Source organism: Haemaphysalis longicornis, unplaced genomic scaffold (assembly GCF_048455015.1).
Source record: "Haemaphysalis longicornis isolate Haplotype H1 unplaced genomic scaffold, Haemaphysalis longicornis Haplotype H1 scaffold_6, whole genome shotgun sequence".
Lineage (NCBI taxonomy): Eukaryota > Metazoa > Arthropoda > Arachnida > Ixodida > Ixodidae > Haemaphysalis > Haemaphysalis longicornis.
In genome coordinates this window covers 89,563,550-89,851,907 of record NW_027526407.1, presented here as the reverse complement: position 1 = coordinate 89,851,907, position 288,358 = coordinate 89,563,550, and the positions used below count along the sequence as shown (strand labels likewise).

The window sequence follows — 288,358 nt, the reverse complement described above, 5'->3', positions numbered from 1 at the left end:
TAGTACCCATAAGATGTGCGAAATAAAATGGCGAGAGATGTTTTTTCACACGGATAATTTTTCACAGTCGTCGTAAGATGTTTACGGGGTACAATCGAATTCCCAGAAAAAGAAAGTGGCAGCAAAACGGTAACTGTTCCATTCCAACCAGCGATGAAATCCGGAGCTGGTGCTTCGCTGTTTCGTCTATGCGATTCCCGTGCCAATGTAAAAAATATTGCTATTTGCAGTTGTAGTGTTAGATGATAGGGAACCAGTCATCGTATTAACCAGTTTCAAACCAGTGCAACCATCAAAAACAAATCTTAGCTACGAGGAAAGGTTGAGATAAACCAGTTGAGAAGAGGGTAATATAGGAAGAAAGAAGGCGAACGGTAAAGGAAGAAAAAATTCCGTGCCCCCGCAGTAGGATGGAGAGTTGGGCAAGGGGGATTTGTAGTTGGAGTGGGCGAAGAGGAAGTAGCGCTCGTCCTGTCCGGTTCTTTTCTTCGTGCTCCCGTTTTAACGCACTGTTTCCAACGAACCAGTGCCCCCGCACTAATGAGCAAAGAATATGTAGCAGAGTACGTTAGCTCGCATACGTTTTGAAGGACGTGACGCCTGTTTTACGACGTTGCCTAACATCCTAATTGGCCTTACTCTATACGTTTATTATTTGTTTAATTTTTATGAATAAAACTTGTTTGTTTCTTCACGGTTTCTATAGAAAACCGTCGCCAGAGCGCCTGTAGAAATTTATTTGTTATGCGGAAAATCTGTTGGTAGGAACAAAATTACTGTGAAGAAGGCGACTTCTTCTGATTTTTAATAGATTTGTTGGCGTCAGAAGGTTCCTTCAGGCTTCCCTGGAAATCCCGGCGAAGACCATAAAAGGTGTGCGGTTTCTTTCCTCCACTTTCTGTCTTGTTTTGGGTAATTTTTAGCCAAGTTCGCCACCTCTGTTCTACTCGCTCGTCTTCATTAAGATCTGCGGCATCGCGATAAGTTTGAAGGCAGTCAGGTTAACAGACATTCGTGTTGTTCGCGCCGATATTCCAGATAGGGTTATCAACACAGCATCTACAGAGACAGGCAGTAAGACGAATTACCTTTAACAGTCATTTTTCAGAAGCAAATGCAATTTTCAGGACCTTCAATGTGCTATCACTACACCACGTTTTCCTGCAAAAGCTGACAACAATTATTTACCGCGTAGTTAAAAACAAAATATTCCTTGGTACCAAAACACAATCTAATCTGCTTAACCTAAAGTCCACGAGATTCTCTAAATACAACAATCTGGTATTACCCAACGTTAAACTAACTATGGAAAATTTCCGGTGTATTTTATGGGCATTACGCTCTGGAATCAACTACCTACTAATATCAAAACCTATGTTTCATCTTATTCATTTAAAAAACATGTCAAGCACCACCTTGTTACCACACTTGATTCGGCAATGGGACGAAGGTTGTCTGGAGAAGTACGTGTTCCTTATGCTGCTGTTCTATTTTAATAATGTATAATTAGCAATGTGTTTTGAAAATCTTTTGCGTTGCACAATTTTTTTAGTAGTACATTAATTTATTTGATTTTTTTTGTATCCTCTATTCTCACTCATGCTGTTCAAGCATGCTTTCAGACTTGAATTTATTCTGATTTACTAACGCATTATTTTCACTGGCTCTAAATTTTTACTTTTCATCTGTTTTATGTAATATTAGGAGGTCTCCCTGCCAGTTCTGTAATTTTGGGACCTCTTTCAGTAATAAATGTTGTTGCAATGTTTCTGCTGTGGTTGTTGCAATGAAACTCGGAAAACTCAACACCCGGGCGCCTTTTTCGCTACTTTCACAATGTAGTGGCTAGCAGGTGGTGATGACCTAATAATAATAAGTTCCGAATCCAATCATCCTGGATAAAAAGTAATGGCCTTCCTGACGGGCAACCCAAGCAAATTGCAGTTGTCAAACGGAATAAACTACAGGGAGTGTTTTTTGTTGTGCAGTGCATTATCGTCGGCAGGAAGATTAATCTTGCTCGGGTAGAAGATAGCAGTAAAAACACGCACGCAGCTTGTTGAAGTACACTCTCACTTCGTTTTTTCTTATCGTCCGAAAAGAGCAGTGGTGTCGCTGACGCCGATGCCGACTTTTGCTAACATAGTCTGTGGAGAAGGTATCACTCATGAAATTCCTTCACACAACAAAGCCACTCGGCTGCCTCTCACTCACGGATTTGGCGTTCTTCATTCAAGCGCTTAGTGCACACAGCGCAACTTCTATTCCAGCAACCAAAATCATGCGCTTCTCCCGTCTCGCGTCTCATGACCCCGCTCAACACACCATCACACAGTTCGAATCTTTGAATCCACTTTGACAATGACCTCTCAGTATTATAGTGCAGGAAGTAAAGCTGACGCCGTCAGACTTGGGCCTCACCGTTGTCTCTACCGACCGAGAATCCGTTGACAACATCGAACGGGCCTTTGCTTCAAACGCGCAAAGCAAACCTGGGTAGTTTGCCACAATACCATGCCGTTCTCGTCGTCACCTGCCGGAATTCAAATCTCCGGTTTGACCCCTGCAATTTGCCTGGAGATTCGCGTGCAAATATTCTTCCATGTTCTGTTTCTCTAACAGAAACTCTGTGATTGGAAATCGAAAAGAGAATTTCTTCTACCTTCGATATTGGTCAACGCCGCCGTGGCAGCGCCATCTTTGGCTGCGCAGCTTCAGTGCCGGCTTTATCGTAGGCGCCAGCGAAAGCAAAGGAAGAATTATCTGCTCGTTCCGAACATCTATTGCATCGGTGTCGCTTTATGTTGCTATCCGCTGCCGATGTGTTGGGCCTTAGGCAGCGCAAGTAGGGTCAGGGATGGCAAAAGACTGTTATTCAGTCAGGTAAACGCGACGCAGTGAGTATAAACGTTTGTTTGCATAGATTTGAATGGGCATACTTCAAGCAGACGCTGTCAATAATTTTTTGCGACATAAATTTATGAATGCTTGTCCTCGCAATTTTAAATTCTCCTCAAGCTTGAGCGGTCACTTACGAAGAAATACGTATTCCCTCCGCGACCGTCGCCCACCATTTGTTCTGAGTAGGCCTTCGCAGATGCGTGTTCGTCACGTCATAAACTTTGCTTTGGATAAGATGCCGTGTGGATATCATGTACGCGCTTAACTCCCAGAATTTTTATCAGCGACGTAGCATGTTCAGTTGGTTGTACGGTTTTCGTGACGCAAGAATTGTTCACCTGAATTTGCGCTTGTTTTGGCTGACGGCAGCTTGCGTCTGACTATGTAGCGTGCGCGTTCCGAGTGCGTGTAAGGTCTATCTGACATGAAGTCATATTTTGTGTGAAGGGACCCGGGTAATATTATAATCCCGTTGTTATGACATTGGAGGGATTTTCTACGTAATATGTGCTTCGTCAGGGCGGCGAAAATTGCGCCTGCAAGAGAAACAAAATTGCGGGTAATTAAAACAATTTAAGGCCAGCTAATTTAGAATTCGTGCCGTTGACGTACGTTTGATTCGCAATTTCTGTTATTGCTTTTTTTTTTAATTCGCGCTCGTTTGAATGCGCACATGAAATTCATATTCGCACCGCAACGGCTGTACGCCCTTTTTTTCCTGATTTTACAGTGCACAGAGGATCGTTAGTTACATCTTAACGTTTGGTTTACAAGTGAGGCCGTACATTTTCGGTGTGCGCCTACTTCATCTTAGTAGTCAACGGCGCACCGTATTCAGTTATTGTGATGGGAACCAAAACACACGGGGAAAATATGTTATTCTCAGCAGACCTATTTGGTCCAGCAAAGCGCTTTTTAAACGCATTTAGTGTAAGCGGGTAGAGCGTAGACGCAGCACTGAGCAGATGCGCGAACACGAATTTGACCATGCTACGGTACAACAGTCACTTACTCTCTTCTGCAGTGCATTATTGCCTATATTTGAGGAGTGTTTGTAGTTGATTTCAGACTCGGTGGTGACTTTTTTCTTTTCAGTAAGAATATTTCACGGATCAATTTGAGCAACGAGTAATGAGAAGCTTGGCGTTAAAAAGTAAACCCAAAGGCCATTCGCAGCATTTTTTCTCACAGGAAGCCTCGTCAGCAGCACAAGCCACCTGCACGACGTCATTACGGACGTTTGTTCCAATAAAATATCCTTTTGGTGGCAGCAATTCGTTTTTGTGTTATACCTTATTGTTTTCTCTTGATAATCATCGTGATATCGGTTGTTTCAAATTTCATTATGGTGTATTTCTGTTATAGTGCCTTGTACAAATATGCCAGAATATATCTTAGCTCAAAGCTATTGTATCCAGCTGCCTCTTATATTAACGGCTGTAAACGACCTCTATTCAACAATGGACCATTTTCACACGATCAATAAGGTGATGGAAAAGAGTACGGAGTATACTCAAACCGTATATAAACCCTTCATACATTATGAGATCGAATATGACTCGCTCAAAGACTCCGCAGTTTGAAGTTCGGAGTTCTTTATTGTACCGGAAAGCCAAGGAGAAAGAAGTATTTCAGGAGGGAATCTGCTGGGCTGGGACAGAGCGGGTGGGCTGCGCGTTAATGTCACTGTCTGGCGAGGAGTGTGTGTACCTTGCAGAGCAGCACAACAGATGGCGCGTCAAGCGCGTTGCCATAGTTTACACGTTCTTCTACGAACGCGACGCACAAACCTCGTAATATCATCGAATACATTGTGAAAACTGCCAGATTTCTTCCTCTCAAATAAATAAATTGAAGTACTCGACATTAATACTCTCTAGTTACAAGCCAAACCGCGCTTGAAGCGAAGCAATAGAAGGAATCCCGGAGCAGACTACGTTTGCCGACGCCGCCTTCCCGCCACGAGTGGTTCACTCTCACCCCTATCGCCTCACGCGGCATGCTTCTCAGATTAGCGCACGCTTTTCGTGTCGCACAGGCAGGGCGGCGAAGTTAGGACAGTCTAAATATGAAATAATACATTGAGGATAAGAACCATCATTTACTGGAAATAATCATAACTAGATTCTCTACCACATGTTTTTTTATTGTAGGTTTCTGTTCTAAAGAAATCAAAGTCCTTTCGTGCTACAAAAAATGTTTGAACCGCGATTATTCATTCCTGCGCAAACTCTCTGCAATCAAAGTCCAGTCGCGCGAGGGATTCGTTGGCGCCGTGAGCCTGCGGCGCCAGCCGGCTATGCACTGGCTAACCTTGAACCACCGAGTCTTTTCCCTTTGGCCCCTCGCGATAGAGGGTGCGTCGGTGCCGTGCCCGGTGCCGTCAGTTTACCGCGCCAGCGGAGCAATTCTTTTTGCGCCTCAATAATTCTTGCTCCGTGCACAAAGCAGTGCGCGTGCCAACAAAGGAATTGCAAACAGAGCGGCATCAACGCAATGTGGCGTGGAAAATGGGGAGAAAGCTGCGCACATGCAACTTGACTTGACTGTAGGGTTTAACGCGCCGACGCAACGCAGGCGATGAGGCGCGCCGTAGTGGAGGGCTCCGGATTAATTTTGACCACCGGGGGATCTTTAACGTGCGCCGAAATCTCGTACACACGGGCATTTTTGCTTTTCGCCTCCATCAGAAAAGCGACCGCCGCGGCCGGGAATCGAACCCACGACCTCGTGCTCAGCAGCGCCATGCCTTAGCCACTGAGCCACCGCGGCGGGTGCACATGCAACTTCATTAAGCCCCACTTTCCACAAAATAACAAGAAGGAAGCCAGCATCCTAGTCGTCCAATTATTTCTTAGTAAATCAGGTTTCCGCATTTTGTAGCAAACCGCGAAGTCATTCGAGCATAACGGAACCATGGTGCAGACGACCATTATGTAAGAATACTAGAGAATATCTACATTGGGTACACCGCTACCATCGTCCCAAAGAGGGCGAGCCGTAAAATAACTATAAAAAAGAGCGCCAGACAAGCAGACACAATCTCTCCAATGTCATTAACATCATATTTGCAAAAAATAATCAGAACAATTGTTTTGAAGCCCGTGGGAGTAGCGGTTAATCGAGAATACCTCAGTAACCTCATATTTGCTAATGACGTTGCCTTTATAAGTAACCCGGGGGACGAATTGCCAAGTACGCTTACCGCTCTGACCGAGCAGAACCTTTGGACTGGAAATTATAATGCAGAAAACTACAGCAATGATCAATAACATCGGGAGAGCAAGGCGGTTCGATATAGGTGGCGAGGCAGTGGAAGTGGTAAGTGAATATATCTACTTAGGCCAAGTTCTGACCCTGATCCCAACCATGAGGCAGATGTAGAAGGATAAGAGTGGGGTGGAGTGCATACGGCAGATATTCACCGAGAATGAATGGCAGCCTACTACTGTCCCTCAAGAAGAATGTGTAAGGCAGCTGCATCTTACCGGTACTCACCTACGGGGCAGAAACTTGGAGGCTGACTAAGAGGGTTCAACTTAAATTGGGAACGACTCATCGGGCAATGGAGCGGAAGATGATAGGTGTAACATTAAGCGACAAGAAGAGAGCGGAGTGGTTCAGGGAAGAAACGCATGTTAAGGACATATTGTCACAAAGCCAAAGACAACGCAGTTGTCTTCAAGGAAAACAAGTTGATTGGAGCGAACATGTGCTCCCATAACAACTCAAAGAAAACAGGCGGCGAAGCGACAGTCAACAAAGCAACGTGTGAAGCGTCGACGATTCGAGTTAAAGCCGCGGCGTCTGCTGTGCAGGCTTTTATCTTTCGGCGCGAGTGTTTGTCGAACCGTCAATTTACATCCATAAGAAAGAAGAATATTCTGGGCTGTTCACGTTACTTGGGGTTGCTCTCCCTATCAGAAGAGATAGCACAGGCGGCATAGAAAGAAAGAATGGAGCACGCGCTTTTTTTGGCACACAGATAACACAGACCGGCGGAGCCGGGCGGTAAAAGCAAAACAAAAATAATTAAACCGAATACTTGATTCACGGCATTACCCCCTCCCGCTAAAGAGTGTATCGACCCGAAGGTAACATAGCGAGTGTCCGAGCAAATAAAAAATAAAAGTCCGTCATCGTGCGTAGAAAGGTTTTAAGGGAACCACGTGGACGACTTCGGGTCGCGTGCGTAGTCGTGATGTGCCATAATCACCATCGGGGATCACTTCCTAGGTAAGTTGGCCAACACGTCGTAGAATCTGGTAGGGTCCGAAAAACCGTTGTAGAAGCTTCTCACTCAGTTCGCGTGGTCGGATGGGAGTCCAAACCCATTCACGATCCCCTGGGGGGTACCCGGCGTCTCGGCGTCGGAGGTTGTAGCGGCCGGCATCCACCAGCTGCTGTTCCGTTGTACGAACTCGAGTGAGCTGTCGGGCCTCCCCAGCACGCGGAAGGTATCCTTGGACGTGGGCGTTGAGGTCGTCGTCTTCTACGTGTGGAAGCGTGGCATCAAGTATCGTAGTCGGCTGCCTTCCGTAGACAAGCTCGAACGGTGTAATCTGCGTAGTTTCTTAGATAGGCGTGTTGTACGCAAACGTGACATATGGGAGCACTTCGTGCCAGGTTTTATGTTCAACATCGACCTACATGGACAGCATATCCGCACTCGTCTCGTTCAAACGTTCCGTTAGCCAGGTCGTTTGGGGGTGGTAGGCCGTCATTCTTCGGTGATCCGTGTTGCTGTAGCGCAATATTCGTTGCCTCAGTTCGGCAGTAAAGGCCGTTCCGCAGTCCGTGATTAGAACTTCAGGGGCTGCCGGTCGCAGCACAACTTGACTTATGAAGATCCTTGCACCTTCTTGGGCAGTGCCCCTCGGAAGAGCAGCGGACTCTGCAGTAACGCGTCATGTAGTATGTCGCTAAGACAATCCACTTGTTCGGGGATCGTGACGTAGGGAGCGGGCCCGAAACGTCCATTTCAATCGGCTGCAAAGGCCTCGATGGGAAAGCGATCGGCTTCAGAAGTCCGGCGGGTCTCGTCAGCGGCGTTTTTCGTCACTGGCAGTCACGGCAGCTCCGGACGTAGTGGGTGACGTGAGATGTAAGGCACGGCCAGTAGTACCTCGCCTTGGTTTTTCCAATTGTGCGGTCCGAGATGCCCGGAAGTAGGGTCGTCGTGGAACGCTTCCAAAATTTCGTCGTGAAGGTCTGCGGGGATGACAAGAAGATAATTTGTTCTGGTTCTGGGGCTGACATTATTAGTCACGAAAACGGAGTTTTTCAGGCTGAACACGGGTAGGTTTTGTTTGAAGGCCCTAGGCACGGCGACATTGCGTCCTTCCTGGTAGTCGACCATGACGGGTAACTCGGGGTCGGCTCGCTGTTGGGCGGCTAGATCGCTCTCCCTACGACTCCGAAGAACGCGGTGTCGGCATCGGAGTCTTGATTTGGTGGATCGGCGGGGGCACGGGACAGACAGTCGAAGTCGGAGTGTTTCCTCTGGGATTGATAGACTACTGTAACGTCGAATTTTTGCAGGCCCAAACTCCACCTACCAAGACGGGCAGAGATGTCCTTCAAATTGGCGAGCAAACACAGCGCATGGTGGTCTGTCACAACCTTGAATGGTCTTCCATACACGTATGGGCGAAATTTTGAAATGGCCCATATAATCGCGAGGCACTCTTTCTCGGAGGCAGAGTAGTTTTTCTCCTCCTTCGACAGACCACGGCTGGCATAGTCGATTACATTTGCGCCACCATTTGTGCTTTTGGATGAGCACGGCAGCCAAACCTATATCACTGGCGGCCGTGTGTATTTCTGTTTTGGCGTTCTCGTCGAAATGAGCAAGCACGGGCGGGCTTTGCAGGTATTTTTGCAGCTCCCAAAATGCTTTTTCTTGGTCGTTTCCCAAGCCAAAAGGGTGGTATCTTTCGTCAAGCGTGTGAGAAGCTTTGCAATACGTGCGAAGTTCGCGACGAAGCGCCGGTAGTATCCGCACAGTGCGAGAAATCTTCGCACGCCCTTCTTGTCCTTCGGCCTTGGGAAGTTCGCAGAGGCTGAAGTTTTTGCCGGGTCAGGTAGGACTCCCGCGGCGTTGACGACGTGGCCCAAGAACTTCCATCCCTCTTACACAAAACCGCACTTCTCCTGTAATGACGTCGGTAAGAGAAGCCACTTGTGGTTGCGGCGGCATTGGGAGAAGTTTCTGCAGCTCCTCCCTCACTATTTTACGGATAGTCTCGCGTAGAATATCTTCGGGAATGCGCATGCTGTCGACGCAATTCGCAATGGCTGTGCCAACAAAGTTCCGGTCGTACTGCTTAGCACGCATTTCGAGGGCTTTCTCAATGGTGCCGGCTTCGGCCACGAATTCGGCGACGGTCTTTGGCGGATTTCAGACAAGTCCTGCAAACTGTTCCTCCTTCACACCGCGCATTAAGAAGCGCAACTTGTTTTCTTTCGTCATTTCGTGGTCCACGCGGCGATATAGCTGCTTCATCACCTCAACGAAAGTCACGACCCCTTCGTTGGGGTGTTGCGTGCGCTTTTCCAACAACAGGGCGGCTCGATCTTTCCGCACGAATGTAGCGAATGTTTTGAGGAACTCATTCCTAAAGAGAGTCCAGTCGGTTAGGAAGATTTGATGGTTCTCAAACCACGTTCGGTCCATGTCTTTTAAATAGAACAAAACGTTGCGGAAAGTTTGTTCGTCATCCCATCTGTTAAAGATGTAGACACGCTTCACTTTCTCCAACCAGACCTCAATGTCTTCTCTTGGGAATCCGGGAACGATGGTGGTTCCCGGGGCTGTCGAAGAACAAGAGCAGGATTGGTAGTGCTGGTCACGGTGCCTACGTTGATCATGGTGGTGGTCACGACGTTTTATCTGGAAGCAGTTTAAACTCCGGCTGAAGACCTTGCTGTCTGCGGCTGGCACGATTGTGACTTGCTTGTTGACTGGACGAGGTCCTAGGGTTCATGTAGCCTGCACCGCCACCAGATGTCACGAAGTCAAAGATGACGCAGTTGACTTCAAGGAAAACACGTTTATTGGAGCGAACTTTGTCTCCCCTAACAACTCAAACAATACAGGCAGCGAAGCGGCAGTCAACAGAGTGACGTGCGAAGTGTCGACGATTGGAGTTAAAGCCGCGACGCCTGCTCTACAGCATTTATCTTTCGGCGCGAGTATTTCTGGAACAGTCGATTTACATCCCGAGCAAAGAAGATTATTCTAGGCTGTTCACGTTAGTTCGGAATGCTCTCCCTATCAGAAGAGATAACGCAGGCGGCATAGAAAGAAAGAATGGAACACGCGCTTTTCTTGGCACACGGAATACACAGATAACACAGACCGGCGCAGCCGGGCGGTAAAAGCGAAACATAAATAAACTAAACGAATGCATGGTTCGCGGCAATATTAGAAGAAACTAAGAAGAACAAATGGACGTGGGCAGGACATGTTATGCGAAGACAAGTGTAAGCCCGCTGCGTAATTCTCGTGTTGTTTACCGGCGAGACACGAAGTTGGAAGCCGTGAGCGCATGCCTCGCGTTCCTTCCTTTTGTGCGGCGAGAGGAGGGGGTGCTTTTCCCGAGAACCTTCGTTGCGCTGGTACGCGGTCAGCTCTTCCCGCGGGTCGGGCGGCGGCCGTCCTTGGCCTCGGGAGGGGATTAGCCCCGACTTCCTCATTGTGCCGGCGAGCGCCCGTGGACAAAGGCGAAGCGGCGAGACGTTAAGACGTTGCTGTAAGGCGTTAGTCTAGACCGTTCTAAGCCGTCCGGCTTTCGCTTTGGAGCAGTTACCGCCCGTTCAATCTAGTGGGGTGGCCGCTCATCACGGTATGCGACTTTAGGTAGCCGAGGCCTTGCCTTGGCTTAGCGGTGGCAATAGCGTTCGCGGAAACTAGGAGTTGCGTGAGAGAGATTATCGGGTCATGTGACCGCGGGGGTGACATGTTTACGATTGGTTAGTTCTTTTTTTGTGTGTGTTTTATTTGTTTGTAGTGGACCAATCGGGGCCTTGAGAGCTGATGTCACCCTGATGTCAGCCCGGATATCCGCCTGACATCATTTGCACTCTCGCACCAGCAGGGGCGCTGCCCAAATCCTATAAATGCTAGGAACCCCATTACCGGGGGTCGGATTTTACTTCTTGCAGGCGCTTCGCGCCATCGGCTATGCCGAGCGTTCTTCTAAGATCCACCACTTGGGTCCATTCTCGTTTGTAGGTACCCTGTGCCTTCGGCTATGCCTAGAGTTGTAACGAGTTACCCCATTTTATGTAAATATTGTAAATTTCTCTAGTAAATAGTACTGCCTATAAACTCCAAGTTATATCGTACCCAAGCCTGCGTCTAATGGCTACCGGAATCCAGCAACCACCGAACCCATCGACTCCTCGACGGCCGCCTCCGGCGGCTTAACAGATCGTCGGCGGCACTGGCGAACATCTCGCTGCTGGTCCTCATCGGCTGACGGCGGTACCATCGGATCCACCTTTGGGGGAGGAGTGCGAAGGAAAACTTTACTGGCGCAGTCGGACAGGCTGGTATCCGGAAGCAACGGTACGACACCTGCATCGCCTCTGGCGATTCGCCTCGGGCGAAACAACTTGGCAGCACTTCACCGCGGCGAGATCTCGGATCGTCGCCCCTGGCTGCGGAGCAGCCGAACGTCGACAGAGCCACAACCACCCTGGGCGGAGTCACCGATCGACGGCATCACTAGGAAGCCTGGCGGGAACGCCGAACCGCGGAAACCTCGAGCGACCACAGGCCGCTAGCCACACTTGACGCAGCTAAAGTGGGTGAGTCTCCTCATTTCTTTCCCCGCTGCCACTGTTGTGTCAGAGCTGCGTGTGGGCCAGAGATAGCGGGTTAAAGGGCTAACATGTCTGGCGACGAGGATAACGAGAGTGTGAGTGGCGGTAGCGACGTACAAAGTGAGGTGCTCTCAGAGCGCCAGATGGAGTACAACTTGAAAATGGCAAGGGTGCGCCGAAAAACGCTAAAACTGGAACTTGCTCTTGCGAATAGTGCCTCTCGATCGCGTGAGCCCAGCCCAGCTGGCAGTGCGTCTCCGCGCGGTAGGAACAATGGTTTGCGGTACCATGCGAAAATGCTGGCAGGCGCATTCCCAAAATTCCTTACGGACGCGGAAGTACCGATTTGGTTTGAATCGGTTGAAAGCACCCTCTTGGCATACGAAGTCCCTAAGGAGTTCTGGGGGCAGATAGTGTTTCCCATTATCGCCGAGAGGGTCGAGTACCTTTCAACGAGACTGACTCCCGCTCAGCACCGCGACTACGAATCGGTCAAGGAGGTGGTACTTGAGGAGCTGAGGCTTTCGCCCTTAGAGTACCAAAAGCGGTTCCTCGGGGCCCGCAAGCGTAAGTCGGAGACGTGGAAAAGCTTCACTACCCGCCTTCGCAGCTACCTGAATTTCTACGTGGGAGCGAGAGGTGTGTCTACCTTCGAAAAGCTGTTGGACCTGCTCGTGGCCGATCAGCTGAAGACGGGGCTGACCGAGGAGGCTTTGAAATACGTGAGGCTGCGTGAGGGGGCGAGCTGGTTTGACGCATTAGAGTCCGCGAAGCTGCTGCAGACCTTTGAGGGTGCCGCAGGAAACAAAGACGCTAGCGCTGAGGCTCACGTGACCAACGGGGAAAAACCGGCACCGGCGACTAAGCCGAGCGGTGACAACCCGAAGGGGGCACGGAAACTTCCGCAGGGGCCCAAGACAAGGTTTAACCAACAGAGCAAGGGGAAACCTAACACATGCTTCGAATGCGGCGCGGAGGGTCACCTGCGCCTGAACTGCCCACGTGTCCGGGAGCGACAGACAGCCGCGACAAACGCGCCAGCGCGCACAGAAAGGCTAATCGCGCGGGTCGCGACCGAGGGACCTACAGGTGTGGGGGATCGCTTAACGAGCGTAACCATGCACTGTGGGAACCAAAAGATAAGCGCAATAGTGGATACCGGAGCAGAAATCACTGTCGTGCGGGAGAGCATCGTGCCCGACGCGCTAACGGAGTATCACGGCACCGTGAAGCTTGGGGAACAAGTCGAGGCTAAGCTAGTAGTCCTCCCGCTTGCACTAAGGGCGGGCCAGGCGATTTTCTCCAACGTCGTGGAAGGGACTCCAGGGCTCTGCGCACTCACAGACAAGCTAACATCGCGTACAGACTGTTTGCTATCCGCGGAGGATTGGGGCGTTCTGCAGGAAAACAGAGATCAGGAGCAGGAGGCAACCGGGATGGTCGCGCCACCGACGAAGCGCGATGAGCTGGTAGCCGCGCTTGAGCTGAACGAAGCAGACGCTCCCCAAGAAACCCTGGAACAGGGTGAGGAAAACGCGAACGAAGCGGTAACCGATGAGGTTGAAGGCGACGCGGGTGATAGCATTCACGAACGAGAGCCTGCCGCGAGTGACACCCAAGCGCTCAGAACAGAGCAAAAGGGCGACGCAACCCTCGAAAAAGCGTGGCGCGATGCAGCCGACGGGAAGGGAGGCATGCTGGTTATCGACGGCTTGCTCTACCACCGAGACAAGGTGCTAGGGGAGCCGATCAAGCAGTTGGTTTTGCCAGTGGCGCGTCGCCGCCAAGTACTCAGACTGGCTCACGAATCGCTCTGGGGTGGTAACCTAGGTTGTCGAAAAACGAGCGCTAGAATAAAGTACAGCTTCTATTGGCCAGGCATGGAGAAGGACATCCAGGAGGGTTGCAACAGCTGTCATGGTTGTCAGGTGAGGTCAGACCGGCGACTAACGGACCGCATGCCGATAGCTCCGCTAAACCGACGAAAATACCCATTCCAAAAAGTGAACATCGACGTGGTAGGGCCGATAGACCCACCTTCGAGACGCGGATACCGATACGCGTTATGCGTCGTGGACTTGTGTACGCGTTGGCCGGAGGTGGTCTGCCTAAGATCATTGACCGCGAAGGCTACCTGCGACGCGCTGCTGACGGTGTTCGCTAGGACGGGAGTGCCGGAAGTAGTTAGCTCAGACTGCGGGACAAACTTTACCGCGCAGCTCACCACCGAGTTTCTGGCGCGGCTCGGGTGTTCCCCGCGGTTATCTACACCCGACCACCCTGAGAGCAACGGAGCGGTAGAGCGTTGGAACCGGGTGTTCAAAAATATGCTTTTCCATGTGGTGGGCGAACACGCGGGCGAATGGGATAAGTTCGTCCCATTTTTTCTGTGGGCTTACCGCGAGGTGCCACATGACACAACCGGGGTGTCCCCATTTCGGTATTGTATGGTAGGGACCCGGTCGGCCCGCTAGCTATTCTCCAACGCCCGTGGACGGGAGAACAGGAGCTCCCGATCGCCCTAGCTGAGAGCCCCGAGCAATACTTGCTAAAATTGAGGCGAAAACTTCAACAAGCGGCCGAAGCTGCAGAAGGGACATGCGCTAAGCGCCAGCGCGAATACGCTACCCACTACAACCTACGCACTACCCCGAAGTCCTTCGACCCCGGGAACCAGGTGCTAGTGTTCGATGATAAGCGACCCGGAAAGTTATACCCTAAATGGTTGGGTCCCTATACAGTCAGGGAGAAATACAGGCAGCATTCCTACTATGTAGAGAAGCCGGAGGAGGCACGTATGCTGGTCCACGGTAACCGACTGCGACCCTACACCTGCCGAGTGCAGAACATTGGCGTCATATTTCATGACGACCAGGACTTCGGAGAAGTCGAATACGTGCCCAGGAAAATCGCTGCGGCTGAGGTTGCCCCAGTGCTCCCTGAGGAGAAAACCTTGCACCTACGCCCGGAGGATAGGGTCAGCATAAGCGAATTGTTTCAGCACTACGCCCCCCTGTTTTCCGGAAACTTAAGAATCGGTAGGGTGGGAGAGCACAGGATTAAACTCATCGAGGGCGCGGAACTGAAGCGGAACCGTCCGTACCGCATGCCGGAGGCATTGAAGGGAGAGGTGACGAAGCAGGTAAACGAACTGCTAGAGCTAGGCCTTATATACAGGTGCGAAAGTCCTTCCGCCCACCAGTTGGTGTGCGTTTCGAAGAAGGATGGCACGATAAGAATGTGCGTCGATTATCGGAACCTGAACGCGATCACCGAGCCCGATGCTTTTCCTATGGGTTGCCCTCAGGAGTTGGTTTTGAAGGTAGGCAAGGCACATTTCATCACCTTGATCGAGCTACGACGCGGGTATTGGCAGGTACCACTGGCGGAGAGTTCTCAACTGGCCACCGCGTTCGTGTCGCACATGGGACAGTTCGCGTGGCGGGTGATGCCTTTTGGTCTTCGAAATGCCGCCGCCAGCTTTCAGCGAATCATGAACCAGCTGCTCGCACCTCATGAGGGTTATGCTTGCGCGTACCTCGACGACATTGCCGTTTTTAGCGAGTCACTGCCCGAGCACCTGAGACACTTAGACGCCGTGTTTGCGACGCTCGCCTCGGTGGGCCTCTCGGCGAACTTAGAGAAGTGTCAGATCGCGCAGTCTTCCATCCGCTACCTGGGTCACGTGGTGGGTTCCGGGAAGCATGGCCCCGACCCGGCAAAGCTGGAGGCGATCAAAGGGCTTAAGGTACCCCAGAATAAGAAAGAGCTCAGGAGCGCGCTGGGCCTGTGCGGTTATTACAGGGACTATGTACCTAACTTTGCCGCCATCGCGAAGCCTCTGACTCAGTTGACGGCTAAAGGCACTCCCTCTCGCATCCCATGGTCTGCTGAAGCCGATCATTCCTTCAAAATGATAAAACGCACTCTCTGTGAAGCCACCTCCTTGACAACACCCGATATCACCAAACCCTTCTGGCTGTTTACCGACGCGTCAGCCATCGCCGCGGGAGCCTGTTTGGCTCAACTGACCGACGACGGCAAGGAGCTGCCGATAGCATTTGCCAGCCACCGCTTCACGCCCACGCAATCGAGGACCATTGAACGCGAGGCATTCGCGCTGATTTGGGGTCTGAGGAAGTTCGATACTTGGGTATTTGGCGCCCAAGTCATAGTCGTGTCCGACCACAACCCACTCAGTTACCTCACCCAGACAGTACCGCAAGGGGCAAAGCTCACGCGTTGGGCCTTGGCATTGCAGCGGTATAACATTGTGGTAAAACACCGGAAAGGCGAGGCACGCGCCAACGCGGATACCCTGTCCCGCCTTCCGAACAAGTGCTGGAATGAGGCGCAGTAGCGGCTCTGACATACGCATTGGCCGGGGAACAGCGTGGGGAGGCCACCGGTGCCGGTGTGTGTGCGAGCGTGTGCGCGTAGACGAAAACGGAACACTGAAGAAGTGGCCGTATGAACAATCGTCTAGCCAGTGGCAACCAGTGTACCTGTGGTGTTTCTATGTGTTTTTTTCTGTTCCTTTTTTCTAGCAACGGTATTGTTGTGTCAGGGTGTAGCGTGTCTCACGTTATATTGTGTCATTTTTAGTTTCAGTTCTAAGCCCTGAACTGCGTGAAAAACCATAGCTACATGCAGCTGACTTTTATTATTTTTTTTTTGTTCTGCTAATACTGAGTTCAAGTTATTGCAGAATCTTGGCATGGGGGTGTAAGCCCGCTGCGTAATTCTCGTTTTGTTTACCGGCGAGACGCGAAGTTGGAAGCCGCGAGCGCATGCCTCGCGTTCCTTCCTTTTGTGCGGCGAGAGGAGGGGGTGCTTTTCCCGAGAACTTTCGTTGCGCTGGTACGCGGTCAGCTCTTCCCGCGGGTCGGGCGGCGGCCGTCCTTGGCCTCGGGAGGGGATTAGCCCCGACTTCCTCATTGTGCCGGTGAGCGCCCGTGGACAAAGGCGAAGCGGCGAGACGTTAAGACGTTGCTCTAAGGCGTTAGTCTAGACCGTTCTAAGCCGTCCGGCTTTCGCTTTGGAGCAGTTACCGCCCGTTCAACCTAGTGGGGTGGCCGCTCCTCACGGTATGCGACTTTAGGTAGCCGAGGCCTTGCCTTGGCTTAGCGGTGGCAATAGCGTTCGCGGAAAGTAGGAGTTGCGTGAGAGAGATTATCGGGTCATGTGACCGCGGTGGTGACATGTTTACGATTGGTTAGTTCTTTTTTTTGTGTGTGTTTTATTTGTTTGTAGTGGACCAATCGGGGCCTTGAGAGCTGATGTCACCCTGATGTCAGCCCGGATATCCGCCTGACATCATTTGCACTCTCGCACCAGCAGGGGCGCTGCCCAAATCCTATAAATGCTAGGAACCCCATTACCGGGGGTAGGATTGTACTTCTTGCAGGCGCTTCGCGCCATCGGCTATGCCGAGCGTTCTTCTAAGATCCACCACTTGGGTCCATTCTCGTTTGTAGGTACCCTGTGCCTTCGGCTATGCCGAGAGTTGTAACGAGTTACCCCATTTTATGTAAATATTGTAAATTTCTCTTGTAAATAGTACTGCCCATAAACTCCAAGTTATATCGTACCCAAGCCTGCGTCTAATGGCTACCGGAATCCAGCAACCACCGAACCCATCGACTCCTCGACGGCCGCCTCCGGCGGCTTAACAGATCGTCGGCCGCACTGGCGAACATCTCGCTGCTGGTCCTCATCGGCTGACGGCGGTACCAGCGGATCCACCTTTGGGGGAGGAGTGCGAAGGAAAACTTTACTACAAGATACCCTTTGTTCATTAAGGGTAACAAAGTAGATCCCTAGAGAAGGCAAGCGTTCAGGTGGCGGCAGAAAGTCAAATGGGCTGATGCTATCAAGACGTTTCCCGGGATAAATTGGTTGTAGTATGAACAAGACAGGTATAACTGCATAACAATCGGAGAGGCCTTTGCCCTGCAGTGGACGTAGATAGGCTGTTGTCATCGTTGTTCTTGATAATGATGACGAAGATGAAGAAGAGACGGTGATGAGGATAATGAACATAGGCAGCTTTTTCGCTATTCAAGAAGTTTGTTTTCCTCATCAAGGAAACACGTAAACTCCACACCGATAAAAATGTACACATTATGGTGGTATACACTGCAGTGTTTGACTTGACTTAAAAATATTTAATGCCAAGACGCTTGACCACCTTTTCCACCAAGAAAACATTTACGTCCCCGCGTGCCAGAAGTGCTTGTAATATGGTCATGTGCTTGCTAGTGCTCGAAAGGTCTTGTCATGTGGCCATATTGCCCAGAGGCGCACTGAGCAGATTTCTGCAAACTTGAACTTAAAAATAACATTGTGTGCAGAGAGGTCCTATGGCTTGGTAGGAGTGGTTTACTAATACCTTCATGTTTTTCAATTTTTAACATCTGCGATGTCACTCATGTTGACCTTCCTTGGTGGGCGTTCGGGGGCCTCTCATCCGCGGTTCACCTTCCACCATTAAAGACTCCTGCGGTCCATGATTGTTTGCAGAAACCCATCTGCGGACATCATTCTTGTTTACGTTTCACCATTTGTCATCCACCTTGCGTTGGGAGTGTTAGCATTCATATGTTTTTGGGAATAGTATATGTCATGCCATCGGTTGCTTCAGATCATTTCCTAGCCTGTAATGCTACAATATTGTCACGAAGACAAGGACGATGCAGTTGTGTTGAATGAGAAACACTTTTATTGGAGCGAACTTGTGCTCCCCTAACAACTCAAAAGAATACAGAGGCGGCGAAGCAGCGGTCAACAAAGTGACTTGCACAGGCGAGTGTCGTCGAATCGAATGCCCCGGCGTCCGCACTGCAGGCTTTTTATCTTTTGACGCGCGTGGTTCTCGAAACGTCGATTCGCATCGAGAACATAGTAGATCCAAGAAGATTATTCTGGGCTGTTCACGTTAGATCGGAATGCTCTCCCTATCACAACAGATAACACATGCGGCACAGAAAGAAAGAATGGAACACGCGCTTCCCTTGGCGCAGAGATAACACCGGGCGGTACCGCAGCCGGGCGGTAAAAGCAAAACACAAATAAACAAACCCAATGTATGGTTCGCGGCATTACCCCCCTCTAGTAGTGCATCGACCCGATGCTAACATAAGCGACAGTCCGAACAAATGAAAATAAAAGTTCGTCATCGTCCGTAGAAAGGTTTTAAGCGAACCACGTGGACGACTTCGGGCCCCGTGCGTCGTCGTGATGTGCCGGAGTCACCATCGGGGATCACTTCGTAGGTAAGTTGGCCGACACGTCGTAGAATCTGGTAGGGTCCGAAATACCGTCGCAGGAGCTTCTCACTGAGTCCGCGTCGTCGGATGGGAGTCCAAACCCACACACGATCCCCTGGTTGGTACTCGGCGTCTCGGCGTCGGAGGTTGTAGCGGCCCGCATCCACCAGCTGCTGGACCGTTATACGAACTCGAGCGAGCTGGCGGGCCTCCTCCGCACGTTGAAGATATCCGTGGACGTCGGCGTTGAGGTCGTCGTCTTCTACGTGCGGAAGCATGGCGTCGAGCATCGTAGTTGGCCTTCTACCGTAGACAAGCTCGAACGGCGTCAGCTGTGTCGTCTCCTGGATAGCCGTGTTGTACGCAAACGTGACATACGGGAGCACTTCGTCCCAAGTCTTATGTTCAACGTCAACGTACACTGACAGCATATCTGCGATTGTCTTGTTCAGACGTTCTGTTAGTCCGTTCGTTTGGGGGTGGTACGCCGTCGTTCTTCGGTGATCCGTGTTGCTGTAGCGTAATACTCTTTGCATCAGCTCCGCAGTACATGCCGTTCCGCGGTCTGTGATTAGGACTTCCGGGGCTCCATGTCGCAGCACAACTTGGCTTATAAAGAACTTCGCCACTTCTTGTGCAGTCCCCCTCGGAAGAGCAGCGGTCTCTGCGTAGCGCGTCTTGTAGTCTGTCGCTACGACAATCCACTTGTTCTGTGATCGTGACGTAGGGAACGGGCCTAAAAGGTCCATTCCAATCTGTTGAAATGGTCTTGATGGGACGGCGATCGGTTGCAGAAGTCCGGCGGGTCTTGTCGGCGGCGTTTTTCGTCGCTGGCAGTCACGGCAGCTCCGGACGTAGTGGGTGACGTCAGAGGTAAGGCCGGGCCAGTAGTACGTCGCCTTGATTTTTCCAATAGTGCGGGCTGTGCCCAGATGTCCGGAAGACGGGTCGTCGTGGCACGCTTCCAAAATTTCGTCACGAAGGTCCGCGGGGATGACGAGAAGGTAATTCGCTCTTGTTCCGGGGTTGAAATTCTTCTTCACAAGGACGGAGTTTCTCAGGCTGAATGCTGGTAAGCTGCGTTTGAAGGTCCTAGGAACGGCAACGTTGCATCCCTCGAGGTACTCGATTATGACGCGTAAGTCGGGGTCGGCACGCTGCTGGGCGGCTAGGTCGTTCTCCGTCACGATCCCGAAGAACGCGCTGTCTTCATCAGAGTCTTGTGGTGGTGGGTCGACGGTGGCGCGGGACAGGCAGTCGGCGTCGGAGTGTTTCCTGCCGGATTTATAAACGACTGTAACGTCGAACTCCTGCAGGCGCAAGCTCCACCGCCCAAGACGGACAGAGGGGTCCTTCAAATTGGCGAGCCAACACAGCGCATGGTGGTCTGTTACAACCTTGAATGGCCTTCCATACACTTATGGGCGAAATTTTGAAATCGCCCATATAATAGCCAGGCACTCTTTCTCAGAGGCAGAATAGTTTTTCTCCTCCTTCGACAGACCACTGCTAGCATAGGCGATTACCCTTTCGCAGCCGCTTTGCTTTTGGACAAGGACGGCACCCAAGCCTATATCACTGGCGTCCGTATGCATTTCCGTTTCGGCATTTCCGTCGAAATGAGCGAGCACGGGCGGGCTTTGCAGGCGTTTTTGCAGCTCGCCGAATGCTTTTTCTTGGTCGTTTTCCCAGCTGAAAGGGGTGCTATCTTTCGTCAAGCGCGTGAGTGGCTCTGCAATGCGTGCGAAGTTTGCGACGAAGCGCCGGTAGTATGCGCACAGCCCGAGAAATCTCCGCACGCCCTTCTTGTCTTTCGGCCTTGGGAAGTTCGCAATGGCTGAAGTTTTTGCCGGGTCAGGTAGGACTCCCGCGGCGTTCACGACGTGGCCCAAGAACTTGAGTTCCCCGTATGCGAAACGGCACTTTTCAGGCTTCAGCGTCAACCCCGACGTACGAATGGCCTCGGGTACAGACTCCAACCTTGCAAGGTGTTCGTCGAAAGTCCGGGCGAATACCACTACGTCGTCGAGGTATACGAGGCAGGTGTGCCACTTAAGGCCAGCTAGCACAGTGTCCATGACTCTTTGAAACGTCGCTGGTGCTGTGCACAGCCCAAACGGCATCACCTTGAACTCGTATAGGCCGTCTGGGGTTATAAATGCACTCTTCTCTCGGTCTCTCTCGTCCACTTCAATTTGCCAGTAGCCGGTCTTCAGGTCCATCGATGAGAAGTACTTCGCGTGGCAGAGGTGGTCGAGGGCGTCGTCGATTCGGGGGAGGGGGTACACGTCCTTTTTCGTGATTTTGTTCAGTCGCCGGTAGTCAACGCAAAACCTTAATGTGCCGTCTTTTTTCTTTACGAGTACGACGGGCGCAGCCCAGGGGCTTTTCGATGGCTGTATAATGTCATCGCTCAGCATGTCGTCGACTTGAGTCCGGATGGCTTCCCGTTCGTGTGAAGAGACGCGGTACGGTGACTGTCGGTAGGTCGGGCTCCATCTTCGGTTATTATTCGGTGCTTCGCTAGAGGGGTCTGACGTAGTTTTGCGCTCGACGAAAAACATTCGCTATAGCGACGCAGCAAAGCCAATAATTTTTTCCGTTGTTCTTGCGGTAGTGCCGGATTCACGTCGAATGGCTGCGGGAGCTTGAATGTTTCCAAGGGTGTGCGTTCAAAGTCGGCGACTGCGATCACATCACTTGCTTCTTGCGTTTCTTCGAGGAACGCAATTGCAGCTCCCTGGTTTAAATGCTGGTACTCCTCGGTGAAATTAGTGACCAAAACGTGAGATTTGCGTTGCTTAAAGTGCGCAATGCCTCTTGCGACGGAGACACCGCGGTCGAGAAGCAACCTTCGATCACTCTCTACGATAGCGTCGATGTCAGAAGCAGCATCCTCACAGTAGACGGCGATCATCAAGCTTGCGCGTGGTGGCAGGGTGATGTGATCGTCGGCGATCCTGACAGCAGCACGGTGATCGGGGTTCGGCTGCGGCGTCGTGGAGTGATTGGAGGAAAATGTTATCGACTTGGTCTGCAGATCAATTATTGCGCCGTTGTCCGTCAAAAAGTTCATTCCGAGAATCACGTCGCGGGAGCAGTTAGGCAGAACGACGAACGCCGCAGGGTACGTTGTGCCGTCTATGGTGACGCGCGATGTGCACGTTCCACTTGGCGTCACGAGGTGGCCTCCTGCTGTGCGTATGTGCGGACCGTCCCATCGGGTCATAACTTTCTTCAGTTTAGACGCAAATGGTCCGCTCATTACCGAATAGTCAGCTCCCGTGTCTACGAGGGCGACTACGTCAAAGCCGTCGATGGACACCTTGACGTCAGATGCAGTCGTCCTCGAGTTCCGGGTTCGTCGGGGCGTCGTATCTCTGCTTGTACGTGTTGATGGTCGGGCACTGTGCATCGTCGTTGTCGTCGTCTTCTCAACGGACGTCTCGGTCAGGTCGGGTACGCGTCGCGCCGTGTAGCTGTCGTCGTGTTCGGGAGTCTCGTCAGGGTTAGGTCGGGTCGTCGGGATGAGGGCATGTCGTGAATCACTGTCTTCAGCGCGTCCTTGCGTCGTTGGAGGGTTTCTAGTTTTTCGCCGTAGAGCAACTTCACCTCCAGAAGTTGCCGCCTTTAGTTTCCCCCGCGTGGGCTGGGGGACCTTCCACGGGCGAAGTCAGCGTTGCTACGGCGGTTCGGCGATTGGTAGGGGTAGGGCGACGGCGAACGGTTGAAACGCGCTGGGCCACGGCTGGTTTCAGATAGATACTCGTCGATCTCACGTGGTCGTTGGCCAGGGAGAGGGCGAGGTGCGTCGACGGAGAAACCACGCAGTCCGAGTCTTTTGTATGGGCAGCGACGGTAAATGTGGTCGGCCTCTCCGCAGTGGTAGCACAGAGGACGGTTATCGGGAGTTCGCCATACGTCCGTCTTCCTCGGCGTCTGGTTTCGGGCTACCGGGGGTCGGGCGGGTGACAGTGGTCGGCGGTACGGCGGGGTCTCTTGACGGCGTGTTGGAGCAGGGCGGGGTCGACGAACAGCCGCGGAGTATGTCATAGCTTGTGGCTCTCGGGGTACCTCGGATGGCGTAGAAGTTCCCAACGCTTGTTGCACTTCTTCTCTAATCACGTCGGTGAGGGAAGCGACTTGGGGCTGCGGCGGCGTTGGGAGAAGTTTCCGCAGCTCCTCTCTCACTATTGCGCGGATAGTCTCGCGTAGGCTGTCGGCCGGGATCCGCGTGCTGCCAAAGTCGTTCGCATTGGCCGCGCCAACAAAGTTGCGGTCATACTGCTTAGCACGCATTTCGAGGGCTTTCTCAATGGTGCTGGCTTCGGTCACGAATTCGGCGACGGTTTTGGGCGGATTTCGGACAAGTCCAGCAAACAGTTCCTCCTTCACTCCGCGCATTAAGAAGCGCAACTTCTTTTCTTCCGTCATTTCGGGGTCCGCGCGGCGAAATAGCTGCTTCATCTCCTCAACGAAGATCACGACACCTTCGTTGGGGTGTTGCGTGCGCGTTTCCAACAAAAGGGCGGCTCTTTCTTTCCGCACGACGGTAGTGAAGGTCTTAGTAAGCTCGCTTTTGAACTGAGCCCAGTTTGTCAAGGAGCTCTCGTGGTTCTCGAACCAAGTGCGAGCCGAATCTTCCAAGTAAAAGAAAACGTGCCGGAACGTTTCTGCGTCGTCCCACCTGTTGAATTTCCGGACGCGCTCCAGTTTCTCCAACCATTCTTCTGGGTCTTCTGCGGGGGTTCCTCGGAACGATGGCGGTTCCCGGGGGTGCTGCAGGACGATTGGCGACGTTGTTTCTTGTACCATGGTGTTGGTTGCAGCGTTCCTTTTCTTGGGCCCTTCTGGCATCAAACCGAACTCGGGCGGTAAATCTTGCAGGCAGGGGCTGGCTCTTGTTGGACTGGCTTGGCGGCTTTTCGAGGTTGTAGTGGGCATGAAGGGTGCGTACCCAGCACCTCCACCAGATGTCACGAAGACAAGGACGATGCAGTTGTGTTGAATGAGAAACACTTTTATTGGAGCGAACTTGTGCTCCCCTAACAACTCAAAAGAATACAGAGGCGGCGAAGCAGCGGTCAACAAAGTGACTTGCACAGGCGAGTGTCGTCGAATCGAATGCCCCGGCGTCCGCACTGCAGGCTTTTTATCTTTTTGCGCGCGTGGTTCTCGAAACGTCGATTCGCATCGAGAACATAGTAGATCCAAGAAGATTATTCAAGGCTGTTCACGTTAGATCGGAATGCTCTCCCTATCACAACAGATAACACATGCGGCACAGAAAGAAAGAATGGAACACGCGCTTCCCTTGGCGCAGAGATAACACAGACCGGCGCAGCCGGGCGGTAAAAGCAAAACACAAATAAACAAACCCAATGTATGGTTCGCGGCAATATTACACACTCAGAAAGGGGACATTGTGGTTGTTGCTTTGCTATTTTAATGGGTGGAACTCCTTGTGGGGTGGTAATGTATTTGAAGCATGAAGGGAGCAAACGCTGCAGTTTGTTCGCTGAAGAGTAATTGCCGATGTTGAGCGACCGAAATTTTCTATCTACGTTTGTCCCTGACTAACAGAAACATCTATTGGTATCCCCTTGACTACGGAACGGGTGTGGTCTTCCGGGATCTTCGACAGATTCTACCCTCCACCCTTTCGGTTTGTAGTTTCATTTTATTGGTTAAAGATGCTTTCCACGTTAAGCGGAAGAAATGTCTTATGGCTAACCAAGTATTCTGAGTCTCGTCTAGTTGAAGAATTGCTTCGCGATCTATGGTTAGACACTCTACCTCCTACTGTCATGGTATCTCCGGAGAGTCCGAGTGACATCGTCAATGCGTTTTTTGCTAAAGTCAACTGTGTGCATAAGCTTTTGGAGTGGCTGCCATGATGTATTAGGGGAAGTCTTGGTGGTAAAATGATTTGGCTCGTGCATGGTCGTATGTGGGAGCATGGCGTCGAAGGTATCAGATGTGTTGCAATCCCCTTCATGATGCCGATCACAGACTTCTGTAATACAATTTACAAAATATGTGAATAATGCCAATTTAGGCACAAAAGATAAAGCCTTCAGGAGGCGGTGCGCATTAGCATCCAAGAAAAATGCATTCGGGATTCCTTCCTAATTGCTTTTCAAAACCGTTCTACTTCCGTCCTTTCAAGCTTCATTGGTCATGTATTTTATACTTTTCATCTACTTTACAATGTGCAACTTTACTGTTCCAGGTAGTCCTATCCACCGAGGGTGCCAAGCCTGTCCTTCAAGCTCTGAGGATCCTGATTCGCTGAGACTTTACGAAGGAACGAATGGTATATTTACCATGCTCTAACTCTGACTGGCTCGTTGAATAATCAGCTTATATTCCGCTTCCGGACCGGACGCCATTACAGCCAATATGTTGGCCCTTTTTTGGGAAGAACGTCCATGTTTCTGTTCTTTTTGAATGCCTGCGTAATCTTTGCTATTTTTCTTTGGTGTGGAATAAACCGAACAAAACTTTTCTATTGGAACCTAACTACCACCACTTGAGTTCTCATCATAGCCCACCATTCAGATTTCCTCTCGGCTCGGTAAGCCATGGTAAAGCATGAGAATAGAAGACTTCTTTTCATGTACGCATCCAGCCTACCGCAAGGATATCAGTATGAATTGCCTCAGGGGCAGAGTGCAACAATTGTATTGCCTACCTTGCGCATGCGTCTCCGCGCCTGCAGTGAGGAATGCTCACTGGCTCCACGTACTCCACAGGACTTTAAAGCAGGGAGAGCGCACGTGTGGTAACCGACCTTATTGTACTTCCGGACGCACTCCGCTGCCCTCTCAAAGTGTACCGTTTGATTGAATGCTTCTCACATGGAATTTCGGTGCACAACAGAAGGGAAGTGGGGACTGTGCGTGGGCAGAAAACAATGCGCAGCCCGCAGGATTCACCGCTTGGCCTGCTATTGTTGCGTGCTGCAGTTCAGACACTACTGTGACTTTCTATACAAGACAATGTGCATATAATGTGCATATATTATGGCCCTACGCTCACGACAGAGGAAAGACACACACAGACATTTCTGAAACTCTGGAACAAGACTCAAGATAAAATATTGAAATGAAAACGCGCTGCTAGGCTAAAATTGAACACCACAATGTGTACAGGCCTTCTGTGTGTCTGTACATGCCTGCTGGTATCAAGGCTGCAGAGATGTCCTTAGTGAAAACCAGGCCCTCGAGACGTGCAGCACGGCTTTGCGGAAAGTGACTGAGGAGAACGTGTAAGCGCTTGGGCATTGTTTTAGGTGGTTACCTGACGGTGGCCGCCCAAACAGGCTATTTTGGCTACTGCGTACAGAAGATGTCCGCCAACCTCATTGGTTTTGCGCGGGTTCACTCCTTGCTGCCATTTTGCCAACTCTAAATTATGCTCCAGCTGAGGGGAGGGTGAAAAAATCAGTGCAACTCTGTGAACCTTAAAAGTCAGTATTTCATGCGTTCCTCACCTTTTTGTAGTCGCCGGAGAATAGACCAATAAAGAACCAGGCGGTGGAAGTGTTAGCAAACTTCCTTCCCATGTCAGTCATCTTGGACATAAAAATATCTCTTAAGGGGTGAATCACCTTGGGTGCTCGGGCTGTCGACGTCTCCTGTCGCCTTATGCAGTAACGGTGGTAAATCACCGGGACACTCCTTATTCACCGCCTCAGCATAGAATGTCCCATTTCCACGGGTGATATCGCAAGCTAAGAAAAAGCACCGGGGCAGTCGTTATCCAACGCCTAGGCTACAACGCATGCTGTGACGTGTGACGTCAGGACCACTTATGACCAGTTTATCTCTCATTTAAGTGCTTAATTTTGGTTTAACCTCAGAGAGGGCACTCAAACCTCAGCTTGTGTGGTATTGCCCCTTCCGCCGACGCTTCTCCGTTGGCCAGATTGCGCGCGTCATGCGCCAATACAGATACATACAATATTTGAATACACGTACACTCTGCGCTTCGCCCTTTAATGGCTTTCACGCTAGTGGAGATGGTTTGGGATTTATTTACTAGTTGCCTTGGCAACGATCTATTGTGTTGTATGGTACATGCATCTCAAAGGGGGACCGGAACATCCTCTTCTTTGAAACTGATGTCTTCAAGCAAAGCGCATGCCGATTCCACAATGCAGGATAGACTTCCGAATGGCTTCTTGAATAAGATTAAGCCCTGTCTAATATGCTTAGGCAGGTGATCGTTTCACCGCATGTGTATCCAGCTCATTGCTACAACATTACGAAGTAACACATAAAAACCCTCCCAGTGTTTTGGAATCCTGATCAGTGTTTCCGGTAAACCGGTTTTCTCATTGCCCTACATCGAGTCACTGTTATGACAGCTAATATTTGGTTTCTCCGTCGAAATGTGTCACTGCGCCCTCGCCACTTCATTATAGGGTGCACTACGCGGATAATTTGAAACCTAGTTCCTGAAGCAATTCCTCTTTTGTGATGATTGCGAAATTCCCACCGACCGAAATTGTAGCAACATGTGGACACCTGGGACTTACGATAAAACAAATCTGTATGTCATCTTCAAGGTCACACTAAACTTTAAAGTTTCTTTGCGTTAGTTTCCTGAAAAAAGAAAAGTCCTTTGCACCTTGCACCACCACTTCCTTTTTCAATCTTTCTTCTATTCTTTTTTTCTTTTGCAGGATGCGCCCGGGAGCCCACTCTGACTCCTCTAAAGCAAGGCACTGCTACTGCTCATGCGGAACTGGTGTCTGAAGCTCATGTGAAAATTGACACTGGCGTTAAAGTTAAACCAAGAGCTCTTGTAAAAACATTTGTTTACATTATAGGTGATTCGAATGTCAATTACATCACTGGATTGCCCTTACTAGTTGGTGGTGTCCGGGTACGGCCACTATTGGAGAATACAACCAGGTGCCAAGTAGGAAACAGTCCATGTCATTGCAGTCCATGCCTGAAAAAAACAGAAGCGCTGATTATTACTTAACAACTTGTTCTTAAGTGTAAGTTGATTTTATAGTAAATATATATTCTTGAATATCCCTACTCGACTACTGTTAACTCAACCCTTACATACTTGCAGAACTGCAAGCTCTGGTCGAATAAACCTTGTTCATTGCGAGTTTTATTATTTGCTGGAAAATGGTCCACTTGCTCTTCAGCACTGAATCGTGCATAAGTTCCTCAGGAAAGGCACCAGTTTTTAAACGTTCTTACCGTATCAGACTACAATCCAATGCGAAAAATAAGATGTCAGTTTAAGAGCGCACCGCAAAACGCTTCACGAAAGGTGGTTGCTCAACTAGTTCAGGCAAGTCTCTTATGATATTTACTTTCAGCTATCTTGCGCAATGTGCAAGGTTAGAAAGTGGCTGATGTGGCAGGTATTTCTATATTTACTGATAACGAGAGATTAAGCATGCAAACTTAACAAACTTCCCCTAGAAACGTTAAGCCACAACCCTTACGCGTAGCTGAATCTCGATATTTGAAGAAGTAATGAAAGTCAACGATATCTAGACAAATGAGAAGAGTAAAACCTAATGCTTTTACATATTCTGCAACAAAATTGTAAATTGGCAACATGTTTGTTTCAAATCATTCAATGTGACCTTTATGCAAGATAAATAACAATGTTCATTTCAAGCAAGCCGAAGGCAGGTATCAAAATTGTGACAAAAAATGGGCGGTACTGCGGAACTACACAGTGACGCACCATGTACCGAACCTTATGAACTCATTTCTAATGGAATGTAACATGGAAGGCTCTTTACAGTCTAAGCCTACGTCGTTCATTTTGCCGCTGGGGAAAAAGCACCGACACTCCTTCCGTTTGATAATACAGAAATGAGCAAGTTGAACGTCCATACCTCGAATACGCAGCATTTCTTTTCTCGCCACAATCCGAAATACAGCCTCTGCGAAGGCGGTGAACCCCACTGCATACCTGACGCAGTTGCACAGCACATAACACAGGGGACAATTTAAAAATATGAAAAGATGTTAGCGAATACACGTGGCGCATGTTTTTCAAACGCGCTTTGGTCTAGATTGTATCCATATGCGAGAGCTCCGCTTGCAAGCGCACATCGCGCCATCATCACGAGCAGCAAACCAATAACAAACAAACCAAACACAGGAAGTGTAGGTATTGCCCTGTTTTTACTGATTCATATCTTTTTCTGCAGTTTGGCTCACATAAGTTCATTATTCATGAGGATATGGCGAATCTTTATCCGAGCCCGAACAGTGGTAGCTAAAACTGCACGACTTACCTGTCTCAGTAGATTAGAGCCGCAGCAAGGTGTTTTCACTCCACTGGCAGCTCTACTACGCACGAGCACTGCGCTTCTATGCTTTTTGGCTCGATAAATACGCAGCTTATCTTCACCAAAATGCGATGCAGTTCCTCGGTCTCACCCGACGCTTGCATGCACATAGTTACGATCTCTGATGTTTTCATCGCTCTGACCTTTGACGGTCCTGGTCAAGATAAGGTCGCCCGGTGGAATCATGCTCTCTTCCTCGCCAAAGCAAGGCGAAAAAACCTGCACTCAGAATCTTAGTACGGCTGCAAGTGAAACTGCGATGGAGGACATGTTTTTGACGCCACTTTCTTTCGGCTGTTGTTGCCAGACTGCGTCGCGGAACTTGCAGTTGCGAACAGCGCAAGCGGAGCTCCTGTCCCTGTGTGGTAAGGTGAAGGGAAAGTGTGTGTGGGCAACGAGTCGGCAGGCCAGATGTCTGCATCAGGCTGGAAGAAGACGAGGAAGAGGGCCAAGAAGGGAAGGGCTAAACAAAGCTTCATACTTAGTGGTTCGCGCTCGGATCTTCGACCTCCGGGCCGCCGAGTGGGCCTGGCATATCTCTCATTATTTTTCCTAAGGATGTGGTGCACGCACGCCTCGCGCAGTAGGTCCGAGGGGCACCACCTCATCAGCCGGCTCGGCCAATTAGAGAGGCTGACATCCACGCCTCGATTGGGGGTTGGTGAGATGCCGTCAGGACATTGTCAGGTGACTTGTGTTTTACATAACTGGCTGCGTGTGTCTGTGATATCTCGGGAACTATTCGCAAATCTTTCGTTTTGTGGTTTTGTTTCTGTTGTTTTAAAGACAAGTGATGGCAACGTACGACGAAACGAGTTGGACGTGCCAGTTGGACCTCTGATCCTAACAAAGAGTGGGGATCCTTCCAGGATCCAGCTAGCATACTGACCAATACGACTTCCGTACCGTGCAGAAAAATCTCACTTTGGACCACGAAAAGCTTACAGCGTTAGGCATCCAGTACTTCTTATATGGGCCTGAGCTTTGAGAATGGGTCGAGAAAGAATGTGCCGACCAGCGCACGCAACGGTCGCTGAAAGGGAAGCAAGTCGCGAGGATGAAGAAAGGCAGAAGGCCACGGACGAAAGGCCCAAAGAGCTTCTGTTGCTGGAGATCGAACTTCAGTAAACGCAGGCAAAGGCAGGGTCACTGGGGAACGCCAGCCACAAGAACAGCCACAAGAACGCCACCCCCTGGGGTCATGGTCAATCCTCATCTTTTACGAGCGCTGCGATGACCTACATGGAGATATACAGCGCTTTGGGCGGGTAGCTAGTGCACAAGGATGCTCCCCAGAGAAGTGGGCCACGGCCATCAGCATGTGCCTCTCTTGGGAAGCTTTGACCGTGATAGGTCGTATGACCGCAGAGAAATCGCTCGACTACCCAACGGTCAAAATGCTCTGTTGCAGCGCTTTCGCTTCACTGCGCAGGGATTCCAAGAGAAATTCAGGAAAGCGCGAGCCATGGATGGTGATAGTGGAAGAAACGTGGCTGCCAAGCTCTCAGGATACTTTGACCGTCGAATTGAGATTGCGGACGTGCCAAAAACATTCAAAAGGCTCAGGGACCTTGTGGTCTGTGAGCATTACCTTCGGTGTGGCCATTCCGGCTGGCTGACAACGCATACCGCTTCCTGGAGACCCCAAACATCACGAACCTTGGGAACAACCGCGAAGAAGAGTTGGTTTTGATGAACACTGAGAGCACTTGAGGAGGGGACAGTGGAGACCATTTATTTCCTCGCATCACAGTACTCACTGTTGAGTGCAGAAGGGTAAAAAAAATGTGACCTGTAGAGGAAGACACCTAGCACAGCAGCAGGCTCATGGCATATGGTAGCCGGGTTTCTCAGTTCCCAACTCGCCCAACTTGCCATCCTGTTAACCCCAAAAGAAGCCGCTAAAATGCTACTTATGCAACCGCATCGGCCACACTTCCCTTGACAGTCACCCGGAACATTTTGTCTCGTGTACCTCAGGGTCATCAAAACCGGGTTTCCAGTGCTTCCTCTAGGAACGCAGAAAAAACCTCAGGCTTCCATAGCCAATGGGACAACAAGGCACCACGAATCCTAGTGGACAGCCTACCCGTTGTTGAAGGGCGTGTACTCGGGGAAACTGTACGCGCTGTAAGGGACACAGGCTGCAACACTGTTTGTGTTCGGCGCAGCCTCATTCCCGAAAAGAGGTTTTCCGGAAAAACAAAGGAAGTGTTCTCATTTGACGGGCCCACGATGCAGTTACCAGAGGTGAAGATTCACGTTGACACGCCCTACTTCACAAGATAAGTCTACGCCATTTGCATGGCAAACCCATGGACGATCTCTTCCTTGGTAACTTGTGCGAACTACGAGCAGCAGTGAACCCAGATCCTTGCTGGGAAATGGAGAGCAGCACCCGTTGGGACAAGAAGCGCATTTGGCCTCTAAAAGCGGAAAGGCCACCAGACTTCTGGTGCTGATGTCTACCATTGTCAAGACGCAGAACAACAGCCTTCTTTTCAAGAAGCTAGAAGTTATGAGCTTGCTGAACAGCAGAAGAGCAATCCATTATTGAAATGGTGCCAGTGGGAAGTCGGCAAGCGATTTTTTTATCCCAAGGGCCACTACGGCAGCTTCTTACAGGAAGACGGCATTGTGTGCCGGAAGTACCAACGACTGGCGGGGGAAACGTGTTACCACATTCTGGTGCCAAAGGCGGTCATTGAATCGATCATTCGAAGCTCCCACGAAGGTACACCGGCCAGTCACTTGGGTGTACGGCGAACGCGTAATCGAGTTCTAAGAATATTTTATTTGCCAGGCGTCCACGTTGAAGTGCGGCGTTTCGTCGCATCTTGCTACAGATGTCAGTTAACGATCCTACCAGAAAAATCACTCCATTAGAGGCCGTGAAGTAGTAATGGAAAGCGTCTGGACGCAAGACAGTGAAGTTCTGAAATCAGATATGCTCGAGATTAAGCTGAAAATGTCCACGCGAAATATATAATAACATAAAAAATACTCTGATGAATCACCATGCAGACGCTGAAGGATGAACTGCCTGGGTAAACTGGGCTTAACAAGATTTTCCGCGGAACTGAGAATAGTTGTTACAACAAATTCATTAAACCGACGGGTTAAACCGACGGGTTTCCATCCAACGGGTTGCCCACACACACTTTCCCTTCACCTTACCGCACCCTTACAGAGATAGGTATCATCTGCTATGTTGTATATATGTCACACATCTTTAATAGGAAAGAGCGTTTGCAGTAGAATTCCACAATCAAATGTGGTGAATTAGAACTTTCTTTTTATTCAAAGTGATGCTGTGGTGTTGCCTACTATACGTGCATTTTAATAAGCAAGAATGCCAAATATTTCAAAGAAGCCTGAATACACGAGTAGGTAAAAAATACCGAAAAAGTAAACATTCTATCAGCACTGGAAGAGCTAACAGACTCCCGCCTTTAACTGAGAAACGCGGCCACTATATGCCAGGAACATGCTGCTGTGCTAGGTGGCTTCCTCTACAGGTCACATTTTTTACCGTTCTGCACTCAATAGTGAGAACTGTGATGCCAGCAAAGAAATGGCCTCCACTCTCCCCTCCTCGAGTGCTGTAATTGTTCATTGAAGATAGCTTTCTAGCCGTAAGTGACCTTTGCGGAGTCACAACACAGGAATTGAAACACAGCAATTGAACGGAGACACACACATCCCCAATCACTTCAGTTCACAATCGGCATAAATACACTAACTCAACCCTCAAGTCAGATCACTCGACATGTGAAGCCTGACCAACTGCCCAATAGGGCTACTTTGTCCCCGGCTGCCGTTTCCTCGGTTAGGTTTCCTCAGCTGCGTTTTCCCCAGGCTTGCAGGTCAACTTGGGAGTTGTATGTTATAGAGGGAGGGGAGGTTGGTGTGCACTTAGGGTGGGCACCGCGTGTAGTGATAAGAACCCAGGGAGCCCGCAAATAACAATGTAAAGTTGTTAGCACGCTACGTGACATATGGGCTTCCATCAAGTACTTTTGTAGTTGGCATCAACTACGGAACAAGCGGATAACTTTAAAATCTGGTGTAAACGTCTTCCCTTTTTTATTCTTTCAGCATGCAAAGTCTTCATGGCTTCACTAACACTTTCAACAAGTCTTTCTTTGCTATCGCAATAAAACAATCTACTCTATGAGAAAATCCATCGTGTAAAAGCGAAACCCTTCCAAATTACGCTAGTTGCTACCTTCCTATAGCATCAACTGATGGTGCATTGTCCAGTTTCTTGTTGCTTTATTGCACGCCTACTTTTGCTTTTCCCGTAGTTACTTTCGTTGCCTTTTTACATGAGGATTGCGTGCGATGTCTATATTATCATTCTGTCCCTTGTCTTTTATAAATACCTTGCAGGCGGCCCCTAATGGAACCATAAATGATGATGATGTATATAAAAAGCTGATCTCACGAGTGCAGTGCGGTTGTTATGCGGAACAGTCGTATGACAGCAGATGGCCAGTATGGGAGCATCAAGAGACAAACAACTACAACCATGTCCGTTTGACAGTGTGGAACAACTGGCACCGTTGGTAGGCGCGCAAGGTGCACCTCGGGAATAGGACTTCAGCATCGTCGTGATAGTCGAGGAGAGTGGGGCAAACGTTTCTGCATAATCGGTGCGGTGCGCTATTCAGGGTCGCGTTGCCCTCATTGCCGTTCTGTTTTGGAATATAATACTTGTGCGTATGTTCTTTTTTGTACTCCCGGAATACACCGGTGTTTTTTTCGTGTGTCAATTTCGCTTTGTTTGTGTGGCAGGCTCACGAATCTTTCTAAGATGGAGCAAATTGCTTCAATTTTAGATGCGAACGCATCTCATTCACTCGCCTTGTCCCTGCATCCATCCGGCTTTGTCGGCGTTGGCGGCGTCAACCCCTCCCCCATTTTCCTAGCCGAGGCAGCTGCGCTCTCCGCCGCTCACCCCCTCTCCTCTCCGATAGCGAACACTCTCTCGCGATGTGCATTGGATTGAATTGGATTGGATTGGCTTGGCTTGGCTTGGATTGAATATTATTGGGTTTGGATTGGATTGGATTAAAGTGCATTGTGTTGGATTGTGTTGCGTCATAGCCGCATCAGACGCACTGGCGCCGGCGCGTCCCCTCACCGTTATGCGCGCTATAAAACGTGGTGCATGCGCCGCTCCGCTCCACCGTTCCGGCGCCGTTCCTCCGCTGTACAGCGCTGCAACGTAAACCAGTGGGAGTTTTTTATGGCCCCGCAAATTATGCTTCTCTTGTTCGCATATTTGCTCGCTTCTAGGTCAAGAGTTACATTAGGGGTCTCCAATATTGCACGATAAAAATACCCGAGTAAATAACCAGACATTTAACTACACACTTGAGGGAAACGGCAAAACACAGTCCACTAAGCACATCGAATTGAGGTTCCACGCATTCAAACATCAAATAAAGATAATTAAAGCTTTGTAATGGGCCGAAGCTACACATGGCTTATAAGGCGAGCCATAGTGGAAGGCTCAAGGTTAATTTTGACCTCCTGGAGATGGTTAACGCACAGCGAAATGTGAACAGAAAGGCAGCAGCCAACAAGACCAAGACACATTTGTTGTCCTTGGGCTCAGTGGCGCAATAACTTCACCAGTGAATCGCCATGGCGGATAAGCGAGCAACACAAACAAATGGTGTATTCCAACTGAGTGTTCTGCTGGGTTGTTAACATGAGTGCCTTACTAGCATCGCTAAGATAATTTTGTGAGCGCTAGCCCTGCGTTATTAGCCAAGCTCAACAAAGGGACGCAGGAGAAAACAACCACCGTCAGCAAAAGTGAAGCGGAAGCCTGAGAAGAGCCCGTAAGGATCTGAAAGAAGTCGCAGCGGCAACAGTTCGGCGCAATGTACGGGGCGGGGCGTATGGCTTCCCTATTTTGAACTGATTGCAGGCAAAAGATAAACAATAGGCAATTTCAGGCAGCTCCACGCCTACTCAGTAAAATATTATTATTTCGTCGGTGCACGCCCTTTCTCACCAATCATTATTCAGGCACTTGTCTCGGCTTTTTCCGAAGACAACTACAACGTCCTGAACGCATGCCAGCTGATTTCACGTTGCGCAGAACCGAGTGAGAATTCATGGTATGGTGATTGCCGTCTTTTTCTTTTCTTTGCGGTGTTTAAGATAAAAAAGAAGGCAGGCCTCATGATATTGGCGATGGATACGCTTATCGAAGACCAGCATGAGCGAAGATTGCGAAAGCCCGACTGGTATTGGAGAACGCGCTGAGAAGATTTTACAACAAGTTACGATGACCAATACGTCCAGGATAGAGACGTCATTGTACTTGGGCCTTTTGTCAAGAGGCCACAGGGCCCTAGCTCTGAGGTCTCACTGCAGTCCACCAACTGCTTACTCGTGGTAGACGGTCCACTTTCGCGTCCCACCGCTGACCGTCTGCTGTCTGGTGCCGGATTACTACCGCCAGTTGCAGGTGTGCTTCAACCCGAATCCTCACACCTGACACCCAGTCCCAGTATCCTGACACCCAGTTGGTACCGGTATCGAGCAGAACTCTGTCTTGGGAGCATAGTGGTCTACCTACCTTTATGACATCTCGACACGCGAGACGGTGACATCGCTGCCCCGAGCACCTCGCCTCAAACGTGACACGTAACTAGATATTCCAGTGAACATTTGATTGGAGCTTTAAAATACTATCACATAGTAGTCTTTTAATTTAGGCTAACTTTTACTTTTCCATAATTCACTTTCGCCAATTAGTTTTAACCCTTATTCTTGTTAAAATTTCCCACGGTTTCTTTTTCTGGAACTATGGTAATAAATAACCATTGCAGGCGTATTCCTCTGATTACTCGCTCTGAGACAAGTCCAAGTTGCCACAGAGTTACTCAACGAACTTGCGCTTTCCGGCATTGGTATGTTGGGCCGCCTTGATTATAATTCAAACTAGCGCTCTAAAATTAAACCACAGGAACCGAGGAAGCCAAGAATTCATCAAACAAATGAACAAATCTTTTTCTCAGTCAGACGTTGCTTGGCCTCCGAAGGAAGTTCTCTGCTCAATCTTTAGACGTTGCCTTGGCCAAGCACCAGCTTTGACTGAATTATATTAGTGCACATTATCAGATAACTCACTGCAGCTGTCGCTTTCCTAATCAAACTGAAAAATGCCAAGCATCCACACGCTAACGCATCCGTATCTTTCGCCGCGCATATGTGGGGGTTCTGTTTTGGTATTTCTTAAGGTGAGTATACGAACTCTTAGTCAGAAGCTATATCAGGTCTGAATAATTAGAAAGCGTAATTTTTTCGTTGCTATAATTGCGGTGTTTTCTTTTGTACATTTCATTTATTTTTTTATTCGGTAAAAACGAGCTGCATCTTCTGAGCGCTTTGCGTTTACCTTTGAATAATGCGGAATTTCGGATTGTTTGTTGTTCTTCTGCGATATTATTCCGATCTTGATGGAGACGTCAACATTATTGTCCTTTATTTATAATGAGAACGAATGACGTATTTTTGTATTCATATCTATTTACATTTCGGTATCTTGAGGAGATTCACTAAAATTGCGGTCGAAAGTCGGGATCTGCGTGTTCATCTTTTAATTGTGCTAATACTTCAATTTTTATGTTTCTTCGCCATTTTCTTCTGACCTTAGGACAGCACCATATTTCTACTCCTGAATTTTGCCATGATGAATTTTTATGGCAAGCTGCCAAAGCAAAATTTCCATAAATAATATGCGTTCTTAATGGACTTTATAGCAAAACTCTTACAGAATTGCGAAAAAAACGATAGCCTATAGTGGGAAAGAAGGGATCCATTGTAAATGTAACGGTTATTTATTGCAATTGCTTAACGGTACAAAATTTGTAACCCAGGAATAGAGCACAGAAAAAAAAATCAAAGCTAGAAACAAAAATACAGGACTCCTCCAGGGACTCTGAAAAGCCTGTGAACTGTAAATTTCGATCGCCTGGCTCAAATAAACATGCTTTCATTCGAAAAACTAGCACTAAGCCTGCATTTATTTTAGATATTCGTAAAAAAGAAACGCAATTCCAATTTACTCCGCTCAAGCTAACGGCAAACGGCAGGGCTGCATTTACCCGACTGGGCTGCATACCTTCTTTTAAATGGCAACGGAAACAACGCGTCCCTCGGGCTATCCAGCATAGTATAAAATTTGCATAGGTGGCTAAACAGATGCGTCCCACTTAAGCAAGCCATGGTGGGTATACGGGATAGAATTCCTTAAAAAACTCGCAAACTCGCTCCGAACTCTGTCTTCGCTCGGTACACAGATACCTCGCCATACACCCGATAACCTCCTATGTTCCTTATTGTCACCTACGCCAACAGAGCAAAAATGACGGCCGCTGAAATTCAAGCTTCATTTAATAATTCAGCGGAACTTTTGTTTTGCTTCGGCCACCACCATTAGGAAGAAATACCTCACATCCACAAACTCCCAAGGCGCCTGCAGCAACTTCCTGTGAAGCCTCATACTGAACGCGTCCCTTACGATTCTGAAAAATGTGCGCCAGCTCCCGAGCATGCACACCATCTGGTCTTGCTACATGGGTTCTTCAAGAAGAACGAAGCGTCACGCTGCGCGGCCGAAGTTCACACCAACCAGGCTGTTTCTCAAGAAAGCGAAGACCAGCAGTCTCTGAGGTCTCCCAAGCCAGACCAGCTTTATCAAGCACCCAAAGCCTAGCGCACCAGCGGAACAAAGGACGAAAGACCCCGCGAAGACACCCCCATCAATTCAAAGCCAAGGCAACCGCCTTTCGCCGCCCTTCAAACTTTTATTCTCATGGCACTCTCTTTCATGCGATACACTCTAACTCTATTACGGTGCCTGAAAAATGTATGCAAAAACTGGCACCTCGTACCCCGATGGACGGGTTTGTAACAAAACCGTACCAGCAGCCCCACTCCTTATAAACCGACGAGCAGTGAGTGGGTCAGCTAGCCCGCATGAACCTCTCATTACAGCCTACCCTGATAGAGAGGGCCTGCACAGCCCGCGCAGACTATGGATTCTTGGACTATATGAGACCCGCCACGTATCGGGTGCCCAACCCTTAGCGCCTGCGGCTTGTCGCAATAAATGTACTCTCTGACTACCTTACTTCCTATCTTCCAGTTCCGCAGAATCCACAAGCCAATACAGATGCTGTGGTAATATCATTTTCACCACTATTATAAAGTGCTCCATCTAATTTTGAGATAAACTATACCTACAGGTGAACCCCCGAGAATATTACTCCTATATGTTAGGAACTCGAAATGTCTCTAAATTCGGAAAAGCCACATGATATCCTAATTACCCAGGCCTCAACAACAAGGCTAGTGCAAATATCACGTAGAGACCAAAACGTCACCAACTCTGAACGACAGCTTTTAGAGGATGTCTGTGCTGCTGACAAAAAATGAGAATCATACGAAGGGTAATTAAAAGGCCGAATTGCAGCTTTATAACTATTTTATTACTCACCAACGCTAATGAGTTTCAAAGCGGTGGTGATCACGGCTCACAAAAAGCCGGTTTAAATACGCATTGGTTGGTATGTTATGCGTCATTTTTTATTCGATTTTTGTTGAGGGCAATGGACTCAGAAGCACGCAAGCCGCTCCGCTCGCCGAACGTCCTGGTAGTTGTGTACTTCTGTACAGACATTTTGAGAAAAATATTTATTGTTTTATCTGTGGGCACACTTGGCGGTTTACCAAAAAAACGTAATCCGCAGTTGATAAGGTATACTTGTTATTTTCAAAAATGGTTAGATTTGTGCAGAAGAACTGCATCCTCCTAGTACCCTGCTACTATGGACACCTTCAGTAGTTACCTTTAGCAAAGACTACAAAATATTTTATATAATTGAAAGACAGCTAATGTCATTATTTCAACTGGGTGTTGCGAATACCACACTTCCCAAAAGCGGTCTAAATTATCAATAAATGCTGCAATCTGCAACGATAGGTCAAAGTCCTACTCCTAAATATAGCCCTTTGAATGAGTTGAACGTACTTTCCTTCGTGTCGTCCATATCAAGACAAATGGTGCTTCCCGAACTCTTTTGTTTCTCTTTAGTTGCTTGCGCCCTGAGACTATAGGTATCTCGTACTAAGCGAAAGCGGAGCGCTTGTGTGTTGCATCCGCCATTAATTGCAGATATGCCTGCAAACTTCTGTTGGGATATACTGAAAGTCTTCTTTTCCTCTGTATGCTTACGACATGAAAATATACAGACGTATAGTGTCCACTGATGAATGTGATGCCCTGCAGCTAAATATATTCTCCTTTGTTAAGTAGTGCTCAGATAACAGACTAAATCTTAATCCGGTAAAAACAAAGGTCATGTCTTAACGCGAAAAACGAACACAATTTTTTCTCGCTGCAGTATCGATGACGGTTTTCTGTCTAGAGTCGACAAGATCAAAGACCTCGTACTGCTCTTCGACAGCGCCTTAACTTTCTTGCATGATTTCACTCAACTGACTCGGCGGGCGCTCCGCTCGCTTGGTGTGTATGCAGGTTTTCACGAGACATCCAGTCTTCTCATTCGTTCCTAAAACTTTTAATGGCACTTTGTATACCTCAACTTGAATAATCCTGTGCCATTTGGAATGGAACCTGCATATCTAATTTTCAACGTGTAGAGCGTGTACAGACCAATTTTTTATCAATATATATGCATCGTTTTTCCTATGAGCCTCTCCTGATAACGGTCTCTTCATCTTACCCGCGATCCTGCTCAGACCTTCTTTTCTTATACAAACTGCTTCATGCTACAATTTCATGCCCGGAACTGCTTGCAGCAATTGGTGTTCGTGTCCCGAAAAAAGCAACAAGGCTTAACTTACCTTTCCACACAGCTGCGCAACTTAGCAGATGTTCTCCTTTTGATAGACTACAACGTGTATACAACCTTCACTCCGTGGAACTTGATATTTTCTGCCTTCCCCTTCAGGGGTTTTTGACCGGGCTGTTAGCCTTGGCGCGCTAACCTAATTACAACGGTACTCGTGTTCTTCAGTCATTTCCCTCATGTGTGCGTTCTTATTACGGAGTTTCTTCTCATTGGTTGGTATATGATGTTGGTTGTGCGGGCCTAATCGTTGTAAGTACTTTGACACACGTCTGTAGTCAACCCTTTATACATATTTTTGAGTGGCCCGTGTAGGCCACAGAAACAAATGTTTCTATAACCTATAACTTTCTGTGAATAGTTAAAAATATCTCCTCCTGTACTTTGTTTCGTACATTTTTGTGTAATTGATGCTTCATCCTATTGCTTTGGTCATTCTTCGATGTGTTTTGGAATGTACTTTAATTTACAGTCTTTGTTAGTCGTTTAATGTAGTTTGAATACCACTTTTATTTTTATTCTCTATCGTATTCCAGTTTTTTATCGTGCTTCACTCACTCACCTTTTTTACTGGCTGTATATGTGTCAGCCGGTTATGTATCTCAATGCGGCCTTTTTATTCTTTCCCTCTCATTGCGCCAGCACGAATATTTTGGCTGTTCTTGGGCACTTTATTAAAGATTGATTGGTTATTATTATTATTATTATTATCTTTTCCAAGATGGCGCCCAGTAAGGATGCGTGTGTTCTGTGCTCGTGCGTCTTCTACGGGAAACAGAAATTTCTTCGTTGCGGTGAGTGCAACAGGCGTGCTCACGCAAAGTGCATAACGTTGCCGGACGAGGACCTACAGTCTATTAAGTCGGGCGCGCGTCGTTTTGTGTGCAATGCCTGCAAGTCTGCCTCGTCGCCGTGTGTGGTGGCTAGCCCTAACGACGACTACGGCGGCGTTGCTTCGGCGGCGACCCTTTCGTCGAGCCCTCCCCGCACAGCCCCCGCCACCCAACCTGTTGACCTTGCGGCCGAGCTGCTGTCCATGCGCGCCCTTCTCGTGGACGCCCTGGAAGGAATTTCCTTCCTCTCCGATCAGGTTACCAGGTTGGGAGAGGACAATGAGCGGCTGCGCCGGGACAACGCGACAAAGGCTGAAGCTCACGCCGATGTTGTGAAGACCCTGCGGCAGGAGGTGCGTGCACTGCGCACAGATCTGACTCGGCTGAGGAGAGACCCTCCTTCCCCCTCTCGGCTAGCCGAGTTCCCGCCGCTTCCAACCGCGTCGTCCGCGGAAACAATACCCCCCACTCCGCTGTCGCAGAGCGCCTCGCCTGCCGCATCGCCTCTCTCGGCCGATCCCAGCTCGAAGGTGGTTTCTTCGAAATCCCATCGCCTGGACCATCCGCCCCTGCACCTACCCCTGCAGCAACGCACTCCCAAGAACTCCGTACCGCGTCCCCTGGCTGTTGGTGTATCTGAGGGATCTGGTCTTGTGGCTGTCAGCCGTCGCAAGCCCCCAAAAGCTGTGTTTGTAACAAAACTGGTTCCGTCTACAACTTCAGCTCAAGTTTTCGAGCACCTGTCCAGTGTGGGGGCCGCCCCGATTGTGTGCAAACGTTTAAAGACGAGGCATGACTCTTACGCCTCTTTCTACGTCGCTGTTGACGACGCGTGTTTTGAGCGGCTCAAAGACCCTGCGCTGTGGCCTCGGAACTGTCTTTTCAAGCCCTTCCGTGGTGAATTGCATGAAAAAATGATTCATGCAGAGCAGCAACGACTTGATGATGATGGCAGGTAATAGTAGCTTTGATTGCTTTTATCAGAACGTCCGTGGACTTCGCACAAAGTCAGCTGAATTCTTCTCAAATGTCGTTTCTTCTTGCTGGCCTATAATTATTCTAACAGAAACTTGGTTGTGCCCGGACATAAGTTCCAATACCTTGTTCCCTCCGCATTACCAAGTTTTCCGGCATGACCGTGACCCGTTGCACGATAAACAACGGGGCGGTGGTGTGCTTATTGCCCTACATGACTCCATCAAGTGTAAACGCCGCCTTGACCTTGAATTAGAGAGTGAGTGTATTTGGTTAGAGGTGTTTTCTGATCGGGGTGAACGGCTCTTAGTGTGTACATACTACATTTCCCCCGAGACACATGCCAGTGAGTTCAGAAATATCCTTAACACAATCGAAACTACAGTAATATCTCACAGTGATCACCATTTCCTTGTCACTGGGGACTTTAACGCACCGGGGATTTCTTGGGAGACTCAGCGGGTCAGTGAGGCGTCTCACCCAATATCTCCGAAGTGTGACTTTCTATTTGATTTTATTTCCTTTACTTCCTTGCAGCAGTGCAACCTCATTAGGAATTCATGTGGGAACGTCTTAGATTTGTGTCTGACTAGCTTGGAAGCTGTCGTCGTCTCGCGCAGTGATGCTAACCTTGTAAAACCGGACAAGTTTCATCCGTCATTACATATTTCGTTGCATAACGTATCTCTCCTCCATTACAGTCCCCCTGTTCGCACACCAGGAAGCAGTAGTTACGACTTTGCTCGTGGTGACTACATTGGTTTATTTCACTTTCTTAGTAACACTGATTGGTCACCAATCGCTAACCTCAACGACGTTGATGAACAGACTGATTTTTTTACTGAAGTTGTTCACGATGGCTTGAGGAGCTTTGTTCCCCGAAAATTTGAAAAGAAAGGCAATTTTCCGCGTTGGTTTTCTGCTGAACTTAAACGAGCTCTGGGGAGGAAAAATCGAGCGCACAAGCAAGCTAAGAAAACGGGGCAGGAAAGGTGGCAGAATGAGTTTCGTCAACTCAGATCTCTTTGTAAATGTCTGGTTAGGCGCGATAGGTCGAATTACATTGCCGCGGTTGAGGCTGATGCAACACGCAATGCTAAAGCTTTCTGGGGCCACGTCCGTTCTCAAACATGTAAAAATTCACCTGGGAACATTAACCTCATCGATGAACGAGGAGAGAGCATATCGGACGTTGCCAATGCCTTTGCGCGACAATTCCGTTCCACTTATGGCAACAACAGTGCAGCTTGCCCCCCTCCACAATCTCTAGGTTACTGTAAAAACTCAGAAGTGCTGGTTTCGGAAAGTCTCGTTTTGAAAGCTCTGAAACAATTGAAATCGTCATTTTCATGCGGCCCTGACGGCATTCCTTCTGCCGTACTGAAAGCGTTTGGTGATATCCTAGTTCCAGTATTGACGTGTATATTTCAAACTTCTCTCAAGTCTGGCAAGTTCCCCGCTCGTTGGAAGAATGCAAGGGTTGTTCCTGTATTTAAGACAGGTTCTAAATTGGACCCCACGAAATACCGACCGATATCTATTCTATGTGCTGCTTCTAAATTGTTTGAGTCAATACTGCATAAACTACTCACATTCAGTATAAATACCACATTAATACCTGAACAGCATGGTTTTTTCGCGGGCCGATCGACCACTACCAATCTCGTCAACTTCATGCTGCAAGCTTCGGAAGCTGTGCAAGGGAGAGGTCAACTTGATGTAGTCTACTTTGATTTAAGCAAGGCTTTTGATGTCGTCTGCCACGAGCTCTTAGCCAAAAAACTATCTGAGCTTGATATACAACCATCCCTGATATCTCTTATATGCAATTATCTATGTGATAGGTCATGTTTCGTGCATGTAAATGGACAGTCTTCTCTTTCCTATGAGGTCACCAGTGGTGTCCCTCAGGGCTCAGTTCTCGGGCCACTTCTCTTCTCAATCTTTATAAATGATGTCGCGACAATATTTAATGATTGTAATTTTCTTTTATACGCCGATGATGTAAAAATATTTAAATCTGTTTCCAACTCTGCCAGCTGTTCCGCTCTCCAGAAAGCAATCTCGTCCTTCTCGCATTGGTGCTCATGCAACAAACTCCTCATTAATACATCTAAAACTAAGGTAATGACATACACAAGAAAGACTGACAACATCTTGTTTCCCTATAACATCAACGGTGAATTACTCCCACGTGTGGTAGAGGTTAATGACCTAGGCGTCACTTTCGACAGTAAACTGAGCTTCTCTCCACATATTCAGGTAATTACTCGAAGAGCTCTACGATCGCTTCGCGTTGTCTGTCGCGTGTCCAAGGAGTTCAAGGAGCCGATTTCTCTTCTGAAGCTCTACACAACTATATGTCGTCCTCAGCTTGAATATGCATCTGTTGTCTGGAACAGCACGAGCAAAACAAACCGTAAGCTTGTAGAAAGGGTCCAAAATAAGTTTATATCTATCTTCAACCATCGCTTTGGCGATAGTAGTAATTATAACCCTGGATCGCCCTCTTCATTGACGCTATCATGCTTAACTTCCTGGCGGAACAAGGCTGATGTTCTCGTCCTCTTTAAAATTATGCACGGCATAGTGTCTTGTGGTGAGCTGCTACAGCATGTTCGTCTTTATGTGCCGCTAAAGTGGACCAGGAAACATGATACCTTTTGCAACCCCAATTGTCTGCGTGTCTTGTGCCCTGTGTGCCGACTGCAATGCACGTACAATCGGTACTCGGATTACCTTGATATATTTAAAGATTGCCCTACTCTGTTTCGCAAACATGTCTGTGAGTTTGTATTGGCGTAACTGCCAACTTTTGTTATTCTGCATTTATCTTTTATCCTTGAGTTCATGCACTCAAATGACTTTCATTCCGTAACTTCAACATAAGCTATCCTTTCGTTTTTTTTTGTATTTTGTATTTTATTTTGTATTTGAAAGATGTGTACATTATGTTTCGTGTGTTTCTGTTTCCGTGCGCCAGCACAAAGGCCGACCCCGGCTGTTCCTGGGCACGCAAATAAATGATTGATTGATTGATTGATTGATTATTATTATTATTATTATTATTATTATTATTATTATTATTATTATTATTATTATTATTATTATTATTATTATTATTATATGGCGCCCAGCACAGATGTCTGCGTGCTGTGCTCCGCTGTTTTTTACGGCAGACAGGAGAATTTTCGATGCACATCGTGCAAAAAACGTGCGCACTCCAAATGTATTCAGCTGCCCGACATGGAGCTGCAAGCTGTGAAGACTGGTGAGAGGCCCTTCCAGTGTAATCTGTGCCTGTGTTCGGCGTCGGAGGTGGTGAGTAGGCCTAGTGACGATTCCGTACACGAGAGCCTGCCGGCCACGAAGCCACCCGATCCTCAGAACAGCGCTCTTCGACCAGGCGACCTTGGAGGGGACGCGACCGACATCCGCGAAATGCTGCTCCACGCTCTCGAGGGCCTTTCATTCCTGACGGACGAGGTGGCAAAGCTACGAGAGGCCAACGACCGCCTGAGCAGGGAGAACGCGCGTGCTTTCGCCCAGCAGTCAGGCATAATTGCTTCTCTGCGGGCGGAGGTTCGCAGCCTTCGAGGGGAGCGGCTCCCGCGGTTACCGCGGGCCGGTCCCTTGCCTCCCGAGCGGCCTGCCCCCCCTTCGACACCTGAGCTCAACGTGACGATGGCGACCCCTTCCACGCAGCGAGTGGACCTTTCATCCTTTGCCACTGTTGCGGCGAAGATAAACGCAGCGTCCACGCTTTCAGCGAACGAGCAGCTGACCCCAGCCCCTTCCGAGGCTTGCCTTTTGTTAAATGATGCATCCGGCAAGCCACCTTCCAACGACTCGGCCCAGTCAAACAAACGCAGAGGGAGTGCAGTGTGTGTGGGTGCTTCAGATGCGTGTAGCATCTCCGTCGTTCCTCCATCTAAGCGTCCGAGACACATCTTCGTGTCTAAACTGTCACCGTCCACCACATCAGCCCAACTGACGGAGCATCTTTCGACGGTACATGTCATACCTCTGGCTTGTCAGCGGCTGAAGACTAAGTACAGTTCATATTCTTCCTTCTGCGTTACGGTCGATGAGGACTCCTTCGAGCGTTTGAGCGATCCTTTGTTCTGGCCGAAGGGCTGCCTTTTCAAACCTTTCCGCGGAAAGCTGCATGCCGAAATGTTCTGTTCCACTGATGTCCCACACGATGAAAAAAAACTAACAATAGGGTGGACATTTACTATCAAAATGCGCGCGGCCTTCCCACTAAAGCGTCCGAATTTTTTGCTAATGTACTTTCCTCAAATTTTCCAATTGTTGTAATTTCTGAATCCTGGCTCTGTAGCGACATTAGCTCAAATGATTATTTCCCTCCAAATTACCAAGTTTTCCGCAAAGATAGGAATTTTACTGGGGCTAAACAAAAGGGAGGGGGCGTATTAGTTGCGGTCGATTGTGGTCTTCAGTGTAAGAGGCGACAAGACCTTGAGGGCGACAATGAGTGTGTCTGGCTGGACATCCGACTGACTGGGGGCGAGAGGCTCTTAATAGGGGCGTTTTATATTCCCCCCGATGTTCCTATTTCTTCGTTCAATGAGCTACTTACTTCTGTAGAAGAAGTTTGCGCTTCACACCAAAATCACCAGTTTATCATTCTGGGGGATTTCAATGCACCTGGTGTACAATGGGACAGTCTAACTAACCAGCATTACAATTATTACGTACAGCAAAAATCTCGCATTGTTTTAGACTTCCTAGATTTCACATCCATGACACAACTGAATAACATCAAAAACTGCTCCGAAAATATCTTAGACCTCTGCTTCTCAAACATTCAGAACGCGCGAGTATCAATGGTGGATATCTCTCTTGTCAAACCCGACAAGCTTCATCCTCCATTTTCAGTTTCGGCTCCCGTTTCGATTCGGCATTGTGGTACCTCACTAAAGTATAATGAACTCTCTCCCTTCTGTTATGCACGGGGGGATTACATTGGCTTGTATAGCTTTTTTTCTTCGTTTGATTGGTCGGAAATTCAAGAACTCCCTGATTGCAATGCACAGGTCGAACGGTTTACCGAAATTGTCAAAAGCGGTATGGACCAATTTATTCCCAAGTATAAACCAAACCACTCCAAGCACCCACATTGAATTTCGAAAGAACTTCGTACGACTCTTAAATTAAAAGACCGCTGCCACAGAAAGTATAAGAAAACCGGGAGTGAAGAATGGAAACAGAAGTTCTGCTCTTACCGTAAATTATGTAAAAACCTTTATGAGCGGGACCAGCGCTCCTATCTCGATTCTGTAGAGAGTAGTGCGAATTCTCAGCCTGAAACATTTTGGAGATACATCCGGTCCCGTAAGAACAACTCACATGATCTTATCAATCTTGTAGATTCCTCTGGGGAAGAAGTTCATAATGTCGCCAACCACTTTGCTCAGCACTTCAGTGCCACATGCGGCCAGCGTGACGTCTCTGAAATGAACATATTGTTAAATCGCGTGCAGGGCTCTAGCTTAGTGCTTTTGGACGAGCAGTTGGTTTTGGAAAGCCTAAAGCGCATGAAACCGTCATTGTCGTGCGGAGCTGACGGAATACCTCCAGCTATTCTCAAAACATACGGCAGCATTTTTGTACCTGTTTTGACGGTGATATTTAACCAGTGTCTAAAAACAAACGTGTTTCCTCTCGCCTGGAAAATTTCTCGAGTGCGTCCTATTTTCAAGTCAGGCTCCAAATCGGATGCAACAAACTACAGAGCAATTTCTCTCCTTTGTGCTTGTTCCAAGCTGTTTGAGACAGCGCTGTACAAATTACTGTCAAGTTCTGTACAGAATCTTCTTGTAAGTAAACAGCACGGCTTTATATCAGGAAGGTCGACAACGACTAATCTCTCCTGCTTCATGGAGCAGGCCTCGGCAGCCATTTCTGAGAGGGGCCAGCTCGACGTTGTCTACTGTGATCTGAGCAAAGCATTTGACGTTGTTTGCCACACGCTGTTACTTAAAAAGCTTTTACAGGTAGGAATTGATACACCACTCGTGGCATTGTTGGGTAGTTATCTAGATAACCGGTTCAGTTTCGTTAGCGTTAACGGGCCGACGTCTGCTCTGTACAGATCAACAAGCGGTGTGCCTCAAGGCTCCGTGTTGGGGCCTCTCTTGTTCTCCATTTTTGTTGATGATGTGTCAGCCGCAATTAAGATGTCTTCTTTCCTTCTTTACGCTGACGACATTAAAATATTCAGACGGATTGAGTCCATTAATGACTGCATTGCCCTGGAGCAAGATATATCCTCATTTTCCAAGTGGTGCTCAGACAATAGATTAAATCTTAACTCTACAAAAACAAAGGTCATGTCTTATAGCAGGAAAACGAACCGCACTTTATTTTGCTACAGTATTAACGGCGGTTACTTTTCTAGAGTTGAAGAGATCCGAGACCTCGGCGTGCTTTTCGACAGTGCCTTAACTTTCTCACCTCATGTCACTCAACTTACTAGGCGGGCGCTACGCTCTCTTGGGGCTGTTTGCAGGTTTTCTCGAGAATTCCGGTTTCCTTCTTCATTCCTAAAACTATTCAGAACGCTTTGTATTCCGCAACTAGAATATGCTTCTGTCGTTTGGAATGGAACCTGTAGTTCCAACTGTCAACGTATAGAGCGTGTAGAAACCAAATTTTCATCAATATTTAGGCATCGTTTTCCTTCGGAGCCTATCCCTATAACGGTTTCTCTAAGTTCCCGGCGGACCCACTCAGACCTTCTTTTCATGTACAAATTGCTTCATGGTATTATTTTATGCCCGGAACTACTTGAATCAATCAGTTTTCGCGTTCCACAAAAAGCTACAAGGCTCGCCCACCCTTTTAAAGCAGCTGGAGCTCTCAGCACACGTTCTCCTCTTCAAAGGATGCAGCATCTGCATAATGTTCACTCCGAGAAGCTCGATATCTTTCAGCGTCCTCTTCGGGAGTTTTTGGCCGGGTTGTCAGCTCTGACACACTAGGTTCATCTTGGCAGTGCTCTTTTTCTTCACTTATCGTCCTGACGTGTGCATTGACTTCACCGAGCTTGTTCTTGTTCCTGTTATTCGTGTATTGTGCTGATACTGCGACTGTAATTATCGTAGAATTTTTCTTTTTCTGCCACTTTTATCATTAAAAGTTGCCATATTCACTTCATGCGTCCATTTGAAACTGAAAATGTACGCTTCCCGAATATTGTAAAAACTTTCTTCTTTTCACTCACCCTTCCGTATAGTTACGCTTATTGTAAGATGTCTTCTTGCAATTGACCAGACATTACAGTTTCTATTGATTGTGTAATGTTGCCTAAAATTACAATATGGTATTTTTATTCTTCTTTGAAGTTGTAGCTTCTTCATATTTTTTGCTCGCTCACTGTTCTTTTGCCAGCTGTTGATGCATTTCATTGCTGTCTTATACCTTTTCTGTGCGCCAGCATGACTTGATTGTGTAAAGTCGGTTGGATTGCACTATTTTATTACTAATCTTTTTTGCCGTTTTTTGTAAGTCTTTCTGTCTTTTTTTCTCATTTTTTTGTTTGCTCACTGAGTGTTTATTAGCAAATTGTTGATGTACTACAGTGCTGCATTTTCCCCTCTGAGTGCTCCAGCACGAAGGCCTCCGCTGTTCCTGGGCACTATAATAAACATTGATTGATTGATTGATTGATTATTCATCTTGCTTGTTTGTTTTTCACTATTCCTGATTTTGTGTTGCTTGAATTTCTGTCGGTTTAAGTGTCAGTGCTTGTAACGCTGAACTTCGTTTTTCCATTTTGAAACTTCCTAACATTTTGTTACAAAACCTTTGTTTTATGTGTATAATCTATCTCCGTCATGTGCATTGAGTATTTGCTTGTGTATTTTCAATTTTTCACGTGCCTTCAACGTTTTGCTGGCCGGGTGTCATGGCTTCTAACACTAGGCTTCCTTTTTTTTTTTTTTTTTGCTGTTTTGCTGTTTTGCTTTCTGGGATCTCTGTAACTATTTTTATCTTATTGTTTCTTTCATATATATGGTTTTCTGTGTTGTGTTGTCTTGATTTTAGTTTGTTTTTATGAATGCTTGTATATGGTGTACCAGTACCAAGACCCTAGGGTTGTTCCTGGGCACCAAAAATAAAGGTTGATTGATTGATTGATTGATTGATTGATTAATATTTATATTAGACGTCTGCTCTGTACAGATCAACAAGCGGTGTGCCTCAAGGCTCCGTGTTGGGGCCTCTCTTGTTCTCCATTTTTGTTAATGATGTGTCAGCCGCAATTAAGATGTCTTCTTTTCTTCTTTACGCTGACGACATTAAAATATTCAGACGGATTGAGTCCATTAATGACTGCATTGCCCTGGAGCAAGATATATCCTCATTTTCCAAGTGGTGCTCAGACAATAGATTAAATCTTAACTCTACAAAAACAAAGGTCATGTCTTATAGCAGGAAAACGAACCGCACTTTATTTTGCTACAGTATTAACGGCGGTTACTTGTCTAGAGTTGAAGAGATCAGAGACCTCGGCGTGCTTTTCGACAGTGCCTTAACTTTCTCACCTCATGTCACTCAACTTACTAGGCGGGCGCTACGCTCTCTTGGGGCTGTTTGCAGGTTTTCTCGAGAATTCCGGTTTCCTTCTTCATTCCTAAAACTATTCAGAACGCCTTGTATTCCGCAACCAGAATATGCTTCTGTCGTTTGGAATGGAACCTGTAGTTCCAACTGTCAACGTATAGAGCGTGTACAAACCAAATTTTCATCAATATTTAGGCATCGTTTTCCTTCGGAGCCTATCCCTATAACGGTTTCTCTAAGTTCCCGGCGGACCCACTCAGACCTTCTTTTCATGTACAAATTGCTTCATGGTATTATTTTATGCCCGGAACTACTTGAATCAATCAGTTTTCGCGTTCCACAAAAAGCTACAAGGCTCGCCCACCCTTTTAAAGCAGCTGGAGCTCTCAGCACACGTTCTCCTCTTCAAAGGATGCAGCATCTGCATAATGTTCACTCCGAGAAGCTCGATATCTTTCAGCGTCCTCTTCGGGAGTTTTTGGCCGGGTTGTCAGCTCTGACACACTAGGTTCATCTTGGCAGTGCTCTTTTTCTTCACTTATCGTCCTGACGTGTGCATTGGCTTCACCGAGCTTGTTCTTGTTCCTGTTATTCGTGTATTGTGCTGATACTGCGACTGTAATTATCGTAGAATTTTTCTTTTTCGGCCACTTTTATCATTAAAAGTTGCCATATTCACTTCATGCGTCCATTTGAAACTGAAAATGTACGCTTCCCGAATCTTGTAAAAACTTTCTTCTTTTCACTCACCCTTCCGTATAGTTACGCTTATTGTAAGATGTCTTCTTGCAATTGACCAGACATTACAGTTTCTATTGATTGTGTAATGTTGCCTAAAATTACAATATGGTATTTTTATTCTTCTTTGAAGTTGTAGCTTCTTCATATTTTTTGCTCGCTCACTGTTCTTTTGCCAGCTGTTGATGCATTTCATTGCTGTCTTATACCTTTTCTGTGCGCCAGCATGACTTGATTGTGTAAAGTCGGTTGGATTGCACTATTTTATTACTAATCTTCTTTGCCGTTTTTTGTGTCTTTCTGTCTTTTTTTCTCATTTTTTTTTTTTGCTCACTGAGTGTTTATTAGCAAATTGTTGATGTACTACAGTGCTGCATTTTCCCCTCTGAGTGCTCCAGCACGAAGGCCTCCGCTGTTCCTGGGCACTATAATAAACATTGATTGATTGATTGATTGATTACAGTGGACCAAGAGGACCATAGACAGAGGACCAAGGCCAGAGCCCTGAGGCGGGGTGCCTCAGGGCTCTGTCCTTGGTACTCTTTTGTTTTCACTGTTTGTCAACGATGTTTCGACAGCAATTCAGTACTGATCGTCCTTGCTATAGGCAGACGATATAAAAATATTCAAAGTGATTGGCAACATCTCAAACTGTGCACAACAGCAATGTGATATAGCTGTGTTTTCAGACTGGTGTAACAGAAATAATTTGATACTCAACAGTGCAAAAACCAAAGTGGTGTCGTATACCCGTAAAACAGATGTGTCGTATACCCCTAAAACAGTGTCTGTGTCTTCTTCTTCGCTGTCCTCGTTTAAAGCGTTGTTTCCCAGTTTAAATATGAACCAACTAGCCCAAACCCAACCTTTAGTCAGATGATATCAATTTCACCTATCGCATAAGTGAAGAAGATCTGAATCGGGTACGCCAAATCAGAGACTTGAGAGTTTTGTTTGACTCTAAGCTCACATTTACGGCCCATACTAATGAGATTACCCGTCGTGCTTTGCGAACACTAGGTGCAACATGTCGTTCTCCAGAGAATTTAACTATCCATACACATTCCGTCAGCTCTATTCCCCTATGTGTCGCCCTCTATTGGAATACGCATCCGTGGTCTGGAATGCAACGTGCCGGTCCAACGCGGCGGTCATTGAGAGGGTTCAAACTAAATTTCTGTCACTACTAAAGCATAGGACCGCTACTGCGAAGGCTAAACATGATCCTGGTGTTGATGACGCCAGCTTACTTGTAATGGACCCATTACACAGTCGGAGGGCCAAGGCTGACCTTTTATTCTTGTACAAACTGGTCGACAGCCTCATTGATTGTACAGAGTTGTTGGGGGCCATAAATTTGAGAACCCCGACAGGCGACACCTAGACCGTTTTATGTCTCCGTCCGTGTCAAGAGTCCCGTGGGACGCATTCAGCACCTATACAATATGCACGCAGAAAGTTTGGACGAATTCCACGGTCCCTTTCCAGCTTTTTGTAAGAAACTGCGTAGCTTGACAAACCAGGAGTAGTTTGCTTGCCCTAGTATGTAACGTCCATTTACACACTTTATGCTGCTGGGGTTGGTTAACTATGTATGTATGCTAATTGTTTCGATATTTCCTTGTGTATCTAAGTTTTATGCCTTCATTGTGGCGTGATATTCAGTCAATATCTTTTTCCGGTTTGCTTGTTTCAGTGATAGAGTTTTAATAATGCCTTGTTGTATTACACTTGTAATCTCCATAGCTGTCAGCAGTGTCTTATTGCCATGGAGTGATTACAATGCCTTGTTTGCATATGTGCTCGGGTCATGTGCGTGTGTCGGCGTGTGTGTATCCCAAAGTGTCTCATTCTCGTTCAGACTATACAATGCTATTTTCTATATTTTTCTGAGATATGCACTTTTCTTTCCGCACCAGCACATCGTTCCTGGACACACTAATAAACAATTAATTGGTTGTTTCATGCCTCATTTTTATTATCTCTGCGATTTGTTGGTCTGATCATTTATGTCTATACTCCTGCCATTGTTTTTTTCGCTATTGTTCTGTAAAACTTGTTGCTATGTCTGCTGTGTGTCTCGACGAGATGGGACATCGCAAATGCATCGCTCGTTTTACGGTAATACTTTATTGCAGTGTAACTTTTCAAAAATCAAAACTCTAGTTTTATATGTACACTCTGTCTCTATCATGTGCACTGTGTATTTTGTTGTATATTTCCTTTTCTCAAGTGCCTTCAAAGTTTCGCTGGCCGAGTGCCGTAGCTTGCAACGCTGTTTTTTTTTGCTTTTCTGTCATATAGGGGATTTTGTGTGTTGTGCCGTGCTGTCTTACGTTTCTTCTAATAATGTGTTGTATATATGTTGTATGTGTTGTGTAAACAAGCTCATGCCAAATCTATCACTTTACCGGACGACGACCTCCAGTTACTTAAGTCAGGTGCGCGGCGCTTCGTTTGCGATGCGTGCAAGACTGCTTCGCCGCCGGTTAGCCCTAACATCGACCACGGCATTTCTTCGCAAGCGGCAGCGTCGCCGGCCCTTTCGTCTAGCCTTTCTCTCACAGCCGCCACCACGCAGCCCATTGATTTTGCCGCCAAGCTGGTGTCCCTTCATGCCTTCTCGTGGACGCCCTGGAGGGAATCTCTTTCCTCGCCGACCAGGTTGCTAAGGTGGAGGAGGACAACAAGCAGCTCCGCCGGGAGGGCGCACCAAAGGCCGAGCCTAACGCCGATATCGTGAAATCGCTGCGCCAAGAGGTGCGTTCTCTGCGCAGTGATTTGTCCCCGCAAAGGGGTGCGCCCCGGTTGGCCGATTTCCTGCCGCTGCCAACCAGGATGGTCGCAAAAAAAAAACCCTACCTCGCAGACGCCCGGATCATCGCATAATCCCATGCGGCCTGCCTCTGCCCCTCCAAGCCCGACGCCGGTGAATTCGACTTCTGGACCTCTCCAGAACTTGTCACCATAGACGCAGCAGCAGCAACGCTGCGCAAGGCACCACGCGCGTCTGCTGGTGGTTGGCGTTCCTGATGGGACTGTACTTGCAGCAGTCGGCCGTACCAGGCCCCCTAAAGCTATATTTCTCATGAAGCTGCGTCCATCTACAGAATCGGTGCAAGTAGCCACGCTCTTGTGTTCTGTGGGGGCTGTGCCAATCATGTGCAAGCGACTGAAAATGAGGCATGACTCGTACACTTCCTTCTACGTCGGCATGGACGACGTGTTTCCAGAAACTGAGAGACCCAGCGCTATGGCCGCGTCACTGCCTGTTTAAACCCTTCCGCAGTGAATTGTGTGAACAAATGATCTATTTGGAGGAACACCGTATCGATGGCGAGTAACTGCAGTTTTGATTTTTTTCTTCGAAAATGTCCGTGGGCTACGTACTAAATCTCTCTATTTTTTTTCTTATGTAGTTTCTTCTTGCTTTCCTATAATAATTCTTACAGAAACCTGGCTGTCCCCGGACATTAGCTCTAATTTCTTCTTTCCCCCAAACTACTAAATCTTTCGACATGACCGTGACCCTTCGTGCGGCAAACAAAAGAGAGGTGGCGTATTGGTTGCCCTACACGATTCGATTAAGGCGCCTGGACCTTGAATTTGCAAATGAGTCTGACTGGTTAGAGGTGCTTTGCTCTCGGGGTAAACGCCTCTTACTATGCACTTACTACATACCACCCGAGACAAATGCCACTCACTTCGAACATACCCTAAATTCAATAGAAAATGTAACATGTCACAGTGATCACCATTTTCTGATAACTGGTGACTTTACCGGACCCGGCATTGCATGGGAAACTCAGTTGGTTGATCGGGCGTCCCATCCGAAATCACAGAAGTGTGAACTTTTGCTAGATTTTGTTTATTTTTAACTTGTTTGTAACTTCTTTGTAACAAAGTTTCTTTGTAACTTTTTAACAATGTAACTTCATTAGTAATATGCGTGGAAACGTTTTGGAGTTGTCTTTTACTAACATGGAACACGTTGAAGTGTCGCGCAGTTATATTGCGCTCGTAAAATCTGACAGGTTCCACCCACTTTACTCATTTCAATTTCTAACGTATCTCTTGCCCACCAGTCCTCCTGTTAACACACCAGGTGTCTGCGGTTAAACCTTCGCTCGTGGGGACTATATTGGCTACTTTCACTTCCTTGCTGAGACGGATTGGTCCTGATTGGACACCCTCAATTACGGTGACGAAATGACTGATTTTTTCACCGAAGTTTTTCACGATGGCTTAAGCAGATTTTTACCTGAAAACTAAAAAAAGTAGCAATTATTCTTACTGGTTTTTATCTGAACTAAGAAAGGCCCTTGGTAGGAAGAATTGAGTTCAGAAACAAGCAAAAAAACTAGCCAAGAGAGGTGGCCGAGCGAGTTTCGTCAACTCAGGTGGTATTGTACAAATCTGCTTAAGCGCGATAGGTCAAGTTAGAGTGCCGCGGTTGAAGCTGATGCGCCACGCAATGCTAAAGCTTTCTGGGGTCATATCCGTGCACAAACTTCCAAAAACAACCCATGAGACATTAACCTCATTTACAACAGGGGTGACAGCATTCCTGACGTTCCTAATGCCTTTACTCAAGAATTCAGATTAGTATTCGGCAAGAAAAGTGCAGCATGCCCCCCTCAAGTATTTCCGGGGTATGATAAATGTCAGAATGTTTTATTTTGGAAAGTTTAAAATGAAGAGCTCTAAAGCGAATTAAGCCGTCATTTTTTTGCGGCCCGGATGGCATTCCTTTGGCAGTACTGAACGCGTTTGGGATCTTGTTCCTGTCTTGCAGCGTACATTTCGAACGTCACTCAATACCGCTAAGTTCAACACTCGTTGGAAGATTGCGCGGGTTGTTCATATATTTAATTCAGGGTCAAATTAAGACCCCACAAACTACTGCCCGATTTCTATTCTCTGCGCTGCTTCAAAACTCTTTGAGACTGTACTACATGCAGTACTCTCTTTCAGCGTAAATACTATATTATTCCCTCAGCAACACGGCTTTCTTGCTGGGAGATCGACCACCACGAATCTTGTAAATTTTATGCTGCATGCTTCGGAAGTTGTGCAGAGAAGAGGACAACTCGATGTCGTCTACATCGATTTGAGCACGGCTTTTGATGTCGTCTGCCATGATAGATGGTTTAGAAAGCCGTGACAACTCGATTTACAACCATCCATCACATCCCTTTATGTAATTATTTATCGAATAGGTCTTGTTTCGTGCATGCAAACAGGCAGTCTTCCCGCTACTACGAGGCCACAAGTGGGGTCCCTCAGGGATCTGTTCTGGGGCCACTTCTTTTTTCAATTTTATAAATGATGTTTCCCAGTAATTCATGATTGTCACTTTCTCTTATATGCCAATGATGTCAAAATATTTAAGGCTGTTTCAAACATCGCAAGCTGTTCCGTTCTCCAGCGAGCGATCACGTATTTTTCAAATTGGTGCTCACGCAACAAACCCCTCAATAATACAACGAAAAATAAGGTAACGACCTACACTAGAAAAACTGACAACACATTGTTCTAATATAATATTACGGGGAAGAACAACAACGTGTTGGGGAGGTTAAGGATCTTGGTGTTAATTTTGACAGTAAATTGAGCTTCCCCCCGCCCATCCGGGAGGTCAGTCGGCGGGCCCTCCGACCTCTTGGCGTTATTGGTCGCATATAAAAGGAGTCCAAGGAGCCGGGCTCTTTTTCCCAAGCTGTACACGACTATTTGTCGTCCGCAGCTCGAGTATGCTTCTGTGCTATGGAGTAGCGCATGCAAAACACTCTGTATGCATACTGAAAGTGTCCAGAAAACGTTTATCTCTATCTTCAATCATCGCTTTGCTAACCATAGCAATTTTGAGTCATTCTCTGTACCGATGCTACTGTGCCTAAACTCCAGATGTATTAAGGCTGATCTTCTTTTCCTTTTGAAAATCATTCACTGCACAGTGTCTTGTGGTGAAATTCTGCAACATTTTACACTCCATATGACGCAAAAATCCACACAGAACACAAGACACATTTTTTAATCCGAGCTGTTAGCGTGGCTTCTGCCCAATGTTTCGCCTCCAGTGTACGTACGATCAGTACAACGGATACTTAGATCTATTTAATAATTCCTCGACACAGTTCCGCAAACATGTCTGTGAGCTTGTCTTATAAGTGAGCTTTTTATCCTTTGTTCACATGCCGTCACTCGAGTTTGAAGTGATGACAAAAGAAGACTTTCTTTTTTATATATACCCCTTATTCCATGTATGGTTTTCTTTGCATGTACATTCCTTCCATGCTCCTTTTCTTACATATAAGCTATCTTGATGCAGTCTGTTTCCGTGCTACTAAACTTTGTTAACATTTATGTACTTTTTCAAAATTATCTGTGTATGACGACCACTGGCGTGATGTCACATGCCTTACTACAAGGCACTGTACTTGTTTTTGTGTGTATGTGTGTGTTTGTGTTTTCTTTGGGCGCATATATATTCTGTTGTACGACAGTGTGTAATTTTTGTGTGCACGTGTCAGTATCGCTGTCCTTTAATTGCATCCCCTGTGAGGTGTGGGCATCTTACATTGCCCGTTTTTTCTTTTTTTTTTCTTCGTACGCCAGCACAAAGGCCCCACGGCTGTTCCTTGGCATGTTAAAGAAGCCATGAACAGAAAACACAAGTTTGGTTAATTCAAAAGATTGTCTCGTTAGAATCATACTGACACCACTTTTAACGTAAACTTCGCTCAAATAAGCTACATAATTAGGTAAAACGGGAATGGTCATGCGACCCACCAGCTCATTTCCCGCAACAGAACCTATGTCCTAACATGAGCTAAGCTCTGCGATTGGCGGAGGCTGGCAGAAGCAGACGCAAATTAGGTAGAACTTACAAACTAGACGAAAGAGCGATTTGCGCTTAAATTTAGGGCACATTCTTTAAAAAGCAATAAGAATGATGGGACAAACAGTGGAAGTTACGAAAGCACATGTAAACATAGAACTACTGATGCGTTCTGCTGTTCGTACTGCGCACAGCATGCTTGGTTTCGCTGCACAGCACTACGGGGCTTGGGGTTGTCTCAGACGACACCGGCCGATTCACGCAAGCAACGGTGTCTTACGTGACCCCATTTGTCGAGCGAGCACTGTTTCAGGGAACGAATATTTTCTCCCAGAACAAAAACAAGCCAAGTTTAAATGCGGGCAAAAACAAACCGAACGCTTGCCACGGTATGGTGGCGCCATCTAGGTTACGGAACGTAAAGAAACGCGGGAACAAACCAACACCGCTGTACAGGGTGGAGACAACCTTTGAACGGTCCCGTGCAGCCGCAATTGGGCCAACGGTCTCAACGCGTTATTCTTATCGTTTACCACGAGACCTAGCAACGCGAAACAGACAATATGATTCAAACTTCTTCAGTAATCCGCGTTGCGGCGATAATTTAGCGCGGTTTTGACACAATGACTTGCTTCGGCGGTGAGCGAGCAACCGAAAATGGCGGCGCCAGCGTATACGTGTCTCTACCCTGTACGGCGGATGCGTGAATGAAGGTACTCTAGGCTGCAGAGCGGTCGGTTTCAGTGATGTCACTTGGGACCACGAAAACGCACGATTGAGCAGGGAAATCAAAATTTTAACCTAAATTGTTTAATTTCTTAGTGAAAAAAGCACCGTTTGTATCCGGACAAGCGCTGGGGGCACTATAAAACACGAAATCTTTCGAATAAAACCAACTCGCATTTTCTCTTCATGGCTCCTTTAATAAACGATTGCTTGGTTGATTGATTGATTGATTGATTGATTGATTGATTGATTGATTGATTGATTTATTGCTTGCTTGCTTGCTTGCTTGATTGATTGATTGATTGATTGATTGATTGATTGATTGATTGATTGATTGATTGATTGATTGATTGATTGATTGATTGATTGATTGATTGATTATTTCAAGAACTGCAGATCGTCGGCACCTGAGGGAAACGCCTGAGGCAGCACCACCTACTCACGTACAGTCGCGCTATTTGGTGACCATTCCGTAGTTCAAGATCTTGCTGCTCTCAGTGAATGGATTCATTACATTAAGGATACGATATGTAACCTTCGACTCTCCGTGAGAAGGTGGACGCACCCCTTGCACTAAAGCCGAAAATTTAGGAGGTTTCGGCCCTAAAACAGTCCGCAGCGAAGCTTGACAACTTAGTTCAAGACTTCACAGTACGGGTAGCGTCATCCGCAGCCTTATCCCGAAAGCTGGAAGAGCAAGTGACTGAGCTGACGGCTGCGCTATTCTTGCAATCAAAAGTGATAAGTCGGCTTCGTACAGAGCTTAATGATTAAGTGCAATACAGTGGGCAGTCGAACTCGGAAATACATGGTCGTCCGTTCACTCCGGGTGAAAACGTGCGTGCAGTGGGGTCTGACATTGAGCAAAATTTTGTAGTGAGAGAGTTTGACGCTAAAGCCGTAGTGGCTGTTCACGGGCTTCCAGCCAGGCAGACTAAATCGCCCTCAGTACTCATTCGTTTTGCGTCACTATACATTCGTGACGATTGGTGGGCGGCGCGAAAGAAATTATGACCCCATGCTGAAGACAGTGTCTCTCATTCTTTGTATCTGAATAAAAATTTGATGCAGGCAAGCACAGATTTGTACTGGAAGGCGCGAGTGAGGGGAAAGGAGGCGCAATACATGCTTTCTGGACTATCTACGGAATTATTTTTGTCAAGAAGGAAGGGGGAAGCCCGCGAATCAGAGTAGAATCAGGTGCGGGCCTAGAGCAGTTCATCTAAACATGTGTCTGTGCATGTTCACTCTTATGATAATTTAGGCAGTCTTGGAACAATTTTCCAAAAGTCAAGGATGGATCATTTATCATCACTCACGTGAATATACGCAGCTTAAAAAAGTACAGACTTTTTTTTAAGTTAAGGTTGCTGGTATACAGATTGGGTAGATGCCTTTTTACTTACAGAAATAAATAGAGACGATTGTATGACCGATCAATTCCACCTTCCGGGCTATCAGGCACATTTATTTACTCGAGCGCGTAGAAGAAGCGGAGGCATTGCTATATTTCACAGAGCGCATTGGGCATCCACAGCCATTCAGATACAATGTACATCAGATGAGTTTCTTGCAGTTCGTATTGATTACTCTGGTGTTTCAATATCAATAATTGCAATTTAAAAACCACCATCTGAAAACCCCCCGTCTTTTCTTGGTTAACTCGGAGATAATTTAGGTCAGCTGCAATCTTGCAATAACGTATGCTTATTGGGGACATCAATATTGATCTTTTAAATTCAAGCAAACCCATAGTTCTGAATTATTTACACCCATTAACAGGACAGGGCATCGAATCAGTTGTAAATGCGGCTACGAGGGGAGAGACCACATTGGATAAATGTGCTGCATCCTGCTTGGACCACGTGTCGGTTCGTGCCATTGATCACGAGGAAGTCGCTTCTGTTTTAATAACTGAAAAAATAGCCGATCACTTCTTCGTTGGTTGCAAGATGATCTGTTCCGGAAAAGCATTTCATAAGCCTTCGGCGAAATTTGCTTAATTTTCAGAAAATGCCACATTTCTCAGCGTTGAACTCGACAGACATGTGAAATTTACCAGGCACATATCTTTATTAACCCGTAAAACGGCCTAAGGCATGAGAATACTAAAAAGAGTCCGTCCCTAATTTAATGAACGCATATTAGTCTCACTTTATTACGCATTTCTTCAAAGCCATATCTCACATTGCATTTCTTCTTGTGGCAACACATATCAAACTCACTTGGCATCATTACAGCACACACGACACCAAGCTTTACTAATGATCACTAACAGCCATTTTTCATGTGATGCGTTAACATTACTCCGCAGATTTATTATTTTGTCAAATAGTGATTTAAATAAATATTCTCTCTGCGTCTTAACTTATTTTTGTCAAGGAAACTTAACCATTTTGTTATATATCTAAAAATCAAACCCGCATTCTGATGGCACTCGATTCTCACACCACAGCAATTATCTTTTACCAAAATTTAGGACTAACTATGGCAATCTAACATCTAACTGCGAACTTTTTGGCGACTTCATTTTGGATATCAATCCTCCAATCATTAAATCATCTCCTGCAATTCATTTTTTTAAGAGGCAGCTTCGCCGGATCACTTTGGCATAACGATTGCTATTACGTATTTTTTTTATTGCGAAAGTTTGCTCGGTATTATGTACTTGTATATGAGGAATGTAGACCAATGTCCAACTTTAATTACCTTTTTGTATAATACTTTTGGTTTTTATTAACCATGCTTCCCTTTGTTGTGTAATCATGTTCTTTGTGTTTTTTAGGATTGTTACTGCTGTTAACCGCGTTTGGTGTACTTTTCATGCGTACTTTTTTGTAGGAGGTCTCTCCCCAGTCTATGATTATGGTACCTCCTAGAGTTATTTATGCGCTGTACCATTTCAACTGAAATAATAAACTGCAACTGAAACTGAAACTGAAGTCTCGACACCACCTGAAGCAACTTCCTTTATTGAAATTTTTTATAGAACCAATTTTGATCGATTAGTTTTTAAGTTCGACTAGAATTCTGTTCTAATGGAGTCGTGCAATATAAAAGCCTATGAACAGTTCACACAGGTGCCTTTCAAGTTTAAGGGAGCGAGCAAGAAAAAAGTGAAGGTTACAGAGAGGAAACCAAGCTTGTGCTGGTTAAATGACTGTTTTGAACTGCATTAAATGACAAGTGTGATCTTTGGAAGTGTTCTAGACAATCCCCGGGAAACGACTCGCTAAAAAAGTTATACCGAATGGCTCGAAACAAAGCCATGGCATTATTTCGCTTTTCTCGAAGACTACATTAAAACACTCAAATTGTTTTATCTAAGTATAGTCCTTGGAGAGTGTGGTCGCTGATAAATGAGCTTCGGGGTAATCGGACGCGAACTTATTTAGACACCATAATAAAGGAATGTGGTGATGCCACAGAAAATGTGACAGATAGCCTAAACGATTACTTTTCATCCCTATCGAAAACCGTGAATAAACTTGATATGTCGTCGCATCCAATCGTTCCACGGTGTGCGCTGGCTGACTCTGCATATCTGCCTTCCTTGGGACCGAAAGACTTCCACAGGCTGATACGCTCCTCAAATAAAAAGCGCTCGGCTAGGTTAGATGGCATACGTGCGGATGACGTATGGCGCAACTTGCAAGCTTTACCACAGCCGCTTTTGTTTATCTTCGATGGCATAATTGGGTCGGGTATCATTCCCAACGAGATGAAAAGGGTGAAGGTTATTCCATTGTTTAAGGCAAGCGATGCTTCCGAACCTGAAAACTACCATCCAATATCGGTTCTTTCTTTCTTAGCCCAAGTGCTAGAACGGCATGTCCTGGAGGTTATGATAAGTTTTGTTCAAAGGACTCGCTCTTGTCTCCCTGCCAATACGGCTTTGTTCCAGGGAGTGGTACGCAACAACTGTTTGAAGAACTATCGGACTGCTTGCATGATACTTTACATAGCAATCAGCTGGCCTGAGCTACCGTAGATAAATCTAAAGCGTTTCATTCGGTTAGCCACGAGATCTGATGTAGTAAACTTCATAATTATGGATTTCGCGGCCATTTTTAAGACTTCTTAAAAAATTACCTGTCAAATTGGTCGCAAGTAGTTTGTTTAAATTTGGAAAAACTTCCCTACGAGGTTTGCATTTAGGCGCCCCAAGGGTCTGTGTTGTCCCCTTTGTTACTTAATTTATATGTTAATGATTTCAGTTCAGCTATAAGTGAGGGAAAAATATTTCAATATGCAGACGACACACTGATTATCTCTAGGCACATAAATTATCAAGATGCCACGGCCATCCTTCAACAGGACGCCATGCAAGCGATGAATTGGTTCGAAGCCAATCAAAAAAATTATCCCGTCAAAACGCAACTACTTCGTTTTTGAAATCCGTTGAAGGTTGTCCCCACTACCTTCTCTATCCTTCTTTATACTGATCAATGTATCCTATGCAATTGTACTCCGCTTCCTTACACAGATGTGTGAATTATGTTTGGGTTCTTTTCGAGTCTGATGTGACCTGGAATTCGCAAATGGCTTCGCTTTGTGCGCGACTACGGAGCGTTGCTTGTTTGCTTTATCGCATTAGGGGTCTCGTACTTTTTAAAGTAAAACAAATAATTGCAAATTCACTTGCTTACACTCATGTCCGATATAGTATTCGCAACTGCTTTCCTATTCCCTGTTTTGGATATTGTCACGAAGCCAAGGACCACGCAGTTGTCTTGAAGGAGAAACAAGTTTATTGGAGCGAACATGTGCTCCCCTAACAACTCAAAGGAATACAGAGGCGGCGATGCAGCGGCCAACAAAGTGACTTGCGCAGGCAAGTGTCGTCGAATCGAATGCCGCGGCGTCTTTTCTGCAGCCTTTTATCTTTTGACGCAAGTGTTTCTGTAACCGTCGATTTACATCCAGAACATTGTAGAGCAAAGAAGGTTATTCTGGGCATAGTGATGTTAAGGTGAAACAGACTGCTTATCTGAATGAGATAACCCGTGCGGCATAAACATTAGGAATAAAAGATGCGCTTCGCTTTGGAGACACATAACAGAGCCGGGCGTGACCGCGCAGTAAAGCAAACAATAAATAAAGAAACCCATACATGGTTCGCGGCATTAGCCCCCTCTAAGAGTGCATCGACCCGGTGCAACAATAAAATACAGTCCGGAAAAACAAAACAATCCGTCATCAAGCATAGGAAGATTTGAAGCTTACCGCGTGGACGACTTCGGGCTCCGTGCGTCGTCGTGATGTTCGGGAATCACCATCGGGGATCACCCCGTAGGCAAGTTGGCCGACACGTCGTAGAATTTGGTAGGATCCGATATACCGTCACAAAGCTTTTCAAATATTCCGCATCGACGGGTGGGAGTCCAAACCCAAACACAATCCCCTGAGTTGTACTCGGCGTCTCGGCGTTGGAGATTGTAGCGCCCGGCATGCACCAGCTGCTTCCTGGTCAGTTGTACGAACTCGAGCGAGCTGGCGGGCCTCCTCTGCACGCTAAATGTATCCGTGTACGTCGGCGTTGAGGTCGTCTTCTTCCACGTGGGGAAGCTTGGCGTCAAACATCGTTGTCAGCCGTCTTTCGTAGACAAGCATCTGAATAGTTTTCTGGATAGACGTGTTGTACGCAGAGGTCACATACGGGAGAACTTCGTACCAAGTCCTATGTTCAACATCGACTTACATTTACAGCAAATCCGCGATTGTGTTGATCAGACGTTCTGTTAGTGCGTTCGTTTTTGGATGGTACGCCTTCATTCTTCGGTGATGCGTGTTGCTGTGGCGTAATATTCCTGGCATCAGCTCCGCAGTAAAAGCCGTTCCGCGGTCCGTGATTAGGACTTCCGGGGCTCCATGCCGCAGCACAACTTGGCTTATGAAGAAATTTGAGACTTTTTGTGCCCTCCCTCTAGGAAAAGCGGCGGTCTCTGCGTAGCGTGTCATGTAGTCTGTGGCTACGACAATCCACTTGTTCGCGGATCGGGATTTAGGCAACGGGCTGAGAAGTTTGATTCCAATCTATCGAAAGGGCCTAGATGGCACGGCGATCGGCTGAAGAACTCCGGCGGACTCGTCGGTGGCGTTTTTTTGTCGCTGGCAGTCACGGCTGCTCCGGAAGTAGTGAGTGACGTCGGATGCAACGCGGGAGCAGTAGTACTTCATCTTGAATTTCCCAATAGTGCGAGCTGTGCCGAGATGTTCAGAAGGCGGGTCATCGTGACCTGCTTCCATAATTTTGTCACGAAGGACTGTAGGGATGACAAGAAGATTATTCGTCCTTGTTCCGAGGGTGAAATTCTTCTTCACGAAGACGGTGTTTTTCAGGTTGAATTCTGGTAAGTTTCGTTTGAAGGCCATAGGCACGGCGATGTTGCGTCCTTCGAAGTAGTGGATCATTACGCGTAACGCTGGTTCGGCACGCTGCTGGACGGCTAGGTCGCTAGCCATCACGACTCCGAAGAACGCGCAGTCTCCATCGGAGTCTCGTAGTGATGGGTTGAAGGGGGCGCGGAACAGGCAGTCGGGGTTGCAATGTTTTCTTCCGGATTTATAGACAACTCTAACGTAATTCTTGCAGGCGCAAGCTCCACCTACCAAGACGGCCAGAGGGGCCTTCAAATTCGCGACCCAACACAGTGCATGGTGGTCTGTCACAACGTTGAACTGTCTTCTATACACGTATGGACAAAATTTCGAAATGGCCCATATAATTTGGAGGCACTCTTTCTCAGAGGCTGAGTAGTTCTTTCTTCCCCGGACCGACCACGGCTTGTATAGGCGATTACTTTTTCGCACCCACTTTGCTGTTTTACGAGGATGGCACACAAGCCTCTACCACTAACGTCCGTGTGCATTTCTGTTTCGGCGTTTTCGTCCAAATGCGCGAGCACTGGCGGGCTTTGCAGGCATTGTCAGCTCGCAGAATGCTTTTTATTGGGCATTTTCCCAGCTGTAAGGGGTGTTATCTTTCGTCAAGCGCGTGAGGGGTCTAAGCAAAGCGGGCGAAGTTTGGGACGAAGCGCTGGTAGTATGCGCATGGTCTGAGAAATCTCCACGCGCCCTTCTTATCTTTCGGTCTTGGGAAGTTCGCTATGGCGGAAGCTTTCGCCGGGTCAGGGCGGACTCCCGCGGTGTTGACGACATGGCCAAAAAACGGGAGTTCCTGGTACGCGAAGCGGCACTTTTCAGGCTTTAGCGTTAACCCCGACCTACTGATGGCCTCGAGTACGAATACTGCGGCATCTCCTTGGAAACGAGCTGCCTATACCGAGTGCTCAAAGACAGCATTATCTAAAGAAAAGTTGCATTTTTGTGGATCTTCCAGCAAAAGTGCGGTAAATCTATCTAGCAACAAAAGATTCATCCTAGATGATGCCGCCACCAGGTTCCGCTTGCTTACAAGCCTCAGGGCTTAAGTGTATTCATGCAGAAATATTGTAAATAGTGTAAACTTGTATAAAATGTAAATATCCTTAATTTGTATAAAACCCACACACACAGATTCTGTTTGCATGCACAGTTGTACATAATCTGCTGAATGAAAAAGGCAATATATATTTTTTTTACGTGTCCATATTGTGGTTCTCTGACTTCAAACGCAAGATATTTTTTTGTTCATTTTGTTTTGCCCTTTTTGGAGTACAAGAACTTCTACAGCGGATCACACGGTGCTCCTTTCTCACAAGCATGGGCACTGCATTATCGATGGCCAGAAAGGGTGGGGGACGAAAGTTCTTTATTACTTCACTCAGCTGTTAACAGCAGTATAGCCAAGCTTCCACGTAAAGCCAAAACAATGGGCAAATTCTTGTATTCTTGGCGTGAACACGGGACTCATTGGAGAACATACTCTCTGCTGTGGCGATAAAGTTGACATATACTAATGCAAAGTCGTAAATCCGAGGCTATTAAATTACGTGACCCCGCGATAAGGTCCCCTCACGAGGTTGGCGGCCAGGCACCCTGGCCGCGCGTGTGAAACGAAAGATCCCCGCTGCTCGGTCTAGCGCCGCATGAGCATATGCATATGGATATGCTCATGGGCATATGCTTCCTACTGTCCTTATTCGCCATCACCTAGAGCTTGCTCTGTTTGTTTGTCACGGACATAAGAGAGCGTAACTTATGCAAGATTAACCACAAAACGAAGTACGTAGCCTGCCGTCAGAATGTCGTTTACGAAATACACCTGAATTGCGAACAAAGCTATGTGGGTCATACGGGACGCTGTATAAATCTGCGGTTCCAGGAGCATGCAATTTCACTAAAATCGATTGTCGCCGGTCACCTAGCCGTGCACTGTCGCCAGTGTAAGTGCGAATCAAAATATCATCAGTGTTGTATCATTCGAAGACATGAAAACACACACGTGAAATTTTTGAAGCACTTTGCAACTGTCAGACGGGCGATAAATGTGTAAGCAAACCTTCTGTTCTTCTCTATAAAAATAAAATTGCGTATCCGTCAAATGAATAACTGGGCCTTACTTATCGATGACCATGTGACAAGAACCAATGTCATTTGATGTCATCTGCAATTTGCTTTTCCCTTTCTATTGCTTTGTAGATGTGTATATAAGCCGCCTGCAAGACATAAAACTTGGTTGCTGGTCAGCGCGGCGTGTTTGTCTTCTACTCTACGTCCTGTCTTTTGCGCTGTTTTTTACATTTTTAAACATGCACAATCCAGCCCACTTGCTCCCTGTTAGAAGGTTTCAGCGTCCTCCTTTGCCGTCAGGTGTTAATGAACTATAAAGGTGTCTCCCTCGTACGCGGCGGGTGAAGAGTGCACGTCCTTTTATTCAACCTCTGGAGAAGGTCGAGGCAAGATTTTCAATACAGATTGCTAGAAAAATCCAATGTATAGTTTTTTTGGTTTCCCCCTACCTTTATAGTGGCTCTTTCTAGCGAGAACGACTGGAGCTAGAACGTGTTTTCTTGTTTGTTACCTTGATAACTGCTCACTTTTACCATAACAACGGTGAGCTTCCAAGGCAATGCAGTTGGAAAGAGATCGTGAAACAACACAACAACAGGGTTTGGGGAGCAGGTAAACGTTTACAGTTAGGTACCACGTACAAAATAGGAAGCAGGCGTCTTCTGGAGACGCGTGTCAATGCCAAGCCGTATGCGTGGCAGTATCTCAACCCTGTTTACATGCGGTATTGCTTTCATAATCTACAGCGTGTGCTGCAATATCGGTAAACAGGAGCACGCACACTTGAAACATCTTGGATAATGTGCTGCACTTTAAGCTGTTTTTCAATCACTTGCCATAGTCGGCAGTTTGGTCTTTGCTATGATCCCGGCGCGTCGGGGAAGGAAAATACACTTGACCTAATATATCCCCCCACCACTTTTTGCCCTGGTGAGCACTTGGATACGACTACATTACCCATATTTGTCATATGGGTTAATCAGCTTCATATTAAGGTAGCCCAAGCGGGTGTAAAACATTGAAAAGGGCAGTGCTCAGACAGTAATGGCCATGTCGGGTGTTTCCGCATCACCGGCCAACGCTCTTTTTACACACGTCCTTAAACTAGACGTCTATACGACTTTCACGCATACAGATGTAGTAAGGCGCTAGCGCTGAAATATTGAAATAAATTACATCGCTCGGAATGAGTGCCGTCGCGGGATAAAAAAAGGCAACGTGGGACGCTTCTATGGAGTAATTTGGTGGTGGAAAAGAGGGAAACTCCAAATCGTCAGCCGTGCACAAGTATGACAGGAAGTGCAGCACTACACACTCGCCATGACTGCGAGCGATCGGCGCCTGAGTGCAGTGTTTATAAATTGTCTAACTACCCAGGTGTTGATGTGGTCGTCCTCTTGCGTTGCCTTCCGTTTCCTGACAATCGGTGAAGCATGTCATCCTTGTTTTTTTACACCATGTGATTTAGACAATTTCCTACTGCATCCTTGTAGTTTGTGTCGCCTTTCACCTCCCGCACAACCTGACAGGTGGCGGGAAATAGTTTATGAACCAAAGAGGGCGCAACTCTTGTGCGTAAACTAGGAGCGGTTCGTGCAAACGCCTCGCTAAAAAATCCCGTACCCACATTGAACAGGGGCCGACCAACGTGTCGCGGTAAATCTGGATTGCCTTCAAAGAGGTTTGCAATGCATAAAGGTATCAGACTCAGGTCGTACATTGCAATGCCTTGAAATGCAACACCCTAGAAACTCTACCAGTGCCCGCTCAAAAGCGTAACGGTTCTCTGGACTCATTCACTTGTTCTATAGAAACAATGCCAGTTTGTTGCAGCGAGCACTTCCTAAAATTTTTTTTTCTAAAACGAGTTGATTGCAGCTCAGTTATGTTCACCGTGCGTATCGGAAGCGGCCACAGCCGGGGTGCTTTCGGCTTAACCAGATGCTCGTCCTCGACAATATCCGTGTACTGAAAAGTTGTCAAAAGGCTAAGATCGTGTTCTGCATGGGTAAATACCTTGAATGCCGTCTGCTCACTAAAGCCTAGCTTGTAAGAATGCTCATGGTGTATAAGGACGGATTTTTCGACGGACAGCTCTAGGCGTACCGTTTTTGCGCACGACTTCTAGTCGAGAAGGTAATGCTGCGCTGCCTGTACAAACGCATCATTTATGATGTTCTCTAAACCAGAAGCTGATGCATAGCATCAAGTTCTAATAAAAATTTCGCATGACTAGTGGCGAAAGAATTTGCGGCTACTTTTCCCTGCATCTCGAGGAAGAAAACAGCGGCAATACCGCTCCTTATTTCCAGATTGCTTGAGTGAAACGTTTTTGCACCCCAGCAGCTTTGACATGTTTTCGAAACTTAGATGACTACGCAGGGGTTTCCAATAAGTTTTAAACGTTAGAGGTAAAAAGTGAGGCAATCTGCTTCTCCGCCCTGTCTGGAGACCGCAGCTCTTAGCGGTTCAAAAACTGACGGATTTGGTTAGAGAATAAGCTGTATCTGTCCAGAAAGTCACCAATGTCCTCGGGTTTTAGTAATCTGGCAGCAAATGTTCCAGCGTCTTGTTCTTAATTGCCAAAGGCAACGAGAATTAAAATTAATTCGGCCAGCGCGATATCCGAATCATCATGAAAGCGCAGTGCCTGAAATAGTTTAAGCCGCAACTTTCTCACTGTGTTACTGGGAAAGACGGATGTTGAGGAGTTTGCGAACAAACTACGAAAAAATGATGCGTCATGAATGCTCCATTTCCAATAATGAACATCGACAATGGCAGGAAGTAGTTTATATGCTGCGCTAGGTAGATGATCGCTTAATAAACATTCCCTAACTAAAGCTCGGTAGTTTGCGTTAATGGCCGGCCTCCGCTTCAGCAAATAGCCAGGATATCGATTCCGTTTTTTCTATTAAGCATTCTTTTAATATAAAAACTCAGAAACTTCGAATTGGCCCTTTACCTCCCGGCAGGCAGCGCTGCTGCTGTACACCATGACATGTGTCTGCAAAGCAGCCCCGCTGTACAATTTTGCAATCAGCCCCTAATTTCTGTGTAGGTACCGCGGCCTAACCACGGCAGCGTCAGTGGCAACGACGCTGCGGTAACAAGCGTTCGAGGCGGTGTCAACACACTAGCTCCACCTTTTAAGTTAGCCTCTCATTTCCCAGCTTGCAGTGCGGCCTAGCACCAACATTGTCCTTGAGAGCGTTGCAGAGTAAGGAACACCTACAATAGCATGTGGGTGTTTCTAATGAACCACTGCACCTCCAATAACCTGCTTCTCTTGAGCAATGGGATATACGTCGGCCTCTTAGCGCGAGAGTCGCAGGCTCAATCGCGGCCAGCGGGCAAGCGATTTTCTTTTCACAGCCTCTTCTCGCGTTGAGCTGAACCCTAATTCATCTGTCTGTCCCCTTGAAGGAATAAGTACACTTAAGACGGTGTTAATCGAAAACCGCACCTCAGCAACACCTCGCCTGGTGGCTCCAGTAGGAAGGTGAGTTCGATTTAAGGACGCATCTTTGGATCGAACTCACCTTCCTACTGATATTTCATATTTTACACGCACGTCCCGACATGCAATACGAGAGGGTGATGATGCTGACTGCGGTGGCGTAGGTCACGGCGTCACAGAATGAACCGGAACTTGAATTCTGAAACTTGTGGCACTTTAGACTACCAATGTTGACTACCTACTTGCCTGCACGGAAAATATGTACCATATCCGCCCTTTCTCTTCACAGCATTAACAATGTGCGGTATACACCGGGATAGCACAGATTGTATATCTTCGGATTGGAATACGTAGTGACGTGATGGAGCCACCACGCCATCGCGTGAAGCATCGCGCGAGAAAAGTAAGGTACTTTCCTCCTCCGATGGGCACGTATTCCGGAGGTTTCATAACCATCTAAAATTGGCCTTTGCGTTACCAGACACTCGCTGTGGGAGGAACAGAAGGCCGAGCCCTTTTCCTCCCCCAACACCTTCGTCAGTTCATTGCGGCACCTTCGGCGAAGATAGGGGGTCGTCTCCCGCGCTTCCGTGATCACCGATATGCATAAGCTCAGATCCACGAGCTCCAAATGCTTATGCTCGAGGCACCTTATGAGGCATTCTTTACTCCTGAGGCTACACTGTTCTGGCACCCATAGTAGCGCAATAAAATTCATGTTGAGTTACGTAATATTTGTTCTCTCTTTAGGAATATGAGTAGCATTATATTTTTAACCGACACTTTGGCTTTGACGAAGTTGCTAATCGCCAACTAGGGTCACTGAAAGTCACGAGCATCCTTTTGTGGGTACTTTTATCTTTTTCTTCGATTAACCGCGCTGTATTGGTGGAGTTTGAGTTACTTTTATCTTTTTCTTCGATTGACCGCGTTGAATTGATGGAGTTTTGGTGGGGTGTAGTGGTTGTTTTTCATACCAGAGATCTTTCTCGGCTACTGTCGCACCGATGGTCGGAACCACGGTCACCTGGTCACCTACTTCTAAACTGAGAGCCACGAGTCGGCCGGAAGCAGCCACGTTTCTCTCACGACAAAATGAACTATGGCGTTATCTTCGAGAGGGACTGGGTTAACAGAAAAGCGTGTCTCACCTCTGTTATATTTCTTTAAGTTCAGTGTTACAGCCAAAACGGAAATCCCAGAAGCAGATGCCTTGCCCCTGGAAACACTAGTGAATTGTACATTATAACAAATTTTTCTGGATGCCACCAGTGATACGTCCAGGCTACAACTTTGCAGATGAATGATTCCCAAACCCGCAAGACTCAGTTAATTTTTTTTACGCTAGAGGAACTACAGATTGTGTCCGAACAAGGCATAGCCAGCTCCTCACCGGGCCACCGGATTTACACGGTGAAAACTCCGAAGCCTACCCTATATTGACCACGAAGGGCTTATGTCCCTCATCAATCAATGCTAGACTATTGCTGTCTTTACAAACCACCTGAAGACGACTGTTGTCACCGAATTCCAAAGGCAGGTAAAGATTCCAGTGAGTCTAAAAACCGTCCAATATGGCGTACAACAACCATTAGCAAATTCACTCAACGCAAAAATAACAAGTGGCTGCAATACCACCTGAAAAAGATGTGTTGGGTTCATCCTGCCAAAAGAAGAATTTTGACCCAACCTCCGCACTGAAGATTGCCTTTGGTTTCTCCAACGTGCGCTTTATCTCAGTTATCGCTAGCATTTTCCGGACTACTTGTTAGTGCAAAACGGGCACAAGGCCTTTGATAATGTCAGCCAAGAAGATATTCTACATGAACTAGCACATGCCTTTTCGAGCCAAGAAGGCCTAAACTGGAATAGGAATTTCATTTGACAGATCAGTACGCCGTAACTTTTAATGCCGGGGCACCTCGTCTCCCTCAACATTGAACTTGCTAGAAGGCTCAACCAAGGATCAATTCTCGGATCTACCGTATTTATTCTCGCGATTAAGGAAGTCGCCTAAACACAAGAACAAGCCACGTCTGGTCTTTTAAATTTCTTTACGGCCGAAACAGTGGTTTTGACAGAAGCTGCCGATTATGCTGATCTCGTAGTTATGCAAGCCGAGTGTTAACATCAACACGATCACACATCAACAAACATCAAGAAAGTTATCCAGGAATGCGCCCTCTTTTGCCTAGACTACAAACGATGCCACGCTCACGCAGTTTTCTTCCTTTCGCTTGATGTAGAAGGCTTCGGCTACGAAACGAAACGTAGTTGTTTTAAATATTGAAAATTTTTCTTTTGTGAACTTCGGGTACACACTGACATTTCTTGCAGGGGAACGGCAAGTGGGATCCCATATCATGTTTCATGGGAAGGGCGTGCTCTCGCAGTCGCTCATTCACACATCGACGTCTTTGTTCGATGTATAACTTACCACAATCAGACGTATTTGATACACAACACCTTCAATGCGATTTACAAAAGGTTTAGCATTCTTCTTTTCGCACGTTTTAGATGTTTTCTTGTTGGGTCGGTTTGCGCGCATAGTGCGCCAAGTTAAGGCGGTGCTAAAAACATAACTGGGCCTTATACCTCCTGGCGACCTTCTTTAGATTATGTGCGACTCGGCGCGCATGAGGTATACGTTCAGGGCGTGTTTTTTGTGCAAAGGTTCTGCGTGAACTCTTTTCAAGGCAGTTTTTGTTTAGCGAAGCAAAGCCTCAGCCACGCCAGTGAGCATTTAGCGCGGGATTCCATCGGCTTCTAGTCTGGTCATCTGATGGCCAAAACGTTTTTCCATGGCATGCTCACATGATTTGTAGAGCGCAGATTGGAGGCACAAGGCCGCTAGAGCTCGCTGTACCGTCTTCTAGTCTGGAGAATTGTGAGACAGCAGTTGCTTGGCGGTTTGGGGTGAATATTCCTAACAAACATGGTGATCTAAAAAGTTAGGTTAATATAAAAAACTGGAGTCTACTCTAAAGGGGTAGCTTATGAGAAAAAGGTAAACTCTTCCCACCCCGATTAAAAAGATAAAATTTCTGCCACAGGGTTTTGGGGTATTTGGCTTTGTCTGTTTTCTTCAAGAGGACCAGAAAATCGTAAACGTACCTAAAAATCTTAAAACCCTTGTCAGAGTTAATTGAGTTTGTCAGGTCACGGTCGACACTCACCAAAAAAAAAACTGACGCACAGTACTGGCGCTACACAGGAGCCGATGCAAATGCATTTCTTTTGAATGAATAGCTTGACGTCAAACGAGATGCACGTTGCACTTAGGTAGAATTCAAGTAGAACCAAAACGTTAGTGACGGAAATACCTGCTGCATTTTGGAAGGATATATCCCCATTTGCTCTAATGCATTCAACAACCGCGGGCAAGAGTTCACTGTGCGGTATGGAATAAAACAAATCTTCGACATCAACTGAGAACGCGTAATCTACGTCTGTGTTGCCCAGTAGTGCACTACTTACCGTAGTAGAATTCTTGGTATCAAACGGGCCAGTTATACACAAACCGCTAAGCTGCTTTAGACGGTAGCGACTGACAAGTGCTTGCCAAGAATCTCGCTCACGCGAACTCACGCAGAACCTTTGCACAAAAAACATGCCCTGAAGTTATACCTTAAACGCACCGATACGCACATAATCTAAAGAAGGTCGACACGAGTTATAAGGTCCAATGTATTTTCAGCGCCGCTTAAACTTGGCACACTATGCGCGCCAACTGACGCTACAAGGAAACGTCCCAACACATACGATAATAAAAATGCTAAATCTTTTGTAAATTACATAGAAGGTGTTGTGTATAAGGTACCGTTCTATTGTGGCATACATTGCAGTATACATCGGCCAAACTCGTCGATGTGTGGGTGAATGACTACAAGAGCAAGCCGTTTTCATAAAACTTGTGGCAGAATCACAGTTGCCATCCCACTGAAAATAATGTCATAGTGTTTCCGAATGTGACAAAACAGAAATTTTGAAACGAAGTCTGTACGTCACGGCACTTGAAGTAGCGCACGCCTTCTGCATCAAGCAAGAGTGAAATAACTGCGTGAGCATGCCATCGCGGCTAATCTACGCTAACGAGTGTGGATTCCTGGATACGTTTCTTGATGTTTGTTGATGTGTGCCCTCACCGGATGCTGGTTAGATTTTTTTTAGCCCACCAGTGGGATTACGCCGAATATATATATGTATATATGTATGCCGTCTTTTCAATAAAAACCAGTTGCGAGTTAGCGCCCTTCCCGTCCTTTTCACCGGCCGTGCCTTTCGCTACGCCTAATCTTATTTCTTGTCCACTCTGCTGTTTCCTGTTGGAGGATAACATCGGCGATACTTGATAAATCTTGGGATAATGAATCCGTATTTGTAATAGATGGGCCTACGCGGTTCCACGGCTTAATTGCGAGCAGAAAAAACGAATACTGAATGCATGGTTATGACATGAATGGTCGACAAATAGAAGGGGGTGGGGTGCCTTGGTTGCCGGGTTTAAAAAAGGGCCGCTGTACATATATGCACCAATTTTATAATGATTACTAAAGAGTTGAAATAGGTGTTTTAGTGTCCGTTTTTAGGCTTTAAATTCAAGTGTAGGAAGTCCCAATGATTAACGTATTCGTCGGGCAGTACGTACGCATACACCTATTGCATATAAATCGGAGGTAATTACTACGTAACCGTTGCCAGTTTTTTATTAGCAGCCGGAGTATACGGGAACCATACAGCGCTGGCGCATTCTAGTAGTGGGCTCCTGAATGCGGTGTAGTCTAGTTGTTTACTTGATTTGGGCTCAAGCCGCAAGCATCTTGGAATAAAAACAACTTCCGCAAGACACCGGATGTTATATTTCCGAAGTGAGAGTCCCACTCATGATCAAATGTTATATATACCGTAATATTTGTGTTCACCCACTTTGGTCAGTTGCGTGCCATTGATGCGGAAAGAGAAATCTATGTGTTCTTTTTTTCTCGCTATTGTCAAAGGCACTGTTTGTTTCAGATTAATAATCATTTCCATTTGTTTCACCAGTTCGCCAGCTCAATTGAAGAATGAGTGAGTGCGGGATGGTCTGTAGGACTATTTATTCCCCGGTAGATAATACAATCATTCGCAAAACATTTGATGTTACATGAACTATTTGTCGTGGAATAATTAATGAAGACAAAACGAAATGGAGCAGTTGAAGAACGAAGCCTGGGGGATGCTCAACGTGACTGGTTTGGTGTATGATTGCGTGTGTTCATAGATTGCAAATTCGAACTGTTATGTAGGAAGTATACAAGAGGAATTGTTGAAATTCCGGTTCCCATTGCATTTTTTTTCGTTTTACGACTAGTTTACTAAACCAAAAATAGTCGAGCGCCTACGAAATGTTCAGCGGCATGAGGTCTCTTTGTGTGATATTGTTGATAGACAAAAAAGATTAACCTCGATAAACTCAACGGGAAAGCCGTCGGAAGTGCACAGCAGCAATTCGCCATAATAGGCTATAAAGCCGTTATAAGCTCACTACTACCACCCGATGCAACTCATATTTCCCGCCTTCGTAGTGCTCACGCGCCCCCTGCCTCAAACCGCGCCAGCGGAAATTCTTTTCTTTTTGTGCTTGGTCTTCCTGCCGCACGTGCCGGCGTTGCATTGCCCTTTTTTCGCTTACTGACGTAAAAAAACAACCCAACGAACCTTCCGAACCAAACATTGACCACATCTTTCCGCGGGAGTAACCATGGGGTCATGCGACGCATCTGGGCGGTGTTTGTCACGGTTGTGCCGACCATCGCGGTAGCAGACCTGTTTGCCTCCATTAAAATCATCGGTGGTCATCGGATGTCATCGGAGCGACTGAGCGGAGCGGCGGAGATATCGCGTTTATATGTACCGCGCGTTAACGGTGAGGGGAATGAGAGAGAGTAGCGCATGCGCATGTGTTACCCGAGCGCTAACGCGCGCTGACGCACAGCTGGCATGGCGAGGGGAGCGAGCGCTAACGCAAGATGGCGCTGCGGTGAGAGCGGCGTTACCGCGCAGCTGACGTGGAGAGGAGAATCGGAGAGAGGCGTGCGGATGGACGGCGGATGCATGCATGGAGGGACAAGGTGAGCTAAAGAGATGCGTCGCATCTAAAATTAAAGCTGGACTGCTGGTTATTAACATATACATTGCCTCAAATGTTCCCCCTTTTTTCTTTGTGCGAAAGAACGGGGGGAAGTAAGACAAGCACCTTCGGTTCAATAGTTTCGAACGGGTATTACCATTTAAAGCGCTTGATTGGGTCCGCTGTGCCGCAGTGCTGCTTTATCCCGCAGTCGCTTGACATCGAGCATTACAGCGAGGTACGACAACAAGGCCAGCCAATGAAGTGACCTGACTTAAAAACGGGGGTATGTAAAACTGCTGTGAGATGTGTACTTCTTGACAGTCCACTTCTAAAGCCGTGTAGGGTAGGTGACAAGGTGCCCTTCGCCTCCAGAAATATTGGTAGATCCTTGTGTACGAGTATTCTGCATGAATAACTAATGATGGGGATTGGCCTGAAATTAGAAGGGTTCGTACTATTGCCTGCTTTAAGTATCGGTGTTACCTTTGCTTTTTTTCTAGTCATCGCGAAGCTTGGACGAACAAATAGTTGTACGGTAAACTTGTACTAATTACCTGCTATTTTTCTGGTGAATAATATTTCTGGTAATACCTACATTACCATTGGAAATATTTGAATGACTCGTTGCTGTTGAGCTCTTTAATATGGTGGTACGTCAAGCTGCTCGTGAGGTTGTTATTCAAGATGTTAGAGGCAAACAAATGTTTGCCCGTAATTTGGTGATCCCATGACTTTAAAGGATCAATTCGAGGGTTTTAGAATACATTCAAGGTTTCTTAAATCCAACATAGCTGTTCATTGGTTCCTCTGTGCTTCCTTCACAAAAAATCACCTAATCTCTGTGGAGCCAAATGCAATGAAGAAGTCGGAATTCAAAACATATAACGTTTGAGTTGTTGGACAGTAATTATGCCGCTCAAATGCTTGCTTAGAATACGTCAACGTGTGATATTTTAGAGGCATGTGAGTCGGAATTTGTAAAAATATACATCGCGTTTGAAATTCAAAATGACATTTTCTTGCTCCACTCAAAACATGTTCCTGGCTATATAGCCCTGAATGTTTAATGAAAACGAGGAAGGAACCGAGTGAATGTCTATGATTTGTCTCGCTCAACGATAAAATATGGAAGTCGAGTTTTATAATGCTCTATGTGCGGTACGTTGACATCGCCTCTAAAAATGACCTTTTAAATGCACGCATACATAAAAAATGCCATGAATAATTTCGCTAACATTTCTCTTTACGCGGGTAAAGCGTCGCGAGTAAATCCAATAGGAATTTTTTTTTTCTTGTTAATCGGCACCTGCTTCCAGCTCATGTAATACTGAAGATACATGACTTCGCAAAACTTCACCTCTCAATGCACCATAAAAACAATCCGTTTAATTTAAACAAGTTGACACGCATTGACAGAATCTTGGTCAAAACATTCGTGTAACATTGTAGCTTTACTTTTAAATCTACAGTGGTTACCAATGGGTACGACGTAATCGATTACTTTTTATTTGGAGTTGTACCATCATGTACCTGCGGTGTCGTTTTGTCTTTTTTTCTACAGTAAGCCATACCTTGCTCGTAGTTGTATTCATTCTGCATATGTATTGCAATGGTTGTATCTGCTTCGCACCCCCTAACTGCTATAATAGACAATGGCAAAATCCACATTACTGAGCAAACCACGTTTGCTGGACCAGTTCTAATCAACAGCTGTTGATTACCTCTTTTTTCTCTCTTGTATTGCACCAGTCAAATATTAGAAAACATTCACTGAAAATGATTACAGCCTCTTCAGAAGCACATAGACCTCTCCGGACCCATTAGTACATAGGGTTTATTCATGGGCCCAGTAGACAAGTACTACTCGAGGAGCATTTTAGAGGCCCGGCCTGTTGTCGTAGGGCAACCGCGTCCCGATATCTAGAACCCGCCATCACGCGGCGTCACGAACCAAAACAGAGGCTTGAAAAAGATACCCGCTTCTCCCTCGATTCAGCGTATCGGCAAAAACCTAAGAGGATACACGAACAAGAAATTCATATAGACAGAACAATGTGAAACTCCTGCAGCCGATTGCACTGGAAATGTATGTTCTCAATGTTTAGCGCAAAGAAATCTGCAGCTAGACATTTGGCAAAGAAAAAAAGTACGCCCACCTCCCCTCGCGGGAACCCTGGTGTGATTCGAAGCTGAGGGGGGTTCAAGCGCAAACGGAGAGCAACCGTCGACCGAAAGGCCTGTGGAGGGCGCCACACCGGCTATATGAGGAGCGCGCCCGAAGGAGAGGAGACCGCGGAGAGAGAGAGTACTGCACATGCGCAGCACCGCGCGCAGCGCAACCCACCGGCGGAGTGAGTGCGCGCTGGGCCGCACACGCTCTCACCTGGGCACGCCCCGCCGCCAGTGCGTCTGCCGCGGCTATGACGCAACACAATCCAAAACAATCCACTTTAATCCAGTCCAATCCAATCCAAGTCAAGCCAAGCCAAGCCAAGCCAATCCAATCTAATCGAATCCAATCCAATGCCCCTCGCGAGAGAGTGTTCGCTATCGGAGAGGAGAGCGGGAGAGTGGCTGCGGACAACAAAGGACGCACGCAGGAAGGACCTGGCCGCCGACAAGAGATGCTCTGAGCGTCGCATCTAATAAAGCCGTTCCACTCAATGTTACAGCTAACAGAAGTGCAGATAACTGATTCGCCATAATGGGCTGCAGCGCCGTTATCCGCTCATTGCTGCTAACCAATGCATTTCGAATTTACAGCCTTCAAAGTGGTCGCCGCCCCCTGCCAACACTGTGCCAGCGGGAGTTCTGTTCCTTTTCTGCTTGCAATAATTTCGTATGCTGGAGCAGTTTTACGTCATTTCGCAGGCGTATTTTTTTTTACGAGGCCGGAACTTTTCTGCGTCATTTCGAACGCGCCAGTGCTATCTTCCGAGGCCGTTTTTTTCTCCTTAATATTGTAAAAACCACCAAATCGGCGTTTCTAACTAAATGAACTTGAGCGCTGCCGGTTATATACATAGATTTTGCCTGAAATGGGCCTGCTGTTTTCTATGCGCTAAATAACGGGGAGATGTAGGGCGAGCGCCAGAGGATCACGATGGATGAATGGAGGCAAGTTTATTGATCGCCTGCAGATCGACGCCCTAGAGCGCCGCGAAGCGGGCCTCTACGTCATCCTGGTGGGGTCTTCTACTTGGGGTCGGCTTCTGCTACTCCCGCAGTTCGTCGCCCGTCGCCTCTCCGCCGTTTTCGCTCGGCTTCTGCCTTTCGAGAGCCTCCAGGACATGCTGGACGGCCCATGATTGTTGTTCTTGGTCGTAGCTCGCAATCGCTGCTTCTAGGCTCGACGGCAGCCTTCCTCTTCTTGCTGACGCTCGCTCTGGAAACTTGACGCATTTCCACAACACGTGCACAAAGCCCGCCCTCCCCCGCTGGCATACCTGGCACGTGTCGGTCGGCTAGGCTTCTGGATATATGTGCTTCATCAGGACCGGGGTGGGTAGCGACCTTGTCTGCAGCTGTCGTAACAACGCTGCCTCTGCACGGATCAGGCCAGGGTGAGGGGGGAGAGAGTCCTTCAAACCAGGCGGTGGAACTTTGTGACCTCGTTATAGTCTGTCATGCGGACCTTGACTCCACACCACTCCGGACGGTCGGATGCGGCGGAGCGGTTAGTTTGCGCTCGCGCCGTCGCGTGGGCCGTCTCGTTGTGGTGGTCGTTCGTTGCCGATGCGTCTTCGCCTGCCTGCGCCGGAAACCACTTCAGAAGTATGCTCCTGTTTTCCTTTTGTAACCTCGCCGTCCACAGCACGCGCTCGGCTTCCTTGCATACTCGGCCCCTGGCGAAAGTTCGCACCGCATTCTTCGAGTCACTCAGCACGGTCTGGCACACGGCGTCGGCAATGGCCAGGGCGATGGCCACCTCCTCCGCTTCGGATGCCTCCTTTACTGGAACGCTCCCCGCCGCCCTTGTAGCATCGGTCGATTCCTCGACGACGACCACCGCGAACGCATCTCAATCTGCTTTATACTCAGCTGCGTCCACGTACACCGCGTGGCCGTCACTTGCATGTACATCGAAGAGGGCCTTGGCCCTCGCCGCTCGTCTGCCCCTGTTGTACTGCGGAATGACGTTCCTTGGTAGAAGGTCCACCCTGATCCTGCACCGGGTCTCATCGGGGATGGGGACTCTACAGCTGGCGTTCCCCGCAGCCGCTTCGTACCCCAGGTCTCGCAGTATTTTCCTGCCTGCCTCGGTCCTAGATAGTCGCTCTAGCTGGGAGGTCCGTTGTGGTTCTGCAATCTCCTCGAGCGTTTTGTGCACGCCCAGGCTCAGCAAGTTCGTACTCGTGCCCTCGAACAGCCCCAGCGCCACCTTATAGGCACGTCGTCTATGGCGTTAAAGTGACACTGAAGTGAATTCATCTAGCTCCCGTTTTTGCTTGCACTGCGTAGACTGGCTCAAATTAGCACACTTTTCATCGTTTATACGGTTGACAAATCGGTAATCATTTTACAAAGCGCGGAAAAAGAAAAACTACCATGCGCGGTTTGCGGTGGCCGCACCAACTAAGGCTGTGACGTTGGGAGGAGGGGGCACCGTGATTGACGTGATTGGACGATGCCCAAGGTTAGCAATCAAACAAGTTTGGGTTTCGGTTTCAGTTCTGTAAAACACAACCAATGCCGTTGTTGGATGGGCATTCTCAATATCTCAGTAATCATCGTACCGCGCTTCTTCCATGTTGCCGACTGTAAAATGCATAAGATAAGCCTCCACGGACGGCTTGGAATCGTAGAGATCACTGGCCGAGGCCTACGCAGTGCATGAAAGTCCTCCGCGTCCCCACAGACGCTCCAATGCCATGCGCTTTCCCCCTATATTTGGAGCTTGCTTCCCTCATGCCTCCCTCATGCCAGGCCAAGTGTCTGTTTATTCTGGCCTGTGCCTACAGCCCGCAATCAGTCGGTGCTTATGGCAACAGCACGCCAACGAGAACTCGCTAGCGTGCTAGTAGCGTTCTGTGAACTAGTTCGTGGAGCAATGAACGTTGCGTCCCAAAAAAAGGTGAACTCAGTATAGAAAACATCGGCGGAAAACGAAAAAGTTAACTTATAAAAAAAGCATGTACCCGCGGAGACTCGAACTTGTGACTTGCAAAACACTTGCGCTGACACACCTAGCGCTCCAAACAACTCGGCCACGAGCGAGCGGCCCTACCTCGGAAATATAAGGTATATAATGTATAACTAGTTTACACTTTTGTTTAGTTTTAGCATTCCAAGCAGCTTAGGTGAATATTTTTTGTTTTGCGCTCGTGCAGTAAGCATCACCCAAGTTTCCACAATATCTCACGTCTAGCAATTGCACTTCTTAGACGGAAAAGCGTTCGCAGATGCGTAGTCGTGCTGCTGGCCGCTGTGCTCTTTCGCCCAGCGCAAAAAAGTGCTTCCCACACCATAGTTGTCCGCTGTACGGTACAAATTTGAGTTGATTTTGTTTCCTTAGTACCTATATTGACTTCGCTGACTCTTCTCCCGCCTTCAAGAGGCCTTATATTTTCCTACTGGCGTACCAGCCAGCGAAGCGTCGCGTGTGCGCTTGTGTGAAGCGACCTTCACTTAGACCTTGATACAGTGTACAAACTAACCAAGTAAAGAAATCCACATTCTTCCATTCACAAACGTGTCCTGGCTTCGTTTCAACTCAGCGAACGAATTGCGAAGACCCGTCGCCGGGCGGCGGACGAAACGCTGGGCCGACTGACTCTGTCTGAAGGCTGGGGAGCCGTGCAGTAGCGCAGCCAATTGCGAGCTCGGCTTTTCCCGACGTCACACGAAAACGCCACAGAAAACGGGCGAGCGTAAGGAGAGGAGGACAGCATTTTAGAATTAATTTTTCTACTAAATAAAATCGAGTAAAGGCGCCTACAGTGGTCGAAACATGGCCCGTGGACTCCGGACTACAATTTGCGCTAGTAATCCCGCAATGTTTACATATCACTTCAGTGTCCCTTTAAGCTTGTTGCGCTCGCTCTGCAGCCAGTTGTGGTATGCTGCGACGTACGCAATGTGACTCATCACAAAGGATTGGAAGAGCCTGACCAGTCTCTCCTCATTCATACCTGCCTTGTGGTTGGCCACCCTCTGGATGAGTCGCATCGCGTTGGCCACCTTGGCGTTCAGTCGGGCGACGGTTTCGCCGTTTCTCCGCTGCTCCTCGGCCACCATGCCCAGGACGCGGATCTTACTGACCCCGGGGGTAACTTGGCCGCTCCTCGTCACGACCTTGATCTTCTCGTACTCTCTTGGCTTGTACTTGCTTCGGTTCGTCTTTTCGGTGGTATCACCAGCAGCTCTGACTTGCTCGGTGAGCATATCAGGCCGGAACCGTCGAGCTGGTCCTCGATCGCATTGACTGCTTCCTGCAGTTTGCCCTCAATGTGAGCGTCGCTGCCTCCTGGGACCCACAGCGTAATATCGTCGGCGTAGATGGTGTGCCTGACGCCCTCAATCTTCTCTAGCCGTTCGGCGGCCACCCCGATCATCACCAGGTTGAATAGCTGCGGCGAGATGACGGACCCCTGCGGAGTCCCCAAGCTGCCAAGCCTCTTCTCTTGCAGTTGGAGATCGCCGGAGCGAAGCTCGGCGGAATGACCCGTCAGGAATTCTCGTATGTAATTGTACGACCGTTTGCCCAGGCCGAGTCTCGAAACCTGGGCCAGGATCGCAGAGTGCTTCACTTTATCAAACGCGCACTGCAGGTTCAGTCCCAGGATGGCCTTGTTATCTTGCGTCTTGACTTTGTCGTCGACGATCTCGTTCTTGAGTGATATCATCGCGTCCTGCGTGCTCAGGTGCTGCCTGAACCCGATGTCTGACGCAGGGTACAGCCCGGACCGCTCCACGTAGTCCTGCCATCGGTTCATCAGGACGCGCTCCAGCACCTTGCCCACGCACGACGTGAGCGAGATGGGCCGGAGGTTCTCTGTGCTCGGCGGTTTGCCCGGCTTGGGAATGATGATGGACCTGGCCGTCGTTCTGCGACCGACGGCAGTCGGTCGCAGAACGCCACCCAGTCCGTCCGTCTATATTCCTTCCTTTTTTCGTCATTCCCCGGTAATATGACCTCCACGACGGCGTGGTCGCTACCGAGATCGTCCCCCGTGTTGCGCCAGGTAGTCGCGCCTTCTCGTCGTTCTTCACGAACGTTAGGTCCGGCGTCGTATCCCTCGACACCGAGTAGCCGAGTCTCGTCGGATGCGCTGGGTCCGTTATCAGTGTAAAGTCGAGGTCCGTCGCGTCTTGCAACAGATCTCCCCCTTTGGCCGTGTGCTTGCAGTAGCCCCACGCCGGGTGCATTGCATTGAAGTCACCGCACGCTAACAGCGTGTGGCTTCGTGCAGCGGTGCACGCCTTGCGCAGGAGCGTCTTGAACTTACAGCAAATACACACTACCCTTGCGTTTCTTCCCCGAGATTATCTCGACGAACGCGTGTTCGATGTTGCATGCCACGATCTCGTGCTCCATGAACGTGAGTCCCTTCCGGACTATCGTGCTGATCCCCCTGCTCCCGTTGTCCGCCGCCGGGGCCTTCCCATAGACTCGGTATCTGGGGAGCGATCGAGCGTCGAGGAGCGTCTCCTGTAACATTATGATGTCTGGTTTCCTCGTTGACTGTGCGATGTGCTGCTGAATTACTGCCCTCTTCCTCGCGAGCCCGCGGCAATTCCATTGCCACACGGTAAGTTCCTCTACTGTTGCAGGGGCGGCCATGATTGCATCAGCGTGAATTGCTGCGTCGTCTCTTGTTTGTAGGGGTGCTGCGCCATCACTGACGCAAACGTCGGGTGAGTTACCATCGGTCGTAGGGTTTGTTCGATGAAGGTGAGCCTCTTTACGTTCTCGTTCTCCATAGTCGAGATCGCTGTCTTGATGAACTCTTCCAGCTTGGTGAAATTCGAATCGATGCGTGCCTCGAAACTGTCAAAGTGTGCCTCGATTTTATTCCTCGATTATGTTGATTCACTCGGTCACCGTACTGTCCCGTGGACTCTCGATCGCCCGCTTCTTGGCTGCCGGTCCCTTCGTCTCGGGGGTCGCTGGCGTACCGCCTCCGGTGCCCACACCGGCCCCGCAGGGTGCCATTTCGGGCGTTTCGGTACCGGCGGTGGTACGAGTCGCTAACATCTTCTCGATGTCCTCGATCTCCTTCGACATCTTGTTGACGGTTGCTTTCAGCTCGCTGCCCTCGCGCCTGAGCGCTTCGTTCGCTTCCCTCATGGCTCTCGTTGCCTCGTCCTCCTTCTTGTTTTCGTGGCCCTCAATCTTCTTGCTTTTATTCTTGGCAATGTTGGCCCAGCTCACCTTGCCTCGTGACTGCGAGCGCCTCCTGTTTGCGCTGCGCTGTCTTCTCTCGCTGTTCCTGCGCTTCGATGGGGTGCGCGGGGCGCGCCGGCCAGCTGCGGCGGCCTCCCCGGATGACGTCAGCGATGACGTCTGCGACGGAAAATCACCCGACCCGAGCTGCGCCCGCAGGTGCAGCTGCTCCTCGGCCATCTTGCGCTCGAACTGTCTCCTCCGAACGACGTACGGTGTCTTGTACTTGTTCTTGCACGTTTTGTCGCCTGTCTCATGCGGTCCCCCACACAGCCTGCATTTCGGCGTACAATAGTGGCCTTCCTTGGGGTTAGTCTTTCCACAGGCGAAGCATACATTCGCGTTGGGCGTCGGGCACACGTCGCGACGGTGTCCTACCGTTCCGCACAGTCTGCACACGTTAAAGTGCTTCCGGTACAGGTTGCACTTGGTTATTACTGGACCGTAGCACACGTAGTTTCGAACCTTCTGGCCTTGGAACGCCACGATGATGGTGTTCGAGTTCCCGATCCTCTGTGCTCCCAGGGCCAGCGGATTTCTTGAGTTTATGACATTGAGCTCTATTTCCTGCCGACTATCTTTTACTCGTATCCCTCTGATCACTCCTTTCACGGTACCGTGTGGCTCGGTCAGGTACACGCAGACTTCGTGCTCCTTGACGTCTATGCAAATGAACTTAATGTGGTTGTACATTCTTGCTCGCTTGTCGTCGGGTGTACTCACCACAACAATATTCTGATGTAGGTTCGGGCAGAACGAGTCCGCCGCTCCCTCCACTCTCGGCACCTCCGCCGCCACCATTATAGCCGACGCCACGGCAGTCATCCCGGTCTTCGCAATGTTCTGGCTTCCCCGGGGCCGCACCCCCATCTTGATGTCCTCCTTCGGTAGAACGTCGGGCATCCTTGCAGCCTTCGTTGCCGAAGCCCTCGCGTTCCTGGCACACTTCTTGGTTGCGGACCTCGACTGATGACTGACGTGTCCTGCTGGTGCCTTTGTACCAGGGCCCATAGTCCGCCATCCTGAGTCTGCGTAGAACTATTCGCGTGTAATGTCGTCTCCTTCCACCTCTATGCACATCCGAATGCAACCGGATTCCACCGAATTCCGAATGGACGTCTCCATGTCGGGCTCCATGTGGGCATCCGACGCCCTGGGGCGACGATTCCTAGGCGCGCCGGAGCTTGGCCTAACCAGCTACACGCGTACGCTTAGTGAAGCCACCACATCGCCGCGGTCTCAAAGTCCTAAAAAGGTGGCAAAAAACCATACCTTTTGGTAACAACTGGGACCGGTCGATATCCCGCACTTTTGAGGACACATTGGTAGTAATAAAACTTCAATTAGCGTTGATGAACACTTCCTAATTAATCAGAAAAGCCGGAGCAGATGCAAACACGTCTGCACGCTTCGGCGATCACAGCGCCCTCCAGCGGATCACGAGGTTTGAACGGTTATGACTATTTAAACCGCTTGGTTTTGAAAGCCTCAACGTGACTCCTCAAGCCCCTATAGAAGGCCCCACCTGGGTCCGTTAGCTCACTCACGGTCGCAGTAAGCTGAGACGACAAGGCGAGCCCATAAAGTGCTCTGCACCTAAAAGAACAGACCTCTGTTCGTATTGTTCCAGGCGAACCAAGAAAAAATGATAAAAATAATATGTCGAGTTGTCCCAGGAGAAGGTGCGTTCGCACTGCAAAGATAAAAAAATTTAATTGCGTGGACAAAACCTTTGATCAATTAATCAAAAGTTGAGTTACACAGGGAGGGAAAAACGCGAGAGTGGTAGCAAAGAGCGGCGATTGCCCCCACAACCCATCTGGCGAATTACTGCTCCCTCTTGACAGCTTTCACATTAAGTGAAACTGGTTTTCTTTTCTGTTAGGAAAGACAAAGTGGTGCGTGTTGCTTTACGGGATTTCAGCAAAGCATTTGCCACAGCATTTGCCAAAGCTTGCTACCGTTTCTTGCTTAATAAACTGTCAAGCTTGGGTTTTGAGAAAATTTTATGTTATTTCAATACTATACTTGAGGGGTTCTTCAGAGATGATTACTGAGCTTTTTGGAATAAGCTATACGTAAATGACTCTGTTCATTTTGTTATTCTGAACCGTGACGTGACTCCCGAATAGCATCACCAACAAGGTGCGCGACGCATACCCCACATGACCAAGTCTTCAGCTGAGGAGACGACGACAACGACGATTCATAGTGCCACGCTGTCAGCACGCACAACCCAAGATACAACGACCCGACGCTCCTAAATCTCGAGGAAGGTGGCGTCCAAAGTCGAGGTCTGCAACGACGGCTTTTATGTAGTCGCTCTGGAAGACACGAGAGCCGAGTGCTCCGTATAGATCAGACCATTCGCGTCTAAGCTGAAGAAGGTTGCGACCAGATGGTACGGTGCGTACATATGCCAAGCCGGGGGCCACCTCGTAACGTCAAGTGCAACGTACACATCGCGCTTTAATATAGACGGCACCACGAATCCCGCTGCGTTAGTCATTGTGCCTCACTGCTCCCTTGACGTAATTCTGTAAATGGACTTTTTGACGGACAGCGGTGCGGTAATTGATCAGCAAACAGAGTCCATAACTTCTTCCTACGATCAGTCTATAAGGCCAGAACCGAACCACATGCACCGTGCCATCGTAAGGATCGCTGATGATCATGTCCACCTGCCACTCGCACAAGCTTGATGACCTCTATCTGCTGTGAAGATCCTGTTTCTCACATGGACGCTATCGTAGAAAGTAACCAAAGTTTACTTCCCGACCGCGATGTCTCCGCGGAAGAGACACTGCGCATTTTGCGCAATACAATCCAACATTTCGGTCACTAAATTTACCGAATAGTACCAGTATTTGAACAATGGCGCTGCAATTGCGTTCCTCGGGGAAACGTACGAAGCAAGTGACGTGACTGCGGTCGTCGACTTTGAACGCGCACACAAAGATGCCTTGAATATGCCGGATCCCTTCGACGTGAGAATGGCGCTACCGGAACTAAAACAGAAAAACATTGCTGGATTTCCTTCGTTGCTACACCGAGCGTTTTAGGTTGAACTTAAAATTACCTCATACACCTTTAGCAAAGGACCGCATAATACTCGAAGATGGACCCCGACCTATCCGACAGTTTCCGTACCGCGTGTCTTCATATGAGCGGGGAGTCATCCGGATGGAAGTAGAAGACATGCTCAGCGACGACATTATTCAGCCACCGGAAGGCTCCTGCGCTGCGCCGGTCATACCAGCAGAGGAAAAATGACGGAACAATAAGGTTCTACATTGAAAACCACCGACCGAACAAAAATACCAAAAAGCACGTGTACCTTCCTGACAAATCGACGACGCCACGTGAAGTACTTCTCATCGATGGATTGAATACAGGCTACGGCCGAACTGAAGCGTATGAGCGAGACCGAGAGAAGACTCTATTCATAACCCCGGACGGCCTATACGAGTTCATGATGATGCCGTTTGGGCTGTGACACGGCACCAGAAACCTTTCAAAGTGTCCTGGACACCATGCTAGCTGGCCTGAAGTGCACACCTGCCTCGTATACCTAAACGGCGTTGTGGTATTTGCTGGACTGTCGACGCACATCTTTCAAGGTTGGAGTGTGTACACGGGCCATTCGTACAACTAGATTAACGCTGAAACCTAAAAAGTTCAGTTTCGTGTACAAGGATCTCAAGTTTTAGGACCACGCCATACAGGCCTTTGGAGTACTGCCTGACTTGGCGAAAACTTCAGCCATAGCGAACTTCCCAAGAAATGTGTTCATCGATTTATCAGACTGTGCTCGTACAACCGGCGCCTCTCCGCAAACGTCGAACGCATTGAAGAGCCACTCAGAAGCTTAACGAAAGATATCCCCCTTCAGCTGAAAGACGCCCAAGACAAAGCATTCTGCGAGCCGCAACAATGCCGGCAAAACTCGTCCTTGCACGCTCATATGGACAAAAAAAGCCGAAACCAAAACGCACATGGATGCGAGTGATATAAGCCTGGGTGTCACCCTCGTGCAAAAGCAAAGCGTTTACAAAAACGTAATCTCCCGTGCCAGCCATGGTCTGCCGAAGGAAAAAAAAACTACCTAGCCTACGCGAATGAATGCCTAGCAATTATATGGCTAATTGGAAACTTCGCCTATGTGTGTAGTGTAGAACACTGAAGTTTGTGATAGGCCACCTTGCGCAGTGTTGGCTCGCCAATTTAAAGGATCCCTCTGGGCGTTTTAACGGTGTAGCTTGATCTTGCCAAAATTTGGTGTCACAATCCCCTTTAAATAGCCGACTGCCTGTCTTGCACCACCGTCGACCCACCACTACAACGCACAGATGAAGATAGCGCGTTCATTTGTGTCGTGACGGAAAGCGACCTAGTCGCCCAGGAACACACCGACCCCGAGTTCCATGTCATAATCGAATGGCTCGAAGAAAGCAACCTCACCGTGCATCGGGCCTTCAAACCCAACTTACCAGCATTCAGCCTAAAAACTCCGTCCCCGTGAAGAAATGGCAACCCAGAAACGACAACAAATTATTTTCTTGTCATCCCCGCAAACCTCCGTGATGAAATTTTGGAAACATGCCATGACGTCCCGTCTTCCGAACATCTGGGCGCAGCATGCACTATTGAAAAAACCAACCCGACGTAGTACTGGCCCCCCTTTACAACCGATGTTTCCCACTACGTCTGGAGCTGCCGTGACTGCCTGCGATGAAAACCGCCGCTGACGAGACGCGCCGGACTTCTACAGCCAATCGCCGTCCAGCTGCGGCCCTTCTAACACATTGGAATGAATATTCTGAGGCCGTTCCCTACAAAACGATCCGGGAATAAGTGGATTTTCGTTACATGACGAAAATCCACATAACGAGACTACATGACGCGCTACGCATACACCGCTACCTCCGAGGGTGGCTCCGCAAGAAGTCACCAAATTCTTAATAAACCAACTTGCGCTGTGACATGGAGTCCCCAGAGTTCTAATAACAGATCGCGGAACGGCTTTTACTGCACAGCTTATGCAAGGTATTTTACACTACAGCAACACGGATCACTGAAGAATGACGGCATTCCACCACGAAATGAACGGACTAAAAGAACGCATGAAGAAGACTACCGCGAATATGCTATGTACAGCCACGACCAAAAACTCACGGACCAAGACAATGGCAATTTTAGTTTATTTCTTTTACGGTATCAGCCTGACGAACTCCCGTGTGCATGCGAGATGTCGTATAGTTAGTGAAGTAATAAAAAAAGCGCACATTGTACAGTGGGTGGCCGCGCGGAAGAGAAATTCCCCTAATTCCTGCACTTGTGCTCCGTAGGATTTGATCGTGGGTTACGTCGACGATGTCCTGCGGTATGTCACATTTGCGTACAACACGGCTACCCAGGAAACTATGCGTATGACCCAGTTAAAGCTTGTCTACGGAAGACGGCCGACTACGATGCTTGGCGCCTTGCTTCCGCGCATAGTAGACGACGGCCTCAACGCTGATGCCTAAGGATACCTTCAACGTGCGGAGGAGGCCGGCCAGCTTGCTCAAGGTCGTACAACGGACCAGCAGCTGGTGAATGCCGGACACTACAACCTCCTACGGCTCGACGCGGAGTACCACACAGGGGATCATGTATGGGTTTGGCCTGCCATCCGATGACGCGGATTCAGTGTAAAACTTCTGCAACGGTATTTCGGACCCTACTTTATTCTACAACGTGTTGGCCAAATTAAGAGGTGATCTCCAGTGGTGATGCTGGAACATCAATATGATGCATTCTGCCTGAAAACGTGCACGTGGTTCGCCTAAGACCTTACTACGCACGATGACTTACTGTTTTTGTTCGTTTGTTCGGGCTGTCGTTTGAATTGTACCAGTGGGTCGATACACTTAGAGGGCGTAATGCCGCGAACCATGCCTTGGATTTTTTTTTGTTTTCAACGCCCGGCTGCGCTGGATTGAGCTATCTGGGTGTCAATTGAAAGGCGTGTGGCATTCATTTTTTTATACCGCAAGGATATTTCCGTTTGATAGGGAGAATGTTCCGCCAAAGCGTCACTAGCCTATAGTAGTCTTTCTTGATGTACAGTGCTGTCGATGTAATTTGATGGCACGAGAAACTCCCGCGTCGATAGATAAATGCCCGCAGAATTGACGTCGTGGCGTTCGATTCACCGACACTGGCTTGCGCGCATCACTTTTGTCACTCCTGCTTCGCCGCCTGTGTATATTTTAAATGGATGGGTAAAAAAAAAGTTTGCTCCAATCAACTCATTTTCCTTCAAGACAACTGCGTTATCTTTGATTTGATAATGTAGGCAGAATAAGGGAAGCCCCTACTGTTTCGCCCTTTCGGTGAGCCTATTGGTTGTTTAATAATGGTTTTATATATTCTCATCTGCGCTTATTCTGCCCTGTATCGGCGTGCCAAATATTTATTTGTTCCTTTAGCATGTGTTTCACGAGAAATTGCAGCGGAGAGCGGGTATACAATAGGAACACAAAAGCGAAGCCGGTCTGTTTAGAAAAATAAATTGTCCTGAATAATAAAACTTAACCTAATGCGACGTGAAAGATGCCAATATTTGTATTCGGGAAAATGCCTTAAAAAATCTGCATTCCCTCTTTTGAAGTACGAGCTAAGAATAAATGAATGAATGTTTTCGTGTTTAAAAACACATATGAAAACATATATTACTATAATTGCGACGGAAGAGAGGTGAAGGGGCAACGTTTATTTATCGCGTACTACACCACAAGGTTACAGTTTGTATAATAGGCTGAGGAAAAAGATTTTACTAGTCGGTATCTGTGGCAGGCCGACACTAGACTTCATTGTAATTACTCTTGCTGTAGCATTTCAGTTTCAAAGAATGATGTGCGCAGAGTGTTCCTGAAATAATTCGAGTTACCGAATTATTTGGGCATACTCGGATCCGTTATTCATACTAATATTGTAATTTACAGCGCAATATTGTTTGTTGAGGGAGAAGTTTTACAAAAAAGACCTTGTAGAAGTTTCAACATTAGTTCTCGTATTAATAACAATGTGTTTGACGTGAGGACATCAGGATAGTGTAGACGTGATATTTATTCCATGTAAATATTTCATGTATTTCATGTATATATTTCATGTAATATTTCATGTATATTTCATGTATATATAAAAATACTCTATGTAAATAAAAAAACGTAAATATTTATTCCCAATATTTATTCCATGGCTTGTAAGCATGCGTTGTGCTTACAATCCGTTTACCGGGGTTTTCTTTAAATACTACTACATATACTTGTGCACGCTTCTTGGGAATATAAAGTGTGACTTTTGCGCTGCAAAAAGAATGTCAGCAAGTGTCCGAGGTCAAAACATCACTCTCTAAATGTATTGTCGTGTGCAGAGAGCAAATTCAGGACCTGGCCAATCCATCTTTTCTTCCGTGCCACGTCAAAAAATGGGTGTTGCATTGTCAAACAAAAGAGACCAAACAACTGGCTTTCCGCGCCTATTATAAAGCTGTTTGACTTCATGCAGACATCTACAGTAGCCATGATGTGGACTGCCTTATTACTTGCAGTGTGCCGCTGTCATACATTAGCGGCTGGAATTACATCTAAGGACGATTTCCCCGAATTGCGAACGCCCGTCGGCGAGGTTGACCTTGAGCAAGTATGTGATACTTTAACTCTGTTTCTGACACAGCCTGTTGCATTGAACCATTTTCGATGTCGTATTTGAAATACAGAAACGCAAAAGTTTTGGCCACCTGTCTGTCTGTCTGTCTGTCTGTCTGTCTGTCTGTCTGTCTGTCTGTCTGTCTGTCTGTCTGTCTGTCTGTCTGTCGGTCGGTCGGTAACTTAGGAAGGCTATTTCATGCCTTCCCTGTAAACGACGGTTTATTTTCGTGTTTTGATGAAAAAACTGCGTTCACGAATTTTATATGTATCTCTATGGAGAGCGAGGGAAACGCTCAGCATTAGGGAGTTTTAGTACAGGGTTTGTTGCCTTTGCTTACGGTAAACGCTAAATTTTTGCGTCACGCTATGTAAACACCGCGAGAGGAGTTTTAGTACATTGTATCATCAGTTTTGCGTAGCGACACGCTAGCGCTTACGGCGCCATCTGTCGAATGTTTTGCGAAATGAATCGCCGGCTGATCTGCCAGCGGAGTGCCGGTGGTGCCGGAGTGCTTGGAAATTTTAGAACTATTCAAACAATTGTAAACAAACGCTTTTCCGTTAGTATTGAATGCAACACGGCCATAACACGACATGAATGTTCTCTTACCTGAGTACGTTCCATAAAGAAAACGTTGATGCCCCGTGCCACTTCTTTCGTGCAATCAGAGAACGACCTGAACCGAATGCCCGGGTTTGACGCATACAGTTTATTAAACTTCAAAACAATCCAGAGATGCGTTTTAAACGAAGACAACGTCACAACATGCGTTGCAAGTCTTCACCGCAATTGACAGGTGATCGGTTGCCTCCTGCTGCCCGTCTTAAATTCGGCACTCACTTCGCGCCCGGTTTGCGGGCACGAACAGCAAGTCATTTACCTCTGGCGCGCAAGCCGAAAAGGTTTTTAGCCACGCACACTGCACATACCCGATGCGAGGTTCAGTCGTACGTCACTCGAGAACGATAATCCAGAACATGCGAAGCACGTCCACTTTCACAGGCACTTCTCATTTCAACGCGAAGCAAGCGCTTTTACAACACACACACACACACACACAGCATCGGTCACTGATTTGGCTACAAGCTTCATTCGGACAGTCAGCGATGTTACGATGATACAGAGCTGCGCGAGGGCTATGTACTAAGCGCTCAGCGTATTTAAAAACAAAGGAGCAAAGAACTAGGTCCAGCGGAAGTGAAGTACTGCCCACAGAAGAGCAGAACCGTGGATGGTTGTCGCCGTAGCGGCCTCACGTACGGACGCTATTTTGCTGAAATAGCGTCCGCTATTATTCCGTCCGCTAAACTCAAAAGCGGCTTAACGTACGGCGCATGCTTATTGCGAGCGACGCAAAAAATAGCGTTCGCTAAATGTTTGCGTACGTCTGCGTACGTTATTCTAAAACTCTGTATTATAAAGGAGCACGTGCCGAGACTGTAAGCGCTTCTTGGTTCAAAAGACAAGATTAAGGAACTTTGCAACTGCAATTAAAAACCGGAGGTCGCGGCGGTGTGAAAACGAGTAGAGGTACCCACAAGCTATAAAAGAAATAGATGCCAACCTGCGCTGTTTCAATCACAACCACAGCAGACTAAAAGAATTTGAAGAGTGGCGGTGGACTGTTCAAGCGTTACGTCGCTTTTCCTCGGTGAAGAAAAACACTAAATCGTAGTAGAATGCACTAGGTAGTTGGCGACAAGGAGCCCGCAGGATGCAGGGTGTTCTTCACAGGGCTGCACTAAGCGGTCCGTCAGGATGGGTAGACCGTCCTCCGGTGTAACTAAACACAGCGTTGTCCTGTTCACGCCTACTGATTCGACACGCTCATTAGACACCTGAGGGGTGACTCTCGATATATTCCACGCAAGTTTCGACAGGAGCTTTTATTTGACGACTAGCGCCGGAGATGTTAGCGTACGCCAAACGCCTTGCGTCAACGACACTTTACTAACTTTCTATTTGGGCGCAGCTCTCGCACTCCGCATGCAAAACACGTCTGAACAACTCTCACTCGTAATCGTCGTCTTTGCTCGCATCCCGCTACTTCATACCCACGTTCAGTCACTCTCGCCGGAAAAGTTCACCTTCTAGCGCGGCTAGTGTAGACTACGCTTGGTTTGCGGCGTGAAAAAATCGGCAGCTGGTCTAGAACGTAAACGTTACCAATAACTGCAGAAGAATTGCACAACAATTGCATTTGCGTTAGGTAAAAGATGAGCGAAATAAAACGAACATGGTTTCGTCGGTCGATTCTGGAACGTTTTCATATAGGTGATGACGTCATGATTTTGGCAGAAGTTTTCGATCTTCTGTTTTGCGCTCCTTGTGTTTATATTTTGGTCGCTTTTGTTTTCACAGGGACTAATCTTCGTGTGGACCCTTGTTTCTGTAGAAAAAGGTGCTCTCATTTTTTTCTGGTCATCCGTGAACATGTTGCAGTGTATTTCACCTGTACGGTGTTGAAATGTCACGATCGGTTTCGTAATTTTCTTGCAGATGCACCCAGAAAAAACCCGCGTGTTTCATTGTTCCACTGGATGTGTACCAGCAAGTGTAAAAAGTGACGTTTTATTCCGCCACTATTACAGTTCATTTTGGGTTGGGAACAGGACAGAGCTCGCAACTACGCTTTAAAGACGTTTCCCTTTGTGGTCCCTGACACTACAGTATTGCCCTGTACACTTTAGTCACTGTGCACGAGGAGATTGGGCTGCCGGGCGAGGCGCCTAAACCATTGGTAGAGCAAGAGCGCTGTAACAAAACAGACGTGATGCCAAAGGACTTCTTAGTAAGAAGCTGCCCAGTTAGTAAATTAACGTAACAGGCCGGAATACCAGTTGTGCGGGATGCTTGACGTGCGGCGGAATAACGTAATGATCACCGAGCTAAAGGTACTATAGGTTACATAAACTCCTCGGGAAGACTTAAACATTGCAGGAGAAATCCAGTAATACCGTTTAACAACACCTTTACGGTGACACCACAATTCTTTCACTTTCTTGGTGTTTATTTTATTTACTTTGTTATTACGTTCACTGACAAAGGCATTAGAACGAGGGGGTTTACACTGTTTACTTATATTCTACAAACGAAATCACAAAAGTGGAAATTCGACAAAAGGTACACCCGAGAATATAAAAGAGTGGTAAAATGAACGCATCGGAATATACAATGTTAGGTGCTCTGGAAACAAATCATTGGTCGGCCGAAGTTGTGGCCGTCATTGGAAATATGTGGTTCGATGCGTCTAAGGAACGCGGGTAGAATTACGGGGAAAAGTTCTAGGTGTGCACACCGTCAAACCAGGCAGTATGAACATAATTTATGCCAGCTGACTTCAACCGTGGAGGGAGAATGAGTTCTACACGTACTTAGCAGTGATGGAAAACCCCCTGATAGAGGCAAAGAAGGAATTGTCTACCAGATGCTAAGAAAGCTAAGCCGAGACTGGATTTTAGAGTAGTTATGCTAGCACACCTGTTATACTTCGAATATAAACGAAATAAAATATTTTGAAATATTTCAAACGAGTACGTTAGATTTTCACGATTAGGATCCTGAACCGGTGAGGCATATTTATTTCGAGCTGGTAGGTGTTTTGGCAAGCATTATTTTGATCTTGAAAGAGCCTTTGAGAAGTTTGAAGGTACGTACACACACATGCGATTATTATCAATAATTCCGCACGCAGCATGCACGGAACAAGTTGCGTCGGTACTAACGTGTAGGCCGACAGAATATTAAGCCCTGATGGATTCAAACAGAGATTTATTCAGAGAAAGAGTAGCCAATAGAGCCACACAAAAGACTGGATACACGAAATACTGGATACGCACAGAAACTAGCATTTTCTGGAGTAAAGTTTTAATGCGCAGTTAAAACTCAAAGATGAGTACTTCCTTCTCAAGAGATATTTCATGAGAGGGGACGCAATCATCGGCGAAGTGATGACTGTCAGAAGTTACGCATCAATGTGGGTGCCTAAACAAGGCACCCACGAAACGATCGTTGCCAGGCGCCGGAGGAGACTTTAGTTTATAGTGAGACGTTACAGCAGGCTGATACAAACAGTGGGCAGTTGAAAACAAAACAATCAAACCAAAATAAGTCTTTAATTATGATTATGGCTATTTATTCTCAGATTTAAGAGCTTTTGACATAATTTAAAGGCGCGTTTAAAAATAAAAAGTTTTGAATACAGTTAAGTTTGTGCGTGTAAAATACGACTTGAGTTTAGCACGAAATGTTTTTTTAAAAACCATATTGGAATTCAGAAACAAAATAGCCATATCCAGATAAGCCAATCTATTTTAAATATGTTTTATTATTTTACAAGTGCTGCTGGTTAGCAAGATGAACCACTAAGTAGAACTATTGTTTTTTACACGTACAAAACATGGTCCCTTTTGAAATTTCAAAATTACCGGGGTTGTAGCCTTCATGAAACAACTGTTCAAACATATTTGTTGTTAAGGTTTAGCAATAAGGAGCTTGTAGTTATCAAAACGTTTGGAGTTTTGGTAACACACCCATAGTATGCAGTATGCTTTAATTACTTGATTAAACTTCAAACACAATTCTAGGCAATATTAACAGGGAACACTAGAGACCCTAGTTCACACAACCAGTTTATTAACACGAGTTTAATAAGCTGCCAGTTTAATAACGCGAGGGAACCGGGTTCTACTATGACAAATGGAAACTTTTTTTTCTTCCCAATTGGCTGCACATGGTATTTTTCACCCGCTTATGCTTACAATCTACCCCTAGAACCTTTGGGATGGCCCAGTTATTACGCTGCAGGATTTACGGTGTAGAGGTCCATGGTTCGAATCCAGGGACCTCTATAACCACAATTTTTTCTTGTGGCTTTGAGGATTTTGGTTACGCCGGACAGAGTTGTGTCGGCCTAAACCTTTCTGCTGTTAGCAGCCCGTAGAATGTTTAGAGATACAGGGACAGTAGGGTCTTTGGACCAGCCTGCAAGACACCCTCCGTTTGACGGGCTGTGTCATCACATCAGCAAAATGAAATGAAATGTACACAATGAAGTTATGTGTGGTCAAGAATGCCTGGTCTCCGCCATGTCCCTGTTATTGCATTAATATTGGCATTAGTACTGGTAAAGGCAGAATGAAAACTATCGCTTCTTTACTGCAAAGCAATATCGTTCTCACTCTCTCCGCTTCCCCCCCCCCTCCTTTTCATCCCGGTAAAACATATTTACTCGGCGCCACTCCCGGGCACCTCCTCGACAATGCGAACCCCTCTACTACAACGGTTATAACAGCGCTTATTCCCCTGTCCACCACTGATGACTATTTCACAATTTTCGCAGTCGGGAGACAGCGGCCGTAGCGCCGTTATGAGGTGATTGCGAAAAATCAACGCTATTGCGAATGGGTTAAAGACAACCGAAAGCCGCCGACACTGCCGCCGTCGATAATAGTGTTTTAGCTGACCGTTCCAAACGGTCCCCTAAACACCTAAAGCAAGCGGAAGCGCCAATACGGATAGGTGGCGCGCTAGAGTGCTAACGGCGATTCGCGAGCGGACCCCCCCTCCAATATCGGGGCCCTTTAGTGAACTGTCGCCGTGAATTTCAACGTCCCCCCCCCCCCCCGCGAAGAGAGCGTGCAACGGCAAAATTTGTTTCTTCAGTTGAAACACTAACGACAAAACCGCTAAAGCACTTCCCAATAGAAAAATATGTCACAAACCACTTTTATTTGTCAGTTTTAGAACAGAAGCGAAAAACGTCAACAGAAGATCGAGCCTACTTCTAAGGAGCCCTGAGCAACACGGCCTTGTTTTCGCTATTGCAACGTGGAAAGGCTTCTTTTAAAGTATCTATAACCCTTATACCGTGCCAGCGACTACATTGTAAAAAAAAGTTTACATAAATCACTAAACCAGAAATTTTACCTAATTTGAGTGGCCAAAATACCAATTGTATAGTTCAAGAATCCCAATTCCTTCAACAGTTCTCAATCTGCAGTGCAAAATCAGGATTTTGTTGTTTCTGCTTTGATGGCTGCCTTTGAACAGTTGTATATCAACTACCAATTCCGTCTGACTGTTTGCCGATTCCACATATTCCCCGTGATCATCTTTTAGAAGACGTTATATGCCATTCACGTGTTCGGAAGGCTCGTCTAGCAGCTCTTTTCGTCGCAGAAAAGCCTGGAAACGGGTACAAGGCCCACGTCGCTCTCGCCATTTGCGAATTTCTGCAGCAAGAGCGTAATCCAAAAACAGCCGCAAAACATTTCAGGCATCACTTGTGGGTGCACAATCTGAAAAAGAAACGTACCCGGCACGGTGGATAAGAGGGTAGAACGTTGTGCTGCTCAGCCCAGCGGCACACGTTCGATTACTTGCCGCCGCAGCCGCGTTTCTGATGCAGGAAAAAACGCTCTTCTGTTCGGACTTAGGCGCACGTTACACACACACACGCACACACTACATACACACACACACACACACACACACACACAGCACCACACAGCCACACACACACACACTCACACACACACACACACAAATCAATCCGGAGCCATCTCACTACGTCGCTTAATAGCCTGTTGAGCGTCGGCGTAATAAAACTCATAAATTATCATAACAATGGAAACGGATTGTCGCTCTTTTTAGAGTCAAAGGCAATGTTTTGCACATCTTCAACAGCACAGGCGAGTTGCCTTAAGCAGGCTGTCTGCGCTAACCTCACACCCACAGTAGAGATGGCCAAGCGCAAAACAATCAAAACTGTTTGCAGGCAGTGATACCATAGTGTGTGAGGGTGATCCGTAGAAGGCCGGTCGCATCAAGGAAGGAAAACGGCGAAAAGAACAATGTTCGGGAAGTAGGTGGTTGGTGTTTATTTCCATCAGAGGAAGGTAAATGACAGTGCTTCCCGTCTGCGACAAACATGGCGATCGCCACAGCACCAGGGGTGCGACGAAAGCCATCGATGGACCAAAATCACTTGCACGACCAATGCTGTCTGCGCTGCTCTCACGACAACTTTTCTATCTCGCTTTGTGTACCCATTTTCTTCCTTGTTCTTTCCTTTGCCGCTTCTCATCCGCGTTCCCTCTCTCCTCCTCGAAAGCATTCTTCCTTTTGGGCATGTTATACTCCCATCAGCTTCTTTTCTTCTGTTAGCTTGAAGTCACGTTCAGGTGCCACGGGGCACGCCCCTTTATCCATGGTTTGTGCTTATAAATTATACTGTGGTTATTTTCTGCGAAGGCCTGATAAGCTTCTAAACCCCTTAATTTCGGTCAATTCCCCAAAAGATAAGGGCAGTAAAAAATCAAACGCAAAATCTGTATTCAACAACAGGTGCTGAGGATAGATCACCCGCACGGTGGATGGAATCCACAGTTCTCGGTCCCCTGCCTGTGGCTGGCTACGTGGGAATTGATGATCACAAGGGCTGCTAGATCTTACGCTTCCTGCTCACTAAACGCAACATCCACTGTTGAACGGAGGGATAGGGGATGGGTTTGTACCTTGCCTTTTTGGCCCTCTTAAGCTGATGGTATTGGGTGCCCGGTGCTGTGCAGTAGTTGTAAGTGGTTCGATATTGTGTCGAATATATTGCATGCCTGAAGGTGCGGTGCGTAAAGGTTTAAAATCTACCCTGATTTTACACCTTTACTGAAGGTTGTTGCTTCGTCTCTTTTAAGATGCGGGAGTGGATGGAGAAAAATTCGGCGTTAGGGTCGATAGTCGGCCAAGATATTAGTGTACAGCAAGAGAGGTCGTCCACTAGGCGCTCAGTGTGATGATTCTTAAGCGAGACAAACTGCCGTCATATATATGAATAGGCGGCCAGTGGCGTGAACCGCCTAATTTCAATTCACCTTTTCGTGACCAGTAACCAAGAATAAATAGACCTCGGGATTGTTCAGGATTGCTTGAAAAGTAGGAAGTGCGGTGTTATAAATGCGCTGTTAAAGTCCATGCTAATGGTTATTATTGTCGTGGGAAGTATTTATTGCGTGAGCGACAGCGGCTTCTTGGGCAGTATTGATTGATGCCGTCTTTACTGTGGGAGAAAATATTTTCTGTCTTGTTCTTTCACAACAAAAGCTACATGGGTGGGACGGTGCGCAAAGGAGGCGTCCACATGGAACGTATTGCGGCCCCCTTTATACTTTACGGACAGGGATAGTGCTCCGGCTACTCCTCGGACAAGCCAGGTGCATATTTCGTGGTATTAGAAGAGCACGTGGGCGCTAGCATATCTTCCATGTTTTATACTTTTTACATCTTTAACCAGTGGTATATTAAATCTAATCGTTAAAGAGTCAGTTGCCCCGTAGGTATTTGCGTTCACACGCTCTATTTGGAAAAAGTGTACGGTTTCTGTGGTATTTCTCTTTGCTCCGCAAGCCTAATTTGAGTAATTTTTATGTTGACGTCTAATAGGGAAATTCAAGGTTTTTCAGGCCTGGAGACAAATTATACTCAATTCTGCTTTTTTTCACTTGATTTAGGTGTCAGGTACGGTGCACCATATGCGAATATAGCAATCACTACGACTTGTATACTTTTAAGGTTGAACTATGTTTTGAGACAGCAGCGTAGGTGGGCAATGTGGAGATTACTGTGCATGAGGTGATCACAGTTTTTTGGAGGGGGCTGTTGTATTTATTCTGTTGCATCTTGGGAAGCCCAAACCAAAAACTTTCAATTTTGGCAGAGTTAGCAATTTCGGGATAGGACCCCATCTGTGCTGTTGGTCTTCCTATGTTTCTTCGTACAAGCCCGAAACTTTAAAAGTGCTGATTTTTCCGGTCCGCAGTCGGAGCATAGTGTTTGAATATAATTCTGTGCTTGGATAATAGCTTCTTGAAGACTATCTTGGGGTTCCTCGACGGTTCGTGAAGGTGTCTCGCTATAAGGTGATGTTGTTACCGGTCGATTTCCTCGAGCGATGACGACAAAAAGATAATTTAGGTTTTCGGACAATTGAAGGAAGGACAAACGCTGTAGACACATCGTGTTCCCCCTTTTTTTATACCTCATATCATCTATGGTGAAGTGTATGGACTTGTTTTTCTCCTGCACACAAGCTCTGTGTTGCCCCTACCTGGACGCGACCGTGTAGTGTGGGTGCCACGCTCTACCAGCCACGAAGAAACTACGAATCAGGCAGACATTTTGTGCGTCACCGATGCATCAAGGCGCTGACGCACCAGCACCAGTTCTCTTCCTTCTATAATCCTCTCCCAGCCCCGCACCTCGGTATGTTCTTCGCCTTTGATAACATCGACGTTTACTTGTGGCTGAACATTATGGAACACGTCAGCGTTCACTAGTGGTGCCAGACGATCAAGTTAGACACTGTTGTATAACGCAAAATGGGTCACTAATTTTTCGATACCACACTACGGATTATTGGTGCAATAAGCTTGCAGATCGAGTTGCTTGTTTAGGCAGTCGTTTTTTCGTTCCAATAGTTGTATGCGAGGGTTTTCTGTGCGAATCATTTGCAGCTCAAGCTGCTTCTGTGGATGGCGTTTTTCAATCGCAATTGCTGAAAGGCAGGGCAATCAATACCTGCCAGAATTTAGATAACTTGTACTGGCAATGTTTGGGAAGTCTTGTGGTTCTCGGATCGATGAGTCAACTATAGACGACAAGCTGTTGTGTTGCAGCGGCTGCTCTTCCGAAGCTTTGTTTGCGATGCTAACGGAGGTCATGTTTGAATGTTATCAGGGACACCGGAACCGGGGAAAGCAGGGGTGCAGGCCCCCGTAGTAGAGTGGGTGCTTGGGCGTGTTGGTCATTTATTTTTTAAAAAAGGTTTGAGAGCATGAAACGAGGACGACTGTGATGGTATGGGCAGTATCTATGGACCTTTATTGTGTCGCGAGATCTTCGAGTGAGACGCACCACAGTAGAAATGCGTCAAAGGGATTATGCCATACAAAATTTTAGAAAGGCTTAAAAAACGACAGCCTCACAGTTCTTTCGGAAAGGCCCGGACTTCACGGGGGACGGCAGCGGCAGCGATTGTGCTTCATTTGCGCCTGATGTCCAGACATCGAGGACATTGTTGATACCACATTCGAGCAGGCTTTACCTGGTGAAGTGCAGTGGCGGTGAACTTGTACATTGGCAGTACGGTCGACGGCTGGAGTGGTTTCGTCCCTCGAACCGGGCGTCCGACGGGCAGCGCAATTCCACGACTGATCTCTTCTTCCTCTCTGCTCGAGACCTCCGACCTCTTATGATCATCCTCTTCCTACGTTCTGCATTGACTTTCTTCTTTGTCATTTTCAGCGGTTTGTAGTATGCCCTATGTGGTAATTTGTTTCTTTGACTTCTTCCCCATCTTCGCCTTTCTCTTCTTCCTTTGGTCGTCTTTTTATCCTGGTGCCGCTGCTGCCTCTTGTCTGCAGCGCCATGCCCACCAAGTTCATTACACTACCCCCCCGCATAAAAACGTTGCATCGGCTGAAGCACGCACACTTTCAAAAAGAAAAGGAACAATAGTTATAGAAGTAGTTCCGAAAAGAAAAGCACACACACACGATCGCACTAAATACTGTCACATCAAAGTCGTTTCTAATTACTGACAAGGAAATGTCCAAGTTCATGCCAATGAAAATTCCAGGTTCGCTTAGAATAGAAGCAGCAGCAGAGAAGAGCATACAAGTTTGAAGTCAGGGATCTTGTACTCCTGCTAGCAGCCGTTGTGTTCTCCAAAACGCATTTTCTCCTGTACTACCAAAACAACTGGCAAAGAAGGTTCAGAAGTCTGGCCTCATCCGTAAGCGATAATAAAATATCTGGTCGTCGTTACTGTTCTTTAGTTGTTCCGCATCTGGTTTCTGCAGACATGGAAGCGTTTGGTTACTAAAGCACCTAAATCTTCTAATAGCGCATTCTAGATATATCCTGTTTTGCAACCGTCTATTCTATTACACGAACGGACCAAGTCTTGCGTCGATTCAGCATACAAGCGTTGTGCTCGAGTAGTCTCCGCATCAAAAAGAAAGGTAAGGTCAAATTTCTGCGTACGCGTTTGCGGCTGCAGTCTACTTTATGTGTCTTTCGGTCTTTGGTACCGATGGTCCAAGCAGGCCTCTTCTCTTCCTTGTTCTTGTGTTTGCCTTTGCTTATTCATCACCTCTGGAGAAAGTTTGGGCACCCTGTAGGCTCGCCTTCATTCCAGCTTATAGCACTCATTTCTGGTATCTTCATTTCCTTTGTCAACAAATAAATGGGACGTTTGGGTCTGCGTGCCTGCTGCACGTAGACCTGCAGCTTTATTCGCCGTGATATCTGATAGAACTGAGCCATAAAGAAGCAGCAATCTGCTTTTATCAAGCCCAGTTTCAACACTTTGACATGTTATTTTGCGTCATAACTCGGAACTGTGTATTCCTGTTCCAGAGCTATCCTTAGTGGGCATAATTCGGCTGTCTCATTGGGAGTGATCTCGAAAGGCTCTGCGAGATACACCCTCGGCGATGTTAATTTTAGGAAGACGTGGCGGACGTGTTTTTTGGGAGAGTTCTATGTTGATACGACATGCCTTGGCGCCGAAAGGTGACTGAGTCTTCCTTGTCTTCCACAAGCTCCCCAGAGCTGCTAACGCAAGGCTCAGTTTCGCAACCGTCTTATTCTTAGCCTCCTCCCAAGCCTGCGTTTCAGCCTCGCGTAGTGCTTTCAATTTTACTCGATTTGCTTCACGCTGCGCTTTTAACCTGGCCCGCTCTCGGTCGACCCACATGTGAAGTCCCTGTCCTTTTAATCCTGATTGGATACCGCAATAAGTTTTTCAAAGTCCTCGATCGCCATATTGTCGCTTGCCACTCGTAGATCTTCTCTCACCGCTCAGGTTCAACTCTTCTAGTTGTTAACGAAAATCCTGCAGTCCTGTCGCGGACGTCAGTTGTGAAGTTATCGGCAGGATCTGTGGACCTTCACAATGTCGCGATATCTTCGAGTGGGACGGAAAACGGTAGAAATGTGTCAAAACGGGTTATGCCACATGAACTTTAGGAAAGGGTAAAAAAACTACATTCCCGCCGTTCTGGCGGAAGGGCCCTGACTTCACGGGTGATGGCAGCGGCGACCGAGGTCACGCCGCGAAACTGCGGCGGAACAGCAGCAGCCGGCGGCAGCTACGGTGCTTGACCCGCGCCTGACGGCAATATTTGCAGCGCCATAGAGCAGCTCAAGCAGTTTGTAGTTGTTGTACTCCGCCACCTCTTTCTCCTTTCTATTCCATGTCTTTGTGGAACCCGGAAGAACGTTTTGTGTACGTTGTAGGTGTGAAGTCCTAACGTTAGCGCACGGCGTGTTAGCTCTCCGAAGGGTGGCGAGGAACGATGTGTTTCAATGTTAAACGCCTATGCTGGCACTTGAGCCCAAAGCATCAAGCCACGTGGGTATTGTGGCAGCGGAAGGGGTCGAACGTGGGACAGGTTTTTTTGCTTTGAACACTAGAGCGAATGATGCAGCAGGGGTGTTGAGTATCCTTTAGGGTGAAGCGGTTTCAAATTGTTCCATTTTCCTCACCTATTTCCCGCATTTTGTCGAACCGGGAAGGGCAATGTGTGACTGTTTGTTGTGGGTATGCAGTCCCGCAGTGCGCTCAAGGCGTGTACCCCGTGTGCGGGTAGTGCTGGAGAGTGGGGAACTTTCAATTTTCGAACAAAACAGCATTGCTTGACGAGATTTCCTGACGCTGAAAACCGCGAAATGACGCGCCGATAAAACGGCTGTACCTTGGGTAGCAGAGTGTTACGCACACGTACGTTATAAATAAGCAAGTTCAAGTTGTAAGAAGCTGTAATAGTCCTATGCACAAGAGGCACGACGGTGAAACGACCTGCTACCGGACCGGCAGACAGCGCTCGCAACGGTATGTAGCATTCTCTACAATAATTGGCAGTGGAGTAGGCCTGTTTAGTCTTCCTCTTTTGGACATAGACAATTAGTCACTGTTAACGGTTAAACTACAAACGTACTGCGTCTGTTGGCGCAGTCTGGGAACTAGAGTAGTTGTCATTTTCCATTTAGGCATTGGAAAGGACGCTCAGTAATTTATCCACACGTTGCCATTATTTTTGAGTCGCGGCAGCCTCTTCTGGTCTTATATTCTGTTTCGTCCAATCAGCACGTAACGGCTTTAGCAGTTACTTTTAAACACATTTTAGTACATAAAGATCGGTGAGATACTATAGGCTTTGAGAAGCAATATAAATCCGTGATAATACGTTGATGGACGAGACCGAAGGTCGAATGAATAGAAATTATGATGTAAATTTCTCAATAAAGAGCATTGCTGGTACCTGTTAAGGGGGGGGGGCAGGTTATTTAGCTAGGTCACGAATTTTTCTTGATGTTTGTTTCTATTTAGTTTGGCAATGTGATATTTCTGCTTGATCAAAAAAAAGGAGAATTTGTTTCCTTTTGATTGTAACTCTTCAGCGTAATCTTCTTGCACAAGAACCTAAATTCTGTGGTATTCCAGGTTCGGATTTAAGACTTATAACATGTCACTTTATTTTTCGCTCTCAATTTGTGATAATAATACAATTTAGGTCCAATATTCAGAAAACTTGCTCTGGTTACTCCCGAACAGTGTTCTAGGACCATTCTTATTCTATATTTATGTAATTTACATTGTTTAGATACACTCGTCAGTGAAGTTCGTAATTTACGTAGAAGACATGAGTTTGTTTATCGCAGAAGAGGCTAGGGAGAGGTTACTCCAACAAGGCAATGAGGCCTTCGGCAAATCAGCCGTAGGGGCTTGTTGCACTGGGTTCTTCAATGACACAAAACAATATAAGGCACTAATTTTTTTCTGGAAAAGGTAAACATTTAAATAAAAACCTATAATCAGTTTCGAATGGCTTTCCTGTAGAGATTGTAGACAGCTTTGAAACCGTAGTAGTACATCTTACCGAACACATGCTTTAGGAATTGCGCGGTGACCAAGTAGCCAACAATCTGTTAAGATAAGCCGGATTGCTTTACACGAACAGTGAGCTATTTGAGATAAAAGCAAAGGTGCTCATTTATTATAGGCTGCCCTTGTGATTTAGGAACTACTATTTCTTTTTGGGGGGCCCAAAAAAGGTAGCAAACATTCATAAAGTGTCTAGGTTGCAAAAAAAGCTGTTCGATTTATACCCAATGTTGCAATAGACCCCCCGAATAGATATTTGTTCAAATGGTGTGGATTAGTCATCATGGACAGTTAGTGCTGTCACCGTTTATGGAACGCGTGGTTCCCTGAAAGCATAAAGCAAACATTTACTTTTTCTTCTATGAACAGCCACGCCGCTCATAAACATTTTTACAACACGACACAAACTGGTTATCAGACTCTCCGCCCCTTTAGAACAAATTATGGCAACCACTTGATGCAAAACATTATTCGGAAACTTTGGATGCCTTGATGAGCCGTGGAAATCGACGTACATATAAAAATTGACTTGATTTATGTGTATAGTGTTGTGTTTGTGAGCAACTGTCGCTAACAAGGTAGCAATTCTGTTTAACTGTACCAGCTTTGTTATTCTTTTTTTCGTTTTCATTGTTTGCAAATTGTACATTCTCCATGTGTGTATTATAGAGGTTTGTAGGATGCAAGTTTTGGTTCTTATCTGATGTGTATAAATATTTATGATTTCACTGTCGAACGCCATTTTTATCACGTAATAGAAAAAGAAGTCATATAAAAATGTCAATTATTTTCTAGTTTTCCTAGAATAAAAAGAAGTGGATAACAGAAAAGTACAAGGGGCCCTGTTTCTGTGCTTCCTTCGCTTCCTCAAGCTGCTGTCGTCGTAAGCCACATCGCCTGGGCGTCCTGTCGTGTCAGACTGGCGGCATTTTTTGTTAAGAAAGATTTTGTGACACCGGTCTTGTCCGTCGTAGTCCTCGTATTCTTTTTGATGCGCCTACCGTTATTGTGTACAACTAGCCCAACAACACAATTTAGAGAAAAGTGTGTTACTTTGCGCTGCAGCGATCAAAATGGCGAACAAAATGAATCCCTAGAAGGCATAAATCTTTTGTTGTGGAGAACAAGATTCGGTTCCATCACTACCGTCACTAAGTGGAGAAAAGATTAAAACAGATAATCATTCCCAGCGGTGGTAATGTCATTATGTAAGGTCATAATAGAACATATCGAAACTTCAAAACGTCATTGCGGTGCACTGTAGTGGCCTGGCGGAAATGAAAGGGCACTCATTTTAATAGTTTGATATTTGCCGAACCCTGGCAATAAATCTTTCATCCAGCCCTTACAAAATGCAAGCCCGGTGATTGGGCCCGGAATACTGAATTACGCTGAGTTTACCCCCTGTTTCTAGAACCGTAGTGGGTTATAAACAACAGAGCCCCACGGTCACCGGCAAGGGAACACGGAATTAATAAAGGAATAAAGGGCAGTGTCAGCGAGAATAAAGAGCCTCTTAAGTCAAACTCCCTCCCAAGCTGTCTGCCTACGAGCTTCGTTCCTATTGGGTTCCCAAGTCGGCTCCTATGTCGAGCACTCCAAAAACCAGAGATGTATTTCAATTTTCAATTTTAAACTCTTAACAAAATCCTGTCCGTGAAGGCAACAAAAACTGAGGCGCGAAGTCTTCCCTGCTAGGGATTTGATGGCTAGCACAGGGGCATTATCACGTCCAACTCAAAAGCAGGGAAGCATACTGAACGAGCTAACCCAAATAAGACACGACATTCTCTCAGCCGTGGAGTGATAACAAGTTTATCTTTTCTGTAGCAAAAGTTTTTACGTTTAACATATTGGTTTTCAGGAACTGCCTTTCGGTGTTTCGCACATAACTGATATGCACATTAGATGCTTTCTTGTTTGTTGTACGACATTGATGACAGAGCAATCCGATAAATCTGGCTAGCGTTATCGTAGATGATTGAGTCAACTGCCCCCCATGCTAGCGTCCGCAAGCCCCCGCGAGTGAATACGTCAGGCTCAATGACGGAACGGACTCTTGGTGAGTTTGCTGGGACGCAGCTCGCCCTGACGTGCTGGGCGGTGCACAGCGTTATTAAAAGTGATGCAGGCAGCCACATACCAACCTTGCAGGCGCAAACCCTCGGCTAAAGCAAGCAGAAGGCCATGGGGTATGCCGCTTTCGCCTCATTCCAGCTGCCCATTGCAGAACCTTCTGATAGAGACAAAAAACCCACAAGTAATCCTTCCCCTTTTTTGTTTGTAGTCGTCGCTGCAGCGCTGATATTTCCGCAGTTACAAATGGTCTAGTGGGTAATTTTCCTGCTTTTAAAGAGAGTCCTTTCATCACCACTAGCATTACGATACAAACACAAGTATCCGTGGTGAACCATGGCTGGCGCAAGCAATAAAAATGTTAAAAAATTTTTCTGATCTGGTGAAAACTGCATTCTGTTAGTGTAGTTGAGCGGGTGGAAAGGACCAAACGCTAAGGTCGGCTGGTAAATCAAGCGTGTGCATTGAGTCTAATGTTGACCCTGTACTCAGCAACATATTTCTAGGAAGGATTGAAAGAAAAATTGAGAATAACTTTGGAGGGATGGCCAGTAAACTTTTCAGATACGTCGATGATTTTCTTGTATTTGTAAAGCCTGATAGCCTCGACGAAAAGGTAATTAGGGTTTCTACCCTTTTTAAACAGTATGGCTGCGGACTGAGCTTCACGGTTGAGTTACCAAAGGAACATGAATTACAGTTCTTCGATCTGAGGCTGTATCGAGAAGAAAAACAGGTATGCTGGTCCTACTTCCAGCGTTCAAAGAAGCTCATACTAAACTTCAATTCTGGCCACTCAAAGATGGTAAAAATGGGGATCGGTGTTTCCTGTCTGCGAGCATCCCTCACAAAATCCTCCACAGAAACAATTTCTAGTAGTTTCGCAAGACAGTTAGAAAGACTAAATAAGGCTTGTTTTTCGCAATCTGTCATTCGAAAGATAGTCTTGAAGTTAATTAAACGCGCTAACTCAGACTGAGGGGAACTAGAACAAGAAAATAAGGGTAAAAGACCTGTAGTTATTCCGTATATGCACAAGTTGTCGCACGGGTTAAAAAATGTTGCTAACCGGTATGACGTGGATGTGCTTTTCAAGGCCCCAAACGAGCTGGCCAGGCTCTGGGGCAAAATAGACAGAATGTTATCACCCAGTGAGAAGCGGCAAAGAAAACAAGCATGCCAAGTGAAACGTACTTCCCCCTTCGTGCGTTGTGCAATGTGTGTTGTCTATTTGATACCGATGACGTGTGGCCACAGTTATGTAGGACAAACTGGGCGATGTTTAAACATACGTCAGCAAGAACACAAAAACGGTGAAAAATCAAAGCAGGGGTCTCAACTCTTGGTACCCTGCACCACGCACGGCTGTTCGCCCATATTCTGCGATACCAGAGTTTTGTCACGGCATCGAGATAAAACCACTCGAGAGCTGATTGAAGCATTTCACATTAAAGGTCAGGAGATAGATGTGTTAGTACCCCATCAATTTTTATAACTGGCAAAGAATACTTTTTTCTGTGTAATACATTGCGATCGTACTGGTTTCTTGAATTGTTATGGCTTCGCTGTTTTAATGCCCTTACCTTATGTTTGTCGTGTGTACACCCGTATGTATTTATTCCTGTTAAGAAGTGAATTTCATAGTTCAATCTTGGGCGAGGTGAACGCACCACGTGAAATGTTGCAAGTATATATTTGTTTTTCTTTTCAATAAACAAATTGTTGCGAGTTAGCGCCGTGTCGTCTATGTTTCTTCTACTTTCGTCCCTGTTTTGTGAGCGCTTCCACCTTCAAGATGAACAGCTACCAACTAGCCCAATTGTCCGTTCTACTGAATGTTTCCTTTGCTTGATTTGAGGAAGGAATTTGAGTTTGTTGCCAAACACAACTCTTAAAAACTTGGGCTCCTTGTTCACAGGAAGCGACATGAATTTAAGAGTAATGTTTGGGTCCGGAAGGACCACGCGCTTCCTGGAGAACGCAACGCAAGAGCTGTTTGCAGGATTCACTTTAAAACCGCTCCTTTCCGCCCACGCTGCAGGTTTCTTACCCTAAAGCTGGACTTGATGGTCGCAGCTTGATATATTACATGGTTTAAAGTTCTGTGCTCGTCGTCTACCTTCACAAAATAAGAAATTGTTGATGGAGATGCCTTCTGAAAAAGTTCATCTTTACTATGAGGAAAGTGCAGCTCAACAATCCACTTTCATGAACGCCGTTTTCTTGCACGCGAAACCTTGAGAATGCACTACCGACTCGCACGCAAAACGTTCTCTCCGAGAAGTATCTAACAAGGGTGTTCAACAAGATACCCGAGACACAAAATGACTTGACGTCACTAGGAATTCTGTAATGCTAAGTGGTGTCATAGGCCTTCTAGATGTCGAAAAACACTGTTAAACAGAACTGTTTAAGCACGAAGGAATTCCTAATATATGATTCAAGCGCCACGACTTGGTAGTTTATGGATCGCACCACCCTGAAGCCTGCCTGGCAGCTCACAAGAAAACCATTGTACTCAAAAAAGCACATCATTCTTTTGTTTAAAATCTTCTCCAAGACCTTGCACAGGCACCTTGTCAGGGCGATGAGAGGGTAACTTGAGGGGGATGAGGGGTCCTTCCCTTCTATTAGGAACGCCACTACCATGGCCTCCCGCGAAAACGTTGTAACCCACCCGAAAGGCAGACTTTGTTGTATAAATGAAGGAGTGCTTCAAGTGTGTGTGCGTGTAAGTGTTTAATCATTGTGTACGTAATGTTGTCTGGGCTTGGAGTTGAGGGTCTACATGTGCTCAGAGCAGCCCTCAGCTCATGTAGTGAAAATAGACAGTTGTAAGAAGTATTTGTTTTGTTCTTGTCGTGTATGTACTTCTTTTAACAAGAGGCTTTATGCTTCAGGAAAGTGTTCATGTAGTGTGCTTAACTGGAAACTTGTTGGAAGTGTTGTGCGAGTGTGTTAGCCTGGTCTTCCAGTGTGTCACTTGTTGAACTAGCCAGGGGCAGACTTTGTGTCGGTTGTCCTTTGAGTTTCCGTATACATGTCACACTTTGCGGGTGTCTGTGTATGAGTTTATGGATGTCCTTAATAAGCGCCAACTATCTCTTTTTGCCTCAAGGCGCGCACGTTTTCGAAATGACTTTTCCCGTTTGAACAAGAGGAGATCACTCGACGTGGGGAACAGACGGAGGATACCCCACGCCTTGTTCTCATTCCTCATTTCTCATTCCACCACGTCATCTGATGGTTACGCGGGGCACCAGATGCGAGAACAATTGCATTTTTGGCGGCATCGAGGATGTGCGCAATGAGTAATTCGGTTGCCAGCAAAACGTGTAAGTGTCTTAAGGAAGTGTAGTGTAGCTTGGATGCCTCTGTAAATGTATTCCAGTGTGCTCTTGCTTCATTGAATCTCTTCTGGGAAGATGGACTGATTGGGCCTTTACCTATTTATGTTAGTGAGGTGGGGAAGTGGTCACAACCATAAGGGTCAGCGCCCACACCCCCCTCAAGGCATGGAGAAACTGCAGAACCAATACGCAAGTCAAGATATGAGTATTTGTTATGTCCTATGATATGATATGTGGGCTGTTTCTTATTGAATAGGCATGCTCCTGAAGATGTTAGAATTTTTTTGATAAGGCGACCTCAGGCGCCCGTACGATTACAGGCCCTGAGTGCATTAGGTGCGTTAAGGTCGCCTATAAGAATGAAAGGTTCGGGTAACTTATCTACCAAGCCCTCGAAGTCTCAGCTAGAGAACTGGAAGGGAGGGGGAATGCCCAGAGAGCATAGTGTTAAAAGCTTTCAAAGATAATGGTTCGAATTGCCACAGCCTCTATGATAGTCTATAGGTAGACAGTATGGCATGCCAATGATTTTCGTGCAATGATGGCCACACCACCTGGGGACTTGCTATCACCATCCTTATCCTTCCTAAATACCATGTTACGTTTCAAGAAATTTGTCTGCGTAGAGTTTAAATGTGCTTCTTGGACACACAATACACTTGGCTCATTGGAGTTTAATAACTCATAGACATCATCAAGACCTTTAAAAAGGCCTATGTAGATGAATTGTAAGATATTTTCTCCTACCTATATTAAGATTTAGAGCGAGTGGAATATGTGCGTGTTAATGTGTCGAATTTAGGGGCTTGAATGCTTCGAAGGGTTTTTTCACCTCCACTACCCTGGGTGCATTTTGCTGTGATGCAACCAGGAACGGCTCGACGTCTATTTTGTCATCCGAAGTCATGAGGGTGCCCTGGGAACCAGACCCCGTGTAGTTCGACTTGGTATCCTTCCCGGTGCCCTTCGTTGGAGCCGCGACCGCCAAAGGCGTCAGGAGCACCTCGGGTGGCAGAAGCGGTGTTGCGAGGGTGGGAACTGGCGCGGGTGCCTCCGTCTCCATATCCTCCATGCCCTCACGTGTGCTTTGGGCTGGTTTAGAGGAAGCAGTGGATGCAGCGGCATGGCCTACGGACGTGGTTCCCACTTTTTGCAACTGCAAACGTGGTTGCAACTTTTTACAGATACGGGACCTGCTGCGTGCGGTTCATGACATTTGAACCTGTGAAGGTGGTGGAGTTACTGTTTATAGTGGTGTGGTCATGTGCGGCTCATTTTGCGCAGGTAAATTTGCCGTGGCAAGAAGTTGTGCCGTGCCCAAACCACTGGGACTTGAAATAGAGGCGCGGGTTAGGTATGTGTGGATGTAGACCACACAAAATGAAAGGAGCATTGATGTGCTCAGGAAGTTTTGATCTGTTGAATGTCAAGATTATGTGCTTTGTTGGTATTTCTACCTTCCCACGACGGATGGAGATTCTCCTCACAGCTGTAACGCCCTGATCCTTCAGGACTTCAGTAAGGTCAGCCTTACGAAATCTGGATCGGATATCACACCCTCCGAGCTGTTGAGGCTGCGATGTGGTGTGATAATGATGTCCAGATCTTCCATGTGGGTTTGGGTCAGGAGATTTGTGGCTTACTGCTGCATTTTGAATTCAACCACGACTTCACCTGTTCGTAGATTTATTTGCCTCAAAAGATTTGCCAATCATTCCTTCAAGGAACTTGGAGACAAGGAATACAGACTGGTAGGAGACGGGTTTCAATTTATCTACTGATTCAAGGACAAAAAACGAGGATTGTGGTCAGGTTTCGTAATGTTCATAGTTGGCAGGGATGAGATGGGAACTTTGGTGTGGCCCCTTTCCACAGACCTATCACGTTTTTTTTTTTGGGGGGGGGGGCTTCGGTTTATCAATACGGCATAAGAAAATGCAGGGGACGGGGGTACTTTCTTCGCTCGGGTTACCCTGATACCTAGATAGGCCACGGAGGTCCCTGCCTAGTAAACAGATAAAGAGCCCATCTGCCGGAGCTTGACCTGGGCTCCAACGGCCACCATTTCAGGTTTCCACCGTTCACCTTAAAACTCATTACCATAGTTGGTTACAGTGTGATTATGGCGGCTCAGGGTCCGTGGTGTCGCCAATACTGTCACCAGAATTATTCAAGGTGCCCCGTGCAGGAACCTTGTAGGAGTGCTGAGTGGTTTTTTGTGGTCAAAAATTCCTTCTTTACGGAAAGACCACCGATATATTTAAAAATATTTACGTTAGCTATTGTAGTAATACTACTTCCTTCGTAACCAGTTTTTATCCTACGCCTTTTAGTTCTTGAACGCAAGATATATTTGGACTACTGTCGTCGGGACCAAACCTCGGGAACAGTATAACATGGAACCGAAAGCATTTTGCCGGGTCGATGAAATAGAGTGTGTCACCAGCAAGAATGTTATTTTTATGTCCAACTTCACATACAAGGGTTCTAGGTAAGCTCAAACAACTTTTTACACTCAACGGGTGCGGTATGCAGTAATGAGTATAGTGTTATTTTTTGTTTTTTTAGGATATCAGAGCGATGGTATGGAGTGTTTCTTCCGTCAACAAAAAAAAAGACATCGGTGCTTTTAATGAATCCAGGTATTGTGAACGGTTTACAATTCACCTACTGTTTCACAGACAGTTTTATGATTTTGTTCGACTAATAAAACCATACCAGCTGCTTTCCTCAGCAACCACAAACCTTCTGCTCCAGGTGAAAGGTTTTTAAATTTGTGCTTAATAAATTGCTCATACCACGTGATTTTTTAATCCAATGAACCATCTCACAAAATAACTTATCCCATTAGACAGGTATAATCATTTGTGAGTGATTGTAATTTTTGTAAGTTTTGAATCTCGATTTCTAGAGAATAACCGAGGGACGTGCATTCTGCGTCACTACCTTCGCAGCTGCAAACCTGCCTAAAATACCCAACTGTTTTGTCTTTGAAAGGCCAAAGAACTCCTACGTTGTCATAATTTGTATACAAAAAAGATACATTTTTATCCACGTAAAACGTTCACTGCAGGAACTTTGTACTTTCAAATTCACTGAAACCTAAGTAGTTATCACCTGAAAACGTTTGTGAAAGGCAGGTTAAGACGCATGGCAGAAAATGATTTGAATAGCGCCAAATATAACAATTTTTTTCCATCTTCGTGTTTATTCGTTAAATATTTTTGGTTGCATCAGTGTTCCAGAAGTCACCGTGATCTTCAGTATATAATTTTACTTTTGAAAGATCGATTCGTATTTTCTCCTGCGTTGCTTCCACACACCTTCGTTCATATTTTAAACTAGTAATGTGTCTGTTTTGACGGCTTATTTGCAAGTTTTCCTGTCTTGTGACATGTTTTAGGCATCGCATATGCGAAAGTGTTTAGAAAAGCCTTTCAAACGAACCATTGAATGTTCTGGATAATGTGAATTTCGATTTCGGAAAAAAGACGCAGGAAATCGGCCGGCTACAGCGTGACGCCCAAACATTGATCCGAGTCGTTATTACAATGAATCCGTTCGTAATGTTTTTTTGTATTTTTTGCTGTCACTTTGTAAACTTTATTGCACGTGCTACGATACAGAGCGCTCCATTTTCGTATTTTCTGAAATAAATTTCCTACAAGCACAAAAAGAGCTGACGAGAACGTCTACTCTTAAAACGTTAGAATAAAGATTCTCTTGTAGAACTCCTGGGCACACACGGTTTCCTGATCAAAGCTAATTTATGTATCATTTGCCGTTACGGCCATTTCAGATGCATGACTCATCGCGCTAAAGGCAACCTCGAAGATAAGAGCTCGAGAATATACGCGAAGAGAAAATTGGAAAAAATGTCTCCTATGATTTACGACTTACTGTCCTGGTTAAGTGAGGCAATCAGCACGCGTCATAGTCTTATTCCTCGAATTGTATCTACGGCAGATAGTTTATTCATCCTCGTACATTCGGCATACTTCTTTGTGCGTCAATTTGTTTAGGAGAGATGACTTTGTTTTTTGGTGACGCCATAACCGCAGCTATTATTTCGGCTGAGGAGAACGGTTGCTGCGGAACCAGAGCCCACGCCAAAACAGTCAAACGGCCTAGTATCAAGTTATTCTCAGGTTGACTGCGCTACCAGGCTTAGTCTAAAGTTTAATCAGCTAAACGGCACAAGAACGACCGCACCCGAGAAAGAGACAGCTAACCAGCAAGCTGCTAGCTTTGATGGTTCTCCTATTTTCATGTTTCGTGATATTAAGGCTGTTTTTGTCTTCTGATTTACAAACCCCTCAAATCTACCATTTTACCAAAAGACGACGTTGTTCGAGAGCGTACTGGAGGGCATTTTTATTTTAAAGAGTCCCGTTGTCAGTGCACATCATACCAGCTATATATTTGCACAAGCTCTTTGCTTCCGGCTTCTTCGTTCGTCACAAGTGCCGCTGAAGTCATTTCTAGAAACGTCTTTTTTTCTGGGCTGATAGCCTTAAAAGGGGGAAGACGGTTATTGAAACCAAGTGCCTATTCAAAAGCATTCAATGAGCGTAGTACACACTTACCCATTATTACAACGCTGTTATCTAGCCTACCGCCACCACTCATCGTTTCAACTTTATCTTTATCTCTGCTACTGATTCGTGGTCCATGATGGTGCTCGCTGCTTTTTACTGCCTTCCTGTTTTCGATGGGAGATAACGACGTTACTTGTAAGAGGTCCCATAACCACGGCATCTAGCATGACTCTTGCCATGCTACAGATCGGAAGCTCCTGACGGGGGTGACAATTCGAAGGCTCTCAGAGAGCATCAAACGTTTCAGCGTAGTATTTTAATACGTTGTTGTTGTGACTACTGACACGTTTTCTAATTTTAAGGCTCACGGGGTCGCTTGTCTTGATTTTTAGGGCTTCTAACCTCCCGCTAATTGCGGGCGTTCACCGTGACTTCTGGCAGATAGTTTGGTTTCATTTCTAGAAAAAAACGCCATAACGCATGAGGTCCAGTTTGGGTTTTTTTATAAAACAAAGATAAACAACGCAGATATTACGTCTACATCACAAACCATGCTTTTTAGGACCATTGAAGCTCTATAAAGTAGTTCCTACTTTTGTCATATTTTTATTTTAAATTGTAATATAGTTGGGTGTCACAGCAACACTCATAACTTTAACTTCATGAAAACAAACAATTTTTGGTAGTGGTATGGGGAAGGCTTTGGCATGCTCAGTTAATGAAAAGTAATGGGCTCTGATGAATACTCAAAGGTTAGTACACAAATGATTAAGAAACTGAACGATTCAATTGGGTGTGCCTTGGTGTAAAGGTGGCCATGTGAAAACTCGTGACTCGATATTTGTTATAGAGGTTTATTGCATACCGGAAAGTGTGAGGAAGAATTGTGCCATGTGTCACTACGAATATTTACTAGGAAAAAGTTATCAACGTTCACGTGTGGAGAAACTGTTAAAAATTCTCAGAGAATCCACAAAAAATGTCTAGCAAAAGTAGCGCTAACAACAAAAAAACAGGAGAGCAGAAATTCCCCAAATTTGTAGCTACTTCCTACTTGGTTCTTGCGCGTGCCTGCTTTTGGTCCTGTGGCCCCTCGCCTTTTTCTTCTAGCTTGATTTGCAGCATAAGTGCTCTGACGAGGTGCCTTTGCGATGAGCGGCTGGTCATTCATTTTTGCTAATACAGCCATTCTAGAGCCCCGTGCTGCTGTTGGACTTGCTTGGAGGTGGTATGCATGGAGTTGCAGCTACATGAAACGACGAGAGCTCTTTATGAACACACCGGAAGGTCCTACGTCATGTTACAATATAAAAAAGGGGTACCTCAAGGAGCAGTTTTGAGCCCTCTGTTATTCAACATTAAAGTAATGGACCTAAAGCGTGTGCTCCCACCTGGCGTAAATTCACAATTTACAGAGACGACAGCTACATATCAGGTAGGCAGGTAACGTCAAACTTCACAGCAGATGCTCCAGAAAGCTCTAAAATATCTCTGAATACCTTGCACCGAAGGTCCACGCCTCTCACCCGAGAAGAACTTTGTCACGGCATTCACCCGCATGCGGATCACTCACTACCCATTAATCCTTGGGGGTTGTTGCCGACATAATGTTCGCACCCAACGAAACCTCGGGATAACCATGGATCGAAACCTCTCCTGGGCCCTGAGGTTCGGATAGTACATACTTGCATTTCCGCGGCTGCGCAATTGTTTGAATATCTTGCCAGAAGTCAGTGGGGCAGTGGCTGTCGATCGATGGTGCTTCTTTCCAAGGCTTATGTTGATTGTTTGCTGCGTTATACCCTGTCTGAATTGCAGCGGCTGTCAGCCACGAGCAAAACTCAGCTTGATGGGGCGAGAAATACTTGTCTCCGCACCTACCTTGGCCATCTTAGGGGCTCTTCCTGCAGTGGCACCGTTGCGAAGGCTGGCAGCTTGCCCTTAGTTGTTCTTCGGTTGCAGGAGACTTTCCTAATATACCTGCGGTATTAATTTCACACAACGACCAATCTTTTGACGCGTGTTGTACAGCGCAACGAAAGCTCCAGCTTAACAGAGATGATAAACTCAATTGACATATATGTACCCACCCAAGCACAACCAATCATGCCGTCTGATCCCCCTTCCAGGAATCTCTCACCCGTGTGCATAAAACTCAACATACCTGGTGTCAACTCAAAGATAACTCTCCCTCAATTCTGCCTCCTTCAACTCGCACACGCAAGTAACTATTTAGGATGTCAAGAATCGAAATATCTAAGTTCAGGAGTGACAGTTTCGAAATTATGAATCGGCGACTGACCACATCAAAAGCCTTGCTCAGGTCAAAGTACACAGTATCGAGCTGCCTCCTATGATGAACCGCTTCTGACGCTCGCTGCTAGAAATAAACGTGGTTAGTGGTTGTGGAACGTCCAGACATAAACCCGTGCTCTTCGGAAATTAGTATTCCCTTAGCCGTGGAAGTTAAAAAATCGCGCAACACAGTCTCAAAAAGGTTAAACGCCGCACACAGAAGTGAAATTGGCCGATAGTTTTTAGCACTATCTTTGGCGCCAGTTTTGAACACCGGGACCAAGCGTGCTAATTTCCAGGCTGCTGGAAAAGTTGCAGATTGAATTGAATTATAAATATAGCCGTTAGTATAGGAATCAGAAGCTCCCCATAGGTTTTTATATTGCGGGAGCAATGCCGTCAGAGCCACAGGAAAATGACGGTTTGAGGCGCTTCAGGGCTTTCCGAACGTCCTCCTCCCTTACTCTGGGAACGCGGAATTTAGACGACGCAGAGGAATACAATGTTAACTTCACCAATGTTCACCAATAATGGACACAATGTTAACTTCACCCTTTGGAAATACAGAGTTGAAATGATCCGCAAGGCATGAGCAACCTCTCCAATCGGGTTTCTATTTTCGCCTAGAAGGTTAACGATTTCGGCAACCTTACCAGCAGATCGAGAGCGAACATACTGCCAGAACCCTTTCTGGCCGCGCGTAGCACTGATTTCTACCTTGGCTATGTAGTCGGACCGATCAAGATCATAGAGCTCTTTACACAGGGCTCTGAAATACTTAAAATCCGTTTTCCAAGCTTCGGATTGTGTGCCGCGAATTTTCGTGTGAGCACGGGCTTTACGTTTTAAAGCCTTTCGCAGTTCTACAGAAAACCAGTTCGGAAATTTGGATTTCTTTTCGGACGTTCTTGGTAGAAACATGTGCATTCCTTGCTGAATATTTGTAGAAAGTTTCTCGACTTCGTCATCAACAGAGGGAAGTTTGACAAGGAGAGACCAGTCAGTGTTACATAAGTAGTTGTAAAAAGCAACGTTATCTCGAGAAGCATAATTGTACGTCGGATGTGCAGAATGGCCGGAGCATCTCGATTGCCCCAACACACACGGCAGTGAGATATGAAGGACAGGATGAAATTTGTCGGGACGGACCAGCAAGGTATCCGTCAGAGAATTGATAAGGCCCGCCTGGTTGGAAAAGCAAAGGTCTAAAACATTACCACAAATGTTTTTACACCTATTACTTTCTTCCAGACGACTGAAAGAAATAAAGTCTAACAGACCGTAGCCCTTCTGGGAAATGTAATGATGATCGTGTCTGACATTGCGATCGGCCAAGTCTACGCCGGAAACGATGAAGTCCTCATATATAAGAAATTTAGTTTCTGCGTAAGCATTACCAATATCCTCTATTGATGCGATACAGCGCTGAAATTCAGTGTAGTTAATGGATGGAGGTATATAAAAGGTGGAAATGAGGGTTCTCTTTTTGCTTCCGCCGAGAACCTCCACCCACACTGATTCTGCAGCAGGTTTGAGGTCTGAGCGACGACGGCAGTTCAACGACTTGTTCACCGCAATGAGCACTCCACCACCGCAATTTTTGCACGTGGGGCCAGTACGGTCACTTCGGAAAACAACATATTTATCGGTAAAATAATTGCTGGACGGAATTTCTGAGGATAGCCAAGTTTCGGTATGGACGATTACATTATATGGGGACGAAGCTATAGAGAAATAAAACTCAGCAGATTTGGTCCTCAAACCACGGAAAGTTTGGTAACAAACACTGATCATGCGGGCGAGGAAAGTTCTGACAGGTGCAGCATGGACTCACGCAGTACACCACGGAAGGGCTTAAAAAGGCACTCATTTGGCCACAGTGCTGGATCCTGCAGTAATTCATAGCACACGTTGCTTACGGCAACATAGAAGGAGGCATAGGTGTTGTACCTAGTTTTTATCCGCTTGCAAGCAACAGGAGCACCATCTCCGGCAGTCAGGTACTAGCACAGCTGAGCTTCCGTGGTTTCGGGTGGAAGTTTCGTGACGAACAGAGTCTTCGGCAGCCGCCGCCACTGCACCACCGTGAGCTCAGACGAGTCCGAGGTTCCAAAGAATGCGGCTTGACGAGCCTTGCCTTTGACATCACCAATGGTGGTGTGGCCCACGATGGATCCTCCTACTCCAGCTGATGGTTGCGATGCGATACACGCATCGGCACCAGTGACGACAGCATTCGGGCTGGAGCCGGGAAACGCAAGCTGCCGTTGCAGACGCTGCTGTCGGTGTTCAGCCACAGGCTGGTGATGGTGGACAACGTATTTAGGCGCACCACCAACAGTAACAGCAGGAGCGGCTGCGACGGGACCGGTGAACGACGCTGTCATGGGGACTACAGGTGACCCACACCCAGCCATACCCGACGCCGCAGTTGAAATCATCACGCCGGGAGAAGAGCGGGCTTTGGGGGAGGTCGGCAGGGAAACCGGTTGCCGTGCGGGAAGCTCTTCTCGGAGAGTGCGTACCTCTTGCCGAAGGGAAATGACGATGGCAGTGTGGTGGGCCCGCTCCCGCTCAATCTCCCGACGAAGGCTGTCAAAACCCTGCATATTCGCCCGGCGCATCTGATCATTGTCGTCACGCAGTCGGGCCATTTGGTCACTCAAAAAAGAAATGCCCTCCAACGCGTCGGTGAGGAGCGCACGGAGGACAGCAGCATCAGCCCCAACGCCAAGCGGTTGGGACGGCGAAACAGGGGCCTTGTCGGCCGGCGACCTCAGTCGGAGGGAAGAGGGGGAAGATCGCCTGGTGGCGGACGGGCCGGTGTCGTTGTTTGTCAGTAAAGCTCTGCTACTAGGCCTAGTCGCCGGCTCGGCCGTCTCACACAGATTGCACATTAATGGCCGGGCACCGGACCACAGAAGTTGCAGCTCCGCGTCCGGCCACTAAACACACTTCACGTGCACACGTTTTTTCCAGGCGGCACAGCGGAAAAACTTTTGCTTCCCGAAGAAAGCCTGGGAGCACAAAATACAAAAATCCGCACTAGGCGCAATCTAAATAATAATAATAATAATAATAATAATAAGAATAATAATAATAATAATAATAATAATAATCAATCAATCAATCAATCAATCAACCTTTATTTTTGGTGTCCAGGAACAACCCTAGGGTCTTGGTACTGGTATACCATATACAAGCATTCATAAAAACAAACTAAAATCAAGACAACACAACACAGAAAACCGTATATATGAAAGAAACAATAAGATAAAAATAGTTACAGAGATCCCAGAAAGCAAAACAGCAAAACAGCAAAAAAAAAGGAAGCCTAGTGTTAGAAGCCATGACACCCGGCCAGCAAAACGTTGAAGGCACGTGAAAAATTGAAAATACACAAGCAAATACTCAATGCACATGACGGAGATAGATTATACACATAAAACAAAGGTTTTGTAACAAAATGTCAGGAAGTTTCAAAATGGAAAAACGAAGTTCAGCGTTACAAGCACTGACACTTAAACCGACAGAAATTCAAGCAACACAAAATCAGGAAAAGTGAAAAACAAACAAGCAAGATGATGATTTGCATAAAATAAATACGGAACAGAAATACGGCACATAAATGACATAAAGGCACTTAAGTTACAACAGTTTTCAATTCATTAGAGAACAAAGACAAAGAGCTCTGGAATATATCAAGACGATCGGAATATTCATTATATGCACATTGTATTCTGCAGATGGACGAGCATCGTTTACTTAAAGCATCTGTTCTGAAAGTTCGAACTCTTCGGAAAAGTTTGTTCGGCAAGTTGACATTGATAAGTGCAACCAAGTCATCACACAAAATATCACCATGAAGAAGTTTATAAAGAAAGATAATGTCAGCTCTCATTCGTCGACACCAAAGGGAAGGAATACTTTTGAGACAAGACGTGCTGCCGTTTGCGTCTTCTTGTACATGACGGAAACGGTGCCTAAAGATAGAAAGGAACTTATTTTGAACCCTTTCGATGCGGTGACTATTGGACTTGCAAGTTCCATTCCAAACAACAGAACCGTATTCAAGAAGAGGTAAGCACAGAGCCGAATACAACTTTAAGAAATGAAGAGGACTTTTAAACTATCTAGAATACCTGCAGACAGCACCCAGACATCGAAGAGAGCGTCCGGTAATTTGTGTAACGTGGGAAGAGAAAGTCAGAGAAGAATCAAATAGTACTCCCAAGTCCCGAATTTCGGTCACCTTCGGCAGTGCAGTGCTTGCTATTTTATAGGAGTATTGCAGCTGTTGAGTTTTCCTACTATAGGAAACAACTTTCGTTTTTGAGGGGTTCAAAATTAAGTCGTTTTTGGTGCACCAACGATGGAATGACACGATATCAGCCTGAAGAGAATTACAGTCCTGAACATTACGCACTTCTCTGAAGATTTTCACATCACCAGCATACAACAAAAAAGAATTTTTAATGGCAGAAGCAACATCTTTAATGAAAATGGAAAAAAGAAGGGGGCCCAGAACGGAGCCCTGGGGTACACCACTGGTTGCTTTGTACCTAAATGATGTTTGACCATTAACACTTACATAGCAATATCGCTCCTGGAGATAGCAACGTATAAGACCCACTAAGGAAGCGTGAACATCTAACAGAATGAGCTTGGCAAGCAATAACGAGTGGTTGACTACATCAAAGGCCTTGCTCATGTCACAGTAGACCGCATCAAGCTGGCTTCTACCAATGACTGCTGCGACAGCCTGCTCCATGAAGCATGCGAGATTTGTGGAAGTTGAGCGACCACGCATGAAGCCATGTTGATTAGGAATGAGGACGTGTTTAAGTGAGAAAGACAAGACCTTATGAAGAGATAACTCGAATATTTTAGAGGCAGAACAAAGAAGCGACGCTGGCCTATAGTTCATGGGGTCGGTTTTTGGGCCTGACTTGAAAACAGGGAATACACGACAGATTTTCCATGATCGAGGGTACGTGCCAGACCGGAGACAGTTATTAAATATTGAGGTGAACACAGGAACAAATATATTTGCATACGTTTTTAGAATTGCAGCAGGAATACCATCTGGCCCAGAAGAAAACGAGGGCTTTAGCCGCTTGATGCTGGCCCGCACGATGTTCTCATCCAATTGAAAACAAGCGGAGTAACCGTCCTGGTGACAAGACACGCTGCCGTCATCACTACCACCGCTAAGCCCAAACAAAGAAGAAAACTGACGAGCAAAGCAGTCGGCCGCATCTGCAACCTCATCGCCGTTGGAATCCAGTAGACGAATAGATTCTTTCGTTGTACTAGATCTAGAATGAATGTACTTCCAGAAGGCTCCCGGCTGATGAGTTGCTTTAGCTTCAACTGACGCCAGGTACAAAGCATGATCACGTTTGTGCAATATTTTGCATAGGGCACGTAGGCGCCGGAACTCCTGAACGAACTGATTCGCACCAGAGCGCTTCATCTTTCTGTGCGCGCGTTCTTTGAGTTCCAGGGCATCCCGCAATTCAGAAGAAAACCAGTGTGGGAACTTGAACTTCTTTGGTAAATATTGCGGGATGTATTTCTTCATACCCAAAAGCACAATCTCAGTAAAACGGTCAACTTGTTCATTGACATCAGAGTGGTCAATGACTGTTGACCAAGGGGCAGCAGAAAAGTAGCCATACAGCCCAATGTAATCTCCCCGGGCGAAAGCGTAGCGAGGTTGCGCATTGCTTGAAATTACAGAACGGTGGAGCATTGTAGGAAGGCAACAGAAAATAGAAGGAGGAGGATGATATTTGTCGGGTATTACTAAAGCACAATCAGAGCGCGACACATTAACGCCATCGAAGTTTGAAAAGCACAGGTCCAGAATGTTTCCACTGCAGTTTCTTATATGATTACGCTGTGCTATGGAAGTGAAAGACGAAAAATCTAGTAACCTATTACCCTTCTGTTGAACGTGGGTGGTTGTAGTGGGAACAGGTGAGGTGGCTCCACTGAACGCCAGGAGCGTTAAAATCTCCAAGGAGGAGGACCTTGAGGTCACAATGAGTAGTGAGCACCTGTTCAATGAAGGAGACTAACTTATTGAACGCGTCAGGAACTACATCAGGAGGAACGTAAAAAACACCAACTAGAAGTTTTTCAGTTTTAGAGATATGAATTTCGACCCATCAAGACTCACCTGCGTTTTCAATATCGCTACGTAGCACACACGGGAGAGATTTGTTAACTGCGAGAAGTACCCCCCCCCCTTTTGTTTGCATCCAGTTAAGGCACGATCATTACGATATACATGGTAATTTTGAGGAAAATAGTCATTGGATAGAATATCAGGGCACAACCAAGTTTCAGATATAGCTATTAACGGAAAGCAAGAAGCCAGAACATTACCAAAAAATTCAGTCGCCTTAGTTCGAAGACCTCGCACGTTCTGATAAAAAACATCTAAACTAGTCATTATTCTTTTTCTGATGTGTTGCGCTCAGAGCTGTGAAGCATGCCTTCGCGAAACATGCCTCGAAACTCCTTAAAGAGGCAGTCTTTCGGCCAAACAGCGGGGTCATTCAAGCGCTCGAAAAACTCTTCACTGACGGAAATATAAAAGGATGCGTACGTTTCAAATTTAGTTTTCAGTCGTCGGCAGTTCAAGGGCGAGACACCTAAGGTTAACAGATGGGTTTTAAGGCTAGCAGAGGTGGTGGATGGGGAAAGCTTTGACACGAGCATTGCTTTGGGGCGCTTCGGCTGCGGAACGACTACCAGTCCACATGTGTCCGATGCATCTACACATGCCCGGCTTCGACGCTTCTTCTCAACAGTAGGAGGGAGACAGTCAAGCACAGGCGCAGAATGCACCGGGGAAAGTTGGGACGGAGTAGGAGGCAGTGCAGGAGAAGCCGAAGACACCGACTGCAGCGGAGCAGACGTAGCCGAAGGCAACACTTCCTTGTTTACAGCTGGGGCAAAAGAAGGCTGCCCTGATCTGTGACGCACTCCTTCCGGCAACACGGCGGGGTGGTGAAGTAGTTGGGCACGCAAGGAGGACACCTCCGCTCGCAAGGGGGCAACCACCTGCGCATAATGGGCGCGGTCACCCTCCCTCCCCTGACGAAGACAGTCGAATGCCTGCGCGTTTTCCCGGCGTAGGAGGTCGTTGTCCTCCCGCAGCCGGGCCACTTGGTCGCTGAGGAAAGAAATGCCGTCCAGCGCGTCGATGAGGAGTGCGCGAAGACCGGCCGCTTCCCCTCCAAGGTCAACCGGTTGGGACGGCGGCGGCGGGGCTTTCTTGACGACTGCCGGTGAGTCTCGTCGAAGGGAGGGGGAAGGAGCCCTGCTTGCGGACGGGCCGATGTCGTCGTTGGCTACGCTAGGCCTAGCCGCGGCCTCAGCCGTCTCACACAGATTGCATTTGAACAGCCGGGCACCAGACTTCAGAAGTTGCAGCTCCGCGTCCGGCCACGCAACACACTTCGCGTGCACACGTTTTTTACAGGCTGCACACCGGAAAAACTTTTGCTTACCGAAGAAAGCCTGGGAGCACAAAATACAGAAATCCGCACTAGGCGCCATCTTGCAAGAAATAATAATAATAATAATACTAATAATAATAGAATCATAATATTATTATTATTAAATTATAATATTTATAATAATAATGATATTATTATATTAATAAAATCGATCAATCAACCTTTATTAAAGTGCCCAGGAACCGCCGAAACCTTCGTGCTGGCGCACTGAAAGAGGGGGAAACGCCGAATTGAAATACATTAGCGGCTGACACATAAACAGCCAGTAAAAAAGTAGGGTGAGTGAAGAACAATAAAATACTTGAAATACTACAGGGAAATAAATTAAAACTGGTATCCAAACTACATTACACGACTAACCGGTACCGTAAATTATGGTACATTGCAAAAACACATCGCACAATGACCGTAGCAATAAGATGAAGCATCAATTACCCAAAAATGTACCAACGTGCAGGAAATATTTAAATATTCACAGAAAGTGATAAGTTATAGAAACATTTTTTACTGTGGCCTGCCGGGCTACATAAAACTATGTATCAAGAGTTGATTACAGCAGTGTGTCATAGTACGTACAACGTTTACGCCGGCAGCATGAACATCATATACGAACAAATGAGAACAAACTCTTCAAAAATAACCCACACATGAGTAAAATACTTGAGAACACGAGTAATGTCGAAATCAGGTTAGCACGCCACGGCTAACAGCCCGGCCAAAATCAGCCGAAGTAGACGGCAAAAAATATCAAGTTCCTTGGAGTTAAAGTTATATAGCCGTTGCAGTCTATCAAGAGGTGAACATCTGCTAAGTTGTGCAGCTGTGTGGAAAGAGTGGTTGAGCCTTGCTGCAATTTCGGAGCACGAAAGCCGCTTGCTGCAAGCAGTTCCGGGCATGTATTTGTACTATGAAGCCGTTTGTATAAGAAAAAAAGGTCTGAGCGGGTTCGCCAGTAACTTAGAGACGGGTATTTGGAGTGGCTCAGAGGGAAAACGATGCATAAATATTGATAAAAATTTGGTCTGTACACGCTCTACACGTTGAAAATTAGATATGCAGGTTCCATTCCAAATGACTGACTCATACTTAAGTTCAGAAATACCAAGTGCCACACAAAGTTTTAGAAACGAATGCGGAGACCTAAGTCTCGTGAAAACCTGCACACAGCATAAAGCGAGCGGAGCACCCGCCGAGTCTGTTGAGTGACATGAGGCGAGAAAATTAAGGTGCTGTCGAAGAGCAGTCCGAGGAATTTGATCTCTTCGACTTTAGACAGAAAACCGTCATAAATACTGTAGCGAGAGAAAATGGGGTTCGTTTTTGTGTATAAGACATGACCACTGTCCTGAGAGAGAGAGAGAGAGAGAGCAACTTTATTGAGTTGCCTGCGGAATTAAGCACTTCCTCCACGCATGCAGGGAAAATGCTACTCCAACGGGGCCTCTACGTTAATCTCGACTTCCTCTTCCCAGAGGTCGAGCGCCCTCGCTACTCCCGGGGACTCGAGAGGGCCGCCGCCCCTTGGCAAGGAGGGGGGCGCGTTTGTTGTCCGCGGTTTCGTTTGGTCGCTGTCGTTCCAGGGCCGCCGAGACCTTTTGGATGGCCTGAAGTTGTGTCTGGATCGTAGCACCTCGTGGCAGCTTCTAGCTGCGGAGGGATCGTCGTCAACTCATTGGCTTAGGGCGGGTAACTTCTGCAGTTCCAGAGGATGTGAGCCGCAGTGGCCCGCTTCTTAGCGCACAGTCTACATAGGTCGCTTTCGTAGACGCTCGGGCACACGTGTTTCGCTAGCACAGGGTGAGCAGGGACCCCGTTTGCAATTGTCTGTATAGCACGGCCTGATTCCGGGACAGGCCCGGGTGGGGCGGTGGCATAGTCTGCCTGTTCAGGCGGTACCATTTTAGAAGGAAGGAAGAAAACTTTATTAAGAAAGGATGGCCCGAAGCCGCAGGGGAAGGGGGAGGGCAGGAAGGACGCTAGTAATGTCCAGCCATCGACGCCGCACAGACAAAGCTCCAGAGTGCTGCCAAGGTGTCCTTGACACGCCAGGAGGGCCGAATCCACTCTTCGTAGGAGTGAACCCACGCCGGGCGGTGTTGGGCGCGAAGCACGGCAAGGCCCAGGCAAGACCAGACGAGGTACGGAAGGTCAGGCTTTGTTGTGCCATGGCATGCGTAGCAGAGCACATTGGGGTCCAAGAGAGAAGGGGAGGAACTGGGAGCTGATCCGGTCTGTGGAGGTCCTGCGAGGTCTACAGAATGGGAGTTTCCCGCCATTGTTGACGTCGGAGAACCTGCTGGCGGTATGTTGTTGCCGTGTTGGGATTCATTGCCCGAAGGGTCAAAGTGAGTGTGCCGTCCTCGCCACCGTGCGACGATGTCAGCGGTTATGGGGAAGCCAGAACGGGCCCGGTTGAGAAAAACCTGGGCGCCGCGAGATAATCCAGGAGGCGGAGGATGCGGGTTCTGGGGTACTGGACTGGAGGTGAAGGCGCCGGGCATGTCGGCGACGCTGGCGCTCCTCGTCAGGATCGAAGTGGGCTCCGCTGGCTATGGTCTCCCCGGGCTGACGGCGGTACGACGAAGATGCCTCGCTCGCCAGCCTGTGGGCGCTTTCATTACCGGGATGCCCCCCATGGCCAGGGATCCACCGTACTGTTACGGGCGTGTGGAAGGTGTTGTGCAGAGAGCTGCATGATTGTTTAATGCAGTATGCTGCAGAGTGTTTCCGTGGAATTCCTATAAGGGAACGTAAGGCCTCGGCACAGTCCGTGAAAATGTGCACGCGGTGGTACGCGCGCTGATTGCATGCCTGCAAAGCGGAACGTGCTAGGCGTAGGCCTTGTTCAATAGCGCGCAGCTCAATGGTGGTGGTGTCCGGAATGGAGTCGACGATGTAGGCTGTAACGCTGCGTTCATTGCTGTCTGCCGCTACAGCTGCAAGTGCCACAGCAGCCGTGCGAGGTTGCCAGGAGGCGTCCACGTACACACGTAATGTCCGCGGATCCGCAGCGTCGGTGGCTGCGGTGGTCTGCACCAGTGTGGCACGTTGCGCCGCATAAGTAGCCCGAGCAGTTTTCCGGGGTGCTGGTCGCCGTTCTGTGATCAACACCTCCTCCCATGGGCGAACGTGTGGAGGGATGGGCGGCTCATCTAGTAGTCGCTCACCGTCGTGACGTAGCAGGCGGCGTCCCTGCAGTGTCAAGTGGCGACGGTCGTTTGCGCCTGCTATGCGTGCCGAGAGGGTATCCCCAAGCGTGGGCAAACCAGCATAACGGTACAGCTCTTCGACGCGAGTGTGACGGGGCAGGCCAGTAATAGCCCGCAGCGCCTCCCGATACAAGACCTCTAGCTGGTGAAGTTGGTACTTCGTGAGATCGTAACACATGGCGCCGTAGACCGCTCTAGATACCAGCACTGCCTGTACTAGGCGTCGAGCGATATCTTGCGAAGCACCACCGAAAGTGCCAGAGATGCGACGTATTATGTGTAGGAGACGTCCCCACAATGGTTTGAGCTGTCTCAGCCACTCTTGAGCTCCCCCGTTTTCATGAAACGGAACACCTAGTATGCGGATCCAACCATCTGGAGCTGGCTGGATGGGTTGCCCTGCGATAGTTAAACGAATGCGCTCACGATTAGTGGCTTTGCCGCGCACAGCTAAGTAATTTGTTTTTGTTGCTGACACCTCCATGCCAGTGGGTATGAGAAGGGCCGTGAATGTGTCCAAAGCATGTTGCAGGCGCTGTACGGCGGCATCAGTCGTAGGATGATCGTTGGCCTCCGTCCAGATGGTCACGTCGTCAGCGTAAGCCGTGACATGAACCCCTGTGACGGCAGCAACACCCTTGACTAGCTTTGCCATTACGATATTGAATAATATCGGGGACATTATGGCGCCTTGTGGTACCCCGCAGCTGTTCTTGAAATGGTGGGTATTCACACGTCCCGAGCGTATTTCAAACGTCCTGTCGGCCAGGAAGGCTCGCACGAAATTCCTCATCCTTTTACCCGGGTAAGCTTCGCAGAGGGCTTGTAGTACCGCGTGGTGGGAGACGGTGTCGAAAGCCTTGCGAAGGTCTACAGCCACCAAGATGTGTGGCTTATGATGTCGTGTACGCCGGAGTACCCGCCGAAGGAGGTGGATGCTGTCATGCGTTGCGAGATTGCTTCTGAATCCAGTCTGCGCGGGGTGGAAAAAGAAAGCCTCTTCTTCCAAGTAGTGGATTAGTCGGGTAGCGGCCATTCGTTCAAGTAATTTGCACAGTGTCGACGTCAGGGAGATGGGCCGTAGATTTGACATCGTGGATGGATCTTTTCCAGCCTTAGGAATGGGTGTGACGACTGCGTGCTTGAGAGATTCTGGCAGATGTCCTGAGGCCCAAATGGAATTCAACAGTTCCAGTATGTCGCATCTAGTTTGTTCATCTAGATTTCGCAGCATTGACCAAGTCACGCCATCTTTGCCAGGCACACTGCGCACGTTGACTTGCTCCAGGGCAGTTATAAGTTCAGTAATAGTGAAGGGCGCCTCAAGGGGATCGTTTTCGTCTACCGGCTCCGAAAAGTAAATGTTCGGGGGTGGCGTACAGGATGGCTGCAGGAAGAACGTCCTTGCAGCTTCTCGTTCGAAAGCCTCATGAGTGGCCCCGGTGCGCAGAAGCACAGCCGGGACTGTAGCCTGCGCGCTCGTGCCACCAGTGATGGCCCGAAACGTTCCCCACAACTTTCGAGCTCCGGTTCGGTGAGAGAACGAAGCGCAATGCTCCTCCCAGCGGTTCCTCGCAAGTTGCCTCGTGTGACGCCGAATGCGGGAATTGGGTTGGCGTATTCGCACGAGATCTGAATAAGTGCGGCCTCCAGCACAGTAGCGCTCTTGTAAAGTGTCGCAAATCCGCCACAAGTTAATGAGGTGGTGGTCTGGAGGTGGTGTGTCAAGCTCTGTCTGTAAAGTTTGAGTAGCTCCTTTAGCTGCCTCAACAATGCGGCTAACAAGGGCATGCGTTGGAGTATCGCCTGGCTCGTGGAATAGCTGGGATGGTGTTTCGGCTAGAAGTATTCGGAACCGTTGCCAATCTGTAACCCTGAGTTGCTTCGTACGCAGTGTGGCACGAGAACTGCTGAGCTGAATCCATAGAGGGTAGTGGTCACTACCCCATGGAGAGCTTTCGCGTCACCAATTGGCTACCGTATTAGTAGTGGCCCATGTCAAATCGGGAATGGTGTCTCGTTGATGGGGTCCTGAGCCTAGACGGGTTGCCACTGTTAAATTATTTACGAGTACCAGGTCGCCATCCTCGGCCGCCATTTCCAGGTTGCGACCCCGAACAGATGAGCAGCGGTAACCCCACGTTGGGCTTAGTGCATTAAAATCACCTCCAAACACTGCCATGTCATTAGGGTATAGGCTACGTAGCCGTCGAATCCATTCGAAATCTGCACCTCCAACAGCAGGTCGAACGTAAGCTGACGCCACTAACAGCTTTTGACGGCCAAGGGAAATCCTTACGGCCACCACCTCCTGTACATCGCTACCAAATTCCATTGTAGGCACTTGGCAGTGGGGAACACCTTGCTTGACGTAAACGGCGACCTCTTGTGTGACATCCATTAATCCCGATCTCCGAGGATGCACCCGTCGGATGGCCGGAGCGGCGTATCCTCGGTAACCGCGTATCGTAGGGCCAGTTCCGCGCGTCTCTTGCAGCAGAATAGCAACCGGCTTGTTTGGCATACCATGCAGGTGTTCATTTAGTTCATAAGCATTGGCGCGTAGGCCGCGACAGTTCCACTGCAGCAGCAGTGGAGTTGGCGGTACCATTTTACGATTTCGTTATAAGTGGAAGTTGTCTTTAGCACTGCAGAGCGGGTCACACTCCGAGTCGGTCAAGGGAGCGGCCGCGCGGTTGGTAAGTCGGCGCGTGATCACATTGGCCGTCTCGTTGTGGTTCGCGTATCCACGGTTCGACACTGCACTGCCCATGTGGGCCGGAAAGCACTTAATCACCACTGCACTGTCGGGTCCGATGGCTTCGGCTTTGCGCAATATGCACGCTGCCTCACTGCCCACACGTCCCTTGGCGTACTTTTTCACCGCTGTCCGCGAGTCGCACAGCACTGTGGTGCACCCGGGGTCGGAGATGGCCAGGGCGATGGCTACGTCCTCTGCCCCATGCACCTCTGGGGTCCGGACACTTGCTGCGGTTCGGGTCACTCCTGTTGGCGCGTTGACAACCACCGCTGCGTACGCGTTGCTCCTCTTGTTAGGGTATTCGGCCGTGTCCACGTATACCGCGCCGTAATCTCTGGCGTAGAGGTCCACGAGGGCTTTTGCCCACGCAAGCCTGCGTTCCTTGTGGTACTCAGGGTTCATGTTCCGTGGAAGGGGCAAACCGTGAGTTTTCCTAGTGATGCTGTTCGGAATGGGTGCGTCCCTGTCGTATGTGGCCGAGGGCGGTCCCAGGTCGAGGTCCTGCAATATGTGTCTGCCTGTTCCGGTTGTAGAGAGGCGTTTGAGTTGAGCCGTCCTCTGCGCTTCTGCTATCTCGTCCAGTGTGTTGTGTACGCCGAGTTCCGTTACGGCTTCGTTGCTCGGGCTGCTAAGAAAGCCAATAGCAGCCTTGTAGGTCTTGCGTATTAGGGCATCTGTGATATTATGCTGGCGTGTCCTCCAGTTGTGGAAGGCGGCGACGTACGATATATTGCTGACTACTAAAGACAGGACGAGTTGAAGCAGGGTGGCTTCCTTCATTCCCGCCCTTCGCTTGGATATCCTCTGGATGAGTCGCATTGCGGCTACCGCTTTGCTGGTGAGTTTGGTGACCGTTTCCCCATTGACTGGGTTGCGTTCACTGAGGAGCCAGAGTACTGGGATCCTCTTGACTTTCCTGATCACGCGGTCCCCTGCCGTTGTGATTGTAATGGTGGGTCGTTCGGGTCTGGTGTCCATGTTCTTGCGCTTCCGATCGGCTCCCTTTGACATGATGACGAGAAGCTCGGATTTGGTCGGTGAGCACACAAGTCCTGTTCCGTTCAATTGAGCTTCGATGGCATTGACTGAAGTTTGTAGTGTTGTTTCGATGTGACCATCGCTGCCCCCGGGGACCCATAGCGTTACATTGTCCGCGTATAGAGTATGTCGGAGTCCGTCTATCTTCTCTAGGCTTCTGGCTGCCCCTATTATGACGAGATTGAAGAGAGGGGAGAGATCACTGACCCTTGTGAGGTGCCCACGCTGCCTAGCCTTTTCTAGTCTAGTTGTAGGTTCCCTATGCAGATCGAGGTGGTGCGGTCCATGAGGAAGTGATTAATGTATGCGTACGTGCGCTTTCCCTTGTGGAGGCGGGATACCTGGGCAGTATGGCGGAGTACCAGATCTTGTCAAAAGCACTCTGCAGATCTAGGCCGAGTATCGCTCTGTTGTCCTTGGTTTCAGTTGTGTCATCGACGATTTCATTCTTCAATAGAATCATGGAGTCCTCGGTACTCAACTTGTTTCTGAATCCGATGATGGAGTTCGGGTAGTGCTCCGATTCTTCCAGGTAGCGTTGCCAGCGGTTCATGAGAAAGTGTTCAAGCACCTTTCCCACGAAGGAGGTGAGGGAAATCAATCGGAGATTGTCTATACAGGGTGGTTTTCCTGGCTTGGAGATGAGGATCGTTTTCGCTGCCTTCCATTGCCTGGGTATGCCCTCTCACCAGCACTTGCTGTAATAAGGTGTGAGCGATTCGATAGTTCCGTCCTTAAGATTCCTGAGCGCTTTGTTGGGGACCCGATCAGGCCCTGCAGCCGATGTGCTGTTGAGGTCTTGTAGGGCGGCTCTCACTTCCCACGTCTCGATGTCTCGGCCCTGGTCGTCGGGGTGGGGTTGCCTGGGGGTGGAGCTTAGTTACTTAGCGTCGAGGCGCCGCTTGACCTCGTCCTTTTTATACTCGGGGACCACTTTGTGCAGGGTCCTGGCGAGGTTGTTGTGCTGGTGTACATTCTTATTCGTCTCATCGAGGAGGTGCCGTAGTATGATGCCACGTTCGCCCCTTGTGTATTTGGCCGTCCGCGTTGTTACACGCCTCGTTCTACTGTTAGGCGCAAAGCACTTTGCAGTGCCTTTCGTAATGCCCATTGAGCTCGGCAATCTTCTTCCTCAGACTTCTATTGGCGCGGTGCTGCTGTCAGCGTTTTTGGATTGACTGTTTCGCCTCGTTTAGATGGGCGAGGTGGCTGTCCACTCTGTCGATGCGTTCATCCGTGGGGATTTCTTGGGTGGCTGCGCGAGCTGTGTCGACGATGCTAGTCGTTCATTGGTCTATGCCCACGATGATCTGCTATTATGCCTGTAATGCCTGTCGCAAGACGTTCCAGTCCTTGATCCTGTGTGTCCGTTGGCCGGATTATGCGTGGTAGTCCAATGGCATGACAACTTCCACGGTCGCTGCGAGGTCGTGGGTCGTATTTCTCCACTGTATGGCCCCGTACTCTCTGTCTATTCTGACAAAAGTGAGGTCCGGGGTGGTATCTCGTGCAACTGACGTGCCCTTCCTGGTGGGGAAAGCCGGGTCTGTGATGACGTGCAGGCCCAGGGTCGTGGCGTCTTGCAAGAGGTCTCTGCCCTTGACCATTGTGTTAATGTATCCCGACTCGCGGTTTGGGGCGTTGAAGTCGCCTCATACCACGAGCGCGTCAGTGCCCGCGAGTCTGCTTCCCTTGTGGGGTAGTGCCTTAAATTTATGCTGGCCGTGGGCTTGGTTGCTATAGACATTCACCAAGTAGGCGCTCTCTTTCTTGTTCTTCCCTGTGATGATTTCCACTGCGCTGTGTTCGATGGCACTCTTGCCGAGGAGCTCGTGCTCAATGAAGGTAATCCCCTTTCTAACAAAAGTGCAGATGCCTCTGCCCTTGCCTTTGGAGGTTTCCCTCTTGCTCTGTGGGCTGTCGTGCGACCGGTAGTCCGGGATCTTTTCCATTTCTTCGCTGTGTGTCTCTTGAATCATGATGACGTCCGGTCATCTGGTGACTTGCTATAAATGTTGCAGCAACACTGCTCTCTTGTTGGTTAAGCCGTTGCAGTTCCACTGCTAGACCAAGAGGTCTTTCATTAGTGAAGCGGTTGCTACTGTTGTGCGTGTTGTCCCCTCTATAATTGTTGCAGTTTGGCGACGATTTGTGATTCCATTTCTTGCATTGGTGCTTATACATTCTTCATTTGCGCTTAGATGTGCGCTATGAGTTGCGCTTGCATCTCGGTCATGAGGTCCTGTATCGTGGTATGGATGTTTGCTGTAAGTTGATGTACGGTCTGCTCGGGTGAAGTGAGACGTTCGTTGGTCGTGTGGCTAGCTGCCTCCAGGCGATCGAGTCGCTCCTCGTGCTTTTCAAGGCGTTCGTTAACTCTGTCCTGGAATCTTTGTTCCTTGGCACCTTCGATGGCTCGGCGTGGTGGCGACGGCTCCGAACATGTGGTACGTGGGTCCATTTCAGCCTCCGGCTCGTCTGTAGTCATCTTGTTTTGAGTCGCCTCTGGTGTCAGCTCACGTGTTTGCGGTTGTGGCTGCATCTGCTGTTGTTGCATCGTGAGTAGTGTATTCAGCTTCTCGTTTATTTCCTTGATGGTTCCGTTTTGCGCGGCGATCTTCTGTATGAGCCGCTCGTTCTCGTTCCTTAGTGCGTTCATTTTGCGGTCTCTTCATTGGCCGTAGTTCACTTCGGCGGTTGTCCTTTTGTCGGCCGTTTACCATGACTGCGTCGACACATGCGACTCATTTCATTGAACGCGACGTTCGTCGTTAGTTGACGCAGCGGTCTCTGGCTGCAGGCTCTATGGCGGCTATTTGAGTGCTTTGAGAGGGGGAGCTAGCAGTGCCGGGAAACTTTTCGGATCCTGTTGTTGTTGCTGAACATCGTTGTTGTGCTCCCATTGTCTCTCCTTTACAACATTTGGTGTCTTCTACCTATTGTTGCAAGCCTTCTCGCCCGTTGGGTGCGTTCCTCCGCAGAACTTGCACTTGGGTTGGCACTCGCTTTCGTGGGCCTTGCTGGGGTTGGCGATTCCGCAGCTGAAGCAGACTCTGGTGTTAGGGCTTCGACAGACGTCGTGTCTGTGGCCTATCTTCCCGCATAGTCTGCATACATGAAAGTGTTTGCAGTAAAGTCCGCATCTGACCGGTATGGAGCCGTATTTGACGTAGTTGGAGCCGTATTTCACATCCTACTCTTTGCCGGTCTGTCCGTCAAAGAGTACGATGACCGTGGTTGAGTCACTAATCCTGTGCGCCTCCGCTATGCGCCTCCGCTGTCGGTGATCTCTTTTTGAGTGTCGTGTTTGGAAATGCCTCGAATGACACCCTTGACCATACCGCCCGGTGCCGTGCGGTAGGCGCTGACTTCGTGAATGCTGCCTTCGATTTTGACCTTAGAGTATAGCGTGGCTCGCCCCTCATCACGGGTGCTCACTACAAGGACATTTGTTGTGCATTCGTGCAGAGAGTGTGTGCCTTGGCATCTTCCTTCGTAACTCTAACTGCCGTCATGAAGGCCGCCATGATGAAAGACGCCTCCGTGCGTGCTACGTTAAGGCCGCCACGTGTTCGCATTACAATCTTCCTGTCCTCCCTTGGCATATAGATGGGCATTCTTGCCGATTTCATGAGTGATGCCGCTACTTTCTAAGCAATGCTGGCTCGAGTCTTAAATCTAGATTGAGGAGTAATAGCGACGGACTCGCCATTGTCGTTGCCAGCGATGATCTGCTTGACTCGCTTGCCGCAGCTCGCCCAGTCCTCGGCTTCTTCGAGTGTAATTTCCTCTTCTACTTCAATGCACGTGCGTCCGTTGATGCTTTCGATGTTCATCGTTGGCGCCAGGGTGGCCTCAGGTATTGTGGTCACGTCCATGTCGGGCGCCATCTCGGTCATGGTCGTCGCCGGGTTAGGTCTAGCGGCCGCGCCCGTCGGCGCAAGAACCGTACTCGTAGTAAGCCTACTCTAGGCTTAGCAACACGCCAGCGCAGTGCCGAAGAAAAGTCTGCATAAAGGGGGAAAATCACGTATCAGCTGGTCAAAACTGGTACCGGTCGGTGCCCCGTACTCAGCGCTCAGCTTCGGTGCCCCGTACTCAGCGTCGGTGCCCTGTATTCAGTCGGTGCCAGGTACTCAGCGCTCCAATAATTGACAAAATATCGGGAGCCGATAAGAAGAACGTCCCTTCCCTTCGGCGACCGCAGAGCCACCACATTTGTTCTCGCAGGATTAGGATTTATACTGTTATGTGAGCAGCAGTTTGCAAATAAAAATATATCTTGTGGCAGGGCATCACAGTTATCGATGGACTTTTTCGTCGGAATATTTTGATGTCGTCAGAGTAAAGAAGAAAATTTTTATAAATTGCGAATGACACATCATTTACAAAAATGGAGAACAAGCGGGTGCCCAACATGGAGCCTTGGGGCACACCAAGTGTTGATCCGTACATATAGGACGTGTGCCCATTAGCTCTAACGAAACTCAACTGATTGCTTAGATAGCTCTCCAGCAATGCCACGAGTGGTGTATCAATGCTGGACTGTAAAAAATATCAAGTGACAACGCGTGGCAGACAGCATCAAATGCTTTGCTCAGGTCACAGTAGACAACGTCCAACTGGCCTCATTCGGACACTGCAGCGGAGGCCTGCTCCATGAAGCAGGCGAGATTAGTTGTTGTCGACCTTCCTGACGTAAAACCATGCTGTTTACTTCCAAGAAACCGCTGTACAAAATTTGACGATACCTTGTGCAGCGCTGCCTCAAAAAGCTTTGAGGCAGCACAAAGGAGAGAAACTGCTCTATATTTTTTGCGTCAGATTTGGTGCCTGAATTGAAATTGGGGCGCACTCTAGGAATTTTTCACTTAAGAGGAAATATTTGTGTTTTTAGACAGTGATTGAATATGGCAGTTAAAACAAGAACAAAAATTCTGCTGAATGTTCTTAAAATAGTGGGAGGTATTCCGTCAGTGCCACACAACAGCGAAAGTTTAATGCACCTTAGCGTGTGAAGCACCAACTTCTCGTCCATTTGCACTAAGCTAGAACCCTGTACAATATTCAACATTACGTTTATTTCACTGTCATCGCGATGGTCATTCGTATTACTAAATTGCTGTGCAAAATAGTTGGCAACAATGCGAACTTCTTTCCCAGAGGAATCAACAGGACGGATTTGCTCATGTGAGTTATTGTTACGGGATCGAATATATCTCCAGAAAGTTTCAGGCTGAGAATTAACGCTGATCTCCACAGAATGGAGACAAAAGCGCTGGTCCCGTTTAAAAAGACTTTTACACGTTTTATGGAAAGAGCGGAAGTGCTTTTTCCATTCATCAAGTCCGGTTTTCTTGTACTTGGTGTGGCAGTGGTGTTTAAACTTAAGGGTGGTACGAAGTTCAATAAAGAACCAAAAGGGGTGCTTGAACGGCACTGTTTGCACTTGGATATGAATTGATTCATGCCACTTTTGACTGTTCCAGTGGACCGCTCGACCTGCGCATCGCAATCAGAGAGGTCTTGAGTTTCTAACCACTTGAACGAAGAACAAAAGTTATACAAGCCAATGTAATCGCCATGGGCATAACAGTAGGGAGGTAATTTATTATTCTTCAGTTTAGCACTGCAACGCTGAATCGAGAAGGGAGCAGAAACAAGAAAAGGATGAAGAAGCTTGTCGGGTTTTACAAAAGAGATGCCAGACAACGATACTCACGCGTTTTGAATGTTTGAAAAGCAAAGTTCTAAGATATTTGGAGAACTGTTTTAAATATTATTAGGTTGCACCATGAATGCCAAGTTCACGAAGTCTAAAATTATGCTGGCGTTCTAATGTATGTAATAATTGTAGTGTTGATGGGTAAGATGTTCGAATTGTACACCCGGTGTATTGAAATCGCCTAGATTGATATGCTCGTGATTCTGGTGTAATGAGCAAATTTTTTCTACTCATGTAAGGAGCTTTTCAAACAACGATATAGTAACATCAGGTGGAATGTCAAACGCCCCTAGTAAAAGCTGTCGAAGTTTGAAGTAAACGCCATCGAAGTTTGAAAAGCACAGGTCCAGAATGTTTCCACTGCAGTTTCTTATATGATTACGCTGTGCTATGGAAGTGAAAGACGAAAAATCTAGTAACCTATTACCCTTCTGTTGAACGTGGGTGGTTGTAGTGGGAACAGGTGAGGTGGCTCCACTGAACGCCAGGAGCGTTAAAATCTCCAAGGAGGAGGACCTTGAGGTCACAATGAGTAGTGAGCACCTGTTCAATGAAGGAGACTAACTTATTGAACGCGTCAGGAACTACATCAGGAGGAACGTAAAAAACACCAACTAGAAGTTTTTCAGTTTTAGAGATATGAATTTCGACCCATCAAGACTCACCTGCGTTTTCAATATCGCTACGTAGCACACACGGGAGAGATTTGTTAACTGCGAGAAGTACCCCCCCCCTTTTGTTTGCATCCAGTTAAGGCACGATCATTACGATATACATGGTAATTTTGAGGAAAATAGTCATTGGATAGAATATCAGGGCACAACCAAGTTTCAGATATAGCTATTAACGGAAAGCAAGAAGCCAGAACATTACCAAAAAATTCAGTCGCCTTAGTTCGAAGACCTCGCACGTTCTGATAAAAAACATCTAAACTAGTCATTATTCTTTTTCTGATGCGTTGCGCTCAGAGCTGTGAAGCATGCCTTCGCGAAACATGCCTCGAAACTCCTTAAAGAGGCAGTCTTTCGGCCAAACAGCGGGGTCATTCAAGCGCTCGAAAAACTCTTCACTGACGGAAATATAAAAGGATGCGTACGTTTCAAATTTAGTTTTCAGTCGTCGGCAGTTCAAGGGCGAGACACCTAAGGTTAACAGATGGGTTTTAAGGCTAGCAGAGGTGGTGGATGGGGAAAGCTTTGACACGAGCATTGCTTTGGGGCGCTTCGGCTGCGGAACGACTACCAGTCCACATGTGTCCGATGCATCTACACATGCCCGGCTTCGACGCTTCTTCTCAACAGTAGGAGGGAGACAGTCAAGCACAGGCGCAGAATGCACCGGGGAAAGTTGGGACGGAGTAGGAGGCAGTGCAGGAGAAGCCGAAGACACCGACTGCAGCGGAGCAGACGTAGCCGAAGGCAACACTTCCTTGTTTACAGCTGGGGCAAAAGAAGGCTGCCCTGATCTGTGACGCACTCCTTCCGGCAACACGGCGGGGTGGTGAAGTAGTTGGGCACGCAAGGAGGACACCTCCTCTCGCAAGGGGGCAACCACCTGCGCATAATGGGCGCGGTCACCCTCCCTCCCCTGACGAAGACAGTCGAATGCCTGCGCGTTTTCCCGGCGTAGGAGGTCGTTGTCCTCCCGCAGCCGGGCCACTTGGTCGCTGAGGAAAGAAATGCCGTCCAGCGCGTCGATGAGGAGTGCGCGAAGACCGGCCGCTTCCCCTCCAAGGTCAACCGGTTGGGACGGCGGCGGCGGGGCTTTCTTGACGACTGCCGGTGAGTCTCGTCGAAGGGAGGGGGAAGGAGCCCTGCTTGCGGACGGGCCGATGTCGTCGTTGGCTACGCTAGGCCTAGCCGCGGCCTCAGCCGTCTCACACAGATTGCATTTGAACAGCCGGGCACCAGACTTCAGAAGTTGCAGCTCCGCGTCCGGCCACGCAACACACTTCGCGTGCACACGTTTTTTACAGGCTGCACACCGGAAAAACTTTTGCTTACCGAAGAAAGCCTGGGAGCACAAAATACAGAAATCCGCACTAGGCGCCATCTTGCAAGAAATAATAATAATAATAATACTAATAATAATAGAATCATAATATTATTATTATTAAATTATAATATTTATAATAATAATGATATTATTATATTAACAAAATCGATCAATCAACCTTTATTAAAGTGCCCAGGAACCGCCGAAACCTTCGTGCTGGCGCACTGAAAGAGGGGGAAACGCCGAATTGAAATACATTAGCGGCTGACACATAAACAGCCAGTAAAAAAGTAGGGTGAGTGAAGAACAATAAAATACTTGAAATACTACAGGGAAATAAATTAAAACTGGTATCCAAACTACATTACACGACTAACCGGTACCGTAAATTATGGTACATTGCAAAAACACATCGCACAATGACCGTAGCAATAAGATGAAGCATCAATTACCCAAAAATGTACCAACGTGCAGGAAATATTTAAATATTCACAGAAAGTGATAAGTTATAGAAACATTTTTTACTGTGGCCTGCCGGGCTACATAAAACTATGTATCAAGAGTTGATTACAGCAGTGTGTCATAGTACGTACAACGTTTACGCCGGCAGCATGAACATCATATACGAACAAATGAGAACAAACTCTTCAAAAATAACCCACACATGAGTAAAATACTTGAAGAACACGAGTAATGTCGAAATCAGGTTAGCACGCCACGGCTAACAGCCCGGCCAAAATCAGCCGAAGTAGACGGCAAAAAATATCAAGTTCCTTGGAGTTAAAGTTATATAGCCGTTGCAGTCTATCAAGAGGTGAACATCTGCTAAGTTGTGCAGCTGTGTGGAAAGAGTGGTTGAGCCTTGCTGCAATTTCGGAGCACGAAAGCCGCTTGCTGCAAGCAGTTCCGGGCATGTATTTGTACTATGAAGCCGTTTGTATAAGAAAAAAAGGTCTGAGCGGGTTCGCCAGTAACTTAGAGACGGGTATTTGGAGTGGCTCAGAGGGAAAACGATGCATAAATATTGATAAAAATTTGGTCTGTACACGCTCTACACGTTGAAAATTAGATATGCAGGTTCCATTCCAAATGACTGACTCATACTTAAGTTCAGAAATACCAAGTGCCACACAAAGTTTTAGAAATGAATGCGGAGACCTAAGTCTCGTGAAAACCTGCACACAGCATAAAGCGAGCGGAGCACCCGCCGAGTCTGTTGAGTGACATGAGGCGAGAAAATTAAGGTGCTGTCGAAGAGCAGTCCGAGGAATTTGATCTCTTCGACTTTAGACAGAAAACCGTCATAAATACTGTAGCGAGAGAAAATGGGGTTCGTTTTTGTGTATAAGACATGACCACTGTCCTGAGAGAGAGAGAGAGAGAGAGCAACTTTATTGAGTTGCCTGCGGAATTAAGCACTTCCTCCACGCATGCAGGGAAAATGCTACTCCAACGGGGCCTCTACGTTAATCTCGACTTCCTCTTCCCAGAGGTCGAGCACCCTCGCTACTCCCGGGGACTCGAGAGGGCCGCCGCCCCTTGGCAAGGAGGGGGGCGCGTTTGTTGTCCGCGGTTTCGTTTGGTCGCTGTCGTTCCAGGGCCGCCGAGACCTTTTGGATGGCCTGAAGTTGTGTCTGGATCGTAGCACCTCGTGGCAGCTTCTAGCTGCGGAGGGATCGTCGTCAACTCATTGGCTTAGGGCGGGTAACTTCTGCAGTTCCAGAGGATGTGAGCCGCAGTGGCCCGCTTCTTAGCGCACAGTCTACATAGGTCGCTTTCGTAGACGCTCGGGCACACGTGTTTCGCTAGCACAGGGTGAGCAGGGACCCCGTTTGCAATTGTCTGTATAGCACGGCCTGATTCCGGGACAGGCCCGGGTGGGGCGGTGGCATAGTCTGCCTGTTCAGGCGGTACCATTTTAGAAGGAAGGAAGAAAACTTTATTAAGAAAGGATGGCCCGAAGCCGCAGGGGAAGGGGGAGGGCAGGAAGGACGCTAGTAATGTCCAGCCATCGACGCCGCACAGACAAAGCTCCAGAGTGCTGCCAAGGTGTCCTTGACACGCCAGGAGGGCCGAATCCACTCTTCGTAGGAGTGAACCCACGCCGGGCGGTGTTGGGCGCGAAGCACGGCAAGGCCCAGGCAAGACCAGACGAGGTACGGAAGGTCAGGCTTTGTTGTGCCATGGCATGCGTAGCAGAGCACATTGGGGTCCAAGAGAGAAGGGGAGGAACTGGGAGCTGATCCGGTCTGTGGAGGTCCTGCGAGGTCTACAGAATGGGAGTTTCCCGCCATTGTTGACGTCGGAGAACCTGCTGGCGGTATGTTGTTGCCGTGTTGGGATTCATTGCCCGAAGGGTCAAAGTGAGTGTGCCGTCCTCGCCACCGTGCGACGATGTCAGCGGTTATGGGGAAGCCAGAACGGGCCCGGTTGAGAAAAACCTGGGCGCCGCGAGATAATCCAGGAGGCGGAGGATGCGGGTTCTGGGGTACTGGACTGGAGGTGAAGGCGCCGGGCATGTCGGCGACGCTGGCGCTCCTCGTCAGGATCGAAGTGGGCTCCGCTGGCTATGGTCTCCCCGGGCTGACGGCGGTACGACGAAGATGCCTCGCTCGCCAGCCTGTGGGCGCTTTCATTACCGGGATGCCCCCCATGGCCAGGGATCCACCGTACTGTTACGGGCGTGTGGAAGGTGTTGTGCAGAGAGCTGCATGATTGTTTAATGCAGTATGCTGCAGAGTGTTTCCGTGGAATTCCTATAAGGGAACGTAAGGCCTCGGCACAGTCCGTGAAAATGTGCACGCGGTGGTACGCGCGCTGATTGCATGCCTGCAAAACGGAACGTGCTAGGCGTAGGCCTTGTTCAATAGCGCGCAGCTCAATGGTGGTGGTGTCCGGAATGGAGTCGACGATGTAGGCTGTAACGCTGCGTTCATTGCTGTCTGCCGCTACAGCTGCAAGTGCCACAGCAGCCGTGCGAGGTTGCCAGGAGGCGTCCACGTACACACGTAATGTCCGCGGATCCGCAGCGTCGGTGGCTGCGGTGGTCTGCACCAGTGTGGCACGTTGCGCCGCATAAGTAGCCCGAGCAGTTTTCCGGGGTGCTGGTCGCCGTTCTGTGATCAACACATCCTCCCATGGGCGAACGTGTGGAGGGATGGGCGGCTCATCTAGTAGTCGCTCACCGTCGTGACGTAGCAGGCGGCGTCCCTGCAGTGTCAAGTGGCGACGGTCGTTTGCGCCTGCTATGCGTGCCGAGAGGGTATCCCCAAGCGTGGGCAAACCAGCATAACGGTACAGCTCTTCGACGCGAGTGTGACGGGGCAGGCCAGTAATAGCCCGCAGCGCCTCCCGATACAAGACCTCTAGCTGGTGAAGTTGGTACTTCGTGAGATCGTAACACATGGCGCCGTAGACCGCTCTAGATACCAGCACTGCCTGTACTAGGCGTCGAGCGATATCTTGCGAAGCACCACCGAAAGTGCCAGAGATGCGACGTATTATGTGTAGGAGACGTCCCCAGAATGGTTTGAGCTGTCTCAGCCACTCTTGAGCTCCCCCGTTTTCATGAAACGGAACACCTAGTATGCGGATCCAACCATCTGGAGCTGGCTGGATGGGTTGCCCTGCGATAGTTAAACGAATGCGCTCACGATTAGTGGCTTTGCCGCGCACAGCTAAGTAATTTGTTTTTGTTGCTGACACCTCCATGCCAGTGGGTATGAGAAGGGCCGTGAATGTGTCCAAAGCATGTTGCAGGCGCTGTACGGCGGCATCAGTCGTAGGATGATCGTTGGCCTCCGTCCAGATGGTCACGTCGTCAGCGTAAGCCGTGACATGAACCCCTGTGACGGCAGCAACACCCTTGACTAGCTTTGCCATTACGATATTGAATAATATCGGTGACATTATGGCGCCTTGTGGTACCCCGCAGCTGTTCTTGAAATGGTGGGTATTCACACGTCCCGAGCGTATTTCAAACGTCCTGTCGGCCAGGAAGGCTCGCACGAAATTCCTCATCCTTTTACCCGGGTAAGCTTCGCAGAGGGCTTGTAGTACCGCGTGGTGGGAGACGGTGTCGAAAGCCTTGCGAAGGTCTACAGCCACCAAGATGTGTGGCTTATGATGTCGTGTACGCCGGAGTACCCGCCGAAGGAGGTGGATGCTGTCATGCGTTGCGAGATTGCTTCTGAATCCAGTCTGCGCGGGGTGGAAAAAGAAAGCCTCTTCTTCCAAGTAGTGGATTAGTCGGGTAGCGGCCATTCGTTCAAGTAATTTGCACAGTGTCGACGTCAGGGAGATGGGCCGTAGATTTGACATCGTGGATGGATCTTTTCCAGCCTTAGGAATGGGTGTGACGACTGCGTGCTTGAGAGATTCTGGCAGATGTCCTGAGGCCCAAATGGAATTCAACAGTTCCAGTATGTCGCATCTAGTTTGTTCATCTAGATTTCGCAGCATTGACCAAGTCACGCCATCTTTGCCAGGCACACTGCGCACGTTGACTTGCTCCAGGGCAGTTATAAGTTCAGTAATAGTGAAGGGCGCCTCAAGGGGATCGTTTTCGTCTACCGGCTCCGAAAAGTAAATGTTCGGGGGTGGCGTACAGGATGGCTGCAGGAAGAACGTCCTTGCAGCTTCTCGTTCGAAAGCCTCATGAGTGGCCCCGGTGCGCAGAAGCACAGCCGGGACTGTAGCCTGCGCGCTCGTGCCACCAGTGATGGCCCGAAACGTTCCCCACAACTTTCGAGCTCCGGTTCGGTGAGAGAACGAAGCGCAATGCTCCTCCCAGCGGTTCCTCGCAAGTTGCCTCGTGTGACGCCGAATGCGGGAATTGGGTTGGCGTATTCGCACGAGATCTGAATAAGTGCGGCCTCCAGCACAGTAGCGCTCTTGTAAAGTGTCGCAAATCCGCCACAAGTTAATGAGGTGGTGGTCTGGAGGTGGTGTGTCAAGCTCTGTCTGTAAAGTTTGAGTAGCTCCTTTAGCTGCCTCAACAATGCGGCTAACAAGGGCATGCGTTGGAGTATCGCCTGGCTCGTGGAATAGCTGGGATGGTGTTTCGGCTAGAAGTATTCGGAACCGTTGCCAATCTGTAACCCTGAGTTGCTTCGTACGCAGTGTGGCACGAGAACTGCTGAGCTGAATCCATAGAGGGTAGTGGTCACTACCCCATGGAGAGCTTTCGCGTCACCAATTGGCTACCGTATTAGTAGTGGCCCATGTCAAATCGGGAATGGTGTCTCGTTGATGGGGTCCTGAGCCTAGACGGGTTGCCACTGTTAAATTATTTACGAGTACCAGGTCGCCATCCTCGGCCGCCATTTCCAGGTTGCGACCCCGAACAGATGAGCAGCGGTAACCCCACGTTGGGCTTAGTGCATTAAAATCACCTCCAAACACTGCCATGTCATTAGGGTATAGGCTACGTAGCCGTCGAATCCATTCGAAATCTGCACCTCCAACAGCAGGTCGAACGTAAGCTGACGCCACTAACAGCTTTTGACGGCCAAGGGAAATCCTTACGGCCACCACCTCCTGTACATCGCTACCAAATTCCATTGTAGGCACTTGGCAGTGGGGAACACCTTGCTTGACGTAAACGGCGACCTCTTGTGTGACATCCATTAATCCCGATCTCCGAGGATGCACCCGTCGGATGGCCGGAGCGGCGTATCCTCGGTAACCGCGTATCGTAGGGCCAGTTCCGCGCGTCTCTTGCAGCAGAATAGCAACCGGCTTGTTTGGCATACCATGCAGGTGTTCATTTAGTTCATAAGCATTGGCGCGTAGGCCGCGACAGTTCCACTGCAGCAGCAGTGGAGTTGGCGGTACCATTTTACGATTTCGTTATAAGTGGAAGTTGTCTTTAGCACTGCAGAGCGGGTCACACTCCGAGTCGGTCAAGGGAGCGGCCGCGCGGTTGGTAAGTCGGCGCGTGATCACATTGGCCGTCTCGTTGTGGTTCGCGTATCCACGGTTCGACACTGCACTGCCCATGTGGGCCGGAAAGCACTTAATCACCACTGCACTGTCGGGTCCGATGGCTTCGGCTTTGCGCAATATGCACGCTGCCTCACTGCCCACACGTCCCTTGGCGTACTTTTTCACCGCTGTCCGCGAGTCGCACAGCACTGTGGTGCACCCGGGGTCGGAGATGGCCAGGGCGATGGCTACGTCCTCTGCCCCATGCACCTCTGGGGTCCGGACACTTGCTGCGGTTCGGGTCACTCCTGTTGGCGCGTTGACAACCACCGCTGCGTACGCGTTGCTCCTCTTGTTAGGGTATTCGGCCGTGTCCACGTATACCGCGCCGTAATCTCTGGCGTAGAGGTCCACGAGGGCTTTTGCCCACGCAAGCCTGCGTTCCTTGTGGTACTCAGGGTTCATGTTCCGTGGAAGGGGCAAACCGTGAGTTTTCCTAGTGATGCTGTTCGGAATGGGTGCGTCCCTGTCGTATGTGGCCGAGGGCGGTCCCAGGTCGAGGTCCTGCAATATGTGTCTGCCTGTTCCGGTTGTAGAGAGGCGTTTGAGTTGAGCCGTCCTCTGCGCTTCTGCTATCTCGTCCAGTGTGTTGTGTACGCCGAGTTCCGTTACGGCTTCGTTGCTCGGGCTGCTAAGAAAGCCAATAGCAGCCTTGTAGGTCTTGCGTATTAGGCCATCTGTGATATTATGCTGGCGTGTCCTCCAGTTGTGGAAGGCGGCGACGTACGATATATTGCTGACTACTAAAGACAGGACGAGTTGAAGCAGGGTGGCTTCCTTCATTCCCGCCCTTCGCTTGGATATCCTCTGGATGAGTCGCATTGCGGCTACCGCTTTGCTGGTGAGTTTGGTGACCGTTTCCCCATTGACTGGGTTGCGTTCACTGAGGAGCCAGAGTACTGGGATCCTCTTGACTTTCCTGATCACGTGGTCCCCTGCCGTTGTGATTGTAATGGTGGGTCGTTCGGGTCTGGTGTCCATGTTCTTGCGCTTCCGATCGGCTCCCTTTGACATGATGACGAGAAGCTCGGATTTGGTCGGTGAGCACACAAGTCCTGTTCCGTTCAATTGAGCTTCGATGGCATTGACTGAAGTTTGTAGTGTTGTTTCGATGTGACCATCGCTGCCCCCGGGGACCCATAGCGTTACATTGTCCGCGTATAGAGTATGTCGGAGTCCGTCTATCTTCTCTAGGCTTCTGGCTGCCCCTATTATGACGAGATTGAAGAGAGGGGAGAGATCACTGACCCTTGTGAGGTGCCCACGCTGCCTAGCCTTTTCTAGTCTAGTTGTAGGTTCCCTATGCAGATCGAGGTGGTGCGGTCCATGAGGAAGTGATTAATGTATGCGTACGTGCGCTTTCCCTTGTGGAGGCGGGATACCTGGGCAGTATGGCGGAGTACCAGATCTTGTCAAAAGCACTCTGCAGATCTAGGCCGAGTATCGCTCTGTTGTCCTTGGTTTCAGTTGTGTCATCGACGATTTCATTCTTCAATAGAATCATGGAGTCCTCGGTACTCAACTTGTTTCTGAATCCGATGATGGAGTTCGGGTAGTGCTCCGATTCTTCCAGGTAGCGTTGCCAGCGGTTCATGAGAAAGTGTTCAAGCACCTTTCCCACGAAGGAGGTGAGGGAAATCAATCGGAGATTGTCTATACAGGGTGGTTTTCCTGGCTTGGAGATGAGGATCGTTTTCGCTGCCTTCCATTGCCTGGGTATGCCCTCTCACCAGCACTTGCTGTAATAAGGTGTGAGCGATTCGATAGTTCCGTCCTTAAGATTCCTGAGCGCTTTGTTGGGGACCCGATCAGGCCCTGCAGCCGATGTGCTGTTGAGGTCTTGTAGGGCGGCTCTCACTTCCCACGTCTCGATGTCTCGGCCCTGGTCGTCGGGGTGGGGTTGCCTGGGGGTGGAGCTTAGTTACTTAGCGTCGAGGCGCCGCTTGACCTCGTCCTTTTTATACTCGGGGACCACTTTGTGCAGGGTCCTGGCGAGGTTGTTGTGCTGGTGTACATTCTTATTCGTCTCATCGAGGAGGTGCCGTAGTATGATGCCACGTTCGCCCCTTGTGTATTTGGCCGTCCGCGTTGTTACACGCCTCGTTCTACTGTTAGGCGCAAAGCACTTTGCAGTGCCTTTCGTAATGCCCATTGAGCTCGGCAATCTTCTTCCTCAGACTTCTATTGGCGCGGTGCTGCTGTCAGCGTTTTTGGATTGACTGTTTCGCCTCGTTTAGATGGGCGAGGTGGCTGTCCACTCTGTCGATGCGTTCATCCGTGGGGATTTCTTGGGTGGCTGCGCGAGCTGTGTCGACGATGCTAGTCGTTCATTGGTCTATGCCCACGATGATCTGCTATTATGCCTGTAATGCCTGTCGCAAGACGTTCCAGTCCTTGATCCTGTGTGTCCGTTGGCCGGATTATGCGTGGTAGTCCAATGGCATGACAACTTCCACGGTCGCTGCGAGGTCGTGGGTCGTATTTCTCCACTGTATGGCCCCGTACTCTCTGTCTATTCTGACAAAAGTGAGGTCCGGGGTGGTATCTCGTGCAACTGACGTGCCCTTCCTGGTGGGGAAAGCCGGGTCTGTGATGACGTGCAGGCCCAGGGTCGTGGCGTCTTGCAAGAGGTCTCTGCCCTTGACCATTGTGTTAATGTATCCCGACTCGCGGTTTGGGGCGTTGAAGTCGCCTCATACCACGAGCGCGTCAGTGCCCGCGAGTCTGCTTCCCTTGTGGGGTAGTGCCTTAAATTTATGCTGGCCGTGGGCTTGGTTGCTATAGACATTCACCAAGTAGGCGCTCTCTTTCTTGTTCTTCCCTGTGATGATTTCCACTGCGCTGTGTTCGATGGCACTCTTGCCGAGGAGCTCGTGCTCAATGAAGGTAATCCCCTTTCTAACAAAAGTGCAGATGCCTCTGCCCTTGCCTTTGGAGGTTTCCCTCTTGCTCTGTGGGCTGTCGTGCGACCGGTAGTCCGGGATCTTTTCCATTTCTTCGCTGTGTGTCTCTTGAATCATGATGACGTCCGGTCATCTGGTGACTTGCTATAAATGTTGCAGCAACACTGCTCTCTTGTTGGTTAAGCCGTTGCAGTTCCACTGCTAGACCAAGAGGTCTTTCATTAGTGAAGCGGTTGCTACTGTTGTGCGTGTTGTCCCCTCTATAATTGTTGCAGTTTGGCGACGATTTGTGATTCCATTTCTTGCATTGGTGCTTATACATTCTTCATTTGCGCTTAGATGTGCGCTATGAGTTGCGCTTGCATCTCGGTCATGAGGTCCTGTATCGTGGTATGGATGTTTGCTGTAAGTTGATGTACGGTCTGCTCGGGTGAAGTGAGACGTTCGTTGGTCGTGTGGCTAGCTGCCTCCAGGCGATCGAGTCGCTCCTCGTGCTTTTCAAGGCGTTCGTTAACTCTGTCCTGGAATCTTTGTTCCTTGGCACCTTCGATGGCTCGGCGTGGTGGCGACGGCTCCGAACATGTGGTACGTGGGTCCATTTCAGCCTCCGGCTCGTCTGTAGTCATCTTGTTTTGAGTCGCCTCTGGTGTCAGCTCACGTGTTTGCGGTTGTGGCTGCATCTGCTGTTGTTGCATCGTGAGTAGTGTATTCAGCTTCTCGTTTATTTCCTTGATGGTTCCGTTTTGCGCGGCGATCTTCTGTATGAGCCGCTCGTTCTCGTTCCTTAGTGCGTTCATTTTGCGGTCTCTTCATTGGCCGTAGTTCACTTCGGCGGTTGTCCTTTTGTCGGCCGTTTACCATGACTGCGTCGACACATGCGACTCATTTCATTGAACGCGACGTTCGTCGTTAGTTGACGCAGCGGTCTCTGGCTGCAGGCTCTATGGCGGCTATTTGAGTGCTTTGAGAGGGGGAGCTAGCAGTGCCGGGAAACTTTTCGGATCCTGTTGTTGTTGCTGAACATCGTTGTTGTGCTCCCATTGTCTCTCCTTTACAACATTTGGTGTCTTCTACCTATTGTTGCAAGCCTTCTCGCCCGTTGGGTGCGTTCCTCCGCAGAACTTGCACTTGGGTTGGCACTCGCTTTCGTGGGCCTTGCTGGGGTTGGCGATTCCGCAGCTGAAGCAGACTCTGGTGTTAGGGCTTCGACAGACGTCGTGTCTGTGGCCTATCTTCCCGCATAGTCTGCATACATGAAAGTGTTTGCAGTAAAGTCCGCATCTGACCGGTATGGAGCCGTATTTGACGTAGTTGGAGCCGTATTTCACATCCTACTCTTTGCCGGTCTGTCCGTCAAAGAGTACGATGACCGTGGTTGAGTCACTAATCCTGTGCGCCTCCGCTATGCGCCTCCGCTGTCGGTGATCTCTTTTTGAGTGTCGTGTTTGGAAATGCCTCGAATGACACCCTTGACCATACCGCCCGGTGCCGTGCGGTAGGCGCTGACTTCGTGAATGCTGCCTTCGATTTTGACCTTAGAGTATAGCGTGGCTCGCCCCTCATCACGGGTGCTCACTACAAGGACATTTGTTGTGCATTCGTGCAGAGAGTGTGTGCCTTGGCATCTTCCTTCGTAACTCTAACTGCCGTCATGAAGGCCGCCATGATGAAAGACGCCTCCGTGCGTGCTACGTTAAGGCCGCCACGTGTTCGCATTACAATCTTCCTGTCCTCCCTTGGCATATAGATGGGCATTCTTGCCGATTTCATGAGTGATGCCGCTACTTTCTAAGCAATGCTGGCTCGAGTCTTAAATCTAGATTGAGGAGTAATAGCGACGGACTCGCCATTGTCGTTGCCAGCGATGATCTGCTTGACTCGCTTGCCGCAGCTCGCCCAGTCCTCGGCTTCTTCGAGTGTAATTTCCTCTTCTACTTCAATGCACGTGCGTCCGTTGATGCTTTCGATGTTCATCGTTGGCGCCAGGGTGGCCTCAGGTATTGTGGTCACGTCCATGTCGGGCGCCATCTCGGTCATGGTCGTCGCCGGGTTAGGTCTAGCGGCCGCGCCCGTCGGCGCAAGAACCGTACTCGTAGTAAGCCTACTCTAGGCTTAGCAACACGCCAGCGCAGTGCCGAAGAAAAGTCTGCATAAAGGGGGAAAATCACGTATCAGCTGGTCAAAACTGGTACCGGTCGGTGCCCCGTACTCAGCGCTCAGCTTCGGTGCCCCGTACTCAGCGTCGGTGCCCTGTATTCAGTCGGTGCCAGGTACTCAGCGCTCCAATAATTGACAAAATATCGGGAGCCGATAAGAAGAACGTCCCTTCCCTTCGGCGACCGCAGAGCCACCACATTTGTTCTCGCAGGATTAGGATTTATACTGTTATGTGAGCAGCAGTTTGCAAATAAAAATATATCTTGTGGCAGGGCATCACAGTTATCGATGGACTTTTTCGTCGGAATATTTTGATGTCGTCAGAGTAAAGAAGAAAATTTTTATAAATTGCGAATGACACATCATTTACAAAAATGGAGAACAAGCGGGTGCCCAACATGGAGCCTTGGGGCACACCAAGTGTTGATCCGTACATATAGGACGTGTGCCCATTAGCTCTAACGAAACTCAACTGATTGCTTAGATAGCTCTCCAGCAATGCCACGAGTGGTGTATCAATGCTGGACTGTAAAAAATATCAAGTGACAACGCGTGGCAGACAGCATCAAATGCTTTGCTCAGGTCACAGTAGACAACGTCCAACTGGCCTCATTCGGACACTGCAGCGGAGGCCTGCTCCATGAAGCAGGCGAGATTAGTTGTTGTCGACCTTCCTGACGTAAAACCATGCTGTTTACTTCCAAGAAACCGCTGTACAAAATTTGACGATACCTTGTGCAGCGCTGCCTCAAAAAGCTTTGAGGCAGCACAAAGGAGAGAAACTGCTCTATATTTTTTGCGTCAGATTTGGTGCCTGAATTGAAATTGGGGCGCACTCTAGGAATTTTTCACTTAAGAGGAAATATTTGTGTTTTTAGACAGTGATTGAATATGGCAGTTAAAACAAGAACAAAAATTCTGCTGAATGTTCTTAAAATAGTGGGAGGTATTCCGTCAGTGCCACACAACAGCGAAAGTTTAATGCACCTTAGCGTGTGAAGCACCAACTTCTCGTCCATTTGCACTAAGCTAGAACCCTGTACAATATTCAACATTACGTTTATTTCACTGTCATCGCGATGGTCATTCGTATTACTAAATTGCTGTGCAAAATAGTTGGCAACAATGCGAACTTCTTTCCCAGAGGAATCAACAGGACGGATTTGCTCATGTGAGTTATTGTTACGGGATCGAATATATCTCCAGAAAGTTTCAGGCTGAGAATTAACGCTGATCTCCACAGAATGGAGACAAAAGCGCTGGTCCCGTTTAAAAAGACTTTTACACGTTTTATGGAAAGAGCGGAAGTGCTTTTTCCATTCATCAAGTCCGGTTTTCTTGTACTTGGTGTGGCAGTGGTGTTTAAACTTAAGGGTGGTACGAAGTTCAATAAAGAACCAAAAGGGGTGCTTGAACGGCACTGTTTGCACTTGGATATGAATTGATTCATGCCACTTTTGACTGTTCCAGTGGACCGCTCGACCTGCGCATCGCAATCAGAGAGGTCTTGAGTTTCCAACCACTTGAACGAAGAACAAAAGTTATACAAGCCAATGTAATCGCCATGGGCATAACAGTAGGGAGGTAATTTATTATTCTTCAGTTTAGCACTGCAACGCTGAATCGAGAAGGGAGCAGAAACAAGAAAAGGATGAAGAAGCTTGTCGGGTTTTACAAAAGAGATGCCAGACAACGATACTCACGCGTTTTGAATGTTTGAAAAGCAAAGTTCTAAGATATTTGGAGAACTGTTTTAAATATTATTAGGTTGCACCATGAATGCCAAGTTCACGAAGTCTAAAATTATGCTGGCGTTCTAATGTATGTAATAATTGTAGTGTTGATGGGTAAGATGTTCGAATTGTACACCCGGTGTATTGAAATCGCCTAGATTGATATGCTCGTGATTCTGGTGTAATGAGCAAATTTTTTCTACTCATGTAAGGAGCTTTTCAAACAACGATATAGTAACATCAGGTGGAATGTCAAACGCCCCTAGTAAAAGCTGCTCACTGCTAGTCAGACGAATGTCCAGCCAGACAGACTCGTTGTCGCCGTCAAGCTAATGACTCCGCATAGGTTGAAAAGCGCTGTTGACCGCAACTAACACCCCCCTCCCTTTTGTTTCACCCTATGAAAGTTCCTATCTTTACTTGGAATTTTTTTGGAAAATAATCGTAAGAGCTAATTTCACCAGAAAGCCTGGTTTCAGAAATAAGAATAAGCATAAAATTACAAGAAATTGCATTTGAAAAGAATTACGTCGCTTCGGTGCGAACTCCCGTGCATTCTGATAATAGATGTCAACCCTTTCGCATCTTTTATTCGTCATTTTGAACATCTGTGGCACCTAAAATGTGGGCATGCAGCTTGCATGGAAGGGTTTGCAAAGTTAGCCCTTGGGCCAAAAGAAAGGATCACCCAGATGCTGGAAGGAGACCTCGTCGACAGTCACACAGAAAGAGTAGTATGAGGTATACTTAGTTTTCAGCTAGTGGCAAGCAAGAGGTACGACGTGCACTCTCCACACGTGCTGCATCATTCGCGCTGAGGTGGAGCAACGTGACAGTTTTGACACAAAGATATACCTAGGACGCTTCGAATGCTAGAACACAGAGATGCAACTCGAATCGGACGCACCCACACACGCCGCGCGCCCGTTCACTTTTTTTGTCAGGGCCAAGTCATCGCAACGTTCCTCGGGGGACACAGCAGTTGGTGGAGAGGTTGCTGGTGCAGGGGTAAGCTGCTCCGGCGTTGAAGAGGAAGCTGTTTTGCCTTTTTTTGCCACAACAGCAGCGAACGATGAACGGGGCCCACGCAGCGGGGTAGGTGTCGGCGGCGCCCTATCGAGCTCAGGTGTTGAAGAGAAGGCAGGTCATTCGGGAGAGAAGGGACCGGCTCATGCTAGCCGCTCCCATCGAAGGCTGCGAACTTTCGCACGCAGCGAAGCAATTATGTCTGCATGCTGGGCGAAAGCACTTGCGTTCACCATACGCAGGTGGTCGTTGGCCTCTCTCAACTTCGTCTCTTCATCTGTCGTCTCTTCGTCTCTCTCGACCTCGTCCGTCAAAAGAGAAAGTCCGTCGAGGGGGTTGAAGAGCATTTCGTGGAATTTGGCTGCGTCTCCGCCAAGGGTGCCCGGTCGGGGAACGCTATCCTTTTGTTGCAAACACGGGGAAATGCGCTAGCTCTCCTCCACGAACTCGTCGCTAGGACTACACGCAGCCTCCGTCACCGAGTACGCGAAGAAATTGTGCAGAAAAGGCCACTCATCAGTCCTCCAAGCTCGCCTCCCCATGTCAGGCACCTGGATACAGTTGGTGTGCGCAAGTTTTTTGCACGACGTGCATCGAAAAAACTCCTGTCTCCCAAAAAAACAGCAGAGCACAGCATTCAGACATCTCTACGGGGCGCCATCTTGGCACAAGATGGCGCCCAGAACAGTAATAATAGTATTAATAGTGTAATAATATAAACAACAATATCAACTTTTATTTTCGGTACCCATGAGCAAGCATCAGGTTTTGGTATTGGTACACCGCATACAAAAAATTCATAAAAACAAACTAAAATCAATACGACACAACACACGAAACTATATGTATGACAGAAACAGTAAAGTAAAAAAAGCTACAGAAATCTCAGAAAGCGAAAGAGCAAAAAGAACAGAAAGGCTAGTGTTGAAAGCCATCACACTCAGCCAGCAAAATCTTTAAAGCGCGTCACAAATAGGAAATTCTACATAAATAATCATTGCACATTACAGAGGTAGAATGTACACATAAAACAAAGCTTTAATTGTAAAATGTTAGGATGTTTCTGAACGGAAAAATGAAGTTCAACATCAAAAGCTCTGAAACTCAAACCTACAGAAATTCAAACAACACAAAACCAGAAAAGTTAAAAACAAACAAGCAAGAACGTAATTGGCATATACTAAATACGGCACATAAATTTGGATTGACACAAAGGCAGTTAGGCTAAAACAGTTTTTCAGTCATTAGAGAAGAAAAAAAAAGAGCTCTGGAATATATCAAGACGTTCGAATACTCATAATACGGACATTCTATTCCGCAGAAGGGCCAGCATCGTCTACCTAAAGAATCTGTTCGGAGTATTCGGAATGTCTGGAAAAGCTTGTTCACCAATTTGACGTAGATAAGTGTAACCAAGATGTCACACAAAATATCACCAAGAAGAAGTTTATAAAGAAAGATAATATCAGCTCGCTTTCCTCGGCACCAAAGGGAATGAATGCTCTTCAGAATACACATTCTGGCGTTTGCGACTTTTTGCCCTCGACCCAAGCGGTGCCTAAAGATAGAAAGGAGCTTATTTAGAACTATTTCGTTACGGTCACTACTGAACCTGCTACTTACGTTGCAAAAAACAGAACCGTATTTGAGAAGAGGTAATCAGAGGGCCGAATACGACTTTAAGAAAGAAAGAGGACGTTTAAACTCTCTAGAATACCTGCAAACAGCACCCAGACATCAAAAAAAGCGTCGGGTAATTTGTGTACCGGAAGAAAAGAAAGTCAGTAAAGAATTAAATTGTACACCCTAGTTGAAAATTTCTGTCTTCCTCGACAATGCAGTGGTTGCAATTTTATAAGAGTATTGCAGCTGTGGATTTTTTTCTACTGCAGGAGACCAGTTTTGTTTTTTAGGGGTTCAAAATTTGGTCGTTTTTTATATCCCAACAATGGAATGACAAAATATCAGCCTGAAAAAAAATATCCCTGAACATTACGCACTTCTCTAAAAATTTTCATATCGTCAGCATACAACAAAAAAGGAGAATTTTAATCGCAGAAACAACAGCGTATTGTACATGGAAAAAAGAAGGGGACCGAGAACGGAGCCCTGGGGTACACCACTGACTGCTTTGTACATACATGATGTTTGACCATTAACACTTACATAGCAATGTCGCTCCTGGAGATAGCAACATAAAAGACACAGCGAAGAGGCGTGGAAATTTTGCAGAATGAGATTGGCATGCAATGAAGTGTGGTTGACTACACCAAAAGCGTTGCTCATGTAACAGTATACCACGTCCAGGTTACTTCTGCCAACGATTGCTTGGAATGCCTGCTCCAAGAAGCACACGAGGTTCGTGGAAGTTGAACTACCACGCATGAATCCAAGTTGATTAGGAATGAGGGCGTGTTTAAGCGAGAAAGACAAGACAATTTGAAGAGATATCTTAAAAATGTTAGAGGCAGAACAAAGGAGTGAGACTGGCTTACAGTTGTTAGCGTCACTTCGCAAGCTTGACGCGAAAACAGGGAATACACAAGAGATATTTTATCATCGAGGGAACGTGTAAGACAAAGACAGTTAGTTAATATTGAAGTAAACGCAGGATCTAATATATTTGCTTGCGTTTCTAAAATTACAGCAGGAATACAATCTGGCCCACATAAAAGCGAGGGCTTCAGCCGCTTGATACTCGTCCGCATGATGTTCTCGTTCAGTTTCCTACAACCGGAATTCCCGCCCTGGTGATGAGGGATGCTGCTGTTATCTCTACTACCGATAATCCCAGAAAAGGAGAAAATTGACAAGGAAAGCACTCGGTCACTTCAGCTACATCATCGCCATTAGGTTCTAGCAAACGAATAGATTCTTTAGTAGTAATAGATCTATAATGAGTGCACTTCCGGAAGGCTCCCGGTTGATAAGTTTCTTTATCTTCTACCGACACCATGTAAGGATTAGGATTACGTTTGTGCAATATTTTACAGAGGGCACGTAGACGCTGAACTCCAGAGAAGACTACTTCGCACTGGATCGCTTCATCTTTCTATCTACACGTTCCTTGGGTTTCAGAGCATCCCGACATTTAGCAGAAAACAAGTGTGTAAACTTAATCTTTGCAAATATAGCGGGATGTATTTCTTCATACCCCAACGCACAGTTTCAATAAAACGGTCATCTTGTTCAATGAGATCAGAGTTGTCAGTGACTGTCGAACAAGGGGCAGCAGAATAATAGCCATACAGCACAACGTAATCTCCCTGAGCGAACGCGTAGCGAGGTTGCGTGATGCTGGTACTTAAGGAGCGATAGAGCATTGCAGGAAGGTGACAGGAATTAGAAATAGGAGTATGAGATCTTTTGGGTATAACTAAAAAAACAATGAGTATTTCTTTGCATTAGTATTTCTTTGCGAAAATAGAGTTCTACTGTGGAACCCCAGTGGTACCTCCCCCGGGCGTGCGACGACCCGCTTCTTACGACGGATCACCGCGGTTCTGCAAACTTACCATAGAAACAATAGATTAAAAACCACAACGATATGACGGCCCGGTGTACGCGGTCTGCTTCATGCGACTGTTCCTTGCGCAGATACGCAGGCGTTTTCACATATTTTGAACCGCTTCACCACCACGTCGTGACCTCATATCTTAACCCCCGTTTGAAGCTACTTGATGTGCAAAGGTCTTCACGAAAATGAGACCACTTGTTGAACAGACGCAAGCCAGCAGGCGGGTACTCGTGAGCGGGATTTAACCTTGGACGGCCCCCCGCGGCAGCAGTAGGCCAACGCGTTAACCGTGAGAATCTATAGTTTATGGGTTCAGGTGGCTGGCGGACCGTGAATTTTCAGCTGCCATCGAGCCACCTACGACTGCGAAAACACTACTACGACTACTACGCAACACCAGGGCGATGACTGCACACCCACTTTCCTCGCCCTCTCGATCCAAAGATTTTCGTTTCACCACGCTCTCTCGGCGACTATCTACTCTCTGCTTATAAGTGTCTTTCAAAGCTGCGTTGGCAGCCCTGTCACTCTACACTTTCTTTGCTAGGGTGCCTACATTCACGCACGTCCGCCGCAAGAGTGGAGACACGCATACGTTGACACCGCCGTTTTGGGTAACTCGTTGGACGCAGCAGCAAGTCACTGCAGCAAAACACGGCGATAATTTTTGCCGCAACACACTTTACTCACGAAGTTTAGGTCATCTTATGTATTTCGCACTTTGACCCAATACCGACCGCGCGGGAGCGTTAGAGAACGCCTCCACCCTATACGGAAAGTTCGTTTTCTTTCATCTCTGCCTTGTACTGTACTTCACTGCTCTTAGCCTTGGCAGTTTAACACTCTCTTGTTTCTCTTTCAATTTGATCGACCACTCACGTGCAAAGCGCGGGCCTAATGGGCTAGCTCGGCCTCCTTGGAGGGGAGGGGGGCACACCATGTGCGTTTTTTTAGCAAGGATTTCAGATAAACTCTCGCGAATTACGCCAGAACGCGCAAAATACCCTTGTTAATTTCAGGTCTTAGGCCACCTGCCGCGTGAGTACCGTCTACTAGCTTGGAAATTAGCAGCACCCCGGTCGTACGACACCCCGGTCAAATAATGCCTTCTCGTTGTCTCTTGAAGGTCGTATTATCTCGGTTCCACTGTACTGTGGTAAAAATAAAAAGAAATATAGAAAAATACTCGGTTTGTACTTAGGTATTAAGCATCTAAATACTTGTACAAAGCGATTTTAAATCCATCTTCTTATTTGCAAACAGACGTGTATGAGACTTTTATTGGTTTCTGGGAAAGTAATGTTGTTCCATTTTTTGTGTGCAGATCACAGAAACGAATTGCTGTTGGAAAGACTCCTTTATTCATCTCATAACAACTCGTGTGGTGTATTTCAAGTGATAGAGTTCCTCTCCAGTTCATGTAAGTGGTTTCATATAAATGTGGAATACTGTTTATCTTTTCTTTTGTTTTGGAGAAAAGACAAATATGTAGTATTTTATAGTTTTCTGAATGCCAAAGCTTCATTTGTTAACAATAACGTAGTAGTTATTATTGAGAGTACTGTACCTTTGTCCAATTCGGGGGTTCGATAATGAGTTACTTATATATTGACTTGGTAGAAAATGTTTTTACGAATAGTATGGCATACAGACAAGCGAAATTTATGAAAGCAGAACAAGCTCGATTTCCTACAAAGCTGCAATTTTTTTGTAAATTGTACGTTTATATAAAAAAGCAGCAAGGAGAGCGTTCCTTGTTGATTCTGCCATTTTTTATATTGTTCAGAGTGTCCTGTTGAAAAAAAACTTCACTGATAGCAGGAAGTAAATCAAACATTTTTTGTAGTGGGAAGGCGAGAGCAAAACCTGTTGCGCCACACACGATCTCTCTGGTCGAAAACTTTGCCATCAGTCACTGGTACTTTCGACACTCCATTTTTGAGTAAGTCATCAAGTCCAAAGTTGAGGCAATAAATCCTACTCAATGAAAATAAACTTCACGCTACAAGGACGGGATGAAAGAAGAGGACACACCACACAGCGCAACTAACATACAGTGCAAATTCAATGCACATATGTACTACTATCGCCTAGACATGTGGAACCAAGAAAAGTTAAAAAAGATAACAAAAAAATAAAAAAAATAAAAACCACACCTTCATCATGACACATTCCGTCTCAACCAGATTATACACCATGAAGAAACACGATTGTCTTGCCCAACAGTGATATTGAAGCAACACTAATGCAACTATCCCACGCGCGCACAATTTCCCGCACCTCCATTATCTCCCGCGTGAGGCGCGGGAAATGGTGTATAATCTGGTTGAGACAGCATGTGTCATGGTGAAGGTGTGGTTTTATTTTTATTTTTGTTTTTACATTTTAAACTTTTTTTTGGTTCCACATGTCTGCGGGATAGTAATGCACATGTGCGTGGAATCTGCACAGTTTGTTAGTCTGCGCTGTGTGGTGTGTCCTCTTCTTTCGGCCTGTCCTTGTAGCGCGAAGTTTATTTCCATTATGTCAGACCAACTAGCCCGTCACGATGCTTTAAAAATCCTACGCATTGAAGATGCACATGTAACGTAGGATTTTCAATGGTGTTATACTGTTTGTACTATAACTAAGGCGTTGCGCTGCTGAGCACGAGGTCGCGGGTTCGATTCCCGGCCGCGGTGGCCGCTTTTCTGATGGAGGCGAAAAGCAAAAACGCCCGTGTGTACGAGATTTCAGCGCACGTTAAAGATCCCCAGGTGGTCAAAATTAATCCGGAGCCCTCCACTACGGCGCGCCTCATCGCCTGCGTTGCGTCGGCGCGTAAAACCCTAAAATCAATCAATGTTTGTACTATAAACACTAATATACTATATTAGTGTTTCTTCCGCATGGAATAATCAGGGAAGAAAACAGGAGCTACCACAAAGGAGGGCCATTCCTTTATTAGGCGGTTTATCAGGATATCTATAACGACTGATCAAGTGCCACGTAGTACCATATTGCACAGAACCTTTATACGAGGATTGTAGCAGTTGTGCAGTATTACCATATGGCGCAAGTCGGTCCTTTTATCGTATGAAAGATGAGCGTCACAGTGGGCCCGTTCTCGAACAGTTTTCGAGCGAACGCTCTTTAGCGGCCACGTCTGTGCTTTGGTGGTGGCGTGGGCCTCCTAGCAGTCAAGCAAACAGAGGGCCCAAAAGATAAACGAGACAGGGTGAACAGGAAAGCTATAAAGGAACGTCTGGGAAAGCGTGTGCTGGAAGTTTGTATGCCGGAGCCCCACCAGCTATTTCCGGTGGTGGCGACGCGCTGCGACTTAACACCAGGGTAACGCGTGCCGTTATGCGTTCGACGATGGCCCGATGGCATCGTCAGACGAAGAAAATGGTGCTTGAGCCTGTCCAGCTACGCAAACCGCACAAGCAGAGGTTCAGCGACGCTGACGTCCGAATTCGGAAGTGCACCGCGCTTAAGCAGCATGTTTGCCTCGTAAGCAGCAGCGGCGTTTTCTATAATTTCTTGGTTTGTGGTATCATTTTAATTGGAAAAACAGCCTCGTTCATCATGGGCTCAGTTAGCAGCATTCAAATTAAGTTAGTGTGGGTAATATACCAACAGCCGGAATCATCACGAGTCAGGCTGAAGCGCCCACCCAAAAAAAGCATGTTGTGTAACGTCATGATTACAAATGGCTAGATGTACGAACAGTTTTATTGGCCAGATGAAAACAATTTAGTCGTTGACGTTGTAGCGGACAGACGAGATTTTAGATAACAAAAAGGCATAAGCGAAGCGGTTCTTCATCCCGGCCGCATTTCTTTTCACTGTGCATCAGTGTCAGCCCTGTACACTTTCTGGGCGGCGCGCTGCAGGATGTGGTTGATATTTGGTCAAAAAATACCCCTCTCCATCGATTCCTTAGCATGCACTAGAAGACATTTTGATAGGAACAAGTACCGCAATCAGAGAGTCATCTGTGTGGTGAAGGTGTCAGGTTTGGACAATAATAAACAATATAATAAACTGGAAACGACTTGCTGTGTATTTTACCCGAAACCGAAACAAATATACACAACAACCAGACAAAATCTGACAAACGTTAAAGGAGTACTGACACGAAGTTTCAAAGCTGAGATAACTATGTAAAACGCTTCCTTTTTATCAGGAGATATCTCCCAGCAAGTTTCAACAGCAACCGTGCAGCGGAACATATTTAAAATTCATTTTAATCTTCGCCCGCACGAGAAAGCCCAGAGCGGGCCGACGTGACATCATCTGTTACTTGCCCCTGTTACTTGCCCCCGTCGGGGCTCCCGTGACGAAGCCGACGCGCTGGCTGTGATTGGCGTGCTCTGCTCGGGCGTGTGTACACGTCATGGTTTTGGGACTCACGTTATGCGGCCCGGGCCTGTGGGGACGGCGAAGACCTCGGCTGGTCTGGGCGCGCGCGTGCGCTCGCTCGCTCGCGCTTCCAGAGAGGCAGCGATACGGCAAGAATGGTGACGCCATGTCATACATCCTGTCATGGCGGCCGCTCGGCGTGTTTTTGTCGAAACCGAAACTGGCACGAATAAACGACGCTGTAAATAAATTTTTACGCTGCGCTCGAGCGTATAATCTGTCATTCTATGATTTGTGGGCTGGTAGGCACGCATAGCAGCGAAAAAAAACGTAACATGAAAATTTCGTGTCAGTACTCCTTTAAGAGCGTGCTGAGTCTCGAAAAAACTTTCAAAATGTTTAAATGAATAAAACATTAAAGAACGTGTTTCTCAGATTCACAAGTCCGTCCTATCGCTGGTCAAACGCGGTCAGTCATGGCGTGATAGCAGCGATCGACCAGGTCACACGTCGGGGACCACGCTGGCTCGGCGCGCTCTGTGGTCTTATTGGTATCTTGAACGTCGCTCCTTCGACGCGCCGTCTTCGGAGTCCACCCGATCAGGCAGCTGCAGACTTTTGAAAAGACCGCCTAGTGGTTTCACTTGAGCGCAAACACTGCGACGGGCCACGGTCCGAGCACTCGACCGGCAAACGCATCGGTCACCGTCTCACACCGCCTCCCTGTTCTTCTTCTATGGTCGTCCCGCTCGCCGACCGCTGTCGCCCGCAGCTTCCCATTGGCCGGATGTTGAATGTGGGATGAGTGACCCTGCAAGACGATGGTGATTATGGTCCTCTCAGCTGTTTGAAACGTACCCAAAGAGCGTCTCTAGTTTATCGTTGTCTTCTTTCGCTTAACTTCATCACAATATCCCACCACTTAAGCACTTTTCTATGAAAAATATGATTTTACAGGCCTACACACCACCCGCACTATTTGGAACGAATAGTCACACATCCAAACAATTTCACTTCAATACTACCAAGAGATACACCTGTGCCCATATTTATCGCAATACATACATGAGTAAATACGCAAACTCAATGAATATAATCACACAAGACACACATGCATCATGCACGGACAAGTAATAATGTGGGTAGCAGATCACGACGTAAGAAAGGAGCCCGACAGCCGGTCGCCCGTTCGATGCGCTGATCACGAACCAACTGCCCCGAGCACGAGGCGCGAGCTATGCCCGTACCCGCGTGCCCGAGCAGCCCTGCCTCTTTTATTCATTATCCACAACAAACTCCCCCCGCCGCCAAGGTGCGCATGTGGCTTCCAAAGGGAGAACTAATGTACCCATGAACGATGGCTGAAAAAGGCAGTCAGAGGCACACTGCGAATTTCAGCAGGGGAGAAACGGAACGAGTCAATGGGAAGGAAAGGTACTTGTAGAGACCATCGTGAACATGCCTGCACCCTGAGTGCGCCGACACAATGAGGATGCGCCGGCAAATGGGAGGCCGGCCGCAAACGTAGACCAAGGGGTTCATACCCTGTCGCCTAGTCATCCTTATCCCATTGCACCACGGGAAGAGATCCGTCACTATCATCTTACTCAGCTGGCGGCGGCCAGATTCTTTTGATCCTGCCTACAAACATCCCTTCATCATCCTAATTGGGTGATTTTGGTGTGGCTGATGGCAACGGAGCAACGAGGTACTTCTGGTCATGGCTGGCAGCAAGATGATACCCGGTGTCTCTGTCGCCGTCCTTGTCGCCTCCCGGTTCGCCGCCGCCACCAGGATCGTACGGGAATTCGTACGGCATCCGAAGTGCCAGGGTGACCACGCAGTAGTCGACCGCGAGCGCCCTCACCAAACGTAGACCACACGAACGATGTCCGGGAACTCTGTGTCCCGTCTGGTCACCCCCTAGCCGTCCGTAACCACCAGGATCATAGGAAATACCACGTACTTGTGGCCCAGTCTTCGGTTAACGGGCGCAGTCGTGTACCCCTTGAAGGCATGTGCGTCGCCAGTACAGTGCGGCGTGGCTGGTAGCTGGACACCAGTGATCACTCCTTGTCGTGAGCTGCACGGATCCTGATCATGAGCTGCGCAACCATGCGTCCGGAACGGTGATCGTGGCAGCGGATGGTGTGGCTTCCAGGAGCTTCCCAGGGGGCCGCCAAGCGCGGCAGTTGAAGCTGCCCGGTTGCCGCTCACGAGCTCCCCGCAACAAGGGTCGCCTGACGGCTCGTGAGATCCAACTCGGAAGGCCGGTGCGCCAATCAGAGTCGGGGATACCAGGAAGCGCTGACGCCTGCTGAGATTCCAACGGAGAAGCCAGCGCCCGGAGCGATACGGCCACCTCCGTACAAGTGAAAACGGCGCCCGCTCGCGACACTTAACAACCACATGCTTTCTCAGCAAGGCACTCCCCCGAGCGGCAGCGATGTCCGAAGCGTCAAGGAGCTTCACGCTAGATGGGTTCGCATCACCGTACATCGTGGTCATGGGGTCCTTGGAGAGGTCAGTTCCGTGGCCGTCCTGAACGACGACGCAGTCACCGCAGGGTGGGCGGCTGGGTACACCCACTTGTGCTTCAGTGGAATCTGTCGTGCTCTCCGCTGGCCTCACTGGCAGGTCAGACTCGTCGACAGCTGTAAGGACGTTCCGATGGTCAGAAACGCACGGCTCACACGCAGCGGGATTGTTCGCCACCTTGTCAGCCTCCGCGGCTATCCTGCTCTCACCGGAGGGCACCACGGTGTTGCCGTGCCGGATGACAGCGGAGTAATGGTTTGGTGCTCCTGTGCTCCCAGCAGCCAATGGCGAAGGATGGCCCGGTGCGTGCGACGAGGCGTCGAAGAGGGCTCGAAGTTTAGTCGTGACTGCATCTTGTCGGACCACTCCATGATGCGTCATGTAATACGTATTCGGCGTCCCGCGCGTTCCTTGAGCGGGTACTCGCTCCGCATGGCCCTCCTTAAAATAATCACGTATTGTCTTGTCATACTGTGACAACAAGTCCGGTAGGCTGCGGAAACGCCTGAGCTGCATGCGCAATCGCTGCTCCACAAGTGTATAGTTGTCATGGTGGGCCTCCAGTTCTGGCTCTTGAAGCAGGAGTGGGACTTGGTAGCGCCCGTCCTGCTTGCGGATTTCCCGTTCAAACTGCTTCGTGGCCTCGGCGTCTAGTCCAGGCCCTTCTGCCGTTTCCTTGATGCCAATGGCTTCTAAGCGCCACAGATCTGACGGGTCCATCTCCTCCTCGGGGTTGCTTCCCGATGGGTCCGCGTGAGTGATGAACATTGCGCAGGAGGGTTCGGATGCGCCATGGCTGCCGTTGTCAAGGTCGGCTCCCTGGACAGTCCACCCGAAGATTGTTTCGGCTGCTGTTTGGTGAGGGGTAAGGCGTGATATTCTTCCCGACGACACCTTCCAGTACGAATCGGAGCCAATGAGGATGCTGACTCGATCCTCCATGTGGGTGTCCGTCAGCCGAACGTCTGCAGCAGTCAGGGTGCGCCCTGCCATCTTACTCAGGACTTCTGCGTTTACAGGTGGACTTGTCACCACGCAAATTTCGGGGACCTCCAAAGCCTCGATGGTGATGCGTCTCCCGCCGTGCTGACATTTCAGAGTGATTGCGACGCGATTGCATCGCACGGATGACCTCGGACGGGAGACTCCAAAGGTAACGAGCGACAAGTCCTCAACACCCCGAACTGGGCAACGCAGTGTACGTGACAGGTCACGCCGAATAAACGTGCGCTGACTGCCGGAATCCGACAGTATGCGGACTATCAGCCTGTGGCTGGCTCCAATCGCCCACGACCTCCCGGTTTGCGGGTAGATACGCGCTGCGGTGCAGTCCCCGGACGATGCGGACGTGACGCTAGGAGTTGCCTGTCCGTCGTTCGGCGCGGTGACCTGAGCACCTTCGGCCATTCAAATTCGTCCATTCGCAGCTGCCTGCGGCGGGTGTGCTATGTCGCATAGAACTGTGAGATGCCCTTTGGAGCAACGGACGCAAACCAACGACCTCGACAGCCTGCAGCACCGGGCAAAGTGACCCTTCGTGCCGCAACGGAAGCAGCGTCTCCCGGTTCGTAACTTGCGGCGCTTCTCTTGAGGCGACATCGGTACCCTGCACTCTGCTATACGGTGTTCTTCCGCACATAGAGGGCACTGCCGCTGTGATGGTTGTGGCCATGGTTCCGCCCCCGTCGGAGGCAGCGAAGCACCCGCTGGTAAGGCCGCAGCCGATGGAAGGCCCCAATTGGCAGTTGGGGCCTCGCGCGTTTCGTGAGGGCGCCGCTCTGTAACCCTGGGAAGGTCGAAGTGGCCTTCCTCGCGGACTTCTACCTGGATGCGTAGGAAGTCCCGTATTTCGTCCACTTGCTTCGCCCTTTCCGACGAGCTGGCTCTCTCGCTCACTTGCCTCGCACTTCCGGACGAGCTGGCTGCCCCGTCCGACGAGGATGCCTCCTTAGCCCTCTGCCGGTGCAGGATCCCAGGGTCGGGTGGCAGGGCCTTCATCAGTACACGATGGAGGACCACCGTGTACTCCGTCGCCGCCACTCCCAGACTCTTCAGAGCGTTTACACGGAAGGATATCTGGTCGTATAGGTCTCGGAGTTTTCCGACCTCTGAAAAGCTCCGCACAGGGGCCAAGGCGAGCAAGCTGTCGATATGGTCCTCAACGAGCAGGTCGGTCCGGCCAAATCGGGCGGTGAGGGTGTCTATCGCCACATCGTAGTTGGCGTCCGCGAGTTGGATCCCTTCGATTGCCGCCTTCGCCTTGCCCATCAAGTACGACGTTAGATACTTGAATTTCTCGATGCGAGCCAAGGCGGGATTGCTGTGAATGGTGGCATCGAAATTGTCCCAAAACGCTTGCCAGCTCCGTCGGTCGCCCGAAAATGTCGGGATGTGCAGCTTGGGTAGCGCGGCGAAGCGCGCGCTGGTGATAACGGGAGAGACCGCCGGCTGATGCAGGGTGGTGCTCGACGCGTCGTCCGGGTGATCTCCCGTTCCCGAACCCCCAGCGACGGCGTGTGGGGTATCAGCGGGCCTTGTGGCAAACTCGACACGCGCCCGAATGTCCACCACCTTAGCGTCGTAATCCCACGAGGCAACCAGATCCGCCTCGAAGTCCTCCACGCTGAGGCCCTCCTGAATCTTCTGGTCCAGAGCCTTCATCTCCTCATACCTCATGTTGACGAGGTTCAAAGGTCCTTGAAAAGCAACGGCAGGCGTGGCCGGATCCCAAAGCAGGGATTCAATGGTGGCAATCCCCTTGGTTATTGTGGCCCGAACCGCCCTACGGTGGCGGCGGACCTTGTCTATAGCAGGAGACTCGCCCAAACCAGGCGACCCGGTGTCCTCGGCACGAGCAGCGGCGGCGGACAGCATTCGATGACGACGCCGGCGGAATGGCGCAGCCTCCCGGGAATCCCAGGCATTGCGTCCTCGCTGTCTGCGCCGCGTCAAGTCAGGTCTGCTCGTGGGTCGGCTCCCGGGTTTCGCGGCACCAGAATGTCGCGGATCTTAACCTAAGAAAGGAGCCCGACAGCCGGTCGCCCGTTCGATGCGCTGATCACGAACCAACTGCCCCGAGCACGAGGCGCGAGCTATGCCCGTACCAGCGTGCCCGTGCAGCCCTGCCTCTTTTATTCATTATCCACAACAATGTGCAAAGCAGGTCCGCAGAAGGTTCGTTCCTTTTCCTAGAATACCCGCAGGGCCATCCACTGCCATTTTTGTATGTCCGTGTGGGAGGGCTCTCTTTGTTACAACTGTTACAAGTTACTGAAACTCCAGAGAACTAATGGTAGGTCGCAGAAAAAGGTTCATGGGAACTATTCTCTCTTCCAGTGCTCTTCTTTTATGAACTGTTTGGCTTTCGCTTTGCTCTTTTTGCATTCTGCACATGTTTTTTGTTGTTGTTGAATGTCCCTCTTTGGCAGATTGAAGTTACCCTTTAGCTTATGCGGTAGGTGCTTAGTTTTCCACACTTTCTGGGGACTATGGGCAAAAACATGGGTTTGCAGGACCGTTATGTCTCGGATCGGGGAGTGTTCTGGTACTGCGCAGCGTTCCTGAGAGAGGATATCATTCAGACCTGCTTTACGGTCGTCACTACCCGCAGGTTTAGAAAACTCGCCAGCAATCAACGGATATGTCTCTATCAGCATTTTAATTGAGGTTTCTCCTTCGTCCTGTGATTGAAGTCCAGCCTGAAGATCAGTGAGCTGTACCCAAAGCTGGGAAGTTTCTTTCAATAGTTTCACGTGGTCTCACGTGCTCATCCCGCTCTTTCATTAGTGCGGCAATCTCGTTTTTTATATCGACAAGCTTTTTCGGCTCTTGCTCCTCCCGAGCCTTTTGCTCGCGCTCTAAGGCTTCGTCCTCGCGCCACATTTTCTGCTCCTGAAGCTCCCACCGTTCAAGCTGCTTGCAGCCTACCCACAATGGCTTTCCCAGCTCAGTTAACTCTGCCGTGTCCATGTCAGATTTCTAAGGGTATCCCCAACAAACAAGCCCAGTCCTGCCATGGATCACAAATATTGTCTGGTTGGGACACTAATAAAAAAATAATAAACTATGGAAACGAGACGTTCTGTTTATGTTACCCAAAACTCAAGCAAATACACACAAACAGCGAAATGCTGACAAACGGTGAAAGAGTGCTGCATCCCAACAAACTGGCAAAAAGTTGAAATGGAGTTAAAAGTTTGTGTATCTCACTTTCGCCAGTCCGTCGCACCGCTGGTCAAACGTGCACAGTCATTACGTGATGGCAGTGATCGAACAGGTCACAAGTCGGGGTCCACGCTGGCACGGCACACTCCGTGCTCGCGTGGGTGTCTTGAAAGTCGATCCTTGGACGCGGCGCCTTCGGAGACCGCCCGACCGACCAGACAGCTGCAGACGTTTCAGAAGACGACCTAGTGGTTTCAGTTTTGGGCGACCACTGAGACGAGCCACGGGTCAGGGCTCCCAACCGATTTACGTCTCCGTCACAGTCGCGCTTGGCCTCCCTATTCTTCTGGTTCCACGATCGCCCATCTCGCTGACCGCTGTCGCTGGCAGCTTCCCATTGGATGGCTCGTGAATGTGGGGTGAGTGACCCGGCAAGACATGGTGATTCCCGACGAGCGTGTCTCGTTTATCGGCATCGTCTTTCTCTTCAGTATATGACAAGGATGCCTATGGGCCTGTCCCCAACGGCGATCGAAGTTTTTGATACGTGTGAGGTTTGCGCGTGGTGTGCAGCGAAGCTCCACCGCAGCATGTTGGTATTGGCTGCCTGCTTATCGCCTACCGCAGTACCCAAACATATAGCACGCATGGGGCTCCTCAAATGGACAACCCACTCCTATACATCGAGATGAATCGCCGACAGGCGGTCGACACGGGTGCTTGTCCATCGCTTCGACGCCCGTTTTGTCGCTCCAATCCAATGCTACCTACAATCACCGGGCCCCCTGAAGTACCATCGAACCTAACGACCACGCCGAGGCCGCCACTAGGACTGCATTACAGGTCTTGTACGAGCGGCAGCCCCCCTGAGCTGCCGCAGGCACACCTGCACGTGCACCAGCCATCTACATGAGCCCTTGGCCATAGCGCAGCTGTTCTACGGCGCGTGGCAACACATCGTCACCCGTACGCAAGAACAAAGCAACACATTTTTGCCGGCGCAAGACTGTATCAACAGAAGCAAAGCAGATGGGCAAATCGATTTCGACGTCTCGACAGGTAGAACTGCTCGGACAACTAACCCATGGCATCAAATTATAAAGTCCCGCCGAACAAGTTCGTTACTGACAACCATGTACGCCGATCAACTCTACCACGCCTGACGTCCCCGCACAAAAATACCGTCGCCTGGTTTTCTGCCAAACAATTTTATAACGGTCATCCGACCACATGACGGCCTCCGCGTCGGAGACTGGCCTACTCACGACCTGGTATGCAGCCTCGCCGCGGCAACCGAGATCCCCGGCCCCTGTTCCGTGCGACTGTCACAATGCAAGTAAAGCCAGCCCAAAACCGCCTCGTAGCTGCCACCCCTGACCCAGATATCGCTGATCGACTCTTTAACTACGTTTACCCTCCGAAGCACTGCCTGCGCAGTATCTGCCTATATGGAGTCTCCTCGGGGAACTGCTCGTAGAGTGATTCACGACATTCCCGAGGGCATCACGCAGGACCAACTCATTTAGCTCACCACCGCTAACCGACCGTACTTGGTGCAAGCCCGCCTTATGGGTCGCACGTGATCAGCTATAGTGACCTTCAACGGACACTACACAATAAACACGACTGTGAAATGGTGCGCTGCCGTCCATACCGTCACGCCAGCCAGATTTGCCAATGTGGTGATATAGGACACCGTCAAGACGTTGCCTACACCCCGACAAGCCCCTCGGCCCCAACTGTGGTATCGCCAACCCGTCACCAGGCCACTCCTGTGGGCCCTCGGTGTAAACTGTGTGATGGACCCTATGCCACTGACAAAAAACAAGTCCCCAAACACTTTTTACCGGTTCCCCATACACGGAGATTCCGCCAACCTGCCCAGCACCCATTCCACTCAATCGACCAGAGCCCGCTGGCCTACCACGACCAGGACTTGGCAGCCGAACAAACCCAATCCTTGACTGCCCACCCTGAATTTCGGAACGGCATCCAACCGTACCTGAGCTGGTCACATGCACCATGCTCTACCCTCACGGCTGAACCCTCTCCCCCCTCGACCCTCCTCCCCATAACCCCAACCACCAATCCCCTCTTCCTACTCTGCTGCTATAACTGTACTTAAACAGCAGCAGCACCGTATTCAGGCGCAACTCGCCTCTCTTACTGCCAAAATCGACAGCTTATTAGCCTCCTCCTTCAACCTCTGCCGCCCCCTCGAGCACCCCTTTCTAACAGATTCGTGCACTGATTGACACAAAAATAGAGGAAGCTATAAAAAACTGATTGAATTAGAAACCGAGAATCGGGCCCCCGTATGCAGTGGCATGCAGGCAATAACTGAACGCAAAACAAGTTACAGCAGCCCATCCAAGGCATACAGAACTCCCTGGCTTTGACTCACCAACCCCTGAAACCTAAACATCACCCTTATGACTATGCCCGGTTACTGACCTCGTCGTACTATACTGGAACTGCCCTTCTCTCTACAGCAAGCGACACAAGCTAGAATTGTTTACCAAACAAGATGCTCCGGATGTCATGCTCCTACCCCATGCCTACCGCATTACACCGCCTTCACGCAGAACCCCAGGATCACACCCCCTTTGGTACATAACTTCCATCCGGCCTAACCACATCGCCTTAACCAAACCGTACCTTATACCTTTTTTGAGCTCATCTTCATAAGGCCGACTGGGGCCAGCATCTTCATCCTGAATATCTACAGCCCCCATGTGATTCGCACTGAGTAACAGACTGAGTAACAGACCTCCGGCAGTCGACCCCCACCTTATGCACATTTTGGATGCGCGTCCTAGTCTTAATAAACGCTGGAAACGGATGAAGCATAATTGCAGAGCTAAAAAGCGCATAGCCCTCCTAACTCGGCAGGCCCAAGCATATGCCGCCGGTCTCCAGCGACAAAATTACCACTCCTTCTGAAATCAGCTCCACGGCACTTTCCACACAGAGAAAACGTGGCATCGCTTCCTTTCCTTCTCGACAACACTAATACCAAGAGAGACACAAACCATAGAATACATCACCTAATGCGCAATAGCGCTCTCCCCTCTCAAGAACTCCTCAAGTCGATCCGTGACCATAGTTTTGCGAATCTACTACCTACACATGTATACCCGCCATATGCTATACCAGCCTAGCTAACAAAGCACTAGACGCCCCCTTTACCTTCAATAAACTTCAGGCTGTCCTGACTCGCCTCACCCGCAACGCAACCCCAGGAAAAGACCATATTACCTACCACACTCTCCGCTATCTCGACGAGGACACACTCCAAGACCTCCTCTAACTTAGCTATCATCACTGGCAGGGGGTAACTCTACCTAAACAGTGGCAACACTCGCCATCATACTGATCCCAAAACACCACCAGCCACTGACGCCGGCTGGTCTTCCATCAATCTCCGTGGCCGCATAAATCCGTAAACTCTTCGATCACGTAGTACACCAGAGCCTCACCGCTACCTGGAAGACCGGAACCTCTACCTTTCACAACATTTGGTTTTCGGCAACACCTATCTACCGAAGACGTCCTCCTGCATGTTAAGGAACAGGTTGCCGACCAGCTGAGCCGCACCTCCCTCAAACCGATCTTGGCAGTCGACGACAAGGGTGCACTCGACAGCGTCATCCATGAAGCCATACTGGAAAACCGCAGTGTGGCGTAAATACCTTTCGTTTTTGTAAAAACTTTCCTTGAGAAAGGAACAGCTACACACCGACACGGCCCTCTACTCTATCGTACTTTACTCATCCAAGCAAAGGCCACACCACAAAGATCGGTTATTTCGCCTCTTCTATTTAGTATAGCTATGTTTAACCTCCTAGACAAACTACTAGCCATTCGCCGCCTCCGCCACGCATTCTAAGCTGACGATCTAACTCTCTGCATCCCCCAATGCTCTATCGCTGAACAACAGGACTTCCTTGAACAAGCAGTCAACGCCAATACTGCTTACCTTCAGCCCAGAGGACTGACTTGCAAGCCATCTAAATCTGCCCTGCTAGTCCTCCACGCCCGCACAAGAGGCCGCCAGGCTGCACCCACCCCTGAACAACAGGTCACCAAAAGTGGCTTTTTCATCCTCCAAGTTGTCACGCTCCCGATATTAGGCGTTTCCTTCCACTTTGGTGGTTCAGGCTCTGCTCTGCCCTACGTCCCCAGCTGCAGCGAACCGACTCCCAGCTCATCCACCTCATACGCCGAATCCGGGGATCTGCATACGGTCTAAAAGAGCCAGTACACTTACCTTGCCATCTAATCAAACCCCTTCTTGTGAGCCGTCTTACCTCCGCAACCCCGTTCGTGGATCTCAGACACCAAGAAACCAGCAAGCTGGACGCCCTAATTCACTAAACTTACAAAGCTGCCTTGCGCCTACTTCCATTTACCTGTAATTGCCATCTGCTTCAACGGGGGCTGCATAATACCCTCAGCTCAATTCTGGAAGCATAAAGAACCTCGCAGCTACAACGGTAGCCCCCTATTTCCACTCGCAGGAACGTGCTTGATACCATCGGCCGGTCCACCCCGTCTGCAACTCACGAACTTTAACGCAACCCTAAGGACACTATCCAGCAGATTAGGGACGCCCCAATCCCAAAATATATACATGCAGCGTTCTCATTTCCCGAGGACATTGGAATGTCCACAAAACTGTAGTCGTCCATTCATCTCAACAACATTTGAACTCAATGCCCTGAAGAAGGACCCTATTTAATTTATTTTTTCTCTACTACTTCTCTCCTCTCCTTCACTACACCTTCTACTTTGTTCTCTCTCGTCCTTTCCCGCCTGAGTAGCATGCCGGCAAACTGATTTCGGCAAAACTCTGCGGTATCCTCTTTCATAAACAGTTTTCTCTCCAACGTTCGACAGGGAAGGAGAAAAGCTCGTGTCAGAACGCCCACAAGGCGATTTGGAACCGACACCCAAATGCGCTACACAGATATCACCGATACTCCTAACGATTCACGCACCACCCTCGTCACCCTGGACTCAACCGGCCATCTCGCCAATGCGGCGACCTACAAGCAGCTACCTGTTCCCACAGCAGAGGCACTCGCCGTCGCTCACGCGACCAGCACCAACCAAAAACAGCCCTACCTAACCGTCATCACCGATTATCAGCAAACATGCGGTTGATGTGAAGCTGGTGTGGCACCCCCTCTCTCTCTTCTCATGTTTTACTGTCTCCCGAAGAAATAGAGATAACAATAGTTTCGACCCCTGGCCACTCGGGTCTGGCTTGGAATCAATCGGCCCATGCCACAGCCCGCGCCCTCCAGAACCGGGCACTACTCTGCAAAGCTAGACACCACAGGAGGTCCAGATTCCGCAAGCACCAACTTAACACCACTCGACTCTTCCCAAAATATATATCGTTTCCTAACACAAACAACAGAATAAGGGACCCTCCACCCCACATATTCTCTTATCCCACATGAAGCTATATCTGTCGCCCCATCAGAAGAAACATTCTATAGTCACACGATTCTCTCACACATCTTTCCCTCCCTCTTGCCCCATTACTGCCAAGCGTGTGACCTCCCTCTTACCACCTACCAGAGAGACTTCTCCTGTCCGCACCACCCAATCTCCCTTCACTCCCCTCCCTTTAGCAGCGGGAGTCTGCTGTCACCAGCTCGGCACTGGAGCTGCAACTCGTCCATTTGAAACAAGCTCTGGAATCCGTGCGAGCTCGCGGTATCCCGTACATGGGAGGCTGGCCACTTCTCCTTCCCTTTCCGCTCAAGCTCGAATAAATGTTTTCCACCCCCACCACCATGTACACCGCTGTTAGTAGTGGGTAACTTTGAGATAGATATCATGCGAACTCGAATTTCGTACCACTTATGTGTGAGGACACCAAACGTTCCTCCTTGTCCTAACGCTTCTAAGAAGTGCCCCCAGCTCTAGGAAATACCTGAACATACCTCGTATTTAAGAAGCGGACATTGGGAGGCAAGTCCAACATATATTCTTCCACTTCTCCAACCAGAAGGCCTTCTTCCTACCAATCAAGGACTGAGAAAGGAAAGGAAAGGAAAACAACTAATCTGCAAAGGATATAATTGGTTTGTGACTATAGATATATCTCCGCCTGGAATTGTTTTTCTCAATTTGTTTTGCGTAGTCCAAACCGCTGTATAGGTGCGCTCCAATTCCGCATTAGCGAGTATTGTAATCATCGGCCAAAGTTTGTTCCAGAGACTCTGGGGATTTCTATAGTCTTCTTCAGACCTAAACTTCATACAGGCTTCTGACGTTTCAGTGCGACCCATAGTTACAATGGTTGAAACGAAACTTGCTACGCATCCTAATGCAGTCGAAGAAAAACTTCCCCGGACAAGGCGTACAGAGAAGATACCAGACACACCTGGGAAGCGTACATCTATGTTCTCTCGGAAGGTGATACCAGACAAGATAGAACAAAGTGTGACTTGTCGACGTGTTAAATTTGCTTGAAATGTTCACATAAAGGCCTGTCGATTGTTATGTCCTCATTGAAAAATATTTTCTAGGGAAAAGTTTTTGTCTAACTGTAAAAAGTGTAGAAATTACACAAAGTGGACTCGCCCTTTAGTGCTGCACCCGCAGCGCGTGCACCATTGGCGGCACTGCTTTCTTACGTGGCCAATGGTAGCACACTGCTTGCATGTTCGGCTGCTGTGGTGTTTGAGAAGTTCGCATGGCAGCCCGAAAATGATGAAAAGTGTAATCTGTTTTAGTTGTCCAGTTGTCCGTAGAGGCGCCTGCAGGTGGCCATTGATATGAGTCGTGTTCCTTTCTGTTTTCTGTGGTCTCAGGTGATAGTATTGTCGTGGGGTGTTTCTTGAAGGCGAGTGCTCTTTGATAGCCTGGAGCTGATGATGTCGGCTAAGGGAGCCACAACCCGAACGCCAACTATTTAACACATGGGTTCTTGGTTCCAGGATGTGCATTCTGCAGCCTTGAGCCCGCGGATCGTGCTCGATCGATTGTTGAGGGCGAGTAATCCCTTCCTGTTTAAGGAGGACCCACCACCATGCTGTTTGTAACACCAAAGGCTATGCTCATTACCCCACTTGTTCTTTCTGGTTGAAGTTTGTGGTCAAAAAATTGGCTCTGCTGCTTTTGTTTTGCCATCCTTAGTTGGTTCTGTCGATGACCAATATGTCGTTGGTGCAGGGTCTGTGGTTGCTAATATGATTTTGGATGATGTTTGAGTGATCTTCCTAGGTATTGAGGTTGATAGTGTGGGTAGTGGGAATTTATTTTGGTGGGGGTACACTTGGTTCAGAACGTAGGAGTTGAAAAGCAGAAAGAGTTTGGCACGTGGTGTTGGCTCAAAGGCCAAAAACTTTGGCGGGGTTGCTTGACAGTAAGGGTAGTCGGATGGGTGGTAAGGGTGGGGTAGTGCTGGGGATTTCGGATTTGATGATGATGGTTGGGCTTTATTGGCGCAAAGCCGACTATGGGCAAAGAGCGCCAAAGAAGTTATTGAGTTTTGATCAGACCGTAAGTACAAAAACATGTGACTAAAAGTAAAGGTGATGCAAAACAAAAGAAAATGGAGATGGCTGGTGTATAGGGCCAGGATGATTACATGTGATATGACAAGAGCTGCAGAAAGTTTACCTCACCTAAAAACTTAAAAACACGTTGACTAGAAAACATAGGTTCGTCGGCTAAAAAGTATGATGGGTGCAAAGGAATGTGTCGCCTGTATATTTCAGGGAAATTTTTGTGTCGTGTTGTGTCAATTACCTTGCATGTGATTAGTATGTGGACTACGGATTGGCCTTTTCCAAACCTGGTACACGTGGGTCCCGAAGTTTCAGTGAGCAGGTGGGAGTGCGTAACATGTGTGTGGCCTATCCGCACCCTAGCCAGGGCGACTTCAGTGTATCTGTTGTGTGAGTCAGTTATGTAGCGCCCCAGTTGTGGTTTTAATACGTGTAGTTTGTTGTCTGTTTGTTGACTCCAGCGTAATTGCCATGTGTTACGAAGCTGTCGTCTGATGTGTGTCTTTAGGTCGGTGTAAGGTACTGTTGTTATGTCCACTGTGGTCATGAGAGCAGCAGCACCAGCCATTTGATCAGCAGTCTCATTTCCAGGGATCCCACAGTGACCTGGTACACAGCATATATTTAATTGAAGATTTGAGGCGTATGCAGTCATTAGTACCTTAAAAAGGGCATTGATCACATAGTTTTTAGATGTCTTTCCTGATGACAGTGCCTGTACAACGCTTAGAGAATCTGTGTAGACGATGGACTTTGGAATTTTATGTTTGAGGACGTGGTTTGAAACGAGTAAAATGCCATAGGCTTCTGCCGTGTAAATACTGCTATGAAAATTATTTGTTTTATTAACGGTAAAATTTAGTCCGTGCGCTGCACAAGATACAGTAAAACCAGTTTTCGACGCGTCGCTATAGAATTCTGCGCACCTGTACTGGTCCTGCAGGAACAGGAAGTGCTGCAGAATTGCACTCCTGGGCACCCTATTTTTTTCTACTAATGTGAATGATAGGTAGCATGATATAGGATGTAGATGCCATGGTGGAATTAAATTATGAATGGGTTTCTTGTGCGTGTCAGAAAGAGGGACCGTGAGTGCAGAAGCCTCCTCCCTAACTCTGAGAGAGACAGGTAAGGAAATAGATGGCCTGTTTAAAAAGAGTTGCAAGTTTGATGTATTGTTCATGATGGGATTAAAAGGATGGTTGGTAAGGGACACAATCTTAGATGCATATAGTAGGTCAACATACTGCCGCTGATGCCCTAACCACAAAGGCTTTCGACAGGGCTAGTTTGGAAAGCGCCGCATGAGAGGCGAAGGCCAAGATGCAGCACTGGGTCGAGCATTCTCAGTGTGGTCTTTGTCGCCGACCCTTACAGGACCCCGCCGTAGTCGAGCCGAGACCCCACCAACGCTGTGTACAGGCGCAGCAGGAGTTGTTTGTCGGCCCCATAAGATTGATGTGAAGGAACCTTAAGAATATTCATTGTTTTTAGGCATTTGCATTTGAGCTGTTTGATATGAGGAATGAATGTAAGTTTTTAATCGAATAAAATTCCTAAAAACTTGTGCTCCTTGTTCACAGGAATTGGCACATTCGCAAGAGTGATGTCTGGGTCCGGGTGGGCCCGACGCTTCCTCGAGAATACAACACAAGAGCTCTTTTCGGGATTAATTTTAAAACCATTCTTGTCTGCCAAGCCGGCAAGCTTCTTGACGCTGAGCCGGACTTGATGTTCGCAGATGGAAATGTACATAATTTAAAGGATATCTGGACGTCGTCTACATACATGCAATAAGAGATTGTGGGTTGCAATGCCTTTCCAAGAGAGTTCATCTTAATTATGAAGAGCGTGCAGCTCAACACTCCACCTTGCGGCACGCCATTTTCTTGCGCATGTACCTTTGACAGTGCAGAACCAACTCTGACGCGCAAGGTTCTCTCCGACAAATGACTAGCAAGAGTGTTAAACATATTACCAGAAACACCAAATGACTTGAGGTCAGTAAGGATTCCATAACGCCAAGCGCTATCATAAGCCTTTTCGAGGTCCAAAAACACAGTTACGCAATACTGTTTATGCACGAAGGCATCTTTAATATACGATTCAAGAGCTACGAGTTGATCATTCGTGGATCGCCCCACCCTGAAGCCTGCCTGGCAGGCGTTAGGGCGGGGCCGTCGTACTCCAAAAAGCACACGAGCCTCCGGTTTATCATCTTCTCGAGAAGCTTGCATAGGCAGCTGGTCAGGGCAATGGGTCGACTGCTAGCGGAAAAAGAAGGGTCCTTCCCTTTTTTCAAGAATGCTACAACTATGGCATCCCTCCAAGACTTTAGAATGTCCCCCGAAAGCCGTATCTTGTTGAAAAGGTGAAGAAGTGTTACAAGAGTGTCTGTGTGTAAGTTCTGTATCATTGTATATGTAATGTTGTTTGGGCCTGGAGCTGATGGTTCACACATGCTCAGAGCACCCCTCAGCTCATGTAGCGTGAACTCGGACTTATAAGAAGTGGCTGACCTGTCATTGTCACGTAAAGGCTTCTTTTCGGCCACGCGTTTGTGTTTCATGAAAGCGTTTGTGTAGTCTGCTGAACTGGAAACGTGTTAGAAGTGTTGTGCGAGTGTGTCAGCCTGGTCTTCAAGTGTGTCCCCTGTTGTACTGACCAGAGGCAGGCTGTGTGTTTGATGTCCCTTGAGTTTGCGTATTCGTGTCCATACTTTCCGTGTGTCTGTGTAGAAGTTAATTGATGTTATGAATGTACGCCAACTATCGCGTTTTGCCTCAGGGCGCACACGTTTTCCGAACGCCTTAGCCCGTTTGAACAAGAGGAGGTTACTCGACGTGGGGTACCGACTAAGGATACCCCACGCCTTGTTCTGGGCCTGTCGAGCCCGCCACAGTCCTCATTCCACCACGGCCTCCGCTGGTTGCGCGGGGCAACAGAGGCGTGGGGAATGAACTTTTCGGCGGCGTCGAGGATGTGCGCCGTGAGCAGTTGGGTAGCTTCTTCAACGTGTACTTGTGTTATGGACGTGTAGTGTAGTTTGGATGTCTCTGTAAATGTACTCCAGTTAGCTCTTGCTTCATTAAACCTATTATGGGAAGACAAACTGCTCTGGCCTGTGCCTATATGCGTTATTGAAGTCGTGAAATGGTCACTACCTTATGGGTCCGTGCTCACACCCCATTCAAGACATGGAAAGAAAATTGCAGAACCAATAGCCAACTCAAAATGTGAGTATGTTGTGACCTGTGGTATGGCATGTAGGCTGTTTCTTGTTGAAAAGGCATGCTCCAGAGGATGTGAAAAACTTCTCTATCAGGCGACCGCGGGCACCCGTGCGAGAAGAGCCCCAAAGAGGGTTGTGAGCATTAGGGTCGCCTGTAAGGATGTATGGTTCGGGCGGTTGGTCAACCAGCGCCTCGAAGTCAGAGCTCGTAAGTGCTACATCAGGAGGAATTTATATAGAACATACCGTTATCAACCTATTAAATAATATTGTGCGGATGGCTACAGGCTCAAGGATGGTGTTCAAAGTGATAGGGTGGCATGCCAAGGATAATCGGGTGATTATGGCCACACCGCCAGACGAGTGTGTGCAGCCATCCCTGTCTTTCCTGTATAGCAGGTAACTATTGAAACATTTCTGTGTTTGAAATTCAGATGTGTTTCCTGGACACATATTAAACTTGGCTGATTGGCATGCAGAATGTCATACACATCGTCAACATTATTCATAAGGCCTCTGCAGTTCTATTGAACAATATTTTCTCTTCCCATTATTATGTGTTCGGAGCTACTGGAGTGTGACAATTTATGTAGGGTGTTTTGGGGCGTGCACTTTTGGAAGGGGTTTTCTGGCCTTCTCTACTGACCTGGACGTCGCAGCCCGTTCCTTCCACTGCGATGAAGGCCGGAAGGGCTCGACGTCCATGTCATCATCTGAAGGCAAGGGGGTGCCCAGCAGACTGGGCCCCCTTGGCGTGGTACTCTTTCGTGCGTTCTTTGCCTGCGCTGCCAGTGCCGAAGGCGTGGGGAGCACAACAGATGACACAGGCAGTGAAGCGAGGGAGGGGGTCGCTTCGACTGCCTCCGTCTCCATCTCCGTGCCCTCGCGTGTTGTTTGGGACGGTGGAGTGGAAGTGGAGGCCACCACAGCCGCTGCTGGCCCAGCGAGCGGTGCGGAGGCGGGTTGGGCTGGAAAAGGCAACCCAGGGGGGAGGGGCGCGGGCGGGACCAAGTTCGACTCTCGGTACTGGGTCCCCGCCGAAACAAGACGCCAGTCCGCCCCCCGGCGAGCTACGTCGGCGTACCTGCCCAGAGGGAAGGAGGCGAAGCTCTTCCGCGCCTCTGAGAAGGTGATGTTTTCGGTTACCTTGATGTTTATGATTTTCTTTTCAAGTTGAAATTTTTCACATTTCCTGGAGTAGGCCACGTGTGCACTCTGGCAGTTTATGCAAAGAGACTGTTGCACATTACAATTTTCGGACGCGTGGTCGTGCTGGGTGCCTTTCGCGCAGGTAAGTCGGCCGTGACAGGAGTTCGTGCCGTGCCCGAAACGTTGGCACTTGAAACAGCGCCGCGGGTTCGGGATGTAAGGCCCGAATGGACATCGCACGAAACCTGCATTGATGCATTCCGGAAGGAATGACCTGTCAAAGTTTAGGATGAGGTGCTTTGTTGGTATGTGTTTCTCATCTCTTCGCATAGTTATTCGCCTGACCGCTGTTACGCCCTGGCCACGAAGGCCCTCCAGCAAGTCGGCTTCAGTTTCATTCAGTAGGTCATAGTCGGAAATCACGCCCTGGGAGCTGTTTAGGCCGCGGTGGGGCGTGACTCGGATTGGCAGATCGGCGATGCTGGTTTGAGAAAGAAGTTTTTTGGCCTGATTCTGGCTACTGACCTCGACAAGAATTTCACCGGTTCGATGTTTTTTGGCCTTATACGACCATCCAACAATACCGTCACAAAACTTTAAAATGAGAAATACCGACTGTGAAGCGAGAGGTTTTGATTTGTCTACAGATTCCATCACGATGAAGCGAGGACAGTTGTTCGGTTTCGGAGGACTTAAGTCAGGAAGTGGTGGAAAGGAAACTTCGGTGCGGCCCCTTTTGTGGGGCCGATACCGTCTGCGGGGGGGTTTGGAAAATGCCATTTGATACATTGGAAAGCAGGGACACGGGGGTACTTTCTCCTTTGACCTTACCCTGGTAGTCAAAGAGGTCCCGGAGCTCCCTGCCTGATAGACAGGAAGGGAGCCCATCGGCCGAAGCTTGACCAAGGCTCCGACGGCCCCCGTTCACGGCTTCTAATCCTTCACCTTTCAACTTCTTGCGACGGTAGGTGACAGCTTAAGTAAGGGGGGCTCGGGGTACGCGGTGTCGCCACTCACCGTCACAAAGATTACTCAAGGTGCCCCATGCGGGGGATTTCGGATTTGCATAGCCAAAGTGGGAAGTAGAGGTTGGCCTCGGAGAAGCGTTTTGTGGCGGGGTTTAAAAGGGTGATGGGATGGTAGAGAAGCATGTAGGATAGTTCGAGAGGACCAGGTGAAGGGGATAGGCGAGAGGGGCTTAAAGACTCAAGTGGCGTGGACAAGGGGTTGAGGGAGGAACGAGTACCGTGACATCTTCACTATGTGATTTTAAGTCTTCATGTTCAGCGATACATAGGAAGAGACCCAACTGACAGCTTTCTCTTTTTTGAACTTATCTAATAAGCGTTTACTTGTCTGCTTCGCCCTGCCATCCCGCTGAGCCGCGAGCAGTGCACTCGTGGATTAGGTGTCGTTTACGATGGCGTCATCTAAGACCACATCATTTGATTTTGTACACTTGCCGGTGGTTGCAGCATTGATGCAGGTTGGGAAAGGGTTGCTTGTACGTGAGGGAAAAATAGAAGCGGGGATGTTTAGCATTCTTGGTTGAGCAGAGGGGGAATGGGCAACGACGTGGTGGGTCTTGATTTGGGACGAGGGATTTCAGTTTCTTGGCGGTTGAATTCGAGAGGAACATGTGAGTTGTTCAAAAGCATGTGTAAGTTGGTGAACGCGAGAGGGAACTATATCGAGAGGATGAAAGAGTTTTTGACTGTGCTGAGGAGTTGTTGGCGTTGAAACCCGTCCGGTTGGCGTCCACATCCCCGTCCCAGGTCTCAGAATCAGTACTTGAGCTCTGAATTGCACGCTGAGCTCCGAGGAATTACGTCGACTATGATCTTGGTGTTCGTTTTCAGTCAACATACAGGTCGCGGTTTTTTAGGCGCTTCGACCGAGACCTCGGTTCATGTTTGTTGTTGTGATTGCCGAAGGAAGTTCAGTGGATAGGGGTTGGTGAACAGGTTTTCAGGTGGATGGTTTTGGGGGTGTTTAGTTATGATGCGTTTTAATCGTTTCAATGTTTGCCAATTACCCCCCCCCCCCCAAGACAGGACATTGAACCGCCATGCATTTTCTCAATAATGCAGATTTCGGGAAAGTTCCACCTATGAGTGCTATATTAGCGTGCGTGTAGATAATTGGCCGAACAAACTTTTAAAAACAGTAAAAGTAGGACAATTATCAAAAAATACGAAAAAGGGCAAACCGTGTAAAGACCTGTATTTCCAAAATAATGTCGGTTTCCTGAAAAATTAACCTGCAATAGGTATAATGCCGTAAATAAAGATAACTGCGTGAACGAAATGTTCATCAACTAAAAACTAAGAAAAATACAAAACAAAAAATTTAGGAGATTCGTTAACTGTAAAATGCCGGGCGTTTGCAGAATCATTTCAATTTCATTGAAGTTACACTCGTAATCGTTAAAACAGCGAAACTTTGAAAACTAAACATATGCACAATATTAAAAACACTACTCAAAATGGGGAACCCTGTCGCACTGTTCATTTTCAGAATAATGCCTGTTTCGGGATATTTGTACTTGCAGTCGTTATAATACCATAAATGGATATATTGGTTCAACAGTATTTCGAAAAAATGTAAAAATAAAAAAAAATGTGAAAAAATTACTGAAACTGGCGACCCGTGTGGCGTCCTGCATTTGCGCATTACTGCGGATTTTGCGGAAGTTCCGCCTTTCTTCGTTATACGAGCGTAATTGGAGATAATTGATAGAAGAAAGTTTGAAAAACTAAAGAAATAAAAAAAAGATCAAAATTAAAGCCCTTCTACTCAGCCTAGAAGCAGGTGGTAGTGCAGAGCACTGATTCGCCGTAATAGGCTGTAGCGCCGTTATCGGCTCATTGCTGCCACCCAATGTAATGCTAATTTTCCGGCTTCCCATTTCTCGCGCGCCGCTTGCCTCAAAACGGCGGCAGCCGGTGTTGCGCTGCAGATTTGTTTCGCTTACCATCGTAAAAACCAAACCAATGAGCATTCCTAACTAGGTGATTGCGGTCGCTGCTGTCTACTTACGCATAATTTGCCTCCTCGAAGGTACCTATAGGTTCCTTTGCGCTAAACAACGAGGAGATGTATGACAAGCGCCAGCGGTTCACATGTTTCGAACGTCAATACCTAAAAATCGCTTGGCCTTCGAAGCCTCTCGGTTTTCTTACGAAGACGGCGGTGTTGATGGAACGCCGTTGGCTGTAGGAGGGTGCAGCGAGCGAGCTACGATGACAAGACGAGCCCCTGATGTGCTCTGCACGTAAAATACGCAAAATGTAAAACCCTATGTTGCCCGGTATTTTCACAATAATGCAGATTTTACGGAACTTCCACCTGTAATCATTAAAAATTCGTAAATACAGATAATTGGTATTAGAGGATTTTGTTGAACCATGCAAATTAGCTCTAAGTAACTGCACAGAAAACAAGCGGCCCAACAATGCTACCCATTAGCAGACAGTTCTCTTAATTTCCGCAGTATTTTTTGCGTTTAGTCAGGTAATGTTGTGGCGGCAATATGGCTGAAAACCCTGCTTGCCCAAGAGCGGGATTGATGATGTAAGCCTCGAGGAGTCGTGTTTTGGGGTGTTGCTGTCTGGAAATGGTATACGGGCACGTGGCCTCTGTTGGCTATGCGGCCGGTAATGGCGGCGGGGAAGCCGGTGGCGGCACTAGCAAGTGATGTTCTAGTGGGCTTTGGAAGAACTCGATCAGGTTCTCCCCTAGCATTTCGAACCAAAATATTTTGAAGATGAAGGGCGGTGTGCAATCAATAAAGCGGAGAAGTTAAAATTACAAAACACTCTATTTTGCGCATTTGCAAAGAATTTTGGGCTGTTAGTGCGCTTTCGCACTAGACGTGGTTTTGCACTAATTGCTCTGCACTGCTTTGTTAGCTGAGTTGCTGCGTAGCCACATTAGTACTCTGAGATTGGTTCGCAGTACTCTCTCAGTGCTAAGTGAGAGTTTCTCAAATTTCAAATTTAGGTTAGAGTTAGAATTCTAGGGGCCTATTTTTACGCTTGAGTGGTGTACAATTAGGCTACATGGCGACAAGTGCTTTTTTTGATGTTTTACGAAGCCAGCTTTCGATAGTTAAGTATTGCCCAACCATGTGTTACGGTCGCTTGTTTTTCCGATGTTTCAACTCTACTATATTAGTAAAAACCCTTTTAACAAATCCATCATTTCCGTAGTAAGTTGCGAGTTTTGTGAGGACTGCTGTGATGTACTTTGCTTCCTTTTGCGCAAATTTGTTTTTTTATTTTTTGACAAAAATTTTGTAAAATATTCTATTGACGGATTTTGATGACTACGGTATTGTGTTCAAAATTGCAATTATGTGGTTCAGTTCAAAAGAAGCAAACTTGTAGAGACGTTTTGTGAAAACTAGTTTTTGATGATGCTCAGCTGCAACTTAAAAAATATAACACTGATTTCAAACAGAACGGCACAGATGTTGTCGGGTGGTAGTAACAAGGAGCTTCCGTTAAATTTTAGTTTGCTTAGGGTACGCTAATTTATAGGGTTGTGAAATGGTGAGCAAAGAAATGAAGCCCAAAAACGTGTCTTCTCCTTCAGCAGCGGTCCTTTGAAGTCCAGTACGCAACCTGGTTTATTTCTTGCTGTAACTACATTTGACTAATCAAGGGTGCAAATATAATAAACTTGCTTAGCCCTGTTGCTGTATAAAGGTACTTTCCCTTGTACATGCGGATTTTTTACTCGAATTAGCCTTGTCTGCAAGTTTTCTTCACAACAATTTCCTCGGAATCATGTGCAACCCAAGTGGTGTTTTGTCTGGCTTTGCGTTGAAAAGACCCCCTCCACTTTTGTGAAGCAATCCGGCACCATCGGATTTGCAGTCCCCAATGACTATGAGTGCCTGGTGAGTTTGCTTTTGGGTGACTAAGAAAAAGAGTGGTTGCGATAAATTGAGGCAAACGCACGGTATTCAGGGCACACTCAAAAGCGGAATCTGTGCACCTTTTTGCATTTTAATATATTTCATTTTACAGAGCTCATACAGCAAACTTAATACTGCAGTGGTTACCGATTCAGGGCATTGGAGATAGGATTTAGCCCGGTAAGGCAAACTAGCATAAAAAAACGTCAGCGCGTTTAAGAATCACAAAAATGGTCATTAGACTAAACCCGAAGGTAATTGTTCTCTTTTGTTGATAACTGCGCAGATATCTATAGTACGCTGCAGTGGTACCGGCTATGTAGGAAAGAACGCTGTATTGGTGCTAATATACTCAAAGCCCGCTGTGCGTTGAAGTTCAGAGTCCGACCCGCCCCTGTTAAAAGCGCCGCGTATCGTACACGCGTGATTGATGCCTTTAACCTAAAATATTTTCCTAACATACTCGAATAGATGGCAGCTTTCCTCTGTTTGCGCAGATATATGCAAGAACGCTAGGCGTAATGAAATTGAAAATGGTGCGTTTTTGCAGTGAAAAAGCAATCCCTTTGTGACACAGTGCAATATATGAACCTCCAGGTTGAACGCACGTCAGTCTGCGTTTATGAGTCTGCATACCTTCTCTCAAATGATTACTACACAGATTAAGTTACATTGCTTTTGCAGTGCGGATAAGGATTTACGTGGGTTAGCAAGGGTGTCTGTCATCACCAGAAGCAAATTGGCACCTTTCCCTCTGATGTGCTGGATGTCTGTGGCAAACTGGGCAGTAAAGTACAGTTGGCTGTACAAGTCGTTTTTAGCCGCATTGATAGAGGGTTTAAATTGGAGATTGGTTCATGATGCAGTGCTGTGCCTCGAGGATGGAGTTTAGATGCTGAACGGTATTGTAGTTGGTAGAAAGTTATCTGGAGTAAACTGGCCAGGTAGCTCCAAAGGTATAGAAGTTGTATAGGTGAACCTGCCAGAACAGGAGGGGCCTTTGAGCTTGAGAGTCTTGAAATAGAAAGCCAGCGGACCAATGGCCAGAGAACCAATGAGAGAGGGATCAATGGCGGTTCTAGAGGCGTCAGTAAACGTACCCAAGAGTCCATCTGTCTCGATGAGGTGGCAGGGTGATGTTTCAAGAGGCAGCTGCCCTTGCGAAGGTAGGGGGGTGGGTCAGCAGTCATAAAAGATCAATGTTTAACACTGTACAAGGGTAGGGGGTAAACTGCAATAGCTTGCAGTCACCGAGCTGTTCTTTCTGAAGCAGTTGAACAGCTTCCTAGTCTTCGGAAGGGAAATTTACAGGATAACTATTGTCATAGAATGAAGGTTGCTGTCTTTACACGTATATATTCTTAGTAATGGTTACATTTTACTAGTGCAAAATACGTAGCACATGAGTAAGAAAAACAGTGAAGGAAAATACATACACATACACATACACATACACACTAAGACAGCGGTGCACGCGAAAAAAAGCAGGTCAGGGGAGAGAGAGGGAAAGGAACACTTAGTATTCAACACATGGGCGGGTTATTCTTTACTGCAGGAACCTCACTTCTTTAGTGGACAATGCCACAGAAGGGGTGACACTCGTCGCCTCCGTAATGAATGCAATATGCCTAACAGATTTCGCCCTCGCGTTAACAGCGTGACCTGCGTAGGACCAGTGTTTTTTTCGAATGCTGGAGTGTATTTGCAACTGGGGTGGCCGGCCAAGTGCGCCCCTCCCATTACATCCAATACTGCTGAGCGATGCTCTCTTAGCTTGTTATAACCAATGTAACATTTACGGCAGGCCAGCGGAATGCGATAAACTACTGCAGTACTGCATGGCACAAAGTGCGTTGCGTGCTTCTTCCAGCACTGAGGTTTTTTTCGTTTCACTGTTGACTTTGGGCACATTTTCGCAACCTTGTGGGAGCCGAAACACAACGGGCACTCCGCATTTTCCTCCCACCTTTTTGAGGCGATGCGAGAGCTGGTGAATGTAATCCGCGTGTCTCACTCTTTCGGACGGATCATTTCCCTCAGCATTGTGTCTGACGCCTTTTATTTCGGCGGCAAGGCTCTCAGCCACACTGACAATGGTTACTTTGGGGAAACATGCACTTTTAAAGGGTTTGACGCGTTTTTGTGCTTTTCTTTTTTCTTACTCGTGTGGTCCGTCTTTTGTGCTAATAAAATGTACTCATTAACTTCTAACCAACTAGCCCAACTTTCCGTGCTTAATTTTTTTAGTATTTTGCAGAGCTGATTGGTGTAACTGGGTCCCAGATTGGCGACAGCGTAATCGTAGCGTGTGTGGTCCTTGGTGATATATCGCTCGGAAAAAGGCGCCTCAACTTTTTCAAACCAAACCTCGGGTGAATCTGCCCAAACCAATGGAGCCTCGACGGCGAGAGGAAACAGGTCTGCGTTAGCAACGGCGGCTTGAATAGCACTGCCATGGTTGACAGCGACCGCTTGAGTTGAACCTAAAAGTACTGGGTCCAAGCTGTGCCGTGAACAGTTGTCGGATGAGTACACCTCATTCGGGAAGCCCTCGTAGTGGTGCTGAAATTGCTGCTCTTCGGTTTAAGTCACCGGTGGATTAGCGTAGATTTCTTGTCGGTGTTTGTGCCCTTGTCGAAAAATGGCGACGGCTTCCTTATTCGCCATTACGGTTCGATATGCTTAAATTTTGTTGCACCATTTGTTGAGAGTCGTGGCTCATAGCTGTCATTCAAAGCGAATTTGGGTGACTGGCCCTCCTGGGCGCGTGCACAGACGTGTTCAGCAGGTCACACGCGCTGCGTGCGCTTCGCCACCGCACCTGGAAGCGCAAGGGCTCTTCGACAGGCACAAGTGGGCAAGTGCAAGGGCAAGTACGCAAGTGCCATTGCACAAGCGAAATTGCCATTACGCTATAAACGCAAGCGCACGAAGTGCAGGAGTTTTAGGTGCGAATGCACTTCTTAAGCGACCCTGAATCACGCGTCCACCGCCGTCCGTCCATCCGCACCACATACCCACTTAGGGCGATTGGCCAAGAAGAGTTCCTTCGCTACCCATTCGGCATATCTTCGTGATACTAACCACTTCCTTCGGGAAATTAACAACATAAAAATCCCTGATGGCGCCTTCCTTGTAACTATAGATGTAACTTCTCTGTACACAAATATACCTCACCGAGATGGGATTGAAGCCCTGGTTGAATCCTATAGCATACATCGGGATCACGAGGCGCCAAGCCCACAAGTCATTGAAACTTTGACCAGGCTAGTGTGGAATTAAATAGCCTTTAATTCCACAATCAGTATTATCTTAAGCGACCCTGAATCACGCGTACACCGCCGTCCGTCCGTCCGCACCACATACCCACTTAAGGCGATTGGCCAAGAAGAGTTTTTAAGTGCGAAAGCGACCCCACCATATACCCACTTAGGGCGATTGGCCAAGAAGAGTTCCTTCGCATGACCCGTTCATTCGCACTTCCCTATGCTCCCCTTCGGGGAAATGCGGGTGAATTTTTTTAAATGTTTGTTGACACTCTCAGCCCATCCAGCTACCTTTCCCACTGCGGCACGGCTCAAAATATTCCAGCTGTGTGCTCTGCGGTGTTAAGTGGTCACCGGCGCTACTATATAGAAGCACAAGCGCGAGCGTTCTAAGGCAGCCTGATTTGCACTCTTTTCTTAAGAGCATGTTTTTTTATGCTGACATGGAATTGGTATCTTTTTTCTCGCGAGAAAGCATGCAGGCGGCAGGAAATAAGAGAGTGAATGGGGATACCTTGTTATGCTTAGTACCGACGAAAGCAGCCTAAACAGTAGTGCAGCGGTATAGTGTAGTAAATTGCTTGCGTCAAACACGCATTTTTGCACTTTCGGACTGTCCCAGTGTTGTCTTTAAATATTGTAGAGAAAATAAAGCATAATTCGCAAGTCTACATGGACTTCTGCATCAAACACTTGTTTCAAGAAAGAATATTGCTAGGTAAAGCCAATTGAACCAAAATCGCTGCTATAGAGATGCGTTCCACTAACCATAGTTTAAATCAAAACGTATTCAGAAATGCCCATGTACACACAGCAAAAGCAATCGGGCCTGCTAACAATTGTGTCGTCTCCTTTGCGATGATTTGGAGCTGACTCGATGACATCTGTTAAAACCTAGTGGTATTGCCGCTTCTGCGATTGCGCCTTCCACCGCAATTCATTTGAAAACGTGTGTTTGACATCGTCTTTGGAAGCACTAATTAGTTCCCATATAAATAAATAGCGTAAGATCGTCGTTGCATATTTTTTGACAAAGAAACCCTTCTGAGTGATCACCTGCTCCTGAATTTAGCCAATATTTCGTAACCGCAGAATTGTCCTCACAGAAACGCTGGAGCCAACGTGCGGCACTCAACCCGGGCATATAAAACTCGCCCTCCACGTTACGGAGCAGTTGTGTGACTGGAAAGCATAGGAGAGCCTGTTTTTAACATTCCCAATTTTACATATACAAAGGACATCACAGAAAGTTTTCTTGTTCCCAAAAACGGGAAACACAGAATCAAAACGATGCATTTTTGTAATTGTAGAGAGGCAAATCTTTGCAGCAATGAGTGCAATCAAATCATCCTCACGCCTTGCTTCTGAAAATACCGCCTGCCATGTTTCAGCTTTTCACTATTCGGCTGAACCTGCTTGTGTTGAATCGGACTGCATAAGTCCTGTATTGATTTTTGTAGCCCAGGGTCAGCATTTCCTCTGGGAAGTCGCAGTATCAGCAGTCATATTCTATTGCGCTAGGGGATAGACACACATGCATGACAAAATGTTGCTAAATGGGCCACTCTCACAACATTGCTTTTTACAAAAATACTTTTGAGTACCTGTGATCCTTAAAATGCAGCTCCTTGAGTAGGCCTCCCTTCTACCGAGGCTGAGTGATTTTGCTTGGCGCTTCAGGTCGCAAGGAGTTTTCTTATTTCACTTTGTTAAATCGGCTACGAGCAATATACAATTATCTACCTCGTGTACAGGGGATATAGTCACGCGTGTGGGATGAAGTTTTATTTGGAAACGGCAGAAAGGTGGCTCTTACTGCGTTTCTTGTAAGTCAAAGATTTTAGCTGCCTATCGTCTTGACAATGCAGAAGTTAGGGTTCTCAGCTTTTCTGCTGCCAGTTTTTGTGCTCCTTTCAATTGCAGATATAAAGCAAGGTTGCTTATGCCGCGTTTTGCATATACTGCGCCGGAAGTAGAGCGGCACGTTGCCTATCCTTCATCAATAGAGTCACGCGTGTGTCGGTAACTGTTTCGTGACTAATTGTGACAAAATATTTTTTAAAACAAAACTTTTTCAACATGTAAAATCTTTGAGGCAAATCGTGAAATACGCGCATGTTGCACGTAGATAATCAAGAGTTGCTAGTTTGAAAAAATTACTACATTTCCCTCAATACTGATTCTAAAATAATTTGCAAGCGGCAAAAGTACACGGAGTCCTGTTCGAAGAAGAAAACGTGAAAACGACAGCATAAATGCGCCTGCTTCTCGTGCTAACAAAGACTAGTGGTGTGGTCTTTGGCACCTCAATTTGTGCATATACAAATTCAATCGATTTCAATAGATTTCAAATTCAAGACATTTTATTTTTATAGTCGAAGTCAGACAACATAAGATTTTGCCAGTGTTCTTTAAATATCCTTGTTGAACCGTGTGAGACAGGTTTCTTGGTAGCAGCGGGGCAAAAAGAGCAATTAGAACCTAACCAAAAATCACACGTGCCAGCAGATCTGTTCTTTTTGGTTCACCACTTTTTGTTCCCTCCTCTCTATATTTTCCTCAGTTACCCCTTTCGTCTGGAATTCAGTTGCAGCAGATATCTTTAAAATAAAGAAATTTACTGCTATTTTCCAAATATAAGGGGCCATAAGTACTATATTGAAAATGGTTTTATTTGAAACAGTTCTTTTTTATAGCTCTCCTAGCGCTTATCTATCAGGAAATGATGCCGTATTTAGTGCGACATTATTCAATTTAGGATAAAATTTTCATTGTCCCGTCAAATCGTTCGTTTTCGAGACGTCAGCAATGAAGTCAAAAGCGCAAGTATGCAAACAAACTTGCACTGCGTAACTCGCCTTGCGCGCCAAGGCTAGAGCGGCAGCATTCGGGCGCGCCCACTGCCTTTCTAGTTTGGCCGTGTGGCTGCTGCCCTGCTTGCCTTCAGCCTCCCGAGATGGCTATAGCATACTCACGCATGGACTGTTGTGTGGAGCTGCTTTGTTTTTGGACCGTTTTTGCACCTGGCTTGTTTTTGTTACTGTATAAAGTAATTGTTTCGTGAAACATGGAATATCCTCGACAAACAGGGTCACGCAAGACCACGTCGTTTACGCCAATCGGCCGGTGCGTGCAACAAAACTTGAAAGCGGCGGAATATTGTGCAGCTAAAACAAGCATTGAGCACGCAGTACCAATAGCAGTACGTATCGGTACTTGTACGATTACGTGTGCTTTCGTAACTTGCAATCTGTATCCCCCCATTCTTGCTGGTAGAAAAAGAATGTTCCTACAATTTAAGCGCAAATAGCTCGTTCGGCAAGCTTATAAGCTCTGCCTAATTTTCGTTTGCTTTCGCCGGCCTCCGCCAATCGCAGGAATAGCTGGTATGACATCAGATGTTCTGTTGCGAGAAATGAGCTAGCGGGTCGCATGCCGTTTCCTTTTTTTCCTAATAATTTAGCTCTTTTGAGCAAAGTGTGTGTACAGGTTTCTTGTACGCGAGTAGAAGGAACTTATCCTTAAATTCTGGACCTTGTTTTTTACAATGCCACTTTATCTGAAACAGAAGTTGCAGTGGTAGACGGTTTATACGATCATAAATTTGTAATTTTTACGTGAGTACTCGATGCATGGTTAGCGCATGATTCCTACAGAAAAACCGCAAAAGATTTCAGTAGGGCTAATGATGAATGTGTTCTCAATTATTTAGACTTTAAACTCGACAACTTCGCCGATAACGATGCCAAATTCTTATGGGAGAAGGTTCAATTGATTCAATCAAAAACTTTATTCCCGTGAAAACGAATAAGTCCCCCGCATTTCCCCGAGGGGGAGAATGTGAAAGTGCGACTGCACGGTTGTCGGCCCGCTTGCGGCGCTTGCGCTCGGCACCCGCAGCCCACCGCCTCGCCGCCTTCTCTTCCATCTCTTCCATCGGGTTTGTAGTATCACGTGTACACCACGCAGTTATAAAGCCGCTATAACGCCGCTGAGTCGCCAAGGCAACGCCGCTGACGACGTAGTTTGAATGCGTTAAAAATATAACGAGCGTTCCTAACTCTGAAATCAGCGTGGCTTCCGTGGCTTAGTCGGTAGAGCGTCGCGCTGCGGCCGCAACGTCCTCGGATCGAAACCGGGCGCCGGATGCTGTTATTTTTTTATATAGTGTAGTGGCCTGGCTGGCGCGCCGAGAGACAGCTACGCCGAGCAGGAGACCGTTGCTACGCCGAGACCGTTGCTACGCACGCTCTCTCTCCTCCTCCGCGCCGTTGCTAGGGGAGAGGGGGAGCGCGGACGGCGGACGAGTGATTCAGGGTCCGCTATAAAGTGCATTCGCACTTAAAAGGTGCGCCGATCAAACCCATGGATAAATCACGATATTATTCATTCATACGCAAGATCAAAACGTTGCAAAAATGTAAGGTACGCAATTCGTTATCCAGAACCCTCCGTCAAACGCTAGTGGATAAACTTTATGCGACCAAGCAATTTTTCTATTCCACCACCTTGTTTATTTTATTAAAACAAATCCTTCAAAATTTTGGCGTCACTTGAATGCGAGAGGGCTTGACGACATTACAGCATAAAAATAGAAAATCAAACTATAACCGATAAACAGGTGATTGCGACTGCAGTTACATGTTTCTTGCAATCCGTTTATTCTGATTCAGTGCCTTGTCAGGACATTGGAGATATACGTAAGGCAACTGATCTGAACTCCGATTTTATCTGTTATGAAGGAATCGTTGCAATGTTACTTAATCTTAAGTTGAAATTCTCTTTAGGCCCTGATAATATTCCTAGCATGTTTCCCTGTCAGTATGCCGAATCTCTAGCTATATTTGTCTTTGTTATATTCCGTCCATTCTTATCTGAAGGGGTTGTCCCAGCAAAGTGGCGTATTGCACCTACAGTGCCTGTCTTTAAAGCTGGCGATCGAGCCAAGGTTACTATCGGCCTGTTTTGCTTCGTAATTCGCGCTGCAAACTGATGAAGCATAATTTTTGTCCTTATATTTGGTCGATTTTCCAAATTCCCGCAATAATTTAAAACCGTTCAAGCACGGTTTCCGCGACGGCCTATCTACTACCAGTCAACTAGTTTTTATTATGCATACCTTTTCTTAAGTTCTCGACAAGTCCGGCCAACTTGACACCGTATTTGTAGATCTAATCAAAGCATTCGACAGGGTTTCGCATTCAGGCCTTCCCTATAAACTTAATACACATAATGTTCCGCATCTTATATTAAAGTGGATCACCTCATATCTTGAACATAGAAAACAATTTGCGGATGGAGGTGATCCTGTCTCAGCTCTTGGATCAGTTAACTCCGGGGTGCATCAAGGAAAGGTCCTGGTGCCTTTATTATTTCTTGTGTATATAAAAGGCATAACTTATTTTGTCCACGAAATCATTGGTATTCATTTATTTGCGGACAATTGTTTTTGTACAGAACTGTTGAAGCAAGTGATGACCAAAGCTTAAGAATACCAAAACACTGTACATGCGCATAACTAATAAAAATTTTCCGTTTTGTTGAATTCCACAGTAAAGGAAGTCGAAAATGTTCACGCCAATCGCTTTAAATACTTCGGCGTAACGTTTAAAACTATTCTAACCTAGTCATTGCCTATAGACAAAATCAGTACATCAACACGGCGTAGATTCGGACTCTTACGACACAAACTGAAAAACTCCCTCGTCCATGTTAAACTTCTTGCGTATAACACGCTCCAATCCCTTCCACGCTTATGAGCTTTGGTTGAGCGCCTTGGCCAGATCTTCCTTCGACGTCCAGCGCAAGTTGGTGGTGAGGGCAGAGGTTGCGACCCGTGCCAATGAACTTCTGGAATGAGGAGGCCACCCGAAAAACTCCTTACTTGGAAAAAGCAAATTTTTAGTCTCTCTCTCTCTCCGGCCTCGTCTAGAATGCACGTGTATCATTTGGGACCCGTACACCAAAATTGACATTAGAAAACTTGAACGAATTCGGAGGCTGGCCGTACGGTTGATGTATAATCGTTACCGCCGACATGACTCGCCAACCACTTTAATGCAAACAAACATCATGACGTTGCAGATCCGGCGAAAAATAACAAGGATAAAATTTCTTTAGCAGTTCTAGAACCGTAAACTTGCACTCGATCCTGCACCTTACCTGCCCCTTTTCCCCCACAAACCCACCAGGAAATTTGACGCTCTTAAATTTAACTCGATCTTTGCACGCACAAATTCAAACATTGCTTTTTCTCGCGCACCATAAGTGATTGGAGTGCCTTGACGACCGAAACCTTCCTAACAAATAATGATATTCAGTTGTTTAACCAGCTCGTAGAATAAAATCTATCGCTGCGAACATGCCGTGATTGCTTTTCTCTATCTTCTTGTGTAAAATTCGTGTTGCTCTGTACGATCATTGCTCCTTTGCATCGGTTTTTTTGCTGCCTCTTCCCACCTCGTTATGAGCAACATATATGAAATATGAACTATGAAATATGGCCTCTTGTGTTTTTCTTTATTGTTCATTTCTTAATTGTTCTTGCTTTCAATTTTACTTTTTCTTTTCGCCTTCTTTCTTTTTTTTGTGTTTACAACTGGTTTACCTCATTGATGTATAATCAATACCCTCGTGCTTGGGCCGCGCATGGCCTGCATTATTGTATAAAAAAAAAAAAATGAATTAAATATAAAAGAAAAAGTGGTGTCAGTATAACTCTAAAGAGGCAATATTTCGAATGAATCAAACTTGTGTTTTGTCTTCATGGCCCCTTTAGGCAAACCGCCCTGCACGGAATGGTCATTGCAATTAAATGTGTGGTCAGTTTTAGATGGCTTCAATGTGCTTAGTTCGACTCATATCATAATAATGCTATGTCATCCTTGTAAAGGCTGGTCAACCGTCAATGTATATTTTGCTCTTTCTAATTCTGTAACGTATTTTTTTATCATGTTTACCCCAAAGTTTCTATAAATTTCTCAGGATTTCCAAAAACATTCAGGTACCAATATTATTAAATACGATTACAATAAAGTTTTGCTTCGCATACAAATATTTAAAGAAGACGTAACACCCAAATTCCATTGGTGTAACAATATATCGCCGGGAGGAAATCTGCATTTCGCACCAGTCGCAGTGAAATGAATTTCTGCGCCTACACCGTGGTATGCTTCTGGCCGACGCACCGGTTTTTTGTCCTAATTTAATTACCACAATTCCTGCTGGTTTGTTCTCGTAAGCCAATACGTCATTGCTAAAAAGAAATACCAGGCAATGTACTTTGTGTGAACAGACGTCGATTCTTATTTGAGCAATCAGTGTGAGAGGCAGAATTAAAGATCAGGAATGAGTAAGCTGGTCCGATTTTCTCGTTATATATTATCCCGACCACGAAGATACAACCAGTTCCCTTTATACCATGCCCTATGATGTCATTTACTTAATAGTAACACGTGCGAATAATTCTCCTGGAAAATCATGATTACGAGAGCAAGAAAAAAAGTAAGAAAGATGCGATACTCCAAGCACCTACATATAGGACGTTGTGGTTTAGAGGCCACCCAACTCTTCCCACAGCGAGGCAAACCTAAAGGTCCCTACCCAGAGTGAAAATCCTCAGGCTTTGCGTATTAGAAGGTATAGATTCCTGCGGGAAAAAGAATACTCTTGGTGCTAAAATATGCTATAGAGCTGTCTGTGGGCTGCAGGCTGAATTCTGCGGGCGGTGCTGAAACTGATTTAGGTCGCCCCTTCTGTGAAATCAAGATATATGCTCCTGCAGAACACACCTACAAGGCCTGTTGTTCAGTACTCTTCTTTTGCTACGACATTCGTACGTAGCGCTGTTGGAGCCCCCCGTTGTACCCTATTTCACTTGTCGACTGGTGATTTCAAGTTTCTAATTAGGTGGCACTGCAATTCTAGGTCTCCTGCTTAGTCACCAACCATGACGTTCTGAACAGTTCAACGTATGCTTCTATTAGGTCATGCCGATTGCGACGATTATGTTTCGTCTTTTGTTGGGGTTGGTTCCTTCTGTTAATACGACTTGTCACAGCTAAATAGATTAAAAGTGCTACTTTTGCTTTTTTTCAGTCACTACTCGTGTATAATTATCTCCTTCTGCATCTGTTGGGCAGTCGTATGTTCCAGCAAGCAGAAAAAACACAATATCACTGGGGTTCGTTCCGAGTGCAACGCCATTACACTCCAGGTCTCAGTGGTCAGGAGCGCAGACGCTTCTCGCGTTGCTCTTTTTGTAGCAGGAATCGAAGTTAGTTCAAATATGGTTGGTAGTTATTATTTTTAAAGATAGCTGTTTCGCGAATTGTTTCGCAAATGCACGTCAGTAGAGATGGAATTCCAGTGTTAAGGTGTGGTCCAATGTTTACAACATATTTTCTGATATACCTGTCCTACTGCTTGTGGATGCATGCGTTTTAGAATTTTGTTAAATCCTCTGTCTTGCTTATGCCTTCGATGTATGGCCGATAGCATACCATATTTTCTTACTTTATTCATTTTCAAACTCTCAGATATCTTTCATTACTTGTTGCTTTATTGTATTTTAGTTTATTGTGGTTGCTGAGTAAGTATTCTGTCACCTTCTTTATGAACCCTTTCATGTGTGCTAGCAAGTGTGCTAGTGACACCTAATAACTGTACAGAAGAGATAGCGCGCGTGCTAGTCGGCAGTAGGTTTCTCTAATATATTGTTTTTATCAATAAACTTCGTGTGCTTCAATAAGTTTGCGTGTGCGAGTGAGCCCTTGGCGACATTTCTCTCGACACCTCGTTCCTTGTTGATTTTAAACTCCGGCAATCACCTTTTCAGCACCGAGTGGTGAAGGCCGTATATCAAATCTTGCCTAATGAAAACGAAATTAATAAAAATACTGCTAATCGAGGATTCAAACACGCTTATTGCACTATATAGTATAAACCACGTTATACAAACATGCTATGGTGCTCATTTTTGCCCTGCCGAAATACAAAGCATATATCGTATAGTCTGTTCATTTTTTTATATTCAGAATTTGTCATAGCTTAGATGAGTATTTCTTGAATAACGCTTGTACAGTAACAGTCCCCCTTCTCGCATGGAATATCTTATCACGGCAAACGTAATTTGTATGCAGCAAAATTAATCGCACGCGTGTGTTCACGCTGCTGATGACTTGCGCACTTCATCCTGCGCGAAGCGTGGTTCAGGTATCTTGGTTACATGCTTCGCAATAGAAGTTTGGTTGATTTTATTTGCCTATGGCTTTTCTAAATTTGCTTTTCACTGGCCTTAGATATTTCTTATTGTACCGGCCACGCAGGCATAGCAGCTTACAGATCCAGAGAAACGGAGTGCGCCAAGCGTAGCATGATCTAGTGTGTAAAGCGGCCCTCACTTTGTTGACTGCACTTGCCTTAAAACAGACTAAACACTAAACAACTGACGGTAGAATCCTTTCATAAAATCTTAACCTACCACACTAAAGCAACATTCTTTCCTCAAAATGTATTCGAGGCTTAGTTTCAGCACAGCGAATGAATTGCGATGAACCGCCAGGGCAGTCCGACGGACTTTGTCCGAAGGTTCGTTAGCTGCACAGTGGACGCCCTAAAGTGTAAGGAGTAACAGTAAGTTCCGCAAGAATAAGCGTCATAGAAAATATCGTCGCAAATAGGCAAGAATTAAGCCGAGAGATGTACAGCACCTTCAAGCTGCTGTTTCTACTAAATAAAGTTGCATAAATGCACCCAGAGTGTATGCTTACCGGACACTCGGAACGCCTGCAGAACAATCCCTCTTCTGGGCTGAAAGTGAACAGTCCAACTAGAATGTGCGCGTGTCTGCATGCATGCTGTCGCCTTAAGCTGCACTTGAGGATTTCGATAGCAGGTTGCTGCACTGGTTCCTATACCCCCTTGTTTGTTATCCTTCGCTTTGAGATTAATCGCTGTTTATCTCTTTCAAGCATGTCTGATGACCTGCGTATGTGACGATGCATCGGGAATCGAACCCATATAACAGACACCGGCATCAAGTGTGACCACGAAATAAATACGGGCGGCGCGAAATCTAGAAAGTGCCGATTGAGTGGATCTCCCTTCGGCTTCTCTAGCTCCTTGGTCCTGAGAGTGCTTTTATTGAATCTTCAAATTGCAGCTTCAAATTACCATCGGCTTGACATATTCGTGGCTCTCCTATGCCGCGCGTCGATAGCGGACCCACCTGGGCAACGTCGCTTCAGTAGTGACTGAACTGAGATGGCCCAGTCCCAACAGTCTGTGCGGGTGGCGTGTAGCGGGTATGGCTCGGAGTCGAGAGCCGCAGTGCACCCAGTTGCTACCGGTGATTGCAAGTCGTTACAGCTCTGTCAGACTGTTTTGCCGTGCTTTGTGTACTGGAAAATGAAGTTTGGAGACGCGTTTTTGGAGGCGTGATAGCTTTCAGTCACATAACTGTAGTTGTCGTGTTTGTGTGTTGGTTCCGCAGTAGAAATCTGCAGCTTTTATCTCAAGCAGCGCTGATGAAGCTGACAGCGATCGATCAAAAAGTGCGGTGCAATCTCTTGATGGAAGCCACATATTTTAAAAGACGTTTCAAGACGCGAGCTTAGGCGTAAAACCCAGTCTGACGTTGGCGTTCTTCATATAAAACGGCCCCTTCACAATGCCTTCTACAATGCGAGCTTAAACTGGGCAGTGTAGTGTCTAGCGAATAGTGGTCGCCACGCCAGTAAACAGCAGACGAAGTTAGGGGAAGAACAACCAGCGAAGTTCGCCATCCTCGTCAGGTTCCTCATAATAAATCAAAATAAACGAAAAGCACCGCATTACGTAGGCGGCAAATAAAAGCCATTCGAAAGCAAAATGCTCCTCCAGCGGCTAGATGCCAGAGCTATTCGATTAGACAATGCAAGGCGAAACAAGGCACCTCGCGCATTCAGCTGTCATTATGTTATCCGCTCCACAACCCGAAAATGGCTTTAGGTGTACGGGGGTGTTTTATTTCTGTTGCAGGGGAAAATTCCATTACCATGACTGCACAATGTTGCTATATGTTCAGTTGTAAATGACGCTGCACGACACCATATTCCTAGCAAACCTAAGTGAAATATTCCAAGAGGGGAGTTTAATAAACCCAGATTGGAGCACGTACTTCAGTTAAATTATCATTTGAATGCGCACTGCGGAATGGTGTGAACAATTTCGTGCCAGAAACTATGAAGACGATTTGACGCCATTCACGTCAATTAATCGCGAATGTTTATATGATTGAATTACAACAATTGCGCTGAATACACAAACAGAGGAAGAAATACAGAGACTGGGCAACTCGCAACTCACAACTCAATTGTGAGTTGCGCATTGTCTGTCTTTCGTCCTTTGTCTATTCAGCGCAATTTTCGTAATTCACAATGCACCAACTAGCCCAACAGCACAATTTACTTTACATGAGTGGTTTGCCTGACGAAACGACGACATAGTGCGGCGATCGTCTAGAAAAACTGCTGAAGACCGAGAAAAGGCGCCTTCAGAAGGCCTAGAGCATGCATTGGTAGTACACTCCAGCGCCTCTTCCCTAAGACAACTTGAGCGAAACAAGGGCAACGAATCCGCCACGTTCACAGGTCATGTCAACAAAAATAATTTCTGGAACCAACATGGGCTGTAGGAGCAAAGCATCTGCGGCCGCCTTGCCGCATGGTCGGTATCCCCTTTTTTTACCTTTTTTATCATGACCCCTTAGCGAGCGATCACCGAAATGTTCTAACAGCGCCAAACAGGAACCGAGAAATGAGGCAGGTGCAGTTTTTGTTCTCTGGTTTTACCATTCTTGAGAGTTAGGCGGCGCAGCTGCACCGCTAAACGTTTGCGACTCGTACACGCTCCACCGGACAAGAGTGCGTGATAAAACATCTGTACTCAAGAGTGCATGTATTCCGGAGTGCACTCACTAGTCATGAGTAATGTACGCATGAGGACTATGTACTCATAGGTACTGTGTACTCATGAGTTTTGCATACTCATGAGGAATGTGTACTTACGAGTTATGCATACTGTCAGGTTCCTGGTTACTTGGTCAGGCAGGGCGTTTATTTTAAAGGCACCTCCGAACATCGCTCCAGAAACCGACGATGATGATTATCAGTCCCGTAGAAGACAAAGGGTTACTCGAAGTGTTTGAAATGGGAATATGCGGAAGAGAAATAAATAATTTTCTACACTTCGGAGCTTCGCGCTCACACTTATTTCCACCGCCCGGCGAGGTGGGGGAAATTTCGGCAATATTTATACATCCGCCATTTCACCATCGTAACCGATCACCACGCACTCTGCTGGTTATCGACTTGAAAAAACCTAACTGGACGCCTTGAACGATGGATTCTTGGTTTGCAAGAATGCGACTTCTCTCTCACATTCAATTCAGCAAGAAACAACTCGATGCAGACGCTCTGTCGCCCTGCCCGCTATCGCCTTCACATACCGCTTGCGTAAAGCCACCGGCAAAAGCGTTGCCACTCGCGCCTGTCAGCTCCACTGCGGTCGGTGAACGCTTTTAACTTGGAAAGCTACAAGATGACCACTATTGTAAAATCATAGTCGACCGACTGAGCGGCAGAACACAGCCTCCAAACAGTCGCTTGTGCCACCAGCAACCAAAATTACGGCGTGTTGATGTAGTGCGGCATCACCAAAATTACCATCCTACTGGAGAAAAGTGGGTTTTCGTTGCACGTCGGGCACTGCAGCGGCAAATTGTAGAAACCATTTATGACGAGGTGACCGCTGGCCACCTCGGGTATCAGACAACGTATGACCGCATCTGAGCCCGTTTGTTTTGTCCTGGCATGTCCACAAGCGTATATAAGTACGTCACGTCCTGTACCTCCTGCCAACGTCCAAAGCGCCTTACATCACCTACGGCTGGACAGCTACAAGCTATCTCGTACCCCGAACCTCTACCACTTGTAAGGGCATTGGGTAGTTAGTGAGGTAGGGCGCTTATTTTACGACAAAGGCTTCTCCAAACACTGGTCCAGGAACCAAGGATGTTAATCATCGTTCCCGTAGTAGTAGAAGATGCGTTACTTGAAGTGCTTTATGATGGAGATAATGCGGAAATTACATAAATGATTTTCTGTGCTTCGGAGTTTCGCTCTCACAATACTCACTAGTACTGTACTCATGACTACTCTACTTACGAATACTGGACTTCTGTAATCACTCGTAATTGTACTGACTTTTTTTAACTCTCGGCATGTACTCACCCATCTTTGTACTCACGCGTGAGATTGAGTAGAAATGTGTACAAAAGAGTGTACCCACTTGGTAGTATGACGACCTATACTCGCACCTACAATATTTAAACTTATTCAGCCCCTAATCAACAATCGCTTTCAGTATTATTTCTAATAGGTGCGTTCATGATTTCACCCGTCCAAACAGGATTCCACTCTCACCTAAATACTCACGACGAGCTTTGCTTGCGGCGACGTGTTCTTAGTCGCACATCGGGGCCTTGCAATCCTGATTAAGTACTGACTTTCTACGCGCGGAAAGCGTTCGACAAAATTAGTCAATCGGCGACACCCAACGAGCTCAATGTGGCCTCCCCAGCTAAAAGGCCCAGAACTGGATTCGCAATTTCACTGAAAAGCGAACAATTCGTCTCAAGAGCACGCATCCAGTCTGGAGCACAAGCACCTTCTCTTTTAACAGGAGTGCTCTTCATGGTTTTATACTTGAGCCAGAAAATCCAGCTCCGCAAAAAACTAGAAACAGATTCTGCACCCGGTCTCTCGTCTTTGCAAGAAATTCGCTAACCAATCGACGTGTCGCTCCACTGAAGAAAAGTTGCTCCCAGTTTTCTGATCATCGAGGCCCAGCTTATATCGTATCCACTTTCAAGGAACACTTTTCAGTCTTTCACAAGGAAATGCTTCATATTGATAATGGACTTTCAAGGAAGACTCGCATTGATGCTCTTGAACAGGCTGCGCGCGTTCCTTCCGTTGAAAGAGGTCGTAGAGAAAGCGGACATCAACACCACACAGGCTACGCTTTGTGAATGCGATGCATTTCTAGTTCCAGTATTTCCATCAGCCTCACCACCCCCTATTCCTTGGTTGAGCACGCCGGTTACAGTTCCCCACCGAACAACCAGAATTCAGCATTCTTGTCGGACTGATCGTCCAAAGACACTGCAGCCAGCTTTCCCAGCTACATTGGAGGACGAATTGTATAATTTTACAGATGCCAGCCTCCGCTCTCCCCCGCTGGGTATGCCCTGGCACTGGCCAGCCCGACCAGATCTGGAGGGCTCCCTAAGGCGCCGCACTTTTAACTCGTCGCTCCGGCAGCGAAACGCCCGAGCATACTTGGCGCATTGAAATATTTCGCCTTTAGAATTGCGAAACCGCAACCACAACGCATTTGCTTTCTCCCAGACTCTCACCAAGCCCTCAAGATATGCGCAAGCCTCTCACCAAACATCCAAGATTGCACTTAATTCGACATATTACCACCATTAGGGCCCGCAATGCTACCGGTACTCATTTGGCTGGAGAGCAGTGTCACACGTGGAGGCAACCACGATGCACATGAGGTAGCTCCAGAGCTTCGGATGGGACCCCTCCCCGCGACGAGCACGCGTCACCAGCCTCTCCCAACGCTTGCCTAGAAAACTATCGCGCCTGCCAGACACGGATAGTGCCGTCTTGTTTTGTTTTCCCTTCATGGTAACCTTGCACTAGCTCCACCTATTCCTCTCGTGGCGAAGTATTCGTCAACAAACGCAGGGCAAACGCAGAGCTTACCCCCCACGACATTAGAAAATGAATGTACCCAGGGGTCTCCCCATGCTTACTGTCTTCGCTGGCAGATGACCGTATGGGCTACGATCAACGCGTACCCTAGCGCTTATCGCGTGTTTTCTCGGTACCGTCCTGTCCTCATTAACGGTATGCCTCCCGATGCTTCAAAATATTATCATAGATATGAAGACCATAGTTTTCTCACACTCCCCTTGGACCGTTTGTCGTGGAGAATGGTCTATCAACATCAGTTTTCTCTGAGGTCTATTCCACTAACATAAATTTCGTAAAGGCCGATGATAGCCACCTTAGCTTGGCCTCGACTGTCAGGAGAGAACGCCTGAGTGGTCGTCATGAACGCATAACTTCAAAACTGGCTACACCTTTCTCCCCCTGTTCTCCTACCCCTATGTGGCGGCATGGCCTTCCCTTTATTGCTAAAGGAATACTAGTATTTCGAGAACCCATAAAAAAACATAGATTTGAACAAAGCTAATAAAGCCAATAAGAAGAGCAATGTGTTGCAATCCTTACGCCATGCCTTTGAGATTCTGTGCAATATTTATGAAACACGTAAGAGCTGAACACTTTATGTTGATAATAGAGACAACCTATGGGTGTTGTTTAGGGTTGTAGTGGGTTTTAACTGGCTGACTGTCCAAACGCAAAGTGTATGTTATAAGTAGTGACAGAAAACCACTATTTATGAGCTTCGTAATACGGTCGTTGAATAGTTTAGCAGCACTATTCTGTGTAGGCAGCTGAAATTTCTATTTATTTTTATGTTTGTGATTCGCCATACAAATTCTGAGACATTTTACAAACATTTTTTTTTTCAGTATGGAACACAATTACCGAAACTGCCAAATTTTCTAATTTAACTACTCTAGAGATGAGCACTACATACCTTGCTGAAGGTAAGATTTCATTTACTTCACTTTTTACAATCATACCTAGAGGCCCTCAGCACTTCTTGATGTTCTCGGGTCATCTCCGACCATTTTTTGGCTCTTGGCTGCAAATAAAACGTAGAAGATTCAGATCTGTCTTGACCCAAGATAATGATAAATATTAAAAAAATATAGGAGCAGCGACAATGCTGGTATTACCATATCCGGCCAATTTCGTTTGCGTGTCTTTCTCGCCTGAAGGTTTTATTCCAAGCAACCTTCACATTTCGTTTTTGTCCTCTGGTTCTTAGGCCTCATTTCTTGTATCATTATCAGCCCTCTTTATGAACGCTGTTTCAGGGCATTTTTATAATAAAGGACAATGTAAAAAAATACTTCGCAACTGCTGTCAATAACGACCACGCTTCACAGGGCCTTATTTTAAAGATAAACGAAACCATGGCATGTTCCACCTAAACTGTGTTTACCCAACAGAGGCCCTTGCAAGTTTTTTTAAGGACACAATAATTTATTGGGCGTAAGACAACAAACCTCTGTTTCCAGGTTCACAAATAAAGCCAAAATACGACTCCTTGTCACGCACGCTAGCCTAGACCGTTATTCCACCCCAGTAATACTCTGCAACGGGCATCTTTTGTAGTCATGGTCTTGGTGAGTGAAGACACCACGCCCTTAGATCTCCAAACACAAGATGCTACCAACCCACACGACATGCTTTCGAGTGGAAGATTGAAAACGCGATATGGAGGTCGCCGGAGTGGCAAAAATTCTGCCATGTCCACGAAGTGAATGATGATCAGAGGGCCAAAGCTAAAATCGGTAAAACCATCAAACGTCCGCCCACACCTCGTATAAAGACTTGACACTTCAAGCTTTTAATCGCGCCGTTGACAAGCCCGTCAACAACGTAGATGTGTGTGGTGATTATTTAGGGCTTATTTGGGATGATGAGACTTTCTATGGGTAAGTTGGCGAATTCGGTGTCTGTGTGTGACATTTTAGCTACTTTTCCCGTCGCCTTTTGCAGAGCGTCTTGTGTCGCGTGCCCCCGGTTCGTGTCCTCAGCTCGCAGGCGACAACCGACAACCTCTTCTTGTTCCTCTTGTCCCTTTTGGGTAGCAACGAACGCGTTGAACGTTTTGACCTCTTCGGCCAATCTTTAGTTGGCCAATTCCTAGCGGGATCCTGCCACAATCTTTATTATTCCGCCGTGTGTGGTAGCAACGAGGGACAGAACAGAACCCGAGCAACCGTTTTGAGCTCGCAGGTGACGGACGACCTCTTCTTCTTTCTCTCCTGTTTGTTGCGTAGCAACGAGCGCGTTGATGTTATGACGTCTTCGGCCAATCTTTGGTTGGCCAATCGCTAGGGGGATACCGCAACAATCATCATCAATGTGCCGTGTACAATGTGCCGTGTATGGCCGGGACAGGGCCCGAGCAAGAAAAGCTTCGCCCCTAATAAACGGGCCACGATCTCACAGAAAGACACAGGAATGCTGGATTTGCACAAGAACAGACGGTACTTGGCAGGATGGTAGTTGACACGCAATATACGAAAACTTTGATAGAAGAATATTTACTCTACGGCGCAAACCCATGCGGAAGTGCAGTTTAAAGGACAGGGTTCAAAAAAAGGTCCAGCTTTATAAATAGCACGGGTAAAACTAGAGAAACGCTGCACGTCTCATAAGAGTTTATCTTTCACAAATAGTCAAGGGGTTGTACGCTAACCAAAGTCACTCGAACGAGTACGGGAACAGGTGTGGCGCCTGAGATTTCGGTACACCTGGAGCGCGTTTATGCGGGCCCAGGAACGCCAGGACATGGCAATAGGAAGACAGCCTAAGTGAGACGCCCAACATCGCCTTGGGCTGTAGGTGGTGGGTAGCTATGGTCCTTCCAAAATACCCTGGTGACCCATGTGGTAGTTGCCATAGCACCGTGGGATATTTCGGCCATATTGTTTGTGCGCACCCTCTTTCGCGGTTTCTCAATTGCGCTTCACGCCGCAATTCTGTGTCCTGATGGCTTCCCCAACAAAACTTTCCTTGCCTCTCCATTCATCACATCGCCACACCCTAAGAAAGTTCTTGGGAGAACAACACTTTTACGGCGAATAAATTTAGAAAGTCCAGTTTGTGAAGAGTGAGAGCACAAAACCTGGTCGGATAAAATAAATCCTGTGGGACAATGTCTTCCCACCTCTGCGTTGCACGTGGGACAACGCCACACTGCTCAAGCCCACTCACGTAAGCTGTCTAGAGCTTCAGCTAGCAGGATGATGATTCGGAAATAAGCCACCATGGGCTGTTGGTCGCAATAAGAACATTTAAAGAGCATGGCGCAAGTGAGACGCTTGTATTAAGGGTGTAAGCGGAGAGAGCCGGTTCAACGTGGGTGGACGCATCAAGTATGGCAGCGGAGGTGAGCGAGCCTATGAAAATGTGTAATGGTGCCTCCGGCATGGCACTCTCTTGCGTCATCTTTTTAACAGCGAGGCTCTTGTAGCGAGGTGCAATGTGTGCGGTGTATGGTTTCGCCAGAAGGCCATGTGTAATAGTTACGCTTGCGTTTTACCCCTCTCGTATGCGCGTGCCCCACGAGATGGGCGTGGCATAGTCCACGCTTGATCGGGGCGCTCTGCCAAAAAATACCGCAAAAATTTCAGGTGCGTCCAATGCTGAAGGGGGCAGCACACGACATCTCGCGCTACAGATGCTCGCTTCGTGAAGCCGGTTTCCTCTGGTTCTAGTGCGTGCTGGTACGTTCCACTTTGGAAGAAATGTGAAAACCTGTGGAGAAAACGATCCGGGCCCGCAAGTCATGCATGCGGGAGACGGCGATGCAGGTAGATATGATTACGATTACTACTAACACAGTGGAAATCGAAGAGTAAACCGGTAAAAAACTCTTCAACCTAAAGCAATGCACGTTGGTGTGCAATGGAGAATTTATATAGAAAGAAATCCTCCAGCTTCGCTATGATTGAAGCTTGCGTGACCTAGTGCGAGCTTAGGCAATTCTTGTGCCTTTCCTAGCGGGAAAGACATTTCTGCCGCGATTCCAGCAAGCTGCATGTTCCTCGCAAGCGACCCTGCTGGTAAGTATTGCTTGTAGGCTGCGGCAGTGGTCTGCTTGTTTGGGTCCTTGCTATGGAGAGCATGTTCGTTGAATGAAGTTAGTAATTTGGGAGACCGTCGGTTGACGGTTGTGTAATTAGGCTACGCCGGAGCAATTATTTTGTTACTGGACTGCCAAAAAGAGGTGAATTTCTAAGCTGTGGATTGCTTGCACATTAGGAGTGAGTGAGGTGTGGGGTTGGGTTCCTTGGGTGACCCGGGCTCATGCTTGGCCGACGGCTAAAGAGGATTTCTCTGAGGTGCAGAAAATATCATGTGGTCGGAGATATTGTTCGGAGATATATAGTGTTGACTGTATGGCCTATGGTTCTAAATTGTGTGTAAGAAGTTCAATATGTGTGGTCTGTGGTTTGAAGTTGTTTTGAGAATGCTTGCGCGATTACGTAATCAAAGGCATCTGTATATTGAGAACAAGGGCGCACCATGTGTGTACTTTGCTGAGGCGATCAAGTAGCAGTTTTTTGAGTTGGGGGAGGAAGTCTTTCATAAGTGGTGGATAGGAATCACGAACATCGTTTGAGGAAACAGAAGAATGTGTTCAAGGAAGTCAATCAGACGTTAAGTAACCATATAGTCATAACGTTTTCCTACTCAGGATGTACGGCAGATCGGTCGTAAGTTTTCAAAATAATCTTATGTTGGGCTTGGGAATGTCTTGTTCATTGTAGCGTTACTGGTTTATTGGCCGAGTAGTGGTTGTAACAGGCAAGGAAGATTTTGAGGTGACCACCAATAGGGCGCAAAGTAGTTTGTATGTTATTACATCGAAACAAGTCCTCGGGTTCAAATTCTGAGAGCGTAGATTTTTTCGCCATTCGTAAAACAGCCATCAAGTGAAGAATTGGTGTTGTCAGTGTAGTTGAGATGCGAGGGTGTTGTCCTAGGTTGTACAGGGCTGAACAACATGAGAGCAAATTAAGAGTGCGTTACAGGTGGGGGTGGTTGGTAATACTGTTGATTCTCGAGCACGGGGGAGAGCGCGTGCGCGAGCACTTTGAAAAAGAGAAGAAAGAAGCGCGGGGGTTTTGTGTGCGCGCTCGTGCTTAATCAGAAGAAATAAATGTTCAAGGTGTTCCGAATGGTAGCGCGGCGTCGGGTCTTTTCGAGTTATTATTTCTAGTGCCGTGAAACCCGGGAGAAGACCGTCATCGTGTCCTGACCGATGGACAAGCTCCGCCGTCAGCGAGGCGCTCTCCGTGGAGCCGTCACGAGGCTGCTGAAGGCAGCCACCGAGATCTACGAAAGCCCCTCGCCGTCTTTGCATGACCTGCAAGAGGCCATAGACCAGCTGGCAAGTAAAGAGCGCTCACTCAAAGAACTGGATGACAAGATCGGGGAAGCACTCGAAGGCGATGAGTTCGACCAGGATATTGCCGACGTGATAGAATATCAAGAAAACATCAGTAGTGCGATCAGTCGGCTTCGCTTGGCCTTGAATGAGCTGCGGTTGCCCATGAGAGCTTCCGGCGGAGGAACTGCAGGGGAACCACCACCAGTTCAACCCCAGAGCGTGGAGGTCGAAGGCGTCCGCCCTGCAGCCCATCCTAACCCGCCGCCATACGTCGGCTCTCGTCCATTCACAACGCGGGTTGTCCGGCCGACGCTGCAAGTTCCCCACTTTTCTGGCGAGCCACGAGAATGGCAGGGAGTTTGGGACCATTTTGAGGCGACCATTCATAACCACCCGGACCTTCCCGACATAGAGAAATGTAAGTATTTAAGATCTTACCTCACCGGAGACGCAAAACGCGCAGTTGAATGGATTCTCCTAAACGACGCAAATTACCGGCAGGCGGTGAAGATCCTCACCGACCGGTTTGGACGCACAGAACTACTCGTGGACGACCACGTAGACAGCCTACTCGCCATCGCACCGATTCAATCGTCGACGCAAGTGGCACGCCTCCGAGACCTGTACGAGCAGGTACAATTCAGGACTGGCTGTCTCGAGAGCCTTGGCGCTCCAGCTTCCGAGTACGCGGTGATCCTGAACCGAGTCCTCATGCGCTCGCTGCCAGAAGACCTGGCAGTTCAATACCGCCATCGCATGAAGGAACAGCCAGCGATGCCAACGCCGCGCCAACGCCTCGAGAGCAGCAAGTCAAGGCCATCATGGCGTTTTTAAAGGTGCGGGTGGAGAGCAGGGAGGAGAGTCGGGCTTTGAGGTCAAATTCTGAGTCGAAAAGGTCCCCAGATTGACAGCCGCCGAAATATTCATCTCCTCTTCTGCCGTCAGCCTTGGCATTGGCGGCTGGGTTCGCATCCAGTTCAACGGATCCGCCGCCGGGAGGACCACTGATGTGTTTCCTGTAATATAGTCAGGGCCACAAGGCAAAAGAATGCCCATCTGTCTTGACGGTCGAAGAGAAGCGACGCCGCCTTTCAAAGAACCGCTGCTGTTTTAGATGCGCGAGGCAAGGGCACATGGCACGCAGCTGCCGCTCTAGCACGACACTCAAGTGTGATAGTTCAGTTGCCCTCCTTTCAGTTGCCTACAGCCTTTGCCCTCACACTGCCACACGTGCGGCGGCGAACCGGTGTTTCACGAAACTGATATTCTTACCAAGCACCCGAAGCAGCTACACCGTGAGATAGTTGAAGCCTATCACATTAGCAAGAGGGGCGATAAGTGTGTGAGCCACCCTTCAGTGGTGCTTACTGATAAAGAGGTCCAGTTCATGGATAACGACAAATAAGCCATGTTCCCGTTTGCACTTTTATATGGTTTCTTTGGTTTTTGTATGCCCTTTGACACGTGCGGCGTGGTTTGCCTTCAGTATAAATGTTTGTTGCGGGTTTTCAATAAATTTAGTTGAGAGTCAGCGCCTGTCCAGTGGTTAATCTTTCTGTCTGTCCCGTCCTTCGCGCTGTGATTAAGTATGATCAAGTGTGATACTTGTTCGGGACCTCACATAACCGTCCTTTGTGACATTTGGTAGCGATCGGGGACCACTTCCACTACTGCTGCTCGCCGTGACGGAGACACCGATTGTGAGCAACTTCCACAACGAGATCGTAACGTGACGAAAGCTCCTGCCAGCAGCACGTGCTCCTCGTCGGTGCTGCTCCAAACTGCTACAGTGTGGGCATCTGGGGACTGCGGTCGGCCGGTGTTGGTCCGCCTACTCCTCGATACTGGGAGCCAACGACCCTTCGTGAGCAGTGACCTGTGTCGTCAGCTGGCCCTGCCTGCTTCTGGAGTGAAGGACTTGGCCGTATTTACTTTTGGCAGCTCGAACCGTCCGCGGTCGTACCAGAGCCGGAAGGTGGCGATCACCTTACAAAGCCGCTATAAATCGAGTCCAGTTACCCTCGATGCTCTTGAAGTGCCAGAGGTCTGCACTGTAAAGGGTCCACCCGTGGAAATGGAAGTGGTAAAGCTGCTTCGCGACCGCAAGTTACTCGTTGCCGACGAACTTGAAAAGGGGCAGACAACACCGACTATAAGCGTACTGGTGGGCTCCGACAACTACTAGAGACTCGTGAGCGGACGCATCGAGCGCATCAACGACTGCCTTTGCGCCGTTGAGACAGTGTTTGGCTGGGTTCTCCAGGGTCCTTACTCAAGTACCCACAATCCCCTGGTGAGGAGCAGCAGCGCGAATGCTCTGTTTTTGGGTTGCGTTGACGGACCGGACGAAAGTTGCCAAATTATTGATCCCTCAGAAATGTGGAGGTTGGATGCCATAGGAATAACGGACGCTTCTGAGAAGTCTAAGGCTGAAGACTACAATGCGTTCGTGAAGTTTCGGAGTGGACTCTACCAGGAAGATGGTCGATACGTCGTGCCACTTATGATCGAAACGCCAGGTCTTATGTCCAGCACTAACCGAGCTGTCGCGGAAAGCAGACTTCGACGGCAGCTACAACGCTTTGAACATCAGCCCAATCTTTTAGAAGAGTACGACGCAGTCATCAGCGAATACTTCAAGGAAGGTCATGCTGAGCGAGTGGTGCAGGGGGAGGTCCCCGCGGAACCAGTTTACTTCCTCCCTCATCACGCAGTTGTCAGACAGGAGGCTGTAACGACGAAGGTTCGCGTGGTATTTGATGCTTCATCGCACGAGAACGGCGAGCCATCCCTTAACGACATGATGGACAAAGGAGTTAATGTTGGGCCCGAGCTGTTGCAGTTACTTTTGCAGTTCAGGTTCTATCCTGTCCTAATGACTGGTGATATCCGAAAGGCTTTTCTACAGATATCGATTCGTCGAGAGGATCGTGACGCTCTGCGGTTTCGGTGGATTGATCGTCTGCCAAGCAGCGAGCATCCCAGTCCAAACATAGTTGAATGGCGAATGACAAGGGTGCCGTTTGGGGCCTCGTCCAGCCCGTTTCTTTTCGCAGCTACCTTACAGCATCATCTCGAAACGTGGAAGGACCGGTATGCAGAAATAGCAGCTCGCCTACAGCGATCCTTCTAAGTGGACGACCCTGTCATCGGCACATCGTCAGAAAAGAAAGCCTTAGAGCTTTACGAGGCAGCTATTACCATCATCAGCGATGCCAGCATGGAACTTAGGAAGTGGTGCTCTAACTCCGGTGTACTGAATGACCGTTTCGTTGCGGACTCTGTTTCTCTCCAGAACGTTGGAGAAAGCAAGCCAAATTCGAAGATTCTTGGGCTGCACTTGGATCACATAACGGACGAAATAATACTGACAACTCAAGCCGTGTCTTCCTACATTTCGAAACAGCCATACACCAAGCGAACTGTGCTACAAGCCTTTGCACGGCTATTTGATCCTCTAGGCTTGATAAGCCCTTTTCACGTCCGAGCTAGACTGATCTTTCAACGTCTGTGGCGACGCAAATGTGCATGGGACGATCCGTTACCGCCAGACGTTGAAGAGCTGTGGAAAGCGTGGGTAACAGAGCTGCCCGCCCTGTCTGCTCTGCGACTTCGCAGATGCGTCAGCTACCGAGAATCTCAGGGCCGTGCAAAATTTGAGTTGCATTTTTTTGCTGACGCAAGCTCTCTAGCCTATGGAGCGGCTGTTTATGTTCGGCAACACCTCTCGGACGACAGCTTTACCACGAAGCTTCTTATGAGTAAAAGCCGTGTCGCGCCACTCAAGGCTGTTTCCCTTTCCCGACTGGAGCTACTAGCATGTCTTCTGGCTTCGAGGCTGTGGAGCTACATACAACAAGTTCCGGAGTTCGCAGATTGTCTTGCTTCATTCTGGACCGATTCAGCGATAGCGCTGCACTGGATTTTGGGGGACTCAAATGCTGGGAGGCCTTCGTAATAAATCGAGTCACGGATATTCAACAATTAACAAGACGGTGTCCCTGGCGGCACTGCACGAGTACCCACAATCCCGCTGACTTGCTTACATGTGTAGAGTCGGCTCTGGCTCTAACGCGAAAGACGATTTGGTGAACGGGACCACCGTGGTTAAGAATTCCTGAAGAGGACTGGCCTAATACAACTTTACCACTAGTGCCAACGAGTGACCTGTCGCCAGAGCTTGCATACGTGTGCCCAGCTGGGGTTGTTCGAGGGCCGGAACTTCAGTCTGCCGGCCTGCTTGACCTCGATCGCTATAGTCGCCTATCCAGGCTACTCAGAGTTACTGCGTGGGTTATGAGGTTCTACCGTAATGCCGCCCCAAGCAAGCCGTCAGTTTCTGGCCCACTCCAAGCAACTGAAATTAACGAGGCAGAACTGTACTGGTTGCGACTCGTTCAACACACTGCCTTTTCTTCCGAGCTCGCAGCACGTCGTGGAGGCCAGCCACTTCCCTCAAGCTGCAGGGTGCTCACTCTACAACCCGATATCGACGAGGACGGTCTACTTCGAGTGGGCGGTCGAGTGGGCGGACAAACTACATAGCCCGGAGGAGCTGAAACATCCCGTCCTGTTACCTGATGATCACCGATTCACCCGACTGTTGATCCATGCAACGCATGTCCGCCTTCTACTCGCGGGTGTTCAGACTACACTGGTCGACCTCCGTTCACGATTCTGGATTTTGAAGGGACGTCATACTGTCCGAAATGTACTGACGTCTTGTCTACCGTGCCGCCGTAGGCGCCTCCGTCCCGAGTCAGCACCTATGGCACCATTGCCAAGGGATCGCCTAGCAGATACTTCACCATTCGACGTCGTAGGCGTGGACTTCTGTGGGCCCCTCTACTCACACACTAGCTCCCATTCACCTACGAAGTTGTTCATCACTGTGTTTTCTTGTGCAGTCACGTGTGCAGTGCACTTAGAGCTAACCTCGGATTTGAGCACACGCACCTTCCTTCTCGCATTCCGGCGGTTTACATCGAGACGCGGAATACCATCGACTGTGTATTCGGACAACGCCAGGACGTTTCAGTGCTGCGCAAGACAGCTTCGAGTGTTGTCTACAGGAGAGATACAAGATCATGCCAGCTCCAAGCGAATTGAGTGGAAATTTATTGCTGAGCGTGCTCCATGGTGGGGCGGTTGTCGGGAGCTTGTCATCCGGACCATCAAGAACTCGCTCAAACGTTGTCTGGGACGCAGCTGTCTTGATTATGAAGAGTTGCTGACTGTGCTGTTGGAGGCTGAGGCGGCTGTGAACTGCCGTCCACTCATTCCAGTTAGCGATGACAGTACCTAAATTAAGGCGCTTACACCTTCTGATTTCCTCATCGGGAAGCGCGCGGTCAGTCTGCCCTTGAAAACAGAGTGCATCATGCCAACGTCCGCTGCACCCGATCTGCGCCGACGTGGTAAGCACAGAGAGGAAACAGTACGTCGACTATGGAGCAGGTGGAAGAAAGAATATCTGCTTCTTCAGCGATCAGCGCACCACGGCACGTCAACGCTACCGTCAAGACTCCACGTAGGGAACCTGGTCGTAGTTCAGGATGACAACGTGGCCCCACTTAGCTGGAAGATCGGCCGTGTGGTCCAGTCATTCCCGGGAAGAGATGGCGTCCAGCGCTACCACGAGATTCTCCTACCTAATAGACAGCGACTCCGACGCGCCATTCAGCGGCTCTGCCTTTTGGAGTCAACCGCGGCCGCGGGAGGATGTTGATTCTCGAGCACGGGGGAGAGCGCGTGCACGAGCACTTGGAAGAAGAGAAGAAAGAAGAGCGGGGGTTTTGTGCGCGCGCTCATGCTTAATCAGAAGAAATAAAAGTTCAAGGTGTTCCGAACGGTAGCGCGGTGTCGGGTCTTCTCGAGTTATTAAATACTCCTGGTGATGTGTTTAAAGTAGCGTTTTGTTAGAAGTATTACCAAGTATGTGGTTTATTTTGTACAATGTTTTCCTGGGGATGACACCCCTATTTATTTAGTCTCAAGGGGTGAGCGAGTTTAGGCTTCCAGTTTGTAGGCGTATGTAAAATATTTTTGCGCAATCTGCGAATTGGCGTTATTTATTTTTACTAGGTTAGAGCAGCGGTAGCACTCGGCAATTGTGAGAGCGACGATGCATTCATCGGCACCAGTTTATGTAAAAGTTCACGAAGTTGTTAAAACTTTCCGCATCTCTGGCACACAGAATATGACAGAGCTAATATACAAAAATGATGCCAGATTAGCCAGAGGGTCATAGCTAATTTTTTATCAATGGATATGTGCAATATTGTCTTGGCCGGTGTCTTCTCCAGCTGAAAGGCTGTATACTGCCGCCTTCTCGAATGGTTTGGCTTCTTGAGCGATGTTCAAGTGGAGAGCATCATCAGCGGTCGTCCTTTATAATAGTTTTTTTCCAGAAACACATGCGTGCACCCTCCCAGTAAAGTTAAAAAGCGTGGCTACGGCTTCTAGATAACATGCACGTGATGCTGACTGCAACACTGCGTAGCATCTCACCAGCATGCTCAAAAACAAGTGAAGCATTTTACCTGCCCATTGAGTTCCTTCAAATTCAACCTCTGCTTATAGTTGCGAATGCGGGTTTGTGCTTAGGCAAATTAACGTATACAAGAAAAAACAGAGGGGAAATTTTTAAGCAAATAGAAAGCAGCGGCGAGATCTGCAATAGGAGACACACGGGTGTTCATGCATTGCATCGGAGGGGTATTCTTTTCTATCTTCCCACATATATATGCCTCTAAACTGGGAGAAACCTGTGCCCGCAATGCTAGCTGAAGCGACGGAAAACAGAAAAGAGAAGTTCTGTTGTCGTGAGCACTCAGAACAAAGAGAACGAGCAGTAGATCAGCGAAGAAAAACGGTGCGTAATGTTAACCCCTGTTAACCCCCGCTCCCATTTGGGGGAATGGGGGATTGCACAGCCCAACGCACTGCTACGTTTTTTTGCACTTCGCAGACGCAGCAGGGCCGCGTTCTTGCGATTATCTACCTACGGAAACCTTTTTCCTCTCGCCAGATAATTTTTTCGCGGCCATTCCTGACAACCTACAGCGTTATGGTGTCCAAAAAGACAACAACAAGAGTGATTTGTAGACTAATATTAACATAAAAAGCCCCCACGGAATGTTTGCCTCAATTCTTACTCCCATACTTCGAGAGACGGTCATATAACTCTGAAGCAAATAACAGCTGAGCAATTTTTGTTGACACGATAAATCGGTGAGAGACAATAATTAGGGTATCAGTGGGTTTCTGGTTGATAACTTCAAAATCTTGAAGTTGAGTTTAGGATAACTAGTTAATAAAACAAGTGTTTATCGGTGTCTTAATAATTTCGCAAGAAAATTTGGTTGCACCATTTTGTGTACGCGGCGGAAATTTCAAATTCTTTCTGTTTTGTGAGTGGGTATAGAGTTTGTGATAAATTTAAAAACACTTTTTTTTGCAGCGTGGCCAAGTATTAGCAAAAACGTCCACCAACCTGAAAGTGATGATGATTATAGATACAATGATGAAGGTAAGATTTTGCTCAAATCAGCTGGCGAAAATATCATTATAGGCCCGAAGCAATGGTTGATTTTCTAGGGCCATTTGGAATCATGCGTTTGGCGGTGGGTTGTAAATAAAACAAGTGAGATTTATATATCTCGATCAAACAACCTGCTCTTTATAAAGCATAAAAGCTAAGAGTACCAAAAATGCCCCTTCCAAACAATGCTTGCAGGGACTCATACGGCTGATTATATTTGCGCGTCATTGATTACTAAAAATTTTATCAATACTTATTTCGCATTTCGAGTTCTTCCTTGGGTGTTTCAGGATAAATTGGGCTACCATGATCGTACCTCTATTAAAATGCTTTTGCACAGAATTTTTTTTAATCAAACACTATGCATAGGAAAGGAAATTTGCAACCACTGTGATGGGCGCCCACGTTTCACAACGCCTAATGTTTTTAGAGAAAGGAAATGGTGGAATATGCCACCTCAATTAGTGTACGCAAGAGGGGCTTTAACTCGATCTTTAAATTGAGAATTATTGACAAAGTTCTCTAAAATAACGTAAATCACAGCATTTTGGTTGCAACGTCGACCAAAGTAATGAGTGCTGCGCACACAAACTAGCCGTGGACGCTATTCTGTCCTAGTAGTACCCTGCAACGCGGGTCATCTGCAGTGATTGTGGGAGCAACTCAGGACACCATGCCCTCCGAGCTCAGAACTCAAGATATGACGACCCTTGCGATGTGCTTGCCAGTGGAAGGTTCGTAAACACACATTGTGGTCATCCGAATTGAAATTACTGGGCTGAGGCTCCAACAAAACGACACAACGCTGCATCAGCACACGGACGGGCTATATTTTACAGGACACCACATGACACGCACAACACACCATAATGAAGAAGGAAGAATATTTATACTATGGGTCTGAGCAAAGCGGAGAGATCAGGTAACCGAAGAGATGTCTGTGAAAGTTGCGGCTTTTTCAGATGGTACAAGAATGGCTATTTCAAGAGGGCGAACGAGACAAATGGCACACGTCTCATTTAGGCTTCTTCACGAGGCCGTCAAAGAGATGTACACTTTCCAAAGTCGCTGGAACAAGTACAGAAAGAGATGTGACGCCTGAGAATCCGGTACACCTAGAGCACGCTCACCCGGGCCAGCTCACGGCAGCCGGAGCCGAGCCTCTGGACAAAGTGAGATTCGAAGGGGACACCAAAAAAGCGCCTTGGGCCCTTGGCAGCAGGTATCTGTGGCCTTTCCAAAATAACCATGTGTCCCACCTGGTAGTTACCGCAGCACCGTGCCCTTTTTTGACCCTCTTGTTAGTAAACGTCCTCGTAAGCGGTTTCTCGATCACTCTACTTACCACACTTTTAAATTAGCCTGGTGGCTTCCGTGCGCGGCAAATCTGTTGCCTCGCCAGTCATGGCATTGCCCCACTATAAGTAAGTTGTTAATAGTTGAAGGATGGAAGGGAAGAGCAGAGGGCTTAATGTGGGTGGATCCATTTAGTGTGGCACCGAAGGCTAGCTGGCGTATGAAGGTGTCGAACATCGGCTCCTCCGTGGTACTCTCTTGCATCGTTTTTTCTCTTGCGAAGCAGAAACCAAGCTTCTACCGCTATTGCTACAAGCTCAAAACGCGACCCAGAAAACGTCGCGTTATACAGAGAGGCCGCCGAAACTCGCTTCTGGTGATTTCCAGTGGCAGGTGTTTAGCTTAGCATCATTTTGTTAATTTGGTGAAAAAAATATCTCTTAGATGCCATGAGTTGTCTTCGAAATCCGCGTAATTCAATTCATAGGGGTGCCATTTTCTGCTCGGGCATTTCCCTTGTAAACAGTTTCGGCACTACAATATGCATGCATGTCTATTCCCTTCAAAAGATATATGTCCCACTAAAGATCCTCACATTCCAAGAGAGACCAGCAGTGACATTTTGCAAAGCAATACTATTTATGCACTTTGCCTTGCTATAATAGAAGGTGGGGCCTTTGCGATGCTCTAATAAGTCGGAGCGGGCTTATTTTCCCATACTTGAAAACGGGCACCTTTAAACGTGTGATTTTCGGTGTTTCAATGGATTTCAAGGGGTAAACGAGGTAACAAAGTGGCGAGGGCAGGTTTTGTCCAACGCTGCTTATACGTGTTTCCCTGGCGCCTACTCTGTAATACACGCAGCCCGGATAAAGTTTGCGATAATCCCTGACACCTCGCACGGTCATGAGGTTCTGGTTGAGCGACCAGATTCATTGAGGCCGCAGTGGTGAATCCCCCAAAATATGGTGTGTTTGCACAGTTGCGCGCCCAGGTTACATCATGCTGCCGACGTCGTGGCGACACGTACGCTGACAGCAGCCTATACAAAAAAGTGGCTCCAAACCACGCTGTGAAGGTAGTTGGAAAGCAAAGCTGTAAACGACACCCAGAAAGATTCGGCACGAAACATCCCTTTCTCAGACGTTTCTCTAAAAACAGCGAAACCAGACATTCTGCCTGCCGTTACCAAGAATTCGCAGGGGCGGAATCCCGAAAGCAGAAGTGCCGCGGACGGTCGGGCAAGAGAAGCAGACGGCACCGCTGTAGCTCGGACGTGCGTCTGCAGAAAGAAAACCGCGATGAGGATCATTCGAACGGTGAGACAGTGGAACCTAGCCATCCCGATGCGTTATCAAGGGCTACATCACGGCGCGACAGAAGCAGGGGCATCAAAATCATTCGGAATGAGAGCTCAGTGATTGGCATTTCTACAGATTAAAATTGAATATTTTCGAAAGATTGGAAATTGGGAGAAAGCTGAGGGAACGCTATTGACTAGAACCAGTTGCTGCTTTCGCCTTTTTTACCCGGCGCTGTAGCTCACTGGCTGAGGCGTTTTGCGTCAGAGCACGAGGACACGAGTTGGATTCCCGGCCGTGGCGGTCGCTTTTCTGATGGAGCCGAAAAGCAAACACGCCCGTTTGTACGAGATTTCGGCGCATGTTACAGATCCCCAGGTGGTAAAAGTATTCCGCGACTCTCCACTACGGCACGCCTCATCGCCTGCGTCGCGTCGGTGGGTTACACCCTACAATCAATCTTTCGCCTTTTGCAATACCTGTTAAAACACAAACGAATTGGCATTCACAAAGTTAGAAAATGTAGTCGTATTGGTGGCCATCAGTGCGAAAATGATGGCGTTTCTCTATCGGCCAGATGTCTGAATGTGTTCTCTACATTTTGTTTTCATGCCCTGCAAACCAAACTTATGAAGTACCTTTGACGTGCGAACACTTAATTGCGTCGTGTCCGGGTTACCCAGGAGGTGCTTTTAAACATGTAAATCAATCCATGCGAAGGAAGCGCGCAATGAACGCGAAACTGCAGCTAAACAGGCCAAAAACAACCGTCGCTAAAGCAGACGACAAAGCCGGGATGAGCCGATGAACCACGTGGCGTGAGCGTGCGAGGACCGCTGGGTATATTCGCCACGCCATCTACACTGTGATCCGTGAGTGAAAACCGCCCTTTCCTCTGCAGCCGTGCTCGAAGTTTCTTGTCCCGTACACGACGAAGGAACCCTTGGCTGGCGGCCGAATAGTCAGTATCGCGAAATGAGGAGATGCTTGATCATTGTATAAAGAAGAAAGAGGGTAGTGGCAGCGAGAAAGAAAAGACAAACAAGCCACAGGTACAAAAGAACGTCAAGTTAAGCCACCAAGAGGCACCCCGAATCAAGGCCACAAACCGCAAAACACGTTCGCTGATCACTAAAATACTTTCTCTAACGCAAAATGTGGTGCGGTGCAAAATGCAATCCTCTTCGGCAAGTTGCATAGGTGCTGCATCTGCGGAATAGATCGCGTATTTCTACGGTGCTTCGCAGCGGGCTTTTCTGCTGTTATGTCGTGGCGCGCCGCCGGTCCCGACATTGCCGTTGCACATTTTGTTTGAACCTCCCGTGTATATGCGACGTGGTTCGAACAAGTCACGCAACGGGGAGATCGACGAAGGCCGCGAAACACCGATGAACATGCAGCACGCAGCGCGTACTGGGCTTCTGTCCTTTTTATGAACTAGAAAGATCAAGAGGCTTGCTTTCAAAGACACCTCCTTTTGCGTTTGCTTTCTCAGGCGCCACTACATGCCGAGGGCGTTACTCGCACACGCGTCTGACGCGGCCTAGGTTTACCTCCTTCTCCTTCACACTTTCGCAACACCTTCCTCGTCCGCTAATTTGTGTCTTCGGTGTTTCCTTAGTTCGCATTATGATGAGGCCAACAAGGAGCACCATAGGGGGTTTTGACCCTTCGCAAAAGCCACTGATCAGCCTAAATCACAAAAATATTAGGTGCAATACCGTACATGCTTCCCCTTCAATGCATTCAACGGGATCACGTAATATAGTACACGAGAGCTGTGGAGGAATTATAATTTGGTCCAAATGATGCGGGTTTCACTCCAGGTACTGCATCGTATAGTTTTCTTGTAACTAAATACCGAGATGCAGCAAAACGTTTGTATTTTACGCGCGCCAAATCTATTAAACGTGGTATTGACTGCGAACCAAGCAAAATATCCATATGCCATTTGCATCAACAAAAATCATGGATTTAAACACACTTAAGGCGAGCACTAGGACAAAACACACCAGAGATAAAATAAAAACAAAATGGTGGCTGATAATACTACAGAAGGTCTAATTCAAGAACATTAAGGTACACCTACAATTACGACACATTTTTAGCTAGGCAAACCACACAGATACCCTTCTACTATACGAAAGTCAGTTGTGCGAATGTGGAATTGTCATTTCAAGCAGTCTCAACACTCATAGAAGTAATTTTGTGGTTTGTGGAGTATTTAAAGCCTTGCGCTCTTATGCGCTTTAGCACAAGCATCCGAGAAATTTTCCTACAACGTGTTGAACGCAAAATTTTCTACCTACATACACAGAACTTCCAATTTATTCTCTACCTATTGTTATGGTATGGTATGCCGGACGCTCTTCTAAAGGTGCGGAGTAAGCTTGGGGCGGCATAGCTTTGTCTTTCACGCGAAGTGTATTGAACATCATCGGCTTCATCGGTTTCAACGCTACATGGTCCCCTCTATAGTGCAATGCACGCTTCGCATACTTTCAGCGCTCCTACTAAACAAAACCGATTTATCCAAGCAGTGTCTATATTACCCGTCTTTATTCTCAGTTATTCAAACGTCAAAGTACAGTTGTTTAAAATCTTTAGTCCCTCTCGCGAACGGCGGCGTTTGTGTTCGTCAGCGCCTCAGGATGTAACCAAGATGCATAGCGGTTAAGACGGAGTGCATGCTCATAAATCCCGTTCAGCTGGGTTATCGTCTGCTAGCCTCTTAAATCTCAAAAGCGATTCCCTAAAGAATATCACTACAAAAGAAGAAACACCGTCTTTAATTGAGTGATTTTTCTCGTATTTGTGTTACCGTGATAAGCGCTTTGACGCTAATATGCTCCCTGGTCATTTGGAGTGCCCTTAACTGCTGTTACGCTGTACGCGAGGAACAGCGTAGTAGACGACGGGCATAGTTGAGTCTGCGTAATGTAATGCACTTAACCTGAACCTCTTTGCTACTTGGGTCCGTAATGTAGTGCCCATGATCAAAAAATCAGCTAAATATGTGCTGTTGCCCACCAAAAGAATTGGCTGTCTGTCCGAAGGTTGACGTAAATACACAAGGCGTGATAAAGATTGGGTATCCACTTACGCTGCCCTGGTTGGCCAAAAAAACCTAAAGAAACAGGACTGGGGACGGAATGGGGAATTTAAATGAGCAGTGGCTGCGAGAAAATATGAGATTAATTGTTATACCACTGATTTTGCCACAGCTTAATGGACTGTTAAAAATTCCTCAACCTAGGAGTAAATTTGGTTATTAATGGCTAAGTGATTTGAGCTGCTGATAATCTCTACGTGTGGCACTTCATCAAAACTCCGTTTAGGTCACGGGCGTGGGTGGATATTGGTGCAGCAGCTGCAATCACTTCTTCATTGATTTTTCCCCAATTTTCAACGAACTTTTCTCTAAAGGGCATCAAGCTGATTAAAATAGGCTGAAGTCAGGAGTGGTCTAGTATGCGGTGAGGTTCCGGGCCTGGGTTGCGGGCGCTTAAGGCGTAAAATAGTAGACAAGTGCATGCGTTCTGAAATAATTTATGTGGTTTTTGCCAAGGCAGTGAGGTGAATCAGTTGAAAAACACCTGGATGTGACCGGGGGAATGGTGCAAGAAATTCCTGTTCAAAAGCTCCGAGAGGTGTCTGCAGCCCTGACATTCAGTGATACCCTTCAAGAGGCAGGTGGGAGAAACTGGTTTTGTTAGAGCTGTGGAAGACGTCCATCGCATAGAGCTCTGTTATTTCGCGTTCGCGCTTCAGTCAGTTGTCTTTGTCTTCTCAGAGTTGGTTGTCTTTGTCTACTCAGTTGTCTCTGTTTCTTAGCAAATCCATAAATCCTTGTTCATTAATTTGCAGCGCCGTCTCAAACCCGGAAAGGTAGACCACACCCTACGTCTTTAAAATGATATCCGCGGATATCCCAGCGGGGCCTGTCTTTCCGCTCGGCCTTGCTGAAACTCCCCTTATCACAGTATATAAGGTTGTGCAGGCTACTTCTTGAAGCCAGGGTATCATGATAGATGAAAGCCATAAAGAATGTACACGTGGTAGAACACCGGTGAAATGTGACCTGGTCGCAACAACGGCAGCTTGACAGATTTCTCCTCTAAGTTAGGAACATTTAGTGGTTTGTTGTCCGACAGCTTGGGTAATCATACGCACCCTTTTCAGTGGACTGAACAAGGGTAATATTCGAATACAGCCGCCGTTAAATTTCAATTTTTGTACGCAAAAATAGGAAAGACCGCAGTACTTTTTTTTATGTGCAGACGGGATTGGCTTCGCCACGCGTGTCTTCTGTGTCGTTAAAGTACTTGGGTTTCTCGCAGGGAAGCGATGCCTGACGGATAATTTTCTTCTTTGCGTTAGCCGTTTTGGAGCCACAAAGCTAGACTTTGTAGGGTGCAGCTTCGAGACGGATATCTTAACTTTGATAAAGGCGCTAGGGCAGTGCAAAAAAGAAATGCTGACAGTTGCCGCGTTCTGAGGCATGTCAATGTGTAGCTTGAGCTTTGCCTGTCGCCATGTGGCTCAGGTGGCAATAGATACAGCGGGAAAACGTTTTACTCCTCAACATTATCGAGGTGTCCTGCTTGATGTGATAAAAAGGCTGGATGTCTTTACGAGGCACTGGTTAGGTAGGAAGGGTTAGTTTACGTCTTCCTATTAAGGCTGGAAGTGGCTTTTCAATACAGCTTCAGCGCACCCACCTTACAGCTACAGTGACCGCTTGGTGGCGTCACAGCTGCCTTTTTCATACTGGGTTTCCGTTATACTGAAATACCGATAGGCACCTACGCTAATTTTCTAAATACTTCAATCGGGGTAACCAGTCTCAATTACTTTTTCGTCAATCTCAATGCAGGGATTGACATTTGAGTTGGAGCCTCAGGATTGCACAGGGTTGTCTCGGACGGCCCATGTGCCTTGCATGAAGTCGCAGGTAGTAGACTTAGCTTTATAGCGCATATGGTTAACCCCGGTGTCGCGACAGCGTAGCCATCATGAACAGCCGCAATAATTCTCGTAGTAAGTTACTCCCATGGTCTACAATTCTATCCAAATGATTCGAACAACTTCAAATTTGCTGTCGTAGCGCTAGTCCACATAGCCGTAAAACCTCAGACGTAAGTGGGTAAATACAGCAGAGCAAGTGTAAGCATGACCACAACCTTTGGACGTCCAACTGGAGCCACAACTTTGACAAGACGTCAGTGCACAGGAAATATTGAACGACGTTTTAGAGGCAGAATACCTTTCAAGTCAAAATCAAAAGGGAATTAGCCAGATGCAGGATTGTGGTAGTAGGTAATATTAACCCGAAATATATCAATATGGTAGCCATTGGTTTTAGCAATTGCAAAAATGACATTCCTAAACAACGCACCGGATGACCATTCACCCATTGCCAAGCCAAATTTCCATCGTGCCCAAGTGGAACTCCTGAAACTTGGCATGATTATTGCAGATTGTCGCAGCCATTCGGGACGCGATACTTCGCCCCTGATCACAATAACGACTAAATCAGAGTGACTGAACATTTTACTACATTTGAACAACTTGCCCAAGATATATCTCCACTGCAAGACACCGAGGAGTATTATAAAGACGCTGCTGTAATGCTGAAGAAGTGATGCAGAGGTTACCACATCAAGGCGCACAACAGCTGAAAATCCTTCTGGACATACAGCCAGTTTAGGCGTCACCATACGTCCTACAACCAAGAACATTTTAAGACAAAGCTTAGCTTTCTATAAAATTATTAGGGAGAATCGTACAGCTGAAACACTTATTGCTCCATGCTGCGTAATATTCTGGTATCCGGTATTGCAAAATTGCAAGACATGTAAGCAGCATGTCCTGTGGTTTTATTAAAGCCGCAAAGCGTCTGTTTCGCACGGCTGGTTTGTCGTACGCACACGGTAATTCAATCGTTTTGACAAGGCCCCGCCGAGCGTACACTAAATTGGTTGTTGGACATATTTCGCCATTAGGTATAGTACCGCGATGGTTATGTGAAACACGCGAACCGCGTATCCATCGCACTCAACCTCCGAAGCCATCTTGTTTTCAATACAGCGTGGACTCTTTGTATGGTGCAACTTTTTAGTCCTCAGAAACACCAATGGTGGAGGATACAAAGAGAGTATAAGACAACACTGTGGCAAGAAGGCAAACTACAGAATAGCCATGTTGGTTGCTTTACGCATAGTAAGTTTTAGATTAGAGTCGTAGAGAAAAGAATGTAAACAAAAATATAGAAACTGAAAATTCAGGAGAGAGAAAAAGAACTATATATAACTACAAATCAAGTTCTTCCAGAAGAAAAATGCCATAAACATACCAAGTAAAATTTAAGAATTGGCGAATGAAAAGCCGTACCAAGTGTCCCTGCAATCGATCAAAAAGGCTGTGGTGTTTAAAAAATAAGGAAAGCTTTTGTGCACGTTCCGACAGCAAAGACTACTGCCTGCGAAATAAAATATTCCGCGCAGTAGACGGATGAATGTCTAGCTCCAGCCAGGCCGCTGACAGGTGCTCTCTCTGCGTTGGCAACCGGCCGCAGTGGCGCAAATTCTGTTCGATTGCTTATTCTATGAAACACGTGTCACAAGCAGAGCTGGCAGGCATGCTTTAATTATACCAGGGAGTGTTGAAGGTCTGAGAATTGAAAGACGATAACGAACGGAAAGCGGATAATCTGGCGCTTGAAGGAGATCTAGAAATCATTCATTCATTATACTTTCTCCAGTATGACATTTATTCTCGCATACCATCTAAGAGGCGTTTTCTGACGGATTCTTGTGAAGCGATTAAACCACTTCAATGACTTTTGTGGACTCATTCATACATTCATGATATTGACACGAGGCACCGACAGGCTGATGGACGCCAGCCGCACCAGCACAAACAGCACGTTCCACACCGCGTACCCGCGGTCGGCGGCCTTGTTGCGCTGGGCAAAGAGCAACAGCCGCGAGGCGTGGAACACCGTCTCAACCAGGTAGTGCATCACCGACAGGCACAGGGAAATTCGCGAAAAATTGAGCCCGTAGGAGACGCCAAAGAAGATGAGGTGCAGGGTGGCAGTGGTGATGCGGGCGGACATCTCATCCTTCTTGGTCTTCTGGAAGTACTGCTCCGGGTAGCAGTGGAGCCAGTAGGCCAGCTGGATGATGAAGTAGAACTTGAACATGAACGAAATTTTGTTGTGCGGATAGCCTTCCCATAGCCCTGGAAATCCCTGTAAAGTAACCTCCTTGCGGATGATGTCGGCTCCCCAGAGGAAAGAGACGAGGTGGAAGATGAGCAGCTGGCCCGACTCGTTGAACTTACTGTGCTTCATCTTGGACAGGTGCATCTTGCGGTTCAGCTTGGTGTGCTTGTTGAGGTAGTCGTGCAGGTACTCCTGCACAATGGCGTGCATGACAATGGCGATGAGGAAGTAGAAAGAGGTCAGGCAAAAGTCCTTCGCCCCGTACGTGTACTTCACCACCCCCTTGGTGTCCAGGCCTTCGTCACATTGTGGTGTACAGCGATGATCACGGAAGCATATGGTGCCGTCACCTGAAAAAAAAATCCCATAACGAATAATATGGCCACGCACGAGGCGATGTCGGCAGGATTGTGGATGACGAATTCATGGCTGACGATAGGCGGGTTTTTGGAGCCCGTTCGACGCTTCAACGCCATCGCACCGAACCCCTAGCCGACGCTCCACCGACGGAGAGCCGAAAGGAAACTGTAAACTTCTACCCCGCTACTGTGGTCCCTTTAGCGTCTTACGCCAAGTTACCGACGTAACGTACGAGATCTCCCCTGTGGCGTCGACACCGTCGGGTCACGCTACTTCTACAGACATTGTACCTGTTGTACGATTGAAGCCACATTTTCCGCCGGACGCTGTAACCCCGTAGCACCGCGACGGCGCTCGTTCCGCCGGGAAATAATGACACGAGGCAGCGACAGGCGATAACAAACTATGTGGTTATGGGGGGATTTTCCAGAGGTTAAACGAACGGGGATTGTTCGACGAGTTCCCGCGGAAGAAGAGGACGAGGTGTGATGGTTGTGCTTCCCTCAGTGTGTACCAGCGGCACCCAGCCTCTTGCGTTTTGAGGATTGCAAATACACTTTCTACGGCATCCTGCTCTCGTAACAATATTATTAGCCATATCAGTGCCCTACTTACTTACCGAGCACAGGCACGTACACACTAGACTCCGGAGAATGAGTCATCTCCAGGAATTTAGGCAGCCTAAGCTGTTCCGCAGGAAGATCACCGTTTGCGAACCTCCGCTTCTCCCCAGGCGGTGCTTCAACCTGCCTTGGAGCCGTGGACAATTCTCTTAGAGATGTCATTTTCCCCAGCACTTCGCATTCAATAAAAAAAGCGATGGAAATACCCCGACCGTGTTACAGTCCATGTACAGCTTAAGTGGTTCACTGATGAGTGAGGGCTAGCTTAAAGCATGTGTGGTCGGCTGTACGAGCGGCTAGTTTGCCCGAAAAGGGTCCTGTCGGAAAATCTGCTGTCTGGCGGTTCCTCTGGGCGTAATGAGTCTGTTGCGTTCGTGGCTACGTGGTCGCTGGGGGGCAGTCAGGTTACCAACCAATAAAAGCGGACACAGAAACAGCCCAATTCCTACTGATGGTGCACCCTGGTCGTAAACATATCGAAAGTCAGAAACTTGATTAGCTAAATTATGTGACCTACTTACCTCGCGTGCTGCTTCTAATGTTGGGGTGGTCACCTCAAATACGTTCTAAAGCTTGAGGTAGCATAATAGTGCCAGGGAAAGGTGAAAGCAGAGAAGTGAAAGACAAAAAAATATGGACACAACGAGGACAATACAACGCAAGCTTGTTTGCACGAGAGGAAAAGAGCATGCAAGGAGTGCATGAAAAGGGGGAAGAAAATGGGGAAACTTGGGTATGAAAGACATGGTATACTTTCGCTCACCGAAACGGTGACCGTGAAGCAGCGCCGGAATGCCGTCACTCCTGGTAAGATGGGGCCTGCACCGTATATATAAACACCCGTACTAGACCTATCTGCAGACGCCCGAGCTGAGCGTCGGCCAGCCTGGCAGTCATTCCTTCCTGCAGGTGGCCACGTTCTCACACGCACCCCCTTTCTTCCCACTGACCGATGTGCCCATGTGGTGCGATAACGAGTATCCAATAGCGGCGATTCTTGCCAGTCAAATAAGCAGCACTACGTAGCCGTTGTGGCCTCGCATCAACAGCAGGAACGCCAGGCTTCTGCCACTGGTCAACAATACCCCGTCAACAGTACGACATCGTAGCAACAGTATTACGTTTGATATGACCGCGTTCATAGCTGTACCAGGCAACCAGTCCTCTGAGCTTTTTCTTTTACTTGTATTGCTTGCTACTTGCGTTGTCGGTAGTACTGTAACGACTGGGACGTTAGTCACGGCCGTTTCTTTCTCCTGAATTTTGTCGTCTCTTTTGTTTTGTCATCCGCGTCTAAAGTCCCTTTTGCAATTTGGAATCAAGGCTGTTGTCCCGTTTATTGAACGTTCGTGGTCCAACGCCGTCTTTGCCTCTAAAATGACTGAGTCTCGTGGTACACCAACCGAACCATAGCATAATCCGGATACCCCTAATGACGTAGTATGTGGACCTGCAAGCGACTGTTACCCAAATGTGTGAGAGTCAGGTGAGTGGGTGAGCATGGCAAGGTTGCAGGTAAGTGGTCCCGCAGATCATTCTTAAACCGCTGCAAGAGACCATCTCAAAACGCAGACGTAGTCGTAGTCTACCGAGCAAGCTAGATTTTGTTGACGATGAAACGCAAGTACTTTGTAGTGCAAGCGCCGGATATTAGATGCAGACCAATAGCGACCAGTAAAGTGTTTTATTGGACTTCTAGAGCTGCCTAATCCCAATGGTGATTCCCGAAAATCACCTAGTGGCTTCTAAGCCATTGAAAGCGGCTCGTGCTTTTCCTCGTCCTGCTCCTAACCCATTCTTCATATTATCTCTATACCTAGTAAGACATCATATGCTTCGTAATAGGTAATAATTTTGAGCGACATCGGGTACAAACGTTTTGTAAGGGTAGCGGCAGAAAGCAGATGGCAGGCGCTACCGAACTGGCCCAGAGTCACAGAGGTCAGCACATTTTTGCCATATTTCTTCCGCGATGAACACAAAAGCGCAACCTTCAGCGATGAGTTCAGAGGCGGTTGATATTTTTAGGCTGGTCAGATTCAAGAGAACGTTGACCGATTCGGCTGTCATACATACGTCTCCCACAGGAGTGCTGGCCGAAACTCAGCCATCAGCGTACACGTGCTTCCGGTCTCTCTAGGCTACATGTAAATATTACAGACAGGGCTGGTGAAGACATCGTGGTGGCATATCCGATTCAATAATTATTCGCTAAATGGTTACGTGCAGTTGCTCCTACAAGGGACACTAAAAGGGCGATGATGGCTGTTCCGCATCGTTTATCCCGAAAATCCTTCGCAGTGAGCGGCGACTAGCTTGGAAAAAGATTGATGGTGTGGATGCAATGTGGAGATGAGTCAGCCCCACAGGATGTCTAACGTGAGACGGAGATCTTCCACTGCACGTAGGTTGCTATGGTAAGACATCTTAGCGGAAATCGGTAGCCACTATTGAGGCACAGCGGTGAACTCAGGCAGGTCCGGAGACATCGGCATTGTATTGTCTGAAATATTCATAGGTTGATATTCTACGTCGAGCAACCTAAACTCCCCTCCTTTTCGCGGCAAGAAACATGAATTGATGTGGTTCAGTCAAAACGTCTTTAGTGATGAGAATTGTGATTTCCTTGCTAATTGCTGATCAGTATTATTTATCACAAGCGGTAACGTTTTAAGTTCTGAAAAGAAGTCTGTTCTAAAAGAGACTAATTCCTACATTTTTGGCGGGTACATGCCACCAGCACACTCATCTGGAGACATTTTTATGTCTTGTAGAGGCATGAATTCACATGAGTATTGTGGTTACTGAGGGCATGCCGGAAAAAGATCGCGTAAAAGTCCGAATTCAAAACTGCAAATGTCGCGAGTGGATATGCAGATATTAAATTACTTTTTTACTTGGGGAATGCCGGAATGAGATGACGGAAAATTCCGGATTCACAAGTGCAAATGTCGTCAGTGGATACGCAGAGCTCTAAATTACTTGGTATGGCTTTTTGAAGACGACCAACACAAGATTGAACAGTGACAGCCGGACAAATATTCTTTTGTGACTCAGCAGAAAAAGTATTTCTTCGATGTTTCCCGATAGGTGGTCTTCACAAAAAATTATCATTCTGATATAAAACCTTCAACCAATCTGCACTTTCAACCTTGCATACCCGCTTCTCGCTTTCTGTTAGAACGGGCGTCAGGTAATGGGTTATGGTACCCACCTTTTATATAAAGACTGTGCTGCAGCAGAAGATCGCTCTGATTCTAAGGCCTACCGATGCCACTAGCTCATTTTACCATTGTTAGTTGCAGAAGGCTCACCTCAAAATTCAGCCATAACATCACGGTAATTATGGTGGTGCTCAAGGTACCACTCCAGATTGAAAAAATGAATTGGTTTGTATAATTTGCCTAAACAGATTTATGTGGCTATAGGACCAAATACACCAGGTCTACCGGAAACTTTTATGGTTTAATAACTAAATCTAGATGGCGAGATTTCAGATACAGGTGCATCCCACTTTGCGAAACTGAATACCCTGCAATGTTGTATACCACTACAAATGGCGATAGAGGAGGGCACAGAATATTTCTCCTCATCTGGCTTGGCTGATTGGTTGCACTTAGCTAGTGTCAGTATATAAGGGTACAGAGCATCGCCACTCTTTTCTGCCATTCCCTCCCTCCGCTATGATCAGTAGTGAGTTCACATTAGTTCACATTTTTTAAAGTTCAACGGTTCATTTGCGCCATCAAGCTGTTGATGCGTTATATTCTGCCAACTGTTGTGTGGGTTATCTGGTCCTAACAGCATTTCAGCAGCACAAACAAGTTCAACGATGCCGTATTGCTGCATCTTTGGTACTGTTAGGAAATTACGGGGTCAAAGCTAACGGCTAGGCCGCAGCTTCAGAAATTTTGCAACACTGCTAACCGTCCAAATAGCTGCCATTGCTGATCTGCGTGCCTCAATGGCGGTGCACTAATGCCTTATCTCCTTTTACTACGATCGGCTTCTCTGGCGGGAAATGGTGGGTCCTGCGTAGACAGATGCAAGCACTCAGCGTGTTGCGGAAGAACTGCCCTATTTAGTGACACTCGTCTAGCCAAGCCTGCAGTAATATTCTGCAAAAAAACCTTTACAATGAACACAGTTTGTCGGTCCCATTATTTACAGGCGCTTTGTCATGTATTATGCAGTTTCGATGTTTGTTTTGTGTTTTGCTTAGGAAATCTTGAGCTGTATGCTTTGTGTATGACTAGCCTTACGCATGAAGTTGTCATCTTAGTCCTTCGCGCATAGGCGTTTTTACCCACGAAGATGAAGCCACTGGGGGTAGCTGTATACATATTTATTGCAAAAGGAAAATGCTTTGAAAAACAAAAATACAGATAAGTTTACGTTAAGCAGCACCCCTGACATCTGGGTAGTTAGACCAAAAGATCCAGCACCGGTAGACGCAAAGGTATATCGAGAATATGCACCAACCGTTTTCTTCGGAAGTATTCCCTAGGGCTCTTTGCAGTTATCCTAAACCTTGAAGGATGTCCTTATCTTCTCTTCGCATTATAGATGACTGTAAATCGCTTGCGCTCACCAGTTGTAGCCGATTTCTGGAATCATTAGCATGCCATTCTGCTCTCAATCAGCAAGAGCGCGCGCCCGGGGCACCACCGCCACTTATCAACTTTTCTGCGACGTTCTAATAAACATTAATACTTTGGTAACGTGTGTCTGCTTGCTCTGTGCGCAGCGCGGCAATCGGACGGCACAGACGGGGAACAAGCAACACACGCGGGATGGTAAAGTCGCTTTTGCTGTTGTAGAGGCCTGGAGCTAGACTGGCTTCAAACTTTCACCGGTTCCAAACCTTTTCCAGACGTCTTCTATTTTCTTCAAATGGCAGCATAAGTATTATAACGTTTCGCGGGTTACCTTATTTATAAAGAAAACGCGCAAACTTCCTCGCTACGCATTTAAATGTTTTTATATGTGTAACTAAAACTATTCATAACTCCCGTTTTTTTCAGTTTTGTTAACTGGCAGAGCGTTACTTTAGAAAGTTGTGTTGCTCCTTATCGTTGACACAATAAATTGCGCACATTGTGTACGTAAATAACCAACTCGCAAAGCAAAATTTCAAACAATTAGAGCTGTCTTACCCCTTTTCTCTGTTGGTGCAATTTTTGTCTGACCTGTTTTCTAAATACATTTTTTATCTGCAGAAATAAAAACTATTCAGTGCCACAAAAGAGTACAAGGAAACAGTACTCACCCGAACATGACAAAGGAATGCGACATTACATATAAGCGACTTTGTCCATTTCCAATATATATCCCGTATAGGGTATATGAAAAAACATGCCCCAACATGACAACTGCACGCTATGACACGTGAAATCCCACTTTTCTGGAAGATTTCAGCAGAAAAGCTGATTACCTGTTTTGATGATGGTATCCAATTATCTTTAGAAACAATTTTGGCCTTATGTGAGCACTATCAAATAAAACCCAACAACGGCTTTTGAAATTCACGGCATTTCAATCACAATAAAAATTTCAATTTTTGCGAACGGATAACGTCGCCTATAATGCAACAGAAGACTGCTTGGAGAGACTGCATATCGACGTGTTTTTGGTACCAAAACACAACCAATATAAAAATGCAAACAAAGCCTAAAAACAATGAGCGAAACTGCATATTAGCAGTTACTTATTAAAAATGAACCATTGCATCTGAAAGGAAGTACCGATAAGTATAAAAAGTGCGTGCCAATCCACCATATAAAGTTTGTTGGAAACTGAACATGTAAACGACTCCTTAAACGATTATCCATACTACGTCACTTGAATTCACACACGTAGCTCTACAAAGAGCGAAACCATAAATAAAAAAAATCCATTTAACCCAACCTTTTATTACTTCAAAGTGATATCCTTTGCTGAAAATAAATCTATGCATCATTCATGAACTGTGCGTGGCTGAGTTTTGTTGGTGAAGTGCATGAGCGGAAACCCTTTTTTTTATAAAATAAAGGACACTTAAGCCCGGTTAATTCTCCTTCGTCTTTGGCGCCGCCGACGGAGGTGACAAGATCGGCGGCAGAGACGTAGAAGCAAGATTTCATGCATTAGTGCTGTTTTCCTTTATTGTTATAACGCTTGGCGCATGCGCAATTCGCGCACACGGCAGCTACACGTGCCGTGTGCGGTGCGCACAGTGGTGCGATTGGCGGCGTGACACTATTACGTGGTATTTAGCGAGAACGCAGAGCATATACTCGGAGATGTGCTCGGTGAGTCCGCCGTCTGTCTCACCCGTGTCCGGGTGGGCTCGTAGCCCAATCGGTAAGACAACGGCTTTCGATTTTCTGTTGACACTTATGGTCGCGACAGAACCCTTGGAGTGTAGAGGGAAAAAGTTTCGTTTTAATATGTGTTAAACCTGCCCAACCACTCCGGTGCAATGCCGAATATGCCGTTTTGTACCCAGGAACGACTTGTTCACCGTAATACCATGGGCTGAAAAGGTGCAACTGTTTCGTTGAAGGAGTAAGCACTTACGTCTATGCCTTCGTGCACACCCATGGCAGAGTTCAGAGGGGACCACTGTGATACAGGTGGTGCACGGTTGTCACAACTAAAAATAACGATTACATATCAGTGTACTACTACGGGCACTATAGGTGAAATAGGCGGCCAACGTTGAAGTAATTTGTGCACAAATGCACTCACCTATCCTTCAATGTCGTTTAGGTACACCTAAATGAACCTCTCCTGATTTCTAGCTAAATAAAACCTGCTATAAAGACCAAAAATCTACTCATGGCTATTGAAATGATGCTCTAAAAACAATACATTGTATAGTATGTTTCGGAGTTGCTGCATCAAAACGATTCGGCACACTTTGTGTAGGAGTTTCCTCGGCTCTAGTCAACAGATAATGCGACAGCCGTGGTGCCATTTTAGAGCACTCATACTGCGTCTAAGCAGAAAGGCTTATCGTGCTGTTTTTTAAATACTGTGCAATAGATGTTGATAACTGCACGGCTCCTGTTTTTTTAATAACACCTTTCTTTCTCATCTGAAAAAATATTTTAGCTCTCCAATGTTTTGTTACGGCACCATAGGAATCTTTTTTAGGGTTTAGACAAGAATTAATTATATTTTCCCAGTAAGAAAAGGTACTGCGTATACACTGCATCGTGCAATTCCGTGTTGCCACGAAAACGTAATCTGACGTAGCTATTCCCGGCACATGGGCGGAAAATTTGTTGTGAAGACACACGACAACAAGTGTACCCCGCTAGAACCACGGCAGCTACACGCAATGGTTCAGGCACAAAGAATCGAATACTTCGTAAAAGTACCACTTTAAACCATTTCAAGCAGCATTAATAAGGCGAAGACGACGAAGCGCCACTCGGAGGCTCACTTTGCGAGCTCGTGGCGCGGACGGTTGCGAGCTTGTGAAGTAACCCTCACTAGCTTCCGCTGTCGCGTGCCAAATTTAAATTATTACTTGCACCGCTCTAATCTAGCCCTGTCGCCGTTATGCGCCTTTTGCAAAGAACTAGAAACAATCGACCATTTCTTCTTCTCCTGCCGGCGGTTCTCCTCGATACGACGAAGATACTTAGAAAGTACATGCAGCCGGCTAAACGTCCCGCTGTCTGCTACAGTTATTTTGTCATTCGGGACGAAGGAACTGGGATTCTGCCACGAGGATCTTTGCAGAGCGTTGCACTCATTCATCCTGGAATCAGACCGTCTGCCGTGCTAGACAGCATTTAGCTTAACGGACTTTTCTTGTCAAGAATATGCGTGCCAAGCTCACTGCTTCGTCTTTACCACTTTCTTCGTGTTTCTTACTTCCAATTTTCATAAAATGGTGTTCGTTTTTACCTTTTTTTCTTCCTTTCTCTAATATCCTTACTTTTATTTCTCTACTCATATACTGCTAATCCATCCTAATAATTAAAACTTTTTCTTTCCCTTCAAAAATAACCCAATTTCTTTCGGTAAGGGGCCCATTTCCTGGCCAATCTCCCTGAGTAGGTACGCGCCATTTCATTGAGACCACCGCACCACCACGGTCAGTGCTCATAGGACTCTGAGCATTCGGCCAGGCATAGCTGCCACTGGCCCTTTCATTGAGACCACCGCACCACCACGGTCAGTGCTCATAGGACTCTGAGCATTCGGCCAGGCATAGCTGCCACTGGCCCGTTAGCTGCTCGCGGGTTACAAAATAGGCGTGTTGTTCACAGCTCGGCGTTTGTATTTCCTCGTGTTGCCACAGAATTGGTGGCCACGGACATCGCCCATGGCAGCCGCAATCACAATGGTTTGGATGCTCAGGTCAGAGCCACCGCTGCATATGGCAGCCGGCGAAATCCTCTGCCACACAGGGTGACGCGGCTGCACTTTTTCTGCAGCTTCCCCAGTACTAGCCTGAAGACCCACGGTTCTGGCTCGCCCCGGTAAATAGCAAGTTCGCCATAGCTGGCATCATGTCGCAGAGTCAAAATAAATCACGTCGTGTCTGCCCTGCCTTCCGAGTTCATAAGCGAGCTTTGCTACCTGATTGTATCACCGCCGGTGACCGTCCCCTTTTGACACCCTGGCGAGTGGACTCATAAGGAGTACGACAATGCCGGAAAACAAACCGACGGTTGTAGCTTCTACAATCTGAAGAACTCGGTGATCGAAATCCCTCACAGGTACAGCATCAACTTCAACTGCTTCCTGGAGAAAAGGAAGCCACGTTCGATCAAGCTATGCTTCGAGAGCTTTTTCTTCAACTTTTCCCACTTCCGTTGGCAGGGTGGTAGCGACCACAAGAAGTTTATTCATTTCGTAGCTGGCCCACCTTTTTGACTCCCTTATGTACGTTTCCACTCCTGCCGCACCTCCCATGCTCAACTTATCAGTCCCAGAACGCTGCGGCCTCACTAAAGCAGCACCCACAATGCCATGTCCACCTGCGCTACCGAGCCTGCGTGAGGAATTCCATGGTGAGATCACCCAGCTATCATATGAGATTGCCGATCTCTCAGCCAAGCACCAGCACTCTCCCTCATGCGGCCACGCCTTCTCGCGCCTCCTTTCACCGTCGTTTACAAGGCAAGGCCTATGGTGGTATCATCGCAACTTTGAAAAAGCAGCGCTGAGGTGTACAGCACCCTGCACTTTTCAGGGAAACTTCCCGCCGCACCATTGCAGCCGGCGAGTGATGTCAGTTGTGAAGTAAGGCGCTTCTTTTTTTGTGACGGACAAAACCGCTGGACAGCGTTACAAGCACCTTACAAAGGTGCCAAAAGATTTCCGGTGCCACCTACGGAGAACAATCGCTGTTCCTTAACATTGGCCTCGGAAGAACAGTTTGATAGATTTTTCCAATTGCTGATGTGGCCTACTCAATTCTGGGCGCAGACTTTTTGCATCACCACAATTTGTTAGTTTACATGCACCGCAACCGCCTCATTTATGCGAGAATACATCTCTATCTGCTTGGTATAGCATTAAAGGTAACGCTTTGGCGGTTGGAAGCACCTCGTCGAAGTTGGTCTAGGACAAGCTTCTTGGCGAATTCCCGTCCCGTTTGTTACCTGCCAACTTCCTCCTCAACGTTCGACATGATGTCACTAACCACATTGTCACTACTGGCCCACCTATTCGCGCTCGAGCTCGTCGCTTACTACCTGACCGCTACAAGATCGCACGTGGCGAGTTGGAATACCAGATTGAGCTCCGAATCGTTCGACCGTCGTCAAGCCCTTACGCATCCCTGCTGCACATAGTACCAAAGCCGTCCCCTTGAGACTGGTGTCCCTGCGGAAACTACCGCTTGGTTAGCAACGCCACTGCTACCGATCGTTACCCCCTTTTATACATCCCAGACGTCTCAGCCCCACTTCATGGGGCAACGGTTTTCTCTAAAATTGAACTTTTTAAGGCTCATTACGTTCATCTTATGCGCAGAAAAACCAAGGACACAGTAGACAAAGACAAGTGCTTGTCCTTGTCTTCGTCAATGGGCACCTCCTTTGTTAGCACGAAATCGCTAAGGTTCCGGGCAAACAATCTCATCATGCCACCAACATCGCTCGCCTGGTCTTTCGCAGACACCTTGTAAAGGACGAGGAATTCGTCGACGAAGCGAAAAACTTTTAGCACCGCGCTGTCCTTCATAGCCGCAACCAAAGCCCTGCTATAGCGGGCGAGCACTAGGTCACTCAGTGTAGCAGCGATAACAGAGCCGATGCAGACACCATTTTTTGAATGTAGAGGCTGTCCTCGAATTTTACGAATGTGGAGTTCAGGTAAAATGAAAGCAACTCCATGAAGCTGCCTCTACAAGGTGTCTGCAAAAGAACAGGCGAGCGATGTTGATTGCGATATGAGATTGCTGGCCCATAACCTTAGCGACTTTGTGCTAACAAAGCAGGTGTCTATTGATGACGAACTACAGTTTTTAAATAGAGGTTGTTCCTAAATGCCAAGCACCTGTGTTGGAGCTATGCAACGCGAAGTCAAAGGGATTTCATGCCATTCACGTTGGCGCATTCGAAGCTTGTAAAGCGAGTAGTTGCTACTTCAGCATTACAAAACTCGCTGTCAAGGTCTTGTCATCATCGAATCCAGAGTAGCCTTGACGCCCAAACAAGCCATCGGCGGAGGGCTGGCTTTCCTGATTTCCTGCTATGTGGCGTGGGCTACAAAATCTTCAAAGGACTGAGAAATCCACCCAAAGAACAGGATCCCCATCCAGGGAGAGAAAGAAGATAGCCGTGATATCTTACATCCACGGGGTGAGCCACAGGCTTAAGAAAATAGTAGGGCGGTCGGTTGTTGATGTCGTGTTTTCTGCTCCTGAAAAATTAAGTAGCCTTTGCCGCAAAGTAAAGAGTGAGAGACCAAGGAAGATAAATTGCGCAAAAAACATGCGAAGCCCTACGTCCATAGCCAGGGGGAGGTTTTCTACGAGATACCACTGTCTTGTAAGCGGTCATGCGTGGGAAAAACGAGGCGATGCTTCAACGATCGTCTTCGGGAGCACGAGTGCGACGTAAGAAATGCCACAGGTAGCACACTCGCTCTACACGTTGCCAATTACCCACGCTGTTCGCCTCTGTTTGAGAAAAGCCACGTGCTGGTGCACTACCGGAACCGGATGTGACGAGAGATTAGTTAAGCCTGTAAAATGCATACCCGGAAACATGAATGCGTCACCGTTCCTTATGTTGCTCTCTCCGAGAAAGAAATTCACTTTCTTGGTGATACTGTATATAAGAAGGGCGTTGGCAGAAGGCATGCTAGTTTCTGCGATTGTGTTTGCCATGAAGATTACTGTACTTTTTGAAATTGATGTTTTTTTTGTATTCTTTAGGTGGTATTTCTTCCTTCACGTGTCTCTTTTTTTCGTATTTATTGCCCGTTCAGTGACAATAAACTCAGTTGTTAGTCAGCGCCCTGTCTGTGTGTCCTTTCTGTAGTCCTGTTTCCAGCGCTGTTTTATGGATCAGTTATGTAGCAACTGGCCTGCCTTCAATCTGTGTTACATCGATGACTTGCTTGTGTTCAGTACCGACGCAGAACAACACATTCAGCACCTTCGCCAACTCTTCAGTCGCCCCACCGAATACGGCCTTATTGTCAATAGAGCCAATTGCGAGTTCGGTGCTTACGAGCTGGACTTCATTGGCCACCTTGTAGACCAGAATTACATTCGCCCCTTGCCTTCAGAAGTACAGGCCATCCAAGACCTTCTTCAGCCATCTTCCATACGGAAGTGCCGCGACTTTCTTGGTCTCCTAAATTTTTACCCCCGTTTCATGCAGTTTATGGACAATTCCTGGCACCAGTCGCTTTCTTTTCCCGCAAGTTGTCGCCCTCGGAGTCACTCTACAGCAATTCCTGACGAGAACTCCTTGCAATGTACATTGATGTACGGCACTTGCGGCACGTCTTGCAGGGTCGAGAGTTTCATATCAAGACGGACCACAAACTTCTGACCTTCGCCATTTGGTCGAACTCCACCACATTTTCACCTCGTGAAACCCGGCATCTGTCTTTCGTCGCGGAATTCACTACGGACATACAGCACGTGCAAGGGCAGCACAACGCTGCCGCTGATGCACTCTCACGTGTCGCCACTTCCATGTCCAGTTCCCACAATTCGGCTGACATTGACGTCACCGCACTCGCCTCAGCGCAGCAAGATGACGCAGAAATAATAGCGCTTCGCGAAAATCCCGGTGCGCCGCACCTCCGTGAAGTACCCATTCCATTTTGTGGTGTACAGTTGCTTGCGAGTTTTCCACGTCCTTCCCGCGTCCACTCGTCTTTCCGAACTTCCGACGCACTGTTTTTGATGCTTTCTATTGACCCACGAAACGTCTACTGACGCAGTAATTCGTTCGGCCGGGGGTCAACAAGGACATACGCGAGTGGATGCGCTGCTGTCTCGTATGCCAGCAGTCGAAGTTTAACCGGCACACCAATGCCCGGTTCGGGTTGTTTACGGCAACAACAGAGGGTTTCGATGGGGTTCACGTAGACATTTTGGGGTCCTTGCCTCCTTAGAAAGGGAACACATACTTACTAACTTGCATGGATCGGTCCACTCGTTGGCCCGGGGCGTTTTCTCTTCCCGACATCCGTAGTGAAACAATCGCCAGCGCCTTCGTTGCCGGCAGGGTTTTTCGCTACGGTGTCCCATCAACTATCACCATGGACCGAGGTCGGAAGTTTGAGTTGGCACTCTTCAATAGCATGCTGATCCTTCTTGCCACTTCCCGCAACCGCACAACAGCGTTTCCACCGCTCCCTTAAACCACACTCAGGGCACAGCCGAACGCTACCCAATGGTCCACCTCCCTTCCGTAAGCTCTCCTCAGTCTTCAAGCTATTTTGAAGCTGGATCTGCGCTACATGCCCACAGAGATGGTCTTCGGTGCCCGCTACGCCTGTCGGAAGAGTTTTTTACTGATTCAGAATCATCACCGTGCCCTGATCCAACGGACTACGTTACCAAACTACGAGGTTCGTTTCGCTCACTTCATGCTACGGTACCACGCTGCCAGGAGCATGCAGATGCCTATGTGCCCATCGAGCTGACAACGCCCCCCTACATTTTTGTCCGCCGTGACGCGGTGCTCACACCACTTCAGCGCCATTACGACGGAGCATACCGCGTCATTCACCGTGCTGATAGGCATTTCACCATAGATTTGTATGGCAAACCGGACCCTATTTCTGTTGATCGCATCAAACCAACCGCATCAAAAGAGCTAGTCTATATACAACCAGACGAATCCACAATACTAATCGCGGATCACGCTCCCCAGCCACCCAGGTCGCAACAGACAGCAAAACCAACAAGACGGCCTCTAAAAGTATCCTTCCAGCATCGTCCACGGCTGCGCCACTATAGGGGGGGGGGCGGGCGGTGTTCCTGTAGCAGCTTTACAAAAGACGAAGACGACGAAGTACCACTGTGAGGCTTACTGCGCGAGGTCGTGGCGCGAGCGGTCCGTGGATCTAGGGCTGCTAGCGTGCGGCAATGCATAGCTGCCGCTTTCCCGTCAGCTGCTGACTTGTTCTAAAATATACGTGTTGTTCTGTGGCTTGGCGTGTTCTTTTCCTCGTGTTGCCACACATCGAATATAATCGTTTTGCGGCAGCTGTTGCATTACAATGTAGACCAAACAAGCTGTGCACCCTCCACAGCAGTGTGTTTTCGGCTTTAACTGATCATTTTGACTCCGTATATCGGTTGCGTCAATCCCCTACTGGGCAAATCCCACTCACTCAGAGTCTTGAAGTTCAGATATTATTTTGGTGTTTCGGATTTTTTGACCAAACAGCTTTCATTTAACTACACCCAGACCAAAATAATGTGCGTATTTCTATATCTTCAAATCTGCATTAGGCATGTGCTTCAATTTGGCAGGGAAAGCTTAGTGCCATTTGTTATATTGATAGCCTATCGCGTTACTCGATTTGTCTGAACGGTGCTGATCAGGTTACCTGAAACAGCCGTTCTGTCCTCGAAATATCAAGTAATAATATGCGCGAGGACCTTGCGGTGATGTGCAATATACTGAGAGTATTCTGTGTAATGGCGCCCCTCCAGACAGTTTAGTGAAATTTTTTGCCCGTATCCTGTAATTGATGCATGGTATTCTAAAATGCTGTTTTTTTATTTACTGTTCGTAACAGCCGTTAACCTTATATCGCAACGTAACCCCACCCGATCCTCTACGCAATGTCTATATTCACAGCCAGCTTATGCCATGATGACAGCCAAGAAAGAATGACACAGTTCATGAAAGTTCTTGCCCCAAAAATTATATTAGGTAAGCCCTGGGAGGAAAGTGATGATAGCGTTGGATGGTGCTACATTAGTTCCGCCGGAGAACACCTCGCGACGCCTGTTGGACGGTGCACTGCCCGCGTCGACATTCATGATGAGCTGTGCCCAGTGAGGATCTTTGTCCAGCAGAACTGGTCTAGAGACATAATTTCTGGTACAGACGTCTTTCACGAATACGGTGCCGAGATTAATCTTGGTTCCAACAGCCTCACATTGCGCAAGTCTGAAGCTTCACAGAGTTAGCCCAGCCGATGTTCCTGCGTGGCTAGGTTCTTGAATGACAACGTTAAGCTTCTTCCGCCAGGGATTCTTTTTTTGCTAGTACAAGTGGATATGTTTTCTCATGCTGAAGCACTTCTATAAGGGAGCATCTCGCTTGTTTTAAAGCGAGGAGCCAGTGTCGCCAGAGGCCTATCGCAGCTGCACAAGAGGTGCGCACTAGTCCTAGCCACCAAATTTTATGTCGAGCGGAAACATCTGACCAAAGGTGTCGCTGAAGCTTATCCTTTGCCTTTGCATTGTCTTTCGCAGTAAATCAACACCACAGAATAGAGCTTTTATTTTAGGTCTTCACGTCGACTCGAAACGTTTGCAGCAGCAAAGGTTGGCCTTGCCTGCACTACTCTATGACTTCCGCAATTGATTTACCAGGCCTTCCGGAGTTGGCCATAGCAACTTTGCCAAACGAATTTTCGGAATGAGGCTGTGCATAACATTGTCAACAGCCACGCGGACTCTCAACCATTGAAGAAGAAGAACTACGAAACCAGGTTTAAAGTTTGCTGAATTACGACGTTATTCAGCTGTCTAACAGCCCTGTGGCCGTAAATGTCGTGCTTGTATAAGAGAAGTATGGAACATTATTGCTTTTTTCTCGGCTATTGGCGGTAAATAAAATTACAAAGTAAGACATGTACCCGCTCTCGCACGTTTCTGGCACCCTGGATCGGCATCGCTACGCCGGCTATTTCTTGTCAATTGACATGAACAGGGAGTACTGGGTAGAAGTGGGTAAGAAAATTCTGGAAAAGACTGCTTTTATTACCACGCATAACATTTCGAAGTCCAAAGCGATGCTGGTCGAGCTCTTAACGGCTTAGTAACTGTTCAGCTTTTTGTGTACACCGTTCTAGCCGGCCTGAAATGGCACACTTGCCTCGTTCACCTGGGCGATCTCTTTATCTTTTCCCGAACATTCGACAAACATTGACGAGGGCTTCGTGCAGTACTAAATGCCCTCGAAACAGCTGTGTTCACGATATTTTGGAAGAAGTGCACGTTCGGGTGTAATGATCTGTAGCAACTATACAACGAAGATATAAGTGCTGGGCCTGCAAAAACAGCCGCCGTTCGTGCCTTTCTAACTGCAAAGGACAAGTCTGCTGTGAGGAGATTCTGGAAATGGTGCGCTTTCTACCCATGGTCTATCTCCAATTTTAGCCAGATAGCAGCTCCACTGACCTATCTAACCGAAGAACAGGTATGACGTAAGTGAAATGAGGAACAGGGGCATGTTTTCTAGTCATTGAAAACTCTGCACAGAACGCCTGTGTTCGAACCCTTAGAGGCGGAATTCATAACAATCCCACCACAAAGGGACTTGGAGCTTCGCATGTTCATTTGTGGGATGGGGCTCAGCGCGTCAAAGCGTACGCCAGTAGTGCTCTAACGAAGACGGAACACAATTATGCAGCTACCAAGTACAGTGTCTTACGGTTATTTGGGCAAATATTATGTTTAGGCCTTATCTCTTTGCACAGTAGCTTTCGTTGGTCGCAGGGTTGCAAATTTCATCGCTGCGTATTCGGCATATCCTTCGGCGTATTCGGCAGACCGCCCCGGCGAAGAGAGCATAGACGCTGGGCATGACCCCCACGGCACTAGATATCTCGGACACAGCCTCACATTAGCGCAGTTAGGAGAACACTATTACTCGTCTCCTTCTTCCTCAGTCAGTCTGTATTGCACGAAATCATGCCGGGAACGCGAGAGGCGACAAAAATCACAAACATTGCCGGTGGCAGTCTTTAAACCTATAAAACCACCAATAGCACTTTTTCAACAAGTAGGAATGAACTTTCTGGCGAAATTCTCTCTTTTTAACACACAGACTTGATGTATCGTAATACCCACAGAATATTTTATTTGCCACAGGGAATTTATTCGTCTTCTATTCGGAACGAGGGCTGAAATAGCGGACTTTTTCATCGAATCGTATATTTGGCGGAATGGTGGTCACAGAGAGCCCATCGAAAATGGCGGCTCGGCGTTCACATCCCAGCTCTTGCACCGCATATTCCTCCTGAGCGATGCCAACTACCACCGAATAATACCGTACCATTTTTAAGAAAAGGGACTTACAGAGCTTCGGAAAAAAACATCGCCTATATGACCTAGCTGCACGCGGAAATCGATCACTGAACGTGGATGAAGTGTCCCATTACTAACGTTCAAACACAACACCACCATGGAAGAAACCATGGGCTTCGCTCCATTTTATTTGTTACGGAAAAAACACTCGACGCGATGTTGCCTTACTAGACCTGTGATCTTACAAACGGAGGTGCCGAAGAAATATCCCAGTGACAGAGGAAGCAGGGGAACTAGCACGTATTAATTTTTGACGTCAACAGTACGTCATCTCTGATCACTACAACCACCGTCGATGTGACTTACATTTCATGCCAGGTGATAATGTTTGGATTTGGACAGTTGTAAGGTGCGTGTCCCGAAAGAAAAGTTTATCAAGTGAAACTTTGGGCTTTGTAAAATACTTCACCATATTGGTGACCCTAACTATAAAGCAGGCACTGGTGCAACGCACTCCGCGTTCCGCTGAAGTCCGAAGTCCGAAATTGTGCTTCTTGTACGCCTCAGCCCCAACTGCGAACGTTGAGGCACGAGCTACCACGCCAACACATTCAACTGACCCTCATTGCTGCGACATTTCAAAACGCGTACTATTAGAACTACGCTCATCATCAGCAAGCTAGTGAAGTCGAGAACACTCAATCCAGCGCTTGGCATCAGAAAGTGTGGGTTGCAGCTACTAGTATGCAGCTATGACCCTACTTTTCAATCTTCATATTAGGAAGCCCCAAGAGTCACTCGTGATAAGATAAGATCCTGTAATGAATGTTTAGAAATGCTCTAGAATGTCAGCTCGCTGCTTCAATAACACGTGGCTTACGCATACTGCGGACCCGGATCCGGATCTGGAGGTAGCTCTACGGCGCTTTGTTTGCGCCCAACGTGCTAACCTTACTTTTGTTCTTAACAGAACACTCGTCATGCTCTCTTACTCTAGCAGCGGCATTTGGAGTCTCTCGCTCTTTCTGTTGCTGGAAAATATACACACTTCCTTGCTGTACTCCAAATTTCTTCTGTTTTGCACGTAGCTCTCATTGTATATTCTCTACACATAATTTTACTCGGCAAGTCCAGGAGGGAATTATGGCCGTTTACAGAAGCAACAGCTTCCATTGGCCTAACACACAGGTAACCGCTTGATTTGTACAGCTTGTGCCATATAGGTAAAGGGTTAATATGGCGAACTTCAATATATAGTAAAGAAGTAAATTATTTTCTGGAGATCATGGTGGTTGTCCTTCGTCAATAGTGCAGTCTTTGGATTTGCGGCGTTTTTTCTCCTCGTTTTTGATTTAGCGTTGCCCTTGAATGGAATAGTTTTGGAGTCCAAACTGTTCTATAGCTCGTTGTTAGAAATAGGTTCCGCTCAAAATACTTTGTAGTAGAGTGAAGCAAAGAAACCCTCACGTAAGAGTGTCTTTCATGCCTTACAAGAAGTTACTACAGGTAACTGTAGTTACGCTTTCATTGGCAACTTTTCAGTTCCTCTATTAACGTGATGTATGCTCCCTCGGTGACTTGGTGTTCTTAAATTCGGTGCATGGGCTGTGAACATTAGTCTCGATAACGAGTTAGTGTAGTCTCCGAAAGCTCTGTTCAAGCTCTTTCTGTAGGAAGTTGTTTTATACATTAAAGACTTTCACCTTATCTATTCACCTGGTTGATTGTAGCCCGTCGTCTGTGCTCTTTGTGGAAGCGGTTATACAGCGACTTGACTGGGGACCTACTCAGAATAATATTGCCATGCAGGGAATAAGAGCCTTATCTCCTTTAATTACATCTATTGATGCTGTTTGTTATGCTTGCTACACTGCTCACTGTAGGTTCTTGTGGGTATATCCTGGCCATCCAGTTGTGGCCCTACTGCAATATTGTCCACATAATCAGGGTGTTACTTTTCTTTGCTGGCGCTAATGCCCTGGAACCTATAATGTAACCAGAATGAAAACTTTCTAGATAGCACTACACCTAAAGGTATTCCCCTTGGTGTGTGGGTATTTATCCGATGTTGTGGTTCCTGAATGAGGTCGGGTCGGAGCAGCTCTCTTTTGAATTAATCCCATAACCTACCTCAACGTCTTTCTCCCGCATCTTGTTAGTGCACAATTTTGGAATGTAATTACTCTGAAGGAATATACACAGATGGAGCCTCTTGACGACATTTTCGGTACTTCAGTTTGCTTGCAGTAATTTTAACTTATTGAGCGTGTTCGAAAAACACTTTTTTTTTGCTGGAAAGAATACACTAGTCACGTGCAGGACCACCGAAGCCCATCGAATTAGGTAGTGTAAATGTTGAACACCAGCGCAATACTTCTCGTCCACTCTGCCCCCCACTGTGTCGATGGACTAGCTCCCTCCGCATATACTGCTGAGTAGGACTTTTCCTATTTGTTACGGCTAATGCTCTTGCACATAGTTCATCACTAAGGTCTTGCATTGCTCGACACAGGATCGACGGTTTCTCTATTCAGAAACAAAATTTACAACACCACCCAGAAGCAAAGAATCAAGATTATGCTGTTCTTCTGAGCCGTAGAGTCAGAAAAAGCTGAGAGAGTGTATGTTTTTCTCGTTTTTTTACGCCGAAAGCAGATAGATCATTTTATCACTGATTGTCTACTGCAGTAAAACTGGGGAGGGATGTCTCCCCACAGGATAATATTCTGCTCGATATGGGGAGGAACGGCCAGCAGTGCGGTTTGTTTGGTAGTTTATTTCGTTTGGCAGCATATTGATCCACGGTTTACAGCCGCAAGGAGCAGCCATTGCCTTCTGCGTCACGGCGAGCCAGAGAGAAAGGTGACGAAAGATTAACGCTACGGTCGAGGCGATTGCCGCATCTTTTCCGGGATTTTAGGACCAGCTCCGCAAACTGGCAAAACTTTCCTTTTTGTTTTAATGAGATAGATATGGGTGATTCGCGACTATTTGGATTTTATCTGTGGTCATCAAATGCTCACCGCTGAAGCTCCTTCATGGTGCAAGGAAATAAATAATTCAAGGTAGGTCACCACATTCGAAAATGAAAATACAAGTCTAGCCGAACGTTACACTTATTTTTTTTCTTGTAAATATTACACACTGAGAAACTATAAAACGGTAAAATTGCTAAAATTGCCTAACAAAAATACATATCAATCAAAATGCCCGAAAATATGCACGTTGCGCGAACATTCATAGCTACGAAATGGTAGGTGCGATTCAAACACGACTTGGCTTGAACGTACACAGGGCAACAACCTGTGCATCCAAACTCCATGATTATCACATCTTTAAGCTACATTTTGTATTTACAAAAAACTGAAAAATTTCATTACCAGGAGGTCTGGTATTCACACATCCTGCCATAATAAAAATTTACAAATATTTTTCAGTCATTCTGTTTTATTGCATATTTCTCTATATAATAAAAGAGCGCGCAAATGAATTATTGTGAGAAAATAATTACTTCAAGCAAAGGTATCACTGTTCGCGTAACCGATGGGTGCAAAAAATCAAGTTTTGAGAAAAAAGGCTTGAAAGGTTTTGCCCTAATGTACATATAATCAAAAATATTCAATGCACCTAAAATCTACCAGGATCATATCTTGCTCCCTCCTTGTGACCTGAATAAACTCCTTCTGACCGAGCTGAAGCGCACATTTCTTTGTTGCCTGTTTTGCGTCTTGCAGTGTGCTCACGTGCTACCTTCGTCATACGGTGACACTGAGTGGTCAAACACCCCATACTGGTGCTGTAACTGTAACTGCAGACTATAAAGTATTATAACTGTCTCCTTGCAACGCTAGAAATAAATACGCGAGCTTAAAACTGCTCACAAAAAAGCCCAAACAACTTGACGCAAGCGCAAGGCAACGCAAATGCGCGCCACGTGAACAAAAGCTTGTCACCCAGTGCCCTGTAGTAGAATTTTAAAATAGCTCGAATGTGCAATTTCCCTCAAAGTGGTTTTTAATGTTTTATAATCCACATAAAAAAATTAGCATTATGTAACATATATACGAAGAGACATGACCATCTCGCATATGCTACGAAATCTGAAACCCTTACTTTCGGTTTCGAACACGTCTCGGCGGGTCATAAAGTGATCATTACTTTCGAGCTGATTAGGATAACAGCATAATTTGTGTGCTAAATGTTTTATTCTAGACACCGATGTTCAAAATGGTAAATAAAAAAGTTTTTGTGTAAAACAATGCGTTTTGGAAGGTGGTCATCTATTTCAAACCGGTGCATGAGGACCCTTCAAAGTCACTGTGTATCCCGAGCTGCCTTGTCAGTGCGAAAAGTTTGTTCAGTACGGCTGGCCGTAGAGCATTGAAAAATAAACCGACTTACCAAAAGAGATGCCTACCCTTTGCCAACTATTTTGACAGTCATAGACCAGCCGAGCAACGCTACTGAGCCGGGCTGGATGATAGCAGAATATACCTAATAATAACTGAGTGAGAATCGGTCATCCAAAACCCGCTTTCACTTTCGTGACCGGGCGTTTTCAATTTACCCCACTCCCACTTTGCATCTTGGAGGAACCCAAGTTTGTTATTGTACTACTGCACTTTTCTATTGCCTACTTGGAAGATGTATTCTCTTATGAGACGTTTGAGTAGAACCTTCTTCACTTGATATTGTTTCTTGAATGAATGAGCAAGCTGGTCTGACAAAAATTCCAGTGTTAGTGCAGCGGTTGCCGTCGAGGTTGTTAGGATTTGTTGTTGGTAATGGTATTGTAAAGCCGATTCTGAGAAGCTCAAAGGCACACTGAGGTATGCTCTCTGACTAGCATGAAAAGCTCGCTAAGGTTTTTTAAGAGTGCTGGATTTCAACAGAAAATTTACAACCCACTAAAAGTGAATGGCAGAGCCTCTTCAAAAGCTGTTTCGTAAGAACGAAATAGTGTCTGGGAAAACCCGAAACACATTTCTTAGTTTTTTCGGCTCATGCTATACAGGAACCAATTTGTTTACTCTTCCCCAGTTTTAAACAGCCGTGTGTTTTCAGAAATATGCGAGTGATAATGGTGTAGGTCTTGTTTCGTTACAGAAATACGAGAGCGAGTTCCGCCAAGCCGCATCACGAGTCGTTTGCTCACACCATCAGAGTGGAAAACCGTATAACCTAAACCGAATGCTTAGCTATAATGTTTGCGTTCTCTGAATTTGCTGTGTACTCAGATGATGCGGTTTTCCCCGTGCAGGGTGATAACCAAGCACTGACGTTGTTGAAGGGCGTAGAAAACAATACACTGTCTTCAGGAAAGATAGAGATGCCTTTGCTCATTCATCTGGCGGGGTTGCCATTGTCACGCGAAAAAAGCTGTCATTTATTCCACATATAAAGCTACTCAATATAAAATGTATTAAGGCAATGAATATCCTAAAAGTCCTATAGCACCACTCCTACGGCACAGATAAGATGTGCCTGCTGCGTCTGTACAACAGTTTAGTGAAGTCGCGGTTGTACTATGGCAGCGTAGTATACGGGTGAGCTTCGAAAACCACTTTAAAAATGCTTGACCCTGTTCTGCACCTTGGGCTTCGCCTTTCGTCAGAAGCCTTCCGAACGAGTACTGCACAAAGCCTATACATGGAACGTGACCAGTGGTGCCTGGAAGACTAGCGCTTATACACAGACGTAACGTATGCCATGAAGGCAACATCCATAAAAATCATCCTTCTTCGTTTATTGTCAATGACACCTCTGCCATGCACTCGTTTCTCAGTCGACCCTCTATATCTATGCCTTTTTCGTTGAGAGTGAAACTGCAAGCTGAGGAGCTTGGGATTTCTTTTAGCGAGACCTACAAAACTTCGATCACAGAACTTGTTGCTCCTTGGGAATTGTCTCCGATTTCTTGTGATTTATCTTTCGAGCCATTACAAAAGCACAGCACCAAGAGAACTCATCTTGCAGCAGTTCCTACACCTACGACACAAATATCCCTACACAACGTTTTACACAGATGCCTCCAAGTCCCCCCATTCTGTGCCATGCGCTGCAGATGGCCCAAACTTTGCTGTCCCAAAGACAATGCATAAAAATATCAGTATTTTTACAGCTGAGGCACATGGCATTTTAACCGCTGTGCAACACATTACAGAAACCAGCATACCCAGTTTTATTATTTTTACAGACTTCCTGAGTGTAGTACTGGCTCTCCATTCAGGAAAACCAACGAGAAAGTTCAATTTAAACCGTCTTGTCAAATCCATACTGTCTGCTTACGCTCTAAAATTGACTGTAGTAGTGTGCTGGGTACCTGGGCACAGCAGAATTTCGGGCAATGAAATTCCTGGCCAGAATGCTGCTGTGGCAGCTCTCCGCAGTGTTGTAGATATCCCACGTGTTCCCTACCTAGACCTGAAACCACTCTTTCGGAGTATGCTCCGGAGGCGCTGGCAGGTACAGTAGGACACACAAATCGAAAACAAACTGCACATTATAAAACCACTTATAAGGAAATACAACACAGAGAAACGGAACATGTTCACAGAAATATCAATATGCAGATTAAGAATAGGTCACAAACACCTTACACACTCATACCTTTTAAACGGAACCCCACCACCATCTTGTGAGAAATGTGGATGAAGGTTTACAGTCATCCACGTATTGATTTAATGCTTGGCATACCATGACCCTAGGAAACGAAACTTCTCCGAACTATACACCTATACGATACGCTTACATCCGTCATTGTTTTTATCTTATCAACCCCCGATCAGAAGTGAACGCCTTTGTAGCCTACCTCGCTCACATTGGATTTTTAGCACTCATCTCCTACCATGTGTGACATGAGGGCCCCCCGATGCAAATAGTGAGGGTGGTTCTGAGCATTTTCATAGCGTGCCAGGGACGTCACTGCCATCCCGGCTATCTTATGGCGCTCCCAGCACACATCTAAACATCATCATTGTTACATCTCATCTTGATCTTCGCTTTTTAGAGTAAGGGCCCTTTACACCAGTATATACACAATTTTTATCACGTACATCACAATCATCGCCAGGGTATTTTAACAACAAATGTGACAAAACAAACATAGCCTTGGCGCTCTTTGGCCTCAGATGCCCTTACGTAAATAAAATATACATAGTATTGACTGATTGTAGGGTTTAACGCGCCGACGCAACGCAGGCGATGAGGCGCGCCGTAGTGGAGGGCTCCGGAATAATTTTGACCACCTGGGGATCTTTAACGTGCACCGAAATCTCGTACACCCGGGCGTTTTTGCTTTTCGCCTCCATCAGAAAAGCAGCCACCGTGGCAGGGAATCCAACCCGCGACCTTGTGCTAAAAATATACATAGTAGTGGTAGCATTCCAAGTGATCTTGTGTCGTGCGATCCAGCACAACACCACCTCGCCGCAAAACGATATCAGGAAGACGAGCTCCTTCAACGTGGCTAGGATGGCGGGTAGCAGAGCAAATTGGATGAAAATACAAAAAACAGTTATCATATTACGGATCGTGCGTACCATAAGTGTCTCTTGCAGCAGAAAGTCCAAATTTGGGATAAACAATTAGCTGGGAGAGTTTTTTTGGGGGAGTGTGGGTGTTGCTGGGTGCTATTGGTTGTCGTTAAGTCCCTTGCAAGGTGCAGAACTATTAAAAGCTGGTGCTGGCAATCGAGACAGAAAGAATCGGGCGAATGTGGTCGATACACCTCGGCAACAGGGCGGTGTACGAGTTATCCATCCCTGGCAGGTGGAACGTGTTCGTAGAACGGTATCTGGAGCCACCTAACTTATGGAACACCTGTCGGGAACCGGGGTCGCCATAGAGAACTAGCGCGCTAGGAATACTAGCCAAAGGAGTTGAAAGCAAGGCTAGTTGGTACTGTACTATGGAAGGTAATAGCGCAAACTGAATGAAAACACGAATATGGAGAGACACAAACAAGCCCTGGGTCACAACTGATTTTATACGAAAAAAAACACAAATATATACACAGCTGGTATCCTCATGGAGCATAACCGAAACTAAAAGAGAGAGGAAGAAACACCCTACCGGCTGACACCAGTGGTACAAATAAATATTGATTTTAATCCTTTGCCCAGGTAACAAATCTCTTTTTCAAGCAAAATAACGGAAGGCTAGCTGACACCATCCGTCGACAGATTATTAATTTGCGCTGCCTCGGCCAGCTCCCTGCCCTCTGGTTGCTATGGGAGAACAAAATAGAAGTGAGGCGAAGCGGGGTGGGCAACCGCAATGCTTCCAATGTGCCGAGAAGTGGGAACTTCTAGCCCCCTCGATTGTGTTGTAATGTTCCCTCAACACGACGTCAAGGCAGCGCCCCGTCTGCCCTAAGTAGACACGCTTGCCAAGCAAATGAAGGAATAGACAACGGAAGTATGACAAGGTGATTAGCTATGAGTATGCTTCATCATGCACCCAGGCGTGGCTATAGCCTGCTTTTTGTTTATGCGGTGACCTATTCTTGCGCACAATCGGCCCAACTTGTTGCGCGCAGAAATTAACACCTGTACACCATAGCGAGATGCAACCTTTTTTAGGCAGTGAGTGAAGCCTTGTATGTAGGGCAATAGAGCAATTTTCTTCCGTTCTTTTGCAACGGATGCGAGCTCGGTTATACCTGCTTTCTTAAGTTCTGAACCAGCTTTTGCCACGCCAAAAGGAGCATGTCCAGCAGAAAGCCGGCGTTTTTTATATTTTTGCGCGTGACCGGTCAAGCTCTCTTCCATCAAAAAGAAGCACGACTTAGATGCCGGCGAACGAAAGCACGAAAGAACCAGTGCCCTTTTCACTAATTTGGTATGCTCTGAGCTTTCTTTAGCAAAGGTTTGACCGACCTTGGAGCAGGCTAGTGCCCCGCCAGGCTGAATGGTAAAGCATATTCTAAGGTATGTACCTTGTCGTGCTTACGTAGTCTAATTCCATTCCTCTGTCTTGCAAGCTTTTTTACGTAGGGCAGACGGGGCTCTGCCTTAAGGTGCGATTAGGAGAATATTACAGTACAATAAAGCGGCTACAAGTTCCCACGTGTTGACACATTGCAAGCAGTGCGGTTGCACACCCCGTTTTGCCTACACTTCGATTTTATCCTTCCATAAAAACCAGACGGCCAGGGAACTGGTCGACGTAGCACACATTATTAATCGGTCGACGGATTGTGTCAGCCAGAATTTTGTTCTTTTCTCATGAAAAAGCGATTTGTTTTCTGAGCATAGTAAGAAATGTAATTTTTATATTCTGTACCGCCGGTGTCAGCAGTTAGAGTGTTTCTCACTACTTCTTTTGTTTTTGTGCTTGCTCCAGGAGATTATGAGTTGAGCATATAATTGTGTTTTTTTCGAATAATATCAGTTGTAAGTCCGCGCTTTTTTACGTGTTTCCCTTTTCGTGTTTTCGTCCTGTTTGCGCTTTTACCCGCCATGGTACGGTACCAACTAGCCTTGCTTTCAACGCTACTTTGGCTAGGACGCCAAGCGCGCTAGTTCGCCAGAGACACCCAGGTTCCCGACAGGTGTTCCATAAGTTAGTTGGCTCCGATACCCTTCTACGAACATGTTTCACCTGCCAGGCCCGGATCATTGGTACACCACCGTGCTGCCGAGGTGTATCGACCACATGCGCCCTGTTCTTTCTGTCTCCTTTCTCAGCACCAGCGGTTGACCGTTCTGCGCCTTCGAACGAACTGACCGACAATAGGCAGCACCCAGCAACACCCACACTAAAAAAAACTCTCCCTGGTAAGTGTCTATCCCCTTTTTGGACTTTCTACTGCAAGAGACTCATGTGGTACGGAAGACGCCTAATATGATAACTCAATTTACCACAATATGGTAAATCATCTCAAGCTAACATTGATTCTTTGAAATGTTGTGTTGCGGAAAATAATCAACCGAGGCAGCAAATCAGTTTTTGGTTCTACTCTCATTTACCTGTGAAGCTAAAAGTTGTCTGCGAATGAACGTAACAGCAGTAACGGAAATGTAAAAGCCAGCATTATTTTGAAGGCATGGCTTAGTGCATCTGCGTTAGCGGGCAACTTTAACTTCTTACATGGAACGACAAGTCTGTGCTGCTGGATTATCATGCTCGTCCTCAGCAAAGGACCGAATTTTGAGGACATCTTATTATAGTAGTTAGGGTGAAATGGTCACTCTTCCTTACCAACTGTAAACCGGCTGCATAGGAAGAAAGCTTCTGCCTTTCCTATACAAAGCAGACGCATTCCTTTCTGCGGATGCAATGTAAGCCGCTGCTCGGCTAGTTTAACTTACGGTACAAGTGCACAAGTACAAATTTGGTCGTTCCCTGACCCTCAGCTAACCTTTGATACCACGATCTCTTGCATCACCGTGAATCACAAAACGTTTTGAAAATCTAGCTTTGTTACAGCTGGCTGCTCTTTCAAGTCTCGTTTCAGCATTTAAAGCAGCTCGTCTTTTTGGTGCTCTATTTTATCTGGCATACCTGAGCATTTTTATGTGGGTCGGTTAAATTTTGGTGCTTCATTTTATCTGGCATACCTGAGCATTTTTATGTGGGTCGGTTAAAAGACTAGCAAGCTTGGATTTATTTTTCACATATTGCTGGTAAAACCAAGATAAACCCAACATGGTCCTTATCGCTGAATTAACAGTTGGTCGGTGATAGATCACAAATGCGGCTACTTAGATTTCTGAAAGACTCCGTCGCCGCCTCCCGTCACATGCCCTGGATACGCCACTTCCGCGCAGCCTATGTGACACTTTGCCGCTTTGTGTACTAGGCCTGCTTGTTACGTCTTCTCAGTAAGCCCCTAACTACTCTACATGCTCTTCGAAAGTGTTACAAAAGATACCGACATTTTCGTGTTGAGGTAGCGCCTACTGAGGGAGGGCACAAAGCTCATGATACATTAGCTTCGAGAAACAATACGGCGCGTGGCGTATCCGGAACTTTACAAATCTGGATGCAATATTCTGAACGGGGAAATTAACGTACCAACAGTCACGATCGGAAACGGGTAATTGCCATTAGCCTAGCACGAGGTCTAGCGGAGAAATGGGATTCGCCATTTATACAGTCTCCACTTTCTCCTAGATATTTGGAAATGGGTGCGTACATTCTCAGATTTTCGCGTTGAAAGGAAGGTAATCGACGACGCATGTCCTGGTGTTTCCGGGTACTTGGACTCACATTATACGTTAACTGCAGGCACTATTACGCGGAGCAATGTCCCAAGGTTGCGCAAGCGCTTATTCTTGTCCGCTTTTATTTGTTTCAATACAGGAGAACAGTAGTACGCCTTCCTACGTATCGGCTGTTCACGCAGTAAATTAATATCGTGTTCAATTACTCTCGTATTTCCAGGCACATAAAAAGACGTATTTAAATGCAAAAACTGTTCTCTTCAAGTCCTACTTTTGTGCTTTGCTTAGAAGGGTTACTAATCGTACTTGTTTGAACAGCAGATCTGAGCTGCATTCTTTACATCCGCAAATGTTGAGATAACTGCCCTTCCAAATCTTCAGTATTTAAGGCTATGTTATCCATAACATGACCACAACATGACTCTGATTGTAGGGTTGCTTCAAAAAAGTGAATTCTTTCATCACTTTGCTGCTGACGTCGAACGTACGCTGCCTTGCTTCCTCTTCGTAGTACGTCTTCAAATAAGCTTCTGCAGCCCTAATGGGGTTCTCGACAACGTATTTAGTTTTACCGATGGTTTGAAGTTAAGAATGTACGCGTCGAATGTTCGATCTTCACTAGAACCTTTCCAAGACTTGCGCAGAATTTTCTACGGGGTTCCTAAACACCGGTCGTATACAAGCTCTGCAGGGCTGAATCCTATACTCTTTGGGACACACTTCCAAGCTTACATTAGGGAAGGTGCGCGTTTTTCCTTATCGCGTTCTCGCTTAAAGCAAAGGACTGTCATTAATCGCTTTAAAATTGAACGCATTCTCTCCACTGGATTGAATTGCGGGTAAAAATTAGGGTTGTGCACAATCTTGATTCAGCACATTTCAAAAAGTATTAATTAGCCAGAGAGCGAAGACTCTGTCATTGTCGAACCTAATTTCAGAAGAAAATCCGATGAGAGCGAATATTTAAAGGAGCGCATCGGCGATGTGAGCGAATTAAGCTCTCTGAGTGGCTTTGCTTCCCCGAACTTAGTCGGGACGCACAGGGCAGTTAAAATGAGTCGACAGAAATTTTCAAACTGTTGAAGTGGCCCTACAATGCCTACCGCCACGAGACTGAACGGTGAAGCAATGACTGGTACCAACTTTATGGACGCTTTCCTCCTATCTGTACTCTGGTGGACCGATTGGCTTGTGCGGCAACAGCGAACTAAGCGTTCAGTACTTTTACAGAACTTAGGCTAGTCGGATTTTAGCGCAAGTCCAGTTTTCGTCTTCATGAGACGGAGATGACTTGCGCGCGCATTTTCGTGAACGAAATCCGATGGCTTACGGCAATACTTTTCTGGGATCAAAAGATTCTCGTACTTGTGACCCTTCACATCTGTCTGCTGCAATACAACAAGGCGGAATTCTCATAAAACAAAACGTTCTTCTTACTTTTCCCACAGTTTCACGCTACCGAGCAAGGATTTTGTCGAGCTATGCTGTTGCTGTTCTCGAATGAACGTCGCTCGATCCACTTACTCACGCCAGCTGTTGAGGACTGCGGATAACATCGAAATCGCGCCACCCGGGAACGACGGTTTGGTGTCTCTGCCCACGGGCATACCGCGAGGCATTTCGGCTGCTGGCGGCTCGACTTATCTACGGCGAGAGTTTCTTATCAGTTGTACAGTATGCTAGCAGCTCTGGTCACGTTTCTCGTCGGTTTTTAGTGCCACATTCGTTGGTTCAGTGTCAAACATTTACCAGAGTTCCCGCTCTTGCGATCTGAAATTCCCATGCACAATACAAAATACATCTGCGGCGCTGGGTGCTGAATACTTGCAACATTCGCCTGAACAACAGGACATGCTACGCTACGCCCGCCGAGCACTGCCGGAACGTTAAGTCTAACCATGTCAACTCGAGCCATTCCAGCCTTTCGGCTTCTGCCATCCGTTCCCTCCTTTCCCACTACTCGCGGTCGTGGCGCTCTTTATTTTCAGCCCAGGCCTCATGGACTACCCCAGAAGTTACGTTCTTCTTCCGCATGATATTAAGAATGAGATGCTGCCATTTCCCCAGGCCTCAAGTAAAGCCTAACTTATCGCCAAGTTGGTTGGGATTGTTCACTTAAAGGGCATTCCTCCTCTACACACGATCTTGTGCTTGGTCGCCTTGGAATTCCTTTTCGCTTCTTATACTTTCGCGCTACTGGTAAGCAACGCGCAAATATGACACTACTGTGTTTGGTTTACACCGTCAGCATAGCTTTCTCTCCAAAACACTCTCCTTGGCTTCATCCATTCAAAACTTTCCACAGTGCTTCGCCCAGCCCTTCTACAAAATAAGACAAACTCACTGGAGAAGTCTGGTTAACTGAGGGAATAGATCATGCACTCACTGCCCGGGGTTACTGCCACCGGTCGATCCAGCAGCTGCCATCCACTGTTGTGAAGATGTCCTTCCCTGCCTGCCACCAGGGCTACCTGGAGCTGAGCGTTGAAGCTGTCGAGTCAGCCGTGAGTTTAAACAGCTCCTATATACAATATGTACAAGGGCCTTAGACGGCTCGGACAAAGTCGAAGGCTCTTCTCAGCTCCGTATCACCGTGGAATGCCACCTGGCGACCTTGGTTTTCTGAATATTTATATTACCAGTAGTTAGTGTCTCCGCGAGCAGCTCTAATACCTCCTGTCACTGATCTCCATTGACCCGGTTGGAATTCAACAAATTCACGTGAAGGGGTTGCTTCAGTCTATCCGCTGGGGCGACCGGACGATAAGACGATACAGCAAGTTATGAACAAAATGGTGCGCTTGAAGAAAACATCTTTATAGATTGTGTAGAAAAGAAATTAGGGTTGTTAACACAAGTAAATACACTTAACATAAAACTTTGCACCTAATAATATCCACTGTCTGTACGTCTCATTAGTGTACTGCAATATAAATTGCTGTAACTAAGCGTGAGCAGTCCCATATGGGAGATACTTAACTCCGCTTCAACAACTCTAAAATCAGGTCTTAAAAATAAAAACTCAGTCTTATTCAGGTACCTCAAATAAAAAAGCATTCTGCGCCATGCCAGCGCTTGCTTTCACATCTCTTTACGATTAACCAAATGCCTGTTTAGTCAACAGCATAGTACCATTTTAACTGGCCCCTTCCATTAATATTGTAATCGTTACGGCTGGACGCATAACACAGGCTACAAACTGACATTAAAACATCCCAGTTTCGAAAAATGTGTACATACTTACTGATTTCTTCTGTGCAACAGGACGATTGTGAACCAATCAAATTAAAATTTGCAATACATTTTCAATACACATAAAAATTAGCTTACTTTTGTAATCATCATGCATGGCTCCCTGTGGTTATGTTGTAGCGTTATATCCCGTCTGGACTTCAAGCCATCCCCGCCCGATGTCACTTTCGTCATCAAGCTTAAACGTCACGGATGACGTCGCAAGCAGCGACCATGAAGGCGGTTTTCTGCGCTGGCAGAGCAGCGACAAGTTCACGTTAGCTGACTGCTCGAACTCTGCCAATGCCCGAGACCAATGGGTCGGATCCGGCTTGGTTTTCATGTTTATCTCCGCCAGTTTCAGGTTACTCCTGCACGACGCATTTACCACAGTCATCATGGGCATCACCTACCTATCCCACATCAAGCATACGCATCGATGCTCCGCCCGAATGTATCCTCTCTGCTTTAACTTTCATGGCTCATAGGTTCTGGTATGACTAAACATCATCGGGAAAATACATGCTCGAATAAACGTTTCTTCGCCAACGTTTCTCCCACCCGCTTAAATCACAGTCCTCTTTAACTATAGTTCTACTATTACACAGGCATACTCACGGTGTGAAACGCTATCGTAAAGCACCTTTTTTTTCAAAAACACACCTTAATCTGCAGCCTTTGATGTGGATGCCTATCTCAGCGTTAAATGGGACCGCGGATTCCTGCTCAAACTCGAACGCTGCTCCAGCCCAGGGGAGGCCACTGGAGGCTATCTTGCGCTACGGAAGCCTTCATGACGACTAAACTTTCCACTGGGCGATCTTTTATGATTGACCAGGACCAATTAAATATCCTAGATTATCTTTCACTTAAACTGCTCAAAACCTTGACTCCGCACGCTCCATCTAAAGATGCTGATGTAGCTTTCTTCATAACCGAATTAGCCTGTACATAGAACATGAATGAATAGCTACTCTTGGTAGTTGCTGATGTTTGTTTTCATCTTTACAAACGCCTTTCTAATGGTGGGAGCTCTGCCGCACCGACCTCCTCGTCAACAACAAAAGCCCACTATTACTATCATGGGCAGCCGCCTCATAGCAGTGGGTGGACTCCGCGTGGAGGAGGAGCGACGCGCCAGAGAACACCACTTCTTCTGCACTTCCCCGCCACACGCCATGGGCGTTCCCCAGCTCCCAGGTTCCTGCGGTCCCCAAATATTATCTGCAAATAAATGTACAGCCCTCCCGCACAACAATATCGGCACCTACAGCGGGATTTCTGTATTTTCATGTTCGGCGTTTTGCCGTGTGTTGCATTATATAGTTCATTCATGTATTGTACAGGTCACTAGGCTCTGGGTGCCGGTTGAACTTTTGGTTTTATTTAAAATGTGCATTCAAAAAGTTACCTTAGGAAAAAAGTTCGATAAGTTACTCCTTATGAAGCTTTTATTTCACTACAGTAAATGTTGTCTTTCAACGAAGTCATTGGGTTACTCTAAAGACACATAATCTGATGGTGCCAGATGAAAACCGGCCACAGTGGTCAGCTTGTTTAAGTCGGGCTACAGCAACCACCATTGAAGTGTTTAGTTTATCGATTTTAAAATTACAGAGGTCACCAGTGTTCTCCGTCATTGTTAAATTTGTTTTGTGCTCCGTAGTATGCGGTGTTCACATCTGGCAAATATTGTATGATTATGGTCAATATTGCGGGCTAGACATCTACAGTTACTGTACATAAAGGCAACTGCATTTTCCTTAGGCCTTCTTCGGTGACAGATATTGCTTTTATTTTTTGTGTGGTTTTCTTGGAGGGGGTACATTCCTTTCAAGGGATCACATTGGATTCTTTCCAGTTCCTTGAAAGGCAGCGGTGAAAAGGACGGCGATGTCGTCGAGTGCCCTTACGGGCACCTGGGAGGACAGAAAGAAGGAAACATGCTTCATAGCTTCTTGAGCAGGAGCAGGAGGGGCAGGCAGTTGCATAGACTCTGCCGTAACGCTTGCATTCGGCCGCTGTTTGCGGGGAGCCTGATCAGGGTCAACGTAAGCAAAGCCCACCTGCGCTCCTGCCACTGACCACTTCAGCAAAAGTTACTTCCTGCACAAATCAGATGTATGGTACCGTATCTTGGTTCCCGAGTATAGATGGCGGCGAAGTGGGTCATGGCTAATAGCGTTTCGTCTCTTCTTTCCACAAATAAAAGTTTGTTCGAAGTGTCAACCCTGGATTTAGATTATTCAGAGCCGATGTGCATAATATGAATGCGCCATCAACATGCAACCATTGCTGTGTCATTTTTTCCTCCTCCAAGTATAAATTCCTTTGTACTATACCAAAAGGCCGCTAGGGTGATGGACAAAAATCGACAATCTGTCAAGAATTGATATTAGTGTGACTACGGTACTAAAGGTAGTGCCGATGATTCCAGATGATGATGGCTTGTGCTCAACAGTTCCCAGCATATTGCGGTCCCCTATACCATGTGCAATATATTTGCAAATGCTCTTTCCATGTGGTAAACTAAGGGAATCTGGGTAGGAAAATTGCCATATCAACTCGCCTCCTCTGATACATATACAGCTCCTCGAGTCATGTCTCCACATAACAAAGAAAACGTTTGTTTTTGTACAGAATACGCACCTTCTATATGAACCTGGAAACATACCTTGACGAGGCATTAACGACTGACTCCACTTTACCTCACTGGTGGGCCACAACAACAACCAATCGCAACGATTATATGTGTGTGTGCCTAGTAAGAGGCATGTGCAGCAACGCTCTCGCTGATGCTTTTAGTAAAAGAGGTGTCCTAAGTTCATTTTTGCCTCCAGCAACAGCCACACAAGAACAGCAAACGTTGTTCTGACCATGAAAGGTTAATCGACCGGACTCAGTACTGTCTGTACAATTGACACAAAGTTTGTGCTCCGCGCCGACAATAATTCATTTTCCTTCCTAATGCGGTTTTATATTCGGCGTTCGCCCCCCGAAGGCATAACATAAGAGCCCTCACTCCCACGTCAACACATTCCATCGGCGTGGCGACTGCCGTATACACGTGATGAATAGAGATTTAGCCGCAGTATACACAAGCAAAGCCCGAGCAGCCGCTACAGCTGAATCTGTCCTTTCGTAGCTCAAAACTTCTTATTTCATGCATTTGACCTTTCAAGAAATAAAACCACACTTGTCCCTCTAATAAGGGCTGTTGGATACCATGACAATTTAAAGGCAATGAAGCAAATTATCATATCATTAGCGAGAGGCAAGAACGGTGCCGCTGATGCCTTCGAAAAGAAAATGCAGTTTACATTTCTGAGGTCCCCAATACGTATACTCTGCGACATGCCGGTTTCTAATAAACCGTCAAAAGAGATTAGCGTTCCGTACGGCTGCACTGTGTGCTTCATCGCACTTCGTCTTCCCCACTATAATGACCGAAAATATTCATATGAATTATTACTGAGCACCGTCCCACAGAGAATGTTGTATGGGCATTCCTTGTACGTAGAACAAAACTCAAACTCGGTATTGCTAAACCCCAATGCACTAAAAAAAGAAAATCACTAATGGGGCTACTGACAACGTGCGCAGTATTAACTCGAAAACTACTGTGCCTTAAAGGGCTACTGAAGTCCTTTTAAAAACGGACAAAACTCTACTTTTTACAATTAATACATTGGTCAGTTTATGCCTGTAAAGTGTTTTTCGTCATTTTTAGTTTGGGGACAGCGGTATTCGTCGTTAAAGTTGACCCTACGCCCCGCCCACCGCTCCCTGCCGCATCGCCGGAAGAGCGAGAAACTGAGCGGCAGCGATCGGAAGTAGCGTGATATTCGGAAAACGGCCAGCGACGTGCGCAGCCGCTTCGCCGTGTCCCAGTTTTCTGGGCGAAATTCCGAATTAGGAAGGCGTGTAATCCGAACTTTATTAATCATCATTGTCTTGCGTTGCTTCTGCATGATTCCCTAAATTGACTCCTAGATGCAAGAAATTTCCTACCCGAGCGCCCGTGGCTACTACATTGCCTTCACGAGTAGTCGTGGGGCAGGCCGTGTCGTCGGGTGCTCTGTGCTTCGCACGCGAAGCGACGTGCTCAAACAAATACGGAGGTACCCCAAGTTCCTGATCCATTATTATAAGGGAATTAGAAAATTTGTGGGACCACTGCGCTCTGGCTTCCCGAATTTCTTGCTCGTTTTCCCGATCAGCGTTTTTGGCTGTGACGACAGCTTAGCTGAATAGCTAGATTTTAAGAAGAAATCAAGAAACCTGAAAGCATGAAGCGTTTTTTGCGCGCGGAAGCACTCCGCACACTCGCCGGTCGGTGCATGCCCGTACGGCGCACGAAACGGCTCGCATCACCCATGCCGCGGCAGCGACCGCCCTTCGCTCGCGTCCAGAATCAAGGCCGTCGTGAAAAGCAAGGTAAACGTGCAAGGGAGGATGATAGTGTGGTGAAAAATTGTGTTAGGGGTTGTCATCCAAGGTGATTCCGAAAGAGGTGATCGAATTTGTATCTCGATGCGGAGCGCGGACCGGTCGCGGATGATCGTCTACGGCAGCAAACCAACATGCCCGAGCACAAGATGCGGCGAAAGGCCGATGGATGGCGTTACCTGTGCGCAAGAATGAGCACAGCACCCATCGCTAGATGACTATCAACGTAAGAATAAGGTTCCACATGCGAGAAAGGGGATGATAGCGTGGTGAAAAACTGTGTTAAGGATAGTCATTCGCAATTGTAAAGATAGCGGTGACCAACTAGCTCCCTTGGTGCTAAGCCTAAAGTTCCCAACATCAGCGGCGATCCGTGCAACCTGAGCCGGCTGGAGCTGTTGGGGAAGGCGCTCTAAAGCTCGTCGGGGAACGGTGTGCTGCGCTTGGGTTCCTCTACCTTTTGGGGAGCGACCAACTTTCGGCTACCCTATTCTAAAACATGCGTATGTGCACCAATGCCATGTTCCGCTCACCGGCCGAGCAGCGACCCGGCACCAGCACCTCTGCGCGACGCGGCGACCGGCGGCGGCCGAGCTGCCTGTGCGCATCGGAGACCGCTGCACAGAGCTTGTTGACGCCTGTCCAAATGTAAAACCAAAGTTCCACATTCGAGGATTGCGATGATAGTGGGTTGAAAAACTGTGCTAGTAGTTGTGACTAGCGCTGGTAGTGAAAGCGGTGAACCAATATCTGCGCAACTTCCTTGCACCCGAGAAACAAGTCGGCCATGAGTCGTCGGGGGTGAAGCCCTTTCTAAAGCTCGCCGCGAGCGAACCTGTTGCGTTTATACTTCCCTCAGGCTCGCTTATTCTAAGGAAAGACTGTGTGAGCCCTCCATTCACCAGAGGACCTTCTAGCCCGTATCTGAACGGGAACAGAATGAGATCTTCAGGCCGTGCGGTCGCCGCAGCACCCGCACTTCCGAAAATGACGTCATCTGCCGCCATCCAATCGCGAAAGGCAGCCAGAGCTCTCACCGGGCACGCGAGCAGGGGTGGTTTGTTTTGACGAAAAAAGATGGCTTGGGTGTATATGCACATAAAATAAACATGTTTTTCAAACTCAGCGTCAGGGAAACGATAATGTAATATCCCCAACAAATTTTTTTTGAAAAGCTCTTCACCAGCCCTTTAAACGTTAAGCGCCAATCAAAAAGGGAATAACAAACTGTCCAATATGACACGCACATTTAACAAAACGTAGCTCATTACGCTTGCGAAATGGCGAAAACCTTTCCACCGCAATAAAACAAGGCCAACCGCAAATAAGGCCAAAAACAAAGCAAAGGAGGGCCAACGTCAGCCATGGTAGCGCCATCTGGGAGGACTCACGGTAAGCAAGGCCCTGTAGGTGGCTGAATTCCTTGTGCCGGATTCGGGTTCACTTCAATGCATGCTTTTGGGACGTCACCGGAGATGACCCCACTTAACACCGTTTTTGGAGGGAAAATAAAAATTTTACCTTAAATTGAACAATTTCTTAGTGACTCAAGCCTCGTTTGCTGCTGGTCACGCGCTAGAGGCACTATAAAACACCAAATATTTTTGCAAAGAAGTTGCATAATCTCTACGCGAACGTGCACAAGAGTGGTTTCGCCGACCGAAAAACAAGACCGAATCCACTCGAGGCAGTTCCCATCCTATGAGGCTGCGGTGTACTGAACGTTTTGCTGCGTACCCCAGCCAAGCATTAAGAGCAATGTTTCGTGCACCAGCACCGCATATGGTGAACCCCATTAGTACATTCTATACCCCAGCGCGACCAAATCCCCACAAAAACAAATAACATGAGCTACTACGCCTCGTTCCCGACTGTACACTACTACACGGCCGCGCCAAGTACCCAACTCTCACCAAAGTACCTCTCGTTCACCCTGTTAAGCCAGACAGATGCCCCACGTCTCAAGAACACGGACGCAGTAAAGAGAAATGCTAAGCAACGAAGGGGGACAAAATTACAAGCTAAACTAACAATGATCCTCTCTTAAATTTTTCCATTCAACAAAGAAAAGATCACTGCACCCCAGCATTCACAGGAAAGAACTGACCATTTTAAATGTAACAGAATGCATAAAAACCTTTACAGAAACTAATGGCTTGCCGTGAACCACTATTCGAAGCTACATATTTGCTGCTGTTACTCGTTATATGCTTTTCTAGTGGGGGAACGTGAACCCACCACAACGCGATATGAAGCTCGTCGTTGCGCAACTGCGACATCAACCTTGTCCCTGCCTTACGCTGCATCTCGTAGTTGTAACGACCGACCTAAGGGTATTGAGTGTTCACGGCGCAGCTTGCGCCGATATGTGGCATAAAGCGCCATTCTTCTACTTCGTACAGGCTTTGCTGCTCGGTTTCGCCGGAGTATCTTCATCGTTGGACAGCGCCGTGAATCACACGTGCTGTGCGGAGGTGCCCTGGTTACTGCCGGGTCACAGCAGCGTTGAGCTCGTTGACGTGCTTCGGGCAGCTCTCCTATCGGGCCACGTGACATCAAGCGAATCGCCTATAAAGGATCGACCCAACAACTTCATCTTCAGTGGACACGGCGGACCTTGCGCAGACATGTGGCGTAAAGCGCCGTTCTTCTACTTCGTACAGGTTGGTGCTTGTTACATCACATGTATAAATGATTAAGGCGGTCTCGTTGTCCTGCCGTGCCCCCAGCTGCGTTTTTGCATTACGTATGAGGCGTACTGTGTGTGCTTGTTGGTGTTGCGCGGGGATGTCGAGGTGAATCCTGGTCCTGGTTAGAGGAAATGTTGGAATCACTCCTTTCAGGCCACAATAACATCACTTCAGAAATCGCAGCACTTAGAGCTCAACAGGACGACAGGCAAAAGCTTATGAATGAGTGGGCCTCGCGTTAAGCGGAAATGTAAAAACAAGGATCTCTGGCAGATAACTTGAAAAGACAATCGTTTTCTCTCCCGGCCAAAAATAGCTTACTTCGAAGATACAAGCAGACGCGCAAACTTGGTCGTTTTTGGAGTGAACGAGGATCCAGCAGAAACCTAGCCCGATTTGAAACACGAAGTACTGACTGAAATATTTGACGAAAAGTTAAATGTCTCTTGCAGGTCTGTTGCCCGGATACATAGGATTGGAAAGCCCGGAAAACAAATACCGGTGATTATATTCTTTCAGGATATGAACGAAAAAAAGCAAGTTTTGATGAACGCTAATAAAGTGAAGGGTACCAAGGTGTCTATCCAAAATGATTACTCGAAAAAAACACTGCGCAAATGCAAGCTGCTGTGGGAGAGCGGAAAATTGAAAAACTGCAGGGAAAGAAAGTAGCCCTTGTACACGACGAAGTTCTAGTAGACAAGGAAAAATTAGAATGGTGAGATATCACGAACTCCCGAATTAAACTCGGAGCTTCTCAGAGCAGCCAAGTCAACGCATGACCAAGTTCCCCTAAAAATAAAGACCTCCGACGTTTAAACAACGCTCGCAGTGTCCCAAATAAATGGGAACAACTTGAAGGTATCATATTGGGCCATAACCCACATGTTGTATTTATTACAAAGACTTGTTGTAATAGTATTACAAGACATGTTGTATTTATTACAAAGTAATATCGAGGACGATACTGTTTTCCCGCTTCTTATCTTGTGTTCCGCCGTGACAGAACGTCTAGGGGCGGCGGTGTTGCAGTTCTGGTAAAACATTGAATTAACTGTACTGCTTTGCATCAGATAAGTAATCATAAGAGGATTATTTTGAAAGCATCTTGTCGGGCGCGGCGTTTTCTTTCTTTTTTTGGTGGTTTATCGTCGGCCAGATTCCCCACGGGAGCACTTGAAAGCTTTGTATGACCATATGATGACATTTCGGCAAGACAAAATTTTTCTACTAGGCGATTTTACTTACCTGGCGTTGATTGGAAAAATCCTATTTGCAGGCCAGGATTAAGCCCGCATGCGTCTTACCTTTTTGATATAATGTTAAGCCATGACATGCACCAAATCGTAAAGAAAACAACGCATGTTTCCGGGTCAAGCAACTCGATGCTTTACCTGGTTTTTCTGACCCGTATCATTGAACCTCTTACAGGGAATGTAAAAGTGGCATTTCTGACCATTTATTGGTTGAGATTTTCTGTGTTTTTTAAAATATACACTCCTCAGGGGATCGGCCCAAATCTGTATTGGTCAAAAATTTTCAGATGGCGCAGAATGAAGTGTGTTAGACCATCTCGACCTTTCCCTCTGCACTTTTTGTAGTTCTTATGCCATCGAAATAAGGGACAAATTGAAAAACATTATCTTGTACGGCCTTGACAATTCCATCCCAAACAAAATAAAGCATGTACGCAAAACAACTCCCTGGATAACGCGTGAAACTTTGCATATGAAACGGAAAATCAAAAGGATAAAACGAGGAGCTGCTGACTGTGGTAATATTGCCAACCAATTCGCTCTTAACTCTGCAGTCACAAAGTCAAAGAGTCTGTACTTTGAAAATACATTGCCAAACTTTATCAGGAATGCACCACAGAAGTTTTGGCGTTTCCTGTCCAGTAAAAAGAAGCCCATAAAAGAACTTAGCCACGCCGGCATGCTACTTGTTGAACCTCTCCTTATTGTTCAACATTTTAATGCCTATCTCCAAAGTGTTTTTTCTAACTCGAGTGATGCCATGCCTAAACTCCATGTCACTTAAGCTCCAGACGATGACCTTATATTTTTTCCTGGTGTTGTTTTATTGCTTCTTAACCCCAAAAAAAGCTTCCCCAGGAACGGACAAACTGCCCAATACTTTTCTTCGTCAATATTGCGAGATGTTGGCTCAATTTCTGGTAGTAACTTTTCTGGTTGTAAAAAAGCAAGGTTGGTACCCGTCTTTAAAAATGGTGACCATTCGTGCCCGAGTAATTACGGGTCAATTTCAATGACATCACTGTGTTGTAAACTTCTTGAGCATATCATAGCTAACTAGATTAAAAAAAATTTACATGACCGTAATTTGCTTTCTTCTATTCAACATGGTTTTAGAAAACCTTTCTCTACAGTAACACAATTAACATCGGTTGTTCAGGAGTTTTGCCGCTACTCTTGACAAGTCAGGCCAAGTTCCAAGATTTCTCCAAAGCTTTTGATGTTGTTTCTCATTGTCACCTTATCAATAAATTAAAATAAATTGGTCTTCCTGCATTTATAATTAACTGGATATCTCCATACCCGAGTAAAAGCAAGCAATTCGTTCGCATTGATAATGACTGTTCACAATCCCTCCCCGCGTCACTTGGCATTCCGCAAGGAAGTGTCTTGTGTCTTTTGTTGTTTATCATGTATCTTAACGATATTGTAGATGTAATTACTGGCCCAATTCAAATAAGGCTGTTTTATGATGATTGTGTATTATTTATTGAAATACCATGGCGCGAAGAACAATCAGTATTGAATTCCAGTCTTTGTAAGATATACGACTGGTGTACTAATGGATGATGAACCTGAATGCCGACGAAACAGTTTTCATGAAAATAACGAATAAGAAAATTTTTTTATCCTTTCTTTACAACCTTTCAGGACAACCTTTGAACGAAGGTACTGAATGCAAGTACTTCGGTCTTACCATAACAAACACATTAGGTTGAGCAAACACATTTCAAACATCTGTGCGTCATCTTTTCGGAAACTGAGCCTTTAAGACATAAGCTCAAACATGCTCCTGCAAGTGTTAAAATGCTAGCCTATACATCTATTGCAAGACCTAAATTGGAGTATGCATGCATAATCTGAGATCCTTACACAATAACTCACATTGATGCACTTGAGAATATTCAGCGTAAAGCTCTTCGGTTCATTTACTCGAAATACCGTTCGAGCGATTCACCAAACCAACTAAAAAAAACCATAACATCCCAACCTTAGAGTTCAGACGGAGAATACAAAGATTAAAATTTCTTAATTTTCTTAAGAATATTAAATTCTCAATGAGACCAGTACATTACATCCAACCACTCACCGCTCGCAAAACACGACACCGGCACGCCGACTCCCTAACGCCCTTCAATGCTAGAACTAAAATTTACAAATTCCCCTTTTTCCCGCTCATTGTAACCGAAAGGAATCAATTACCGGCATCATTCGTAAATAGCATAGACTCGATTGACCGTATTGTATTTTGTCATGTATTGTTGATCTGTTAAATTTCTTTGTTATTCGCTGTTTGAGTTATGTGCTTAATGTTGGCGCTTTTCATGTTCTTGAACTTCTGTTGTCCCTATTACAAGCTTTGTAATTACGTGCCTCCTGCTTGGGCCCTTCAATGGGCCTGCAGTATTGTGTAAATAAATAAATAAAATAAATTGTACCACGGTACCCCTGTGCAATCAGGTTTCTCACAAGTAACCATGACAGTTAGTTGCACTTTGCCCCTGTTGTTTCAGACGCCATACTCAAGCTTTGTATCCTTTTTTTGAAGTTGAAGTTTATTCATCAAAAGTAAACGGTTACGCAGGAATTTTACAAAGGAAGATGATACTACTCTCTAATGCCTTGTATAACTATGCGCCGTCGTAATCACACCAGGCTCTTTGCGGTCAGCTGCTGGCAATGTATCGGCGCCTGAACTGGTGCTGCGACCGAATCTTTCTTGTGCAGTCTTTGCAGCTAAAAGCTTATCATTGCCTGCCTCCAAAGAAGCATCAAAAGCCGGGCCGCCGTATCGAGAGGGTCCAACCTCTCCTGTCGCAACGGCATGATACGGGTTTCAGAACAACTGGAGTTTCTCACCCCTTCAAAGACCTTTGCCCGTTTCTCTAACGCGCGAGCTGCTTCGCCTACCGCTGCGTCGCACACTCCTTACTCTGAGCGGATCGGAGCGCCCATGGTCGTTTACATCGCCTGTGAAACTCTGTAAAACCGTAGTTCACTCTTCGTTACCGTTTGCGGACTGTCAAGTTTGCGAAGCCTTACTATTTTAGGCCATCAATCCGTATTCTACTTTTCTGATGTTTAAAATGCCTCAAGACAGCATGCATTACTACCCCTTAATCGAACATTTACCCAAATATGCATCTTATATACGCTTCTGAGATAGGTTGGTTCTGCAGGAACACGATTGCATACAAGTCATAGACGCAATAAATACCAGTTCGGTCGCGTATAACCCTTTATATTTGTCCCGTAAAACGTTGGGTAGAGCAAGATTACTCGTCATAATTTGAGAAAGTTGTTAGACCATTATGGGAGTGACACCAAAGACGTCAGCAAACATCCTGCCCCACCTTTGATTGCCTAATACTTGGGAAGAGATAAAGAGAGAACATCGCGCTTGCCAACTAGACAAACGAAAGCTAACGCTCACAGGGAGAAGTAGTCTTAAAATGATAGTATATGCCAATCCACCCTTGAAATACCCCACATACGTGTTTCATTACACGTTCGAAATTTAATCGTGGATGGCTGATTCTATGAAATATGCACCCAGCGATAGCATTGCTCGGCAAAACACTAGAGTAACGACAATTAACGTCTAGAACGGCAATGAGCAAAAGCCCAGATACAGGCACGCAGCCTTATATCCACTTCACCCAGCCACGTCTGCTATTCTAACGCGGCTGGGGAAAAATATCTCACGGGAACTGCGTACAGCCTCAAGAAAACCAGACGAGATTGTCATTGCCTTGGCCGCAACAAAAAACAAGGATGCTGTCACAACATTGGCTCACTCGCAAGCCGCAGGATAACATTATCAATAAGATCCTTGTGAAAAACAACAATAAGTTATGCTGAAAAACAACTCAGTTTGTCACCCTATAAATCCCCAACATAATGGCGTATTCTGTGTGGTCAAGGTCGCAGCTTTCTCCTAGATAGTGGCCATGGTGAATTGGAAAAAAAAAGCAATTCATGGTACGCCCCCTCTCACTCCAACTTCCGGACTTCAGGGCAGTTGTAGATGCGGCTTCTCCTAGCTTCTTGCATCTACTGCCGAGTCTGTCGCTCAAGACGGAGTATATTGAAGCTCCGCTGCTAGAGGCTTCCATCAATTTGTCCCTTCGCCTTTGATATACAGCTCGAACTTACCAACGTTGGTTTTGCTATCTGCGGATGCTAACACGGCTGTAAAGCACATGCTTCAAGAAGTACATCTGTAGTGTTCTCTGACGCCGCGATTGCTCGGGTGCTTCTGCTCATCGAGGTCTTTCGCCAAGATGCCCCGTGTACTGGGGCCATGTATCGCCGTTTCACGTATGAAGTGAAGATCTTGCTGCAGCCATAGAAAAGTTTGCCCGTCGTCCGCGGAAGCGTAATTCGAACAGTGCTTGTGGCGCTCCTGATAAAGGTTTTCTGTTAGTGCCACTACGGTAGGGTTCAAGCGGCTGGTGTTCGCAGTTGGTGAGGGTTCTTTGTCCACGGGATGAGGGTGAGGAGGTATACACCATAGAATGAACTATTTTTAACTGGTACTATTTACAAGCTGTATCAAAGGGCGATCAGACTTCGCGCAAAGACAGCATATCGTGGGGCTACCTCTCACTACAGAGAACGTATAACGAGTAGGTTTTCATGCAAACACCAATCCTCCAAAAGGGCCGTACCAAAATGGAGTTTGAAGGGCTTAAGGATTAACTTACTTGAGCTACTCATTTGCCAAAATACCCCATGGCCCATATATTTCGCTGATGTGCGTACTCAATAATGTTTCCTCAAATACCCGTTCGCCGTAAACAAAATCAAACAAATAACAGAACAGTTATGGTGTTACCATCCAATTTCAGGCGTCGCAGCTTAACTAGCGCCCGTACAATGGGCGCAAAGTTGTGCTCCTCGGTGCCAAAAAACTTGCTCTGTTATCATGGCCGTGTAATTACGTAATTTGTCCAGAACACATTAACACTCGAAGTCACTCACTACGAACATATTCCTGCCATTGTCACACGCACCTTACAGCATCCGCAAGCCAAACCCGAAGCCGGGATTGCTGCGCCCTGCACACAACTTTTTCTTCGCCGCTGGTAGGCGAGAGAATTACAATCATACAAATCAAGCATGGGTGGGGAGGATAATGTGAGATAGTGATTGGCTCCGTAAAGTCAGCCTTGTGAAAAGTGCTTGGAAAGACGAGCCTGAGCGCCGAGGAGCTGTCTATGCGTTTTACAGAAGTAGAAGCTGTCATCAATTCAATTTCGGTAAATTTTACATACACAAGTGCGCCGGAACCTTCGCCTACACGTTATGAGCACCTTTTGTAGAAAAAAACAGTTGAGAATACCTGGCCTGTGCAATGGGAACGACTCCTAAATTACCCGCATCAGGCACGGAAAACAATTAGGGAGGTTATTTACCAGCACAAGCTGTTAGACTACTTGTGTAATGGGTAGGCAAGATTATATATCGTCAACCTCAGAATATTTTGCCATATACACCTGCATGCAACCGCAGTTTACAGCTCGGGGACCATGTTATTGTGGAGGCAGGTGGGATCGCAGGAGAAAATGATTGCTGGGTCATATTTTTGAAGATTTTTCCGGATTCGACGGGCTCACCCGGTACTAAAGCTTTAAGACGCGGGATTGGAAAACGATTTGGCGACAGGTACAGACGCTTCATAATGTAATAATGGCGCCTGCATCTTCCGTGGGCGAAAGAGAGTACGTAAAAGTGGTGGACCAATAAAGAGAAGAAGCAGACGCTGTTCGGAATGGCGGCCTCCTCCCTTACTATTCTCTGCCGGATGTTACTCCATTTAAACTTGAACACAAAAAACTAAAGGGCCTGCTGGAATTGCGACACAGTCATTGAATGATTAGAAAGAACGGGTATCAAATTATTTGAAACCTATTTTTTGGGTGTCATTGAAACCTGATGCTGTCTCCGAAAAAGGAACATTCTCAGTCCTTAGGCTACTATTTCACAACATACAGTCAAAAAGAAACCACAATGGCCAGCTTTTGCTGTCTCTACCTTCTTATCTTCAGTGGCATATCATAAAACATCTTTCCTTCATTTTTTAGAACACAAGAGTTCACTTCATTTTTCCAATAGGTACTACAGGGATGACCTTAAACAAATGCCCACCTCCTAAAACGTACATGAGTTACCCATTCAAAGCACGCGAATGAAGGTAGACAGTGCATATGTAATTGTGTGCTAACTGCGCTAACTCCGACATGTTCGCTAACTGCGACCTGTCTGATTCTTTGGACTTCAGAGAATAGGAATACTACACAGTCGGTTCAAATGAATTGCAGCGTATTTGCCAAATCGCGCGGACATCGGGCATATAGAAACATGTGTGGGTCCACTAAAGTTACACTTATGGTCCCCCAAAGTTGGATATGAAGAACATGGTTATTGCGACCATATTGTAATACTATCGCGCCTTTTGTGGAACCTTATGACTATTTATTCTTTAACAACTACCCAGAAAGTTGAACTTAAGACAAATAAACCTAGGTCTTGATATAAATGTTAGCCTGAAATATAAATTATTTTCGCTAAATCACCCTTAGTGAGTGGAGTTATAAATATTGGTGGCTTTTGTCGCGTGTTTTATTAGCAATAAATTGCTACCACATGCCTGGAAATATAGAATATTCATGACAAAAGCCTCAGATGAACAGTTTTAGAAAACACCAGAGGTAAAAAAGATTGTTCCGAATAACACAATACCACTCAAAATTTCGAGCACTAGACGGAAAACAAGAACTGAAGCGCCGGTCGGACGATCTCAGTTTCAAACTTATTTGCAGAGGAGAAGCACATTTAGAGCAACTTTTGAGTGTGGAGTTCTTAGGAGTTCTAGGGTGTCGTCGTAGCGTGTCCGCAGTCACGGTGTCACGTGTCATCACGCATCCAAACAGAGTTTTTCAGAAGGTACCCGCTCGTCCCTCGATTCTGTGTTCAGGCCAAAAGTAGAAGGGTACTTTAACACCAGGTTTCTATACCTTGAACCGTTCAAAACTCCTAGAACCGCTTGCACAGGTCATACATGTCCCCATTATTAAGCGTAAAAGCACTGCAGGTACCTATGAGGCAAAATATGTATGTACTTACCCGGCAGTCCCCGCGTTGATATAGTGAAGAATGCTCGCTGGGTTTATTTTTACCTAAGCAAGCAAAAAAAAATGCAGCCACAGAAGAAAAATCGACGCGTTCTGAAGTGGCGTACAAAGAGTGCGAGATGAAAGCAACCACAAAAAAAGACAACCCACGTTTGCGTTGTTTTATGCAAAAAAGGAAACAAAAGAAAAAAAAACGGCGCGAGCTGTCCCAGTAGATGGCACGCAACCACTGCGAAGGCGGGAAAAATGAATTGTATCCAACAAAGCTCTTGTCCATTCGTCAGAGAAGAATAATGCACGGCCGGGGAGATCGTGAGGGGTGGTAGCTACGAGCGGAGAACGGCGCCAAAGCCCGTGGGGCGAACCACTTCGCACTTGACAGCTTTCTGTCGAGCAGGACTACTTTAATTTGTTGCTCCATCTAGAGCAAGCACATTCCAATGGAAGTTCGGGAGTGCAGTCGCAGGCAGGGTCTTTGAGTGGAGACAGAGATGTGGCTCCCTGAAATCGACACAGTCGGCCGAAACTCGCAAAACGCCTTTTCTTCTCTCGTGAAGTCGTAGCCATCTGGAGCCGTTGTTCTGTCCTTTTCAAACTACCATGGCGCCCGCTCCTGAAAATGCAAGCAATGGCCTCAGCTACAATGGGAAGTAGATGCTGCACCCCAAAGGACCACTACTGAAACAGCTAAAGCTTCATATCACGTGGTGAATAGAAGAGCTCGAACGACGGCTGATGTTCATGCATGGCGTGTAAACAAGCTTCGGCGTTCCTTTATTTGTTTTTTGTTGTCACGGGCGGCGTTTTGTCACGGGCAGCGTTGGATGCAGTGGAGACTGAAGCATATTTATCGGCAGAAGGGAATCAAAGAACTTTATGTAATACTGGTGAAAGATAAGCTCTCCTAGAAGGCAGACGCTTTTAGAACAGCTCGACGTGAAGGCTGCCACAAAATTCCTCTTCTCGCCGTGTTTCGGCACTTGATCCGACGGCAGGGGGTGGGTTTAACAGGTTATTTTGGACCACCTGCTTTTTGAGGAAGCAGACAGCGTGTTTAGCGGCAGATCTTACCAACCACACCAGATATGCAATCAGCATTCACCATTACTAAAGGCGCTGGAGCCTGCGTGGAGAGAGGTTTCTCACGCACGTGCAAAAGAAGCGTTTTAAATTTGAAGGTTCGAAGATTCGAAATATAAATACATTGCCTAACTATGTAAGAACTGCACGCCTATGTTTTCTGTATGAATATCAGTGCTCCCAAATGATGCACTGACACGAGCAAAAGACCAGACTGTCGGCGAGCAGCGGCCGTAACACATTCAGAGCAACTCTACGAGAGCGCGCCTCCTACCGGGATAGTGGCTTAGGGTCCTATTTTAGGTACACGCGTTACTGTTTCTTGCCATTAGTTGATACGCTGTGTATAAACAGAGAAAAACCGCAAGTTGTCCCTCTTTTCCAAGGTGGTTTAGGTGAGCAGCGTAATTTGGTTTTGCTATCTATAGTCGCTTGGACACTAGGCGTCTTTTTTTTAAGTGCGAAGCACTTCTTAGTCGGGCCTACTCCTGCTTCCACCGTCGTCCTCCGTCCGCAGCTTAGCAACGGAGCTAGCTACCGTGCCTAGCAACGGCGCCGGATTTCCGACGCGTGAGGGCGCTCGCATAGCGCCTCCTCTCCCCCCTCGCCTACTCTCCTAAAGCCCATTTACTACTCTCCAGCTCGCAACACCCTCTCTCGGCGCGCCAGCCAGGCCACTACACTATATAAAAAAAAACAGCACCCGGCGCTTGGTTTCGATCCGAGGACTTCGCGGCCGCCGCGCGACGCTCTACCGACTAAGCCACGGACGCGACGCTGATATCAGTGTTAGAAACGCGCCTTATATCTTTAACGCATTCAAACTACGTCGTCAGCGGCGTGCGTTGGCGACTCAGCGGCGTTATAGCGGCTTGATAACTGCGTGTGCAACAACCCTTAACGGTCCACTTTAGCGACCACAAGGCGGTCGTAATGACCGTCGCATACAACGACAACACAAACAAGTGCTGAAATAAATACTGTCGTTTCACTTTACTTTGCGTGTGTGTGTGTGTGTGCGTGATTACATTCCCTCTCGAACATCTCTCGAACATACACGTTAATTCACCAACATTTCCGCAGAGGGACAAACGAGGCGTGTTAAGCCGAACGTGATCACGAATGGGTGTTAATGTAACTAACGGGCAAAATGCCACCAAACTTCAACAAACTCCCCCTCATAGCATCACCCCGTGCTTCGCACTTCCTCATACTCCCCTTCGGGGAAATGCGGGGGAATTTTTTTTTAGCTTCTAAACATTGTAGGACTTCCCAGATAACCTGGTGCTCAAAAAAAAAAAAACAACTACATGCCCGCACCTTGTTTTAATCAAGCGTATGACGAGCGTTAGGTTGTGTTAAAGGGGCAGTGAAGAAAAATGAAAGTTTGGTTCATTCAAAATATGGCCTCGTTAGAATCATGCTGACACCCTTTTAAGGTTAACTTAGCACAAATAGGCTGTATAATTTAGAAAAAAAAGAATGGCTATGCCACGCACAAGCTCATTTCTCCAACAGAACCTATGATGTGATACTAGCCGGCTCGGCTATTGGCGGAGGCCAAAAAAGCAAACGCCAATTTGGCAGTACTGATAAGGTTGCCGAATGAGCTATTTGCGCCTACATTTATGGCAAATTCTTTTTATATCAGTAAGAGTGATGAGACGAACACCGGTAGATACGAACGAACACGTAAAAATAGACATACCGATGAATAATTGCTATTGGTACTTGGCGCACTATGCTTCGTTTAGATGCACAGCACTGCGGTGATTTGGGGTTGTCTCATACAACAATGGCCTATTGACGCAGGCGACGGTGTCTTAGGTACCATATATCGAGTGAGCCCCATGTTTCACGAAACGACCATTTTCTACACGAACAAAAACAAGCCAGCTTTAAATACGGCCCAGAGAAACCAAACAAAGAAAATGCCTTTCAGCGGTGTGGTGGGGACATGTAGATTGACTAACCGTAAGCAAGTCTCCACTCCACACAAATTGAAGCTGAAAGACCAGTCATTATGATGTCGTTGCAAACGTCAACAAACACACATTTTGGCACAAGAATCAAACTTTTAGGGGCGAAGCTCCTCTTGCTCGGGCCCAGTCCCGTCCCTCGTTGCTTCTGTACGCGGCACCACAATGATGGTTGTGGCAGGCTCCCCCTAGGGATTGGCCAACCAAAGGTTGGCCGAAGAGTTCAAAACGCCGGACGCGTTTATTGCTACCCAACAAGAAGGAGAGGAAGAAGATGAGGTTGTCTTCTTTTTTTTATTTACGCAAGTACGCCCTTTGGCATAAACTAGATGTAGTCCAGCAGTCCTGTCTCCACAATGAAGTCGTGGAGGGGCCGGTATTGGGGACCGTGCGTCCAGCGGCGAAGGTCAGGTGTTCGTCCTGGGTGGCAGACAAGGGCCCTCATGTGACGAACTCGTGCTGCCTGGAGGCCCGAGCATGAACCAAGGAGGTGGTCCAGGGTCGCTTCAGTGGCAGGGGTTTTACAGAAGGGGCACGTTTCTGGGGGAACTTGCGTCCTCCATGAGGCCTTTATCGCCGGGGTCAAAGCTGCGCCCACGAGGATTCTCCGAAGGGCCACCTCCTCGCGGCGAGTTAAACCGCCAGGAAGGTCCGACCCACGCGGGGAAGAAGGGCACGCGTGGAGAGCCGGAGAGACTCCTTGTGAATGATGAGGGTGTCACTCTGCGACAACTGGAGCAGGCGTAGCGGCACAGTTACCCTCTGGGGATGGCAGGCCGCGTCAGCGTCAGTGTGGGCAGGTGTTGAACGTCTATCCCACAAAAGTCGCACGGGACACGAAAAAGAGTTCACAATTCGATGCCCATCGCAGGTCAAGTCGAGCGACTTGGCGACGCGTCGGAGTTCCCGGACTGCCTGTGTGGAGTCTGTGTACAGGTGAAGGCACGACGGCGGGTTTATGCGTAATCGAGGCTCTAATGAGGATAACCCATCCCGGTTGGCCAGAAGTTCTGCCATGATTGAAGTAAGAGGTGCTTCGGTGAGGTATGAGGAGGTCTGCTGCACTTCTGGATGAGTGGGGCACACAAGCCTGGTGTGTAGGAGATTTTGGGCCATGCCTGCGTCGACGTACACTTGCATTGCATCGGCTGTGCCATCCGACTCCGAGGGAAAAGGGTTGGGCTGCAGTGCTAATTATAAAAACGGCGTATCCGGGTGAGTGGCCGGTTGTCTGGGGATTGGTTTCGGCTCCAAGGGGGAAGGTCAGGCGATTTTTATAATATAACAGGTGACCTACAATCGAAGTAGTGGGCCAACGCCACAGCAACGGGAATTGATTGAATTTTCAGGCGACGTGCCCTCCTCCGCTGTTCAAAAAGCTCGTCGAGGGTGTTCAGCTGGGCCTCCGCTTGTAGCGTCGGAATTGGGGTCATACGCCGCACGCCTGTGATAACTCGCATAGCCTCTCGGTTAACACTTTCCAGTAAGTCCCAGTCCCTTCGTGTGAGATGCTGAAACTTAGCTTGGTATATCAGCCGGGGTTGCAAGACAGATCGAACTAGGATACGTGCCATGCAACTACAGGCACCGCCGGTCTTTTGTGAGATCCGTCGGAAGAGATGGAGCGTATTGGAGGCTTTGCCACGCACGTAGCGGATCCATGGAGCCGCGGACACAGAGGCGTCAATTTCTACTCCAAGCACTCGCATTGACGATGCGGGATTGAGCGCACGGCCTTTAAGGCCAAGGAGAGGGGCGTCTGAGGAGGACGACGTCGGCCCCACCTATTTGTGATCGACATGAAGGTCGTCTTTGCAGCTGAAAGTGTCAATCCAATCTTGGCACATCAATGCTCCGTTTTGTCCAGGGCCGCCTGGAGGCCTGCGTGCTGTCTGTTCAAATCTGCATGTACTGACCAGACTGTAATGTCATCGGCGTAGATTAGAAAGAAACTGACCGGAATGGTAGCTAACTGCAACGCGAGGGGAAGGAGTGCCACATTAAACAACACTGGGGCCAACACAGAGCCCTGGGGTACTCCCCGCTCTGAGGTGAAATGCCCTACAATTTTCTTGCCGATTCGTATAGAAGGAAAGACCGCACCAAGTTGCAGATTATGACTGGAACTTTCAGCTGACGTAAGATGGTAAGGATCGCTGAATGAGTGACATGGTCATAAGCTTTTAGAACATCCATGGTATGGTGCGAGCTCTGCCACCCAAAAGTACCATGCTCGAAAGCGTTCGTATGGTGCGAGCTCTGCCACCCAAAAGTACCATGCTCGAAAGCGTTCGTATGGTGCGAGCTCTGCCACCCAAAAGTACCATGCTCGAAAGATGTTCAAGGCCATCTTCTGTACCGAGGTGTTAGCGGAAGCCTATCTGAGCTGGATGATACCACAGGTAGCGCTCAAGCCACCAGGACAGGCGAGTTGCGAGGATACGCTCCAGCAGCTTGCAGAGAGTGCACGTCAATGCAATCGGCCTAAGGTTACTCATGCGGTCCACTGGCTTGCCTGGTTTTGGTATCGGCATCACCTCCGCATGTTTCCAGGATGCTGGCAGCTCCCCTGAGGCCCAGATGGAGTTGAGTGAGTCAAGCATCCACTGAAGAGCTGGGCCATCAGCGTTCTTGAACACTTCATAGGTGATACCATCTGGTTCCGGAGCTGTGCGCAACTTTGCCTGGTCGATGGCCGCCATAAATTCCGCCATTGTATAGGGCCCTTGTATGCCATCAATGTCCCCCTTAGCTGGGCACGCACTTGCTTCAGGAGGGAGGTAAAGTTGGCCGATGAATTGTGGTGGAGCCTGGTCGAACGCTGGGAAGAATTCTTTGGCTAACTCTGGGGCAAAAGGGTTTGGCGTTTTGCCCGAGGCAAGGCACGCACTAGTCGCAAGGTCCGGTCGTCGTGCACCAGCTTCCATGCTGCGGAATGTCCGCCAGATGGAAGATGTCGTTGAGGACGGTCCAACGGATGCACAGCAATCTAACCACCTTTGTCTGGAAAGGCGCTTCTCATGGCGGCGGGCAGCGGCTGTGGCACGATTTAAAGAAGCTCGCAATTCTAGAGATCCTGGATACCGGTTCACCGCCCGTTCAGCACGACGACGAGCTGCTCATAATCGAAGGAGATGCAGGTCAGGAACTGGCCTAGACTCGTCCACCCAAGCTGTCTGCGTTGCATCCTTAAAGGCGGCGCATAAAATAGGCACTGCATCGCATAGGATTCGAGGTAGGGAGCTGTCTAACATCCTCCTAAACAAGTCCCAGTCAGTCACACGACAGCGGCGCCGTAGGCATTGTTGGGACTCTGGAGCTAAACCAAGATGTAGGGGATAGTGGTCACTGCCCCAACAGTCCGGCTCATGGTCCCATGAGACCGGAGTTACGCCTGTCCACAAGGAAAGGTCCGGGGCGTAGGGGGGCGCGTGAGGATGATCCCAGCCACGTGTCGATATGTGCGGAGCATTGAGTAGCACAAACTGCTGGCTTGTAGATGTGTCTAAGACTGCCACACCACGCGCACTGGACGAAGGGTAGCCCCATGCCTCATGAGGCGCATTACAGTCCCCACCGACTAGCACAGGTCGTCCGGGGTACGTGCGGCGAAGGTGAGCTAGCCAGCCCATTTGCATTGGGGGTGCACTGCCACTGTACGGACGCACGTAGCACGACACCAGGATCACGTCGGTGCGGGGTAGGCGAACCAATAAAGCAACCACTTCCTGCCACGCACTGCACCAAGACACTAACGGCACTTGAGTCTGGGGGTAACAGGTGGCTACGTACACCGCCACTTTACCAGGTGGACCAGATGCATTGCTGCAACGGCGGTCCGGAATGGTAGGTGAAGAGTACGGAGTGAATCCCTTAATGCGTGACATTGAGTTGGTCTCCTGCAGAAGCAGAGCCCACGCTTGAAGTGTTCCCATGCGGAGACGAGAACGCAACTCCCCGACTGCAGCTCCCAACACCCCTACTCGCACCTTGAGGGGCCACTGAAGCCATCATGGACGTAGGTGCGCCACACGAACCGTCGCGAGATGTTGCAGTTGCTCCGCTACGAAAGTGAGAAGTTCTGTGGCCGTAAGGTTAGAAGAATCAAGATGTAATTCCCGTAGCGGCGCTGAAGTGGCAGGTGGAGGAGCAGGTGCATCGTGGTGCTGTCCCCTTTGCGCAAAGGTCGCGCGACATTGCACTCATGTGGCAGTTGTTGAAACAGGTGTTTCCTGGTGCTTCGCCCGGTGCGTTAAGGTTGCACGACGTTGACGGATACGCGTCATTTCTTCTTCTAGCTCCGCCAACCGGTGGTCCAAAGCAGCCACGCTATCCGCGCAATCCGTAGTTGAAGGCAATGGTTCCTTGCGGATATTGCCTGGTGGTTGACGTCGCCGCTTCCCCGCAGTAGCGTAGGTGTGGTCGCCGAGTGGTTGGGACCCATTTGGCTCCGTAGATTCGTCACATTTCTGTTCTGCTAATACTTCGTACCTGTTCGACAGTGCTAGCATAGAGCCAGTGTCTGCGGTAGCTTTGTTTTGACGCGTTTGTCGACGGTTTTTCCGCAGTTTCTCTGTTGCGCGGCACTTTATTGGGCACTTCGCAGACGTTATGTCGTGGTTGTTGCTGCGACACAATGAGCAGCGATATTCTGGCGTTGTCGGGGCTTCCATGTCTGCGTCCTCTGGAGGAGTCGGACAAGAGGCCTTTATATGTACAGGATGTAAACACTGGTAGCAGAATATCGCGGACGGCTGGTACGGGCTTACCCGAAGGATACACCCAAAGTAGTAAAGGCAGGAAGGTGGTTCTGAAGGCCCGGTTAAGGTGACGAGGCATGTACGACTGCGTCCTAGGTATCCTGCCGAGATCACCTTATGAGTTGGACAGGTGTGGTCCGCCCTTAGATTCGCTTGAATCTGCCCGACATCTACTCCATTCACAACGTACCTTTTGAGGTCGGTTCCGGAGGTGAGGTAGGCTTGGACTGGGAGGGTAAATGTTTCTGTGACCGGTATCGATTGGAGGGTCTGCAGTTTGGGGGTGGCTTCCAGGGTAGGCACCCACGCAGAGATCGTGTTGGTGGGGCAGTGGTAAGTCTAGCCACTGAACCCTCTGGTGCCGAGAGAACCATCAAGAGTGCATTGCATGACTTGATTGGGCAGTTTGGACACATCGTAGGCGCAGCGTGGCTTGACAACCACCTTGTACGACCTTGCAGATGTCGATGACAGGAGATCAGTTGATGGTAGAGTCAGACACTGGCGCTTGGCGCTGCAATCTTGGGAGGTCAGGTCGGATGCTGGTACCGACGGGCGTTTCATCGCCCTCTTAAGAGGCGGCGTAGTTGCAGGATCCGCAGGCGTACCTCTTAGCTGGCCGGAATTTAATGAGACACCATCCATTGATGTCGAGGACTCTTGGGCCACGCCCGGCGTCGATGAGTCATGGTCCATAGGCAAGCGTGTTCCGCCGGTGGAGGAGTCAACAAGGGCGGCGCAAGCCCACGTGCGCCCGCCCGCGTGCCAGAGCAGCCAGCTCGAGAACTGGTAGCACGTGCAGCAGCGGCAGACATCGGTCGGCGTTCGCGGATCTTGAAGCGGTGAGTTAGGCCTAGCCGCGGAGCGACCGGCAAGGCATTCGCTGCAGAAGGCGGTGGGCGCCCAAGCGCCCTCCGAGGTACCGGTTTCGAAGCCAGGACCACTCAGAACGTTGATGGTGTCCGTTCTTGTGCACAAGGAGTTGTATGGGCGCAGGAGAGTCGATGCAAAAGGGAGCAGCACAGAAACACGTCCACACGCTCACAGCGCTCACCAAGAAGAGGTTGTCGTTCATAGCCTGCGAGCTCAAGACAGACACTTCGTACTTTCTTTCTCTGGTACGTGTAAGATATGTTTCTACTTTAGTATGTTATAGTTTTTTTTTTCTCAAAATTGCCAACATCACTTCCCTCACACTCCACAGCTCTATTTTACCCTTAGTTTGAATTCTTGATCAGTTTCCCCAATCTTACTTGGCCAAGCCCCCAGAGTGGGTACGCGCCACTGATTTTTGGTTCAAACCAACCAACCAACCGACACGTACCGGGGGTACGCGACACAAGACGCTCTGCAGAAGGCGACGGTCAAGGTGGCGAACATGTCACACACCGAGTTTGCCAACTTACCCATGGAGATTCTCATCGTCCCAAACAAGCCCTACATAATCACCACAAACATCGACGTCGTCGACGGGCTTGTCAACGGACCGGTGGGAAGTCTCCAGCTTTGCGATCGAGGAGTGGTGATCTTGACGCGGCGGCGAGCGGTTTATATACCACTACTATATGGCCGTGACATGAGGTACTTGGCGCAATTCCCACTGCGCTCCAAACCCAGACGCGAGCACGGCTACGAACGCGCCTTTTGTCTTTCACTCATGCAGATGGTGCGCGCCGTCAAGAAGACCTAGAACAATGTTTCACGGTTTCACCGATAACCATTTTAGCTTCGCACCTCTCATCATCATTCCCTTCGTGGAGATGGCGGGAATATTTTGCTTAGATTGATTAATTTTGACGTAAATTAGGCGTATAATTTAACAAAATATTTTGGTGGGCTAGTTGGTTCATGATTCTTAAAAATATGTTTAGCGCAAAAAAACCAGACCGCACACAAGAAAGGACACGGGACAAAGGCTATTCTGTCTTTTTTGTCCCGTCTCCTTTCTTGTGTACTGTCTTTGGTATTTTTGCGCACAACATATTTTTAAGAGTCAAGCATCATTGGCTTCGGGACAAGCGATGGGGGCATTATAGAACACGAAATCTTTCGAATAAAACAAACCTGTATTTTGTTCTCATGCCTCCTTCAGGAATAATAAATTTCACCGCATTCGCATATGAGATGCGAAGAAAGCGGAAAAAGGAAAGCTGGTGGTCTTGAGTACCTTTAACTTGGTTTATCATTGGTGCGCGCCTTTCTTAACGGGACCCTGCACCACTCTTTGAGCAGTGCAAGTAAACCTGCGCGACGTTTAGCTTACACTGCCAGGAATATCTGAGCCAAATATTACACGTGCAGGTGAAGCGGTGAGCGCGCAAATCGCCGTGAAAGACGCGGAAAAACTAACCACGCTCTCTTCAGTTATCCTCATTACGCACGCCTGGCATGGCCTACGCGACGTCACTGAGGCCATGGCTGCCCGATCGGCTGTCACTGGTAAACTTCGAGGCTAATTTCTCCCATTTCCGCCGTCGTCATCGCTGTGTACAAACCACTTTTATGCCTGAACCTGTAGGCACAGTTTTGCCGTGTCTTTTGTGTTTTGAGTGCGCGCGGAGGTTGAGTGATGAGCTCAATACTTTCCTTTCAACGGGACCAGTCGACTACAAACGTTCATTGCATCAAAAACGCCCTACCAGCCCGCGCGCGCGCTTGCGAGCATGCACTTGTGCCTTCTTTTCTAAGGCAGCAAAACGGAAATAGGCGCCTCCACGTTGTGGAGAAAAGGAGAAAATCCCCGGCCTGTGATATATCCAAGGCCGCCGCGTTGTCCGCGGTCGAGTTGATTATGCGCGATTTCTAATCGCACGTAATTTCGGCAATACTGAAGGGATTTTCATAAGTCTTGTGAGAGGAGATTGCTGGGACAATAGCCCTTACCCCAAAATACATTCCTAGCAGTCGATGGCAACTGTACAGGGCCCCTTTAATAGAAACATGTTTATAAAGCGAAGCTGTATCCATGCAATGTGCGATAAATCAATGTTCACAATTCACCCTCCCAAAGCCGAAAATCGAAATTAATAATGTCTGAAGCCAAAGTTTACGTCACCTCAACCAATGGCCAATGCCAACGCCCGCGCCGTAATCCAAAGGAAATGCTGTGAGTCCAGAATGCGATTGTAGCTCCATCAGGTTTCCGCCGGTTACATCGCGCACGTGGCCAGATTCAAGTTTTACCACAAAAGACTTTTTTTCGTTTGTTTATTTTGATTTATGCGGCGGTAGTCTGTAATGCTTTTCTATTGTGCTTAAGTTTGGGCCTTAGGTTTTCGCGTTTTTCATTATTTTATTATATCTTACCAACCTGCAAAACACATGCTAGCATTTGCCTACCTGTTTTGTTATGAGTCGACCAGGGAAGGCAAAATGAAATGGCCTTATCAGGCTATGGGAGGGAAAACTTTTCTTAGGTTTATTTATTGGTTCCGCTTCCAAACAAACCATTTGGCGTTAATCCTTGTGTTATTTCCAACATAGCCTTTTTTCCTGCTTGCTGTTGCGCACTGCATGCAAAATTCATCAAACAAAGCTCTACTGCTTTCGTCCCGCCCTTCACGGAGGATGCGCAGTTTAACATTTTGATCGGTGGCACATGCCAGTGACTCACCCCTCGCAGCGCATCGCGGGATTCGCCGGGCCCGCTGTCGGCGCTGCGCACAAGGCCCCGTTTTAGGTCGTTTGGCGACTTTAGTGAGGGCGGCCGCTACGGGAACAGCCGCTCAGCTGACCGGCAGCCGACCGACACCGCCGCCTTCCATGCATGCGCTGCTGGGTTGTCTCGGGATATGCGACTCATTTTGGGCCCCGTTAACTGTGAAACAGGAACACCGCGTTCGCCGAGAATTAAAGCGGGGCCGGGCCACCTCCTGTGAGCGTTGCACCGGACTGAACGACCTCGAGCCTTGGTCGGCAATCCAGCTACATCAACGGTTATCCCAGCGAAACCAAGGCTCAACCAGACTAAGCCAAGCTTTTGCTGCGCATATCGAAGGTTAGCTGAGCAAAGTTGCAGCCATTTTTTTCTCTTCATTTGGCTGCCGATGGGGCGGTTCCCTCCGCTGCTACGCCCATTGATTGATTGATTGATTGATTGATTGATTGGTTGATTGATTGATTGATTGATGGATGATTGTGCCTAATTGCGCGTATCTATGGGAAAACAAATTCTTTTAACGCATCCGCATTGCCCAGTGCAATCAGGTTAAGAATGCCCTTCCTGATAACATAGCATCTGACACTAACCTCGATTCGTTCCGTCGAAAGGTACTCTTACATCTATCTTGATGGTCTCATAATGCAATAGTCTGTTTTTGTTTTTGTATATGTCTGACACGTGCAGTACGCCGTGAATTTCTCAAAACCACGTTTTGCGCTTCGTTTTTTTGTTGTTGATTGAATTCTTATCTTGTATTGTCAACATGCTTTTGCTCGAAAATTACGGTACCTATCTTCTTGACTTCCTTACCTTTTTGCTCAAAGTTTTAGCCATTTTTATTGCGCATCCTGTCAGATTTGTAAACTGCATTCTACTTTGTTTTGTTGCGATATGCTGACTTATGTATTCTGTTTTACCACACGGTTTCTTTGTGCATTCTACTTTGTTTTTGAAGCGATATGCTGGTTTATGTATTTTATTTTGTTGCACTGTTTCCTTGTTGTTAGTAATTTTTACGCATTACTCCTGTATATTCGTGACAAACGTGTAGTTTTTGTTTTTCTGCCCCGCTTACTCAATGCCCTACACAATGGGCGTGTAAGGTACTTGTAAATAACAAAAAATAAATGGAGAAAGGGCTTCTTGGCCAAAGAGCGCCAAAACAAGGGTGTGTTAATGTCGCAGGGGATTTGTATGCTGCATGCTTTCGTTAAAAGTTGGTTCCGTAAAATTGGTGTATAGGGCCAATGATTGTCTGTAGAAAGTGAATAAAACTATTCGTGATAGTATAAAAATATTTGGGCTAAAAATCAGGGTGCCTCGGGACGAGTTTTTGCCTAGTACAGAAAGGATGAGGCCCCTGAGTGTTACAGAAGGGTACCTAAGCAGTGTCCTCATTACTGACGGACAAGCAAGGGTCATGTCCGATCAGAAATTTTCAATTAAAATCAACCTCGGCCAGGTAGTCCAACACTTTTTTGCAACTAATTATTCCTTCATCCGAGAGAAAGTGCACCGGGTGAAGTTGTATGTGTTGTGTGTGTATACTAGCGAAGTGTTATTTTCCGATTGTTTAGAGTGACTTACATTCAATTAGGAAATGGAGTACAGAAAGATATCCTCCACATTTGTCAGGTGCCGGTCGTGGTGTTCCATTTAGGAGGTATCCATGTGTGCCATATGTGTGCCCTTTCCTTAAACGACACAGAGGAACTTCTACAGACCTGTGTAGATTTCGGTTATCTCTCTACATATTTGTGGTTTAATTGCATGGTGTT

At 47.5% G+C, this 288,358-nt stretch overlaps 1 long non-coding RNA gene and 1 pseudogene across 1 annotated transcript; one reads left to right on the top strand and one right to left on the bottom strand.

Annotated features, from left to right (window-relative positions):
• The first annotated feature begins 92,903 nt into the window (after positions 1–92,903).
• Positions 92,904–234,382, top strand: LOC144141754 (uncharacterized). Its single transcript, XR_013316693.1, has 7 exons — positions 92,904–93,038; positions 114,752–114,909; positions 114,987–115,060; positions 160,157–160,252; positions 205,631–205,708; positions 217,598–217,666; positions 233,706–234,382. It is a non-coding gene; the product is annotated as an uncharacterized LOC144141754 (long non-coding RNA).
• Positions 227,132–227,994, bottom strand: LOC144141671 (translocating chain-associated membrane protein 1 pseudogene; annotated as a pseudogene).
• Positions 234,383–288,358: the final 53,976 nt, after the last annotated feature.